Source organism: Thermobia domestica, chromosome 3 (genome assembly GCF_964235325.1).
Source record: "Thermobia domestica chromosome 3, izTheDome1.hap1.1, whole genome shotgun sequence".
In the NCBI taxonomy this organism is placed as follows: domain Eukaryota; kingdom Metazoa; phylum Arthropoda; class Insecta; order Zygentoma; family Lepismatidae; genus Thermobia; species Thermobia domestica.
Window position 1 is genome coordinate 239,181,427 of NC_137456.1, and position 288,358 is coordinate 239,469,784.

At 35.3% G+C, this 288,358-nt stretch overlaps 1 long non-coding RNA gene across 1 annotated transcript; it reads right to left on the reverse strand.

Moving 5' to 3' along the window:
* Positions 1-143,642: 143,642 nt before the first annotated feature.
* LOC145681599 (uncharacterized) lies at positions 143,643-153,581 on the reverse strand. Its single transcript, XR_014130830.1, has 4 exons — positions 153,441-153,581; positions 147,905-148,040; positions 145,790-145,894; positions 143,643-143,895 (listed from the first exon to the last, which is right to left on the reverse strand). It is a non-coding gene; the product is annotated as an uncharacterized LOC145681599 (long non-coding RNA).
* Between the last annotated feature and the right edge of the window lie 134,777 nt (positions 153,582-288,358).

Consider the following 288,358-nt stretch of genomic DNA (forward strand, 5'->3'; position numbering starts at 1 on the left):
GACATTTCAATATTTGTGTAACGGTCGTTCTAGGTTAATTCTAAAACGAAAAAAACAAAAACCTAGTAATAAGTAGTTAAGCAAGTTAATGAGTCATGTTCCTTGAATCAGTTAACTCTAAGAAAAGTGGTTAGTGTGATCGAATGGTAATTAATGGGTTCGAGGCTCAATTATACTTCTATAGTGTAATAAAGTTAGTAGTGTATATATATATATATATATATATATATATTGTAGTAAATTTAGTTAACTAACATTGCGCTAAAATTTGGAAAATATGATATATTGTTTGAACATGTCGAATCGTATCTCTATTTTTTAAAGCATTGTAAAAACCTATGTTTGTGTTCAACGCTCGCACAAATACAAAGATCAAGATACTTGGAGAGGTCTACATTGTGAAGTTCAGCCTGTATTGTCAAACAGGTCTTCCTGTTGAGAACAGCATACATTGTGAACATTAGAGAAAAGTCAATTCTGAGGTGTAATTGGTAAATTATTTGTCAGCAGTGAATAATCTTCGCTTGCTAGTAGAAAGATTATTGTCACTGTGCACTATGCTTTTACATATTATACAAAATAAAGGAAAACTTTATGTATCACGTACTAACGTTTCGTTATATTTTAAATCAAGAGAGAAATGTTCTCTTGATCATTAACACATGAACAATTGCTTCTTTCTCAGTTTTAGTAGAGAATCTTTCTCTTTCGGGTTGCCTCAATTTTTGACTTTAATAATAAGTGTAAACTATAAGCTCCTTAGGATTGATAGTCGCTCACAAGATCACGTGCCCTTGCTGCTGATGAGAAATTGTTTTAAATTGCTACACATCTTTCTTGCTACTGTAGAACTGTCGGCGACTGATATAAGGACCTAAATGTCAAGGGTGAAGAGCATAATATATCCTACACCACTTTTACGCACATGCTCGTAAGTGGGGGTACTATTTCCTTCAAATTAAATACTTACTTTGATTGCAATCTTACTAAATCAGAAACTTTATATTAAATGTTAAGTAAACTATATACCCGTAATTCCAGACCTCAGACTGTTTAAAATGTGGGTCTGGTCATTGGCATATTGGCTTAGAAGACAGTAAATTCATTTACTTATGTTGTGGGTTCAGGTAAGTATCAACGTTGCAGAGTGTATAACCCAACGACTCGTACGAATTTAAACCTTCCCTCACTTTAGTCTCTTGCATTTTTCGTGTATCTGACTATATCAGTGTTCCCAATGTGGAACAAATTTTGTAACACCCTGTGTGTCATTCAACTTGTTTTCACAACTGGAACACGGTACATAATACAGTTTTCGGTTGTAGGGAATTTCTTACTATTGAACATGTTTAATATATCTATCAATTAAATCGACTTTTAAAAAGAAAGAGGTCGGTAAATAAATTAGTTACTTGCGTTCAACCACTTCCGGTAAACAATATCTTTTACTGTTTCAGGGAGTGAGGTTTTTCCAGTAATTGCACACATGCATCATTAGCATCATTTCAATCTTTTTGATGAAAGAAAGCGAAGGTACAGAATCGGCCACTTCCCTATAATTGCATTCCCTATTCGGCATCTAATACAGTTTTTAGAGTTTCCAGCCGTTGTATGTTTCCAGAGAATACACACATGCAAAATATATATCAATAACATCCTCTTGATACCCCACCTCGAAAACTGTAATACATACAATTTGTAAGCGGTTCACTGGAAGTGACTGGAATTGTGTTAGCGATCACTTCTTTCTTGAACACGGGTTGAATGATATATATGTTGCAAATGTACAAACTTGAGACAGTTGACTGAAAGTGAATGCTTCTGTTAGCGAACACTTTTCTTTCGCAAGAGGAGTTAGTTAAATTAAACATTCTTGCAAACGCTAGAAACACTGCAGTCTTGTAAGTTGTTTTAGATATTTAATGCCGAAAGTGATAACGAAATTGACTAATCTACTCATTCATATTTTTCTTTGGTCCAGACGAACAGATTGATATATATGCTGCATGTGAGTAATCGGTGGAAACATCTTACCATGGAAACTATTAAATATCATGTATCAAGATGGATCACCAAACGTGACTAACTCTGTTATCGGTCGGTTCCTTTGAAGACGAGTGTTTGATCTGTGTTAACGTTGAAAACGCCTCAATTCCTGAAACTGTACTAAATACCGTGTGAAGGAATTTGTTGACCGTAACTATTCTGGTACCTATCGTCTTCTTGAAAGCAAGTTTAGCAGAGATTTGAATCCAACACGATTATTTGAAGAGTAACTATAGTATTCACTCATATACGACAAAACTGATAGAAGCCAAAAATAGCAGTAATAAGGGGGCAGTCCTATCTAAAACTTGATTATCCAATTTGGGACCCCATGACCATAGCGTTAATGCGAATGAGTCAGGGATGCTTTTATTCGGGATTGCGTCAACTATTGAAATTTTGTTTATGCTTGCTTAGGGGCCATGTAGAGTGGTGCGAATGAGTCAGAGGTACCATGGTTCGATTCAAGGTCTTGAAAACATGTGATTATATTTCTTTTGTGGTGGTGATTCTTGCTTCACCTAGCGTAGCAGCTATGACCAGAATAATCTTTGCGTGCTTTCATGATGATACCGAAAATGCCCAGTGATGGGTGCCCATCACGTCAACGTTAATCTTAAACAAATAAACGGTTGGAGTTCATTAAAACGGATCAGATAAGACTGTCTGATGAAATAAAGCTTCATTAAACTTCACTTCAAACAATATCAATGTCTGGGTCCGGCTATGATTTACCAAACGGTTCATCGTGTAAAAAACCTATTCGCGAATATTTTTTTCAAAACAAATTAAAATTTTAAAATCAGTAAACGGCTATGATTATGCCTTATGAAATGAGTTATGACCAAACAGATCATTATCATTTTTTAAAAAAATTATGGAGTTTTCTCTTCATCTGAAATGATAAACTTTTATGTCTATAAAACTTGAATAGACGATACTTGTTGATGAAAAGAAACTTTTGCCCAAAATTGGTTAATCCCTACCTCTAACTTCTAGTTCGACTTGAAATTTATTAATTAATTTCACACTTAGAATTTTAAAATTACAAATGTAGTCGAAGACGGTCATTGGTTGAAAACCGTTTATTTCTAAAGTGTAATCTGATTATGTGATCACTTAGAAATTTCTGTTTATTTTTTAAAAAAATGTTTGAAAATGTTTAATTATTTTTGTTCTAAAATTTAAACTTTCAGTTCGAAAATTTTGATTTGAAATATTACTTTTAAAAATTTCATTTGAAAATTTCAAGTTATGTTTTTTTTAGTTTGATACAGGTTGAAACTTTTAACTCGAAACTTCATTTCGATTTTTCTTTGTTTGAAAAAAAAATGATTCCATTTTTTTGTTCGAAAATTTTAGTCTCAAGTTTTAGTACAAAAATTTGGTTTGAACTCCTTTTGGTTAGAAAATTTCAGTTTGAAATTGTTCGGTTTGCAAAATTTCAATTCGAAAAATTTGAATTGCATTTCTTCTTTTAAAAAATTTGGTTTGAAAATTTGTAGTTTTCCAAATTTCTTTCGAAAAATTATAGCTTGAAAAAAATGTTAATTCAAAAATTTCATTTTAATTTTTGGTTTGAAAATTTGAATTCTAAAATTTTGATTTCAAGTTTTTTTGTTCAAAAGTTTAGTTTGGTGTTTTTAATTCGAAAAGTTTGAATATGTTTGATTTTAAAACTTTGATTCGAAAAAATTTAGTTTTAAGTTTTCACTTGAACTTTTTAATAACTTTAAATTACTGAAGACAAAAACTTTAATCGAATCCTCAAAAAACGATTATTTGTTAGTCGAATAGTTAAAAAAATGTTTACTTGTTCTCGAATAGTCAAAACCGTTTATTTGTTATTTGAATAGTTAAAACCCGTTTTTTGTTAATCGAAGAGTTAGAAACCGTTTATTTGTTAATGAAATAGTTAGAAACCGGATAAGGTTTGACGGTTAACCGTGAAACAATTCCCTCTTTGAATTCGTTGAAAAATTTTGGCACGTTCTAAAATATTTTGAGATATTGATTTTAACTAAACTGTCAGTGTTATTAAGTTATAAATTACACGAACTAACAACAGGACCAAGGAAGTAATCTTAAAGTATCATAAAGCTTCGATGGTTTTCTCTTATCTAAAAGCTTAAGAGGAGTGCATTAATGTACGCATATCCTTATTATATGTATATAAAGTTACAGCAAACTCTATTTTGAAGAGCTCACCCAACGTCTATGTAAAGCATAAATTCTAAACAGCACAAAAATTTAAGTTGATATCAAAGTCATATAAGCTCTCATTGTGAGTCAAACTAAAGTCCTTTTTAGACTAAATGTAGACCGTACATGCGTATAACGTAATAAAGAGAGTACGTGATATTAAAAAGCTTTCCAAATTATATCTTTAAGAATTTTAGGTGATCAAATACTAGAATTAGTTAAGAAAACCATGACTTTGGTTCTGCCGAATTAACCCACCAAGTGCAAAATTTGAAAAGTACTCGTTCATGTATCAATGCTCTATAAAAGCCTATACTTATCCATATAATGTAATAAAAAAAGACCAAACTTACGTTTATTGCAAAATATTGAAAACATTTATTCATGAACCTAAACGACATACAACAAGTGCTGTCGAAAGAGTTTTCCATCAGGTTTTCCATCAAGAAAGAGTTTTCCCTTACTCATTAAACTAAGCACTGGAAAGATGAATGTTTAAATCGCTCAAACCAATAACAATGTTTTGTAGGAGTTATTACAATGAACCAATCACAATTGAACAAAGAGTAAATGTGACGTCATTATTATTTATCACAGAACGGCAAAAAACAAAAGGTAGTAACTAGGTTCGATGTCAGCTCGTCACTTCCATTTTTTTCCTTCTGTAGGAATAAATGTATTGTTTCAAAGTAAACCATTACACATATATGTTCTTGTACTGTCGTACAAAATAACTCCTCAAGTTATCTCGTCACATAAGCATGATTAATCGTTATTACAATCAACCAATCAGATTTAAGCAAAAAGTAAATGTGACGTCATTTATTTTAATCTACAGACGAAAACGATAGGTACCAACTAGGTCCAAAACAACCTCGTCTCATCCCTTTTCGACTTCTCAAAGAAAGAATATATCTTTTCAAAGTAAAACATTACACACTATTTGACAATTAAACACCGTATTTGTTCGAACAAACAATGCCAACGATACTGTGACAACCAATACGTAAGCATATGTAACACGTCATAGCTGACGTTTCCTTTTAAACATATGATTAAAAGTCAATACACAAAGAAGTTTTTTTTTTTAGATATTTCCAACATTTTTATTTAATCCTCAAAGGAATATCATTTAAATTATTGTCGGTAACCAGGTCCAGGATCGCCCCTCTTCCTCTTTTATGCGTCTGAATAAATGTATGGTTTCCTGGACACATTTTTTAACAATTAAATATCATTGTTCGAGTCCCAGGATTCTCGTAAATTAAAACTAAACGTTAACCAAAAGTTAAGTATTCCTCCCAAAGACTCCACGTAAGTACTCACTTTAACGATTAAAGTGTAATAATGCTGAAACTTTCTGATTTCAGCCATGATAAAATAGTGAAGTATTATGCAGAAAGAATAGTCCAGTGAATTCAATTTGAAATTGACAACTCATATGTACGGCGGCTTTGCCGTTTGTTCTGGCCTCTGTCCCTCATTTTTCTCTGCACGACATTAAACAAATATTCATATTTATTGGAATCTGTTATTTCAGGGTACTGGATTACTTTTTTTAAGTGAATGAATTTAACGAACCTGCCTCAGTACCTTGGTTTCTATCTTTACTCGTTTTACTCACTTCTACAATTTTTCCCAGTAAATTTAAGAACTTGGTCCAAAACCCAGAAATATTGGGGACAATAAAAATCACAAACACTATTCGCGCGTTCTTCTCCTGCCTGAGGTAAAACAGTAAATATGGTGAACATGCAATTGCATTATCTTCCAACTACTATGTGTTGATAATCTAGAGTTGGAGTGCGTCAGTAGAATCAAATGGATCGTTTTCTCAATGGGCAGTGGGTCGTCAATTAACAGCATGTCACCACTGCGATCCACCAAGCAACGCGGGAAAATACGACCCACCATCCACTATGATCCACTCTGACTCATCGACCCATTCTGCTTAGTCATTACGGCCAGCCTCTTGTGAACAGCATGTTCTGTTTTCACCCTTGACCCTAGCCATAGGAACTAAAAAACACATTTCTGATTGTTTGCATCTTGCGATTGCTTATATTTTCTGCTGTATGTATTGTGTTTTATACTAGTAATAGAAGAAAATTGAACTTTTTTTGGAATTGAAGAAGAAAAGTTAAGAAGCAGTTGAATTCATATTTATATTATGGGAGTCAAGGTGGAAGAAAAACGAGTCCAACTGAGATTCTAACCCGTTCCTACTCCTCCTTCTCCTCCTCCTCCTCTTACCACTACTACTACTACAACTACTACTACTACTACTACTACTTATACTGTGGATGCGTATAGCAAAACTGCATACGTAATCATTTTCTTGAGTATTATTTTCATCTTATTTTAATGAAAATTTAAAAATAAAATATAAAAATAAAAAAAACTTTCATTTGCCAGCGTTTGAACTCATACCAAAAGCAATAATAATTCCTAGTTCATTGCGCTAGTACTCTCGGCCACGAAGACCACCAGTGACAGGTCCTTCATGCTTGCTATATTTACGCTACGTGGCATGAAACGGTTAACGCCAAATAAATAGAACTGCGTATTTAGCTTTTATGAGTAGGGTTTAGTGTGGTTTAAAAATATGCTTCTGAAAACTGGTCAATTTGTCTACGTCTTACTTTCAAGGCCTCTATTTGCCCTTTTCCTTTGTTTTTGTTTACTTACCTGACATTAGCATCTCAAAGTGAAAAAGGAACTTCAGTCATTTTTCGATATTGATATTTGTAACAGTAATAGTAACAATACAAGGTATAGTACTACTTGACTTTCGAGCACACAGCCTGTGAGTTTTTGAGGAGCTAACTACTGTAAAAAATACATTTGTGAATCAGTGTTTGGTGGCAGTGGGGTATGGTAGATGTTGGGTATGAGTGGGTCACGGTGGATGCTGGGTCAGTGTGGGTAACGGTATGTGATGCGTAAATGGGTCGCGTGTCACGTTTTCATTGACCCACGCCATCTCCGTTCATATCTGTGAAACCAAACCACACAGAGAGACATGTCAATACACGAAACGCTCAACATTTTAGCTATTCATAACAAATCTATTGCATGATCTGTATAACTCTAGTATATCCACAATTATGATTCGTCATATTTTATCAAAATACAATATGACTTTTCCGACAATCTGATATATGAAATGTTGTTAATACGCAAAGTTCATTGGTCTCATCACTTATGCAGTTACTGTCTTATGATCATCAAAACGTTTAGGCTATTTCCCGTAGATATAGTAAGGTGTAATGTAGTATCCAAGATTGGTGAAGCGTGCAAGTAAACAAACAGAAACCAACAGGATGATATATCCATCCTCCAAGCCGCCTACAATGGAATGTGCTGATTATTCAACAAAAAGGCTTTAAGTCCAATCAGAAAATTCATAAAATATGAAAGATGTAGCCAAATCTGTACTTTGTAATAATAATAATAATAATAATAATAATAATAATAATAATAATAATAATAATAATAATAATAATAATAATAATAATAATAATAATAGTAATAATAATAATAATAATAATAATAGCAGTAATGGCAATTGTCTACTTTCACACTTTACCATTCATTTCTCATAGAAAGATAAGAAAATATACTAGTAGCTATATTAGATAAACATAGCACATTCTATTCCTACACGTGTGGAGATAATTCAAAGAATGTGAAATTAATATCTAGCCTCTTTTCTTCTTTGGAAACGAGAAATTAAAGAAGTATTGTACTGTAAATTGGGACCATCGCTAAAGATGATGGCGTAGCCTTTAGTGTGTTTTGTAGTGGTATCCCGGGTTCAATTTAATGGCGGAATGCTGCGGATTGTATCATTTTTCTTTATAAGGCAGGGAATTAGAAGAGTGATGGTATGCATGTCAGACCCGCAGCTGGAAGGGGATGTGGAAAAATGATGAGTCATCGCTCCTTCGCTCGCTCAATCCCGTATGTCTTCGCTCCTAATCATTCGATTTTAATTTCATTCTCCATTATATAAAGGTGTAAGCATGTTCTACATAACATGTTATTAGTTCCTTTTATTTAAATGTAACCTTTTTGGTTAAAATTTAAATATTGAGAAAAAATATTTCATTTTACAAAATAATCGTTTTCCATTTCATTTGTGCCAGATAACTAAATTTATAAAACAAGCATGAAATAGGATTTTTATTTTAATTTTCAAATTATTGTCATAAAAAAGTCTAAAGAAAAGAACAGTGTACAAATCTAATATTTCACTCAAGAGATGTAATTAATATTTTTAATTATCATTACACATATTCCTACAATTTATTATATTACGTGATCAGCATTAATATTAATTGTATAGATGTTCATAAATACGAATTTTAGAAATATGTTTTTATTAACATGGAATAAGTACTCCAGTCACGTGTATTCTTATTATATTCATTTACTGAAAAGTAAAAGATACTCTTCTTCTGGTGTGAAACCACACGTTAGACGTCGGTACACTTCAAGAATACGAAGTTGTCATTCTTACTTCAATCTTCATAACATTCATTCAACTTAATATTTTAATATACATTACTCTACACCATGACACCACACTCGGAACGCACTAAGAAGAAACAAAAATTAAAAGTGGGACAAAGGAAATACACAAAAACCTTCATGACTTCCGTTTCTTCAAGTCACAGAGATATTACACTGTTCAACCGCTCGGCAGCAGGTCGAAAGACGGACGGACAAGTTCACGAAATCACAAAATAAGAAGTCCATAACAAAGGCTTTCTCTTAATAGAGTAATGACAATGCTCAGCTCCTTTTGATTTCACGAGAGTTTATTATCCTTCGCATTATCCTAGCAATATATTCCACTTCTGCGTAGCCCGCTTCGAGGTGTTCATCTTCTAAGCCTGATTCATGCTCATCGCTGAGAAAAGCTCTTTAGGTACACCAGGAATATCACACATTAGTGGATCCTATTGCCCTTTCCGATTAAAAGTCCAGCCACAGTCAGTCACTGCAAGTAGCTCGCAATGTGTGCGTTACGTCATATTAGGCCATAAAAAGTGTTCTTTCGATGGCAGGACGCATTATTTGTGTTGGAGGCACACATGATCCATTGACTTACCTTTTATTGAAAAACCACGAGCTCAATTCTTTAAGGGATGTTATCTTCGGGATTCTTAAGTACACAGTTCACATAAATGATTTCAAATCTCGGAGCGCTTCTTCACTAAAAGTGTCTTCTCCCACTGACGACAAAGTGCTGTCTCAATATCGTCAGTAAATATATTAAAGAAATGTATTTTCGTTTTAACATAAATAATCTAGTGGTATTAGTCCCTGAGAGAGAAGACAATCCAATTAAAGCATCAGCTCGTTTCTGATCTAAGGCTTGATAAACCATACGAACAGAAATCTCAAATGCCTTAGCTGCTGAGAAAACAAACGAGGTTTCCTGTGGAAGTTGAGGGTATAAATACGTCGCTAGCATTAGTACATCAATATCAGAAGAAAATATGTTTAAAATTCTGCTCCATTTAAACTTGTAATGTCCATGTAATATAATTTTTGTATCAGCCTCTACTTGTGTTGTTACTAGAGCTTCAACATAAATCTGGCTAGTTCACCTCAAGATAAGGAAGAAAGATAGTTAGTTGCAGTTGTTGATGGAATGGCAGAGGTTCACAATGAGAAAGTAAAACAAGGAGACAAGAACAATTTCTGATTTGGTAAATCAGTTCTGCAAAAATATTGTTTTTCAGACTATGGTGAGTTTTCTGAGATTCATGTTATCTTATATGAAAATAATTCTAATAAATAAGCAATAACAGCTCGAAGACTGCAAGGTAGTGTCCCTGTCATGTACAATAAAAAATCGAATATATACATAACAGTATTCCTTTGCAAACTTTTTTTCTCATGATAAAAATGAGGAAAGACTAACGGAGGTTGTCAGTATTCCTTTAGTGGACACAAAAATTATATTTAATGCTGTTTTCAGAAGTTTAAATGGAGTAGAATTCTCAAAATATTTTCTTCTGTTTCCGATGTATAATGCTACGAACGAATTTCTACCCTCAACATCCACGGGATACCTCGTTTGCTGTCTCAGGAGCTAAAACATCTGAGATTTCTCTACGTATAGTATATGAACCCTCAGATCACAAATGAGCTGATGCTTTGCATTCTCTCTCAGGGACTGATACCACTAGCTCATTTTAAGCTAAAACAAGAGGAAACTTCTATAATACATTTATGGATACTGATGAGATAGTACTTGACCCTTTGTAATCACCGGGAAAAGATACTTTTAGTGAAGAAACGCTCCGAGGTTTAAGCATTTATACGCACCGTACACTTAAGAATTCCACATGTATACACACTGTATTTACCAGATTAAGGGAAAGTCTTTCTTATGTTACTTTTCATTCTGTTCTTTCGTAGACCTGTCTGTTCGTCTTTCGATCTGCTGCCGAACAGATTAATAGCGAAAAATCCATAAGAGGTGAAGAAATGAAAATAAGGAAGTGTTCGTGTAGTTCCTTTTTCCATCTCTTAACCATTTCATGTTTCTTCTTAGTGCGTTATGAATGTGGTGTCATCGTGTGAGTATTGTATATTAAAATATTAAGAAGAGTAAATGTTATGAAGATTGAAATAAGAAGGACAACTTCGGATTCTGGAAGTGTCCTGTGACTAGTGTGTAGACTCACACCACAAGAAGAGTATTCTTTACTTTTGAGTAAATGAATATAAGAAAACATATCAATATAGATAACTTGATATAGTAAAGTGTAGGAATATGTGTAACGTAAATTAAAAATTTTAATTACTTTTCTTCAGTGAAATATTAGACTATACTGTTCTTTTCTTTACGATTTATATAACAACAATTTTGAAAATATAAATATATATATATTCCTATCTGATGCTAGTTTTATAAATTTAGTTATTTGGCACACATATCATCATCATCATAGGTATTCTGCCTTTATTGGCAGGTCACTTGCCGCAGCTGAGAAGCTTCCATGCTCCACGGTCCTCCGCTAACCTCTTTGTCTTCGCGTATGATCTTTCTGTTTTAATATCATCCATTAATTTTAGTCTTCTTCGCCTTCTCCCTCTCTTTCCGCCACCATACCTTCTAGGATGTCCCTCATGATACAATCTCTTCTTAGGCAATGTCCCAAACAGTTTCCCTTCCTCTTCCTATACTATCTAAAAGTGTTCTTTTCTCACCCACCATTTCTATTCCGCTCGACCCAACTAATTCTTTCCATTCTTCTCCACACCCACAATTTCGAAGGCTTCCAGTCGATTTCCATCGCCTTTACGTAATGTCCACGTTTCCGCTCCATACAGTACAACACCGTACACGAAGCACTTTATGAGTCTCTTTCTCAACTCTTTATTGAAGGTCCCACAAAACAGACTTTTCTTCCTACTAAAGGCTTCTATCACCATTCCTATTCTTGCTTTTATTTCACGTTCGCACTTCATGCCATTACTGAGAATACTATCCAGGTATCGAAAATTATTCGCTTGTTCCATTTTCTCTCCTCCTATTTTTATATTTGATACAGACCCCTTCGTTCCAATCACCATGGCTTTTGTCTTTCTAACAATTATTTTCATCCCATATTCATCCCTTTCTCATTTTTTAAAACATTTTATTGATTTTCTTTTCATACTGTCTACAAATCTTATACATCTAATCATTGTACCTCCTACCGAAATACCATAGTTATCATGTAGGTTCTTTTCACTATATCTTCTAGAAACACATTAAATAGTGTTGGCGAGAGGTAGCATCCTTGTCGAACTCCCCTGCCAATTGTACTCTCTTCCGTCATTTCTTCCCCTATCCTCACACATACTTCCTGGTTCAAGTATAAGTTTCTTATGAGTCTTCTATCTTTCCATTCCAACCCTATCTTCGTTAGAACTCCAAACAACAACTCATAATTCACGCGGTCAAAAGCCTTTTCTAGATCAATAAATACAACATACACCTCTTTCCCTTTTTCTATAAATCTTTCACCTATCGCCCTTAATAATTCAATTGCATCTCCTGTGCTCTTGCCTCTTCTGAACCCGAACTGCTCCTCTTCAACATCTTTATTTGTTCTTTCATATAACCTTCTGATCAGTATTCGGAGCAGAATTTTAGCTGAATTAGATATGAGACTAATAGTTCTATAGTCCTCAGATCTCTTTGGGTTCGATTTCTTAGCCATCGGTATCATGATCGTTTTCAGAAAGTCTTTTGGCCATTCTCCTGTTTCATATATTTCATTGCATAGTCGCAACAATTCTTTCTTTCCCTTGTATCTTATATTTTTAATGAATTCGATTGGTATGTTATCTATTCCGGTTGCCTTTCTATTCCTAATCTCGGATATAAGGAATGCAAAAAATGCTTATTGCGCAAAATGAAATATTTTATCTTAGGAAAAGTGCTTATCTTAAAATTTTAATTAAAACGGATACATTTGCGTAAAAAGTGCTAATAACACAATGTGCAGAACCTATTTGGACATTTCTATAACGGAAAAGAAAAATTAAAATAGAATGATTAGAGAACGAATATATATGGGGTTAAGCGAACAGTGACTCATTTTTCAACACCCCCTCCCAGTTGCATGTCTGACATGTCCACCATACCTTTTCTCATTTCCTTCCTCATAAGGAACGAAACGTTAAGATCCGTAATACTACCATTAAATTGCACACTGGACGAAAACTGTGAATATTAGAAAACTGACTACTGAATTTGAAGAACGTTTCATGATATGTTCCTGATTGAGGATCGTCTATATAAGTTGTGTTAGGGTTAAAGAAGATAATCGAGAGTAAGCCATTGTAACGCTCATAAGGGACGTCTCATTGTACAAGCATTAGTATTTTGTATTGTCTTACATGCAACGATTTTAATTAGCTAATAGTTTAGCTCAAAGAGGAAGTGACGCGCTAGGTAAGTATTTAGCGCACTGAACCTCTATTCGGCGGGCCAGGATTCAAATCCTCGACAAACTGAACATTTTACAAATGTTCAATTTGAATTTCAATACATACCCAGTCACAAGCAAGATGTTCTCCAGACTGAAAAAGATGTTGGAATGAGTAGAAATGGATTATGTATCTCAATGGAGGCAAGGATGCGCGGTGGATCTGTGGTAGAGTGTTTACCTCTGGTGCTAGGGGTCCCGGGTGCTATCCCAGCCCCCAGCAAGTGAACTTTTTGGTGAACAAACACTGCTCTGGGGTTTTCCCGATGTTCTCTCGTTTCCTTCCACTTTCCTAATTCCACCATTTCACTCATCTCTCATCACCACCGTCTCCTTTAGCCTAATCGGCATTACCGTTGAACGTAAAACTCGAAGATTTCCTTTCATTTTTAATTTCAATGGAGGCAATCATTTACAAACTTATTTCCAACAATTGTTCTAGATTTGATATTTTCAGCTACTTACAAGTATTTCCTGATGAATGCGTGGTTAGTATTTTTATTTCTCTAAATATATTGTATATAAAGAAATAATACATTACATACGCAGCAATATTGAGATTGTGTGGTATTCTTTGGAAATTGATCTTAGGGTGGAGAACTGTTTCGTTAGTCACCTACTTTACATTTTACCTACACAAAAAAATGCTGGATCAAGGCTACCAACTGCTGTCAGTGCCGAGAAACGTTACGTGTAATTTGGGTTGCATCTATCTAGGCGTTCTTACAACTGCAAATGACCTTGACCCCAAAGTAATGGAATTATAAATGTCAGGGACTCAGATACTTATGTGAATGACTGTACTGCCAGTGTATTGTTTTGTATTGTTTTTTCTTATTTTTGAAGATCTTTACACAATATATTTGATATTTATTCTAGGAAACAAATAACGTATTGTATTTCGCAGAACCCAACACGAAAATAGTTTTATAAGAGGTTGAACTCTTTTTTCCAAATTGACATGAGTAGAAGTGGTGCTATTTGTTTTCGTTATGTTTGCTAGAAACATTGTGTAAGAGACAGTATGCAATTCAGAGGGATAAGCTTACGAGTTTTCCATATATTTAATGACGTCGCACACCACGCAAACCGGAAACTCGCAAGGATTACCGGAAAAGCCATATCAACTTTCTTTTCTATGAAAGTAGTAACCAAGGAAGAATATCTTAAATATGCAGAATTAAGATTAGAATATTAAGTTAACGTTCCTTTTAGGGATTTTATTAAATATTATATTACCATTAGGGAATATCAGCAAAAGAAAATGCGTATAAAGAATCATACGTTTCATGTGTATTTTGTTTCTAATTACAATACCACAAAGCATCACAGCGATAACTATAATTATGATAAAGCCAAAAAACATATAACACTGACCCCTTGAGAGATAAAAGTAGTCTTCCAAAGAATCCAATGCATAGCAAGATCAATGAACTATAGTAATTTTAAACATATACAGTATACGAGTCAGTAGTGAAAATGAAATGCAACGAAAAAAGTAATCCAAGTAATCCAGCAAGCAGCCAAAAATTTTGTTTTCCTTCCTAGCGAATTCATTAAAAGATAATTTTGTGCCATTTCGTACCACATAATGAAATTTGCATTCACTGTACTATACTCAGACTCTCCTCAAATGATACCTACGTTGTGATTACTCAGGAACTTCTTCACCATACATTCGTTTTTCAAATAATACAATAGCTCATAGTGCATTGTACACCTTGTCTCAAAAAGGTTGAGCGCATTCTTTATTGCTGTTCCGAGGCAAAAATTTTCCAAAATTTTCCAAAGTCCAACTTCGGGTATCTTCGGGAAAAAGTAAACCAGGTTCGAACCTAGAAGCCAACCTTAGCAATCGGGAAAAATCTTGCAGATATATTTTTCTTCTTATAAATATAATAACACTTGTTACCAATTATATATATAAAAAAGCAACATTGATTGAAATACTTCATGATACAATAATTCGAAACTTTGTATTAATGTCAGCACATGCTTGTTTGTCATTTTGCTCTCCATACTTAATGGAACGTTTAGATACGTTAAAGAATCTTTCTATATGTAAAAAGAATGCAAAAAGTTAAGACATAGAACATAATTATCGCCTGAGTACTAAAATAAAAGTCAAAGTAGAATAAAAACAGCGTTTGCAGTGGATATGAATGTAATTATTATCTCAAATACAGCTATATATCGCTAGAAGTATTCTCGGTAGAGCGTTTGTGTTAGCTTAGTGGTACACCGTTGGATTTCAAATCGTAAGGTTGAGGGTTCGATTCCCATCTGAGTCAACTTTTTCTTTTATGAAACTCTATTTTCCGCAATGCATGAAAAATTATATATAATAATAACATTACAATACGTCAGTTGTATATATATAACATATAATCATTGCAGAACATAGTGATTATTATGTTTAAAATATAACAGGTGTTCACAGTACGTTGGTATTCTATGATATATGTGAATGTTAAATACAAATTAAGAAAATAATATGAACGCAATGAATAAATTATGTAATGTATTTATTTGCAGCTATTTGTCATCGGAAGTTACTTCTGAATTTTCTCATTACAGCAAGTGATTTACGCTTTTTCAAAGGTAAAGAGACTGTTCGGGTATAAACAGAAATTATTATACAAACTCCAATTTTCGTTCCAGACACAAAACTCCCGATCCCCAAAACCCTGTAAACAGGAAATTTACGAACACGAAGTCATGGCTAAGAGACTTATTTATACCACAGAAAGAAGGCAGAATAGGATTTCTTTCCAAAGGATTTCAGTTCAATAATCTGCAAGGCTTTTGCATATGGATGTGATGCCTTTCTCTCCGCCTTATATATATATATATATATATATATATATATATATATATATATATATATATATATATATATATATATATATATATATTGTGTGTGTGTGCGTATGTTCCATCATGTAAACAAACTTCCTACATATAGTGCTAACAGTCTAAAAAAGTACTCTCGGGGTAAGCTATTGGGATTTGGAGGGGGATATATATAAAGTAAAAGCGATCGATATTTGTGTCGAATCCACAGTTCTCGTTGTTGCAGGTATTAATAATTACAACTCCTAAAGGGTTAAACTCCAAATTTAACTCTCATCGTAAAGCTCCTTTGTGGTTAAGCGTACAGCGTAAACGCTTTCGGCGTGGGAGACCTAGATTCGGCCCCCAGCGAGAGCTCATGTAGTTCGGATTCTACGTTAATTAGTAAGTCTACGTCTCATATAGCCTCACTCCTGACGGGACGTTAAACTCAAAATCAATTCAATCGATTCAAAACCCTTTATTATGGCGAGCGATAAACGATGAAAAATAAAATGTCTCAAGTGACTGGGATTAGTGTCAAATCCATAGTTTGAGTTCGTGACACTATTACAAACACAATATCATTTAATGCCACGTTTTGGTATGAGCGACTATGCCACCTGGATTTTGAACTTACAGAAGCAACATCGAACGAATTGCTCACACAGCTCTAAATGTTTTGATGTATGTATACGTGCATAATCCAGCGAAACTCCGGAATGTCTGGAGCAACTTCCCCCGCTCATAAAACATTTTTAAAAATGCCATGACACGTTCTGTTATTTTTAATAAAGAGTTATATACTGAATTTCAGCTCTTTAAGTTGAACCTTTTGCAAGATACTCAGTTTTTCGCAAAAATTCGGAAACCTTCTCCCCACTAAGGACATGTGGTATAATGAAAGTGATACCCGTATGATAACTTTTCAGTTGGGATTGGTGCCTGATTATATACCAAATGTCGTTTCATTTGACTTTGCAATTTGACCGTGATAATCACGCAGACATAGTTACTTTCAGTTTTTTATACCAGGTATAATAATTCATATATTATTAGGTGATTCAAAATTTGTTTACAGCAGTTAGCTCCTCTAAAAGCTCACAAGCTGTATCTCAAAATTGAACTCTTATTGTTATTGCCACTCTTACAATTGCAAATATCAAAATCCAAAAATGCCTGAACTTTTTTCATTAGAAAAAATGAAAAAAGAAGAAAAATGGAGATCTTGAAAGTAAAACGTAGACAAGCTCACCAGTGTTCAGAAGATGCTGTCTACAATGCGCTGAACAGAATGGGACGGTGGGTGGTTAAGGTCGTTTCGTCCAAAGATATTTCGTCCTAAGATTTTTCGTCCAGAGACATTTATTCCAAACACATTTGGTCCAAGGACATTTGGTCCAAAGGGCAATTTGTCCGAAGAACATTTTGTCCAAAAGACAATTGATCCAAAGGACATTTGGTCCAAAAGACATTTGGTCCAAAGGACATTTCGTCCAAAAGACAATTGGTCCAAACGACATTTCATCCAAAGGACATTTCGTCCAAAATACAATTGGTCCAAGGGACATTTCGTCCAGGGATGTTTAGTTCAAAGCACATTTTGTCCAAAGAGCATTTGGTCCGGTAACGCTTGAGGGACAAGGGTTTGCTTCTATTAGAAGAGTAAAAGTGATGCATATAACATTATGACTCACAAGTAGTACCTTCCAAGTGTAACACTCCAATTTTGAAAAAAAATAGGCAGGTAGATACTACACATAAAATAAACGAATACGTGTTTTTCTGCGGAAAAGTGGTTTTTGGGGGCAAAAGCCCCTACTGAAAATTTTGAAATTTGACGCCCGAAAGGCAAGAAGAAGTGGACCGAAGCGAAAGAAATTGTGCACAGATATTGCAGACGTAAAATGAGGGAATACGTGTTTCGTATTTTCCTGGAAAAAATGGTTACGTGGGGCACAGACCCCCTCCAAACCTTTGATCACGAAATATCCAAAGTACTTATAACAGTATGTCAGATATGTAAAGAACATGACGAATTGCAACGAAACTTTGAGTAGGGACAATACGCAAAAAAATAAATGAATACGTTTTTAATTTTCTGCGGAAGAACGGTTTTTAGGGGCAAAAGCCCCCATCCAAAAGTTTGAAAATTGAGGCCCGAAAGGTCACAAGAAATGAACCAAACTGAATGAAATTGTGCAGAGATATTGTAGACATAAAATGAGGGAATACTGGTTTCGTATTTTCCAAAAAAAAGAAAAAGGCTAGGGTGGGACACAGACCCCTACAAAACTTTCATCGTGAAATATCAAAAGTGCTAATAATAGTATGTCAGAAGTGCTTAAAGGACATGAAGAATTGGAACGACACATTGTGTAGGGACAATACGCAAAATATAAACGAATTCGAGTTTATTTTCTGAGGAAAAACGGTTTTAAGGGACAAAATCCCCCACCAAAATTTTTGAAATTTGAGGCCTAAAAGGCAAGAAGAAGTGTACAGAATTGAATGAAACTGCGCACAGATATTGTAGACGTAAATTGAGGTAATTGGGTTTCGTATTTTCCTTTTAAAAAAACGGTTGCGTATATCACGGACCTTTTAAACTGTTGATTACGAAATGTCAAAAGTGCAAATAATTATACGTCAGAGGTTCTTAAAGAGTATGGAGAATTGCAACGAAACCTCGTATAAGGACAATTCGCAAAACAATAAACGAAACGTGTTTTAATTTGTGCGGAAAAACAGTGTTGGGGCCTAGGCCTCCTCCAAAAAAAGTAAATATTACCGTAATAGCGCAGGAAGTAGTGGACCAAAGCAAATTAAATTGTGGGTAGACATTTTAGTGAACCTATGCAAAATAAGGTCTTTCGTATTTTTCGTCTTTCGTGTGCAAACAGGAAATTAATCGACACGTGTTTTTATTTATGCGGAACATAATTGTAAGGGTTAAAGGTGCCTCCTGAAATGCTATAAAATACACTATACTGTTTGTGCATGTTTTGATCTGCCAAATTTGAAGAAATGAGATGGAGACACTTGTGAAACACAAAAGGCCTTATTTTATGTTTCCAACATCTACATACAATTTCATTCGCTTCGGTCCACACCTTCCGCCACTCAACGCCTCGGTCCGCTCAACAGTTTTTTCTTTTCAGGAAAATACAATATCTATGCACAATTTCATTCACTTCGGTCCACTTCTTCTTGGCTTTCGGGCGTCAACTTTCAAAAGTTTGGGTGGGAGTTTTTGCACCCTATAACCCTTTTTTCGCAGAAAATAAAAAAACCGTGTTCATTTATTTTTTTGCGTATTGTCCATACACAAAGTTTCGTTGCGTTTCGATCCTTTAAAATTATCGGATTCGATGCTCTATAGAGACAATTAGGGAAAGTATTATTTTTAATTTTGAACACAAACTGGTTTGTTGATTGTTGTAGATACAGATAGTATAGTGGGTTACAGTAAGTTATCCCCTCACGGGATACCGACTTTGCTACCCAAATCCACAGCTCATAAAACAGAGAGAGGAGAGAAAATGACTTACAGTGAAGGATTCAATCACATACTCCAGGAGGCCAGATCTTCAATCACTTTGTGTCGAGGAGATTAACTGCGAAGAACGGCGATGAGAGTGAGATGCCCCAGCTGCTCCCACCCACCTTTTTATTTGGAATTTTATCTTTGTTTTTCCTTTTTATCTAGTTACTAAAAGCACTTTAATAGTCATTTATCTGAAAGTTGGGTGTTAGCATGCAGGGTCAGGTTCTATTCGGTTTCCATCGTTATGGCTTGAAAGATATGGCTTGTATACTAACATTTGTCATTTTCAATTATTTCTACATGTCACAAATTTCACACATTCCTTCATTGTGTTCATGAAGGCTTAACTTACATGGCATCGGAAGTGCCACTTTTTATCTAAGAGACCACCCAAATTATAGATTCGAAACTAATGTAGGTCTTTTTTTATAATTGTGATGTCAGTCCCTTTCATTCCTCCTAGGACAGCAAACGCATACCGCCACCGCTAGGACTAAATTTGGCCTTAAATGGCATTACAATTTCTACCAATTAATTTAGCGAACAGTGCTGCATTTAGAAGCTCGGAGCCCCTACGCACTTTTGCCCTCGGCGCAACCAATAACTACATATTTATTCGCTCCTTGATCCCTAACTTAAAATAAAACTTAATTCGAATATGTTTAATTAGTGAATTTATTGCAGCTAAATACCACTGACTAGATGATACAGCTACAACTACGTAACAAAAAACAAATGGAAAACGTTCTGGATTATTTTCAGATTTCTTACGCTATCATTAAATATATTAGAATAGTAAAAGAGGATTGCTTATGAAATAGTATATTTGCTCTCGATTTTTTTAGCTTTTTCATACGAAAACAATAAAAATTTTTATCTTTGCACTCTTCAAATATGTTGCCCTCTAGGCACGGGCCTAGTTGGACTAATGGGAAATGCGGCACTGAAAACTTACGCTTCGGCTCTAATATCGGTTGATTTCGATAATTTTTTGTCGCTACGTAACCACCCTGGGTGCTAATTGGAGCTTAATTGGATCGAGCTTAATTGGAGCTTAATTGGAGCTTACTTGAATTGAAAGTAGAACTGTTTACCTAAGCGACCACGAAACTATGGATTCGATACTAATATCGATTTTTGTAGCATTTTTGATATGTATCCCGTCAGTACTCTTTTCTAGGTTGTATGAAATATGGTTAAAATTGCTTACACACACATACATCCACTTTCATATATATAAATACAGAGTGAGCGAGCGAGAAAGTGAGAGAGAGCGACCAAAGGCATCACCACTTCCACATTGCAAAAGCATATATCAGGTATTGAATTGAAAACCTATGGAAAGACCTTCTGCTGTGGCATGCTTCATAACGACAATTCCAGTCTGCTCACGTGACCTTTCGGGTTCATGAATTTCTCGCGAGGGTTTCGACTTTGGATTGTCTGTTTATACCCTGTTTTTACGCCTCGGATATTTTTTTCAAGAATACCAATGACATGCTGTAATACGAATGTTGAGAAGTAACCTTTGTATGACAAATAGCTGCAAATAAATACACTACATAATTTATTTATTGCGATGATATTATTTTCTTTATTTGTATTTAACATTCACATATATCATAGAATACCAACGTACTGTGAACACCTGTTATAATTTAAACATAATAATCACTATGTTCTGCAATGATTATATGTTATATATATACAACTGACGTATTGTAATGTAATAATTTTATATAATTTTTCATGCATTGCGGAAAATAGAATTTCATAAAAGAAAACGTTGACTCAGATGGGAATCGAACCCTGAACCTTACGATTTGAAATCCAACGGTGTACCACTAAGCTAACACAAGCGCCCTACGGAGAATACTTCTAGCGATATATAGCTGTATTTAAGATAATAATTACATTCATATCCACTGCAAAAGCTGTTTTTGTTCTACTTTGACTTTTATTTTAGTACTCAGGAGAGAATTATGTTCTATGTCTTAACTTTCACCTTTCTTTTCAATATGGAAAGATTCGTTTACGTATCTAAATGTTCCATTAAGTATGGAGAGCAAAATGACAAAGAAGCATGTGCTGACAATACTAATACAAAGTTTCGAAATATTGTATCATTAAGAATTTCAATCCATGTTGCTTTTTATATATTATTGGTAACAAGTGTTATTATATTTAAAAGAAGAAAAACACATCTGAAAGATTTTTTTTCCGATTGCAAAGGTTGGCTTCGAGGTTCGAGTCTGGTTTACTTTTTTCCGAAGATACCCAAAGTCGGACTTAGAAAATTTTTGCCTCGAAACTGGAATAAAGAATGCGCTCCACCTTTTTGAGACAAGGTGTATGTGTAGAATATTCTCCCGCAATGATATCCAGAAGTACTAAAAGATCCACTATATCACCGGAGTTATCACCTTGCGATAAAAATAAAGTAGGCTAATTCTACAATGGTGTTTCACTCGAACAGCCGCAGACATTGTCACAACAGTTATCCGTAAAAACAGAACAGTCACATAGTGAGGGCACGGGATTTGGCGCCCATCTATTTCGATGGCATTGTACGATGGGTTATTTCGGAAATTATTTCGAAGATCTATAGATGTTAATGGTATGTGTTTCTGACTTTTAGACATAATTGTATTTGTTATGGTTTATAATAATGTAATTCGATATAAAACACGTATGGAAGGAATGACTCGTTGCACTCTTTTCTTTCCTATTTACTCATGAGGAGACGTATATCCTTTAACTTGCTACTTGGAGCCTTTCCATACGTACCGAACTTCCATTTTGGTATGTAAGAATGTAATGCTTCGTTTCAATTTTCGTTAAAAAAGGAATTGCCATGTTTTTCGCGATAACCCTTTTATATACTACATACACGAAGCCAAGAAACTACACGCGTATTTAGCATATATTTATCGTACCTAATATAAGGACATATCTTAGTTGTCAGATATACTGCAGGGTCACGATGCAACGTCGAAGCAGAAAAAGGGAAATAGGTAAGTACTATGCAAATAACGTAATTGCCATACTATTAGAGTAGTAAACGTTCGCGTTACGTATATTTGTGAAACATATTTCTATTCTGAAAACTGAATTTTCTCAATTCAAGCGATACATAACATTGACTAAATATTGTAAACTAAGACACCCTTATCATCCCAACGGGGTTGGAAAAACTCTTTCATGTAAAAAAAAAAAAAAGAAATTTAATAAATTTATATGACAGAAGAATACAACCATGTCTTAGGATGTCAGTGTTAGGAGAAGATAAGCAATAGATACAATCTACTTAGCAGAATAAAAGATGTCAATAATTATTCAAAAAGATGGGAATATCTGCTCGCTCCATAAAAAAATTTGCATATTTTTTTCGAAAATCCCACTCATGAGAATTAGCAATCGACCAAATCATTTTGATGGTTCAGTTTGATGTTATCTACCTATTTATATAAGTGGCATCTGTCAATAACATAATTAAAACAAATTTAAAACATTTAAAAACAAATTGAAACAAATTAAAAATTAAAAAACAAATTAAACAAATTATGGATAATTATATATTTGAGTTGTGTTTCATAATCATTCAATTGGTTGCCTCTTTCTACTTATATAAATTATTTTGTTTCTTTCTATTATCTCGATAACTACACAGGGCTTTTTCACTTCTATACATAATTCTGCTATGCTCAGTAGGATGTATAGCTCGCACATATATTTAATCTGTATACAAAGTTTTTAAACTTAAATGCAAAAAAATATTGTATATATTTCGGAACATTAGAGGAAGGTATATACCAAATTATATTAAAATCAAAAATTTATAAGAGTAATTGTGAAACAGAGACACAGATAGAGACAGTTTGATGCAACGTTCATAGTAAAACCTGCTGTAATAAATTGTAAATATGCGTTAATATTACTTCAATCGTATTTAATTTCAGTGTATTTTTTGTATTTAAGTAATTTAAGAGAAATCTATAACAACCTTCTTTTTAGTTTCAGAGCAATGCCCGCCTCCTTACCTTTACACTTCGAAAAAACTATGAAAACAAATCTGAAAATGTAATATTATCTCTTACAGCTATTCCTTCGACGAAGAGAACCTAACTTCCTGTGCATTCTAAGCGGATGACCTATTTGTAGGTAAAAAACGATGATAAAATTCACACGCTGCACTTACTATGGACGATACATTGTAAATATTAAAGTGACTCTACTATTGTGTAGTCCTTGCCATATAACAATTTTGGTATTTTTATTGCATGTTACTGTATTTTTATTATACATTCAGAAAACTGTATTCTTACTTTTCTATTTTATCTCCACCTTCTCTGATGTTTACGTGGAGTCGACGGCTAGTTCTCAATTCTACCCTTCTTCTCCTGTAACCTGGGTAGTGAATACAGTGCATTATCAAGCGTAATATCATCCCCTTGTACGTTGTTTAAACTTCTTTGACTATATGCTTCATACTTACAAGGAATAATGCCTGCAATTACGGAATCTTTGTAACAGGCAGTAGTGTAGGTCTAACTAAATCACTGTTAACAATCAGCTTGTTTGTTTCCCTAATTGTTTTACACAGATTCTACGCTACTTCTTGTAAATGGCTAACAGAAGAAACAAGGTGAAAGTGTTTATTATATATATAATAATACTATTGAAAGAGATCATTACCTTAACTGTGGGAGAAGTATCCGTCAGAATATAAAGTGTACTGGAATCTCTCAAATCAACTGTATTTATGTATTTGTCACACCTTCTTGTGTGATTATACGATTCGCCATAGAATACGCTAAAATGATACTATCGTTACATTATTGTGTGTAAATTTAATTAAATTAGCTTATACGATACATATGAAGATATTCAAACATAGTGTTTAAAGCAGTAATTTATTTTCTAATAAAATGTATCGTACACTAGAATTGAAGACATTAGGGCCAAAACGTGAAGACTTTAAGTCCAGAAGTGAAACCGTAGACACGATAGCTTCACAAGGGTTCCTCTTTACGCGTTTTTATTTCAAACATGGGACGTACATACTACACAGAAAATAAATAGATGTGTATTTTTTGTTTCTTTCGGAAACTAGGTTAAGGCGGACAAATGGCACCTTTTCCGAATAGGGTTCCCCCACTGCCATTTGACCCCAACTTAACATATTATCCGAAAGAAACAAAGAATACATGTGAATTTAATTTCTGTCTAGTATATATATGTTAAATTTGAAGAGAATCGGATGAAGAGAAACCCTTCTGAAGGTATCTGGTCTACACATTCACTTTTTGGATTTGACGGTCTTTTGCCTCAAAGTCTTCAATTGATTGTAACATTTAAACACTTTATCTACAGACTATAGTACCTTCCAACTATCTATCTATCATATATATATATATATATATATATATATATATAGTATGGCGCTAAATTTATTGTGCAAAGCAGAGGAGTGATTCCTGAGAGTAAAACAAACAAAACAGTTCCTATAAATGTATGGCGAAAATCCCATCGTTTGCTTGCTACAGGTTGACGAAAACATAAAAAAAAAATAATTCTGAAGGTCAATAGCTCCAAAACTATGGGACGTACTGTAGTCGGCTCAAGACTTCACTTAGGAAGTAGTATGTTCTTTATCCAAAAATACATGTTTTAGAATCCTAAGATACTCACGCAAGAATTTTTATGGAGGTAGTTAGAGAGTACTTTATATCATAGGCACGTAGTAAACCTCCCTCTATAAAAATTGTTGTGAAAGCAGTTCAGGATTCTGAAACATGCATTGTCGCATAGGGCACATACTAGTTCCTAACTGAAGTCTTGACCCGACCAAGGTAGGCCTCATTGTTTTGGAGCTATGAATCTTGAAAATTTATTTTTTAATGATTTCGATAGCCTATAACACGTAAACGATGGGGTTTTCGCCCTATGTTTATTGGAACTTTTTTGTTTGTTTTACCCTCTGGAATCACTCCTCTGCTTTTGTACAAGGAATTTAGCGCCATACTAACTAACTATATATATATATATATATATATATATATATATATATATATATATATATATATATATATATATATATATTCAAGTAAACCGCACTTGAAAATATGTTATACGATACAAGGTATTATTATAATTACCTTAAAATAATATTTAAGTGATCATTGCTATTCTTTCAGAAAATATTGGCTGTTGACTGGCCTAATTCTATTATTATTACAGATATATTCAGTTCCATTTATTTGATTTGAGTAATTCAAATATATATAACTGGGTATGACAATATATTAATAATTACCAAGGAAATCTATGATTGTAAGAAGAAAGCAATCCAGGAAATTTCCACTCGCATTTTGCGTAGGAACAGTTTGATGTACCATTAGTTTCACAATTTTTTTTCTTCCCTCTCATATTTCTTTCGAGAGAGAAGTGTCGGCAAAGTATTCAAAATGGTAAGACATTTAAAAATAATTCTTGTATTATTTCCTAAAATTTCAGAAAATTCCGAGTTACGACATCTTTGTTCTTTCTACTCTGACTAAGATCTTCTCTAATTAAAAAAGACAGATCCTCGATTTAATGGTTATCTTGCCTATAATCGCTACATTTGAATCTCCAGCCACCTTTGAAATATTCAGGTCATACATGGCTGTAGCTATTCATAAATCTTAACAGGGAAGTTATAAGAGTTGGGGAAAATATTCTCCGTTTATAAAGAAAATAACTTGAAATGCAATACATTGCATTTAAAATTCCAAGTTAAAATAAAGACAGGAAAAGACTCACGAATTTCTTCTCTGACAGGGGAAAGTAACAAATAGCTCTTCTGAGATCCATACGTGACAATTGTGTTTGCATTCAGTATGTTATAACTAGACGAATCCCAAAGTTATAGACGCCACCGCTCGAGATATCGTTAATTAGAACATGTCTTGTAATGGAAAAGCTCCAAATTAGCCAGCGAAATAATTTGAACCGAATTGTTTGTTCGGAAACATTTGAGTAGAGGGACAATTCAGCAAACACATATCCCAATATATTTAACGATACTCTTTTTGACATAAAACCGTTTGACCCAGGGTCCCACATTAGGTCCAACTCGAAAGTTTCAAACGGTAAGGTTTCTTAAGTAGCACATCCTTTGAAAGCTGTTGTTAAATGAAAGAAGATTGGACAAGTCTAGACTCTCAAGGATAATTCTGCGCAAAACGCTAGAGGCTAAAAAATGTTAACAGGAACTTCAATGAATAATCTATGGCTACCTTAAATGCAAGATGTCCAGTTAAATACTATGTAGAAAGGATATTAACTTCAAACTGCTGAGGCTAGAGAAAAACAAATTTGGCTTCTATGTTGATTAGTAAGTTAAGGCATTAAGTACAATACGCAATAATGTTTGTTTCATTTGTCCAATTCTATATTAATATTGAACGCCAGGTTAGCTGCACTCCATTTTGTACCTGTTCAATATCATTTTTATTGTACTCATTAGAAACAATAGGAGGACTAAAGAGCAATTGAATTTAGATTCAATTCAACTATTATTGTCTTCTATAAGAACAATACATGTTTGTTTGCAACGAACGTTGGAAACATTTCTCTCGATATCATTTACGTGAATTTAACAAATATGCGATGAATACGAAACTCGCATTCTTGAATACCTTGGGGTGCTTTTCCAACTTTATCAAATGCATATATAAATGACTAGATGCACCAGTCAGGTCATTGGATCTATTGGAACATATTCGCGATATGTACATTTCTACAATATGCGATCAAAAGTATTAGGGCACTTGGCTCACAATGACTTACAAGTTCGTGGCGCTCCCTATCTGTGCTGCTGTAATTCAATGTGCTGTTGGCCCTCACTTAGCCTTCATCACAGCTTCCACTAATGCAGGCATACTTTCAATTAGGTGCTGGAATGTGTTTGGGGAATGGCAGGTCATTCTTCAGGAGGGCTGCACTGAGTAGAAGTTTTGATATAGGTCGGTGATGCTTGGAACGAAGTCGGCGTTCCAAAAGATCCCAAAGGTGTTCTGTAGGAATCAAGTCAGGACTTTGTGCAAGCCAGTTCTTTACATAGATGTAGATGTTATGGTCGTGTAATCAATACGCCACAGGTCGTTCAGTATGAATAGGTGCTCGATTGTGTTGAAAGATGCAATCGCCATCCACAAATTGCTCTTCAACAGTGTGAAGCATGTAGGTCCTTAAAACATTAACTTAGGCCTTAGCTGTGAGAGTGACACGGAAAACAAGGGGGCCAAGCCCCAAAAAGAAGAACACGACCACACCACATAACACAACTACCTTTGAATTTTACTGTTGGCACTACACACGCTGACAGATGATTTTCACCGGCCATCGCCAGTCCCACACCCTGCCATCTTGTGCCTGATCGCCACATTGTGTACTGTGATTCGTCACTCCACACATCGTATTTCCGCTGTTTAATCGTCCAATGTTTACGCTCCTTACACGAAGTGAGGCGTCGTTTGGTATTTACCTGCGTGATGTGCGGACCATGATATCCAAGTTTTCTCATCTCTATATTTACCAAAAATAATTTCCATTTTATTGTCAAAGAGAGCAGACACAAAACAGATGTCAAAGAGTACAGATTTGTACAATTCTGGACATGGAAACCTAGGCGGCTAATGAACAAGCTAGTCTAAAAGAACCTTAATTTTATGAATTCCTTTTAATTGGCTCATTTTTCCGGGATTTCTGTTACAGACAGAGGAGATATGTATAACAAAATACTGCTAACCGAATAACTGAATTTTGTTTTCTGTACATGTGGACCAAAAATATTTACCATACAGGAAGTTATGATAATGTGAAGTCTCAAATGATGTATGATGTATATTTGTAATCTTGAACTATAAAAAAACGACCGACATAGAAGTAGAGGCCACTTCATAACTAGAAATAGACTACAACGACTAACAATTTCTTTCATGAGATTTCTTTCTTGTTTCACTACAAATAACTGTTTTCAAAAAGCATGACCTTGCTTAGTTCGTTTCATTAAATCAAAGTAAGGAACGATTTATTAAAATCTATGGAATCAGCATGTGAAAAGCAAGAATGTTTGAAAAGATTCTGCTCGATTCTGGTAACATATAATTCGTTCTCTGCACTCACGTATACAGTAATTTGTTCCGTGTTGATGAAACCCTTCTCCAAAGAACAAATTTCTATATGAGTAACAATTGCATTAAAACTTGTAAAATTGCTTTTGCAAGTAGACAAAATTTCAGGTAATATTTATGAGTGGCGAGTTTTGAAAACACAGTATACTTTCCTTTTGGGGATGGAGTTTACCGAATAAAGAGTGGGAATGGAGGTATCATCAAAGTAGAATGAGAAATTTATGCACTGAAAAAGTCTCGCAACAATGAATGTCTATAAAATGAAAATGTAGATGATGGTTCAGAGTTGTTGTGTATCCACAGAAGTTATTTCAGATAATAAAAGGACTACTTTCATTTAACACTCGTCTTAAATTTTCCAATGTCTTAAACATGACTTAACATTAAACACTTTAATAGTACTTGCAGGCTCTCCTTGAACTATTTATTTTGTTACTGCTGGAAGCCAGTTCATAAATAGTTAGTATTCATAGCACTGTTGATTTTTATTACGGTGTTAAATTGATATGTGTAATTTGAGTTCGGTAATACTCCTGTGAGAAAGGTAATGAATGTTGAGGGAAAAAATGTCTATGTGGGACCATCTGCCTTATTCGAAATCATTATAAAAGGTGTTTAATTTAGGTTTGTTCATCACAAAAATAGGACAATATTAACAAGTAAAAGGTAATAGCAAATATCAATACAAGAAAACGTCTTTAAGATAGTTGTAGAAACAAAATTATTCCTTCAATTGTAAATTAAATTTTTCAATTTTAGTTCCACGATTGTATAACCCTATAAGTTAAAGAAAATATATAATTAATGAATTATATGATATTGAAAGATTTACAGAATGAGAATGTGAACGAATATTTGCAAACTGAGAGAAAAACTACGAACACAATGTTGCTCACCACAAACTCGCATGGTTTGAAATCGGACCACGGTTGCCTCGCACAATAGGTAAGCGTTTTAAACCTATGGCACCGTGCACCATTCTTCAGCTGTAGTTAATATCTTCTGATATTGTAAGCGAATAATCGACGTACCGCTGTGACGAAGAAAGTGCTGTAACGAAGGAAGAGACTTACCCGTCATGCATGCACACACACACCAAGCATTATGTGGTATCACCGGCTGAAATCTGGACGATATTGTCGGCCACAATACTTAATAGGCTTTTGTGGTACTAAATTTAGTATTTTGTTTTAGTCCATAGAATTGAGGTGAATTGCAGGTGAGAAATGGAGAATAAATATAATTTTTTCCATGTTATTTTTTTAGTTACACAGTATTTTCAAATCCTGTGAAAATTTGTCAGGAGACAATAAATTAAACATCCTGCTAATGCCTCCATGAAAGGGGGTGTCCAACCTACATGGCGTGGAACAGAAATTCTCCAAGAATCAGAGAAATGCAAATTAATATGTAAAATTACACCGTTATCTAACTTGTAACATCTTTCCAGGTTTCTATTTCTCACCTTACAATATGAGTCATTCGGATTTTGAAGAAATTTAACAATCGAATTTTATACTGGATGCTCACTTTATTTTTCAATTAGTTCCTGTATGGTCATATTTTCGAAGAAAGATGGTAACACTTGTAGGTCACTCACCGTATGAATTTCATTTTGGGGGCCGAAACGATACGTGACAAAGCATCACTGGCTTTATTATCGATTCCGCGAATATGTATAATCTCCAAGTCGAAGCTTTGCAATTTCAAACTCCAACGGGACATAGGAGAATTCTAATTCCTAATTTTATGCAAATACACCGACGACGTATAATCTGTGTACAGTTTGACATGTTTACTATACAGTAAACGCCCCCATTTACGAATAGAAATCACTAAAACCAGCGATTCCTGTTCCGTTGTAGTACATGAATGTTAAGCAGTGTTCAGAGTTTTGCTGTAAAATACAAGAATATTATGTTTACCGTCAATTTCGTGAAAGAGTATACCAACTACCGCAATATTTGAAGTATCAGTAATTAATGAAGAATCAGAATCAAGGTACGGATTTCTGAGAAGGACTCTTCAACTAAACTGTCTTTAATAGACTGGAAACTACTTTCACATTCAGGAGCCCAGATCCATTTTCCTTTCTTGGTAAGTTCAAATAAAGGAGATTCTAATTCAGCAAACTTATGCACAAATTTCGAGCATCATTCGAAAAGACATAATACTTTGTGTAGTTGTTTCATATTCGTAGGACGAGGTAACTGACGAATGACTTTTGCATAAGAATGATCCTTACGAATGCCAAAAAATTAGATGTAGTTTCACAAAATGAAGATTTCGAAAGGATGTCAATTCATATTGTCATCATATAATTTAGTATGTAATTGGTCTAAGAGATGCAAATGCTTTTCAAAAGAAAATGTTGGGATACTAAGGTCAATATACGGAACAACTTTATCGTATAAAGCATAACCTAATATCTTTTGCAGCGCATTAATCAAAGCAACAGATCCATTTACGTACCCAAATATGATTACAGTAAATCTCTACATATGACCATTCCGTGATAGTGCATAATATCACGAGATTTTTCAGAAACAACATCTTGTGAATACGAGGACGCAAGGTAAACTGAGCTAACATACTTGGCGCCTTGAAACTTGAACAATAAATCATCAATTTTGTTTACATTCAATTGTTCAATTTAACTTCCGATTCAATCCAGTCAGGACAACGTGGATCCTTGGTTTGTTTGTATTTTTCTTAGGAACCCAAAAAAATGCTATACAGCATTGACAGCATGTTCAATAACACCTAATTTTAACCACTCTTCAATTTGCTTGTCAATATTTTCCTTAAAATGGTACGTAAGTTATATTGTCTTTTCAGAATGAGATCACTACTATGAACAATTGAGTATTCGTATTGGTTACATGTACCTAGGTAATGATTAACCCTTAGATTCACTTGGCATTTTTCCTACGTAATTACACTTGGTGGGTCAAAATGACCCGGTGCTCTTTTTCGTGTTTAATCTTTAGGAAATTGGAGATTTTGCTTCGGAAATGATGTTTGCTATATATGGTTCTAATGTGTTTGAAGTTTGTACAATGGCTTATGTGTACAAGAACTTATTTGTACAAGGGCATATGTGTTCGTGTTCACAGGTTTACTATTGTAATCAAAGAAGTTGGAATTTTTATTCAGAATTTATGTTTTCTTCATCAGTATTTTCTCACACTTTCACGGAAATTTCTACTTGTTCATAGGCATTCTATTGTAGTAAAATACACTATTGATTGCAATTCAAAATATTTCATTATTCATATCGTAACATGTTGTAGAAAGGTGAATTTTAATGCTATTAGAAATTATTAGCAACAAGTAATAACGTGCTTTCACTACAGAAGTACTCTACATTCTCACCCTACGCACAATCTTCACACAAAGACACAGTATGAACTGTGCAGATGAATCTTTGACATTTATAGCAGACAGTAGACGTTTTCTTATCCACTGACGTAGGACAAACTGAGCATCGCTTCCTTTTCCTTGAAATTCCCGCACGGTCTTCTTGTGGTCCTCGTGTTATACCACATCTTCTCAAAGTATCCACTACACTCCTCTTCAAGTCAGGAATCAGCACACGCCTTTCCATCTGAGGTTCCAACATGTCATGCACAAGCTCTTTCAGGAATTTTCTGCGGCGGTCAGTAGCATTTCCTTCGTAGTCAGGATTGCCAGCTATGTACGTTATATATGCGTTCTTTCCTCCGACATCTAGCATGTTGAAAAACAAGGTCATAGACCACCGCCTGGTTTGCCTCTTTGTTGTGTATGTGAGTACCAATTTATCCATAGTATCGACACCACCCTTGGTATTGTTATAAAATGTTATTATTTCTGGCTTTTTTTGGCACTTTCAGAATCTATTGAAGCATCTCCATGCGTAGAAGATAATAAAATAACAGCTTTATTTTTCTTCGTTACAAAACTGACCATTGTCGCTTGTGGAATGGAAACAAATTCAGACGAATAAATTTGTCGATTTTTAGCTGGTAGCATAATTGTAGGCACTTCCCTCCTGTGTTTCCTAATTGTTCCAACTAAACTAATCTTATTACGTAACAACTCTTTAGCAAGAGATAAACTTGTGAAATAATTATCTGTTGTAATATTTCTCCCTGGAAGGTTCTTCAAAGATTCAGATAGCTTTAGAACAACATATTGTGATAGGTTAGTTTGTACTTGCTCCCCAGGTTTGCGACCTGTGTACACCATTCCAATGTATGCATAACCAAATTTAGCAGAACACATCCAGAATAATTTGATTCCGTATTTCCCTGGCTTTTGAGGCATATACTGAATAAAACTACATCGACCTCTGTATGGCAGCAACTGTTCATCAATGGTTAGATAAATGTCTGGAATCATAGCTTCGGAGCAATTCCTCATGAACATATCCCATACGAAACTTATGGCAGCAAGGCGGTCAGTTTTTAGCCTAGTATCCCGTGTACGCTTGTCATGAAATCTCATTACTCGCATTATATTCAAGAATCTGTTTACCGACATGGTAGCTCGATAAAGTGGATTTGCATACATGTCCAGAAACAATTCTTTTACCGGTATATCACAATTTCTTTCTAGGCCAGCAAGAAGAAGTGATCCAAGAAAAGCAGTAAGTTCCACCATATTAACTTCTTTCCACGTAGTTCTTTTGTCTCGAGCAACGCGTTTGCTTTCTAGATTTGTACACAGTCTAATTTCTTCCAACAAGTCTGGTGAAAAGAACATATCAAACGCAGCTTTAGGTGAAGTGAGATGAATGTTTTTGACAGGTCCAGGATTATGTCTTACAACATTATGTACAAGGGTTTGACTTGAAGTACGGAGATTCGTGTTCCAAATAGTACCGTCTTTAGAAATATATTGACCGTTTATATCATGACTACAAGAGGGAATGGGCACATCGTTAGTAGTTTCACTTTCACTGTCGTCCGTAGATTCACTTTCATTATAGGAATCCTCTTCATTACTCTCGGGAATAACAGTTACTCTTTCTGCCTGTAGCTGTCCAGTATCTTCCGTGCCACTATCGTCATCCTCACTTGCATCTAACAGAAGTTCATCTATTATAGCCTCATCTGAAAGTCCGCTCATTTTCGCAGTCTAAATTTCACCTCACAAATAGACGCACTAATACACAAGCTGACAACAATTTTCAACAAATCAAATTCACAGAAAAATATTTTCTTCTTCTTCTTCTTCTTCTTCTTCTTCTTCTTCTTTCATCTTCTTCTTCTTCGTCTCTTCATTTCCGCATTTTTGACCTTATGTTGCCTTAGAGAATACAAGTGTTCGAAAGTGAAATATATTACTGAAAATAAAGCAAACTAAATTACGGGACAATTTGACCCACCAAATGTAATTACGGAGCAAAGAGAGAAATCAGTTTTCCCCTACTCCATATTTGGTGATACTAAAAAAGTAAATATCAGGTATACTAGACAAAAGATGAATATGAGATGTCACAAAGACTGGTTTTTTAAAAATATCATTGACTCGTTTAGAAAAACAAAAAAAACAGGTACCGGGTCAATTTGACTCACCAAGTGTATCTAAAGGTTAAAAACATTTTGATGTTTCACCAACAAATCAAATAACTGTTGTTTCTGCTCACTATTTTGGTGATCACCTTCGTGTACTTTTTTCTCTAATTTCATTTATATTTGCTACAGCACGTACATTTTCGAAATTATTATCTTTTCCTGACACATTATCCCAACTAATTTCATCCTGCTTATTATATGCATTTTAAATTTTGTAATCAATTGCAGATATTTGTAAACTACCATATTGAAACAAAAAGTTTTGCTCTACAATTTGATTAATATTCAAATCCTTTACTCTAAAATCTTCAGAATCTTTTCTAAACTGTGACTATGCATGGTCTCTCTCATTTAAAGCAGGTATCTACTCTTGCTCTAATGTATTTCTTTCTGAAACCAAATTGTTAATTACACGACTTAATGAAGATGAGTAATTTTGATCAAATTCGAACTCAGAACTTTCATTTAAAAGATTACAACTTTATACGGAAAGACTAGAACTAGTATAAACAGGTTTATTTATAGGACAACATGTTCAAAATTATCTTAGGTCGATACTTATTAGTTTCCTATTAAACAACTTTTTAGTGAGCATTTGAACAACAATAACTTCATTTCCCTTAGAAAAAACTAATTGTTTTTCGAAAGATCTATCATATCTTGGGCAGGTGTGAGGAAATTACGTCCTAACAGACACTCAGTATTCAGTTCACATGAACCGAACTCGTGTGTCGAACGTCAACTGTTGTATTTGTGCACATTTATTTCCCCTTCACCTGTTTCATCGTTTACTTGAATAACCTACCAGGAGAATAACTGGTGCACGTTTTAACTGCGGGAGGGAAATTACGTAATTCCATTACTCTAAACTAAGAAGATACACCCACGCTCCTGTATCATGCAACGCTTTTAATTGTGTATTCAATATTTTAAAATAAATTTCTGTAGTTCGAATATAATTACCAATTTTCCTTCCTTCTGATATGCCAGTTTCATCTTTGGAAATTTCTGACATTATTTATATTATTCCTTAACATTGCATAATCTACAGGAAAAGTTGGTGTGAATGCGTTTTCATTACAAAAATTTTTAATTTTACCAACACTTTCATAGGAAGAACCCTCCCAGCAGAGTATTTCTAGTTTAACGGCGTCTGCTGTTTCCGTTACTTGATGGTGAAGGTTAAGTAAAGGTAGAGGGTGATTAAAATCTGAAGCAAATGGTGGCTGGTTACCAAAATAAGGAATAGGAAACTGTTTAGGCGTATGCACGGAAATAAGGAATAATATGCGCCCATCGTTAATATAGTATTTATCTTCCTGATTTCTATACAAATTATGAGTACCTTCATTTTTCGAGTATTGCTGAGAAATGTTATTTCTAGATTTACCCTTACGCTTCGAATTTTGACTTTTATTTTTACCTTGAAATTGTTTTCTTTTTCTTTTTGGCTTGGTTCTGCGGTTAATTTACCGGTTGTTTATTGCATTGACTCTCATGAATATTAACTTGCTTCACACGCGTTTGTTTCTTTTAAAATACATCTTTGTTTTATACTTTTCATTATCCTTCGACAATGTTTCAAGGTTTTCAAAAACATTTAACATAGTCTGTAAATCCAGTGATGACAACAAAACTAACTGGTTTGGAAAGTAATTTGTCAACAACAGTTTAATTATGTTCAATATGAAAGCCTCACTAACATTCTTATCCAACTACTTAATTTCATGGTAACGATCAGCTACAAATTGATAAAATGTACAATCAAATTTGAAACCGAACCTTTTTTGATTACAACACAGACATTTTCCCTGCTACAACTTGAGGAGATGAAAGCAAGTACAAAGTCGTTGTACGATTTGAAATCGGATCTACGAGCACAAACTAAGATTTAGAAGATCCTTGCACTAGAAAATCTAAAGTATCTAAATACTTTGTTCCTGGGAGTTGCATTATTTTGACGTTTTCTTAAACAATTCCAGGAAATTAGATGCAGTAATTTCACTTTCGTGACCTAAGAATTTTTTCAAAAAACTCAATATCACTGCGCTTGAAGTGCCAAGCACACATAATCTGCACCGGTTCCATATGATGGATACGATTGCGATTTTTACTTTTAGATTTCAGTTTAACAGTAGTTTCATAGCTGCTGTTAGCGCTTTAACTACTTCTACGACTAGTGGAACCACGAGTTCGGGGAGTACTAGCTACACTATCATACCCATACCATATCATATCATATCATATCAATTTCATACCCAAATTTTAATTCGGATGTTGAATACAGGTCTAGTAGTTTGTTGCTGAAACTACTAGGTCTGTATTCAACATCCGAATTAAAATTTGGGTATGAAATTGAGTTTGTAACATTTGTTATTCTTCTTTGAGGTTGCTAATTTCTTTTCACCTCCAAAATAATCTTCTGAATTTGAACGCACTGTTTTTATTCCTTTTCTCTATCTCTAGTTATTTCTACTACTTTACTCCTACAGCGCAGTATTTTTGAGAAAAAGGAACGATTGATTAATGCTGTCTGATTCCATAGCACTATTTTTATGATACATTTATTCAATGCTACCTTTTAAATGTACTCAAACATATGTGCTTGGTGGGTTTGAATCCTACTCCTAATGTCTTCTAATATGCTTTGATTATAACATATCTTCTTTTCAACATCCATAAGTTTACGGTCATGCATTTCAAAAATTTGTGGAAATTCAGTCTTCACATGTGTTAGAGAACTACTACTTTGGGTTACAACTCGTCCTGCGTTTCTATCAACTTATCGACGATTTGGACGGTCTTGAATTCATCAAGTTCTCCTCTTGCACTTTCAAATTCGGTTCTAACTTCTAACTTAAAGAAATAAACTCCTTTTGTATTTCTTGTATACCATTAGTAATTTCTTGAATTCACTTGTCATGTCTTTCACTTAATTCAGCTTGTTCTGTTTTCAAATTATCAACTTATTTTACTAACTCAACATGATTATTTTGCATTCGTTGATTGTTTTCGTTCATATCTGCAGATAACTTTTTCAACGCTTCGAGCAATGTTTTTAATTTATCTGTATCTGCCATAATAAACTTAAATCGCACACACATATAATACACACTAAATTGTGACATCGAACGCACTTTGGTTCAGTACAGCAATTCACTTTCTTCTAGAGAAACAAAGGTCCATGAAATGGGACGCCAAGATACGACGGTAGAAAGGGTTCGGTGTCGAGTTATTTAGGTTTGTGTTTCATCTGTGGGTACCTACCGTCCCTGACGAGGCACACGATGCTATTACAACTAAAGCTTATATTTTGTTGCCCATTCATCTCTATTAGTCTGGGGTCGAATGATAACCATGTCTCCCATAGCCTCAGGGCACAATATACTGAATCTAACCACACATAACTCAATCACGCAGCGGTTGTCTAGAAAGCAAGTGCCAAGTTGTACTCCACTATCTTGTATACACAGTAAACAAATAAATATAGTAATCACAAAAATATTAAGACCTTACCTGGAATATAATTTTATCGAAATCATTTCACAAATATATTTCGATATCTAAAAATCAATGAAGCACATAATAAACATGTCGTTAGCACTGACTACGTAATGAATTTAAAGTATTTAAATTTTCTAATAAACTTTGATCTTAAAGAAACTAACAAAATTTATACTTGGTGTAGATATTTTTATTTCAAGTACATTTTAAACAATAGAACACTTATCGTTATTCACTACAAATTTGTGTGGGTAATGATGTACATTGGACTATTTCCGGAATTATCTACCACGCACAAGTATACGACACGACAGTAGCTCGGATTCGCGTCACACAAATAATAACAATATAGCATACCGATGATCGGAAAATGTAGACTTGGTGTACTTGTCCTTTCCTGGTGAAAACTTTGGGTTTTATTTTCCTCAGTTCTAGGCGCTAATTGCCGATGAATGACTTGTAACTTAAGATTCTTCCATGGTTTATATGTACGCAAATTCACCAATTACATCAATCATTTTTCATGACGATTAACTGCATACTCTAAAACTTATGAGGGAAAGATACCTTTTGCAGTTGTTGTTCATTTGTTCGTTATCTTCTTCCCACTGTTTCCAATTCATGATTTTTTGTTTGACGGTTGTTGGTTTCACTTTTGAGACCTGCCCGGAGCTTTTGGCTGTGTTGCTTTATATTTTTTTATTTAAAATCATATATTGCACTATTTATATTTTACGTTACACTGAATTATGCAAACGTACGTGAACAGTACTTTCTGTTTACTTTTCATTGTGTTTTTGTAAATTAACATTTATCTGAAGTGAAATGTGTTAACAATACATGCTGCTATCATACCAGAAACAACCGTCAGAATTACTTGGCTAAACTACCCGCCACTCTGTTCTTCTACCCAGAGGGGAGGCTCACAATGCAACCTTTTGATGTCAGAACCAAAGATAACTGTAACAACTTATTGAAGAGAATGTTTAGAGACAAAGTTTGCTCTCTATGTCAAATTTTAACACTTTATCCCGAGAGACTAGAGCGTCCTCCAAGATTTTCGTCGCAGGGGAGACACACACACACACATATATAGAAACTTTTGAGAGAATAAGGTTTCAGCATTCATTTCTGAAAACTTTGTCTTGAGGCTCACTAGTTCTAAGAAATCCTCTTCCGTCTATGAGGGTTGTTCAAAAAGTTATAGTGATATTGTTATACTTATGCTCACAGATAATCTTATGTTTCAGATCATCAGTATATCATTTTAGAATTCCTTCATGAATTCGTAAACGTTTGTTTTCTCTCACAAAGTATTATTACAGTAGCAGAACTCTTGATTTAGGCGAAACCCGCAAAAAAATGGTACAAAAATGATTTATTCCGTGTTTGAAATCTTTATGTTTGTGCTTCAACTTAACCAATATCGTAAACAGGTAATGTAGCTCGAAAAGACGGCTAAGGTCATCTAAGTGTTTTAACCTACTCAAATCAGGCATTGATTAATGCCTGTGTTCAAAATTCTTTTAAGGCTGTTTGACAGTAAGTGCTAGCATCTCCTCTTTGTTGTTCTTTGGTACTGCTAGCTGACGTCTCAAACCTGCCGGTGTCAGACCTATCGATTTGTATTTAAGGAAGGAATTGACAGGCATCCATAAAATCGAGCGACTAGCATTTGATGATACAAATATTAAGGATAAGTAGATAAGTAGCAATATCAACAAGATTGTGATTCTATTCGCGATTTCCATTTACTTCAAGACTGGTTTCAAAGGAACAAAATGTTGAATTAATCGCCTTTGTTCCTAGTGCAGTTCTGAATCGGTTAGAAACCTATGAGAGTTACTAGAATAGTACAAGAAAATTGACCTGATAATCCACCAAGGAGAGCTAGCTACTTATGGGAACACATCCTTCTGACTGGGAAAATGTTGCACCAAGTCGGTATGGCGTCAGCTTAGTTACTTAATCTTGAAGCAAATCAGGAGTCAAAGAGGCTAACGAGTATTATAGAAACTATTAATCTTGAATAAAATCTTGAATAATTTCCAAACCTAAAAGGGTCTATTCAGAGCTATATAATATATATAATCTACATCCAGGTTTCCTCTAATTTGATTTCAATTGAGAATTGTGACTTAACTTCTACTTTGGAACAAAATTTTATTTATTACTGGCAGATATTCATTATTTCTCATAGACAAGTTATTAACAATTTTACATTTAAAGCGGTAAACTTGGGTTCAGTTTTTCACAGGAATTTTTTTCTATGTTCAACAATGAGTAACGTTTGTTTCAAAGAAGTTCACTTATTTTTAATTTTTAATGTGAAATATTTGCAGTGAGGATATTCCGACAAACACGAAAATTAATGGTATTGTTGACATTAAGTAGACTAGAGTATACACAATAATGAAAACAAAAAACATAAAATTATACTAAAAATCAATTTGTCTGTCACACGTAAAAAGAAGCTAGAATTGTTTTCTCATTGGCAAATTGTCAGTCACCTGAAACAATATTTTGCCAAAGCATATTTTTATTGCAATCAAAATATTTTCTCAATGTTCAATATTCTCAATGTTCTCAATGTATATGAAGATCTATATTTCAGTTCTACATTTTCACTAATAACTCAGTTTTCTTCTTATATTAGTAGTTATTTTTGCTTTTCTAACAAAGCAGTGAATAAATAAATCGTTATTGATGATTTTTTCAATAAAACAAAGCAAAACAAGAAAATTATTTGCAAAACAATCTACTGTTATGTAAACTTAATTGGCCAAATATTTACGCGCAGAATAATCCGAGGGAAAAGAGGAAGTGACTCGATATAATGATCAGGTATTGGTAACACTAACAAAGATGGGAAGATTTAAGAAAAGAAAATTACGTATTACTGCTGTGAGTACAATTCCTACTTCACGAAGAATTCCAATATGCAAAATCAATCACCATCTTTAGTTCAAATTGCTGAAAAAGACATGAAAAGTGTATTTAGAACTCCAATACTCTAACTATCTGGAGGGACGTTTTTAGCTATATTTCAACGCATTCCTTTATAAGTTGGCTTGTCGCGTCGTCGAGCTGATATAGTAATAATATTGCAATTCTAGACTCAAAGTGCTGCAGTAACATTCATTCAAATAGTCATGTATTTTTCACTAAAAGGCTCTCTAGAAATGTGGTTGTTCATTTCGCCATATAAAATACAGAATATGAAAATTATGAATACAGATCAGTTTAATAATGTGTTTTTATACAGCAATCAGAAGAGTCACAGAAAATGTATACCGCTTATGCTTGAATTAAATCATATTCCCTTTAATTAAGTATATCCTGTGTTTCTTATTTATTTACTTCGAATATTTACTTGCTTCATACTTTAAAACATTTTGTATTAACTGCTATGTAAAACACAATTCTCTATAAATCCAATTTAATTGTTAAACCAATATATTTGGAATTTAATGTAGTGGTTATAAGAACAATGTTATGTTAATGAAGTGTATAAAAATATTATATTCGTAATAGAGTTTGCGTAATGGTGTACTTGCGTAATGGAGTACTTGCCTTGCCGCCATTGCAGTTCAAACTGCTACTTTCATCATTTAACTTTTTTCTCCTGAGTGTTCATGGAATTTAGTATACAAATTTAATTCAAGTGATGTGGCAGTGATTGCAAGACGAATTTAACATATTTAGTAGGGTTATCTTAGAGCTCGTGTCTACGGTATACTAGATTGCGAAACACTTCACCAGGAAACAGCTTCGAACGCACTAAGGAAAATTGGCAACACTCTTTATACTGTTAGCCCATATCTCATATAGCTTAATTGCTCAGGGACGATAACCTAAAAAATAACTATTAGTTTAGTCAAGGAATTACATCGTTGATATTTAAATTGAACGTACCACTTTCGATTCTCGTCTTCCAGGGTGGAACTCCTAACTTTTATTAAACTGAATATTTTAATAAACCCATGCAATAAAAGTGAGGAATAAATATATGTTATTGCTTAATCTATTTTAAATTAATTTTCTTTTCTTGTCCGTTCATGCTCGATAAAATCAATTTGTGGTACAAATATAACATTTCTTTTCATGGGAATCTAGTATACAGATTGAAGTAGTAATAATGGCTCGGAGGTTCTAAGCTGGAATTTTATTTCATTTTACATATTTTCTATTGTGATTACAATGTAAAATCTCACTATCCCTAACTGAAATATTTCATATCTGAAAGCGCTATCAAATATGCTTACTCTCTTAGAAAAATCTCATTGCTCATAGTAATGAGCAAACTGGTTGCAAGTTTGTTTAAAACGAATTGTCGTTAAATCTTACTCATCATTGTTTGGAAGATAACAACAGAGCAATCTGGATGGTTTAGAAATATTATGAGGGCACTTTATGAGAGTGTGAAAGAGAGAGTGTGTGAGTGTGTTTGTATGTATGTGTGTCCGAGAGAGAGAGAGAGAGCAATTTGTATTTCGTAGAACAGAATACACCAAAGCAGAGGAAGTCTCATATTGGACCCTAGTTGAAGGAGGGTAGAATGTGTGAATTAAAGGAAGCAGTGGTGAACGTTGGAGGTAGCGAGAGACAGAGAAGAAATGTAACGAACCAACAAACCGAGTGTAGTTCATTTTGTCAAGGGGGTGAACATTGTATGATAACTATCGATACGGCGTTCACCCAAGTCATGAGGACATCAGTGCTGAAGCCGCTGGTACTCCCTAATTCCTAACAGCTTTTTGGTCACTTCGATTAGTTTAGACATCCCAGAAAACCATATGTAGATGGATAAAATAGATATGAAAACACATTTGTAACCATATTAGTGAGACAGACTGTTAACTCCACACCAAAGGTGTGTCTTATGATAAATCCAATCTTAGATAATTAGTTGTTCGGGCAGAATGAAACAGCTCAATTTCTGCTGCTTCACTGCTGGAGTGAAATATTATCATTTCTCTACGGACACACGAACTATTGGGTCTCGTGTTACGATATGAAGATTTTGATTTTCACGTACTACAATCGAAACTAGTGCTGTCGAAATCGGCTTTTGAAAAAACCGAAAACCGGTTTTTGAAAAACGTGAAATTTCATAAAACCGAAATGTCGGTTTTGAAAACTGCATTTGAGGTTTCGGTTTTAAAAACCGCATTTGCGGTTTCGGTTTTGAAAACCGCTTTTGCGGTTTCGGTTTTAAAAACCGCTTTTGCGGTTTCGGTTTTGAAAACCGCATTTGCAGTTTCGGTTTTGAAAACCGCATTTGCGGTTTCGGTTTTGAAAACCGCATTTGCAGTTTCGGTTTTGAAAACCGCTTTTGCGGTTTCGGTTTTGAAAACCGATTCTGCGGTTTCGGTTTTGAAAACCGATTCTGCGGTTTCGGTTTTGAAAACTGATTCTGCGGTTTCGGTTTTGAAAACCGATTTTCTCAAAAACCGAAAACTGCAGAAGTCACAAAAATTCGACAGCACTAATATCAAGTAACGACAAGGAAACAGCAAAGAATGTTTCCCATCTTCGGCTCACAGTTGCCAGATGGAGGGAAATTTCCCCCGGCGTAAGGAAAAAATGCTCAAAATTTGTAGAGGTGAAAGAAGATATTTTTTCCAAAAATGTCAACGTGTAGGGAAATTCTTGTTTAGTATTCTTTTACAATTGGCAGAATAAAAAAAGAACATAAGTTGCAGTTTCTCACAAAGAGGCACGGCTATCGTTATTGGGAAGTAAAAAGATATAGAATAAAATATGATCGGTGTTCCCTTCACGTATGAACTTTTGCAGGTCTCTGGGACGTGCGATAAGAAACCAGTCAACACATGCAAAACCACAACATTCACATTTATCGGAGTCGCAACAAATCAACAATAAAATTGCGTATTGCGATCTAATTTTTTTTTCTTTTTTTTAAGAAAGGGAGGTGTTGTTTTTTTGTTAACAAAAGAAAGAGTGGCAGTACTATTTAGAAACAAGGTGAAAGAGTAATGATAATATAAAAGATCTCAGTCTAAGTGGATAAGATTTCAAATTGGATTTCATGAGTAGCAGATGTAGTGATCTTAAATAGAGATATAGGCCTACCTTATTTTCTATTTAGCTTAGTATTGTCATATTACCCGATTTTTGCGGGTACCACCCGATTGTCAGGTTCTATATTCGTCCCTCGCTATCTTAATCACGAAAATCCACCCGCTTTTTGGGATTGCAGAAAAATCTAAGACGACTTAGTGAATAAAGTGTTGGTATATTCAACGTAAACCGCTACACCTTTGACAATCTTAATCGCGGTTGAGTTAAATTTGGACTCGCGCTCAGGCTCAGGCTGTGAGCTATCTGAGCAGTGCGCTGGTGTAGGGCCTTCGCTAATAAGAGATCTGCTCTAATGCACAATAGTTTTCTTTGTGTAGTTCATGTGTTTTTAATGTAATGTATTGGAGGTTCTATACGAATGAATATTCTTTTGTAGATGTTGTGACAAACATAATTGAATTATTCATGCCTTCATAAGCTACAAGAATGCCGAACGACAATTTCAAGTGTAACTTTAACGACACTTATAGAAGCGAATTTATGTATGTTAGCCAGGGCAGAACTCAGTTTGAAACAAAATGTACACTCTGGAAAACTGAGTTTCGTTTGAAAAGTAGGCTGCAGGGAAGCAAAGTGGACCCCACCTGATTTTTATATATTTTGTAAACTAGATCACAAGGAACACGAATCTGGAGTTTTGACATTCCGACTTCCGGAGCTCGAGATATTAAAACTAAGTTTAATAATTCTCTATACGAAACATATTATGTCCTGTGAGATATATAAAGGTAACCAAGAAAGTCCTGTCGCTTTTTGTGGAGGTCTGTGTTCAATTGATCCTCATACCGTGAGTTGAATGCGAATGAAGAAAAGGCGAAGGTCAAATGTTGGTGTGGGTATATCCAACATTCTACCTGCTTGTGGCAGTTCAGTTACAACATGAACTTGTGTAAGGACATAGTGAATATGGAACCTCCACAGAGCGTCATAAGGGCGTGTATGCTGTACGAATTCAAACTTGGATCAAACGCCACTGCAGTGGGGCGGAAGATATCTCAGGCCTTTCGTGAGGGTGTCGTGATTACGCAGACAGTGCAAGGGTGGTTTAGAAAGTTTAAGGACGGTGACAAAACACTCACGAAAGACGCACCACGTGCCGGAAGACCAATACATGTGCAAAATGAAGATCTTTAGGTAGCAATTAAGGCGAACAGTGGAGATACCTCTGAGGAACTGGGGCTAACATTCAATGTGAGTGGAGAAACCATCCGGCAGCACCTCCATCAACTTGGGAAACACTACAATTTGAGTCTATTGGTCCCACATGAATTAACTCCGGGTCAGAAGACTACGCGTGCAGACACCTGTGTTTCTTTGCTGTCTCGTCTGAGGAAGGAGCCATTTCTGGACAGGGTGTTGACATGTGATGAGAAGCTCCATGGCGTCGTCATCATTGGTTAAAATCCCATGAACTGGTTCCAAACCAGCTGAAACCAGTAATGCAGCAGAAAGTCCTGCTGTGTGTTTGGTGGACTGCTCGCGAAATCGTGCATCGTTAACTGCTACCGGCTGGTCAGAGCAGAACATTAATGCAACTGTCTACTGTCAGCAGTTGAGCCGTTTTCAAGAAAAACTCAAAACCTTGGAGCCAGAACTTCTCAATCGCTAAGGGGTTCTCCCGTTACGAGACAACGCTAAGCCCCACACGATTAGAGTGACCCGGGACACCATCCATACTCCCTGGACAATGCACCGTCCGATTATCCCTGAACCATTTCTTGGACACTCACATTAGAGAACTAAAGTTAACTCCGTAGTAAAGGTGCAAAATGCACTTGATACCTTCTTTGCTTCACGGCAAAACAAGTTCTACCGCGAAGGAATCCATGCCCATCCCGAACGTTTTCAGAAGGTCGTTGATACTGATGGGTACTATTTTTGATCTTCCAGGTACGTCTTAGGCAGGGGTGTAGCCACGGGGGGCCCATCGGGGCAAGGCTCCCCAAATGATTTCCTGGCCCCCTAATAACCAGATGTTAAAACGTCATCTTGAGATTACTTCGCTTCAGTCATTTAAAAATAACAATGTTTACATATAATTTATAATTTACGGTAAAATAGTATGGAAAAATAGTATTTTACCATACCGATCACAAAATAGTATGGTATTTCTTCCTTATAGCGATCCGAAAATAGTATGGTATACTTTTTGTGACAGTAGATTACATAATTTACGGAGATTTGTATTTGACAGTTTGAAGACAAACGTTTTGACAAGGTACTATAAATTCTATGAAATGAAATGAAATCTTTGAGTTTAACGTCCCACGCCTATGCCGGTTAGGCCAAAGGAGACGGTGATTATGAGAAATGAATGAAATGGTGGAGTGAAGAAAGTGGGAGGAAACGGAACCCCGATAAAACCCATGAGCACGGTGTTTGTTCACAACAAAGTCCACACGGCGCGAGCTTGGATCGAACCAGGGACCCCAAGCACCGGAGGTGAACGCTCTACCACTGAGCCACCGCGCCCCCCACTAACACAATACAACACATATCATAAAACAATGGTACTATACTAAATCGTAAGTACATTATATTATTTATATGCTGTAATTAGTGTTTCAAGAAAACTTTTTATCGGATGGAAAATTTGGTGAAAAGCAACGTTTTTATTCAGTTTTTCAGTTTGGATTTAATTCGCTTTTTAAAATGCTATTTCGTGTAAAACAGGAAGTGAGATATAGTTGTTAATAAAATAATTATGTCTTTTTAGTCACGAATAATAAATAAACATTTTTTTTTCAGAAAATCTTAAAATAAATTAAGTGCAATTTCAAAGAAAATCAGTCTTATGTATAAAAGTAACCACGAAAGTTCTAACGCTTTTTGTGGAGGTCTGCGATAATTGGCCCTCACTGGCGGCCGGGTTTCGTCGAGTCGAAACATATATCTCGCGTCGGGGTGTTGAAGTTACCACCGCGTAGCAGCGACCAGGGAGAACTTCGTCTTCGTCCGCACTTCTTAGATTCTTCGCGGAGAATCGTGAAGGGACCAACACGAACTGTCGCCAGTCATGTGCATGCGGTTATTATTATATTTTATTTTTTGCTGACGAATTGTTTTTAAAGTGAGCTCCGAGGGTCAAGAATAACCTCTGCCTCAACATCATGACGTGAAAAATATTGAGATAAGTGCGATAATTGTATGAATTTAGATGACAACTGTCGTCGATCATTAGACAGTGAGTATGCGAGAACTATGAAATAAAGTAAATAGACACGCGTCATTTTGTTACAAAATTACATGGCGAACACATTTTATCTAATTCCAAACAGTTATCGTCAAATATACACGGTTAAAGGAGCACTGTGATTGACCAAATTAAAAAGATATTAACGATTTATCCCTTTACAAGCGACGTTTCCTTCATCGCCATCGTAGCGAAGTAGGAAGAACATTTGCCTAGTAATCGTAAGGTTGGTGGTTTGAGTCCCCTTCGGGGTAATTTTTTGGTACTTTTTAAAAGTGTTCTTTAGGCTCACCTTAATGTAACTAAATCACACATATAGCCGATTTAACATTTTGTGGGAGTAATTTTGTGGTTCATTGGCGTTTTGTCGCATCTCTGCCGCTGGTGGCATAATTTTCAAAACGGTAGAGGGGCAACCGGGGATCGTCGCTGCGGCGCCGCCAATGTTTGGCGTGATGTCGCTAATTGCCCATTTGTGGTCCACTGACGCTTACGGCATGGGGACAATTCAGTGTGAGTGGCGAAACCATTCAGCAGCACCTTCATCAACTGAGGAAACACAAGAAGTTGGGTCGATGTTTCCCACATAACTTGATTCCGGGTCAAGAGGCAACGCAAGCAGACACCTGTGTTTCTTTGCTGTCTCGTCTGAGGAAGGAGCCATTTCTGGACAAGGTGTTGCCATGTGATGAGAAATGGGTCCTGTACGAAGTTCCACGGCGCCGTCATAATTGGTTAGCATCCCATGAACGGTTCCAAGACAGCCGAAAACAGTACTACACCAGAAGAAAGTCCTCCTGTGTGTTGATGAACTGCTCGTGGCATCGTGCATCGGGGACTGCTACCAGCTGGTCATCGCATCAATACAACTGTGTACTGTCAGCAGTTGAGCTGTGTTCAAGAGAAACTCAAAACTCTGGAGCCAGAACTTCTGAATCCCAAAGGGGTCCTTATGTTACAGGACAACGCTAAGCCCCTCGTGGCTAGGATGACCCGGGACACCATTTTACGCTTTGGATAGGAAACACTATTGCATCCGCCATACTCCCTGGACATTGCACCGTCCGATTATAATCTGTTCCTTGGACAATCACTTTAAAGGATGCCAGCTCAAATCCCAAGTAGAGGTGCAAAATGCACTTCATAATTTCTTCACTTCACGGAACACCAACCTCTACCGCGATGGAATAAATGGCCTTCCAGAACGTTTGCAGAAGGTTGTCGATCTATTCTTGATCTTCCAGATACGTGTTAGGTGACATATCAATGTCCGGAGGTGGTGGGTGAGAAAGCGATAGAACTTTCTTGTTTACCTATATAGATCGGTTCTATGTATTGAAATAGTTATGCACAAAGGTATAATGTTTGGTCGTGGGAAGTAGTTCTTGGTTAAACATAATACAAACTATCTGTAATATAATTTATGAAATTATTATTATTATTATTATTATTATTATTATTATTATTATTATTATTATTATTATTAATAATAATAATAATAATAATAATAATAATAATAATAAGCTAAAACAGTGTTTTTAGTTTTCCGGAAGGAAACTAAAATTTTCCAGTTTTTTTCAGGCTTCAAAAACACTAGCTGTAACACATTTTTTTAGATTGTAGCTGCCCCCTTTCAAAAACGACGGGCCCCTCCTACAGAAACCTGCTGGCTACACCTCTCATCTTAGGTGACATATCGATGTTCTAAGGTGATAGGTCAAAAAGCGACAGAACTTTCTTCGTTAATTTTATACATACTATGTAAAACTACTGTATAAGTTCTAGTATCTCGAGTTCGGGAAGTCGGAATGTCAGGGGTCCAGTTTACTTCCCTGCAACCGAAAAGTACCTTGGAAGTGTCATCAAAGAAGTAACTAAAAAAAAAGAGCAGATGATCCCAGGTCAGTATTTGTAACACACAAGTTCAGATCAGTACTTACGGAGTTCTAAACCGTAAGAAAGTGGGAGGAAACGGGAGCAAATACAAAAAGTTGAAACACAGAGATAAATCAATACAATTGTCTCGATCGATAGATGCTTTCACAATTGTTGAAAGGTGTAATTAAAAACATTGGTTTCGGTTTTGAAAAATGCATTTGTGGTTTCGGTTTTGAAAACCGCATTTGCGGTTTCGGTTTTGAAAACCGCATTTGCGGTTTTCGGTTTTCATAAAACCGGTTTTCTCAAAAACCGAAAACCGCAAATGTCACAAAAATTCAACAGCACTAATCGAAACCTTTCTCTTACAAGTTAAAATGTACACTATTTTTTCATTGGTATACTCCTTCAGGAAAAATCGATTTGAAGTGTATGTAGAAAACTGCATTATTCAGTAAAGAAGTTTATATATATATTAGGGTGGATCGAAAAAATAAAATGTTCGAGTATCGGATTTTAATTAGGTTGCAAACGTTGCGTATTTGCATGCTAATCAATGGACAAATAACGAAAAAAAGTACACTTCCGAACTTCAGTTCGCGCAAACCACCTAAAATTTGAAAAATACCAAAAAACACCAAAAATAAACTTTACGTAAAAGAATTAGGTATCGAATTCTAAATGAGCTGAAAAGTTACATATTTGCATGCTAATTAATGGAAAAATAAAGAAACTAATCACACTTTGGATCTTCTGTTACCGCAAAATGACAAAAAACACCAAAATTTTCATTTACTCAAGGAATAAACAGATTACTTTTTTTTTATTTCTTTAGCGTCTAAGTACTTTATTTCAGTTGTGTGAGGGCATGCTTTTTAATAATTCGTTAATGTGATTTTATGCATTTTATTTTCATACTGATTTTCCAGTTTTCGTCCATTCGACAACGTTTTCTTTTCTTCATGAAATGGACCAGAATTCCGTACAAGGACGTGGCTGCAATTCGAGCTCCACACACATACTACTAAACTCTTGTACAAATGAGGACGTCCCGAAGTTATATTGATTTAGTCAAGTACGTTGTCTTAGATTTAGATTTTAAACACATTTTGGTATTGGGGGTCGCGGTGGCTCAGTGGTAGAGCGTTCACCTCTGGTGCTAGGGATCCAGGGTTCGAGCCCAGCCCCCGCCAAGTGAACTTTGTGGTGGACAAACGCCGTGTGGGTGGGTTTCTCGGGGTTCTCCCGTTTCCTCCCACTTTCTTCATTCCACCATTTCATTCATTACTTATCATCACCGTCTCCTTTAGCCTTAGCGGCATAACCGTGGGACGTAAAACTCAAAGATTTCATTTTTACACGTTGGCATTGTGACTCTCGAGAGCAAATTTGCTCTAATCTAGTCATCTTTTTTTCTTGTCAGTCCACTTTTCCTGAAAACTCTGTGGCAAGTTTGACACATATTTCAACTTCCTGGGTATGGCATGGAACATTGAAGAAGTCAAACACATGAGCAAATTTGTCATGCATAAGTCATAAGATGTATTGTCAAGCTTTCGAGCACTGGAGGAGGACGACTGCTTAGCTTACATTTTCTCCACTCTATCAGCTCGCTGTAGTGCGTGGCATGAAAATTTATTGAAGTTGCCATAAAAGTTCTAACAGAGCAATTCAGATAGGGCAGTGTGCTCTAAATGTGGTTCTAAGAAACATTCGACCTTTTAGTTACTTCCGATGTCTGACATGGGCAAACTGGTCTTACGGTTGTATTTTTCTCAAACACATTCTAAAAATGAACTCAAAGTGCTTGTAAACTACATTATAAAGACATATGTTTCTATTTGGTTTGACCTAAAGATATATCAATCAATGAAATATGGATCTAAATATATTTTGATGATAGTTCAAACAGTTGGACATTTCCCAAACAACATTAAAAGAATTATCTATCCTAGGATTTAGTGATACGCATTTTTCTGTCATCCAAAAAACTTATTGAAAGGTATGGCAGAGTATGAGAGACAACACGCACGAGAGTTCGGTTACGTGAGAGTGCTAGAGGCAAGAATGTGTGTGTGTGTGTGTGTGTGTGTGTGTATGAGGGAGGGAGAGAGAGAGTGTATTGTCTTGTTTAAGGTTTGACAATGAATTGCAATATTGTTGTCAATTGTTCGAGCATTTCATTAGTTTTATTACTATATTAGGTAAAATGTAATGGGAAAGAGTTAAATAAGAGAATCAAATAAGATATTTATGTTTGATATCCAACAGTTATGTCCCTTATGTTGAAAGAGACGATTATTAAACCGCTACCATTAACTTGTGATGAAATCCCTATTTTTTTTATTTATTTTTGTATTTTTTAAACTTGTCCTTTGACCTTTGATGCCGCCAGGATGGAGATTGAAATAACGTGCGTGATTCCAAAGATTGCTAGCGACCTATCACGGGTTTGCACTAAGAATGAGAATCTTGATACCAAAAGGCTCAGAAGTTACGTATCGCGTTTGTAATTTTTGAACTTCTGTTGATGTGTTTATGTTTATGAAAGAAAAAAGAGATAATGATTGAAGTGAAGGATATTTTTATATTATTTTATTGGCATTTCTGATAAACTAAAATAATTCTAAAGTATATTTACCTATCAACGAATTCACCGAAAAGTGAATTATACAAATTACAGGTTCCAACTTCAAATGCTCTATATTTAGGTGTAAGACTTGATTGTGTACATGGGCCAATCTGAGATCTCACATAATGTAAATTATTTTGAAAACCTTCGATTCTTGGTTTATAAACCTGCAATACAATACAATACAATATATATATATATATATATATATATATATATATATATATATATATATATATATATATATATATATAATTAGCGGAAATAATATTTTGAAACGCAGTTTTATTTCTTCAGGCAGTTATTTTCATATAATTTGATATTTGAAGTTACAGTCACGAAAAATATGAAATGTTTCACTAGAAAGTTTAAAACTCTCAAGTCCTTAATACTCTCAAAGTCTCAATTATTGTAACTGGAAATTACATACATTATATTCCTAAATGAAAATTTATATTGGAGAAAGAAATAGTATGGTTTTGTTTTGCTAATCGTCTTCTTAGCATTACTTAGTGTGATACTGAAAATGTGTACATACTGCACGTTACTTGCATTCTTTTAAGTAACTAATCAATGAATTTATCATGTTTATTCTTTACTGTAGTACATGAAACAAATATCAAGCGATGAACACAACATCCCATTATCCAGGTATCGTTTCATAAATTATAGTTACTTCTGATACTAAGCTAACAGGTTGCATCCAAACTCACATTAAGAAACTATGTTAAATTTTACAATTATCTTAGACTAAAACTGTTAAAATATTACGATGGCTGAATCACCTTCCCAAAATATGTATAGGGGTATATAAAAAATTGTATAAAACAAGTGAAGTAGAACTAAATAAACCATAGTGAACAAAATTGTGCAAGATGTACAAGGTGAATTGTACGCACGCATATCAAAAAAGACTTGAGCCTGTTCAATAATGATAAAGAAAGATCAATTTGTGCTGCCTATCATTTTGAGCTATAAGTGCAAGGCATATAAAATAATGTACACACTCATTTGAAAACTATGTCTGCCGGAAAGCTAAGATCTATATCTAACAATTAGTTTGAACTTATAAACCATTCCTTACTAAATGTGCCATATTATACATATAGCATTTTGAATTTACTTTATTAGTAACTTGTTATATTATTTAAGGTTACTAGTAAGGGCACTGTTAATTACAATGTGTAAGACATAACTAATGAGTTGGTGCATATGTCAAATAAGCCAACTTCTCATAAGTTTAACATAAACTCACAAACGAAGAACAAAACATCTTTACACAACTTTAAAGTTTAAAATTTTGTAATCCAATATTTGAAAAACAAACCTTTCTTTGAACAAAGCTTAAGGAAATGTTATGTAATGATGTATCGTTGATATATGGAATTAGCACCGATAAATTATCTGCTTCTGTATTAGCGACTTTCACAAAGAATTCTCTGTAATATTTCTCATCCACCAGAGAATGGTTAGAAATGAAACTGAAACATAGAAAAGCAAAATAATATTATTACCTCTTACCAGTTATTTAATTTAATAATGTTTAAGCACTTCGCAAATATATTTAATTAGTTCCATCGCATGCATATTGGCTTCCAGTCTACAGACTAAATTAAAATCTTAGAAAAAGAAACCTTGTGCAACTTTTTCCGCAATAACCTTTGGGTTAATCCATACGTCGTGGCCCAGAGCAGGTTCCTGGACCATATTTGGAAGTTATAGAAAAAATTGAGTGTGACGAACGTTTTGCATCAGAAAGTCAAAAACATCACTCACATTGTGGTATGAACAAGTGTTCCTGAATGGCGGCCATAGTTGTTGTTGGTGAAGTGCCAGTTTTTTGTATTTGCAAGTATTAACGAAAACTACATCTGCTAGGGACGTACTATCACACGAACATCAACCAAAAAGGAATGTTTACAGGATTGACTGAGGCACACGAACAGTATATACTCCTGCTTCTAAATAAATTTTGCAGGGTTGAATGCCAATACATGAAATCACTTGTAAAGTACAGAAAATTGCACGATTAAGGGGGCTGTAATTTAGAATGGCATGAAGTACTGGGTTCATTTGTGTTATGCTGAATACTATTGCATCTAAAGGGTCTACTGAAATGTCTACACCTATGATACTACTGGCAACGTAGAGTCATGGTGGTCCGGAAGTTAAATTTCGTGAATTTGGTGCCATGTTTGGGGCATATTTTCTCAGGAGGACAAAGAGCTCAAAATTTCTGCTTAGGTCACAAAGTACTTCTCTATGTGAATAAACAATTGCAAGGAAATCATGACTAATGTTACGTGGAGAAATAGTGAGAATATGGTAAAAACCCAAAGAAAGTGTGCGAGTGACGATGGTCCTAGCCCGGAAAAATTGAAATGTTTCGTTCTAGATCTCAGAAACTACGTACGGTGAAGCAATTAATACCGCTTTTGCTAGTGTTCAGTTGTGCAAAAGCTTGCGAATGATGTCTGCTCTACCTCTGTAGCTCCATGATCATTACCACGTTTACAGGGTGAATAAATTATCTTGACTATCAACCAACCAAAAGAGAGAGTAAAATGTAACTTTGCTCGGAGCAAGCATAAATAGAGGCACATATAAAATGTATTGAAGAGAAAGATCCAAGAAACAGTGTTGCGAACCCAATATGGAGTTATATTTTTGAACATCAGATTATTACAAATTTAAAATCTGCATGTCAAACATTAACAAGAAATATCACTTTTTTGATTCAATATTGCAGACTAAGGATACTATAGTATCATAAACATCAAATGTTCGGAAGCCTCTAATTCAAATACAACATAACGGAGATACGCAAGATAGTGCTCATCGAAAGTACTTTACTGTTGGATACCATGGTCGTGGTATGATTTGTTTCGAATAAATAGGATGAAAGTCATAAAAGGTTGACTTTTCTGAAAGGCTTCACTTCGAAAAAATGCTGAGATAAGTATCATATCTAGTTACTTATGGTTTGTAATTATTTTGCCATTTACATCACTTCGATATTTCAAATTGTTCCGGAGATATTATTAACATTGCTGAATTTTGCGACATTACATAAATCGTGTGTTTGCGAAAATTTTTGTAGTTACTGCTAATAAAAGGTATTGCTGCAATGCTATAGAAGAGAAGGGAAACGCCAATTATTTTAAATATTTTCCAGAAATATGCCCTTTTCAGCAGGATAGGATTTCATAGGTTTATTCACATATTAACTTCCGTAACTGGGATAGGATTTCAATGATACATTGCTGGTACATTAAGCAGTTAAACGATGGGTGTCTGGGTGCAATGGGGAGCTACCCCCTTACCATATACACATGGTAATAATCCTGGAGCTAGAAAGACGGAAGAAAGGACATTTGCAAACTTTTGCTCAACTGATTACAAACAAAAGTGGTCTTAATTGCTTGACCATGCGTAGTTCTTGAGATCTATCATGCAATATATCAAAACATTTATTTTTCCTTGCTATGGCCATCATCAAGCGCGTGCTTTCTTCGCGTTTTCACCATATCCTCACAGTTTTCTCCATGTAATATCAGACATGATTTACGAATTAATTTGTGACCTAAGCAGAAATTTTGAGCATTTTGCCCTCCTGAGATATTATTCGACAAACATGGCATTAATATCACAAGCTTCAACTTTTGGTCCCCCATGACTCTACGGTGTAAGTAGTATCATATGTGTATGGCAAAAATCGGCAATCAACGGGCAACAAAGATGGCCGTCATTCAGGAACACTTATACTAATGTCACCGTGAGTGGTGTTGTTGACCTTCTCATACAAAAGTTTATCACACTTCAATTTCTATAATTTCTATATTGGTATTCGTGTGTGTAGGTTCGTTTTCATGAGCCAAATTAAGAAATGCTGTGCTCTCTGAAGTTGGTTAATGAATTGCAATTTGCGTTACGTTTCTCATTTGTTCATCAGAAAAAGGAGTCAATGCATCTGAAGTGGTCCAACATGTCGAAAATTATCTCTGGGTCCTCACGATAGGTGACCCTGGGGTGCACAGCGACAATGCATTTCGAACTATGTGCTCCATAGCATTGCTTATTTGAGCTTTAGGGATTTCGTTTATCTTCAACCATATTGGAGATCTTTCCTAGGAATTATTAACATGGGTCACCATATATATATATATATATATATATATATATATATATATACGTACGCGTTTATGGTGTGTCCGGGAGGAAATATACTAATAGGAAATGTGAATAACGAGAATCATTACTGATAAAATCATCCGAATTTGTTTTTCGAAAAAATAAAAGAATAAAATGTTATCTGTAGACAGAATAAAATGCCTTAAGAAACGGGTCTTGAAGGAAGTCGTAGCTACAGTAACGACATCTCGTAGCGTTGTTACGTAACAGACGCAATATAAATAAAGCTTCAAAACTAGCAGTTACACGTTCTGCCGTGGGTAAGTCGGTAAGATGTCTGTATGTTGAGAGGAGCAACCCAACTTCAAATTTTCTTCTCGTTCACTTTGATTTTAGTTTTTTTTAAATACATTTCTATATGTTTGTAATTGCTTTATTGCATTAATAATTGCTTTATTGCATTTTTGTAGGTTAACTTAAATCAGTGGATGTTAAGTAGTTAGAAAGGTTAAGATAAACATATAGTTACTTTATAAGTGTGTGCAGTCCAGAACTGGAGTGAGTCAGTCTGTCAATTGGATTAAGATTTTTAAGTGGGTCGTGGGTCAACAGGATGTGACTACTGCGACACACAACCCACTGTGACCTACTCTGACTCAATTATCCATTCTAATCCACGCTGACTCAGCGATACACTCTGACTCACTGACCCATTCTGCTCAGTGCATTGTAAACAGCTTCTTCAGAGAACTGGTAAATTTGTCTACGTTTTACTCTCAAAGCCTTAGTTTTTCTTCTTTTTCCATTTGTTTCTATTGAAGAAAGAACGTCATGCACTCTTGCAGAACTTCAGGCAATTGATCATATTTTCAATTGCAATAATAACAATAGTTCCTAATTTTTGATTTTTCAGACACAGCCTGAGAGTTTTTACAGGAGCTAACTACTATATTTTTTCAATCACCTATAATGTATGCATTATTATATAATGAATTGAATGTAACTATGTATGTGTGATTATCATGACCAAATTGCAAAGTCAACTGAAATGACATTTGGCATATACATAGTTAGGCCCTTAACTCAATATCATTTTTTAAAACTCCATTTGTTGGGGAGGGGATATTTTCTATATATAGGATTGGTTTCTAAAAGTAATCGAAAACGATCGATATTAGTTGACTGCCTAATATTGCTATTAGGCAATCCTTGATATGAGCCACTTTGACTACCGTGATATAAATTTAACTTCAACTGTTTCTTCAATGTTCTTCTTCTTTTTAGTTTTTAGTTTCTATGGCAAGACTCGAGAGTGAAAAAATATGCTGTTCAGAAGATGCTGAATATAATGCAGTGAGCAGAGTAGATCATGGTGGGTGATGTGTCGCAGTTGTTCACGGTGGGTGGTGGGTAGCAGTGGGTCATGGTGAGTCACTCTGGGTCACACGCAGTTGACCCACGTCCCACTCTGAAAATTTGACCCACTTGACCCAGCAACCCACTGACCCACTCCAACTCTGGTTAACACTTCGGCGTCTGGAGTAAACAAGTTCTGCCAGGGGGAACTTTTTTCTTTCAAAAATATCTTTTATATGTTCATATTTACTATTATTAATTATTTATTTTAAATGGAGCGCACGTATCAATTTAGTATCTTTAATTTTGTTATAATCATCTGTTGGAAACTAAAGAACAGGAAATGACCTGAAACTTGTTGTAAAGTGAAATTGGTTTTTGCTGGTTTATTCATTGAGTGTCTATTACTACGTAATCATGTAATTGGAATTGTGAAACAAATTGCTTAAAAGTATCCAGTCCCATCGTTCTAATCAACTAGTAGATTGACGGACCTTTTGAATGTAATTATACATTACGGCGACTTCTATTTCTGTGAAAAATAACACTATTACGATAACGTTATTCTGTTGTTTTTAACTTACCTCTCAGTGAAGTGTTCCAAATCTTTGTCAGATGTTGCATTTCCTGGACAAACAACAAAAGCTGGCATTGGAATTTGATCATCAGGATTATTAAGTTGTATAAATGTGGCCGTAGGATTTTCTTGAAATTTTCTCCATGATAAAGATGCTACATAACTTCCGCAGAAAAAAGAAATTAAAAAAGACGATATCCAGACAAACCTGCAATTAACAGTTTAATAATAAGTTAAACACCTTGGTTTAATATCACATTATGAACAGAGTAATGCGATTTTACTAAATAGAATAGTTTCAAAATACCAGTAACAGGAAGTAACAATTCAGTAAATTCAGGAAATAATTGTGACACTTAAAATTGAAATATTTTTTTTTTAAATTTTCATTATTAATATTTATATTCTGTTATGTTATTTGTCCTTTTGTTTGTTTGTGTTGTTTGATATTTCATTATAATATGGCGTATATTGGGGAGTTCACTCAAACATTTTAAATAGCAAATGTATGGAATTTCAGTCATCATTGAAAAGATTAGGAATCCATGAACAAATTTCTACGAGACAGTTTTTCATGGGGTCACCGAATTAAACGATTAAAACATATGCTCATCATTAACCTGAATTCTTGCACAGTTGTTACAACATACGGTCAAATAGCTAACATTATCGGCGCCGCACACCAAAAACGTATTCCTTGTAAATGTGTCTTTTCATTATCTTTTCTAATTTTTGTATCAATTAATAAGTATTGTCATTTAATATTAAATGTTATTTCTCAGGATCGAGTCATAGAGAGTATATGTTGCAAGAAAACTATCCTATTCTATGTAATCTTACATTTTCGTAGCTGAATTTCTCTTTCATTCTTTTTATCTACAACACAATTGTATACTTCCTTTGTGTTTTAAATTGTTGAATGAATTTAAATTACATTTGTAAAACACCAAATGATTACAATATTCAATTTATTGGGTACTGAACTAATTACATACTTGACTGCTGCACTTTGGGGTACTGAATGTCCATTTTAAGCATATAATATGATATTTTCTTTCGCATACCTCATTAAGATGGAGCAAATAACAACTATTAATACCATTTGTTCAAAGCTAATGTGAACTTGCTGAGTTATTTCAAAACTTGTTACATTACCTCATTTATGCGAATAAACTACTAGTTATCTTTGTTGCTGAGAAAGTTACAAGACTACTGGATTCGTTCTTGCCGATCGTTTCACCTTAGTTTCCCCACCCACTCCCGGCTGTGAATACTTTTTACTGGGTAGCCAGTCTGATATCTAAATTTCCTTCTAGAAATCACAATTCAAGGAAACTAAAAAATTCAAGTCATGAAAGAGATATTAAATTGTTAGAATATAATTATGCAATTACACCATTTAATAAATGTAAAAAGTTTTTGCAACTAACACCAGAAACTGAATCCATTATATGAACTAGTTAATCCTTAATAGCCTATGGTTTTCATTCTTGAGTTTCCATATATATATATGCTTAATCTCGATAGGGCAACTTTTGTTAAAATAGATGAAATCCATCTGAAATTTCTTTTTCTCCAAAGTTGGAGATAAGCCTTTCCGAAATTATATTTGCCGTTATCTGCATTCATTTTCTTCAGGAATGTTGGTTGACGTAATTAATCTTTATTACGTATATATATATAATTGAAAGTAAATTCGTAACTCTCAAAAGATCCGAATGATCTCGGTCCAATTTTCCACATAGATGAGGATCGGACCTAGTAATATTTATCATTTCATTTTGACAGTAAAACTTAGGATTGTGGAAGAAGGAGGAGGAGGAAGAGATACATAAAAATAAATAAAACTTAATAACTCTTGAAGCACCCAACCAATCTCGATCAATATATGAAGGATTGAAAATGACCAATATTACTCTCGAATTCATAGTTTTCGGGGTCGCTGAGATTAACAGTGAAACCTGCGATATAGTTTATATTCAAATGTATCTCATATTGCCCTTTATGTCGAAAATGAAACGAACTCCTGTGCAAACAATGGACAATCTGCTAGTCACCTATAATAGTGAAATGTTCAGCCTGTGAGTGATGTTAATTCTTAATAGTTCACACTTATGCTTCAACGTCAATAGACATCGCTAGTTGGCAGTCAAATTGCACACTAACTCTTGTGATAGTTTAATTGCAAATTAGAAGCTGTATTATTTCCTTTGAAAATAGGAGAAGGTCAGTATTCATATTTAGATTTGAACATTACTACTCATGTTTGTGTATTTTAACATCAATGAATTGTGAGGATATAATTACAACTTACACTTTATCGGCAATGGCAAGGTATCTCAGTACTAAAGAGCTTACTCTGTTTTGATCCGCTGTCAAGTAAGTTTGTCGTGTACAATATTGTGCTCGTGTGCTTCCTTGGAATACTCCTATTTTCTCCCTCTTTACCATTCCACATATTCTTCCATCATCATTCACTTTCATTAATCATCGTTTCCCGTCGTCTAAAAGGCATAAGAATGGGACGTTAAACTCAAAGATTTATCTTAAACTATATTGTTTCAATTTAATTACTGCAACTGGAAAGTGATGAGGACTAATTATATATTTTGGTGTTAATTATAAAACAAGGGCTGTTGTTATATTTAGAACTGAGCATTAATTTAACGTGTAACTGAAAATCAGTTCTCTGGCAAATTTAGAATATTGAATGTAAACAATCTGGACATGTAGTTAAGTAATTTTCACTCATAGGTTACAATAAGCTGAACGCTTGCAGGAACAAATGAGTAACCAAACAGGTCCTTGTCCCAAAATTTTGGATATTGAATTATTGGTATCGCTGGATTCCTCACGTAAATATGCACAGGGTTATATACTTGTTACTCGAATGAAACTATTCTAAAGTCACTAAAAATAAAAATAAAACTTTGGTTCACTTCCAAAAGGATTCTTTTACAGTTGTGTTCTACAGAATCAAAATGACCCTTTTCCAGTGAGATCTACCATCAAATCAACGTGTCCATTTCCAAAGCCGTTTTTGTCCATTGTTTCGTTGAAACAGAAGTACCCACAGTAATTTATTTCTAAAAAATGCATTCATTTTCTATTCCAAAGTAAATATTATTATACACATTGAGAAAAATGTTTTATAATAATATCAAAGGAGCAACGAAATTTGAAGATCAGATTTTTTTTTCCTATTCTGTGGTGATGTCAGATCTTTGTGGTTCTTAGCTAATGTAATTTGTGTAGTTAATAATACGTCAGTGAGGTGTAATGTCAATACAAAATAATTATTCTTTCGAGTAGTCCTTTCGTTTGTGGACGTACGTAGATCACGGACATTGATAATTCTGCCAATGAAGCCTAAGTTGCAATGGAACAGAAGGGATTGTAAGGCCTGCTATCATCGGTCAAGGACATAAGGAAACACGTATTCCTGCCATGTGGAAGACGAATAAGGGAAAGAAACTCAGACATTCATCAAAGAAGCTTGCTTCGCTTCCAAAGTGTGACCATAAAGAGAGGAAAGACTTTCATTTTTCTGCTTTAACATTGTAAGATTTCCGTAGATTCCACAATATATTATACCCAACCAATAGTTCCTATGAAACGCTTATAATTGACCCGGATAACCTTATTTTAAGAGTACAGTGGTAATGAATCATCGAAACGTCAAAGAGTTAGGGACGAACAAAAGAAAAAATGGAACAAGTATTTCCTATAATTTGTCTGTATTACAATGTTTGTTTTTTAATTAAATTGGTATTTCAGATACATTATATTATAGTGTTCCAGGGTCTCCCCTCTCTCGTATGTGGAGAAGTAATTTGTCTGAATTGCAGTGCTTTCATATGATTTGCAATCTTTTTTAATAAAATTGATTTGTTCTCAGATAATAAAACAGGTCCTTAACCATATACTAAGGAACCAAAATGTCCCTTTCCCTCTGCTCAGCTCCAAAACGCTCCTTGTCCAAATTTTTTTCTCGATTTATGAATACTATACAATTATTGTGTGCATGTGCTAAACGAATTAAACATTTATATATTACTTCAGCAAACCATACTAAAGTATTGCAAGTTTTCCTTAAAAAATATGTATGACAGTTTTTTTCAGTTTCCTAAAATTTTCTGTTAGTGCACAAGGACCTCTTTGGAAACGGCCTACTCAAATGATAACAATCATAATCGTCTTTTAGCCTTCGCGCTGGTCTAGTTGATAGCAGAGGCCTGCAATGAGCATGTTCCTGGGTTTGATTTCCGGAGGGAGAGCATTGAAATCTGAACACATTTCAGTGATTTTGATCCCAAATTAAACTGATGGTTTGCCCCTCTCATAGTCAAGATGCTCAAATTAAAATCATTCAGTTTAACGTTCAGGATTATATCCATTGTGCTAAGTGGTTGATTAAGGCAAATGAATGGTGGAATAATTGATGGAATGACAATGGGGGGAAAACGAGAGTACCGCATGTAAAATTACGGACACGACTTTTCCGTAAGAACAAGATAGGCTCTTTTCGACAAATTCCTGTTTTCGTCAATCAAAGGCAAACATTTTGCATTATTGTTTCAACTGCGCCCTATATTATGTATTCTAGTAACTACCTGTCAGATCTGTATACGTTGTCCTGATATTTACGTTTCGATTCTTAATGTTCTTGCGTATTGTAAGAAAGTTTTGGAGGCTACAAGAATAACAGATATATTATTCATAGTCATATAATACCTTAACAATGATTTATTTTTCCATTGAGAGTAGAGGATTATATTCACAATTCACTTATTTACACGTTGCTCGAGTAGTTTAATTTTGAATCGTAGCTTTGGGTTACCGTCAATAGTATAAAGCTTAAATCCATGTTGATTATTATTTTGGGCTAGATACTTTGGGTTTTTCGTTTAGTTGAGATTGATCTTATACGTTTAACCAAAAATAGTTCCTTCATGTAGTAAGTCACGATGACATTCGTCTTCAGGAGGAAAGCTACGAAATTAATGAACGACTAACCACCAGGAAGAGCAGTAACCACATATCATTCCGGATTTTTCTGTTGAAACCAATATGAACAAAAGTATAACAAATAATAATAAGAATAAATTCTAGATGCAAGGACTATGCCTTCAATGTGCAAGAGGTAACGTGATTTATAGCTTTATTTTCTGGCAATTGCTGGAGGTATCACGACTAAAAAAGCAAGTAATTCTTAATTATTTTCTCAATTATTCTGTAGTCTAAAAATCAAACTACGACCAAGTGAGTAAAGTATTTACTCTCAAATACAATATCATCATCTATAAGCTCCAAATTACATTTTATTCATCTTCATTTAAAAGACTAAGACGGATCTTAATGCACCTGTGCCGTGGGAAGCTTCATGGGTGTGTTAGAGGTGTAATATACGGATAGTCACTGAAGTTTTCAAGTATTGATATAATAAATATACCATACACTCACAAATATTTCATCTGTAGAGCTAAATTAACGTATTTTTTGCTTTCATGAAACTATTGCTGTAATAAATACTTCAATGACCTAAGATACATTATTAAAAGTATGAAAGAGAAACTATTAATCACAATTCCAGAACAAATATCTTAATCTACGCAAGATCATCCATTCTTGTTCTCTCTTAATTGATTCTGAAATAAAGTCATTTTCACAAAAGCGTAATTGTCACTACACTACAGGAGAAAATAATCGAAGTAAAATGCAACCAAATGATAAAATAGTCACCCTAAAGAACTATTTGCTCGCTTTACTTACTTATCAAAGAATGTTCTTTTCTTCTCTACAACTTCTGGTAATCCATGAAGTGATGTCTCCCTCAAATAAAATAACAATGGTTTCATCTTTGCTGGAGTTTTTGTTTCACCTTTTTATTATATTGAATTTCGATGAAAATCCTGAAATCATGTAAAGGAATGATCATAAGATAAACTTTATAAATAGATTACTTGTGTTTTAAAAATTTATTTTATTAATTTGGAATTCTTAATATGATTAAGTTCTAAGGAAAGAATGGCTAAATAGATACACCCGCTTTAATAGTTACATCTACTATTTTATATGAAATGCCAAACAGAAAGCTTTCGCTAAGTAATATTACAAAACTCTATCTTTTCCTATTAAGTAATGAAAATTTTTCTACATTTCGTTTTATTGCAAATAGCAGGGTTAACGCAGGAAAAGAAAACGTAGTTCACAACTGGCAAGTTGTGAACCTAAGATATTAGCGAATTTAATGCAGATTCCTGATTTTGCGTCCATAAAAAGAGATGTGCACTATATTGAGCATCAGCTCATTATATCTAATATAAATCTAAAGTAATGAAGAGTTGAAATTCAAGTTTTGTATTAAAGCTTTGTATTTTATTTCAATCCTTTTTCTTTTTTATCTGAATGGTTACCTGAGAATGAATAAAAATATATTTTAACGCAGAAGATAATATTAAGAGTAAAAATTTGTCACAAATATAATATTGGCCATAGTTGACACCGGTATATCTCCTATATTTATAGTGTTAAAAACCGGGCAATGCGAATTACCGAGAAGGTGTTTTGGAAAATTGTGTCATTTTCTCAAAAACAGCACATACACCATAGGATGAACCCGATAATCTAAATATACTGAATCCTATTAGCGTGATTACCTCATGCAATGCAATGTCAGAAAATTGTGGCTAAGAAGATCACAAAGCCGTCGAAATAGTTCACAGTAAGGAGGAGACACTTTAGAGCATATTGTGCGTCTGCTGTACATAAACAGGTTGGAGCTCAAGTGGTTCGAAGTCCACGTTAATCAGCAGATCCATGTCACATATAGCCTCGCTGCTGAACGAGATGTTAAACTCTAAATCAATTCAAATAAACTCGACTCAGCTATACAAAAACACTGACTGTTGTTGAAATAAGATAAAACAGAACTCACTGGACCGTATTATCTCGTTCCAATCGACGTTCCACGTTAATCTGGTAATACAATATAAAACTTGGACGGCTTATATTATCAGCTTTGACGTTGTATGATTATCTGTATAGCAGCCAATCTCACAGCGTTCCACATTGAAAGTGGCCCTGAGTCAATTTTTGCAGATCTTGGTGTTGCGTAAGAAACAAGTAAAACCAAGAAACGCAATTAAAGTCACATTAATGCATATTAAATGTGAGTAATAACTGTAACAAGTTAGATAATTATAATTTAAGGTATGGAAGAAAGCAGGTATTCGAACATATTTTCTGCAAAATGAAGGTAAAAGTTTTGAAAATGACTTTTGTGATTAGCTAGCTAACTGGTGGATATAAACATCATTATGCTCAATTCAGTAGTTGAACATGTTTTTTGTTCCAGATTTTTTCTTTCCTTTGTTTTCAGAGCATATTTTATTACAAGTTATTAAAGAACTTTAGAATTTCAATTTACTAACAACCAAAACAATACTTGGAAGAAAAAATAGAGTGTAGTTGGTGGATAGTTAGTTGAGAATAACCTTAAATGAAGACAAAGCAGCTCATTTTAGAGTTGGTTTCGAAATTACAGTACATGTATGTTAATAAACTATCCATATTTGCAATTTATAGGAAGCTATGTTAGATATATAATTACCATTAAAAGTTTAGTTCATGTTGAAATTTATTAGTTATTGTCAAGCGAATTATTCAGCTTCTTAATGAAGATGAAGAAACTTCATTCATTGCTTAGAAGAGGTATCGATTACTTAATATGTTTATATGTCTATAATGACAAGGGATGGAACTTTGATACATTTCTCGTAGAAGTTTCTATCACTATTGTTTCTTTCCTTTCTCGTATTCGTTTATAAAACTTACTTAATGTCAAAGCATTGAAAATGCAATAATATTTCTTAGCCAAGTCTGTTTTGTAATATGTTACTCACAACCCTTGACATTTTCTGAAAAGAAGTAGCATAACTGCTTAGAATATTGAACAGAGTCTAAAATCTTACGTACGAACTTTCCATTTCATTTCCAGCCATGAAACCGGAAGTATGTATAACAGGCAAATCTTTAACAGCGACGATCGTTATTGATTGCTAATATTAATCCGTTAAAAAAATTAAATTCAGTAATAATGCTACAAAATTACCACATATATATATATATATATATATATATATATATATATATATATATATATATATATATATATATATATATACTGTGGCTTAGACTATTCGTAAAAAATAAAGAATTAAATTTTCCGTATGTTTTATGCAATATTAGAGAAAATAAAATGTTTGGTTCCCAATGATACTTCCAAATATGTTATGTATCAAATCAACTGTACTTTATATGGAAAGATTAGTTCACCTGTCCGTACAATTAAACATAGTACTAGAGTAACGGACACTACTGGATGGTACAGTGGACCACATAAATTCTTGACGTATAAAGTCCGGGAAATAGGCAACTCAACTAACTCCTGCTTCAATATCAATTACTTCTGATAGTAGCTAGCACAGCAGCATGAAGCTGACCCAACTCTTAAAAGCACAAATCGTAAAGAGTTTTTTGAGGAGAGTGGAGCAAAACGTTGGCTGACGAAATGTCAAAAGGGAGTCTTTGTATATTTGTACTCACAATACATCTTGTTTGTATGATACACTTAAAATTATACACAGCCACATGAAAAAAATATACGGGTCCCAAGGCGTCGATGAGTAGATAACAGTCGAGGGACTTAGTTAATCTTATACTGTAATTAACTTAAATGAGGTATTATATAAACAACTTTACTTAGTTCAAATAAATATGCATATCCGCGTATAAAATAATATACTTATATATTATGCGTTATATATGGTAGGTTATTTTTTAACTAACTCAAAGCTTTGCGCTGAGTTTTGAAACTGCTAACAGTGATCCTAACTGCAAATGAATTAAAAATATGGATGGAAGAACCCAACCCCCAATGGAAATTTTGGGGGTTTATCAGGGCCTGAGCTCCTAGGTTCCGGCTCCACTGATTGATATGTAATACTACTTCGAAAGAAGAACTTCTCCGCTTTCATTATTCGTTAAACTACTTTTGAAAATGCTAAATATTGGTACGCAGTGATTTATTTGTAAATATTAAAAATGCAAAATTCGATAACTCACAAACGAGTTTGAGAACTTATCCGTACTAAGCGTATTTTCTCTTAGGTTCCAAATATAACTTACGGTTCCAGATTTGAATAATATTTCTGAAAATTTACACATTGAGTCAGAAAGAGAAACGGGGAGAATATAGCGCCAATTAACAACAACTGACAAATGCACGAAATGAACGGATAATATAAAATATAGAACCATTATCAGAATTAACTCTGCAATTCGTTTTCTTCATTCTGTTTTCTTTTTTATTTTCAGGTTTACACCATCATTGAATTTCTCCACTGGAGATTATCTTTCAATTTTGCAGCATCCAACTGGAGCTCAGTCTTGTAAATGAAACATTTTATAAACTTGTAAATGACGAGGGGGAGACTCGAGCTCGGATCACCAGTTTAGAAAACCACCATGGCAACCACTCACCTAAAGCGTTACATTTTCGGGCGCGCTTAAACAAAGAGCCTTTTCATTTCGTTCAAAATAGTTGCTTGATAATAGTCAAATTGCTTGCCAAACAAGAGGAGTATGTAATAAGCATTTCGTGCTCGAACCAAGGTTTTAACTTAAAGACACCATCATGTAGAACTAATCTTCAACATATCACATACCAAAAATATTTCTTCGTTACGGAGATATAATGCTTCAAACAATGGAAAAATGACCTGCATACTTCACGGCAACACAGAGAATTGTTTTGTCGTGACGTCACACTTCCGTAAACGAGCTGTGAGTGGCATTGAAAGCTTCATGGATTTTTTTCGTATTGTAGTTTCTCACTGCAAACTACAAATAAATTTAGTAGAATAATAAAATGGAAAATGACAAAATAAGAATACCCTTATTCTATATAAACGTAAATTGTTAATAAGGCCTTCCTCCATAGCTTGAAATACATTAATGGTCATTTGTAATGTTCTATCATTGCAAATATGTTAGACACTTATACACTTAAGGAGGATTACTTTACTATTGTATTACCCCAAAAATATTGGAGCCTAAGAACTATATCAGTTCATGCGCAGGTTGAAAATATCTATTCCATCATTTAGCTTTCCTTTATTTTGAAGATTTGTCGTTAACTTCCATGCTATTATGATACGGCTACAAATAAACACTTTATACACTGAAAAGCTCTTAATCCCTTCAAACACATTCATATTCTATTACATCATTTCATTTTTCTGCTATTTACTCTGCATATTAGCAATCGGTCACCCTACACCATTGCTACAACTATTCTTATCTTAATGCTACAAGAATCGTATTATATAGCGCTTTACTTTCATATATTTCTACAAGAGAAATGCTTTTGTGCTCACTACGGTAGACTCAAGCTGAAGGATGTTGTAGCGAATAGATGCAGACAGATGCTTATGTTGCTAAAAGACCATCATAAACAAGATAAGTGCTCGAAAATGTTTCTTCTGTCTAAGGCGCCGGTTCTCAAACTTAGGCACCATAATAATACAATTTCATACATGGGCCTTCATAATTTTAATTTAACTTATTTATGAACCACTCTCCTATTTCCTGTCGGCTTGATAAACTGGCGATAGTACTTTTTGAGCCTGAACAAGAGGAATATTGACAGAAATTCATCATGTGTTATGTATGTTGTTACTTTACAACTTCAGCTTTTTCTTTTAAATAATCTCACACCAAATAGTGTTCTAAATATACAAACATACATTTAATTATATTCTTCTACCCTTCAGAGAGGCCAGTATGCCCGGAAGGCTGCCCCCTAAATTTTTACAGCTCCCTAAACTTCTTTAAGGTAGGCTTGCAAATAAACCATAATATGGTATGAACTATAATATGGTTGGACTAACCACATTAACTTCTACAGCCCCTCTACATTTTTGTTTGGCCACAAACCTGCCCTCAGTTCTTAGGCAAGTGATGTTTGGTATATGGTACAACAGTACTATGGTTATCAACCATTCTGTTGTTATCGGCTGTCACGCTAGAATATCTGCTTAAAACTACGCATGAGGATGATGCAGTTACTTGAATAAAAGATTTGAAATTGGTTTTTATATTTTATTACAAAAAGGATGAATATGAAATGAAGGAATGAATTTCATGAAAGATCCGGAGTTCTGAGGGAATAATTATAATTTCTAAAGGCCGGTCTACGCGTTGACCTGAAGGGTCTCGGTTTTGACCGGTTGTCTCGTTAGCTGAAGGCTAACCAAATGAGAATGATGAATCAAAACATGCCAATGTAAGGCTATGTGTGTGAATAGAATATTATATCCCTTTTTCCTCAAACAAACCTCTTTGAGAACAAATCAAAATATGGTTTTGTTTCTCACGTTTTATCCGCTGGATTTTGCCCAATAGAACTGGATTACTGTTGTCACTTTTGGATGATAAATTTACGACGCATTTTATCACTTTGGAATGTGAGAGTCCTTACTTCTAACCCGCCGGAAGACTGTTCCTCTTCTTTCCTAGGCGTCGCCTCGCAGACTCGCAGGGTCTCGCTACTCGGCTCGTGATTTCGTGGTCCTGGGTTCGAAGCTTGCTGACGGCTGCCCTCGTCTTCTCCCTCACTGGATCTGGACTTGTGAAGTAGAAGTCCTCCCTGGGGGTCGTCTAATGCAGAGACGTCTTTCAAGACTCGGACGAAAACCGGTACAGCTTCTTGGACTTCAGGGGCTGCTGCTACATAACCAAGGTATTGGCGTCGGGTCCTCTTGAGTGGCGCACACGCTGAGCGGCGGCGTATATACTCTAGTAGATAATGAATTCTGGACGCGTAAACTTTCTGAAGTTTTACTTTTATACCAGATAAACATCCGTGTATACCCATATTGATTTTAAATTTAAGTTGGTGAAGGTGTGTTTCTGTGACATTCGCGTGATTGCTTGTGGAAATAGAATCGTTGTTTTTCTTCAATAGCAATCTATTCTAGAAACACAAAGCTCGTTCGGATGTTTACAGTTTCAATCAAGAAATATTGATTTCTTAATAATAAAAAATGTTTTAAAATAAACTTATAATTTAGCCCATTCTGGCTGCATGTTCGCTACAAAGGTAATACATTTGCAAAAGGGGTTATATCGTGAAAGTATTGCTTTGTGTTCTGAGGTCCACAAGTAAAAAAAAAAATCATACATAAAGCAAACATTCAGCCTTTGGTAAGTTTTGTCCAGTAGACGGACTTCTCTTACATTGTTTCACTCACTGGAACAAAATATTGTGTTCATTACTGGTCATGACATAAACCACAAACCTTTATTATCAAAAACACAGTGGCTCATCTCTAGTGGGAGTAGCTCCTGATTCGAATTCAAGCCATATGCATATGTGATGACCAACATTGTGTCCGTGGATTTTTCTCGCTATTCACACGTTTCACCCCACTTGACAATTCCACCGATTCTTTTATAATCATTCACTCTCATTAATCATCCTTCTCCTTTATCTGCAGTACATCTTCGTTAAATATAAAAGTAGAAACTTCATTTTATTTTATTCAGTAGTAAGCCATTATAACTAGTTTGTTAGCATTACTGTGAGACCACATCTGTTCATTTGTTAGTTTAAATGAAAAATTCATGTGCTCAAAACACTTCAGCTAATTCGAAAATATTCACATGGACGGATATAAACAATTTAGAATATGCTCCATTTCTAATGAAAACGACAATTAGCACGAAGATATTATGATGGAATAATATTGTTAATGTGTAAAGTAGTTCGATAGTAGCAATGGTAAGTTATCAGAATGATTTTGAACATAATTATCATCACAAGTTTGTGCGTCCTTGTGTTGAACTCAATACAGCATTCAGATTACTGTTACTAAGAAAAATGTTTTTTCATGTATTAATTTCCTTGAGCTTCCTCCTTAGCTCATAACTATCAAATCCAGGAGGAACATGCATATAAGAAATAAGCACTCTACTATCAAATAATTATGCTTTCATACTGTTGATTTTTCTTTACGAATGAATAAAGTTCGCTTTGCAAGTTCGGTCGGTGACTGAAACATGAGGGCGCCCATCCTGGGGGTTCGAGGGGAGCAAACAAATTGCATGGGAGCCCACTACTGCATTTACGAATATACAATATTTGGCATAGTTTGAGTGCAATAGTGCAATTTGTCTTAAAATCTTCTTTTATATATATTCTGTATCTGAATAGGCCAACAAAATTTACATCGAAATCGCTGCCACTACATGAGAATATTAACTATTTTCTTACTTCAGGCTACAAACAATGTAAATAATATAGCAAATTAGTCCAATTCAAATTTGTCCCAGGATATTCAAGAATATTCAATTAATTGTTAATAAAAATATAAATAAATAAATAGTTTGCTTTTTTAACCCTTAATCGGGCGCATAAGGAAAAGTTACGTAATAGAGCGCGTGGCGTACAAAATACACATACACTAATTTGGCTTCTAAAGACATATTTACAGTAATTTTTCAACCCTAACTTGCTTTTAAACAATTTACATGTTAAAAATTTTCAAATTTGACATTTTTTTTAAAACAAGATTTATTTAAACTTATCATTTTAAGCAGTTACAGGTAAAAAATTAAAGTTAAGAAAACTTGAATTTATTACAAGAAATGAATATAAAATGGACATGTCTGTTATATAATAAGTAACAAGAATAACATTTCATAAGTTTTCCGTCTCTTACTTATGAAAATGTCTTAGTCATCTGCAGATGAGGAACCTTGACCTCCTCTCCCTCCTGCACATTCTTCACACGCGAACTTCATGTGTTCTCTGCAAACGAAGAGATTGCACCGTGGACATCTGGTACGACTTCTTCTGTTTTTGGCACGTCCGCACAAGTAACAACGTCCAACTGAGGGTTGATTGGCACCATCCTCCACTGCACGTGCGGGTGTTGGTTGGCCAGCTAGTTCCCTTATTCTTTCCCTCAACAGTAAAGGTAGGATTGGAATGGACGCTCGTCGGGCCATGTGTTCCTTGCAGAGGTCTCTGCCCAAACTCTTTAGAAAAGTTCGTCTATTTTCTGCTTCTTCAGGTACATTGCTTCGTAAAATTATGAAGCTGTTTATTCCACTGATGTTCATTAGTGAAAAGAAGATTGTCAGGGGCCATCTGTTGCTCCTTCTTGAGACACTATAAGCAGACTTCATCTGATCAACAGTGTCGACCCCACCTTTATACTTGTTGTAGCATGTTAGTAGATAAGGTTTCATTTTTTCGGCACTGGAAGGGTCAATGGCATCTGTGTTGTGGAAAGTTGATAGCAATAGTACAACTTTATTACGTTTAGGCACATAAGATAGCAATGTGCAGTCTCTTTGGTACGCAAACAAACTAGAACATGGTTGTCTCCCTCTAGCGTTTACAAATACTGGTGGTATTTCTGTTTTATTTTTCTTTAGGGTACATGTTACAGTAATACGGTGATTTTTCAAAAGTTCTTTCGCCAGTGGAATTGACCCATACCAGTTATCAACTGTCAAGTGTCGTCCTGTTCCTGATATTGGTGATGTCATTCTCAGTGTTATATCCCTCGCAGCGTTGCTAACCCTGTGTGGACCTTCTGGTTGTTTCCCAGTGTACACTTCTAAATTAGCGGTATAAAATGTCCTTGCATCACATAAGGCAAACATTTTAATACCGTAACGTGCAGGCTTGTTTGGCATGTACTGTCTGAAACCACATCGTCCACGAAATGCCTCCAACATTTCGTCTACAGTAACATATTCACTAACTGAGTAGTACTGTTGACAGCTATGAACAAATCTTTCAAATACTGATCTAATTGGAGCTAATTTGTCAGTTGCTTTGCGCTGTCGCCTTGTTCTTATGTCGTCAAACCGTATAGCTCGTAACAAAAATTTGAAACGTTTGATTGACATTGTGGAACGAAAGTACTCAATTCCTAGTCCATCGTTTGCCCATAGATCTTCCATACGTGTATGCGAGGACCGCAGCACACCAGCAAGAAATAACAAACCCATAACAGCATGGATTTCTAATCGGTCAGTCTCTTTAGCGTCCCTTTCACGAGCATAATTTACTCTATTTGTCCGTATCCAAACATTTGTGTACTCAACAACTTCGTCAATGAGCGAGTCAGGGAAAAATAGCTTCCAAGTTTCATATGGGGTTTTCGTTGCCAAAGCTTCACCTTTTGGTGTAGGCAAACGCACTCCTATTCTTTCCGCTCGAATAATATTTTGTCTACGCACTCTACCACGTAAATTAGCATCGTTCATGTGAGCATTCCATTCAGTTTCCTTGTCTTTTCCAATTAACACATTCCGGTTTACTGTTCCATCACTATCATTTTCTTCTATTGCAGTTTCTTCATTAGCAGACATTTCTGACTCCGTATCATGATCACTGTGTTCCAATTCATCTTCAGACTCATCAGAACCTTCCCGTTCGATAACATCTTCTTGAGCAAGTTCACTATTTCTACTAACTTCTTCGTTATTTGCAAACAACTGTCTACGCAAAGTCTCTATACCAGGTTCAGCATTTCTTTCTTCTTCTTGGATTTCTTTTTCAACGCTATCAAGTAAAGAAAGCAAACGATTTCTTTCTTTATTTTCCATTGTAGCCAAAAATATCTTTACCACAAAATTATACAAAGTAATAAGTCTATTTACAGATTCAAATTATAATACATTACGAACACACAACACACGGCGACATGAAACGCAAAACAAGACGATTTCACTAAAAAAATTAGTAGAAAGTTTGTAAAAACAATGCCGGTGTAGGGAGCGCGGCGTACAAGTGTCCGCACAAAAACTCACACAATAGGGCGCGCGGCGTACAAAAGACAACACTGCTTCGATAAACATCTAACATAGCCAGAGCTGAGCGGCAAACTGGTTCTCTCTCTAAGGGTCAGGTAGAGGGGTAGTGGGGGGTAGATAGGGTGGGAGGTGAGCGGCGGGGGTTCCGTATTGTGTCTCATACAATACTAAAAGTATTTGCTGCGGAGCTTTGTACACCATGCGCCCTATTACGGGTTAAATAAACCTTAAATTCTGTTACTTTTCTTATTCTTTAAGTTATTAGCATCATGGTACACATTTTAATAATACACATCGTATCTTTCGCTAAGCCGTTTCCCTAGTGAGGCGCAGACATTTTCCACTGAACCGACCGGTGGCATATTTGCTGATCCCAAACGTTTCAGATATCCTCTGATCTAATTGGCCGATACAGATACAGCACGAGTCATGACCTACATATAGCACAAATGAAACTCTACGTGTTATCGGCGTTCGTACCCAAGTGAGCTAGCGCAACGTGATAGTAAAGAAACTAGTTTTTGGCGGGGGTTCAAACCCCTCCCTAAGGAAAGTTTTCTTTATTATTTTCAGAGCAATAAAACAGATCAGTTGAAATGTCCATTGAGGACTCAGAGGGTATTCAATAATTAATCAACATTGGAGTTTTTTTCAAAAACAAAATACAGAACTCCTTTATTTTGAATCAAATACTTATCTTTAGTTTGAATAGTCTATTATACTCTAACAAATTTCGTATAAGTAAGTCCCCACGTTAAGCGGGTTCGGACACCCAGACTCATAATTATGAAAAATTTATGATCACTCCAACCCTAATCACTTCACAGATTCAGCCTGTTGTATAGAAGTTATTAGAGCGTAAAGTAAAATGTAATTTATACGAGAAGGACTTTTATACATTGCCAGACCTGTAACGTCCAAATATCCACCACAAACTCATAGTCCACCTCCAACAATTTGATAATGAAATATCAGAAGTGCTAATAATGTCAGAAGAGCTTAAAGTACATGAAGAACTGAAACGAAATTTTGTTGTAGTGACAATATCCCAAATAATAACGAATATGTTTTTTTTTTATTTTCTGCGGAACAGCGGTTTTAGGGTACAAAAGCCCTAAGGCAAACTTTTGAAATTTGATGGCCGAAAGGCATTACGAAGTGGACCGAAATCAATGAAAATGTGCACAGATATTGTAGATGTAAAATAAAGTAATACTGTTTCGAATTTTCTTCAAAAGAGATTTGGGAGGGAAACAGACCTTCTAAACCGTTGGTTACGAAATATCAAAATTGAAATTCGGAGGGGCCATGACTCTAATACTCTTTTGGGGGCCAAGTCTTTCTCCGAAAAAAGTAAATTTTATCGTACTAGCGCAGAAAGGAGTGGACTGAAGCAAATAAAATTGATTGTTGGTATTGCATATTTTAAATAAGGTCTCTCGTGTTTCCCAAGTGTCCGCATGCGATTTGTTTCATATTTGGTACATCAACAGTAAATAGTCAATAAATAGACATGTCTTTCTGTTTATGTGGAAAAACATTGTAAGGGTTAAAGGCGTCTCCCGAATAATATAAAATACACTATACTCTTTGTGCTTACTGTTGATGTACCAAATTTGAAGAAATTGGATGGGGACACCTGATGAAAACGAAAGGCCTTATTTTACATATATAATAACTACACACAATTTCAATCGCTTCGATCCACTCTTACGGCACCAAACTCTTCGGCCCGGCCAACTGTTTTATTATTATTATTATTATTATTATTATGATTATTATTATTATTATTATTATTATTATTATTATTATTATAATTATTATTATTATTATTATTTTCAGAAAAATTAGAATTACGTATTCCCTCATCTTACGTCTAAAATATCAGTACTCAATTTCATTCACTTTGGTCCACTATTTCCTTTCGGGCATCAACTATTAAACTTTTGAGTGGAAGCTTTTGCCCACAAAACCGTTTCTCCGCAGAAAATAAAAATCCCACATTTGTTTATTTTTGCGTATTGTCCTTATACAAAGTTTTGTTCCAATTGTTCGTCTTCTTTAGGCACTTCTGGCAGACTTATCAGCACTTTTGATATTTTGTGATCATAGGTTTGGAGTGGTCCACCCCTGACACAACTGTATTTTCCAGGAAAATATGAAATACGTGTTCCCTAATTTTACGACTGTATCTCTGCACAACTTCATTCATTCGGTTCACTTCTTCTTGCTTTTCGGACGTCAACTTTCAAAATTTTTGTTGGGAGTTGTTGCTCCCTATAACCGTTTTTCCGCAGGAAATAAAGAACACGTATTCATTTATGTGTAGCATCTACCTGCTACATTTTTATAAAAATCTGAATGCTACAGTTGGGAAATATTAAAAGTTAGACATCTAGAGTTTAAACCAGGCCCGACAATGGAACTTTGTGGTTGACAAACACCGTGTCCTTTGGTTTTCTCGGGGTTCTCTCAATTTTTCATTCCTCCCTTACATTTATTTCTCATCATCATCGTCTCTTTTAGTCTAGCTCACGTATCCATGAGACGTAAACTCAAAAATGTCATTCCATTGTAGATTTTAATGTACCTTTCAGCAGCGAGGCTATATGAGACAGAACCTACTGATTAAGGTGAAAGTCAAACCATATGAGCGCCTGCCGGGAATGGGATACCAACTGAGTACATAACAAGTAGTGACTATTTTTATGAATACATGTATCATATAGAAATTTCTCAAGTCTGATACTAAATTATTATTATTATTATTATTATTATTATTATTATTATTATTATTATTATTATTATCGTATTACTTGAGATGTTATGCCGGTTAGGCTAAAGGAGATAGTGATTATGAGAAATGACTGAAATGGTGGAATGAACAAAGTGTGATGAAAGTGGAGAACCCCGAGAAACCCATTCACACGGTGTTTGCCTGCCACAAACTCCACTTCGCGGGAGCAGGTTTTGAACCCGGGACCCATGCGCCAGAGCTGAACGCTCTACCATTGAGCCACCGTCGACACTCAATTTGACTATAAAAAACCTACTGTCTTGATCGAACAGAAAAGGCTCTTTAATTAAACGCGCCCAAATAAGTAACACTTTAGGTGAATGGTTAGCATCGTGGTTTTCTAAACTGGTGATCCAAGTTCAAGTCCCTCCTCGCAGTTTACAACTATTTTAAATATTATAATTACAAGGCTGAGCTCCAGTTGGATGCTGCGGAATGAAAGATAATCTCCAGTGGTGAAATACAGTGATGTAATCCAGAAAATGAAGAAAGAAAACTGAATGTTAAAACGAATTAAAGAATTTACTCTTTTAATGGTTCTATATTTGATATTATCTGTTAATTTCGTGCATTTGTAAATTGTAGTTAATTGACACTTTACTCTCTCTTTTCTCTTTGTGTGAATTTTCACAAATATGATACAAATCAGGAAACTTCAGTTATATTTGCAACCTAAGGGGAAATATGCTTAATAAGGATAAGTTCTGAAACTCGTTTAAGGCTTATCGAATTTTGCATTTTTAATATTTACAAACAGATTACTGCGTACCAATATTTAGCATTTTCAAAAGTCGTTTAACTAATAATGAAAGCGGATAAGTTCTTCTTTCAAAATAGTATTACGTATCAATCGGTGGAGCCAGAACCTAGGAGCTAAGGCCCTGATAGACCCCCAAAAATTTTCGTTGGAGGCTGGGCACTTCCTCGAATGATCGATGAATATTTTAATTGATTGGCAGGTAGGACTGTTGTTAAAAGTTCCAAAACTCAGCGCAAGGCGTTTTATTTACTTAAACATTATCGCACTACATATATCGCATAATCTATCCGTATATTGTTTCATACGCATATATGTACACCTTGTCTCAAAAAGGTTGAGCGCATTCTTTATTGCTGTTTCGAGGCAAAAATTTTCTAAGTCCAACTTCGGGTATCTTCGGGAAAAAGTAAACCAGGTTCGAACCTCGAAGCCAACCTTTGCAATCGGGAAAAATCTTGCAGATGTGTTTTTCTTCTTTTAAATATAATGAGACTTGTTACCAATTATATATAAAAAAGCAACATTTATTGAAATACTTAATGATACAATATTTCGAAACTGTATTAACTCCAGCACATGCTTGTCTGTCATTTTGCTCTCCATACTTAATGGAATATTTAGATACGTAAACGAATCTTTCCATATGTAAAAGAATGATGAAAGTTAAGACATAGAACATTATTCTCTCCTGAGTACTAAAATAAAAGTCAAAGTAGAACAAAAACAGCGTTTGCAGTTTATATGAATGTAATTATTATCTTAAATACAGCTTTATATCGCTAGAAGTATTATTCTTGTAGCGCTTGTGTTAGCTCAGTGGTACGCCGTATGATTTCAAATCGTAAGGTCGAGGGTTCGATTCCCACCAGAGTAAATATTTTTTTTATGAAATTCTATTTTCCGCAATGCATGAAAAATTATATAAAATAATTACATTAAAATACGTCAGTTGTATATATATAACATATAATCATTGCAGAACATAGTGATTATTATGTTTAAAATATAACAGGTGTTCACAGTACGTTTTTTTTCTATGATACATGTGAATGTTAAATACAAATTAAGAAAATAATATAATCGCAATGAGTAAATTATGTAGTGTATTTATTTGCAGCTATTTGTCATCGGAAGTTACTTCTGAATTTTCTCATTGCAGCAAGTTATTTACGCTTTCTGAAAGGTAAAGAGACTATTCGGGTATAAACAGAAATTATTATACAAACTCCAATCTTCGTTACAGACACAAAACTCCCGATCCCCAAAACTATGTAAACAGGAAATTTACGAACACTAAGTCATGTCTAAGAGACTTATTTATACTCGAGAAAGAAGGCAAAATAGGATTTCTTTCCAAAGGATTTCAGTTCAATAATCTGCAAGGCTTTTGTATATGGATGTGGTCCCTTTCTCTCCGCCAATATATATAAAGTAAAAGCGATCGATATTAGTGTCGAATCCATAGTTCTCGTTGTTGCAGAAATTAATATTTACAACTCCGAAAGCGTTAAAGTCCAAATTTAACTCTCATCGTAAAGCTCCTTTGTGGTTAAGCGTATAGCGTACACGCTTTCGGTGTGGGAGACCCAGATTCGGCCCCCAGCGAGAGCTCATGTAGTTCGCGTTAATTAGTAGGTCTACGTCTCATATAGCCTCACTGCTGACGGGACGTTAAACTCAATATCAATTCAATTGATTCAAAACCCATTATTATGGCGGGCGATAAAGAATGAAAAATAAAATGTCTCAAGTGACTGAGATTAGTGTCAAATTCATAGTTTAAGTTCGTGACACTGTTAAAAACACAATGTCATTGAATGCCACGTTTTGGTATGAGCGACTATGCCTCCTGGATTTTGAATTTACAGGAGCAACATCAAAAGCATTGCTCACACAGCTCTAAATGTTTTGATGTATGTATACGTGTATATTCAAGCGAAACTCCGGAATGTCTGGAGCAACTTTTACTTAACATGGGAGACATATTACTTTCAATCTAAGGAAAAAAAATATTGTGGAATTCAGATACCTCAAGGGATTGAAGTTGGGAAGAGTGGCATGTAAAAATAGTGTAAAATGACTGATTGTAGAGTGTTATCCATTGTTTTCTCGGTCGTTGAGATGAGTAGTGAGGCACTCAATGGCGTTATATCCAAATTCATTCCCATCTTTACAGGATGAGGGGCTTGGAGATATGATTAATAAAATGTAAAAACTTACTTAAATATTTGTCGAAGTAATAGTTTTCTTGGGTCGCGAAAGCGTTTCTAATAACTTTGGAATGTAGTTTGTAACCACTTCAAGATGGGCTCTTTAATCATATCAATTTCTCACCTTAAGAAGAAATTACCATCTCAACTAGTATATGTATCAAGTTAGCCTTCGCAATCGAGAAAAAATTGTGTAGATGTATGTTTCGTCTTTTAAATGATATACTAAATGTAAAATCAGAGATTGAGTTGGTCGGTGGGTCAAATGGGTCAAGATTTATGAGTGGGTCAGTGGATCGTAGGTCAGCAAGGCGTGACCCACTGCGAAACACCATCACTGTGACTCACACTGACCCATTGACCAACCAACCCATTCTGCTCAGTGCCTTCTAGATAGCATTTTCTGAACACTGACAACTTTGTCTACGTTTTACTTTCAAGACTTCTATTTTTCTTCTTTTTTTCATTTGGTTGTAATGAAGAAAGAAGTTCAGGCTCTTTTGGATTTTGATATTTCCAGTTGTAACTATGGCAATAGGACTTACTGCTTGGCTTTTGAGATGCAGGCTATGAGTTTTTAGAGGAGCTAACTACTGGAAAAAATTGGTTTATTACAAATATAACCTCTTAAGTCAGTAGAAAGGATGGCGTGGATAATGGATGAAACTTAATGACGATGTATTTTAGTGGGTCGGAGTTGGTCACAATGGTTCAGAGTTGTTTATAGTGGCGGTGGGTCAGAGTGGGTCATGGTGGGTGAATGGGTCACGTTGGATGTTGAGTCATTGTGGGTCACGATGTGTAGTGGGTCAGTATTTTGTGGATCAAGGTTTCATTGACCCACACCATCTCTTGTCAACATTGCACTAAAGAGCAGAGTTTCCGAAGGTGCGCGTCGGCGATTTTCTCAAATTTTGCACATAGATAGTACCCCACCAGAAAGCAATAAATCTCGAAACGGTTCACAGTTCCATCTCACAGAACTCGAGATAGAGGGATTTGTTTGATTGGCTAAATTAAGACCTCAATAATTTATCCTTCTACAAGCGAGATTTTCTTCATCGTTTCCATGGCGAAGTCAGAAGAATATGCGGTTGAAGGTTCGCGCCCACTTTGGGATACTTGCTTTTTTCCCCTAGTGTTTTTACACTCACCTGAATATAAACAAATCAAGCATATGGGCGATTTAACATATTTTGGGGGAGAAATTTTGTGGTTCGTTGGCGTTTCGTTGAGTCTCTGCCGCTGGTGGTATAATTTTCAAAACCGAAGTGGAACCACCACGGATCGTAGCTGTGGGATCACCAACTTTTGGCGAAATGTCGCCAGTTGCGCATCGGTGGTCCACTGACGCTTACGACATGGGGGCTTGTATCTGAAAACTAAGAGAATAAAGAAGCATGGTATCCATGAAGCCCGTTGACACTAATAAAAGTCTGAAACGATGAAACAGATGTCAACACCGGAAAACATGTATTTTATAATTTCAAAGGTACCCCGTGTCGAGGAAAAAGATTTGTCCCAAAGTTCCCCGGTGGGTCTCAGGAGGGGTGCAACTCAAAATTTGAAAATGGTAAGGGAAATCAAGTAGTATGTCATTTAAAAGTATTACTAAAATTTAAAAAAAATGGTAAGAGTCCCGAGTCTTTATGCTAACTTGTGCAAAATAGCGAGCGTTCAAGATGGTAATTAATCCTTCATTGAAAACTCCTTGACCACCTCTACAAATGTGAAACTGTGAAACTACCCAGAAGATGTAAACACTTGTCTTACCATTCCAAAAGTATAATGCACCAAGGTAAAACAAGAAGCGACCCATTATGGGTTTATTACATCACTAATATTAAAGTCTACGTTCCACGATTGTGTCTTTAAGCTAAAGGACAGGGTGATTGCGAATTATGAAATTAATGGTAGAATACAGAAATGACCCACAACCAACTATGAACCACTCTGAACCATTGTGACCAACTCCGACCTACCAACGTAATCGACTCTGACCCATGATCCACGTCCTTCTCTCCATTGACTAAAGAGGTTACACTTGAAATAAGTTAAAACAAGACTGTGAAATTTTCACTTATCGGAGTTTGAATTCCTACCGTCAATCGCTCAAGCACCGCTCTGTTACAATACCGGTGGACCTGACCTTTACGATATACAATGGTAAGGTGTTTCTCATCTTCCAAATTAAGATGAATTTAAATTTATCATATATAATTATTTCTTTCTTGGCTTACATATACATTTCAGTAGAAAACAGGATGAAATTTGAAAGTATCAAATCAAGACAAAGTAGACCAACGTAAGAAGAAAAGAAAGAAAACTAGTTTTCCATATAATTAAGCATTCCGTACTAATTTAAAATGCTCATGAAATTAAGCTTGGAATACAAATGTTATGTCTATTTTTCTCACAACTTTATGGTTTGATTGAATTATGCTCTGAGCGATCCATATATTAAACACCAGCTTCAGCAATTATTATATTAGAAAGCAGTGGGTATAAAATGCAAAGGACTGTAGTTTTCATTCCTCAATTAGTTTTTCAACTAATATCAATAGTTTTCGATAATTTTTACAAATCAACCCACTACCAATTTCCAATATATAGAAAATCCCCCCCCGCTCATAAAACACTATTTTAAAAATGCCAGGACACGTTCTGTTTATTTTTAGTAGAGAGTTATATACTGAATTTAAGCTCTCTAAGTTGAACGGCTTGTAAGATACTCAGTTTTTCGCAAAAATTCTGACACCTACTCCGCACTAAGGATATGTGTTATAATAAAAGTGATATGCGTATGATAACTTCCCAGTTGGGATTGGGGCCTGATTATATACCAAATGTCATTTCATTTGACTTTGCAATTTGACCGTGATAATCACGCAGACATAGTTACTTTCAGTTTTTTATACTAGGTATAATAATTCATATATTACAGATGATTCAAATTTTTTTTTCCAGCAGTTAGCTCCTCTAAAAGCTCACAAGCTGTATCTCAAAATTGAACTCCTATTGCTATTGCCACTCTTACAATTGCAAATATCAAAATCCAAAAATGCCTGAGCTTTTTTCATTAGAAATGGAGATTCAGAAGAAGAAAAATTGAGATATTGAAAGTAAAATGTAGACAAGCTCACCAGTTTTCAGAAGATGCTGTCTACATTGCGCAGAACAGAATGGGACGGTGGGTAGTTGGGGGTCGTTTCGTCCAAAGATATTTCGTCCAAAGGATTTTCGTCCAGAGACATTTAGCCCAAACACATTTGGTCCAGGGACATTTGGTCCAAAGGGCAATTTCCCCAAAGAACATTTTGTCCAAAAGACAATTGGTCCAAAGGACATTTTGTCCAAAAGACATTTGGTCCAAAGGACATTTGGTCCAAAACACAATTGGTTTAAAGAACATTTCGTCCAAAAGCCAATTGGTCCAACGGATATTTCGTCCAAAAGCCAATTGGTCCAAAGAACATTTCGTCCAAAGGATTTTCGTCCAGAGACATTTAGTCCAAACACATTTGGTCCAGGGACATTTCGTCCAAAACACAATTGGTGCAAAAGACAATTGGTCCAAAGGACATTTCGTCCAAAACACAATTGGTCCAAAAGATATTTGGTCCAAAGGGCATTTCGTCCATAAGACAATTGGTCCAAGGGACATTTCGTCCAGGGATGTTTAGTTCAAAGCACATTTCGTCCAAGGGACATTTGATCCGGTAACGCTTGGGGGTCAAGGGTTTGCTTCCATTAGAAGAGTAAAAGTGGTGCATATAACATTATGACTCACAAGTAATACCTCCCAAGTGTAACACACCGATTTTGAAAAAAAAAATAGGCAGGTAGATACTACACACAAAATAAACGAATACGTGTTTTTCTGCGGAAAAGTGGTTTTAGGGGGGGCAAAAGCCCCTACTCAAAATTTTGAAAGTTGACGCCCGAAAGGCAAGAAGAGGTGGACCGAAGTGAACGAAATTGTGCACAGATATTGCAGACGTAAAATGAGGGAATACGTGTTTCGTATTTTCCTGGAAAAAATTGTTACGTGGGGCACATACCCCTCCAAACCTTTGATCACGAAATATAAAAAGTACTAATAACAATATGTCCGATGTGTGTAAAGAACATGAAGAATTGCAACGAAACTTTGAGTAGGGACAATACGCAAAAAATAAATAAATATATTTTTTTATTTTCTGCGAAAGAACGGTTTTAGGGGGCAAAAGCCCCCATCAAAAATTTTGAAACTTGAGGCCCGAAAGGTCACAAGAAATGAACCAAAGTGAATGAAATTGTGCAGAGATATTGTAGACATAAAATGAGGGAATACTGGTTTCGTATTTTCCTGAAAAAAAGAAAAAGGTTTGGGTGGGACACAGACCCCTACAAAACTTTGATCGTGAAACATCAAAAGTACGAATAACAGTATGTCAGAAGTGCTTAAAGGACATGAAGAATTGGAACGACATATTGTGTAGGGACAATACGCAAATAATAAACGAATGCGAGATTATTTTCTGAGGAAAAACGGTTTTAAGGGACAAAATCCCCCACCAAAATTTTTGAAATTTGAGGCCTAAAAGGCAAGAAGAAGTGTACAGAATTGAATGAAACTGCGCACAGATATTGTAGACGTAAATTGAGGTAATTGGGTTTCGTATTTTCCTTTTAAAAAAACGGTTGCGTTTATCACGGACCTTTTAAACTGTTGATTACGAAATGTCAAAAGTGCAAATAATTATACGTCAGAGGTTCTTAAAGAGTATGGAGAATTGCAACGAAACCTCGTATAGGGACAATTCGCAAAACAATAAACGAAACGTGGTTTAATTTGTGCGGAAAAACAGTGTTGGGGCCTAGGCCTTCATTCACTTCGGTCCACTTCTTCTTGGCTTTCGGGTTTCAACTTTCAAAACTTTGGGTGGGAGTTTTTGCACCCTATAACCCTTTTTTCGCAGAAAATAAAAAAAACCGTGTTCATTTATTTTTTTGCATATTGTCCATACACAAAGTTTCGTTGCAATTCTTCATGTAAATTTAGGCACTTCTGACATACTGTTACTAGCACTTTTGATATTTCATGAGCAAAGGTTTGGAGGGGTCCGCGCCCCACCCAACCATTCTTGATAGAAAAACACGAAACCCGTATTCCCTCATTTTTCGTCTACAATATTTGTGCACGATTTCATTCATTTCGGTCCTCTTCTTCTTGCCTTTCGGGCGACAACTTTCAAAATTTTGGGTGGGGGCCTTTGCCCCCTAAAACCGTTTTTCCGCAGAAAATAAAAAAACATGTATTTACTTATTTTATGTGTAGTATCTGCCTGCCAAATTTTTATCAAAATTGGAGTGTTACACTTGGGAAGTGTTACTTGTGTAGCTTCTTATTTCTAAAAGAAATTTTGAAATAGAGATTTATTCCGCAATTTTCTTTTCGATAAAACAAATATATGTTGAGATATTCAGAAAAAACGTAAACGCCTGAAAACTAAATGGCCACCTTTCTTTGCTTTCATTAATAATTTTACAAAAATACAGTTTTAGCTTCGTTGGTTAATGAATTCACCTCCCAAAATGATAAACAACCCTTTGAAGAGCATACTCTCTCTTCATTTGCGGACAACATTGCCTCCGCATGGTCATGTGAATCTTGTTTTGGTTTGAGACTTTGCAATGGATATCTTAAATGTACTGTGCTGTACCGAGAAAATTAATATGAAAGCAAAAGTACACTCTGTAAAGAAAAAATAGCGACACTTGCTCGGATATGGTTTTCGCAACATACTTTAATCAATATGATTTTTTACATGAATTCCTGATATTATTACAATGCATATTCTTAATATGCAGTTCATTCTTAATACTTGCGCCAGAGTTTCAGGCTTTTGACATGAATTTAACGAATTTATATGCATATATAAGTAGATATGTGTGTTTTGAGCAAAATCATTTATAGGAAGAGTTATACATAAAACTGAAAAAGATCAACAACAATAGCAGAAAACAAGAAATGGAATTTCTTAAGGGTAAGACATATTATGTGCAAACATCGGGAAGCACCATACACCAAACTAGTATTTTGTGTGTGCACCATGGACTATCTGCAGTGCAGCGAATCATCGGAGCCCTTTGGTAACAAGGCTATTGCAAAATTCAACCTTAATTTCAAGGAATAACACCCGGATTATCTGTTCCTTGAATTCAATTCTGTTTGAGATAGTTGTCTATTGAATCTTCTACTCTTATGGATCCACAAAGTTTCAACTGGATTCATGTCAGGTGAGTTTGTAGGCCACATGAGTCTCCAAATAGTCATATTCTTCAACCACGCATTAACGATTTTCGCTCGCTGACATGAAGCATTATCGTCCTGGAAAAGGAAATAGTCCAAATTTTCTTCAGAAAGGTCGTCTTTAGCTGTTGTAAGAACTTTACGTACCAGCATTTGAAGATATTTTCGTGCATCAAACGATCCTTCACATATATCCGTTGTTCTGACGTCTTTAACGATGAACCAAGCCCATACCATTACTCACTAACTGAATATTTGCATCTCTTAAACAAAATCCTTGTCAAGTTCCTTGCTTGTTCGTATCCACAACTTCACACCACCATCGTTTCCCTCTATTCTAAACTTCTTTTCAACGAAGAAAACGACGTGCTTCCAGTTGTCATAAGTCCAAGTTGCATATCAACTAACAAAACTAAATGTTGAAGTCCTCTCGGTTTTGTCAGTTTCGACTTTCGACGCGGTTTCTTCTTTGTAATATCCTCTTCATACAGTCAAGACAATACAGTTGTACGAGTAACTGCAGTTCCAAGATCATGTCAAACTACAGAATCGACTTTTGTGGAAATCACTCCTGAATCGCCAGTGCTATTGATTTCATTTAGCAATCTGCTCTGGGTGAGCTTTCTTTTTCCTTGCACACTGTTGACGAAGGGATTATTTGTTATGCTGTTTCCACTTCTGAATTACTCTTCCTGTCGTAGAATCATGGATTTTCAGTATTCCAGCTATTTCCTTAGAGATTTACTTTAGCTGCGCAAAGCAATAATTATGTTTTGTTCACATGGCAACAAGTCACATTTCTTACTCATCTTATTTGTTTACAGTCCACATGTAGCAACAATATCACACACAAAAAACGCTCCACAACAACAATTTTGCCACTTGACACTGTTCAAACAATGAGAAAACAAAGAACAATCATACAATGCTATTTACCTCAGCCTACACATCACAAATGCAATGCAAAATTTTCACTACAATAATTTACGAGACGCGCTCAGTGCCATCTAGCGAAAATATTACTGATACACAAACAATTGGCAAGCGATGTCGTACACCACAGGTGTCACAGATAACGCAAATGAACTATCCCACTCTTCATTTCCTTCTATTCCTCTTCTAACGGGCTGCAACTATGGCTTTCTGTGTAAGTTAGCTTGAGAATTGAGGTGTCGCTATTTTTTCTTTACAGAGTGTATATACTATATTTGCATAAGGAGTAACGCTGAAATAAAAATACAAGATAAGTTAACAATTCTGGTTTGTCATACAACTCAGTAATTATGTTGAAACGTCTGCCGAAGTTACACACTATCAATAGTCTACAAATAGAAACCAAACTTGTGGTTAACCTGAAAAGATACGTATATTCTACACGAAATGTTCCAACTTTCATCTTATATTTGTCAATCACTTTTCACAATGTTGCAGCCAAGAATGCGACTGTTTAAGAGTATTATCTTTGGACACTAAGAATATATTTCACACATGTGTATTTTTCTATTCTCAGTATTTCTTCAAAGATACTTGACACATAATTTTTCACTTTCCTAACACAAGGGTTTGAATACCTAATATTTAACTTACTCAAATTTAAACTCCATTAATTTTAGTTACCGGTACTTATTTTAGAACTATTTCATTCACAACATGAAAATTTTAGATGTCATGTTAGCAGTTATTACAGCAACATACTTCACACTACAACCTTTTTCTCACTCCTGTTGTTCGGCCATGTTTTCAGGCGTTTACGTTTTTCTGAATATCTCAGCATTATTTGTTCTATCAAAATGAAAATTGCGGAAAAAATCTCTATTTCAAATTTCCTTTAGAAATAAGAAGCTACTGAGTCATAATGTTATATGAATCACTTTTACTCTTCTAATAGAAACAAACCCTTGACCCCCAAGCGTTACCGGACCAAATGTTATTTGGACGAAATGTGCTTTGAACTAAACATCCCTGGACGAAATGTCCTTTGGACCAATTCTCCTTTGGACGAAATGTCCTTTGGACCAATTGTATTTTGGACGAAATGTCATTTGGAGGAATTGTCCTTTGGACCAAATGTCTTTGGATTAAATGTCTCTGGACGAAATGTTCTTTGGACGAAATATCTTTGGACTAAAAGGGTGGCCACCGGGTGGGCCAGTGTGAGTCACGGTGAGTGGTGTTTCGCAGTAGGTCACGTCCTTTTGACCCACGATCCACTGATCCACTCACAAATCTTGACCCATTTCACCCAGTTCCCAACCGACCCACTGACCCACTCCATCTTTGATTTTAACATGTCTTGTTTCATTTAAAAGACGAAACATACATCCACATAATTTTTTCATCGATTGCGAAGGTTGGCTTAATATCATAATTGTAATGGTAATTTCTTCTTAAGGTGAGAAATTGATATGATTAAAAAGCCCATTTTGACGTGGGAACAAATTACCTTCCAAAGTTATTAGAAACGCTTTCTCACCCCGAAAACTATGAATTCGACAAATATTTAAGTAATTTTTGAGATTTTATTTTTAGCTCTCCCAGGCCATCATCCTGTGAAGATGGGGATGAATTTGGATGTAACCTCCATTGGGAGCATCACTATCCATCTCAACGACCGAGAAAATTATGGATAAAACACTAAGATCAGTCGTTTTACATTATTTTTACATGTCACACCTCCCAACTTCCATAACTTCATACTACTACAATAGTTTCTTCTTAGATTGAAAGTAATATGTCCCCCAAGTTTGGTAAAGGTTGTCCCAGACATTCCAGAACTACGCTCTCCTTATTAGATGTGCTGGGGGATCTTACTCTTATTAGAAGTTGAACTTAAACTTAAAGGTCATCAGAACTGCTCCCAATGAACTTGGCGACCACGGAAGATATGGGTTGTATACTAACATTGGTTATTTTCAATTATTTCCACATGTCACAAATTTCACAAACTCCTTCATTGTGTTAATGAGGGCTTAACTTACATGGCATCTGAAGTTCCAATCTTTACCTAAGAGACCCCCAAAATTATAGATTCGACACTAATGTAGGTCTTTTTTTTATAATTTTGATGTCAGTCCCTTTCATTCCTCCTAGGACAGCAAACGGATACTGCCACTGCTAGGACTAAATTTGGTCTTAAATGGCATTAAAATTTCTACCAATTAATTTAACGAACAGTGCTGCATTTAGAAGCTCGGCGCCCCCAATAACTACACATTTCTCCGTCCGTTGATCCCTAACTTACAAATAAAACTTAATTCGAATATGCTTAATTAGTGAATTTATTGCAGTTAAATACCACTCACTAGATGCTTCAGCTACAATTACGTAACAAAAAATGAATGGGAAACATGTTCTGAATTATTTTCAGATTTCTTACGCTATCATTAAATATATTAGAATAGTAAAAGAGGACTGCTCATGAAATAGTATATTTGCTCTCGAATTTTTAAAAAATTTTCATACGAAAAAAATTAAAATTTTAACCTTTGCGCTCTTCAAATATGTTGCCCTCTGGGCACGGGCCTAGTTGGACTAATGGGAAATGCGGCACTGAAAACTTACGCTTCGACTCTAATATTGGTTGATTTCGATATTTTTTTGTCGCTACGTAACCACCCTGGGTGCTAATGGGAGCTTAATTGGACTTGAATTGAAAGTAGGACTGTTTACCTAAGCGACCACGAAACTATGGATTCGATACTAATATCGATCCTTTTCTAGCATTTTTTATATATATCCCGACAGTACTCTTTTCCAGATTGTAAGAAATATGGTTAAAATTGCTCTAGACATATCAGAATTATGTCGAAACACACACATACATACACTTTCATATATATAAATACAGAGTGAGCGAGCGAGAAAGTGAGAGAGAGCGACCAAAGGCATCACCACTTCCACATTGCAAAAGCATATATCAGGTATTGAATTGAAAATCTATGTAAAGACCTTCTGCTGTGGCATGCTTCATAAGGACACTTCCAGTCTGCTCACGTGACCTTTGGGGTTCATGAATATCTTGCGAGCGTTCCGACTTTGGATTCTCTGTTTATACGCTCTTTTTATGCCTCGGATAATTTTTCAAGAATATCAATGACGTGCTGTAATACGAATGATCAGAAGTAACCCCTATATGACAAATAGCTGCAAATAAATACACTACATAATTTATTCATTGCGATGATATTATTTTCTTAATTTGTATTTAACATTCACATATATCATAGAATACCAACGTACTGTGAACACCTGTTATATTTTAAACATAATAATCACTATGTTCTGCAATGATTATATGTTATATATATACAACTGATGCATTTTAATGTAATTATTTTATATAATTTCTCATGCATTAAGGAAAATAGAATTTCATAAAAAAATATTGACTCAGATGGGAATCGAACCCTCGACCTTACGATTTGAAATCATACGGCGTACCACTAAGCTAACACAATCGCTGCGCGAATAATACTTCTAGCGATATATAGCGGTATTTAAGATAATAATTACATTCATATAAACTGCAAACGCTGTTTTTGTTCTACTTTGACTTTTATTTTAGTACTCAGGAGAGAATAATGTTCTATGTCTTAACTTTCACCGTTCTTTTACATATGGAAAGATTCGTTTACGTATCTAAATATTCCATTACGTATGGAGAGCAAAATGACAAACAAGCATGTGCTGGCGTTAATACAGTTTCGAAATATTGTATCATTAAGTATTTCAATCAATGTTGCTTTTTTATATATAATTGGTAACAAGTCTTATTATATTTAAAAGAAGAAAAACACATCTGCAAGATTTTCCCGATTGCAAAGGTTGGCTTCGAGGTTCGAACCTGGTTTACTTTTTCCCGAAGATACCCGAAGTTGGACTTAGAAAATTTTTGCCTCGAAACAGCAGTAAAGAATGCGCTCAACCTTTTTGAGACAAGGTGTACAGTAATTTGGAGTAAATTAATTTGTTTATAATTATAGTTCAGTTAATAATAAGATTATTTAAGTGCCCTGACTGTTAAATACTCATCGACGCCTATGGTATTCGTATAGTGTTTTCTGGTATTTTGCTGTTTACCATGAGCACAAGTACCTCAAAATTTCCTTCTGTCATTTCGTCAGTCAGCGTTTCTCCTCACTCCTGCAAAAAAAAAAAAAAACATACTTTACGATTTGTTTTTTAACTTTATGGTTGTATGGTAACTTTATGCTGCTGTTCTAGCTACTCGATCAGGCTCAATTATTCTTCTATCAGGCGTTAGTTGGGTTGCAAAACACACGGGTTGCCTACGTCCTATTTTAATTATGTAGAAATGAATCCTCTTTCAGTCATTTAATCTCAATGACTTTGCAGAACTTGAATAAATATTATTTCAATTCAGGGTGGTAGTAAGAAGAACGCTCCTTTCCTTCAATATGAAAACATATAGTATTAATGAAATGTTTAGCGAGTGTGAGCCCATTGGTATAGCGCTTTTATGATTTGAAGTTTTGCTCCCAAATCATCTTATGTCATAGCTGACGACATAGGAGAACGGGAGATGCAAATATGATGAAGGGGAAAAACACTCACATGATCAAATTCGGATTTCGGGGACTAAATGATCAGACAACATCCATACTTTGTCGCAGATTTTGATTTTATAAGTAGACATGTAAAAGGTCACCCGAATTTGAGAGTATCCCGCTACCAACTGCTGAATTCAAGTTGAGAACTCATTTGAAGCATAAGATGATTAAGGAGGGAGAGAAACTTCTTAAGATATGATGAACGAATAATGAAAAAAATCAACCTACAAGCACCGGATTCGATCCATAAACTTCACGATCACGAAGCAATGCCCTTGCACACTCATCCTCGGAGTAACAGAGAATCATAGACAGTCATACGTCAGGAACAAAGCGTTCGTTACGACCAGAGATTTATTTGTAGGACGAAGTAATATTACGTATCAATCAATGAAGGCGGAATCTAGGCTTCCTGGCCCTGTTAAACCCCGAAAACGTTTCTTTGGAGGCTGCGCTCATCCCCAAATAATCGATAGATAGTTTAACGCAAGACTTTGTATTTACTTAAGAAGATATCGTGCTAAATATACCGTATAATCTATCCGTATATTATTTGATTCATTAATATATTTATTAATTTCTCTTCATGCCAGAAAAGAATTTTACAAGCGTTAAACTGTTCTAAATTTGATTGTTAATAAAAAATATAAATAAGATTACAGCTCAAAAATAAATTGAATGCTCTTCAATTATAGTCCATAATTACGATTAATTTCCATCATCCACTGTCAAACTGTCACTATCGCATTACATTTCGTTATATAAAGGAATGAATATATATATACACTTTAAAATGTCCAAGATAATATAACAAATATTATGAACAATTTTATAATAGAATTAAGCAATGGTTTATAATAAAATAAACTGCAATGATATGCAGGGTATTTGAAATTATCTTAAATATGGCCAGTAGATATTGCAATATAAATTACTTGAACAAATAGGGACACTTCACCCTGAAATGTGCAACTTTAATTTGATTCTCAATAGAATCTGAAATATGTTAAGAACTTTGACGCTTGAAGAGCGCAATACAAGTTTGAATCCCATGGTTATAATATTGGTGTTACAAATCCACTAGCGATTGAAAGAATTCCTGTTTCCCGAAACTTTTATATAAATTATCCAATTTAGAGCCGGATTTTTTATTAAAAGGTATTTTCAGCTTTGCGTATATTTCAGGGAGAAAACGTAACGTCAACATTTTATTAGGAAATATAGCAACTGCTCAAATTGAATAATGCTAAAAATAGCCTACTTTGCCTGCTAGAACATATGTTTGATTCTGGATATTCCCAAAGATTTTAAGAGAATGCTTGTTATTATACATTTATATTTGTCCCATTTGAAACGAAAAATGTTTATGTCTGGTATTAGTTGTAGTTGTTCTTATTCAGCACCGAGGCTGTATGATACATGGACTTACAGTAGTATTGACTTGACCTAATCTAACTTTTGATTATCCAACTTCCGGCCCCATGGATCGTATCGTTAATGCGAATGAATGAGGGATGCTTTGGCCAGGGATTGCGTAACCTATTGAAATTTTGCTTATGCTTACTCAGAAACCATGCACGCTGTGCTAATGAGTCATAGATACCTTGGCCCGGCCAGTCCGTTTGAATAACGTCATTCAATTGAGAGTTTTGGATTATAGGTTATGATGATTTTTTTCATAGCTATAAAATTACTAAAAATATGGTCTTGATGATTTATTACGTTATGAATTTAGTACAGGTTTATGAATGCTTTTTATTTTCGTTCCCTTTTATGGCATAAAATTTGGAGATTGTTGTCCCTTTGATGAAATGATATATAATTGAACTAACACTGGTGGAAATGAAATCTTTAGTTTTACGTCCCACGGTTATGCCGGTTAGGCTAAAGGAGACGGTGACAATGAAAAATGAATGAATTGCTGGAATGAAAGTGTGGGAGAAAATTGGAGTATACCGAGCATAATGTTGCTCAACACAGAATTACTTTCGCGGGGTTTGAACCAGGGACCCATACAGCAGAGGTTAACGCTCTATCACTCAGCCACCGCACCCACTGGTGTGAATGAATTAGATTTATTGGTTCGAGTTAATGTGTTCGTTTGATGGCACTGAACTGGGATTTTTAGCTTTGAGGTTTTTATGGCTTTCTCGTTCCCTTTTATGGATATAAAATTACTAAAACAAGGTTTTATCTCTTTTTTGATGATCTCTTATATTATGAATTAGTAGATCCTCAGTAATAGTATTAATTAGTATTAGTATTAATATGCAACTCGAAAACTATGGAGTTCCTCTGTAAGCGTAAGCACCTTTAACGTGGGAGACCAGGGTTCGATCCCTGGAGAAATCTCATGCGGTTCGGATTTTAGTTTCATAAGTAGGTTCTATTTTCGCTGCTGAACGGGACATTAAACTCAACTCGAAAACTTTGTAAAAAATACTTAACTTTTGGTTCAGGCTTAGTTTTATTGATTGAACTTATGGGACTCGAACCATTATAATCAATTGTCAAAAAGTGTGTCCAGGAAAGGATACATTTATTTGAGACGCACAAAAGAGGAGGAGGGGCGATGCCGGACCTAGTTAACAACAATAATTTATAGTGTATTCGTTTGCGGATTAAATAAAACTGTTGGAAAAACTTAAAAAGCTACTTTCTGCATTGACTTATAATCATATGTTGAAAAGGAAACGTCAACTATATCGTGTTACATATGCTCACGTATTCGTTGTCACAGTATCGTTTGCATTGTTTGTTCGAGCAAGTACCATGTTTAATTGTCAAATAGTATGTAATGGTTTACTTTGGAAATATATTCATTCTTTGAAAAGGAGAAAAGTTATGAGATAAGGTTAGTTTGGATATAGACCTCTCGTTTTCTTGTGTAGATTAAAACAAATTACGTCACATTTACCTTTTTTTTAAAGAAAATCTGATTGGTTCATTGTAATAACGAGAAATCATACTTATGTAACGAGATAGCATTGAGGATTTATTTCTTATGACAAAACAGGAACACATGTGTAAATGTTTACTTTTAAAGAATACATTTATTCCTAGAGAAGGTAAAAGAAGGAAGTGATGAGCTGAACCTAGATACCTTTCATTTCCGTTCGTGAAAATAATAACGACACCATGAGTATAGGCTTTTATAGGGCATGAGTGCATGAACGAACACAAACATTTCATGTTTGGTGGGTTAATTTGGCAGAACCAAAGGCATGGTCTCCAGAACTAATTTTAGTATTTGATCACCAAAATTGCTAAATATATAATTTGGGAAGGTTTCTAACCCCATGTATCCTCTGTATTGCGTTATAGGCATGCACTGTATAGATTTAGTCTCCGAAAGTCATGGGTTTGGTTCTCGATGAGAACTTCTATGATTTTGATATTAACCTATATTCTTGGGCTGTTTAGGATTTATGCTCTACATACACGTTGTGTGTGCTCTTCAAAGTAGAGTTTGCTATCACTTTATTTACATATAGTTAGGAAATGCGTACCTTAATGCACTCCTCTTAAGCTTTCGATAAGTGAGAACCACGATACTTTAAGGTTACCTTCTTGGTCATGTTGGTACTTCGTGTAATTTATATCTTATATAACATTGGCGGTTTATTCAAAATCATCATCTCAAAATATTTTAGCCCAAATTTTTCAGTGAGTGCAAAGAGGGAAATATTTCACGGTTAACCGTCAAGCATTTTCCGGTTTTTACCTATTCGATTAACACAAACGTTTTTTAACTATTCGATAAACGAATTCTAACTATCCGAATAACAAATTAACGGTTTTTTACTATTCGATTAAATTTTGAGTCTTCATTAATTTCCAGTAATTACAAAAGATCAAGAAAAATTTGAAACTAAAACTTCTAGAACTCAAAAGTTTCAAATCAAAAATATTGAAACTGAAAATTTTTCGATTTAAAATCATCAAACTAAACTTTTCAGACAAAAAACCTTGGAATAAAACTTTTCGAATTCGAATTATCAAAGCAAAGGAAACATTCAAACTCAGATTTTCGAATTGAAACTTTTGGATGCAAATTTAAGAATACTAAAAATTTTCGAACAAAAAAGATGAAATACAAATTTTCGATTTTAAATTTTTCAAATCAAGCAATTTTACACTAAAACTTTCGAAACAGAAATGTAAACCCAAAATTTTCGAAACATGAAATCAAAATTTTCGAACCAAAAGAAGTCGAAACAAAATTTTAGAACTAGAAAGTTGACACTAAAAATTTCGAAACATGAAATCAAACTTTTCGAGCGAAAACAAGTTCACACCAAATTCTAAAACGAGAAAGTTGAAACTAAAATTTTCGTACAAAAAATGAAATTAAGATTTTTCAAACGAAAAACTTAAACTGAAATTTTCAAATTAAATGTTTCAACCTGTGTCAAACTAAAAATTTTATAACGAAATTTTCAAACCAAAATTTTGAACGTAAAATTTGAAACCAAAATTTTTGAACTGAAAGTTTAAAGTTTCGAACGAAATATAATTTCAAATTTCCATACAAACTTTTTAGGAAACAAATTAAGCAGAGGTTTGCAAGTGCTCACTTAATCAAATTACACCTTAGAAATAAACGGTTTTCAACAAATGAACATTGTCAACTAATAAAAGTGTAAAATTAGTTCATGGATTTCAAGGTCTAACTAGGAGTTCGAAGTAGAGTTCAACCAAGTTTGTGCAAAGGTAACTTTACATCAATAACTATCTTCTATGCAAGTGTTATAATCATAAAAGTTCACCACTTAAGGTGAGCAGAAATCCCCATAAAATTAAAAAAGTGGCAATGATCTGTTTGGTCATAACTCATTTCATAAGGCATAACCGTAGGCGTTTACTGATTTTAAAAGTTAAATTGTCTTGATGAAATATTCGGGACTAAGTTTTGACACGATGAACCTTTTGGTAAGCCATAACCAGACCGGAACATGGAAATTGCTTGAAATGAAGTAGAATCAAGCTTTATCTCATCAGACAATACTAACTTACGAACCGTTTTAGTGAATTGTAATCTTTAATTGCTTAAGATCAACGTCGACGTGATGAGCTAGTTGCCCAGCCATAATCTAACTTTTTTTCGTATCATCATGGAAGTACAGAAAGCTTCTTAGAACGGTCAAAGCCGCTGCGCTACGTGAAACCCGGAAAGGATATCAGAGAACAAACATAAACACATGTTCTCAAAATCTTGAATGGACCCAGGACCATTTTAAGAGAATTTTACATACCACATTGAACTGGTTAGCAGAACTAAACAATATGCTAAGATGTGCAAATTCTATCAGGTTGATATTAATCATCCACCACTTTCCGTCTCTCTCTCTCTCTCTCTCTCTCTCTCTCTCTCTCTCTCTCTTTTTCTCTCTCCTGTGATAACGACAAAGTACAACTCAAGATAGGTGGGATGCTTGGATTTCGTAATGAAAACAAATGCGATTTCCTTTGGCAAGGTCGGTTAAGATAATTTCTGCAAGTGTCAGCATCAACTGTACTTCCTTGGAAAGAATGACACATGAATACGAATGAAGTTTACGCACTGTTGTGAAACAGCTATCCTTAATAGCAGACACTTATTGCGAACCGTAATTCAGAACCCTGGTGAGGGAAGAAATCAAACTGATAACCTCTACATCCTTCAGCACAAACACGATTTCAAAGAATCATTATTGCAGTGCAGGAAGTACACTACCAAGATGACTGAATTAACAAAAATGCAAAGGCTACATTCTTTATCTATGACGAAATTCATTACGAAAGTATGTGATTTCCAGTGCAGAGTCAAGATATCTTTGAATGGAAAAACAATCAGTATACAGTATAATGCCGTTTCAAGAGCTTGGCTGGGCAAGTAACCGGTGGTAAGTAATCCTCTTAACCCTGCGTTGGACGCGAAAGTTTGTACTGCACAATTAGGCGCGTGGGGACAGGTGTCACCCACCTATTAAAATGTATCTAGGATGCGTAAAGTCTTCTTGAACCGATGATTATTTCATTTACTTGATAAAATGTTATTTTACAGTTTATAATTTTCATTGTACACTGTGTTCTACTGACGAGCAAGGTCCATAAACCGTGAGAGTTGAATTTTGATGAAAATTTTTGACAAGATTCAGTTCGAGTTGCTAAGTAACGTAGTAATAGTCACTCGATGCGCAAATGCTTCGTTGAGCTGCTACAACAACGCCATCTTGAAATCCTGTAGGCAATGTCAAAGAATACCCTTTTAGCACAAAAATGAAAAAGCTTTTGATATATCTGACTCCAGTATTGTAAACCAAGGTAGATCATCTATATGTGAGAGTACTTTCAGTGCATGATCGACATCTTGAAAGGCGCCATATTGAATCGTCGTCAAATATGATAAATGGCAAGGGGCTCATGTGGGGTATGAAATAGAACTGGAATTTATCCCTGAATTAATTTCCGTAACCAAAATTTAGAAATCTCTTTTCACTTCGGAGTTAAGAGCCATCTTACCCACAGGAACATATAAAAACTGTGCGAGTTAAACTTGTGTCATGAAACACGGTCGTGCGAGCACTTGCATGATTTTAACTAATGCAGTAGTTAATGCAGTACAATAGCAACTATACCAATCAGATCTTTAGACTAGTAAGAAAAATAGTTTTTTTAAATTGAAATTTCTGTAGTGAAAAATGGAATATCATCATGCTACAAGTTATACCTATTTCAAAGTGCGATGGAATAGACTGTTGGTCGATGAAACACATGCCTAATAGTACTGACAAGCAGAGAATACCAAAGGGATTGTTCGGATATATACTAGAAAAATTATATAAACTGTTACATATTAGCTGAACGAGCAAAATCGTTCGGATTCCACTATAATCAGTAGGTCCACGTCTCCTTTAGCGTAGCAGGCGTGTGGGACGTTCAATTGTATCAAAACAAAAATATCTTTTGGGCAATTTTACGTGGTCCATTATAGTGTGTTAAGTTTTATTCTACAATTTAGAAACCTTAAGCAAAGACTATCATTGTTGCAGAATATTGCGTTCATTTCCAATATTCATATTTGACGACCTATAATTTACCGTGCATATTACGAAGTTAAAATACTTTAATATATTTATTGACAGTTTGTCTAAATACAATCGATTTATTGCTGCCACATTGAACAATGAAGGAGATTTAAATTATCAGTTCACAGCCAATTCTTAGAAGATAAACCTGGAAACTTAGAATCCACTTTTCTTGTGTCTGTTCTGCTATTAGTGATAACAGAATGCATGCACAACTGCTAAGAATATGTGGCAGTAAAGATTATTACAAGATTCAATTCCAAGTTGCAATCCATAAAACAAGCCTCTTTCTTCCTTTTCCCTGCAAATATAAAATAATTAAATATCTGCATCTCTCCACCTTTAACGATAAAACACTAGCTTATAATAAGGCAAGAACAGTTTTCATATCAAAACTGTGATAAATAGCTGATTGGAGCAGGTGTTCACTTGTTCGGTGTACAAGTTATTTGTCAGAATTTTCATAAAGAAAATGCATTTTGTTGTGTATCATCAATTTTGTGCGCCAGTCCTAAAGGACATGCTTCCATATGCATGGCAGAAATGTAAGTACGTAACAGGAGCAATAGTTGGTTCATTTACATATGTTCTGAAGACTAGTAGAAAATAGTGTCTGTGGTCATGAAGATTCTGACGAAAGTGCATTTGTTAAGTGTTTACATTGCTCCATGATGCTGTGTGCTAATCACTACGTTTTGGAACTCCATCATTACAATTGAAGAGCAAAATGTTAGTAGGTTAATATTTCCTTATAAGCAATAGTTTATATTATTTTTCTAATTTTTTCTATTAATTTTCTAATAACTTCAAGACAGATTCTTTAAAACCATATGTGCCGTTCCACCTAACTTATATTACAGCATTTAAATGCTGCGCATAATCGCAACACACAGACTCATATATACATATAGCGATTTTGAAATAGGTATAATTTGTTACAGTGCTGATATTCCATTTTTCACTACAGGCATTTCAATTTAATTAACGATATCTCTTACTAGTCTCAAGATCTGATTGGTATAGTGGATATTGTAGATCAAATAACTACTATTGCATTAGTTAAAATCATGCAAGTGTTTGCACGACCGCATTTCCTATCATAAATTTTACTTGCTCAGTCTTTGTATGTTCCTGTGAACGAGAGAGCTCTTAACTCTGAAGTGAAAACAGATATCTAAACTTGGTTACGGAAATGAATTCAAGAGTAAATTCCAGTTCTGTTTGATACCCCACATGAGCCCCTTGCCATTTATCATATTTGACGACGTTTCAATATGGCGCCTTTTAAGATGGCGGTCATGCACTGGAAGTACTCTCACATATAGATGATTTACCTTGGTTTACAATACTGAAATCAGATATATCAAAAGCTTTTTCATTTTTGTGCTAAAAAAGTATTCTTGGACATTGCCTAAAGGATTTCAAGATGGCGTCGGTGTAGCAGCTCAACGAAGCATTTGCGCATCGAGTGACTATTACTACGTTACTTAGCAACTCGAACTGAATCTTGTCAAAAATTTTCATCAAAATTCAACTCTCACGGTTTATGGACCTTCCTGGTGAGTATAACGGACATATTTCTATGATTACCAAATTGATTGCAAGCATGTTACACAAATATCTTTGAGATGTTCTCCACACATCCATATCTCACATTTCAAACACTACTTCCTTGTAGTTTTGTCTCTTCTTCTTTCACAGGCATGGCAAATTGCTTTCGAGCCTGATGGCTTCAAGATCGACCATTCTCTCTTTCTCAACAGCAAGTAACAGTTGTAGTCAGTCTCTCTTCCTAATTCGACTGAAAATTTGGGAATACAGCATCAGCGTTTTATTGACGTTTAATCATTTTTCAGGCAATATCTAAAACATAAAAATAAAAACATTCGTGACAATTAAGGTGAACTGGTATTGCATTTCAGGTTGCAAAGTGCATTTATTGCACATATATGTATAAGATCAAAAAATATCATCATGGTAAGTGATGAATGCATATTACCATGGATTCAGTGTTGTGGTCACTTGCACTCACGTGATCAATTTTGTAATCACCTTCATCATAAAACATCTCGGACTCCTCCTCTTCCTCCTCAAGCCACTGCAGAAGACTATTCTTATCTTTTCTTATCTCTGTCTTTCGGCGTTTAGACATGTTACGTGTTACGTATATAAGCGCGTGGGTGACAATTGTCACCCAAAGACGCTGCTGCAGAAATAATTTATTTTTTACAAACTGTAGATGAGAAACAGAAGTGTACTACTGCTGCCACATCAAACATCAAGAATTAACCTTCAGCTACTGAAAGACACGGCTGCGAACACTAACGCATAGTGTTGCAAGTTTGAGATAAAAATCACTGGGTGACACCTGTCACCCACGCGCCTAATCTAAGGTTAAAATGGTCGTGGGTTCGATTCAAGATTTTGAGAACACGTGTTTATGTTTGTTCTGTGGTATTGATTCGGCTTTTACGTAGCGTAGCGGCTATGAGCGTTCTAAGAAGCTTTGTGTATTTTCATGATGATACGAAAAAATGTCCGATTATGGCTGGCCAACTAGCTCATCACGTCGACGTTGATCATAAACAAATAAAAGGTTACAGTTCACTAAAACTGTTCGTAAGTTATTACTGTCTGATGAGATAAAGTTTGATTCAACTTCATTTCAAGCAATATCAATATCTCCGTCCGGTTACGGCTTACCAAACGATTCATCGTGTCAAAACTTAGCCCGAATATTTCTTCAAGACAATTTAAATTTTAAAATTTGTAAACGCCTACGGTTATGCCTTATGAAATGAGTTTTGACTAAACAGATCATTGCCATTTTTTAATTTTATGGGGTTTATTCCTCATCTAAAATGGTGAACTTTTATGACTATAATACTTGAATAGAGGATAGTTATTGATGTAAGGTTACCTTTGCCCAATATTGGTTAATCTCTACCTCTAAATTCTTGTTCGACCTTGAAATCCATGAATTATTTTTTCACTTTGATTAGTCGTCCCTGTTTATTTGTTGAAAAACGTTTATTTCTAAGGTGTAATCTGATTAAGAGTCTTCATTCCGGTGAAATTAAAATACAGCTAATTTTGAAGTAATTATGTGATATCTTCAAATACATAAAAGATAATGAAAACGTGGAACAAGAGCACCCTAAACAATATTATTTTACGTGAGATCTCATTATCACAATTCACCTAGTGGCTTTCCGTTTTCAGCAGTTCAGAAATGCGAAATTAAATGCCGATTTTCAAAATGACTCGAAATCGAAAGCAGATAAGTGAGTCGTGATAACGGTTTCTCATGTAAAACAATATTGTCTAGGGTGCTCTTGTTCCACATTTCAATTATCTTTTATCTATTTGAGGATATCACATAATTACTTCAAAATTAGTTGTATTTATTAACTGCATAGAAATGTTATAATTGGAGATTTAAAAAACATTATAGGTTCATGAAAGAAAATGTAGAATGGTTAGCACAATATTTTTAAAAGAGAAACAACATAAATTTGGGGTGGTGCACTACGTAACGACGAAAAGATGCGGGTTTCCTTGCGTTACATGAGTAATCTGGAATTTCAGGTCGGAATGTCTGGGGATTCTGGTGTGGTTAAAAATTATGTGTCTATGACTACTACAAGTGTAGTGGATGAGATTATTGCGAAATCTGAAAATTGCTTGTTTCCGGATGTGTGCGTAATATGCAAACAGCAAAAGCAGAGTGGCAAGAACAATATGGAATTCCGGGTGCTATCGGAACAGTTGACTATATACACGTGGCAATAAAGAAACCTAGTATTTTGGAAACGAATACGCTAATAGGAGCAGCTCCTTCGTGGCTAAGCGCTTAGCGTGCATGCCTTCGGCGTGAGAAATCCGGGTTCAATTTTCGGCGGGGGCTCATGTGGTAGGGATTCCACGTTAATCTGTAGGCCCCGAGCCATATAGCCTCGCTACTGAAAAGGACGTTAAACTCAAAATCAAATCAACTCATGGAAGGGTGTATACATGAGAGTGTATTTTTATGCCAAGGCGAAAGGGGACACGTATGGTGTGGAAAACGCAATCGGATGGACGTGCTTTATGATGTGACTGGCTGGATTTTTTTTAAGAAAAGGAAACAAAGGGATCTAGTGTCTGATATCATTCTTAAAGCCAAACGGTCTACAAAGACCTTGGACAACACTTGATATGCGCTTGTCGTGTTAATCTTGATTTTGCTGGATTCAAATCAACATCCATCAGCTCCAATAGGTTCTCATGGTTTCAGTGTTACTTTCTTGTTTCCCTTCATTCCTTTTCTTTCGTTATTTTTTTCTTTTTTGTTTTATTCTCGGTCGAATATTAAAGATTCTCTATTGGATTTGTGTCTCAGTCCTAGATGTATTTGATATTTCGTTGCATTTCACTGTAATTGCCTTCAAAACTTCGGCTTTTCTTCGTTTACTTTCTGGTAACTGTGACTTCGAAAGCAGCACTGGAAACTCTTTTATATTCACAAATGAACTTTGATTGGAACTGTCGTTACTACTTACCCCTTCCGTGGCGTTTAGGATACTACGCCACAGGTTAAAAACAGCGAAATGACTGCGCGACGTATGGGAAAAAATGAGGAATAAGTTCTTTTATTGATACGACTCACTGCTACGTGCAGAGGAAAAGCGAGTGAATTTGATAAATCTGGAGCAGTCTAGACCTGAGTAGTGGCTTGTTTTATTGATACAAAATGGAGGGAGGATATTACTTCAGGTGTAGTTACTCCGATTCTCGAGCAGGACTTCTCAGGAGTAGTTACTTATTTTTATTGATATCACCAATTGGCACGTATCTAACCGAGTTGTTTGCAACAGGACGTTATTGCTTCAGCAAAACTACTAGTGATCGACTCCACTATGAAGAAAGAAAGGAAAAAAGGTATGTTTATTTCATGGGGAGAAGAAAATAAAATAGTCTACCTGCTCCTTGACATTAAGTGTTTGAAACCAATACTGTTATGAATATCCATTTTCTACTGTCCTTAGAATGAGAAAGGGAAACGTCAATTCTCCTATATATAAGAAGAAATAAAAATAGATCTCATATATCACACAGATAACGAAACAAAACAGCATATTTAACTACACCTTGGCCTTAAGTGCTTTAAAATTGTTGGGGATATTTTTCCTAATTCCCATAATAGAAATAAAGGAATAATAAGAATTGTTAATTTCCAAAGAAAAAGAAAGAAAAATATAATTTTAATTATTAGACAAAAAGAATAAAATAAAATATATTCAGTCTGTCTTGGCAGTTCCAAATGCTTAGAACCTGAATGTTGTTTTTCTTTTTCCTTCTGCCCGTTAGAATTTCTTATTTTCAAACTAATATTTTTCTTGAACAAAATAGTCTTCAGTAAACATAAAAATCTTATAATTTTAAACCTAATAGCTTGTTCATGCACCATTAATATCTATCACTGCATTGATTGGAGGAGGCGTGGTATCAATTAGTGACGAACAGAAGTCAGGTCTTCTACGGAAGGTTTCCCATACTTCTCGAACCTGGTTCTTCAGAGTTTCAACATTTTTCTCCCGTCTTGGTTTCGAATTCTGCACAATTAATGCCCACATATTTTTCAATGCGTGTTAAAGTCCCGGGATTTAGATTTCCAATCCTGCAAAGAAATGTTAGGATGTCTTTGGAACCACTGTTTAGTTATTCTCAAAGTATGGACACTGCTGTTATCCTGGATGTAATTAATGACAGTCATTTCGTCTTCCGGATATATTGTCCTTACAGTTGGTAACATACGTCAATCTAATATTTCCACATATTCTCCCAAATCCATCCTAGGCGATATGTCTGCTAATTATCCTACTCCTACTCCTGATATCCAATCGCAGAAAGCAACGCTAATTCCTCCACCTCTTGTCCTCTTCAGATATGTTCTGGTGAATAACGAGTGCAATTGGGACGACACGGCGACAGTCTTCCGGACAGGAGAAGAACACTATCTCGTCTGTCCAAATCACGGTATCCCATAACTCTTTCGTAGCTGGCAGATACTGCACGGAAAACGACATTCTTGTTCTATAGTCAATTGTTCTTTTACAGCAGGAATGCAGTGATGGATTCCCTCTTCATGTAATCATTTCCTTACTGTAGTTGCTGATATGTTCAAATGCAGGTCTCGTCCAAGAGTGGTAGCAGGTTGAAAGTGATTTTTACGACTAGCAGAGACAAGTGCATTATCTTCCTCTGCTGTAGTTTTTCTACGTCTTCCTAACTTTTGGTGGTTTTGTAGTCCTTTTTCACATTCTTCTTGATATCGTCTGATCCAGTATTGAAAACACGCCTTTTTTCTATTAACCGTAATAGCAATATACGAAGTATTACGACCCCATTCCCACGTGCCAACTACACGGCCTCTCGTTACTTCTGAAATATAAGGGTTGGTATCCTTTTAAGCTGTAGCTCACCTTCGCTCTATTAACTCACAATAATGCGATCCACAAACCAACACCCATTACGGTAATATCAGAAAATTGAAGCAAGCCATGTGACGTTACATTGCTTCATTATTTCTTAGTGAATATGTCAAGATTAATAGAATGAGGTTTTGTAGTGCACTAAAAGCTCCTTTCGAATAAGATAATAACATATCTCCAGTGGTCAAACTGGAAATAAATTACTACCGTTTTACTTGTATACATAGACCTGTGTTAAGTATACTTCAACATAGTAGAGCTTACATATTATTGTAATTTCTTTTTACAGCTGGTATGATTTTTGTCATCTTAATTTACTACGGGTACGCCGTACTGGCCCAATTTAATTATTGTATACCCCTGCTTATATAGTGCCTGCTACAAAGACACATCTTAATCTCAATTGCTTGTTTACCTGTAGGATATACTATTTTTTTAAATTGATTTGTAGTTTAGCGCCCCGTTCGAAACTGGGTACATGAGACGTGGATCTACAGCTTAAAATGCGATCCGAACCATATAAACTGCAACCGAGAATCGAACCTGGGTCCCTCGTGAGAGGTCCACGCCCTAACCATTTTATTTTATATATTCTCTGCTAACATGACAAAATTTCAAACCAGTCTCCACTTCAAAATATATTGTATAACTATTATTTATTTTGCTGTTATCAGTATCCTACTTAAGGCCTACAAAATACTTTTTCTCTCCAGCAAAATGGTGTAGCAGTTACAATTCCAGACAAGTGATAAGGTTGGTGACACAGTGAATGATTTTTTTTGTTTATACATATTTTTGGATATTACTAGCACCTATGGCCTTTAGCCCGTCACATACGAAAACTGACGCCTCTCGGAGAGTATATACTTCTGGGATAGGGGAAGGAAGAAAGTAATGGGAATGGAAGGAAGCGACCTGGAGTATGTATGTTAGATATCATCCCGGCATTTGCTGGTAAGAATGAGATTAACCGAAGAAAAGTCCCACCCAGAATGGCTGGCCTGAAGAAGTCGTTACATTTTTTCGACCGACTATCAAACACACACTGAATGAAATATATCTTGTTTCGCAACATTTTCTATCAACAGTTGTAGCCTTTTATGAAATCTGATTCCTGATTATTTAATGGAAGATGAAGACATCTGAGATATTCTCCATCTGAAATGTTGCCAAATAATATTTATTGTTTATTGTGTTTGCAACAGTTTTTCAACTACGGGATCTTTCTTATCCCGTTTATTCTTATACTACTTCCATCGAGACTTAATCTCATTTATCAAGAATTCGGTCTAAACTCCCCTTCACAAATGGAAATAATGAAATTGAACGAATGAAACAGTATTGCTGAAATTTTCACAAGCAGCAATTACGCAATATATGATTAGGATATTTAACCTATACGCATAGTGATGAGCACGACTCGAAACATGTCTCGAATCGCGGTGGCTCAGTGGTAGAGCGTTCACCTCCGGTGCTTGGGGTCCCCTGTTCGATCCCAGCTCACACCATGTGGACTTTGTTTTGGACAAACACCATGCTCGTGGGTTTTCACGGGGTTCATCCCTTTCCTCCCACTTTCTTCGTACCACCATTTCACTCATTTCTTATTATCACCGTCTCCTTTAACCTAACCGGCATAAACGTGGCACATTAAATTTAAAGCTTTTCACCTCTGGCTTTAAAGCCAAGGATTCGATTTCAGTATATGTCCAGAAGTTTGTGTTGAACAGAAACATGTCGGTTGGTTTCTAACTTTTTTTCAATTCATTCATATTTTTTGCATTAATCCTTTTCTTTTCCCATCGTCCGTTTTCATTTGCTTCCAGGACATAATCGTGCGATGTTAAAAAAATTCGTTTCATTTCATGGTATTAGATCAATAATTTGAGTCTTGAATTTCCAAAATTAGTCTTTCACACCGAACTACTTGTGAGTAGATCTTGAGAATTTAGATATCAAAATTAATTATAATAGGCAATTACGCAGTTGTAAAATACTGTGTATAAATTATTTTTCTTGTTTTCGTCCAAAAGTAATTCAATTATCGTTTTTCTTGTTTGTCTGGAAGCACTAAACTTAGTTTGAAAAAGAAGACTGCTCTTCAGGAGACCCAAAATTTTTGCTATACTGTTGCTTGCTCACAGACCTCAAGTGAAAACACCAAGTCTCTCGGATAAGTTAACTCACGTGAACAGGGTTGGGAATATTTGCCCCTTTTACAAGACTGACGTACTATTTTCGCGATGGTAGTACTAGTAATAATAATAATAATAATAATAATAGGAGAAGGAGGAGGAGGAGGAGGAGGAGGAGGAGGAGAAGGGGAGGAAAAGTGTTATAAACGATTAAAATATAAAAAAAACATTTCCTTGGAAGGACCGAAAGCAATAATCGTCTGACTTCTTTTATATACTTAGGTATAGGCTACGTGGCAAGATACAGATAATGCCAGCCAATCACAAAGGTTCATTTAATTACTACGCCCGGGAGTACTTCCCAGAGCTAATCCTCAACAACCCAGTACGAGGTAACAGTTTACTATGTTAATAAAATTCATTTCAATCGGTTCAGTAATTTTTCGTTTCGATAAACAACGTACTTTCCATTTATATACTCGGTAGATATAGATTAATAGTATTGTTACTGTCTTCTTATTTATTCATTTAAGTCATTTATTGATATAAAAATGAGTAGCATTTTTGTTATCAACTGTCAAATAGATAATCTTGTGTGTAATTAGTGGCGGATTTAGGAGAGGTCCGGGGTACCTAGGCCCTCCGGTTTTTTTCAGTGCCAAAATTATTTAAACTATTATTTATACATTTTCAATGTTTATATGTAGACTATATATATATATATAGTCTAGGAACATGCTGCCCTAGTTTTTACCTTCTACATCCGCCAATGTGTGTAACATGTATATTACGTTTAACTTAATGTGTCACGTAAGTAGCAAATTAGTAGTAAAACATGAATACTAACATTGTTCAGTTTCTGTTGTCAAGAGACTTTCTTTCAATTTACGAGACACTTGCACCTCACTTTTGCATGTATAGATTATAACAGTTTTCCCATATACTCTCAAGTCTTTTAGGATAAGGGAGAGCGATTCTTAATGAAAGTAAATTCTAGTTAAAATTAAATTTTAATTACCCCTTAATGGGAATCGAACACTAGAATACAAGAGCAAAAAAAAAAAAAAAAAATGGGCAGGCCACTAGACAAGCAAAAACCATATATGTTTCGCTAACAGCATCATACAAATTCGCCGTTTGTATAAGGCCTTTTTGGAGTCTCCAGGTCTGTTCCGGTCATACCAGGACACGAGTGTGATTGTTTCCAGGTCACGGAATTCGACCCAGTATGATCACTGCTTGAAAATACCAGTATAATAATAAGGTCTGTAAGAACCCCAACGGATAAGAACTGACTGTGGTGAGATAACTTTTTCTGAAAACGGAGTTCGATTCTCCATAGAAGCCTATAGTTTCGGGGGTAAGTCCATGTAAAGCGGTAAGTATATGTCTCACATAGCCTCGCTGCTAAATGATATGCTAAAATAAAATCAACTACTACAACTTATAACAGACGTTCTAATAAGAGTTTTGTGACCATTTTGTTCATAATAAACATATTTTTCGTTTCAAACAGGTCAAATGTTCCGAAGTATTCAGAAACCTAAGAAAACAAAGAAGAAATAAAAAACATTTGATTCACGAACGTCTACCACACACAGGTTCTAGCAAACAAAGTAGATTATTTTCAGTAGTATTCAATTTCAGAAGTTGCAGCATTTGCTAATAATATGTTCATGTTACATGTTGTTCCAGAAATATACGCAAAGGAGAAAATATGTTTTGATCAAAAATCCGGCTTGAGATCGGTTCACATATATAAAATGATCAGGAAGGAGAAATTCTTCCAATAATCCACTATCGCTGGTGAGTTTGTAACGACAATATTATAACGATTTAATTCATACTTGTGTTGCGTTCTTCAAGGGTTAAACTTCTTAACATATTTCATATTCTATCCTCAAGATTCTATCCTATATATAATCATTTCGTTATATAACTAAATATAATGCCATAGCGACAGTTTGAAATATAATCTCTGTTTTGTTAAGGACTAAACTATGAGAATTTTATATATAAACGAAAAAACAAAATTAGTGATATTTAATTCTAAAAATAGGGATGATGGAAGTCAATGTGCTGATCACACAAAAAACAGCTGAAATCCATTTTTTTGACAATAGCGAAATACTTACTACAATTGAAGAGAATTCAATTTATTTTTGAGCTGTAAACTTATTCGTTGTTTCTGTTGACAGTCAAACCTAGAACAGTTTTACGCTTGTAAAATTCGACTTCATATTTTCGCTTGACAAAAAATAAATAAGTATATTATTTCAGAATATCAAATCACACCTTGAATTGTAGCCATACGTTTCCTTCTACTGGAGTCCTTCCGCATCAATGGGAGATAAAAATAAAGAAGTAGGGGCAAAGATTCGAACACGGGTCTCGGGAACGGGAAATTTTCACAGATCCAGTGAGCTACATAATAAGATACACAAGGTAACTACGTTATAAATATATGGCTATAACCGTAAGCCTCACACTTTGAAAGAAAGTTTTCCTTTTATTAAGTTTTAAGATATTTCTATAGTGTTTTGTGTGAACTGAAATTGATAGTCATGCAGTTATCGAATTGGTTAGGGATTAAGCTTTAAAAACTTCTAAAACATTTAATTAATTCGAGATATGATAGCAAGGTATATGTAGCGATTTCATTCTCATGGTAAGGGTCAAAGATAGTATCCCACGGAAAACATGCATTTTCTTATGTGACAGAATACATAACTGGTAGCGGGGGCGTAGGCAGGATTAGATTTCAGGGGGACCGGTGGCTAAACTTGTATTTGGTGGGTGTCCGGCGGTCAACCCCGGGAAAAGTTTGAATAAAACGGCGATCTTAGGCCTATGTTAAAAACTTTTACAAATGTCGGGGCTTCCGGACCTCCAAGCTATCCTCTCCTTGATAGCATCCAATCTTCCTGATCTTAATCAGTCTGTTCACTTCCACGTCCGTTCACTTAGCCATAATTTTATTCTTCCAACCCAAAAAGCCTGAGATGCGCACGAGAGGAGTCGAGACAGTATTTTCCTGACAAAATTCGAGTCGAAACACTGTTCTTCAAATAGAGAAATATATTTTTTCGAGTTAAGACATCACCTTTACAGTACATTTTCGAGATGAGACGGCCACACGTTTTGCCTCGTGTTCATCCTTACCAAAAGAATGCATTTTTTCTACACATTTGTCACTCTTAAAGATAAAATTATGGAATAATGAATTTGTGATTCTGCCATGTGAATGTAAACTTATGTCCCCTAATCCCAAGAATAAATCTTACGAACGCAATCTGTTCCCTAAGTTCCGCGTGTGCAGTTCCCCCTGTTAGAAAACAGAAAATTTAGTTTGGGTATTTTCTGCGAAACTATTAGCGAGATATTGAATTTCATACTCCGTATTTCTGTTTACTTGGTACGGGAATTCGTAGAATTGAAGGTAATTATTTTGTGTAAGTATAATTATGCAGAACAGTCACGAATAATTCTGTTGTGTTGCTAAACTGTATGAAAATTGGTAGGACGTTTTCTGCAAAGGTGGAAAATATTCTTCCCAGGCTCTTAAAACAGAAATTAAGTTAATTCCAGGGAAAGGAAAACTAGAAAGGGGAATTTTCCTAGCTTCTCTCCTACAAATAAATCACTGGTCGTAACGAACGCTTTGTTCCTGACGTATAACTGTCTATGATTCTGTGTGGCTCCGTGGATGAGTGAGGAAAGGTGATGTTTGGTAATCGTGAGGTTTATGGATCGAATCCGGTCCTGGGACTTAGATTTTTTCATTTTTCGTTCTTCATGTCTTAAGATGTTTCTCTATCTCCAAAATCATCTGGTGCTCTCAAATGAGTTCCCTAGTTGAATTCAACAATTGGTAGTGGGATACTCTCAGATTCGGGAGAGCTTTCACATGTCTTCCTACAAAATCAAAATTGCCACAAAATATGGATGCTATCTGATCATTTTGTCTCCAATTCTAAATTTCCACCTTTGAGTGCATTACTCCTTCTTCATATTAGTATTTCCCGTTCTCCTATGTCGTCAACTATGACTTAAGATGAGTTGGGAGCATAACGTCCAATCATAAAAGCGCTATACCCATGGGTTCACTCTCGCTAAACATTTCAAGTATTTGTTTTCATACCGAAGGAAAGAAGCATTCGTTCTTCCCACCCCCTGAAGTAACAGAATATTTATTCAGGTTCTGCAAATTCATTTCGTATCAAACGACTGAAGGAGAGTTCTTTCCAACAGCAACATGTTTGGACTTTCATTTTTTAATGTACTTTATCTTCATGAATAGGACGAATATCAAGTAATATGTTTCGCATAATAACTACAAGTCAAAGATTCATCTCATTTTGGAGAAATGATGCTGTAGACGGTAGTTTGAATTTCGTGCAAGTGTACGGGAATTTTTAGTGCCTGCCGACTATGCCCCCCACTTACGTTTAAAGCTAATTCGGATGCCAAAATTCCCTGCAAATTCTTCAAACTCAACTGGTGGAGCACTCTTGATGTAAATCTCCATATGGGTGTGCCATCCCGAAGTGTCGCTTACTGTACAAGTCAATCCTCAGTCTGATACATTGCCCCGAAGAGAACTGGATATCAAAACAACGCTTTAGTAATAGTGCGGATGATAGTAGATAAAACAATGTCAATATAATCCTTAAATTTTAGAATTTGTTTTTGTCCCTATGTAAAGAAATAAAGAGGTTGGTTCACCTCATCCTTGTCAAAAATTACTGAAGTAATTTAAAAGTATCCTATGTGCATACATTTTCTCCATCTGAAAAACTAACTAATATAAACAATTCTTTTTAATTGACCCGAGACAAACAACCCTTGTCAAGTTATATCACTGTTGTTACACTCACAATGAACGGTAACTCTGCAATCCGCTTTGCTCGTCTAACAATAATAATGACTAACGTAATTAATTACCGAAACCTTAAAAGAACCTTGACGTAAATGCTCTACTCTCAAAATATTGTTAGGAATCTTCACTTTCCATTTTTGTACACTTCTCTAGAGTTTGTAAGATAAACCCTTAGTTAAAATACATCTATATTTGTTGACAAGATGAGGTCTTGAGATACGCCTGTTAAAAAGTTGTATCGTCAATTCTTTCTGGGAGTGTCTTCTCTTGAATCTACCACTATATTTCAAATTTATAAGCTGTTTAAATGCCTCAAATTGCCATACGCTCTTTTGCGAGTGGCCAAATGCTGTCTTCAGGTAGAACTTTATTCATTTCCCTTAATTTTGAGCTGCGATTGGTTATTTTCATACTTGACTAATCCAACTATCGGTTAATTGAAAACCGTAACGACAGACGTCTGTGATGTTAATCAAAACTTATTGTATTGTCATCTAGGCATTGGCAAAAATGTTTAAACAAGACCGTAGCCAAATTTAGACGATTTCAAGCAAACATAGAAATGAGAAAACAAATAATTCAAGCCGGAAAGATCAACTAAAGTAAATCACGAAAGAGGAGGATGCCAAAGAAACTCAGTAAACCAAAACATGTAACTAAACCATACAAATAACTGAAAAGAAAACACAATTATTTTCGTTTTGAAACTGTGTTCGCTGAACATCTTTTCATAACTAAAAAAATTGTTTTTGGTATTTTGTCCCTCTTGTCTACACTTGTGATAAGGCTAATAGAACAAATCAATCATTTTACATATTTTTAAAGCAATTTTATTTACCATACAATGGTTTCTGTTACATAGAAGTTTGTATATACAAATTCTGTTTAAAGGGAGAATGAAGATATATCTTTTTTACTTGCATCGTGATTGTAATTGAAAATTCAGAATGGACCAGAATCGTGCACAATCAATATTTTACAACATTAAATGTTTAAAGAAACACTATTTACAATAAATTTGAATTTTCTTTTCTATCGCAGTCAGACGAAAAAATACTTTGAATTTGCAGAAGATTCAATATTAAAGAAGAAAATAAATATCAAATTAGCGTTTTCCCGTCTACAACTGTTTGTAATTTAAACATAATGACGCTGGAAGTAAAATTACATTACACTGCACCTTAAATTAATAGAGATGACTTTTGTAATTTAAGAATGTCAGTACCTTTCGCCCTGAAACATCCCTGAAAACAAATGCAGCTTAGCATTTTTTATTCTTTTTTGCTATTATTGTATTTGCTATGCACTTTGTGACACCTATGCCACTGTTTACATATTAACACAACTCTATCTCAATGACCCACCAACACATCTGGAATCGTTATTTTTTGTATTAATGAATCATTGATTGCTTTACTAGGATGTAAAATTGCATTGCTCATGTCAAGTGGTGGAAATCAACTGAACTCTTTACTTCGTAAAACCAAAATTTGACGTTCATTACGATTGCTTGATCTTATATTTCCCTTGTACATTTTCTTGGTACATTTAAAATGAAAAAAATTGTTCTTCCCATAAAACGATTCGTTCTATTCTCAATAAGTACGAGAAGTGATAAACTTGTACATTTTTGAAAAACTTTATTAAAAAAGTTGGCATTCAAAAAAGTAAGAAGTTGCTTGCCTACTTCCATTTCTAATCTTCGTATCAACATTAGTTTCAGGGATAATTTTGTTTTAGCATTTTAGCCTTTGATTGTCAATCAAGTGTCGATTATACAGCAGTTTTAGATTCTTTGTGGTAAACTGATATCAGGAATGCGAATAAAACCTGACCTCTAAGTAGATTTGGCCGTTCATGTCCAGGAATGAGTTCTTCAGCATACAAACAGAATTTGGAACAAGTAGGAAATAAAATATTTCAGTTAATGTTCACCCATTATATTGTTTAATCTGTGGGGACGATGATTCCGGCAAGTGACTGATGATGGAAGAATAGATGGAATGATAGTGTGAGAGAAAACAAGAATATCTCAATAACACTTATGAACACAATTTTATCCACTAAAAACGTACCTGCCGGGAATCGAAAAAGGGATTACTAAGGTATGCAAACTATTTATTACAATTAAAAGGCAACAAACATTGGGGTAATATATTTGGTTAATTGAATTTGAATTGAGCATTTCATTCATCACTGGGATTAAATAAAGCGAGAACTTGTTGCTTAACCAGGGACCTGAAAACTTGGACTCCATAAAATTGCAACATATTTTTTTGGTGTTTATGTGGTACAATTATATTTAAGGAAAAATTCCAGTTCCGTTTTACATGTTATACACAATTATATAAAAACAGCTATATTTAATTCTGAATATCACATACCTTTCTTTGTATCTAAATATCGTAATTTTTCTTTTTCTTTCTGAAACATCTAACATCTCTACGCTGAAGTAAATACTCTACCAAGGCAAACCTGAATCCAAATCATATTACACAAAGATCTTCTGAAAATAACATTGAAAACAAATTGCAGAGATTGCTGTGACGAATACATCACGACGTCTACGTTTCTCACGTTTCAATTAATAATATAACATTTCCGTAAGCTGATGTAAGTCCAAGCCAAGATGTTTGAGTTTTCTATAAACAAATTATTTTTTCTTGTAATTGATTCTAAAACATTTATATTGCCTTTTCATATACAATAACAAGTTTGAATGAAGTTTAATAACATTTTATTCATTGATATTTCAGTAACGAAACAGTGAAAACATTATGAAGACCAACATGCTACATTTAAATATCAGTAGGACAAAATCATGTTATTCAATTTAAGAAAAATGTGAAATTTTATCTTAAAAACTGGATCAGGTCATTCATTTCATGTTTTTGTCTTGCAGTGTGTCTGCTATCTTCATAAGAAATCATTCGTTTCATGATAGTCAATGACGAAGCTGTGGAAATTATCATAATAATTCAAAATTTATCACAAAAGTTGTGATGAAAATAATTTTGAACTCTGACATGCTTGTTTAAATATAAGACAACCAATGTGACATCACAGTGTAATTGTTGGTACATCTCAGTGTGACATAACGACTCATTGATATTATTGTTTCATTGAGAAACTAACCAACTAACTAACTAACTCTGTGGCCCATGTAACCCGGAGGTTCAAAGCCGCGTTCGCAAAAGCTCTCCACTGACTTCTATCCTTAGCTAACTGCATCCAGTTTCTACTTTGCATTACAATTTCTCCGAGATCCATCTTAATACTATCATCCAATCTACACCTAGGTCTTCCTAATTGTCGATTTCCGATTAGTCTTCCAGTCAAGACATAAAGCGTTTTTACTTTCTTCCATTCTAGCTACATGACCCTTCACCTAAGCCTCCTAGACTTGACGACTCTAACAATGTTCGGTAAACCATATAAATTATGTTGTTCCTCGTTATGAAGTTTCCGCCATTCACCATTCCCGTTCTTCTTGGGTCCGAATATTCGTCTCAGGATCTTGTACTCAAATACTTTCAGTCTGTTCTTCCCCCAGAGTATGTGACCATGTTTCGCAACCACACAGAACAACAGGCATGATTATCGTTTTGCATATTTTTTGCTTCACATTCCTGGACAGAATTAGCGCCGACAAGAGATTTTGAACTGAATAATAACACGTATTCCCTTCTTTTAGTCAACATTCAATTTATTCGTGAATATGATTTTCCTATTTTAATATTGATCCTAGATATTTTTAAATATCCACTTTATCAAAAGTATTATTCAATATTTTAACGCATTTATAAGTTACTGCATTACGATCCCTACGCACTTCCATTTATTTAGTTTTCTCTGCATTTACTTCTAAACCCATGTCCCTGCTAGCGTTTAATAAGAGCTCTGCATTTCTTTCAATTGTTCTCCTATCTTCCCCTATTAAATTTGCATCATCAGCATATGCCATAAATTGGTGAATACTGTTCAACTCTAGGTTCTAGTTGTTATCTTTGATGTTCCTTATAGCGATTCCAGAACAAAGATAAATAATGATGGCGACAACGAATCTGCTTGTTTCCGGCAACTTTCGTAGTGAAATCTAGAGGGCAAAACATATTCGACTTTAGTTTGGGATTCATTTAAACATATCTTAATTAATCTAATTAGCTTTCTCGGTATTCCAAGTTCTGTAAGAACGTTGTATAATGGTTCTCTCCTTATTGAGTTGTACGCCTTTCTAAAATCAATAAATAGTTGATGTACCGGTGTATTGTATTCCCTCTTTTTTTCGAGTATTTGGCTAATATTAAATATTCGGTCGATATTTGATCGATTTCATTAAATCCGCTTTGATAATCTCCAATAATTTCATCTGCGTATGGGGTCAATCTTGCTAATAGAATATTTGAAATTATTTTATAGGATGTTGACAGCAGAGAAATGCCACGATAATTATTACATTCATTGAGAAACAATCTATTAAAAATTAAAACACGTTCTAAATTCATAGAGAGATTTTATATTTTAACAACATAATAATCTTATGTAATGTGGTTGGGGGCAAGTGCCCTATATGCTACTAAAACAAAATATTCTTTGTTAGTGTTTCATATCCTTTTAAAATACGATATGACGTGTCACTGGTTACAACATAATTTTGTCATAATGCAAAACAAATTACATAATTTGTAGTCTTGTACTAAAAAGGACATGTGGAGGCGAATTATGATTTTATGATTACATTTTAAATAGCGTCAGTAGGTTACAGGAGATGTTAAATTTAATCATTACATAGCCTATATTTTCAATTGGAATGGGAGGCTTCCTGGAAAAGAATATTACGTTAAATGGTTAAGTTAAGAAAAGACTAATAATTAGCATACCCTTTGCAACGTATCCAAAATGCCTGTATACCGTTTGCGTATAATATCAAACGATCAAATCATTTAACTCCATATTGCAGAAAGATGGACCTTTGGAAACTTGCCGATAGGCGTGATTTGCGTAGACACACTTCTCTTTAAGACTTTGAGCTTACAACAAACTTCCTACTTATTTCAACCATTGGAATCACGATTGCAACCACGACCACAATACAAGATCAGGTGTAAATAAACTACTTTGTCTTCCCCCACATTCGTCAAAATTCTTTCGAATGCGTTCTTTGCATCCTCTATTCGTGCGTGGAATGACCTTCCATCCAACACAAGACAATCTCAGTCAATCAACCTATTTAAGAAATCGATTGAGCAGATCCTCCATAAGTCTACTAAGCAGAGGCTTACTAATATCTGAAAAAATGCTGGTTTTTATACTTCCTACCTTTTATTTATTTTGTTCGCTATATGTTATTATATTATGTGTTTATATGAAGAAATCTAAGTAATCTATGTGTACAGTCAGCAACAGTAATAACTGGAGGTTGGACACATAAGAAATGATAGCTTCTTCCAGTAACAAAATAGTTTCACTGTATGTCTAATAGTTGGAAAACCAACATGACAGGAAATACATGCTGAAAACATAACTTGCCAGGATATTCCTAAATTTGGAGGAAAAAGTATTACTATCTGAGAGCATCACTTAGAGAAACAACCACGAGACAAATATGCAGAAATTCCATTCACTTTAAGATCAAAGAGATAGGAAACGAAAAGAATAATACGCATCATGCAGAGACCGAAAAAGTATGGAAAGCTAAACGAAATGAGAAAAGAAGGAAAGAGGGAAATGAAAGAGCAAAAAACATGGGAATAAATTAAATTTTAACAATTAAAGATAAACAGTGTCCGTCTCTCCTCCTGCCCCTGTATCCGTCCTGATTTTCCTCCCCTCGTAGGATAAATCTCATTTAGCATCAAACGCGAACATCATTTAAAGTGTTTAATTCCTTAAAGAAAGTTAACTCAGTCCAGGCCGAGACTCGAGCCCCGGAACCTTAGAAGGACAGTCAGAAGCGGTAACCACTTACCTACACACGCTATAGCAACTACGTTTATAAACCAGCCATTACCCACGTAGCGCGTAAGTGAAAATTCAAACGTCTTAAATCAGCCAAGGTCGGGAGTTACCCCAGTTGCACTTGAAGTTTGAATTTTATTTACGGCCTTTAGCCATCTACAGCAACAGGCCCCATGCTTTCATTAAAAGCATTTGCTCTGTAGATTAAAATCAAGAATAACTTAATCTATACTCTTACTTACTGTTATCAATATATATATATATATATATATATATATATATATATATATATATATATATATATATATATATATAGAGAGAGAGAGAGAGAGAGAGAGAGAGAGAAGATAGAGAGAGCGGGAGAGAGATAGGTATATAAAATCGGATTAATGCGGGTTAATAGAGTGATTTCGTTACCTCGAAATGGGTCTTCAAGACGGTGATCGCAGCACTACTGACATCTGATAGCGGTGTTACGTAACACACATATTAGAAATAAAGCTTCGAAACGACAAATTGCACGTTGTGCCATGGATAAGTCGGCAAGGTGTCTGCTTATTGAATAGGCAACTCGAGTTCGAGTCTCGCTACACCAAAATACAGGTTAAAATACATATATATGATTGTTTTATCCGTATGTCCAGTCCAGAGATGGAGCGGGTCGAGGGGCCGCGGGTCAACAGAACGTGACCCACTGCAACCCCCCACCCACCAGGTCCCACTCTGACTTAACAACGTATTACGACCCACAGACCCATTCTGCTCAGTGCATTGTAGACAGCTTCTGGACACTGGCGAATTTGTCCACTTTCAAGGCATCCTTTTTTTCATCTGTTTCTATTGACAAAAGAACTTCAGCCAATTCTAGATATTGATATTTACAATTGTAATAATAGCAATAGGACTTATTTGAGATGCAGCCTGTGATTCCGCAGAGGAGCCAACTATTGGGAAAAATGTTTGAATCATGTGTAATATATGAATTATTATATAAAAAAATTAATGCGACTATGTGCATGGTCATCATATCCAAATTGCAAAGTCAAATGAAATGATTTTTGGTATATACTTAAGCCTCAATCTCAACTAAGTAGTTATCATACATGTATCGGTTTCATTATATTACATATTCTAAGAGGGTCCGAATTTTTGCGAAAAATTTAGTATCTCGCAAGCCGTTCTAGTTGGAGAGCTGATATTCAGTATATTAATTCTTTATGTAATATAAATAAAATAAAGAGTTTGTTTGTGTGTTTGTCTGTATGTCTGTGTGCGGCCTGGGAACCAGACGAGTGGAGCGAGAGTTACCAAATTTTGGTCTGGGTTACTTAGCACAGGCCCCAGATCAATGCGAAGCCTTTTTTAAAATTTCGAATCAGGGGGGTTTCAGGGGGCTTTTTACCGGAACCGGCTTGGGAACCAGAAAAATAGACCAAGAGTTACCAAATTTTAGTCAGAAATACCTTGGTCCACGCTCCGGATCAAAGTTAAACGTTTTTCTCAAAATTCGAACCAGGGGGTCTCAGGGGGCGTTTATCGGAACATGTAAAAGTAGTAGAATATTTCCGATATTAGTGTCGAATTCATAGTTCTCGCGGTCGCTGAAATCAATAATGAAGCTCCTCTCGCAATAAACTTCCAAACTCACGCTATTCGGCTTCTTGCCAAGGGTCACCGGGGGGGGGCTAAAATATCGAAACATATAAAAGTAATCCAAAATGACTAATATTAGTGTCAAATACATAGTGTTCGCGGTCGCTGAAATCAATGGTGACACTTCCATTAGCAATGAATTGCAAATTTAATAACAAATGTACGCGGACCGGGAGTCAGCTGGAATGGGGGGAAGAAATACTGAGACATGTAAAAAATAGCCCAAAATGACCGATATTAGTGACAATTCCATAGTATGTTTTTTGCGCTCGCTGTAATCAATGGTGACACTTCCATTAGCGATGAGTTGCAAATTCATCTAGTATTGTATGCGGGCCGCGGGTTAGCGGGTAGGGGATACCGAAATATGTTAAAATAGCCCAAAATGACCGATATTAATGTCAAATTCAAAATATTCGCGGTCACTAAGATCAAGGTGCCAATTTTATTAGGGATGACTTGCAAATTCAACTATCATTGTATGCGGACCGAGGGTCACATGTAGGAGGGTTGCCAAGATGTATAAATAATCCAAAATGACAGATATGAGTATCAAATCCATAGTTTTCGCGGTCGCTGAGATCAATGGTGACAATTTCATTCGCGATGACTTGCAAATTCAGGTGAAATTGATTCACTGATTGGAAAAAGGGAATAAGTGTATCAGACCTAAGTTTTCAATAACGCTAAAAAACCTTCTAGAGGCGTTGTTTGTATTTGTTGCAAAAAGTGTATAATTGATTACTTGTAGCAAAACAACTAACAAACACTAAGACAACAAGAAGAATCTTGTATTGCAGCCCTGGAATTGGTTAGAAAAGCTTAAAAATGGAAAAAATATTCCCTTTTTCCAATCAATTAAAGTTGGGTGCAATTGTAATTGTGTGTAGGGTATGTAATGTGCAGTTTGATAGAAAGCTATGAAAATGTACATGTTGAGTGCAATGTTGTATGTTAATCTTGGATATATGTATTCGAACTATCACGCATATAAGGCTTCTAACACTTTTATTGTCACCGTTCGTTTTTCTGTACAGCACATGTTATACGTACAGCAAGAAAAGTAATACAATAGACAACTGAACAAAATACGTAGCAAAATACGTTGTCACAGTAGAATGGGTTTACATAGGGTCCTATCCGTCTGCATCTTCTTCTTCTACAGTTTCTTGGTCAGTGGTTTTCCATGAACAAATCATCCTATAAAACTGTTTGTATTGGTCAGGTATGTATTTGATGATTTGTGAAGAATCGTTGATCTTTTTCTGATTGATCGAGACTTGCCAATCGTATGCCTTTGACGTTGGCAGTGCAACGTTTGTGAGATTACTTTTGAGTAATCGAAAAATATCAGTTCTTAGTCCATTGATAAACTTATGAGCTTGGACATAACCTGCAGATTCTGCTTTGTAAACAGTGTCTCTATTTACTTACTTGGAATTTCACTGTTTTGTGCACAATGCTACCTGAAGACTTCTAAAGCGGTTACCACCAATGTTTAAAATCTAATATTTCTTCATTGACAACTTCGTAAATCTGAAATGGAGGATCAGTATTTGTTGCATTCGTAATCATGTGGTTATACTGTGCTGGTAAATAAATGCGATTGTGTCGTTTGAGTTCTGGTTTGATTACAGCAAAATTTCGGTCACATGGTAAAAACTGTGACCTCTGACAGGCAAATATTGGTGTATAGTGGGAACCGTTATGATACGGTCAGGCTGAAAAGCATTCATGTCATTCAATGATTGCAGTTTTGACCACCACTTGTATCACTGAAAACATGTAAATCTGTAACTGATTGGAGCAAAAAGTTCTCCATAGATTGTGCAATGCAAAAAGAAGGCGAAGTATCGTAACGAAAGCAGAGGACTCTGGTGGTTGTCTACTTACACACAGTCTCACAGTTGTGGTCGTGTTTTGTAGTGACTGTAAGAAGGAAATAAGAAACGTAGTTATTCCCTTTTTCTAATCAGCGAGATATTTTGTCTTCTACATTGGTCATATAGAGTTGCCCAAACATTCCAATTTTCTACTCAACGATGCAACTATCTTAAAGGAACACATCTGCTATCTCAGGTTAAAATCGCAAAAAATTGTACTTATTCCCTTTTTCCAATCAGTGGTTCAATTGTATGCGGGCCCGGGTCACATGTGGGGGGAGGTTACCGAGACATTTAACAATTATCTAAAATGACCGATATAAGTGTCAAATCCATAGCTTTCGTGGTCGCTGAGCTCAATGGTGAAACTTAAGATCGCGTTTACTTTGAAATTTAGCCTCAATCAGCTTAGGAACGGGGTTCATAATAGAGGGGTCATCGAGACGAAGCGTTTGTTTTTCTTTATTTTCGAACCAGGGGTCTCATGGGAAGCGCTTACTTGGACCGGCCTGGGCTCTGGGCTGAGAGTTACCAAATTTAGCTTATGGGTACCTTGGTCAAGGCCGCAGGCCAAAACAATATATATATATATATATATATATATATATATATATATATATATATATATATATATATATATATATGTATATATACTGTATATCGTGCTTGTCAAAAGTTCCGGAACGGCTAAATATCTCGGTTAGTATGCGTTTTTTTCGAAAATTTAGAAGGTACTGATATATTTATTACAAAATTTAGGTTTGGTCCAGCGCCTTTCGAATTCGCAACCAACCCAACCGCCGAGCTTATAGGGTTGCCTGCTATTGCAGAAAAATGAGAATTGCAGGTGGTAATGCACTTTTGGAGTCGTGTATACATTAAGTAAGCGTGCATTTTGCTGCATCCTGTGTTCTTTGATAGAAACACAACACTTAAAGTAATACTAATTTGAATTTTTCACATCATATCTGAAAATAAATACAAAGAAAGACACGCCAAACTTTTAAACTAACGAATCTACTACCATTTCTAATCCAAGTACAACTTCAACCCTAGCAACACCAATGAGAGCAAGAAAAATACCACCTGCAGTCGAGAGTTAAGTCGTTCTTGAACTAATTTATTTTGTTAAAACTTTATCTTTCGAAAAAATGTTGGTAATCAACTATTCAACAATATCTAATAATGAATTGTACAGTCCGCAGCAAAAACCTACAACATGAGCACTTAAGCTTATTGTGAAACTACGCCTAACAGTGCAAGGAATCAACATAACACTAAGTAACATGAATCACACCAGGAGAAACCAACTGCACACTTATTTGGAGTAAGGCTTCGTCATTTCACAATAAACTTACATGTTCATGTTGAAGGTTTTTCGCTGCGGACTGAACATTCAAAAAAAAAATATGAAGCAAGCGTCACATTTGAGTGAATCGAGTTGTTACCCGAGACAGATGGAATAGAGTAACATTACGTTTGCTCAATATGTCAGGGAAGGTTTATGTGCAAAGTTTAAAGTGTTTATTAGATACAACCAAATTGAGGTAAAATGTTATACGCGGAATACCTAATGCTAAATATAAGAGAGAAATCTTATACATATTATTATCTCTAAACTTGATTATGTACGTGTTTCCAGGATATTTAAGTGATGTAACACAAGAGAATGTTGCTTAATTTGGAAATTCGAAGTGATTCCGTTATTGCAAGAAACTTTACATATTACTACGATCAATAATCAGTTCTGAAAAAAGTGCATTCCGTGCACAAATACTGTCCTCACAATGAGCACACTTGTCAAACGCAATCTAGTTCCTCATCAAACTTTCGTAGTTCACCATTTTGTCAAAACAGTAATCGGAACTAACGATAAAACTTTCAGGCTTCTCATTCAACTTTCCAGCTTATAGTAAGTGAATCGAATCATTTTGAGAAAACATGGAGTACTGAACTGGTAAATTGTGAAGGACTGGGAGTGTATGAGTCTGTCACAATGCCAAATAGTCACTTTGCTTTTGTTATTGCTGTATCAGTGATGAAACGAACAAATTTTTGTATGGACGGAAAAAGCTAACATCCAGAGGCTGCATCATAGCGTTACACATACCGGATATGAGCCGTTTGATCAATGCAAGGCGTTCTGCAACACACTCTGACGAAAGACTGTCGTCTTTGTTTGCAAAGATTTAATCAAGTAACATAACGGCTTTGTTCCTATCACTTGGAATTCTTTCCCACACGAGGTCCGAACAGAAAGTCTTAAGATCCCCCTTGTTCATCTTCGCCGATTTACCAGAAAATGAGATTAATATTATATTAGACGTATCGGGTGGCTTAACTGAAGGGAACCTACCATCTGGTTCAAACACCAGAACATACAAGGGAGGTAGAATGTCTCTTTCCATTGACATAACCGGCATTATCATGTAGGAATGAGACGTTTACTCACACATCCCTATGTTGTTCTGATCTTCACTGATCCTTCCTGCCTCATTGGAAGCTGGAATATCATCAGTGATCATACGATCACGTATTGAAATACGCTATTGTTAGTAGGCAACTATTCAAGAATAATTAATAATGTATTGTACATTCTTATAAATAGTTAAGTTATAGAATCTAATTCCCTCCATATCTTCCAAACTTTGACATATTTCAACGTAATAAACCTCAAAAGAGAGAACAAACTTTACAATACTGTTATTATAACGCCAATTCTGTGTCTTTCAACGAGACAGAGTTATTCAAATGATTCTAATACCTAATATTCTAATGTATTTTTCTATAACATATGCAATTCAATAATATTTTTCTCGTGGGGGGTCATATGTGGAAATAGTTGCGGCAAGAAGAAGACTGCACGACCAATATTAAAATTTTGTGTTAAGGAAAGTACAAGCTGAATCCAAGGCAAATCTACAATAACATCTATTGATTTCGGGTAAAATGTAACCAGTTCTAAACAGTTGTTAACGTACTAGCTTCCATTTGTTTACAAGTTGTACTCGAATAGAAAATATCAGCAGAAAATACCACAAATATTGTAATTTCCTTACAAATTTGGAAAAACAAATGAAAACAAGGAGTTAATAAAAGTGCATTTTGGTGCACCCTATGTTTTGTTCTTAGAATCAGAATAGAAAATGAGTTCTAATTTCAATCTTTGCACATGATATATGGAACTAAATACAAAGAATAATAAAATAACTGCACAACAATAAATGCGGGTTTGGATTATCGACATTAAATCACTATATCAAGGCTTAAAATGAGATGTATTAATCAGAATAAGAACCATTAGAATCTACGCAATTTTGCCAACAAGAAACAAGTGAAATTATTCCGGTATCGTAGGAGCCTGGAGGTATAAAAGTTATTACATATTTGAGTGCATTGAAGACCTTCTCTTGCACGAAGTTTTTGAGGTGCCTGAATATGTTGCAGTTGGTTGGTGAGAGGCCTTTGCAGTACGCTGGGTGCGGTAGAATTTAATACTTCAATTCGGTCAACATCTGTGCAGTCATTTGTGAAATACGTGGTTTGACGTTGTCATGTAGTATAATAGGTCGTTAGCAATTGAGCAATGCTGGGCACAACTGTTGCAGTTTTTGGTGCATCCTGTCGAGTTCCTGAGAATACTTCGCTGATGTGGTGGTTTCGCAGGATTAGAGAACTTTCTGTGAATGATTCCGTAACATAATCAAAACGTCTTTTGATGTATCTTGGGTTTGGCAAAGTATTTTGGTGCTCCTTCTTTTTTCAGCGACTGTGTAAGACGCTGTCGGTTGTGGTGTATAATCCATTTTTGTGGCGGGTTTCTATGGGATGAAGACGTAAATAATTTTTGTTGAGAATAAGAAGCGCGGAACACACTTCGTGTTGGAAAATTTTTGGTTTTCGTTCAGCTCACGAGTTACACATTTGTCATGCTCCTTTGCTTTTTCCATTACTTGCAAATGTCGAACAACTATTGAATGGTGAACATATAGTTCTTTTGAAGCATCCCACGTTGTTTTGTATGAGTCCGCTTCAATAATAGCTCCTCAATTTGTTGTCATGAGTCGGAACACAAAGTCTGCGACCCTCCAAACATTCAAGGGTGTCGCCTTCTTGTTGTTGAAAGTTTTGGATCAACGTTGAGATCTACTTGTAGGCTGACAATCCCTGAATAGCAGTTTCTCTTCTTTATGTCACACTTTCAACATATACAACAAAATTGTTCGAATTTGTTTATTGCCAACTAGCCCACTAGTGGTTGGAGACTAAAAAAGATACAATAACAAAGTTACGAGCAAACCATTACTTTGCATCACTAGGACGAAAAACGCAGTTTACATTCCTGTAATATATGAATTTAAATGAATAACATTTTATTTCCACATAGGTTCAAAATCAGCAATAGTGTGCCGGTGCTGTGCCATCAGTTGTAGCTCAAAATACTCATTAAATGAACAAAACAAATTGGAGATGGAACTGATGCACAACACGGTACTTAACACAGAAATTATGATTGTATTTAAATAAAATTAAAAGGTCTTGATTTTGAGAGTGACTAGTTTGGGAATAGGCAAGCAACAGAAAGAATATAATTAAGAACTAAAGAGAGAGCACTAGCCTGACATCCCATTACTTCTGGTGTTGTCCTGGCCATCTGGAAGATGAAAGGTTTTCCCTGGAGGAACCTGGATACACGGAAGTCAGCCAACAACTGGAAATCAATCCTGCTGGATTCTCTCTGAGATACGTTTCTACGATGTTCTTCTTCCACGCCTTCATGCTACTACTCAGATATCAAACTCAAAATGTGTCTGCGGCGATGAACCGGCAGAATGATATTCTCGGGACATGGAGTTGGTCGTCCTCCAATGGTGGGATCTACTAGCCTCCGATGATCCTGCATCTTTCTATACTTCGTGGCGAATATCCTCCGTGGTTTTCTCTGGATGTGAAAATGATGACTTTGGAGTTCAGTGAATGGGGAAGTATCAGGCTGGGCGTAAAACTATGCGGAAACGCAATAAGGAATCTAGTCGTGTTTATTAACAAATATGTGATTACAGAAGCTGTCTGAAAATGTACAATCTTAATAAAAGTTTTGTTCCGATGGATTTTAAGGACTTCATGTTTCTGTAGAACATAGTCACAACTTAATAAAATAATTTAATTTGGCGAAGTAGGTTAAAAGTTCACACAGTTATCTCACAGTCATGTCACTACAACTACACAGATAGTTCACACCCCCTCCTCGAAATCGAAAATACATGAAAATTTCAATTTTCCGTACAACAAAAAATATTGAAGAAATTCAAAAAATGTTTGTTGAAGATAAAGAGTTCTCTGTATATAAAATATTGTTTGTTTTGAATCGAACTTCTATTACAAACTACTGAGTATGCATTTCAAAGACAGACCATGTGTAATCTTGAACTATGACGACAGCGTCCCTGGGAAGATAGATAGTAAGAAAAAGAAAATTAAACCTTAGTACTTGAATAATATTGTGAGTCACGTGTGTTTTAAAATATTAGTGTGAGGTTCCGTTAGTGCTCCGTGATGGGAAATAAATGGTAGAGATAATAATAAATTCAATTATCACGAATACAGATGATTATAAATTAGATATGTATGGCGGCAATTCAACTCTTGGGGGAATACCAAACTTAACAAAACTGAAAGAATTCTTATTGTGTTCAACCATCGCAAGATGAGTTTTCAAACAATCGTGGCCAATTATACTATTATATGGAAAATTTTTATACACTCGGAAAGGACGTGTAAAATACTGTCGTGATTCGAATTTCACTAAAACTATTTTTATCACTTTCTTGAGAATTTCCAGTGACGCCACGAATAAAAGTCGTTCCTTTGAGTATTTTATTATTATTACTTAAACTATTGCCAGAAATTATGCTGATATTCCTGCTGTAATCCAATAGATATAAATGCGGCTTATAATCAATATATGCTTTAACGTGAGTCGAAGTAACTTCATATTGAATAGGAACATAATATCGCTTAATATTTCTAATATTATTACACATATTACTGTCTGCTTTATTCCAATTATTCGACTTAACATTCTCATTTACATTGACTGTATTAACATAAACAAGAGGGTGTATATGAGAGAAGGATGCATGAACCGCATTTCTATGCTTCAAACGCTAACGCTTATAAGACTGTATACACACAGGTTTTGCTTTGTGTGCGTGAAAAATTTTTGCTAGCGTAGCCTGTTGCACAAGATCTTCAAGGTGAACTTTGACATCCTCTAACTAAACGATCAAGGTAATTTTTCTGCAGGCTGACTTACAGTTTCATTTACGTTCTGAGTATTAACATCTAAAATATTTTCGTTTTTCTGTATAGCGTTATTACTAACAGGATGTATATTATGTTCGTCTGTTATTGCCAAGGACTTTGATCCCTGACAACGCATGCTGACAAGACAATTAATTCTTTCCTCTAAACCTAAGGACTTTGCTAACTCAATAACAGTCTTAAATGATTTACTTACGACTAGAGAATAGAACGAAGGCAATAGCCTATTGATTATCAAGTTAATTTGTTCGGTCACTGGCATCTTCAGATCGTATTTGAGTTTTAATTTCCACTTATGAAAAATGTAATCTAAGACAGATTCTGAATCAAACTGTACCCTATTTTTCATTTCTTGCTTCAAAACTTGCGAAACTATATTATCCTGATAAGCCTCTATTAATTTCTTCTTAATCTAAAAATACATAAGATTATCATATTCTGTGGTCGATTGTAAAACTAACGAAAAGGTAAAAGCTCATTTTCTAAACAACACGGTAACAAATGACGTTTCTATACATCTCGAAGGTTATGAAGGATAGAAAAACCCTCAAAATGATTAAAAATGACTAAGCTGACTCGTTAAATTTGCCAGAAAATCTGAGGGGTTTTAGTAAACGATCTAACACAGATGAAATAACACAAGTATTTTCCATTACAGCTATTTTGAAAATCAAACTTTGTAATCACACTAGTAAATAAATATATTACACTAGTATGTATATAAATATCCAAAAGCAGAATGTGACTGACACTTCTTATATTCTAACAGAAGGAAAAACATAATATAACAACTTGGCAAAACCTTCTCTTCTCACTTCGTTATGAATCAATAAATTTAAAAAAAACAAAGAAACAAAAGTTATTTTAACTGAGAAAATACACAAACGTAGCGAGGATGGGCGAGTTTGTTAAAAGTGATACTACTCAATTTATCTAAGCAAAAGCTTTAAATTACACTTTACTCGTTACTGAAAATGCATCGTTATTATTTTTAAAAATCTCTAAAGTACATGACTGACTTATAGAAAGTGTTATCTAGCGAAAATATTTAGAAATTTGGGATCGTTACAACGGAGTAAACCTCACAGTATCTCCATCATGCGCAGATGGGCACATGTAAAATATTTGAATATTGGAGATCGTATAGCATTTACCACCATTTACCGGTGCTTTCCCATCAGTTGTAGCTCGGAATACTCATTAAATGAATGCAAAAAATTGTGGATGGAACTGATCCGTAACACGGCACTTAAAAGAGAAACTATGGTTAAATTTAAATAAAATTCATATGTCTTAATTTTGAGAATGACTAGTTTGGGAATAGGTAAGAGAAAGGAATTATATAGAGGATAGGATATCAAGAAATAGACGAAGAGCACAAGCACGACATTTCCGTTATGACTGGTGTCGTCCTGGTCATCTGGAAGATGAAAGGATTTTTCTGAAGTAACCTGGATGCACTGGAGTCAGACAACAACTGGAACTCAATCCTGCTGGACTGCCAGGGGCGTCGAATTCTCCCTGAGATGCGTTTCTACGATGTTCTTCTTCCACGCCTTCTTGCTACTACTCAGATGTCAAACTCAAAATGTGTCTGCGGCGATGAACCGGCAGAATGATATTCTTGGGACATGGAGTTGGTCGTCTTCCAATGGTGGGATCTACTAGCCTCCGATGATCCTGCACCTTTCTAAACTTCGTGACGAATATCCCTGTCGAAGTGTCCTCCGTGGTTTTGTTTGACTGCGAAAACGATGACTGCAGTTCAATGAATGGGAAAGTATCAGGCGGAGCGTAAAGACAATAAGGTAACTAATCGTGTATATTAACAAATATGTGATTACAGAAGCTGTGTGGGAATGTACAATCTTAATAAAAGTTTTGTTCCAAAGGATTTTAAAGAGTTCATGATTGTGTAGAACATAGTCGCAATTTCAAAATTTAATTTGTCGAAGTAAGTTAAGAGTTCACACAGTTATCTCACAATCATGCCATTTAACTACACAGATACTTCACAAAAGGAAAAGCTGCATTTTTTGCCATCACCCTATATATATATATATATATATATATATATATATATATAAACTAACTAACTAAACTACCTAACTAACTCTATGGCCTATGGAACCCGCAGGTTCAGTGCCGCGTTCACAAAAGCTCTCCAATGACTTCTATAATTAGCTAATTGCATCCAGTTTCTACTTTGTATTCCTATCTCTGCGAGATCCATCTTAATATTATCCTCCCATCTGCGCCTAGGTCTTCCAAATGGTCGTTTTCCTATGGGTCTTCCAGTCAAGGCTTTGAAAGCATTTCTGCTTTCTTCCATTCTAGCTACATGACCTGCCCACCTAAGCCTCCTAGACTTGACGACCCTAACAATGTTGGGTAAACCGTATAAACTATGTAGTTCCTCGTTATGAAGTTTCCGCCATTCCCCATTATCGTTCCTCTTGGGTCCGAATATTCTTCTCAGGATCCTGTTCTCAAATACTTTCTGTCTATGTTCTTCCCTCAGAGTAAGTGACCATGTTTCGCAACCATACAGAACAACAGGCATGATTATCGTTTTATATATTTTAAGCTTCAAATTTTTCGACAGAATTCGCGACGACAAGAGATTTTGAACCGAATAGTAACACGAATTCCCTGCTTTTAGTCGACATTTAATTTCTTCGTGAATATGATTTTCATCTGTTATTATTGATCCTAAATATTTGAAAGTATCCACTTTATCAAAAGTATTATTTAATATTTAACGCCCCCACAATTTGCCGTATTACGGTCCCGACGCACTTCCATGTATTTAGTTTTCTCTGCATTTACTTCTAAACCCATGTCCCTGCAAGCGTTTAATAAGATCTCTGCATTTATTTCTACTGTTCTCCTGTCATCCCCTATTAAATTTACATCATCAGCATATGCCATCACCTGGTGAATACCGTTCAACTCTAGGCCCTGGTTGCTATCTTTGATTTTCTTTATAGCGTATTCCAGCACAAAGTTAAATAATAATGGCGACAATGCATCTCCTTGTTTCAGGCCATTTTGGACGTGAAAGCTCGTGGACAAAAATTTTCCTACCCGGACTTTACTTTGGGATTCACTTAAGCATATCTTAATTAATCCAATTAGCTTTCTCGGTATTCCAAGTTCTGTAAGAACTTGTTATTTACGATTTGGGCAAAATTATTCTAACGATGGAAATATTAGTAAGAAACAGTAAGTTGAACATATATATTCGGTTTCAAAACTAAGGGCGTAACTAACATTTTCAGTGTTTTACAGGAAAGAAAGATAATTTTGTGATAAGTTAAAGTTAAGCTTTTTATTACTTAAGGCAAAGCTCTATGTGTTTGCATACTTAGTGGCAAAATACAGATGCTCCTTTCCATGTAAATGCTACTTTGAAAGTGTTCATTTATTTTGACAAAATTGCAAAGTTTTGCACTTACGCCCTGACGTTGTAAACACAAGTATATGTTGATTTCTAGTTTTTTAAGGAATAACGTTCGTGTGTTTTAGTGTTTTATTTCAGTTTTTTTCATAGCTGTGAAGATAATGAACATTGAGATTGCATTTTAATGGTTTAATTTCCTTATTTCCCTTTTGCTGTTATAGATATAAAGGTTTTTATTATTATAATGTTTTTTTTGTATGTTTGGCTACACGCCGTAGAATATTAAAATGAATCTGTCTTTAAGGAAGTCATTATTGCTGTATTGTCGAAGATGAGAAGGGATTAGAGCTACATAACTTGGAAGAGAACGTACAAAGGAAGAATAAAACGAAGAAAAGAAAGAGACCGCGGAGAGGAATGATGCATATAACCTACAAATGTATTTGTTTTGACATCACAGGAAAATTATTGTGCACAACAGAAGTACTAAATAAGCTTTCTCAGAATTTAAACAATACATTTTCATCCCGGCATATATAGCTTGTATTATGTTAATTATTATATAATTGCTTGAGAACATTCAAGAATATTTTAGATTCCTGATATTCCGTCTTAGTTTTCGGATTATTTCTTAGTACCCATTAAACGATATCCTTTCAAATCTTAGGGGACATGACAAGATAGCCATGGCAGCCAAGAACTGGTGGATATGGACTCTTAGCCATGGATTGGTTTCAAAATGTGCCAATTCGCCAGATGTTTTACCAAACGGTTGAACGGGAACTGAGAAATAACTTTAGAGCCTTGTCGGATTATTGACGTTCTAATGTATGGTATTTTACATACATCCCAACATCTTAAAACTCATTATACCAATTCTTTTTCGTTACTAATTGAATACGATAGCACTATTTTCCTGTAACGAATTCGTAGAGTGTTCTTAAAGTAATAATCCGTTACTTTTATGTTCGTTATTTAAACTATCAATCTCGTGAAAAAAATATCAATTTAAAGAAAATATCCTACACCGTTTTCAAGTAAATAGTGAAGATCTACAAAATTATCATCTTCCAGCTCTGCACACTCAGTAGGACCATCATCGACATTATATAAGAAACCTTCAGGTCTCTTCTCTTGCAATAATTTTGTTTTGCCTGTTCATTATAATGACTTGTTGTTTAGTTCCTTCTCATTCATTAACAAAGTTGCTTCCCCTCTTATAAAGGCGAAAAAGACACTACACTTCATTGACCACGTTTGTAATGAAAAGGTCGTAAAGTGGTAAATGAATGCGAATCTAACATTATAAGCAATCTGTTTCGGTATTTACGTACAAATGGACCAAAAATTAAACACTCTTTGTCACGTACGAATACCAGAGAGTACCATCGTTTATTCAGATCGTCCACTTCAGACACGTATCTGTCATTTAAGCACTTGTGCTTTATACAACTTATTTATATATATCTTTTAAAGCCCTTATGAAAATTACCTATCACAACTGAAAGATTCACCATACAGTCACATACATCTGTCAATAGCTGTATATGATCGACGTCTATTAGAAGAGGTTAAAATCCTAAAACCCGAAAAATGTAAGTTTTGCCCTTTTGTGTTGAAAACGACGACATAATAAATTTAAAAGTTTTTTCCTTATTTAGCATCTCGTCTCCTTAGGAATTTAATAGAACGAATTCTAAGCGTGAAATCAACCTGAGAAGGAGTATTGTTTATTTGACATTAATAACTAGATTAAAATGTGTTTATAAATTCTTATGAAATTATCACAAACGTAGTTATTTCTCTTTTCTTTAACGAAGACCAGTCAATTAAACTTTAATCTGGTTTCAAAGTGTTATCAATGTTCAAACATAAGTAACGCTGGGAACACCAAGGGGGGCCTCGGATTTATTTTTCTTACGTTTTGTAACATTTCTAATTGAATAAAAACTCGGAAAAACATCGGTATTGCCTACGTTTAGTTTTTAGTGTTTTGATTTTCCTATTAATAAATAAAGAAAGTTTTATTGGCCTCGGAGGCCCCCCTTTGTAGTACTAAAGGGCTATTCACCGCATACGCTCATTCTTATATTCCAGTGTTTTGGTTATTTATTTTATTTTCCTTTGAAAGTATTATGGTATTATAACACGAAGGACAACCTGGGCTATTATTTTTTTGTTGCAGTGTTGACAACTGCACATTATAAGAGTTTAGTATATATATTTTTTCTGAGTATTTTTGAACCAAAATATCTTATATTTTTTTGTGTATCCCTTCAACCTGCTAACATTCAAATATGTCACTTTATATGAGGAGCTCCAAAGCAAAACGCGCTAAGTCCATCCCCGAACGAAATGCTTTTTGATACGGATTTTGTAGAATTCACCAGCGCTGAAGCGATCTATGCTATCCATTCAGTTCAGAACTCACAATGTCCCTACGTAAAACGGCCTCGAAATACAGCATCTGATGCAGAAAGCGCTATGCCCACCGTGTTGTCCAGAGCAAAACGCGCTATTTGACAACGCAGGAAGGTGCAATCACATCACTTTTTGAGTTGTCTTGCGTGTTAGCAGTATGAATGCGTCTATTGGGGTTAATACGTTAGCCGCCAATCCATATTTCGGGGTATTTTGTACCCCACTCTTTGTGCATCAGAATTATGCACATGGCGGACAACGTGTGAATGTTGTTGACATCACTTGGCGTCTGTAGGGCGATAGATCGGTTACGAATGACGTAAGCGCTGTGTACAGTAGGCAGAAATTGCAAATTCAGAAGGAGCGAAAATGGACTATGAAGTAGCTGTTGCAGGCAGTAGCAGAGGAACGAGAAAAAGAATAAAGACGAAAGCAACGAAGAGGCAAAAAGAAGTAAAAGAGAGGTAAGTCAAATTCCTCTTAACATGTACAGTATTACTAGGTCTGATAATAATATTTTTTTCACCATTCTTCTTTCTTACTTATCTTCAGCTGATGCTATTTTAAACATGTGTGCATAACGTTATGTAGTTTCCTTTCACACGTATTTGCCAACATTCTTAGCAATGATAGGACTATTTTACTGTCACTGAGGCTCTCATTATAAACTAATTTAATGGGACTGTGGTGAATGTTAGGTATTTAATCCAACTGAATCAAATCCAATTAACCAATTAATTGAAAGTTTAGTCTAATTTCAATTATGCAATTACAATGGAGATTCCTTGACCATTTTTTTCTATTTTATTTTTACAGATATGAAACGACAACGAGGACGTTCCTGTGTGTGCCAACTTTTTCGCTGACCTTTTCACTGTATCAAGAAGACGCCTGAATACTATTGCTGCTTGCATCAAGCAAGGCAAGAGCATTACAGAAAGAAGAGGAGGCGATCGCACATCTGAAAAATTTGCAGCTAAAAAGAAGTCGGTGATGGATTTCATTGGCTGTTTACGAGCAAGAGAAAGTCATTATTCGCGTAAAAAAAAAGTCAAAGATTGTACGTCCCTTCTGAACTATACATCAACAAGGTATTCAAAATGTACAATGCTAAGGTATCAGAGTCGTTGAAAGTAAAAAGAGTTTTTTTTCTATAAGATTTTTAATACGCAATTCAATGTAGGGTTTGGGGGCCCCGCTACTGACACCTGTAGTTATTGTACGCGCATGCATCATCTTGCCAAAGTATCTAACAATGAAAGCGAAAGGAAAATGTTATGTGCTCAGGTCACTGGTTATAAATCAAGAGCACGTGCCTTTCACACTCTTATGAAGAAAAAAGTACCTGCATCTGTATCGTATTGCTTTGACCTGCAGCAGGTGCAACCCCTTCCGAAGTTATCTGTTGGCGAAGTATATTATTCTAGACAAATTTCGTATTATGCATTGTGCGTAACGGATGTTGAGAGCAAGAGTCCCGTGTTTTATGTGTGGACAGAAAATCAAGCATCCAGAGGCTTTGCTGAAGTGGCGTCTGCTTTGATAGATTTCTTAGAAAGGCAGGAGTTTGATGCCTCTACAAAGTCAATTCGTTTCTTGTCCCGACAGATGTGGTGGTCAAAATAAAAATACACATGTTGCACATGCCCTAATCATGTGGTTACTGCGAAAATCTCCTCCTTCTCTCACGGATATTACTATGCACTTTCCAGTGCGAGGGCATTCCTATCTCCTCGCCGACCAAATGTTTGGAGTGTTAGAAAAGTCGTTTCGTAAACATTCCGAAATTCCGAATCCTACACAGCAATATACCGTGAAATTGGGTCTGTGGGAGTTCTGGGCGTAGACTGGCATTTGCGGGATGTGAAAGCGTTAGGCAATTCCGTAAAACGAATTTCAGGTATCAGTGACATGAAACGTGTATTCCTGAAGAAAGCAATGCCTAAAGGACGTCCCGGAGTTGTTTTCAAAATGGAACAAACGTACGCTTTTGACGACCCTTCTAAGCAGTATGCGTCACCACTGCAACGAGGGATGACGTTTGACAGCATAACAGATGCCCCAGCACTACCCCTGGAAAGTAGAATCTCAGACGCAAAGAAAGCTGACGTTGCAAATCTTCTGAAGAAACGATTCGGAGATCACTGGAGACGTGAACCTGTGCTGCAGTTCTATGCTGATGCACTAGATATACAGGCTGTACGTTGTACTGAAACGAAAGTGTGTTCGAATGCAACTGCTTGGACGCGGAAGTGAATATTGTATGAAACACAAAACAAAATTGAGAGCATATTACTGGAGAGCATGCTAATGTGTATATTATTGTGTATTCTTAAATAAAGTACATTGTTTTCAATAGTGTGTATTCGTTTTATGACATGTAACCCTTTCATATTCACACAAACACACACACACACACACACACACATATATATATATATATATATATATATATATATATATATATATATATATATATATATATATATACAGAGAGAATTATATTAAATTCCATATACTGTTGTGTGTAGCATTTATAAATAAAACATGCTTAAATGTATTTTTGTATTTCATTTTGTTACGTGTCGTAACTTTATATATAAAATAAAAAATAACGAGAATAGTATTAGAGTTGCGTCTTAGTTTTCTTTTGTTAAAGGGTTAATCAGCGCCGCCAAGTGGTTGGTTGACGAACTATACCATCATGTATGTGAAAGATGTGTAAGGCCGCTTCATACTGAAGTTGGTGATAGCAAGGGTAAAATATATCTAGTGTAGAATTAGATACTAAACGAAATCCACATTATTACGACGAGTTTGAGCAGATTCTGTAATGAGTTGTGATATTTCGCTCTTCTTATTAATAGAAATTTGATTAACCTTTGATATAAGGTTGTTCTACGAATTAATATTAAATAGGAGCATAAATAAAAAAAAAATGGATTTCTGTGACTCTGTGGACGTATAAATGGAAGGTGTAAGTCTCATTAGAAGCATATGTTTGTGGTGCATAAAGACTCCAGTGTTCAAGATTTGTTAAGTTTTGTACATTCGTTGGTTTATTTAATTCCTGTAAAGATATATTCGTTCATAAGAGCTTATCATTTAACCCGAACGAAGAACTTAGTGATATATTTCTTAATGATCACTTTTTTTTTAATCTGTTATTTCGCGGCAAGTAAGTAATTTTCCAAGTGAAAGAAAGCTTTATGTCATATGGTCTCTGCAATATTCTGGTGAATTTAGTGAACTATTGTTTGTCTCTCTCTCTTCTTCAATTTCACAAGTTAATCAAACAAAACGTGGGGTGATTTCTCGACTGGGATCACCTTACCCTATGCGACTGTCCATGCTTACTTCGGTAGGGTCACATGAGCACAGCGTAACACATAATCACAACTTCAGTATGTAATTGAAGTTGAGCAGAGAGCTGTGTATAGTTGTGTGTGAAGTGGAAGACTTTTTTTGTGTAAGTAATGAAACTTGCATTTTTCTCTCTCAGAAACTATTTAAATCGAATAAGTGGTTTAGTGAAAGGTAATTCAGAGGAGATTTATTATGAGAGGCATTATAAGTAATAGAAGAGAGAAACGGTATTTATCTTTTTGTAGTTATATAGCGATAACCAGTCTCTTTTTCACTATGGAAAGTGCGCGTGGTTCGAACTGGAGTGATATGAATTCAAGTCAGAGCACCGTACCAGTTCAATTGTGTTTAAATCATTTCGAGAATGGAGACCATGGTCGGTTTAGAGATAAAAATCCATTTCTAGAAAGAAATAATCGAACTTCTTCATCTTCTGAACATTCCTCGGAGTTACGTACTTTTTCTTTTTTAAATGAAAGTGATAGTGAATCGGAATCAGCTTCTAATGTTTGTGTTCACACTGAAAGAAATAACAGGTGTATTACGTCATTATCTGGGCAGAGCGAGTTGTTGGTTGAGCAAGGTCATGGACACGAAGGAAGGAGTGATAAGCCTGCTGTTGGAGCCGAGTCTGTTGGACAGTGCGTGACGAATCCATTTAAGTTAGTGAGTGAAGGTGAGAAAAAGGAAGAAAATCGTGGGTTTGGTGAAAAGTGGAAAGTAAATGCGTTTATGCCCTATAGTGTTAATATGGACCAAATTACAATTATGGCAGCTAATCAGAACTTCTTACATCAAGTGGATAGTATTCTCCATTGTGATGGAATGGACGATATGGTTTCCTTTAAGTTCCTGTTGGCGGTGTATCGGATAATTCAGACTGGACAATACCCGAAGGAGGCAGTTTTTGTTAGTTCCTTGGGACGGACATCAGGTATCTTCTATAATGAATTTAGTAAACAAATGTTGCTTAATAATGATTGGAATGTTATATGCAAATCTCTGTTTGATCGTTTTGTGACTCCATTAGGAAAACAACAAATTTTACGTCTTTATGTTCATTGTTTACAAGAGCCTAACGAAAATGTTATGGAGTATGTACAAAAGGTTATCGATAGTTATGTCGTTTGTACCGGAAGGACAGATCGAACAGCGATCCTTACGAATATAATGGAGGGTATGATACCCGCTCTTAAGTATGAATTGTTTAAATACGATACTCCAAATGACTTAGAGACATTAATGAATGAAGTGCGAAAGTATGAAATACATTCCAGAAACCAACTTGTATACAATAGCATAATTAGGAATCAAACAGTGGCGGAGCAGAGGGAAGTAAATCCTAGCTTTCGCTCTAGTGTTACATATAGTTCAGTTCCAGATCTAAACAAACTTGGTGGTAGTTTTGCTAGGGTTAATATCTCTTCAAAAGAAAGGGTTAGGCCCACTACTTCGAAGCCAAGGAGCCGGGTGCGATCCCACCTAGACCGAGACTCTAGAAGTAATTCTAAAAGGGGTGCTCAAATGTTATTGGGTACGAATAAACAGTGTAATAATAAGGATTTAGTAGCTTCTTTCGTTGAAGTATTTATACTAGGACAGCGTATTATTGGGGGGATAGATAGCTGCTCATCGGTGAGCTAACTCAATAAAGAATGTTTTGATGATTGGAACCAGAAACAAAGAAATCCTGTTAAGGTTCTAAAGGAGATGTTTACAGGTGTTGGAATTTCTGGTAAAGCATTGACTCTTACGTCGTGTGTTTATATACCTTTAAAATTCAGCAATAAAGTTTATCGGCTGAAGTTCTTTTTAGTGGACCGACTAGAGCCGAAGTTTATTATTGGTATCGGTGAGCTGAAATACTTAAATGCTCGTTTGGATTTAACATCAGATACATTGTATTTAGGTCAAGAAGGCATTTCGGTGCCAATCCTATATAAACCTTCTCGTGAAAAATCTGTGGGTAATTTGCAGTCAACAAGTAGCAGTGCCGTAGGAGTTAAAAACCGAACTGACAATTGTGCATCCAACTCCCAGTTTTTAGCTAGACTATTTATGAAAATTCCGGATGTTGGCTTGGATGATTTCAGAGTCACCGAACGGTGTGCTCCGTCAGTGTCATTGAGTGACGTCATGATGTCCAGTCCAGACATTAATGTGACTGCTGTGAAAGGTGAAGGTTATGAAATTTCATATTTTGAGAACTCTCAGAATAGTAATCCACAATTTAATAAGAAGCGTTTTGAGAACGGGCAGGACATTCGTAAGTCGTCGTCGGAGTCGCCAGTGTCGGACTTAGAAGGTGAAGTGAAGTCGCGTTTTCGGGAGAAGATTTTTAACCACATAGAGTCTAGAGACATCAGAGGCGAGGGGCGTCGTGGTGTGCAGACCACTAATGCCAAACGTCGTCCAGCGTCGGCGTCGAGGTGGAAGCAGCGTCGAAGTGGTAATAATCAGGCAGTTGTTTACGAAGATCAGCAAAGTAAATCGGAGTCGTTTTGGCCGGAGCATTCGATGGTTTTTCAATCGAGGCAGTGGCGTCGAGATAGCCCCGAGGGAGCGTCGCCGTCGTGGGATTGTCGTATAAAATGTGCCCAGACGATAGTGACCTGTCCATTAGGTGAAATGAAGATGTTTAGAGGATCAGAACAGAGTCAGGTAGGTAGTCCGAAGGGGCGTCGGAGAGGTTTCAGCCATAGGGGAACATCAGCGTCGGCGTCGGTGGATAATAATATTATGAGTGAGTTTAGCTTCCAAACCAGGGACAGTGATCTTAGACTATCGATGGACTTAGGGTATAGTAAGGATCATCGGTTGATTTCAGAGCGTCGGTTTGGCCGTTCATCGAGAGAGGCGTCGGCGTCATTGATCCAAGATCTTCGAGATGATTATTGCGGTGTGGTAACAGAAAATAAATCAAGTAATAAGAATATGGCTCTTCCCCAGAGGTTATATGGAAGAGGGTGGAGACGTAGGCGTCGCGACGGTATGAGTAATGATTTAGCGTCGGCGTCTAAAATTACTAAAAACGAATTTTTGAATAGAGACTTCGAATTTTCTGATGATGTTGTTTACGAACCTTGTTTGTCAAGACGCAGCAAACTTAATGCACCTAGTGATTTAGCGTCGAAGAGGGCGTCTAGTGATAATAGTGTTATGGTTTATCCTTCTGAGCAAGGAATGAATGATAAAAGTTTTCGGTCAGCTGGTTCATTGAGGAGACCAGGGCAGTCGTCCGAAGTGTTTGATTGGGAAATTGTCGATGATTCGTCAGAAGTAACTTCGCCGTCGGTATCCAATCCTGTCACCAGTGTTGCCAACCTACGGAAGGAGGACATTCACGAGAGTGGTTTCCGAAATGCAATTGTACATTGGACACCAATTGAAACTGTTTGTAGGAACTTAAACCAAGGTCGGTGTGAGGCGTCGCCGTCGGGCTATGCACATGCTCCCAGTGTTACATCCCAGGACCAGGATTTTAATGGAAGAAATTTTTATCCTTTAAGTGCACCACAGTCCATGGGAATGAGTGGGATGGTCATGGAACAGCGTCGGTGTGAGTCGTCGTCGTCGAAGGCTACGCGAGATTCCAGGGTTTCCATCCTAGACAGTGCGGATAATAGCTTCGTAGATGAGATACGGAAGAAGACTACAGATATACAGCCCTTAGAGAAGTGTGGTCAACTACATTTGAGCCAGCGTTGTCCAGTGGCGTCGGTGGAGGATACCTGCAGTGTATCCAACTCAGAATTAGTGGAACTTAATCGTATAGCCATACCAGAGAAGAAATCGAGTGACTTTTTGCAAGAGACGTCGGAACATGGAGAGTGGAGACTTGGTGCAATGATGAAATGATAGTGCAGACTTCTCCGAATCTCAGTGAGGGGGCCTATAATATTATGTTGGGCCGAAATAAGAATTTTGGGCCCCATAGGAAATCCAATAATATGGATGGACTACTGGTGTCATCATTGGAACATAAGGTGTTAGAGGTCCCACCGGTTCTTGGGCAAGAATCTTCGAAATCTACAGACTTAGAGCAACTAGAAAGGAACTTGCGAGAATCTAAGATGAGTGGATCATACCAGGTGGCTGGATTAGCGGAAAGTGGTCAGCCATTGGAGTCTTCGTGTGATCATCGGACATTGAAAGGTGTTCCATTACCCATTGATTGTCCTACCAGTATGGGTTCATTTCATGATTCAGGTTTAGGAAGTGCTAATCGGAATAGTTTAAACTATTTTATAGCTGGTCCTGTTTAGATCAGTTGTGTGTCTGGAGGGAGTCAATCACAATCAAGAAGTCGAATCCAGGTGGAATCAGATTCGGCCCTAGTCTCTGATGGATGTCGTGTACAGCCAGGTGTACCTTCAATCTTCAGCGATTCCCAACATGGGTTAGGCCTACCCATGGTCAACAATAGCGGCTTTTCCAATTCCAATATGGATGCCACAAGGGTAGAGGTGCCCTTAATTTGCAGTGGAGGTCGAGACGATCCAGTCAATGTCCCAGTGTGCAGTAGTGATTCTAGCGGTCCAGGAGTATCGACGGGAAATACTGATGAGCAGAGTGGTTCCATGTTACTTCATTTTGGAAGGAATGGTTCCAGTGGTCCAATAGGAGAGGGAGATAGTGGTCACTATCCAGATGCTGAGGATGCGGTCAACTTCCAGAGTCAGCGAGTTTCTCCTGGAGATTCCAAGCAAGGAGCTGCATGGAGTGCTGAGAACTTAGGCAAGAACTTCCAGTCACGGGAGGAAGAAGTTCATACTGTTACTGTTCAAGTGGATCCTGAATTTGCCGAGTTGGATCCAAACTTGCAAAGGTACGTAGAAAATTTGGTTAAGAAATTTCCTAATGTGTTTTGCGATCGTGTAGGTCAGATTAAGAACTTTGAATACACCATACTTCTTAAGGATTATGTTCCCATCAGGAAAAAAGCTTATCCTCTCTCTAGAGCAGACCAGAGGGAGTTAGATAAAATTCTTGATAATCTGATAGAACAAAACATAATTCAGAAAAGTCAAAGCAAGTGGGCTTTTCCGTGTTTTTTGGTAGGCAATAAAACGGGGGATAAGAGATTGGTAATTAATTATGAAGATTTGAATAAGAAACTCTGTATCAATGCGCAGTATACGCCAAGGATAGAAGATGTATTAGCGAGTTTATCTAAAGGAACTATTTACCCACACAGCACACCGACGTCCAATGTACATCCATTTAACGTCCGGGCAAGGATTTACGGGATGTCCAGTGGACGTGTGGTTTTGGTCCATACAACGTCTAGTGGATGTACACGGGAGAGTACAGGTGGCACAGTTGCCGTGCATCTACTGGACGCCCAGAACGTACATATTATGTCCATTTCTGGTACCAAAACGAACTAATTATGGACGTACAGACGCCTAATGGACGTTCAGAGGACGTGTTCTTTTGGTCCATACGACGTCCACTCGATATACACAAGATGTTACTTTGGGACAGTTGCCATGCATCTCCTGGACGTCCATTCGGAGCTAAAATGGATTTACGGGATGTCCAGTGGACGTGTGGTTTTGGTCCATACAACGTCTAGTGGATGTACACGGGAGAGTACAGGTGGCACGGTTGCCGTGCATCTACTGGACGTCCAGAACGTACATATTATGTCCATTTCTGGTACCAAAACGAACTAATTATGGACGTACAAACGCCCAATGGACGTTCTGAGGACGTGTTCTTTTGGTCCATACGACGTCCACTCGATATACACAGGATGTTACTTTGGGACAGTTGCCATTCATCTCCTAGACGTCCATTCGGAGCTAAAATGGACCTATTATGGACTTCAAGCTGATGTAGAGGATGTCCATATTTGGATATCATGGGAACTTGAACGTACAAATTGTGACTATTTTTGGTTCCTACACGGACCAATTATGGCCTTTCACTGAATGTTCTAAAGGACTGCCACAGAAGGATTATTCACTTAAAGCCCGATACAGAAGCCATACTATCTGGAATCAATCTATTTTTAACATAGGTTAAATTTTACCATATCAAAGTGACATTTAAATAAGCCATCTTCCATCAATTTTTACTATCAGTCAACAAATACACACGTCAACATTTATACTATAAAGTTTTATGAGCAAACAAAAAAACAATGAGAAATATTTTTAATACGTTTAATATTTCGTACCTTTCCAGTCAAAATTCTTGTTCTGTGTTCCACGAAAATAATTGGTTTTCGATTTTTATCTACTGAAAGATCAAACTATTTGAAGATTCGGTATCAATAGCAAATCTAGTTCCAATTTTACATGAATTAATCCTTCCTTACAATAATGCATCCTTATCTCCAGAAAATGAGAACTCAAAATACAATTAATAAAGTAAAGTATTCTGCTCATACGCTTCAGTTAATACAATTTGTTGATTAAAAAAGCTTCAAACCTGCATCCTCTTCCACTCTTTGTAGATGCATAGAAAGATATCACAAACCGAAACCTCCCTCGATTCACTCTAAAGTTTCAAATTCATTTGGAAATATCAGTTCTCCTTTTTCCTTAGTATTGAGAACAGACAAGACAGCTACGCTTCACTTCTCATATTGAAACAAATGATGACCAAAGCTTTTTAACACTATCCCCCCCCCTTTTTTTTTTTGCATATTATCATACTCATAGGAGAAACATTAACTTCAATCAAAACATGCCATCCATTAATGGCCGAGAACGTTACAAATTATTGAACTTATATACATTAAAGAATAAGAAAGGCGTAACATAGAAAGAAACGAATAACATAACAATATACTTTATTGGATTACCTCTAATTACATATACTGCTCCACAATATTTGTCTTTTTAATATATTGAATAAGATTGTAATACGATTTTCTTTCACATTTCAATGATATTAAAAGTTTCGTATACATGTTTTATTCTTGATTATGAAATATATTATAAACGCATAATATTGTTACTAAAATAAATATTTTTTAAAAGCAAGTGAATTTTAACCTTCTCACTGATATATCATGAGATTCTTTCTTCGTGCGCTCCATTTTTCTTTTTTCTGAAATTAAGAAAATGGGAAAATTAATTCTAAGTATAATCAACATCACAACGATCAAAATTAAAATCAGATTATGAGGTTGCTGTTAAGTAAGGTTCTTTATGTTTAACTTTAAAGAGTAAAAATTACATGACGGATTCAACTTGGGATCTTTTGGCTTTAAACTATACAAACGGGACTCAAAGGTATACAAAGTTACATTCCAAATCCAAAGGTATACAAAGTTACATTACAAATTCCAAATTGAACTACAAAATTACAAAAATGAGCTCCTCCGTGGCTAAGCGGTTAGAATATACGCCTTTGGCGTGGGAGACCCGGGTTCGATTCCCGGCGGTAGCCCACGTGGTTCGGATTCCACGTTAATCAGTAGGTCCACGTCTCATATAGCCTCGCTGCTGAAACGGACGTTAAACTAAAAATAAATTAATCAATACAAATTACAAAATGTATTACTAGCGGCAGTTTCAAGTTTCTGAAAATCTACTTTTTTCTTGCAGCCTTGGGCCACAAAATGTATTTCCTTTTCATACTTTATTCTGTTCAAGCACAATACAATGAATCTCAAATTTCAAGTTTAACTCCCAAAAGTCGTTCCATCTAAGAAACAGGCTTTCTCATTCCATTGTAAGATCGAAGAATGTTAAAGGTTTTCCGATTTTCTAAAATATCGGAAAAAAATATATACTGTAAGTACGAATATATCCCCACCTTTACGAAATAATATATATACAGGTGGCGGCAGTGCGAAGCTCAACAGTGGCGTTCTGTTTCCAAAGCTTAACCCTTTTAGGCTTTATAGTAACTTCTGTTACCACGACGTAGTATCGTATTTGATCGCTTATTTAGGTTCTATAACAAATATTTAAGCCGTTTTTTTTTATTGGTCAAGTCTAGGATGGACCAAAGAACACCCCAGATGCGTTTTGAAACCGGATGGTGAACTTGGCGACGCCAAGTGGGGGCGGAGGGGCGTGAAATTTTTCATAAAACAAATTTCAGAAATTTTTCACGCCTTTAATTTTCAAGATATCAGATTGAAACTTTGCATACTGATTGCGTGCAAAGATCCCTATGTGAAACCAGGGTCGGGTACGAGGGGCTCAAGTGTTTTTCGGAGGGGTCCGAAGCGGTGAGTTTTTCTGAAAAATTTCCGATTCTCTCGATTGTACCGGTTGATGTGTACGATACGGACATGTAGTGGTACTGTTAGAAAGAGCTCGTTATACTGAAGAAAATGACGTTTGAACCATGACTGTACCCAGGCCCGGGCCAGAAGGGCGCAAAAATTTCCATTTCTTTTTTCCAAAAAATCTCCGGTTTTTTTTTTTCGTTTCTAGTGTATAATACGGACAAGCGAATGATACCATTGGAAAGTATCCTCTATCCTTAAGAAACAAGATATGAACCTTGATCCTACGACAGATATTAAGGAAGCAGTAGTTGTTTGAGTGAAAGTCTCAGGTTAACTCAAAAAATGGAAATCCTAAAAGGTTTAAGCATTTCTATGTATTTATTTATAGTTTCGTATCTTAATCTACTACTTATGTAGCATGAATACAAATGAATATCAAGCTCTTCGGTGAAACTATCATTTTTCTTTTCAAAGGTTTTGTTAAACACTGAGTAAACACCCTGATATTTTTAGAAAATTAAATTAAACGGCTAACTGTAAGCAAGTATACTATTACTTCAATACAACACAGCTTCTTGGTATCGTAGAGTTTGTTGCCAGAGTACATTAAACTTCAGTTTCTATTCTGTACGTTATCTTGTTCGTCTACCTTATGTTCTACGCAATCCATTAAAACAACCGTAATATCATTTTACTACTTTGGAAATTTGTTGAATTTTATAACTTAAAACTATACTTGCTCAATAAATCATAGCTAACCTTGGTTCTCTTCCCTCCCGTCTCTCCTTCGTTCGTCGCAGCCGCTTCTGAATTATCGTCTCCACTTTTTCTCTGTAACTGTCCCGCAAGCTTTTTCTACGGATTCTGTGGAAAGAAGAATAAGTGTTATACTTGAGTCTGTGTGTATTATTTTGACATTCTAACATCTGCAAATCTGTCTAAACTAGTTATAACCAGAAAATGTAAAAACAGCAACTAAAGAATTTTGCAGCAATTAACGTAATCATGCCTGTTTGCCTCTAACCAGGGCCGTAACTTGTGGGGGCAGGGAGGGCAACTTCCCCTCCAGGGAAGCTTCCCGCCGTTCGAGGGGGCCTACTTTAAGACAATTTTTTATTCCATATACTGTAATACATGTAATTATAAATGAAGCATCAAACAGGTTCACTACATTACATACACAAAACAGCACACAACAGGTAGATAAAACAAAAATGTGTCGTGGACCCACTTCAGTAAAAAATGTCTATATTATCAAGTACCCCAGAAATCTTTATTCTTATGGCTTTGACATTTGTAAATATTGTCCCTTTAGTTAATTTGTCATGTACGGAATGGGCCCTGCAAAGAGCTGGAGGGCCCACAAAGAGTAAGAGAAAGATGGAAAGACGAGATCTATTTTCGAATTTTGTGGGGAATCCAAAACAATCTTTTGGAGGGGGCTCAAATATTAATGCTTCCCCCCCAAAAAAAATCTAAGTTACGGCGCTGCCTCTAACTTTAATTTAGAGCAAGACATGATATATTATGTGTAATTGAAAGGAAAAATGTTATAAGGTAGATATTTGTAATCGACTTCAAAAATGCTATCGACTTGCCATCTAACATTGAGCCCATTTACTACGAAAATATATTTATCGCACATTAAATGTGCAACATAAAAATTGTACTATTTTATTAAAAAAAGGAGATAAACATATTTGAGTCATTGCACGTCAAATTATTACACTACAGCCCATTTTCAACCCGACCCTTTTCTTTCAAGTAAATTTTATTTCCGTGTTACCCTGGATAAAAAATTCATTAACTGTCTTAGAAGAAATTATGAAATCAATTACAATTTTATCTACGTCCATTATAGCTTACAATTTAGCCTTTAAATATTAAGACTAAAACCAAATCTTTAAATATTAAGACTAAAACCAAATTGATGATGCAATATTTTTGACAATTTTTTATATTTCAGACGCGTGTCTCTGGTAACATGCTACACGTATGAACCTAACACTGCATTTCTACTAGGACAGTACTGCAAATGCCATTTAATTCTGGAGATGGTGGGCTATGGACTATGTTGACATGGAATAACCCAGCCACATATCGTCGGTCCTAAAGAAGAACTGACATTGGGTCTCGCACAAAATAATCCACTATTTGATTTGCCGATAAAGCTTTTAGTTGCAAGGCTATTGCAATGAGACTAGCATCGAAAGAAATGTTCGAACGTCGATCATGCTTCATATGGGCCCCACTTTGAATCTAAATATTATTTAAGCGAACATGAATGTTACTGACTACAACGGCACATGTTTTCCACGATTTCACTGCACGCATGAAGTCTTCTGAGCTACATCAAATTTCCGGGAAGACTTTTATTATTGTGGGGGCCTTCGAAAAATAGTCACATGAGTTAAGACTGTAAATCAAAATAAAGTTTCAAATCAGTCCATGGCTACTCTCAAAGCATGATACTTTTATGGAGCAATCCCGGATTCACATTAGTCCAAAGCGCACAATTTGTTTGTTAACCACACCATTCAAATAAGTGATGCCTATCACCAAAGCACATGATGTTAAGTTTCCGTATTGTCTGGTAACCAATAATATCCATGTTCACTTAAAAGTTCAAAATCAAACAGGCGCTTATATTCTACAGGTTCTGAAAACAAACATTTCTTTACAGTGTATGTTTTAATACTAATCCCATTACACTATCCACACTAAAAATATTTTATCGAGAAAACAAATGGTGGATTACTCCATGCACCACCCATGTCAATTAAGTATTTTGCCTCAAAACCGACAATATATTTATCATAAAGTAAATGGAGCAAGTAGGAAAAACTATCCAGACATTCTGTACTATTTACTTACCAAAAACAACTTTCATTCTTAATTTTCCAAATGTGTTCTTGCCTTTTAGACCACAGTAACTGCACTTCACTGGCACCGCATCACTTAACTGACGTTTCAATTGCATCTATTCTTCCAACTTCACTAAGTAATTCACCTAAAAAAAATCCACATAGTGTATTTAATTCAAAATTATGCGTAGTAGAAAATAATGGAAGCCGATTTATAATAAAAGTCTAAAATTAGGTAAATGAAAGTGTTCACATATAAAGTACATCTAACCCCATCTCTCATGTCACCTGCATAGCAACGATCTTCGTAGAAACATAGCAAATATTAACCATGTGTTGAATAAGGCGGCCACTTTACCGAAGAAAAGAAAAATAATACATTCCAGAGGAAATGTCTTTAGAATAAGATGACATGAGTATGGCCGTTTGAGTAGGAAAGAAATGAAAGAAAGAAAAGAAGATAAAAGAAAAGCGAAGGAAGAAACAGTATCTAACTTATCCACATAAAAGAATAACCCTGAGAGAAAACACTTACGACCTAACTCTGTAATTAAATAATTTCATTATTTTTTTAACTAGTCGCCGTTTCAACGATTGCTATATCTTCTTCTGTGCTATACAGCACTGAATATATATATATATATATATATATATATATATAGATCATATTTAGATGAGTAATAATAATTAGATATTACCTCATAAGTTCGATTGATACTGTTTTCAGTGCATGCCTAAGCTGGGTATTGATTCTACTCTCATATATATAATCATTCACTACTGAAATATTCTTTATAACCAAAACGGAGTAAATCCACACCACCATATCAACCTAACATATATAAATACACAAATAAATTAAAATCTTACTAAACTACCATTAGTTGCTAGGATGCATTCGTCTACAAATTATAGAAAATAAAGAAACATTTTTCAGCCGGAATTTTTATTTACGTTTAATAATTCGACAATTAATTACGTTTAATAATTCAAATTAAAGAAAAATATTAAACTTCGAAATAAACACATTAATATTTTTCAAGTTACAATTAGAGCGAACATGGAATGCCCCCAAGCCGATAAAAATATCAAGTAACTTAGATCAGAGATACAAGGAAAACAACCGAAGTAGCAAAAAAAAAAAAAAAAAAACAATTTTAGGTCGTAGAAAATAACAAAAACTTGCAACCATTTGTTGACTTAAACCGAAACAATTAGACATAGAAACAATTATACTATCCTCAAACCAGCTATAAGTCTGTGACCAAGCAGAGATACGAAGGAGGACCATCGTTAGAAAGTCCCCCCCTTAGTAACTGCGCCTTAGTAAGTCCCCCCTTAGTTATTTCGTCTCCGCTAGACGACCTTCAGAATGGAATTTACAAACAAATTCTATATAACAAACAAACTTCGTTACCACCAAAAGTCGGTTAAAAAGCAAAGATAATAGAAAGGAAAATTTAAAAATTCCAGTTTAAGAAAATTTAAATAAAAGAAATTACTATAATCAAAAGGTGAACTAAGTAAATAGAGATAAATTACATGTCCGGAGGAAAGATTAAAATTAAATGGGATAGTTATTAGTACAAGTCCGTCGGTGATGGAAAATAACGTTAAACTTTCTTACTGTGAGCTCACACACATGTCCCTCCACATCACATCCCTCTGCCCCGAAGGAACCATGACAAACAGCATGAAGTATACAAGGAGATGAAAATTTCCTCTCACACGAAAACAAAGTAGGAAGAAAGTACTTAATTCGAATGAAAATAAAGTACAACAAAAAACTGGAAAATACCGAAATAATGAAAAAACCATAGGATGTGTTAACCTGTATTACTTTTTCCTTACTAAATCTCCCTCGTTATTGGAAATATTGTAAATATATGGTATAATAACGTTACTAAATAATATGTGGACGTATTTATGAAGTTTCGCAAGATATCAATACGCATAGATGTCATTACACTATTCGTCTTCACTTACACACCGAATTGCGACTAATTTCCACTCAACCTCATCTGGTCGATATACCTTTTACGCCAAAACTTTAAAACTGAAAATTTCTATAGTTACATTGTACGTGTTAATCCAACACCGATATTCGAAGAAAAGACGCTTCTACATCTCCTACTCCCAGCTTCTAGAAATCTGGGAGCTAAAATCTTTAACCAATGACATTTCTTCTATCCATCTGTGGCAGATGTGACGAAGAAAAAAATATCACTGCTAGCATTTGCTAGTAATTATTTCAACTTAATAAATATAAAGGATACTGTAAATAATAAACTTTACTATTATGATGCCAAAAAAAGAAAATTTGATGCTATAGACCTTTTACGTTTATTTATTAACTGACATTTCTGTTTCTTGGCAAAGCGCTGATACTTAAATACACGATAAAAAAATTTATACGGAAAAGGGGAAGGGTATGAAAAGTTTCTCTCTCTCTCTCTCTCTCTCTAATCACTGTAACGATAAGTTACACACTGAAGTAATGAAATGCGTGAGCGTTTCAGGAAGAACACAGAAAAATAACTCAGGAAAAAAATTTCAGTGTGCATAGAAATACACAATTAAAAATTAAAATAAAATAAAAAACAAGTACATAGAAATACACAATTTGGCGACTACTTTCATCTGAGTGTCTATGATCCAGCATCTTCAGTTTTTATTGTGCAGTATTTTCAGTACTTATATTACAATATCTGCAGATATGTTTAAGTAGATAAATACTGCATCTAAAAGTTTTTAGTATATCGTATTGTGAAAGCGTATCTTCACTATAAAATAATGCCTTCAGATGACTTGAAGAATTCTCACTTTACGAAACGATGGCTCAGTGGTAGAGCGTTCACCTCTGGTGCATATGGCCCGGGTTCAAACCCTGTTCCCGCCAAGTGAACTTTGTGGTGGACAAACACCATGTGCGTGGGTTTCCTCGGGGTTCTCCCATTTTCTCCCACTTTCTTCATTCCACCATTTAATTCATTTCTCATCATCACCACCGTCTCATTTAGCGTAACAGGTATACACGTGGAACGTAAAACTCAAAAATATAATTTTCATTCATTTACGAAACGACGGAGCATAAGCAATTAGAAGGGGGAAGAGGAAGCAGGTGAAGAGAAGAAAGGTAAAAGAAAGAAAAGAGGTGGAGTCAAGGAACTTGTGCTATTGTCGATTGGGGCCAGAGGGAGGGTTCATCTTTAAATTATTTCTTTTTTACTTTTCTTCTCCTTATTTAAATCTAACGATACACATTACTGGGTTGTGATGTATGCAACTTCGGTAGAGACTTTACACACCGCTTGCCGAATACATGTTCACCCCATTCCTCTGAGCAGACGAGAAATGATGCGAAAAGAGCTTTTAAGCGATAACTAGAAATGTAAAATGTCCAAGAGCTCTCATTATACTCTGAAACAAACTAGGCCTAACCTAACCTGATGTAAATGCACATAATAATGGAGCAGTTATCTAGATCCTTCCCAGAACATTTCATATAGCATCAACATATTCAAGCGGCAGGGGTGCAGAACACTGACTCGCCTCCCATTCAGTTGTAATAAAACAAAAAAGTAATGTGCCCTACGGGGCTCTAACAACCCGCCTTTACTCGCTATCGCTCGCTATGTGAATTGAGGTGTTCATCCAAGCAAACGATCCCACCAAATAGAAAATTTATGCGAAAAATATGATGGGAAACACATTTCGTGAAGGAATGAAAGTGTGAATATAAGTAATTACTGTCAGTGCACATCATATTAAAATGAATTCGAGTGATAGCGGAAGTATTTTATGTGTATATGTGCTTTTCCACTATCCTCGTTTAGCGTATCTCTCGTAGCTGAGACGCCCGCTCCCCACGGACGTAGGCCCTCCCTACCGCGCCCCAGCCTTGATTCGAGAATATAGCATTCGTGCTTCTTATTGGTCACTTAGCACAAGTTGGTACATCATCATGCACTGTAGGCTTTATGCCACACACCCGAATTTTTTTATTAGGCTCAGGCCCGTCTTTCAGAATCGGTATCCGCAATGTCGTTGCTGTTGAGTTTAACGTCCCGTTCATCAGTTAGGCTATATAAGACGTAAACTTACTGATTAACGTGGAATCCGAACCACCTGAGTTCTCGCCGGGAATCGAACTCGGTTCTCGCACGCCAACTGCTTAGCCACGGAGGAGCTCACATCTGCAATGTATTTATACTTATGACATTACTGCTGTATTGCCAGAATACGAAAATAAGAAAAGGAATATTATTTAGTTTCTCACCCAAAATACTAGATATTGGCCTTGGTCACTTGATAATGATTATTGTTTGAAATACGATGTGAACGTATGGCATAAAAACTAATCCATAAAACATTGACTAATTTGTGCTACCTTGCCAGTAAAAAGCACGAATGCCGTCTAACCGAGTCAAAACAGGAGAGCAGAAACAGCGTCCGTAGGGAGCAGGCGGGAGTATACGCATAAACGAGGATGGTGGAAAAAGAATTTCATCAAATAGTTCATTTCATAAAATGCACGCCTTATGTGTTGCACAGCTTTGGGGGAGGTACTACATGCAATCCAAAAAAGTACCAAAATGCACTAAATTAGATTATACTCGATTAGGTTTGGTTAAATATTCATCTTTTTTTCTGTAGCTTCAATTTGTTTACACTAGTCACAATAAACTTTTTACCTGTTTAGTAGACCATGCCTTTTACACAATTTCGACAACTGACACTCATTTTTGTATAACTTCATAAAACTCAATCTCGATATGACACAATATTGCCATTTACGCATTGCCTTTCCCAAAAATCATAACAAATATACCGCCAAATAGTCCCTTCCGCCCCCCATATATATAATGTAGCTTACAATATCAAAAATAACTAACAAGTATTTTGGTAACTATCACCCTCAACTTACTTTTACTCACGAACCAAAAGAAACCCTCCAATTTATCTGGTAAATTTTCTAAAATTGGTCCGGCGATACAGTAGTAACCCATACTGAGCTCTCCTGAAGTCAATCTGCAAGTAGTAATGGAGATCCTCATTTTGTGCATGCTGGGCTAAAAGAAATACAAAACTCTAATGTAACCTGGGAATGTAAGAAATCTGTCAAAATTTGGTTGAACCGTCTTCTCGAGTAATGTCGAATTGAGTCGTGAGCTTTGGTACAGAAGGAACGAACCTCACTAGTATCTTATATGAGGGTGTTATTACACCCTTCACCATCCGAATTCACTGATATATATATATATATATATATATATATATATATATATATATATATATATATTACCAATTCCCATGTGCCCATCTACGTTACCCCAGCCTATTATAATACACCCGAATAAAAGATTTGAAAGGGCATGTCGACGTAATAGCGAAGTTATCCACGTCCTGAATTGTTCCTTCTTAATTAAAAATTGCTTTATAATTGATAATGACTTACTTTTGTCCACATACACAAAACTTTCAGTTGTATAATAAATGGTGCACCGGAATAAATCTATATAAACAAATCACTCATCATATCTTACCTTTTTCGCAGTTCCTATTCTATCTTTCTTTTTCACTCCAACACAAAAAGGTCTTCGTAAATAAATTACTTAAATTCAACAACCTTAATCAACCATTTAATTCAAACCGGCTGAGAGTGCACTGTGCAAGGATCTGCGCATGCGCCGTCACTAACAATTGAATGTTGTTTTCCGTTCGTCCCTTTTTTATCCAGATAATGTAGGTCCGTGGACGTTTCATTTGTGGATTAAATATTGACATCCAATGGACCATCCACTGAAGTCCAGAAAATGGATATTCACTTCTGAACGTAATATGGACATCCAATGGACCGTCCACTCAAGTTCAGAATATGGATATCCATTGCCGAACGTAATATGGACAACCAATGGATGTTACGCATAAGTCAATGTACTAAAACTGGACGTTCTGGATCTAATATGTACGTCCACTGGCTGTGATGTGCTCTGTGGGTATAGCCACCTTGATGTACAAAAAGCATACTGGCATTGAAAACTTTCGTCGGAATCTACTCAGTACACAGCATTTTTAACCCATAGAGGCTTATTTGAATTAAAATTTCTTCCTTTTGGGTTAGCTACCGGATCTTATATGTTATCCAAGGTTTTAACGGAACTGTTATATCCATTGAAGAATGAAGGAGTGGAATGGTTCTTTGATGACGTTTGTTGAATTTCCACGGATATTGAATCTCATAAGCATCTTTTAGAGAAGGTGTTGGAAAAATTTGACGAAGTGGGTATAACTTTATCTGTGAAGAAGACTAACTTGTTTCGCAAGAGGATTTCATATTTAGGGTATGAAATAGAAGGAGGAAATATGTATTTAGACCCTTCTAGGCTAGAAGTGATCAAGAAATTACCAGCACCGAAAAATAGAAAAGGGTTAATATCATTGGTTAGTTTTCTCCAATATTATAGTAAGTTCATCCCTCAATTCCATGAAGTCATAGAACCTATGACTCGACTTCGTTCACCACGGCAGGAGTATTATTGGGGTGCCGAACAGCAAAAGGCCTTGGAGGATATTAAGGAACTTTTTGAGAGTCATGTGATCTTAAGACTTCCGGATTTGGATAAGAAGTTTATAGTCAGCGCAGATGCCAGTTTAAAATCCTTAGGCGGCTGTATTGAGCAGGAATATGACCAAGGTATGAAGCGTCCAATTGCATTCTTTTCCAGGAAACTGAAGCCTTATGATAAAAATAAGCCCATATTTGTTTTGGAGCTATTAGCGGTTATCGAAACAATGGAACGGTTTAGAACGTACCTGCATTCGAAATTCGAATTGCGAGTAGATCATATGGGACTAGTCTATGCGATGCGTAACCTGCGGAGAGTATAGAAATATGGCTATATCGTTTATTTGCCTTTGATTTTGAAGTTAAGTCAGTCTCCACGAATATGAGTATCTCCGCGGATTTCCTTTCGAGGTTATATGATACTGAAAATTTTGAACCAATGCATTTGGAACCTACATATGAAGAAGAAATGACAAACATGTGTATGTTTAATATGTGGGCAATGCCTTTTGCTAGTCAATCAGTGCAAGAGCATCAGAAGATGGACCCTTTATTAAGATCAATCATCGACAAAATAAGGCGGAAGGAATCAGTTGATGGTTATAAAATGGTACAAGGGATTTTGTGTAAGAAGACGAAGGCCCACAGTAATCCATACAAGATCTGTTTACCCAACAAGTTAGCTCCAAATATTATTGAGTATTATCATTCTTCTATTTTGCCCGGAAGTCACCTTGGGTTGGGCAAAACGATAGGAAAGGTGTCCTCAAGATATTCATGGGAGGGGATGCTGGACCAAATTAAGGATTATGTGTTATCGTGCGACTTGTGTCAGAAGAACAAAAGTAGTAACAAGAAGCCTATGGGTCAATTGATTGCGAGCTATGCTACGGTAGTGAATGGGTTATGGCACACAGATGTCCTTGGTCCAATGCCAGATACAAGGTCGGGAAGATATTGTATGATTGTAGTTGATTCATTTTCCAAAATGGTGTTTCTGGAACCTTTTAAGAATCTATCTAGCCAGACCTTGATAAATAAATTATACAAACTGATGTGTCGCAGAGGGTTTCCGTTTGCAATGCACGATAATCATTCAGTTTACACGTCTGCTAAATTTAGGGATTTCCTGTTTAGTAATGGAATCAAGGATGTGCGTATATCCCCTTATCATGCTGCTTCTAATCCGGGGGAGAGATATATACGTACTGTAAAGGATAGCCTGAAGATATTCTTCGGAAACAAGCAGAATCAATGGGATCGAGGATTACACGAGATTGAATTTTCGATAAATAATGCCCAACATGGAGAAACTAAATGTACTCCGATGGAAATGGTATTTTCCTATAACGTTTGTGATCCGTTGGATGTAAAATGGAATGTGCCCAGTGCCGATGTGATGAAGAAAGATCCTCAATGTGTAGTAAAAGCCTTGGAGAATTTAGAACTATCCTGGCGAAGGAAGAAGAAGCAATATAACAAACTTAGGTTATCTACTTCATATCAAGTGGGGGATAAGGTTTTGTTGAAAGCACAAGTCAAGTCGTCGCTAGCAGATAAAGTCACCAAGTCATTATCTAGCCGTTGGACTGGTCCGTATGAAATTATACGATTCTTAACTCAGAATACCATAGAAGTTAAGAATGTAAATGATTCTCGTGATGTAAGAAAATCTCATGTGTCATTAACGAAGAAGTATCGCGAGTTAAGACAGTAATTTTAACTTTATGGAATGTTTGGAAAGCTAAGGATGAGATTGTAAAAAATTTTAGAATGTTAAATAAAATGTCGACATTTTTAATATGTAAATACTGTAAAGTATATATATATATATATAAGTTATTAACAGCTGTTTCTATTTGCAGATCTGTATATGTGATAAAGGATACGATTATGAATGCGCATTATTGTCGGGATCGATCCAATGTTTTGTAAATTTGGTACCTATTGAATTGTCATCGGATGAATAAAATGGTGATGTTTGAAGACAGCCTTCCAGGAAAATAAAAAAAAGCAAGAAAAACGAAAATTTTTGTTCTGTAACTTGAATATTTATATTCATTCCAGTTTCTGTAAGTTACTATATTTATGCAAATGTTTATATTTTGGAGTTTATATGGTAGTTTAATAATATTTTTGTTAATTGATTGCCGTTAATTAATTTTGGTTATCTAAATAAGCTCGTCGTACTGGTTTAAGAACAATTGTAATTGGTTCTGGGTCGGACATAAGACTCCGGGATACCTATTAGACTAACAAAAGTGTGATTGTTTGAGTGTATGTGGGGGAATTTAATCATTTTTTTTTGTTCATTTAGTTTAATTAGTGGATGAATGATTTGAGAGGATGCTAGTAGGTAAAGTAGAAGGTGGAGGTTGTAGTTAAGAACTAATTTAGACGACTAGACCAACGTGACCCACACCTAGTTAAGAGTATATATAAACAATATAATAAAAAATCTTAGATTTTTATTTGGGGCGCTGCGATGTTGTTACGTGTCGTAACTTTATATATAAAATAAAAAATAACGAGAATAGTATTATAGTTGCGTCTTAGTTTTCTTTTGTTAAAGGGTTAATCAGCGCCGCCAAGCGGTTGGTTGACGAACTATACCATCATGTATGTGAAAGATGTGTAAGGCCACTTCATACTGAAGTTGGTGATAGCAAGGGTAAAATATATCTAGTGTAGAATTGGATACTAAACGAAATCCACATTATTACGACGAGTTTGAGCAGATTCTGTAATGGGTTGTGATATTTCGCTCTTCTTATTAATAGAAATTTGATTAAACTTTGATATAAGGTTGTTCTACGAATTAATATTAAATAGGAGGATAAATAAAAAAAATGGATTTCTGTGACTCTGTGGACGTATAAATGGAAGGTGTAAGTCTCATTAGAAGCATATGTTTGTGGTGCATAAAGACTCCAGTGTTCAAGATTTGTTAAGTTTTGTACATTCGTTGGTTTATTTAATTCCTATAAAGATATATTCGTTCATAAGAGCTTATCATTTAACCCGAACGAAGAACTTAGTGATATATTTCTTAATGATCATTGTTTTTAATCTGTTATTTCGCGGCAAGTAAGTAATTTTCCAAGTGAAAGAAAGCTTTATGTCATATGGTCTCTGCAATATTCTGGTGAATTTAGTGAACTATTGTTTGTCTCTCTCTCTTCTTCAATTTCACAAGTTAATCAAACAAAACGTGGGGTGATTTCTCGACTGGGATCACCTTACCCTATGCGACTGTCCATGCTTACTTCGGTAGGGTCACATGAGCACAGCGTAACAATTTACAGAGTCTCAAATATATCATTTTCAGTGTGTTCGCATCAAAATGCAGTATGTCCAAAATGTTTTATCAATAAGTCGGCTATTACTGAATAACTGATTTTTCTAATCATTCCATCTGAACTTGTAGTACTTTATCTTACATTTAGCATTAACAGTTTACTTCAGTCCATGACAGTTAAGGCGCTATTACTTTTTCTGCTCTCCTGAAAAAAAATTTATTTGGCGCTTAGCGCTTTTTACTTTGGAGCTTCTCATATTATACACACACACACACACACACACATATATATATATATATATATATATATATATATATATATATATATATATATAAAGAAAGAAAGATAGAGAATCAAGTTTCACTAGTGATGGGAAAGAACTATGCTATTATGCTGCTGCACCTCTTGTATTATTAAGTACGGCAACCTGCAACATTGACTTAAGACATGCATTTCATAGGATATTGTCAGTTCGTTATTCTGTGACTGTGACTTTATGTGGGAATCTGCAGTAGCATTGGAACAATGTCAAATCGCAGCCAACTGAGAAAAAACTTAAAGAACTTATAAATGAATCTGACATAAAAGGTAGTAAGTTCAAATATAGCAAGGCACAAAAATCTCTGTTAGTATTAGATGCAAAAGACATTGATTTGAACATTTTAGTTGATAATACAAATGGAAGAAATGGAAACAGTGGTACGTTTGCTGCAGTGAATCCCTTCTAGTGTTCATGATGCTGTAGTGGTGTTAGTCTAGAAAACTGACAGAAAAGTCGTAGCTTGTTTGCTTACATTTTACATGTTCATTCCATAGATGTAAAATCGTGACGTTGTACTACTGGAAAAATTATAACTTTATTTTGGATTGGCAATACTGCTTCTCTGGTGACATAACCTATAGTGTCCAATGAAAGACTCTCACACTGCCTATCTTTTCGCGGAAACAAAAAGTGAAAGAATTTCGCCATCCCAAGAATAATCGGGATGGAATTATACAACAATAATCCTGAATTCACTGCAAAACTGAAGTATAACCCCTCTCTTCCCCTTTCTACCCTACTTTGCTGTACCACCACCGAAATGCTTTTAGAAACCGCCTTTGTACCCATACTGCACCGTAGTAAGTTTCTATTGATCTCTTTGATAATTCGTTTGCACAAACAAATAAAATAATAAGGTGATTGTTACTGACTGTAACTTAAACAATTACACACATATTGCTAGCAAAACTGTATTTAGAATTGTAGTAATAATAGGGAATAAAACTACATGATGTTTTAGACATCCCAAGTTCATATCAGACAAGGTAAATTATATTCCGTGAGAAATAATGACCTTTAATCTGTGGGCCTCAGACCCCCCTCCCCCCGTTGGTATTCTTTGTAACCCAAAAATAAATTGGTGTTCCTAAGGTTAGTATAATCTTAGGGACAGTGTAAGTTCTACAACAAGCCCCGCATAACTGCCTCCATAAACTGTCTAAACTGTAGTATGGTAAATAAAAAAAGTACAAGTATAAGGTTTCCAACTAAAGAATCATAAAATAAATAGATGAACAATAATTAAGTTATTTCTCCGATATGCAAAAGAGTTGTAACATATTTTTGTGGTCAAAGTGTGATACGTCTTAAGTGATCCACAGAAAGCAAAATTAGCATATGCACCACGTTCTAACATAATTACAGAAAGACGTAACATATGCTATGAAAGATTTGCACGAGACCACTTCTACTGTTTATCTACTTTTACTACTTTTACGATATGTGACTGACTAAACATTAAAACTTCATGTTTGCAAATAATCCAATTTTTCTGCCTCGTCCTTTGAATGTACCTCTCTCAAGCACACGTTCGGATGCTGAGAAATAGTGAAAATAGCAATTATGTTTTGATGATGCAGGGTGTTATCACGGAAAGTCATAAAATAACATAAACTATAAAGCCGTATAAATTATTTCTGTTATTTCTGTCTCTTTCATGCGTCTTCAGATTTTCGCTTTTTCCAAACTGAACAAAAATAGTTGTGTCTTATCAACTAAAAGATATCCAAAAAAACAATTAACGTAAGAAAAATATTAGTTATCCCTCTATTTATTCTCATTGAGACAAATTAGGCAATGCATAGTATAGAATGGGTATGCGAATTATATGTTCTTAAAAATTCTCTTTAATGGTGAAAAAGTTTTATGTACAGTATTTCCGTTTATAAATAGTCATTTTTGAAGATTGGGAAGGTTCGAATCTTAACATTTCTGTGAACTAATGCTAGGTATATAGATGTGAAGACGTTTCGATTACTTTAATAGATTAATGACGTTGGCAAAAATCAATGATTCCGTAAGGGCTTTGGCTGGAGTTTCACCATCTAATAACACAGTTCTATTATCCTGAAAATGACTGGAAAAGAAGAAGAATATAAAATTTCTCTCCTTTTTATTTCCTCGTTATTCCATACTCTCGAAATGAAAGATGCATGTAATTTATATTATAAAAGATGGCTGAACAATATTTCGGATAATGAATGTTAAGTAATACAAATTATTTAGTGTGTACGATCACTTTAAATATAAATGTACACATGGAAATGAATAAAGTGCACACAAACTTTAAGACATAAGAGTGTCATTCTTAATGGTATTATAAAATACGTAGGTCAAATAAAAACATGTGTTTGAAATAATTGTGCTCAATAAACACAGGCTAGTAATCCCTTTTTGCTGAAATATGGAGGTAATTTTATTATTAGTTCTACTATACCGTTAACATAAGTAAGAAACGAAGACTTATCTTAATAACACTAGAAATAATTATTTACATGTTTTAGTGTCTGTTGGAGGCGTATCTTCCCTCTTCTTTGGAGCCAGCATATTGAATATTGTTGAGCTAATCTATTACCTTCTTGTTAGGCCATGGTTCCTATATTACAAGAAGATATAATAATTTGTAATGATTTTTCAGGTTGTATTGAAAGTGTTGCGGTAACTGACTGTAAGAGTCAAGAAATACACTTAATAAAGTTTTAATGTAGGCAATTTTTAATGATAATATACTCTGTTCTGTAAACTTTATTTAACCTTTGAAAGTTAGAATTGAGAAAATAACACTGGTTTCGAAATAACATAATGAGATTACGTATGCATCATATTTTAACACTCTTTTCTCGGTAACAGCATAGTACTAACACTTCAGAAAATTGTGATATATTGTCAAGAATTGTCCACGTTACTCTCAGTGTCCTTTTGATACTAACTGAACAAAGAACAGACGACAACAATTAAAATGGGAACCTTTCCAGGTACAGACAATAAAGTGGATACTTTTAAGCGTCCCTGCTATGTTCTCTCAATCTCTGAGGGATCATTGAAAATGTGTATTGTATAGAGTTTTCAACGTGCCACACGACACCCTTTCTGTTCCAGTTTGGCCCATGCCTTTCTAATTGTTAGATATATTAATACTAACTGAGGAGAAATCAGAACTAAATGTGTCGTTCTACCTACTGCGTTATATATCAGTAGAGGTTTTCAAGTAGAAATTCGATCAAGTAAATATTTTCTTGCCATATTACATGGCACACAAAAGTTCAGCTTCTTTCTGAATTCAGCTTTCTCTTCCTGCAAACAGTTTGTCAAGTGATATTTATGTCATTGGAGATACGGAGACTTCTTATATATGCAGCTTCTTATATAAAAATATAATCCACTTTTCGTGTGGTAATACGGCTATTACAAGGACCGTGTTTGTAATACGGCTACTACAAGTCGAAATTTGCGAATTTGTTATCCGTGGTTTTTCTGGCTTATAAACAACACAATTTGCTTCAAGCACAATTTTTGATGCTTTATCGAAAACAAACATACAAGATAGCTCAGATTTGCGGGGTGTGCATTTCTCTTCAGGGAGCAATAAGTTTGATTATAAGTTTCCTATAACTGTATGCACATATACTAGTATCCACTCTTAGCACTTGAATAACATAAGAAGTGGTATTCTGCGACTCGTTTATCATGAAACTGTGGACATTAAGGTCATATCGTCTGCAAAATACTCAAGTCGTGTTACATTACCTGATACTATTTTGACTCTCTCATAATGAAGCATAAATCTGGCAGGGAAATGCAGCATATTGGATTCGACTGTAAGAAATTAAAACAAAACGGATTTAGAGATAAAAGTTTGATGATTCATAACTAAAGATGAATTTAAAATAAAAAAGGTAATACTATTATATGTCAAGTGTGTTTCATTTTTTAATAAGGACTACGTCTATTATTCCTCTTCTACCAACATAATTAATTGAAAATCCTCTCAAGCACGCTATTAGCAAGAATAACAAAATATATACATGAAATCTTCGAGATTATCATTCTAAATCGATCAATAATCGACCAGATGTTTACATTCGACAATTAGTTGAATAGAAATGGGAATATAATATAAGGATACGTCAATTATTTGGTAATTTCTGAAAGGCGTACGGTTTGTTAGAAAGAAAATATTGTAAAACGTTCTGCAGAATTTGTCACACCGAAACACTTAGTTATATTAATTAAGATATAACTAATTGAATAAATTATGTTAAGAGTACAAGAATTTTTATCGACGAGCTTTCACATTGAGAATGGCCTGAAACAAGGACAGGCGTTGTCGCCATTATTAATCAACTCTGTTCGGGTATATGCTATAAGTAAAATCATAGACAGCAGCCAGGGATTGGAGATGAAATATTACCAGTTTAGAGGGTATACTGACCATGTAAATATAATATTGAATAGTTGACTAATAATAGAAAGAAATGGATAGGTCTTATTAGACACATGGAGGGACGTGCATATAGAAATAAATTCAGATAAAAACTAAATAGTTGGAAGTTCCCGGGAATCATAATACTGCAAACTTTGGATGCGTTAGATTATCTTAAAATGAGTTAGATAAAGTAGATCCTTTCAAATTTCTAGCAATATTAACAAACCAGAATCATATTTACCAAGAAATTTAATTTCAACTAAGGCACAGAATTCGTCTTATTATTAAGTTCAAAAGCCATTTCGTCTCGAACTCAGTCGAGGAATTTGAAGCCTGTTATATTAAAAACGATAATTCTGCCTATTTTGCTACGTGGCTGTGAAACGTGATCGCTTACTCTGAGGAAGGAACGTAGACTGAAAGTATTTCAGAACAAAATCCTAAGATGAATATTTGTACTCAAGAGAAAGGGAATGGTAAACGGAGGGTATTTCAGAACGAGGAACTGCATAATTAATACCGTTTACCAAATGTTCTTTAGGAGCATCTAGTTTAGGAGGCTCAGCTCGGAGAATGTAGACAGAATGGAATGTAGGACTGCTTTCAAAGCTATAACTGGAAAGCCAACAGGGGAACGACTATTAGGAGGAGCTAAGCGCAGAGGGGAGGATAATATTAAGACAGACCTCGTGGAAAAAGAGGAATACAAAGCAGAAAATGGGTCATGTTGGCTAAGGACGAAAGTCAAACGAAAGCTTTTGTGAACGTGACATTTAACTTTCGGGTACAATATACCGTAGTTAGTTAAGGATTAATTTTATTGTTTGGAAACATTTTCAAATCTTGAAGAAGGTAAGACATGGAAACACATTTCAAAGAGAAAATTGAACTTAAACAGAAACAGTTGAATCCAAACAGGCAGATAATAGTATACGATGAAACAAATATTTGTTAGAAAGTGTCGTCAAAAAAATTAAGAAACTGCGAATTAAGTTAATCGTAATTGAAGCTTTTGAAAATAATTTCTAGTGTTCTATTTAACTTTAGTTAATATGAACTGCTGAAATATCTGGTTCATTTGTTCCTAAATGACACATTAATAGTTTACTTTGTGATTATTTTATTGACGAATTACTGAAATTATATTTCTAACAAAGGTTTCTTTAAGGATTCTCGATATCACAATATAAGATGAAATCTTGGTTTGCACCCTATAGAAGTGAAAGATATTACAGGCACTTTTTGTTGATAAGTATATATTTATTCAGATGTTTTTAAAAGAATTGAATGAGATCACTATTAAGCAGATCTCCAATATCAATGAATTGATTGAAAAAACTTTATTTTTTGTAAATATAATTAAAATAATATTCCAAATAAACATAAAATTTGACAGTAGTGTCAACAGAAAGTTCTGAAACCTGAAACGTATAACAATATTTCATTATTGCCGTGGAAAAGGAAAAGCACTTTACAGCAAATGCTCACAGTGCCTGCCGCGTTCTTGTAGACAAATTTACGTTTTTCACCATGACTCTTGACACCCTTTTAAGAATATTTCTGATGATTGATTCAATTTCTGTTTCAATGTTCGTCTTTACTTCCTCAATGGGCCTTGAGTTATTCTTGTACACCACATTTTTTAGGTAAGCCGATAAGAAAAAGGCAAGTAATGTTAAGTTCAGAGAACGGAAGGGCCACAATTTTTTGGATATGATGTGATCAGAAAAATTCCCCTAACATTTGCTATAAAGCGTCATTGTCTTTCTACGAGGATTATAGAGTTGCCAACTGTACGTGAGTACTTCTTTTATTACATTTTTTGCATGAAAACTCAGATTATCAACTATGAGAAAATCCTCATTGCTTATCATTAATAAACATAAAACACACATGCTGTAGTAATTTTACAACAGCCGTGTTTGCAAGGGAATGGTTTATGTGAAAACAACACCTATTTTACCGAATTAAATCAAATAGAAATTTTACGTGCTCATTGCATCAAATTTGTCACATTCTCACACCAATGGATAAATGTTGATGGATCCTACACATATACACAGATATTCACCCGCAGTAAATCAGTTTTCTGCAACTCAATACGAATTTTCATAATTTTGTACATTTTTCATTTTACATTTTCAGTACTTCATTTCCTAACTACAAAAAATACTATAAATTACAACATTGCTGAGGATCTCAAAAATATCTACATTGAGCACGCTTACGTTTGTTTCAACTCTCAGGTCTTTATAGTTCATGGTTCAAAAGATATACGCAATCAAACTTTGGGTTGAGCAAGTTTAAAGACAAATTGTATAAACTAATTTAATTTTCATCCATGGAAATTAATTTCATGCCATTGAGTCGCTTTCATTGCGAAAGGAAGCAGGCAAAAGGTTTTCGTATTGAAAGAATTCCAGCAGTATTAAGAGCTCATAGTATTATGTCATTAACGGAGAAATTTTGGGTGTATCTACCAGCGTCCTTCATGCATGAAAAGTCATGAAGGCCAAGTTGGTTAACCTACTCCCCACATGCTCTCACGGTATACCTAAGTTTCAGGCAACAGTAATTCGGAAGCTTTCATTTGAGAAATAAAAGCTTAAATGAATGCAAGAAGCAGGAAACAACCATGTAGACTCTTGAGGAGAAGAGGTAGTAAGGAGCCTGGCTTTATATTCTGCAACACAATAGATTGTTATAAATGATTATGAAAGTGAGGTGCAATTAGTGCACATCAATATGACTGATAATAGCTTTTGCTAATTGCCATATCTGGGATAAAACAATGGCCCTATGAAAGGAGAGCATGGATTAAATGAGAAGGTCCGTAGTAAGACGATAAGAATGAATGAATCATATTGACAGCTCGTCAAATTCCGAAACCAGCCATATCAACAGGTAAACATGTTTGCATCCAAAATTCATCATCTAAGGAGCAGGTCAGAATTGATTCAATGCCAGCTTTCAAGAGGACATATTTTGCAGGCAATGTTTCATGCCAAAATGAAAACAACAGCGTAAAGATAAGTTTAATCGACGGATTGACAAATATTATCTTAAAAGCAAAAAGACTAAATGGACTTACAGTGAGTGAAGTCAAAGGAAGAATAATTCCAAGTTACATATTTTATTCGATTTGACGTTACTAAGTTCTTTCGTGGTGAGATAATAGGGGTGGCCAGAACCGGTTAACAGTAAAACCGGTTTTCCGCTCCCAATGGATTCGGTTCTGGATGATCCAGTTTCGGAACCAGCTTTCGGATCCCGGACTATAGTCGGGTCCCAAGATCCGGTTCCGGGTTTTCGGATCCGGTCCGGAACCGATTCTGAAAACCAGATCTCCAAGAACCCACAATTAGGTTCCGAGGCTATCGCTACGCTAAACCCGAGCTGTTGGCAGGCTGTGAACAGTGTGCTAGATGAAATGGTGGAAGCGACAGTCAGGCGCTCACGCGGCGTCCACATGTCTCATTTGGTTAAACAAACTGGGTAACTGGGAAAATCATTGGCTAAACAAGCAAACTGGCAAACTCATTTGTTAAACACCCACTGGTAAACCCAGATTTTTTCTGGGGCAACAAGCGGGTCTGGGCGGGTAGATCATAAGCGTGTGGTCTTCTTTGCAGTGTTTTGAAGCTGAACTTTGTGCCTCATTTACGGGTCTTTGGGGGCTTTCGGATCCAGGTCTGGAACAAGTTCCTAAGATTCGATTTTGGGTTCCAGGTTTTGAATGGGTTTCGGAACCGACCTGAATGATTATGTATGCCTGGAGAAGCCTTAATTAAACCTTTAGAAGATTTTGTCGAATGCTTTTCTATCTAAACAAAAACAACTAATCTTACATTTAGAAAACAAATAAGATGGAAACCAAGAACAGATAAGTTCTCATTTATTTGTATTGGAGATAAAGGAGCCAGCTTAGATTCACAATCAGTTGAATTATTATTTCAATACCAAATATTTAATTCGGTGCTAAGTCATTCAAATAAAGAATGATTAATTATAACAAATGTGCTTATCAGCTTGTAGTACACTTCTCTGAGAAAGAGTGGCGTTTGCATCGGAAACAGATCACAGGAATGAACATAGCATTGATGAATATACAGATAAATTCAATCAGCACTGCGGCAAGAATGGTATCACTAAGCAGCTCATTAAATATATTACAAAATAATTTATTTTACGACTGATCCAGTGGTACTGTATGTAGAAGGAAAATATATTTATTTGCGTGAATAGCTACCTTGGCACCAGTGGAAATTCAGTAAAAAGCTGATGTGGGGATATATAGTTCTTAATCGGCTTACCGATCCTAAAGTTTAAAAATGTTACCTTTTTCTCATTTTCAACCAATCACAGCCGTTGCTAGAGATTTCTGCGGCCGGGGTGAGGTAGAATTCAGAACAACAATACGCTCACCTTAATAAATTTACCTTTGTTTTTCTTACATATAAGAGAAGCTGCATTTGTTTTAATGCTACACTGAAGGTACTGGTACTTCGACAGATCATTGCAGCAGCCAAAAGCGATCATTATATTCTTTTACAGATAGGAGCTGCTCTCAAAAGGTTTATTTTGAGCTTTATATTAAACTTGACAAAAATACATTTGGTTGAATAGGAATCCGCTTGGAGAACACTTATAGAAATTAGAAGTATTTACAACGTTCAAGCACGTAGTCAGTATTTCGTAATAGGGGGGGCCGTGACGAAATACTGTGGTTATCACACCATGGGCTCGATCATACTGAACTATTTTACTGGCAACATGTTTGTCTGTTTAGTCAGTATTTCGTAATAGAGGGGGTGACATGAAGTACGGTGGTTGCACACCAAGGGCTCGATCCATCTAAACTATTTTACTGGCAACATACCCATATAGGTTTGTTAGAACAATAAAATGAAGATATGTCAGTAAGTATTTTAATAACAAACTATGAAGAAATCAAGAGTAAAAGAATATGTAAAACGTTTAGAAAAAGATACCATCTTCCGAGGTCATTCGAACTCAGTTCTTGTCTTCTTTCTTTTTCTTTTCCTCATCTTCATTTAATGCCGTCAAGGATGACAACGAGATCTCTTTCGGCAGTAAGCACATCCTATAAAATGGATTAGTATTGCCGAGAAATTGAAAATTTCTTGAACAAGTGTAACTGGAATCTACGTTGCCATGCTCACATTATTGGTGATTGAGAGCATTTCTTTAGTTCTACCTAAGACTCTGTCTGTTCGAACCAGTTTATTGATCGTCATTTGTAGTCCATAGGATTAGCATGGAACTAGATGGAATTCGGTATGGTCCATTACAATAATATACATTTTAACTTGAATCCCCCGTTTCTTCCACACATAGCTCCTCATAAGAAAGAGTAACCAAACGCTTGCTGTGGCTTTTTATTTTAAATGCTGGTTCTTCTTTTTCTTTTAGTTTCATCCTTCCTTAATATCTTTTTTCATTTCTGGTCTGAAGGAGGGTGGTCCGGAACCCCCAGATCTACCCCTTGGCTACGTGCCTGCAACGTTTCATACAAATGATAAGAAATGAAATTTCCATATATTAGATACTATGTTTTTTAAATGTCCGAAATGAGTGACAGCATTCATTTCACGGAGTAATTGTAAACTTTCAAGATATAATTTTTGTATGTGATCTCAAAATTAACATTTTAATTTCAATCCAATTACAGTGAAAAAAATGTGAAATGTAACTGAAATTCATTAGAAGTCTAATTTATGAATTTATCAATATTGAACAATGGTGAAGAATATGTTTAATGTTTGGATTTAAAATCCAAAATACAATTTGTCTACAGCACATGTTTGAAATTATAGAAATTACTTAATGTCTTAATGAATGAAGAAACTAAGTAAGCTTACTTATTACAAATTAACATTTTAAAAATACTCTAACACACACGCACACACACACACACACATGTATATATATATATGTGTTTATATGTTTTGTAGGTAACTAGATAAATACAATTCAAATTGGAAGCATTTCACATGACAAGGAATAAAAGAAAATCACTGCTAGTGATCACTGTTTGGAAAAGAAAGATTTCGTAGGAGTAAACTCTGACTCCTTACGCCTCTATTCAAGAACTCGTTCAGATTGAAAATGTTATTATTTCCATTGTTTACCTTCGTTTTTAATATTCCCGCCCAAACAGCAGCTTGCATGTGTTTGCGTGTGACTCTATACTTCTCTCATTTCTATACCTTAATTCTCACCTTAAGCGAATCGAGTGATTAATTCAATCGAATAGGAGAGCGTGAGAAGCAAACTCATCTCCATCGAAAAGCCGAACACGTATTTCACACTTAATCGTAGCTGATTTTGAAAACGCTCCTACGTACATTGTAGGTCATTATTCGGCATCTTGTATATATCCATCCTTATTAAGAAATCATATTAATATATTTCTGTAAGTAATAAGTAAACTCTTGTTCTGACAGTTTTTGAAACATTTGGGTTGCGAGCAGAACGTGCAAGAAAACTTTTATCAAATCTGTTCCTTTGTCAACCGACAACAATATTGATTTAATAGGCACAATCAATACCTTTTCGGGCGAGGCTTCCTTTACTCATTTCCAACACTTTTCCTATTTTTCTGCTCGTTCGACTCCCGCTTGCTATCAGAGTCCACGGTGACCGCCTAACTCGACACACCCCATATCACGGGTGTGAAACCAACATAGTCCATATATAACAATTATTCTTTCTCAGAGCTGTAAGTTTGAGAACGAAAACCAACAAGCGAGCTTCCATTGGTACAATCTTACAAATGATTAAATTAAATAGATCTCAAAATTATTTTGGAGCTTTTTATTTACTTTAGTCCCAGTATTTTGCAAAAAAGGGCTTTAAAATCTCTAAATTTTCAATAATATAGTGAAAAAACAACCTTTTTCTTCTGGGTGGAAAGGAAATATGGTAAACAGTTTACCAAGTTTGAAAAAATAGAATTATCTATATAAGGCATACCCAAATAAAAGTGGGACTGATACATTTAAGGTAATTTTGTTTAGTTTTAATGCACAGGTATATTATAAATTGAAAAGTGTTAAATAGGGAACAAGATCTGTGTAACAATACAGTCTCTACATAATGACCTAGGTGAGACTGGTGTATCATTGATCCACGAGTCGTTGGATACCGTCAGCGAAGAAAGTCGCAGGTTGCGTGCGGAACCATTCTTCAACTGTTTGTGGGACCTCATAGGTTCCATTTCTCACAGAGAGGCTGTGTGCAGTCTGCCAGGTGGCTATTCGACGAACCTCTTTCACAAGGGCATCCTCTGCAGCAATTGGTTCGTCCGTGATGACCACATGTGGTTGACCTGGCTGTGGCATGTTCGCTGTACTCACACGTGCTTAAACTCATTACATCATCTGATCACTTCAGTACGTGACATACACTCAGCCCCATACATATCCTTCATTCGACGGTAAATGTCAGTTCCACTAACACCTTCTGACGACAAAAACTGAATTCCTGCTCGCTAATCATATTTGGACAAATCCATGGCACTCCCGCCACCTGCTGCAATCTCACTTCTGTTGCAGTCAACAACACAAAACTTTATGCACTGTATGTAACATTTCTTCTGTCACCAGTGAAATTGCAAAGTTCTACAACTAGATATAATGTCGCTCCAAACTCAGTACCAATTATACAATGGCACCGACTTCTTCGTAAATATGGGGGTGGGCATACAGATGCAGATTGTATATATATATGAGAATTTTAAGAAAAATTGCATTCAAATTATGCCATATATTGTATATTCATGAGCTCTGGGGGGCCCGGGACCCCCAATCAAGCCAGAATCTCACCCTTATCCTTATACATTAATTTGTACATTTCTTCTTTTTCATTTTTTCTTATGTTTTGTCTTAATGGTCAGTACCTGGTATTAACAAATTACAAAACATTATATAAATATGACATGAAGTAAACTGTGTAAGAGACAGTTTATACGGACACGTTCTCTTACTCTATGAATATCGGTTAAAGATAGGAGAGACACCTAAGAGACCAATAAGAAAAAAAACTGGTGTTTTTAAATATTGTATTCAACGTGGCTATCACATAAATGTAATCAAAATCTGGAGGCGTATTGAAGCTCAGCCTGCACGATAGCGTAAGGAATCTTGGGTTTTTATTTCTGTTTGAAATCTGTGGTAATTGCTGAAATTCGTGACTTGTCTCTAACTAAAGTAAAGCTTTTGAAATACGAAAACCGAATATATGTTTTGCCTACTTCCTGAAACTTATCATATATGCCTTGAAAATTCTTTCTGAATATCGTAAACCTATTTATGTTTACAGTAAAAAAAATCATACCTTCCTCTTTATTATAAGTTAAAAATGACAATATAAACATAGAAAAATAGTATAAAATTTAATGAATAAGGTTAAACTCAGAAGACTGGTAGCAAAAGCACTCAGTTCAAATATTTATAGTATGTATAAATAAAATACGTACCATACTATTTCATGGATGCATACTTAGCTTTCTTTCTTCTGTATTTCATTCATCACTAATCAACTCAAACTAGCTTACAAACTATTTCTTCGGCGACAATTTGCATTCATGACCACAGATTTCTAAAGGAATGCTCCAACGTTATGGGTAGAAGTACAGCATGCGGATAGATGAATTAATACTACAATTTAAGCAACAATCAACGTTGCCAGGAAGCCCTTAAAACCGAAAGTACATTTAACAAAATAAGGGCAGGGTAAAAGTAGTGGTGCCACACGAGGAACGTCTTAAAAAAACATGTTGGATATCGAAGGTAAAAAAAAACAAAAAAAAAACACGAATCAGCCTTGTGCTGAGTGTCCATTAAAACGAAGAATATCCAACCCAATCAAGGAAGGGCAAATCTAGTAGGACTATGTGGTGGTCGCCTTACAGAAAGTGGGTGTGCGCGTAAGGAAATATGACGTAAACGTACTGTGTGAAATAATATTCCATATTTTCCATAATTTTTCAGTTCTGTGCAGCCTTACATCTTATAGACCTAGAACGAAATTCAAGATTGTCTAGCTAGAACTGCTGTCGTCACGTGACACCAAGTCAAGTAAAATAATTTCTGGTGTGTTGACAATGTACAGTTAAAACCTAAAGTCGCTGGCTACCATACAATGAGAGAATGGAAATGTTCTCTGTTGTCATAATATGAAACTTTTTACGCCTTAGAGACAACAATCAAAAGATATGCAGGGGCTACAGATACCCTAATTGTCCTAGTACACCTTTTTATAATGCGTTCTGTATGCCAAGGGGGAGTCTTTTAGATTTATGTATGCTTATTTCAATTAAGCCAGCAAGAGGAAAATAATAAAGGGGAAATTGGAAATGTTCCGAATTTTTCACCTAAAATCGGGAACTAATTTATTTTGTGAGGGGGGGGGGTAGAAGTGCTGCTACCAGGAAGACGCAAATTATCAGAAAATAAATCTTGTTACACCAATAATATATCCTGTAAGTATCATGGTGACATCTAATTAAGTACGCATGGAATTTAACAAAAGTAATCTCATATTACCTCAAAAATTCACAAATTTCTTACCGTTTACAGAACATGGTACATTATAAACTTCAACTGTATTTTCTCTTATAATGCTACTGAAACTTTGTATAGCGTGTTATTTAGGTTAAGGACGCGGCTTGCCGATAGTGGTACGTTTGTTTGAAGGTATCCAAAAAGAGGAAAATTATAGAAACAAATTGCAATGTTTCCAATTATTTAACTTAAAATTGGGAATTCAAATATTCTGTAGGTAGCAACACTGCTACCAGACACACGAAAACTATATTAAAATAAACCTCACGAAACCACAATTATATCATATCTGTATTATGTCGATATCAAGCAAACTAAGCTTGAAATGTAGGAAAACAAAAAAAGTGTCCTACGTGAAAATTTACCATTTTCTTACCACTTACAGAAAATGTTTTACTGTAAACCTGAACTGTACCTCTCCTAATTGTCCAAATGAAAAAAATGTGCGTCCTGTAGGCGAAAGAAGAGTCGTTCAGATAGTCGTAGGATTGATCCAATGTATTCAGCAAGATTCGAACAATAAAGGGGGAATGGGAAATTTTCCGAATTTTTCACCTAAAATTGGCAATTAATTATTTTGGCCAGAAACGTTGCAACCAGACACACGCAAACTATCAGCAATAAACCTTGGTGTCCCCTTAATTTATCCTATAAGTATCATGGTGCTTTCTAACAAAGTAAGCATGAAATTAAAACAATTAATTCTACCTGAGAAATTCATCTTTGTTTTACCATTTACAGAACATTTTTTTAATAAATCTCAACTGTTCTTTTCCTAATGATCCAACTTAAACATTTTATGGTGCGTTATATAGGCCAATGAGAAGACTTTCAGATAGTGGTGAGTTCATTTGAATCTAGCCAAAGAGAGAGAAATAATAGAGACAAGACTGGGATTTTCCCTCAAATTCTACCTAAAACTGGGAATTAATATTTATTGTAGCTTGCAACTCTGCTACTGGATAGGCACAAACTATCTTAAAATAAACATTGTTACAAAACGAATACATCCTTGGAAAACATGGCTATATTTAAGGAGCTAAGCTTCCAATTACATAAAAAATAGATTACAGTAAACAGGAAAGTAGGCGAAAACTATATAAACCAAGGGTTAGATCCTAAATACGAATGTTTCGTCGGTCCCCAAATTACGCTACTGTAACACTGTAACAATCCGGCTTTACTTCAGTACAGCCCAATGTTCGGCTGGCATAAGCTCACTTGCAGTTGGATGTATAGACTTATAAAGAAAACTTTCAAAAAATCGGTTTTTCCCCGAACTTTAGAGAAATTTTAATTTCCTTAAGTGGCAACACTGCTTTCAGGCAGATCTGATTAGTGTCCTCAATTAGGCATTCATTTGAGGTATATTCCTGTCAAATCTTAAGGAGATCTCTCTGCAACTAAGAAAGTTACACGGAAAAATGAAAAAAGAGAATTCTCGAATTTTTGACTTTGGGCTGAAATTTTTGAAGAAAATGCGACACGCAGAAGAAAAAGAAACTAATATGACAAACTATGGTCCAACCGCCTCTGGACAAAAATATCACGATATCTTAATTAGTGTGCTCATAGAAGCGAATTAAAAACGTGACATACCAGTGTGTGCCCATACTGTGACCACCTGGGTCCAAAAGGGTTAAACAGCCAACACCTCATCTATTTATGACCCACTCCCTGTTCCAACTTGCATATATCTGGTATAAATCCCTTTTAAAAGCTACTAACCAGTTTATAATATAATAAAACTGACTCTGAATATATAAACTAAAACTGAATATAATAATATTAGACTCAATTAGATAGTAATAGAATATTTCAGACTTGCGTTGCAATCAAAAGTTTGTGTATTTGCGTGTATTCCTTGTCATACATTAGACACCTTTCTACAAGCTTTTTTCATTATTTCGTGCCATTAGTTTTTCATGTTTTTTTTTTATTATTGTCAGATGTCAGTAATAATGGCAGTGCTGCAGAATACAATAATTGTAGATATTTTATCAGTACTAACTTGTATTTGTGGTTTCGCTTTGACTAATCATATTGGTCTTTAATCTGGATTAACAAATGGAATATATTTCAAATGTTCTAATCATTAACAAACAAGAATCATCACATAAATAATGACTTTGTTCTTAAATCTTGATGCCCTTTTGTTGAATTTATGTTTATTTATTTAGTCTTATTTTACATGGCGAAGTTAAGGCTAATTATGCCTTGTCTCCCACTTGACCATGCAATTGACATGATTTGTAATACGATAATACTAATAAAATATATATATATATATAATATCTAAAACATTCCCAATCACACACATACACGCACATACACACATGTATCACATTACATTAGCACATGGATTATAACAAATAACCACATAATATAGTAACATTCAGTTAGTGAACAAAAAGAAAAAAATAATTGGTACGAACTATAAAAATCAGCATTCTTTCAGATGTTAGTTAGCCTTGATAGACTGATGGAGGATCTGCTCAACCGACTTCTTAAATAGATTGATTGTCCGAGATTGTTTTGTGTTGGATGGGAGGTCATTCCATGCACGGATCGTGGATGCAAAGAGCGCATTTGAGTAGAATTTTGACGAATGTAGGGGAAGAGAAAGAGGTTTATTTACATCTTATCTTGTATTGTGATCATGGTGAGCATTTAGTGGTTGCAAGCGCTGTAATAAGTAGGAAGGTTGTTCAAACCGCAAAGCCTTAAAGAGAAGTGTGAGTCGATGCAAATAACGTCTATCGGCAAGTTTCCAAAGGCCCAGCTTTCTGCAGTATGGAGTTAAATGATTTGATCGTTTGAGATTATAAGTAAACCGTATACAGGCATTTTGGATACGTTGCAAACGATACGCTAATTTTTCATTTAAGTCTAATAGAGCTACATCACAATATTCAAGGTGAAGAAAAATTATAGATTTTACAAGTAGTAGCTTTGTTTCAGTGAGTAGAATTTTCTTTAGTCTAGTGAGTAAATGCAAAGACCTGAACGCTTTCTTACATATAGCGTTAATGTGAAGTTTCCACTCAAAAAAATTATCTAATATTACCCCGATATTTGTAACAATTAAAGAAAATTTAATAATTGTTCCATTTATCTGTATTGTTGGTATATTCGAACAGTACATTTGTATGAGTCGTTTAGAGAAAACGCAAATGCACTTCGATTTAAGTGGATTTATAGTTAATCCATTTTCTTTTGACCAAAAGTAAATGCGGTGCAAGTCGTCATTCATTTGTTGAATTGAAATGTCCAAGTTTTCGGGTAGACCTGAGATATAGATTTGTAAATCATCTGCGTATAGATGACTTGCAGTATTATAAAACCGAAGGAAGGTCGTTAATGTACAGGCAGAATAGGAGAGGGTCAAAGACGCTTCCTTGATGGACTCCGTGAGTGAGATTCCGTAGTGCAGAAGAAGTATCTGCTACGGTTACAAATTGCTTCCGTCCCTGTAAATAATTTCTAACCCATTTTACAGCACCATTGGAGAAGTTAAATTTCGTCGTCAATTTATGGAAGAGAATCTTATGTATAATTGGCTCAAAAGCTTTAAATAGATCTAATAGAGCAAGAACACTTACTTACTTTCTATCCATTGCAAGTCTAATGTCGTCAGTGTCATAAGTAACAGCTGTAGCAGTACTGTGGTACTTTCTGAAGCCTGATTGAAACGGATCAAAAGAATTGTATTTCATTAGATTGGTTCGAATTTGATCACTAACAATGTATTCTAATGCCTTTGAAAGAGCAGATAAAATACTAATTGGCCGAAAATTATTAATACTTGTGATATTACTTGTTTTCGGGAACGCTAGGACTTCAGCTGTTTTCCAAACAGATGGAAATTTGCCGCTCATAAGAGAACGATTGAAAATATAGTGATGGAATTTAGTATAAAAGGCAATTTTTTTAAAAATAAATTCAATACTAATTTGGTCAGCTCCAGTAGCATTTGATTTTATTCTATTGATGGCCTTCATGACTGTTAGAGGACTGACAAATTCAAAGGAGAAAACGTTTTCTGTACATTCTGGACTATCGTCATATGTAATTTTAGAATCTGCATTACATAAAAATTTAATGTCATGAAAATTGTTATTAAGATCATCTGCAGTAAATTTATTGATAGCCATATTTTGTTTCCTACTGCTCTTGATCCCTAATATATTTAACTTTTTCCACAAAATTTTAGAGTTACCACTGCTGTTCGCTAGGTTCGGAGCAAATTCTATTATGGCTTTCCTAATTAAGTGGTTATATCTATTTCGTAAGATTTTGTATTTTTTTGAAACAATCATCAGCTTCTACTCCATTATCTTTACGAGATTTCGTGTATTGTCTATAAGAGGAATCGCGTTTAGCCATTAAATATAGAATTTCTTTAGTTTTCCACGGGTAAGAATGTCGTGATACTTTGCGTTTAATGAGTGGAGCATGCTTATCAAGTAGTGCTAATATCGTGGTATTAAAGTAATTAAGTTGTTCGTCTATAGACGAAGAATTATAGATTACCTGCAAAGGAATTTTGGCCGCATCAAAGAAAAGGACAGCTCCATTTACTTTATTTAAGTTCCTGTACGAAGTAAATTTTGACTAAATTTTCGGAGTGTGTATAGAGTAGCAGGAGAACACTAGATCGTGATAAGATATATCAGGAATTGGTAATTGTCCACAGTGAACAATTTTTTGCGGATCATTATTTAAGATGAGATCGAGTAGTGAATGTGATGTAGCAGTATGGAAAGTGGGATTTAGAGTGCACATTGTCAGGTTAAGGCCGGATAAAACATCATGAAATGTTTCAGTTTCACTGTTCGACTTTAGCATGTTAAAATTAACATCACCGAGAACTAAACAAGTTTCATAAAAGGGCAAGTATTGCACTATTTCATCTTCTAAATTTTTAAAATCTGCTTTTGGCTGTCTGTACACCGAACAGATTTGATTTTTTTTATTCCAGAAACTATATTCAATGATAATGTACTTTGTACAGAAGCTGTATTCGTGTGGTGACATAGCTAGAATTTTGGTATCCACCTCATCCCTCACATAGATACCAACTCCACCTGCGCCTTTTTGCGCTCTGTGGTTTCTTATGAACTGATAACCTGGTAACTCATACAGGCTGCTATTCAAGCTTGGCTTTGCTCACGTTTCGGATACAAAATCAAGTGCAGACTATTTTGAGGGAGAATAATATTTTGAAATTCATCGAAAGAGCGTAGAAGGGACTGTGCGTTGAGGTGAATGCCATTTAGGGTGGTCCCCGCTGCTGGTTTATCCAGTTCTGTTTGCAGTAAATTTTCCGTCGGGAACGAAGGAGGAAGAACGGTCGAGGGGAGAGAGGGCGGAAAGTGATCTTTAGTTCCGTTAGGGGAGAAGTAGGTGCGAAATCTTTTTGTAAGAGTTGAAGTCGGTGTTGCTAACTCTTGTAGTTTTTCTATTTGAGACATTTAAGTACTGTTAGCAGTAAGTAAAATGGAAATACATATATAAAAAACCTTATTATGTAGGCTACGTAAAAATAAAGAAACATATAAGAGGGACTTACCAAGAACTGAGTGACTAAAAATGCTGATATCCGAACACTAGTTACACATGAGAATGCTTCTATTAGAAAAATTATACACACACATCACGCACAAGGAAATTCCATACATTAAAACAACACAAGAAATAATTCACTGTACTCTTCACATATATTATAAAAGTACAAGTCTCGTTCACTCGAAGGCTTAGTTCAAGTTCCCTACACCCTTTCACTAATTAGGTTAAGCAGCTGCTGTTCAGAGGTGACATAATACTTTTGGTTCTCTAGAGCAATGACAAACTTGCCATGTGATGTCCAAGTATTGCGGACACCAAAGGCTTGCCTAGCTTGGCGAAGTAAGGCCAGTCGTTTCGTGGTAAAAGATTCGATGATAAGAAAATCAATAGCTTTTAAAAATATAAAAAGGACATAAGGTATATACGTGTATTTTAACAAAGTTTTGAATCGTTAACAAATTTAAGAGACACTTAATTTCTGTTAGAGAAGAAAATACTACAATTTGTTTACTCCTGATTAGGAAAGGGCATACTGTTAAAACTAAGCATATTCTGCTCAAGCAGTAGTTATACAATCTTAGAAAATTATAGGTGTGGTTCGTAAAATATGCACAGCAAGAGATAACATAATAGAAATCGATGGGGAGAAAAAGCAACATTATCTTTTCAATTAAATTTCACAGGTTTCTCACTTGTGCACTCTTCACGGAACTCAGAAAAAAGGAAAATCGCAAGATACGCAGCCACCACAAACAGCTGAGGGATGACCCTGCCATCTCGAGAATCACAAACACTGGTGTTCAGCATCACATTCAGAGTGCAGAACTGGTCCCAGTTCATTCCTTCAATACTTTCTCTATAAATTACCTGCAACGGCGAACATAGCAAATGTATGCTAGAAGTCCTTCTTTGCTCAACCGCAAAGTAAAGTTTTATTTTCATTTGAATTGAGTTGAGTTATATGCATTTGAGGATCCCGCCACCAGTTACCATCGACACGATAATGCAGCTCAAACTACATGTGGATAGTACAAAATGTATTCAATTTTTATACCGAAAAATAAATAGTTTTTCCTGTTTTTTTCTGAATTGTCAGAAAGTTAAAGAAAAGTTTTTATTTGAGTATGATATCCCAAAGTATGCCTTTCCTTTAACAAACTTTAAAATGTATTATTTTCTATTTAAAATGCAGCGTTTATGATAATATTGGAATTGAGTGGATACAGAATTATCTTGATGAACTTTAACACTGGAACTACAGACAAAATTTTATACGTTTCAATACGTACAGTATTCAATGGACCCACAGTGATTTCTTTGCTTTCTTCTAACCAATAATGTATACTTTTTGGAGAAAGTAACATTTAAAAAGTAAATTCCTACCATCCTACGTTTTATTAACTAGAACATCAACGAAATATACTTACGTTTAATGTTTTTTTCTCTTTAAGAAAATAAAGTTTCCTTTTATTTATGAAGCAACAAGTACTAAGATACATAATATAGAAATGTAGAAGTCAGAAATGTATTTTTATGTAAAAAATAAAAGTATATAAAATTTCCAAAGAGTTTTTACAAACTCGCAGTGGTTCTTTCATTTTATGGAACAAGTGAAGGCCACATGGACTTATGTCCGGTGAATACAAAGTGTGATCTCCAACCTTCAGCTTCCATTGTTCAAACAGGTTTCCTATAGGAACTGCGATGTGACAACCAGCCTTGTCATTCGAAACAATGGGTTGATCCCTTATGAAGTTAGGTCGTACCCTGTGCATTGCAGGACGAAAAAGTTGTTCCAGGAACCATTATTTTGTTACAGAGTACACTGGATTTATGGTCTTGTTCAGACGGAATGCATGCGTAATATGACACCATGTACATCGCATCGTAGGACACTATCTGTATTAAATTTACATTCCCTCCATTTTACACTTATTTTCATGCTGACACATCTTCTTGGGTCAGGGAGATGATTGGTAGCACCATTTATTGAATTGGTGCTAAAATTCTGATTCATAAGTTCGAGCCCATAATTCGTCAATTGCGATAATCGTGTCTCAGAACACGCAACCTTCCCGTCTTAATGTGCCTAACTATCACAGGCGAGGGCGTATGTTATATTTTTGAACGTCTGTAAGCTATGCGCTACCCATTGGGGTACAACCAATGATATTGTGCATCACATTCAATACTCCATTGGCATGTTCCTACCTCGTTACCAAATTCCATGCCAATCCGCCTCCTGCCCACATGCAGCAAAGATTGAATCAATGCAATGACTGATTCCGACCCCATGTAGACCTCCACCTGGTTTATGTTGCACACTATCGTGTACTGCACGAAACGATGCAATCCAATATATCGCAGTCCGATACCGCAATACTTAATTACCGCATGCTTCATGTATTCCAGAGTGGCCTTTCATCCGCGCGCCACGTCGATCTTTATGAACGCACGTTGTTCTAACTTGGAAAACATCCCCTTTAGAGCAGTGTGACTTGAGAACCTACATTCAACACACTCCACTACTATCCTACATCACCTACAATACCGTTGCCACCAGCGTTGTATTGCTCCACACACCATCTACATGTGTTACCAAAAGCAGCATGAACAAAACTTCTTGCGCTGGGATAAAACAATGTTGCCATGCATTTCTTTCCAGCAATCACATAATTTTCTAACTTCACCATGATAGCTAAGAGAACAGTAAAATACTAACTCAGCCATCTACAATGCACAATTTCAACCGAAGCTGAAGTTTCACAACTACGTTTGCACTTAATAAAGGTCAGTATCCAATGGCCGGCTTTGCTACTAGATGCTATGAATTAGTAAACCTACCACATGACTTAAAAAAATAATGTAAAACCTGAGTAATTTATAGAAAAATGCAAACAGACAAAAGTCAGAAAATATCAAAAGCTGGATATGCACAGTATCATTATAATTACTGACATAAGAATCCGTATGTGTCCAATGAACGCACCTCTCAGGAGTAGTGTTAAGATCTTAAAGTAGAAATATACAGAAATATACTCGCTGTTAAAGAGCATTGCTAGATCTCTAAAAGTATGTAGTAGAACCCTTAAATATTGCTGAAAAATATCTTCGTGTACCCATATTGCATTGTACACATTAGAGAGGATTTTGCAATCCCACTCATAAAATATGCAGGGAATAGGGAGCTACAGAGTTGCAGTGGTTTCCTAATTTTCAAAACTATTATGAATAGTACTTTGATATCTTGAAAAAGACTCTGGAAACAGGACAAGATTTTACATGAAACCTATTAAGGGTAAGAAGGGAATATAGAAAGTGTAGATGATCTTCCCGTAATCTCCGAATCTACTATGCAGCTGTAGAACAATTACTGTAAAACTACTAACTACCGAAGAACATATTTCTGCCAACTCTTTCTGCCAAAATTCGTGGCACCCACTCAAAATTTCCTATGCTATAGACCTACATGTTACGTATCTATTCGGACCCACACATGGAAGGAAATCTACTCGTGGTTGGACAAAGTACATTGACTTCTGTATTCTGCACATCCTTAGTGCATTGTCTAATAAGCTTAAAAGATAAATTGGTAGCTTAATAGAAATAATGGGAAGTTATTGTACTCCTAACATCTTAGGTGTTGGGAAGTGATGTGCCGGCGCCCGGTCCACATTAAAAGACTAAAATATGTTTCAGACCCCTCTCAGGAATGAATAATTTCTCTTAAAATTGGTTGTAGTATGTAGCAGATATAAACATGAAAAAAAACAAAAAAAAAAACAATATAACATACATCGTACAGAAGTACCAACGAAATGCATAAGAGATATTTGCTAACAATCCATGGACAATTTAAATATATCGCCATAGTTCTGCCTCAAAATTATGAACTATTATGGAACCGAACTTACATCAGTAACTTCTTTTTTTAAAAAAACAATTGTGTCAAATACTTTCCATAAATGATATTCTACCTTAACAAGGGCACAAAATGTGCTACTTATTTCGCAATTAGGAATAGATGTGACGATCTGTTATGGTACATACACATTCTTTTTCGTATATCAAAGTATTTTTATTATTTAAAACGCTCAACATTACGAATATTTTGGATTTGAGAATTTCCTGAATTATAAAATTTCAAGCCGTCCATGCTGTTTCTTTCATAATCAATCTCAAGGACCGTATATAGCAAACGCCCTCTATGAAACTTGTTTTTTGGACTAAAGTTGATCATGACTTTCTTAACAAATACGTATAATATCGTCAAAACGTCTTATCAAGAATTTGCAGAAAACTTATGGAATAAAAGTATTAAATGTTAAGTTAAATTTGGGTTACACAGATTTAATACAGTCAATGAGGGGCAGATTTTACTCGCATTCGGGAAAGCATAATTACAAGTTGTATCGTCCTCCGCAAGAAAATGTTCGCAAATACTGTAACTTCCACATTTCGTTAATTACTCCGTTTTCTTCATTTGTTATTGCTTCATTGTGTTTTCTTTAACAAAGCACTATAGTAATGAGTAAATGTTTATTGTTTTCGAGAAAAATAATGCAGAACAAGAAAATTGTAAGCAAGTCACCTTTATTGCTATGAAACTTTAGTCAGTCAAGAAATTACGAGAAGAATATATAGGGAGAAATTAGGATAGAAACGACTCGACACACTGCAAAGTTATTCAGAACATTCACAAAATATGCGAACTGTAAACAAGATTAGAAAATAATAGTGTCTACTTCTGTGATAAGCACTGAATTTTCATTTCGTCTACAGTTACAGTATGCAAAATTAAGCAACATCTTTAGTTGAAATTACTGACAAAGACAGAAAATATCTATTTAAAGCTTCAAGTTTGAACATACCCTTGGAGCAATTCTATTAGAAATACTAGAACACACTGTCTTGTAAGTTGCCTCCGTGCGCAAGCGGGTTTAGTCATGCTGTTGCAATTCTAGAATCGAGGATCGGTAGTACGAGTCTGAGTGCAGAATGCTCTTTTTATTTGCTTGTTTTCAATATACGGAAACTTTTTTAAAAATATAAATCCCTACTTTAAAGTGCTTGAAGAAACAAAAACACATCAACTGTCACGTTTCAAAGCTCAGTCACATTTATTTGGCATGTCCATCTTTAATATAGGAAAATCATAAAATGAGGAACGGTATCAGTATAATAATAAGAATAGACTTCTGAGTTGAATACTTAAAACCACAACGATAAGTATTCCTGTTCCTGATGCCTACTCCTATATACACTTATAAATCTCTCTTTCTATCTATCTATCTATCTATCTATCTATCTATCTATCTATCTATCTATCTATCTATCTATCTATCTATATATATATATATATACTGTATATATACTGTATATATATATATATGTTGAAACATTTCTACTCGGTAGTAGACAAAAAGCAACACTCATCGTAACTCTTAAGGATAAAATATTTCGAAGCTATGTATACTTCTGAGCACGTGATTGTTTTATTATTCCATACGTATAAGGAAAATTCCAATGAAAGAAAAAAACACTGATTGTAGTTTTCGCAACCACAATAGAATAAAAAAAACAAATTCAGCCCTGTAAAAACAACAACTCTGTAACAGATATAAATCACAATGTCTTGGAAATTCAGTTACATTTCTTAGGGAAGGGATCGCTAAAGCATTGTTTTGGCTCACTGCTAAACTGTGAAAATTGTAATCATACGTTCCTGAGTTTGATTCCCAATCGGATTAACATTTTCTTATTTATTACTCGATACATGATTATTCAAAAGTACTAACGCATGAATTACCCGCTTTGCTGGGGTAAAGTAAGAAAAATAGTAATATGCTCTCACTTTATTTCCAATCACTCATGTTGCGGGGCACAACATCGGAAGTGTCACTGTTCATCTCGGCGACCCTCATAACTATGAATTTTGGATTTTATATTGCCATTGGTCCTTTTCTATCACTTATATATATATATATATATATATATATATATATATATATATATATATATATATATATATATATATTACTTATTTGGGATCGTAACAAGTCTTGTGCGAGAGTAGTAAGAAATCGGGGATGCACCGATGAACTAACATTTGATCGAACTAAATGAACAGATTCATGTTTATACTTTTTACATATGAATTTGTTCCCTTCCTATTGGCAAATAAGTCTATTGGCCTATGATGAAACTCATATCATACTTGGAGAGACTTTGCATGCATACGTGTTTTTGTGACCATACCGGGCTCACTACTTCTCTTTTCGTAGTATGTCTTTCACTTAGGATCACAGACGACGGACATAGGTTCTACGAGAATCATTCTTAGCCTTACTGTAGTCTGGATTTTATTCAGAAGCCACTTCCTAGGTTCAATTCAGAAGTGTTCTATCATTGAACACGGCGGTACTCTAAAGAATTCGGAATCCAGACAGGGTGGTATGATCAGGACAGAGCAATGTGCTCATAGAAAATGGAGTAAAACTTCAATGGATCGTTCTCTCCAAGTGCAATACAAACAATATATATATATATATATATTTATATATATATATATAGATAGATAGAGAGATAGATAGATACCTTTCCTAAGTTGTGAGTTTGAATTTGGATTTAAACGGAAATGAAAATGGCATTGTTAATCTCAGCGATACCCAAAACTATGTATTCACACTAATATGGGTCATTTTGGATGCGTTAAAATATTAAATAATACCTTTGATAAAGTGGGTAGTTTCAAATATCTAGAATCAATATTAACAGAGGAAAATCATGTTCACGAAGAAATTAAATGTCGACTAAAAGCAGGGAATTCGTGTTAATATTCGGTACAAAATCTCTTGTCATCGCGAATTCTGTCGAGGAATTTGAAGGTTAAAATATACAAAACGATAATCATGCCTGTTGTTCTGTATGGCTGCGAAACATGGGCACTTACTCTGAGGTAAGAACATAGACTGAAATTATTTGAGAACAAGATCCTGAGACGAATATTCGGACCTAAGAGGAACGAGAATGGGGAATGGCGGAAACTTCATAACGAGGAACTACATTATTTATACGGTTTACCCAACATTGTTAGGGTCGTCAATTCTAGGAGGCTTAGGTGGGCGTGTCATGTAGCTAGAATGGATGAAAGTAGAAACGCTTTCAAAATCTTGACTGGAAGACCATTCGGAAAATGACCATTAAGAAGACCTAGGCGCAGATGGGAGGACAATATTAAGATGGATCTAGCAGAGATTGGAATACAAAGTAGAATCTGGATGCAGTTAGCTAAGGATAGAAGTCAGTGAAAAGCTTTTGTGAACGCGGCAATGAACTTCCGGGTTCCATAGGTCATAGAGTTAGTTAGTTAGTTAGGTTATGGATCATTTTGATCATTTTTATGTATCGCCCCTCCCAAAGATAAGGGAATAAATTTCAATGTAAACGCAATTGGAAATGTCACTGTTCATCTCAGCGACACCGAAATATATGGAGTCGACACTAATGTTGTTCATTTTCGATCGTTGTTATATATCTCTCCATCTCCAAATTTGCGGGACTGAATTTGGATTTAAATAACATCAGAAGTGTTACTGTTCATCTCAACGACCACGAAAACTGTAAATTTTGCACTAATATGTGTTATTGTGGATCATATTCAAATGCCCATCATCTCACCTTCCCCAAGTTGCACTGTAAAAGTGATATGGTAAACCCCATCCCAGGCCTCTACCAGACATATGTTGAAAATTTGATCCAGATCCATCGGGTGGTTCAAAAAATTAATAGTTACAAACATAGTCACTTACAATTTTATAATATAGATTACATTTGTAATTGTGTTAATGTTAGCTCACAGATAGAGTGCGGAATTTTCACTCGTCAATTCTTGAATTTGAATCATCCAGTGCTTTACTTTATTAATAGAATCGACAGAAACATGATAAAACGAATGGTTGCTGCGGGAAAAAAAACTAAGAGACATTTAGTTAAAAGAACTGTTTTGGGAGTTGTTGGATTGATAAAATGACCTTGGACTTAAAAGATATTGACTTCCTCACTATTCATTTCAGCGACATAGTAAACGTCGAGATGCATTCTAAACTTTTACTTCTCACTCCCTCCAATTCCCATCCCATGGGGTGTTTTACTGCCACAGTATTTATTCTTCAGCTTTAGAGACATATGTCTTCCAGCACGGCCGTAACATGTGGGGGAAGGGGTAACTGCACCCAGGGAAGCTCCCTACCCTTTCAGGGGTCAATTTAATGCAAAAGGTTCTTACTTCATATACGATACGAACATGAAATTATAAATGAATCATCTAACAGATTCACTACATTACATAAAGTAAACAGCACTCAAAAGGAAAGTATAACAAACATGAGTCGTGGGAACCAATCAATGATATATGTTTACTATTATGGACACTAGAAACAATATTTATTCGTATGGTTCTGTCAATATTGTATCTTTAATTAAATTGCAGTGTATGGAACGGGCCCAGGAGCGTAACTAACTGCCCGCAGACTTTGCCATGCCGAAGTGCCCACAGGCTCCGGGGAGAAAATAAAGAGTAAGAGAAAGATGGAACGAGAGGGGTCGCAAGGAATATAAAAACAACTTTTTCTCGGGGACGCACATACACATATTAATGGTTGACCCTAGAAAAATCTAAATTACAGCACTGTCTACCAGCTTTGATTAAACTTTTCCGGAGTTTGCATTCATACACATACATCTAATATTTATATATGTGAGAGAAGAGCCTCGGCGCTGCCGTTGTATTCTCAATCAAGTTGACAGGCATGTTCATGCCTAAACATCGGATTAAATGTCATCGCAATTATAATATAATAGCTTTACAAACCCTGAACATGGACTCGAAACTAATCTTACAAGTCAAAGCTGGTATTCAGTACTTTTGGATATTGCTATTAGTAATTATAATAATAGCAACAGGCCTTACTTCTTTAATTTCGAGACACAGCCTGTGGTCTTTTTAAAGGAGCTAGTTACTATATAAAATATAGTTTTGAATCACATGTAATATATGAATTGTTATATACTAAATTGAATGTAACGATATATGCGTGATCAACAGGCCAAGTTACAAAGTTAAACGAAATGGCTTTTCGTATATAGTTAGGGCTTAATCCCGACTAGTATGTTATATTGCTTTCATTATAATACATATCCTAAGGAAGAATAGGCAATAAATTGAGTATGTCAAGAGTCGTAACACTCACGGAGCTGAAAATCAGTATATTAACTCTTCATTAAGAACAAAATAATGTGTCCTAACATTTTTCAAAATTCTCTTTATAGGGATACCTTCTATATGGAAAGTTGGTAGTGGTTTGATTTGAAGAAATAATCGGAAACAATCGATATTGGTTAAGAAATAATTATTAATTGAGCAATAAAAACTACAGTGCTTTGCATTTTATATACACCGCTTTCTATTATAATAACTGCTGAATATTATGTTTATTAAATGGAAAGTTCACAGCGAAAGACAATCAATCCTTAAAGTTGTGAGAAAACTTACAAAAATTTTCAATCATAAAGAAAATTTGTAATGTAAGTTTAATTACATGGAGAATTTTTGGTTTATAGGGTATGATTTATTTATTATATGGATAATTTTACACTCCCTTCTTACGTTGGTCTCGATTACCTTTCTTTGAGATTCAAATTTCGCTCTTTTTTCCACTGAAAACTATCTGTAAATCAACAAAGAATTAATTATTGAAATTCATCGTAACTTTTCCAATGACCAACACTTACCATTTATATCGTAAAACGATGAAACTTAAAGTCCCATAGTTCATATAAATCTATACAACATTTAAGGCTAATAAAACCTACATAAACACTTCTTATTGCATTCTAATATTTCCTTTTTTTACTATAGCACATAATCACTACAGTAAATACACAACTTAAAGATTTTGCATGTAGCTCTTTATAAGATGGTTCTGGAATTATATGTTATTTATATTTCGTTGCTATGACAACGAATCTCTAATTTAACACAAAACAGCAACGTGTATCAACAGAAAAACAATTACATTTATATATCCTCTTTTCTATATATTTTTCTATCTTTTCTTAAATAGCTTGTGCATCAATGTAAAGCACATTCTGCTGGAATATGTTGAAATACAGGTTACAAGTATAAAATACAAGTAAAAATACACATATCGTTATATATGGCGCGCTGAACAAAGAACATTTTTACTTTTATTTTTAAATAAAAAGAGAAATCCTGTGCCATGAACTATTACATAAGAAGTACTGAACTTCCCAAATGACCTTTGTATATATTAAATTATAATTCACATAATTATATCTCACACACAACAATATTATTTTTATATTTTACTAACATCTTAACTAATTTCCCTTTGAATGTATATTAACGTCGATCATAAAGATACATTCAGATTCCGGCTGACAGTTGTTTAACTTTCAGATCCTTTTGTGGCTATTGATACATAACATAGGATGTAATTTGGTAAAATTTATATCTCAGTTTAACGGACAGAATTACGAAGATCGCGAACATAAATTGACATTTACATGATTATTATTATACACAAAGAAGAATAAAATACAGAATACAGTTAAACAAAATAAAATTTAAAATATTGATAATATTCAGAACATAGTACAATGATTAACATTATAACAAAAAACTAACACAAGACTATCATATTAACGATGAGTTGAAAGAATATGTGTTGTCTATGTTAATCTTAGTCACAATTTCCGAAGGGGCTAATTTTTTAACTAATTGCATCCTTTTACTCTTAATATACTTGAAGAAAGTAGAAAAATGCCGTTCAGGAAAAAAGTGTACAGTTTGAACAAACGAAGTTATAATCAAGATCACAAATGTATTAATGAATTATCTTCATAGAATTCAAATAAAGTGCAAATGACAAACGAAATCACAACGGCATTTACAGTGAAGTACAACAGAAATCAATTGAATATATTCTTTCGAACGCCATAATATTAGCTTAGGTTACATGACCAACGAATTCATTTAAGTTGTATTGAAAGTCACAAATCGGAGTACGTTACTTACTTCTAAAGTTCTTTGTTTCTTATTTTGAGAATTTGCACCATGTATGAAATTTCTACGAAATCCAATTCGACCGAAATTAGATCTAATGAAAATGAAATGAAATCTTTAAGTTTTACGTCCCACGATTCTGCCGGTTAGGCTAAAGGAGACGGTGATAATGAGAAATGAGTGAAATGGTGCAATGAAGGAAGTGGGAGGAAACGGCAGAACCCCGAGAAACCCCACGAGCACGGTGTTTGTCCACCATAAAGTCCACATGGCGCGAGCTGGGTTCGAAGTAGGGACACCAAGTACCGGAGGTGAACGCTCTACCACGGATCAACCTCGCCTCCTAGATCTAATGAGTACATACTTCTTAAGTGCACGATTACTATTACTGTTGCTACCAAGATTAGGTTTGGTTACTCGATTACTATTACTGTTACTAATAAGATTAGGTTCGGTTATCTTACCGGTCAAATATATTCAGTTCTCATTCGTTTTACTGGTGCCGAGATGTCATGTCTCCTGGCAGATCTGTACCTATTCTTTCCACAATATTCGCGGTAATTTGTCTTATCACGTTTTTGTTTTCTCTCCAATTAGGTTCGGTTACATTACCCGTACATGTGAATTTAACGTTACCTTTTACATTGGGATTACAGTTTAATCTCACATGGATGTTTTGAATTTGATTTCGATTGAGATTAGTTTGATTCAGGTTATTACAGTATTACACTATTGATGGAGTTTCAAAATTTTGCAATATCATATCTAGAGGATTGAGATCAACACACCGCATCGCATTCGGTGAAAGCACCATCTGATTGTTCACTACTAACATTTTAGTCTTTTCATTGAATAAACATATCAACAGGTTCAACTCAATCAACCAATCACTACCAACATTAGTGGAAATCAGGGTGCGAATTACCGGGGAGATGAGGGGGATTTCCCCCCTCAATCACATTTTGTTTCCCCCCAAAGAAGTCAGCTGAAGTATCCCCACCGGGGATGCTCGCTTTCCCCCTCAAACTATGCTTAGTATAATCTCCAAATTTCACTGATTTTTGTTATTTCTTGTACATTTAATTTTCTAGCTGTATTTCGAAATGATCGATGTAAACTGTTCAGTTTTGGTCATTTCTACTTACTACCTAATTACCCACTATTTTCAACGTTGTTTAGTAGAACTATATTATTATGATTACGGTTGTTACTTGCAACTGTACCTTCGTACCCTTCAGTTCGTCATCGTTTGTGAATTTGAATGTACTAATTGCGTATAACAAAGCGACATATAGATTTATAAATGTTCTTAGCGGTTGGCCAAGAAGAAGTAAACAAATAGCTTCTTCTACCATACTTGGCGAAATTCGGATATGTCATATTCATCCTCTATATTTGTATCGATTATCATCTTATTTTAATTTTTGTTATAACATGCTATTTCATTTTGCAGTGTACTCTTTGTTAGCACATGGTCTTCATTCCCTAGTAGTTTGTGTGTATGCAACTCAAAAGTTGCATTTAATTTATGATAATTAGCATAGTAATCACTGCTTTTACAGTTTACGGAAATGAACTTTTGAAACTGTACTCAAAATCTGAGATATAGGTATTCTCTCGAAAGTATATGTTAACGTACACGCTTGGGGATACGCTCCTAGTGAGCATACATGTTAATGAAGGTGATTTTTAGGTGAATAAGCGAATAATTCAAGATTTGTTTCAGCATTTGTTAATACGAGTGGTTCTCCGTGTCATTGTCCGTGTCTGTATAAGCATTTCAACTGGAGCGGGTTTTTTAAAAGTTAACCCTTCATTTTTCCATCTTTTCGCTGTACAGTTTGCTGTCCACACAATTAATGTTGTCTGAAAAACTTCAGTGTAATGTTTTACTTTATTTGAATAACGTAGCCCATAGTGAATCAACTCATCTTCAACCTAACAGTAAAGTAATTTTTAAGTGTTGACTTTCCGTGTCCATCACGGAATCGATATTTGGAAAAAAAAGTGATGAGCACAGCTTTAGCGGGAAGTAGAAGCACAAGCTCGAAATTTGAATTGAGAGATTTTAAATATTTGGCCTTCGATTTGACCTTGATGTGAGAAATCGAGACCAGCAACAATCCATTTCTTACTTGATAGGCTAATATCTAGATTTTCTTTTAAAAAAATGTCCGGTTTAACTGATAATTTTAGTGGTTTTCACAAGACTGAATTAGGTTTCTTTTCGCAACCTGTATGTATTAATGCAAAGTGGAAGCTTTCAATATGAGTGGAAAAATTAACATATGCTTGTGATCATGGCTATCGCAATTAATAAATCTCTTATTTATTACACATGCCACACACACACACACACACACACACATATATATATATTATGGGGGTAAGGCATTTATTGTCTCATTTTGAAATTTGAACCTTCAGACTATGTCCTTTGGAATAATTTTATCCCCCCCCAATATAGGTTATCTAATTCGCACACTGGTGGAAATACATGTTCTCTTTCTGAATTTCACGAATACTGGAATCAATTTTCTTTCTACTACATGAACCAATGTCGTATACATATCATTGAACAGTTCATTCACTACACGATGTCCAGAACTTTTCGCAAATTGATGCCTACTCAAATCTTCGTTAAACGTAGCGTCAATAAGACAATGAAAAACATTCGAATTAAGAGGGAAGTAGGGATAATCTGATCCAACCAATACTACAATATGTTTTTGCGAATGCTCAGCAAATTTCACCAATGCAAATTCAGGATCTATATTTATTATTGTTTCCGCGAATGATTGAGGTTCACTTAAAGCATTCGTGCTAACCTGTGACGAAAATTCTTTAGTAATATGCAAATCTTCTTGTAACTCCCAATCTTGGATTCGCAACTGATGTAGAATTTTGAATTTCGATGAACCTATTTAGAATTTCCTCCATTTTAAGGCCATATCGTTCCATACGAGGATTTGTCTGGTCGATTTTATTATTGAGTTGTGTCATTTGTTCACTAAAATCTTGCTTTAATTGCCCCATCTGTTGGCTCATTTGTTCACCAAAAGCTTGTTTTAATTGTCCTATCTCTTGAATGATTTTACTATCAAGTTGGTTCATTCGTTCCGTTTGTTGATCCATTCGAGCACCAAAATCTTGCTTTAATTGTTCCATTTGGAGATTCATTTGTTCCATTTGTTGATTCATTTGTTCCGTTTGTTGATACATTCGAATACAAAAATATTGCTTTAATTAATTAATGGGATCAGCTAGGTCAGAAAAGTTCATTTCCCTGTGACCAATTGATTATGTTGGATTTCCAATGTCAGGACGACTCATTTTGATATTTCTAAAAAAATGTGCCACTCCTTAACAAAGTATACTCCGTTTTGATACTTGTTTTAACAAAATTATTATGTAGCCTTATAGTCAATCAGCACATCTGAAGTTTACTGTTCAGCAGATTGTCTACTAAGCTTCATACGAATATCTTAATGTCCCTGGCGGCAAACCAACAAGTTATATAAAACGATGAAACTCAAAGTCCCACTTTTCATATAAATCTATATAACAACTAAGGCTACTAAAACCTGCATGAAACACTTCTTATTGCATTCTAGTTTTTCCTTTTTTTATTATGGCACATAATCACTACAATAAATACACATCTTAAAGATTTTACGTGTAGCTTTTTACAAGATCGTTCTGGAATTATATGTTATTTATATTTCGTTGCTATGACAACGAATCTATTTTAACACAAAACAGCAACGTATATCAACAGCAAAACAATTTCATTTCTATATATTTCTTCTTCCTTTTCTTAAATAGCTTGCGCATCTATTTGAAGCACATTCTGCCCAAGATGTTGAAATAGAGGTTAGAAGTATAAAATACAAGTAAAAATACATATATCGTTGTAATCGTAAAGATCAGAACTACCAGTATTGTAACAGAACGGTACTTGAGAGATTGACCGTAGAAATTCAAACTCCGATTAGTGATACTCTCGCAGCCTTTTCTATCCAAGTGTTAACGCTTTACTCAATGGAGAGTAGGACGTGGATCAGGGTTAAAGTTGATGACGATATGTTTTGATTAGCCACAGTGGGTCAGAGTTGTAAATCAAATATACAGCATTACATTCGTGAGCTCGAGCTGATGTTTTTTTTAATATGCCAGATGACCCTTTACTATTTTAAAAAATAAACTTCAATCCAAGATGGTGAGTTATACCCTCAGTTGACTCCACTTTGGGATTAATTTTCCACTTTCCTCAGATCCCGCGTGATCTGAATGACTTGATTTTCAAGTGTCGCGCGATCTGCGTGTCACGCGTATCGCCTAGCTATGGACAATTGAACACCCCGGAGAACTCGTTCTCTTTCATGAGGGTGTATTCGTTCTCTTTTACCACCCCTTTTTGGTATGTATTCGTTCCCTTTTAGCACCAATTTTTCAACCCCTGTTTTAACAGAAATTACTAAGACAATGAACTCCTATTTAAGATAGGAGAAATTACACAAGGGGTGTACTTGTTCTCTTTAAGACCATCTTTCGCAACACCCCTCTGTAACATAAAAGAGTATGGCTTATATCTCTACTCCCAAGTAACATGGCAGAGATTACATAAGAAAGTCTACAAGCATTTTTAACATAGCAGAACTTATAAAAGAATATGGGCTCTTTATCAATACCTGTTTAGTAAAATAGAAAAAATAGACTATGAACCAATAGCAGGAGTGTTTTCGTTCCCTTTTAACAATCTCTATGTAACATAGCAGAAATTTCACAAGCATTCATCAAGTACTACTTGTCCCAAAAGTACTGACCATCGAGGTGAAAGGTCAAGTGTTTAAACGTAAATAACTCGTAAACGTAGTTACTAATTTTTTTGTTTACTTATACTTGAGTTTCTCAGTCAAACTTTCCTTCCGTAAATTTATATAGTATTTTCCGTTTGAAATACTTTTTCGTTGATTTTTATATTTACTTACATTTCTTCTTCGTTTAACTCTCCAATACGCGCGCAGGCTACTATTGTAGCCCAGAGTTTTATTTTCCTTGCCGCAAAGTAATTCGAGATGCTAACTCAAAGGATGTTTGTGTACCGTTCTATCAACTATTATTCTGTGTGTTTAGTGTGTGGTCAAACGTAAAATCGGAAGAAGTTTATTGTTATTCTGCTTGAAAGTTTCATGGGCTACATGTGTAACCCGCGCGACTATTGATGTCACGGATGTTCCAAAACATAAACATTTCTTCATTATAGTTTGAGTGTTGATCAGATGGTCAATGAGTTTGCAAAATGCCAATTCAGATGAGGACTATTTTCTAGATGGCGATAGTTAACATTTTGACACCGAAAATATGCATTTTTCGAACACAGAAATAGTGAAGATTTAGAAAATGTGACTGAGAATTCCGAGCGGCAGGAATCACTAATACCTGTTGATAATAGTAGTAATGACAGTTCTGAAGTAAATTATTATGTAGTAAAAGAAAATCTCAAACGGGAAAAAAGTCACTCTTACTCGTAATATTTGCGCTCGTGTTCATAATATTGTGCTTCGTTTTCCAGGACATAAAGGTTATAACGAAATACTTTGGATAGATTAATAATTACCTGCACCGTGGGCAGAAAGTGCTCATACATGTGCACTATACTTAACCCTTAATAGGGCGCATAAGGAAAAGTTACGTAATAGGGCGCGTGGCGTACAAAGTACCACATACACACATTTGGTCCCTGAAGACATATTTACTGTAATTTTTCAGTCCTAAGTTGTTTTTTAAACTATTTATATGTTAAAAAATTTCAAATTTGACATTTTTTAAAACAAAATTTATTTAAACTTATCATTTTAAGCAGTTACAGGTAAAAAAAAACTAAAAGTTAGGAAAACTTGACTTTATTACAAGAAATTAATATAAAATGGAACGTCTGACCGACATTGTGGGACGAAAGTACTCAATTCCTAGTCCATCGTTTGCCCATAGATCTTCCATACGTATATGTGAGGACTGCAGCACACCGGCAAGAAATAACAAACCCATAACACCATTCATTTCTAATCGGTCAGTCTCTTTAGCGTCCCTTTCACGCCCATAGTTTGCTCTATTTGTCCGTATCCAAACATTGGTATACTCAACAATTTCGTCAATGAGCGAGTCAGGGAAAAGTAGCTTCCAAGTTTCGTATGAGGTTTTCGTTGCCAAAGCTTCACTTTTTGGTGTAGGAAGACGATCTCCTATTCTTTTCGCTCGAATAATATTTTGTCTTCGCACTTTTACACGTAAATTAGCATCGCTCATGTGAGCATTCCATTCAGTTTCCTTGTCTTTTCCAATTAACACATTCCGGTTTACTGTTCCATCACTATCATCTTCTATTGCAGTTTCTTCATTAGCAGACATTTCTGACTCCGTATCGTGACCACTGTGTTCCAATTCATCTTCGGACTAATCAGATCCTTCCCCTTCGATGACATCTTCTTGAGCAGGTTCATTACTTCTACTATCATCTTCGTTATTTGCAAACAAATGTTTACGCAAAGTCTCTATACCAGGTTTAGCATTTCTTTCTTCTTGGATTTCTTTCTAAACACTATCAAGTAAAGAAAGCAAACGATTTCTTTCTTCATTTTCCATTGTAGCCAAAATATCTTTACCACAAAATTCTACAAAGTAATAGGTCTAATTACAGATTCAAATTATAATACATTACAAACACACAACACACGGCGACATGAAACGCAAAACAAGACGATTTCACTAAAACAAGTACGTAAAATGTTTCTAAAAACAATGCCGGTGTAGGGCGCGCGGCGTACAAGTGTCCGCACAAAAACTCACACAATAGGGCGCGCGGCGTACAAAAGACAACACTTCTTCCTAAAACGCCTAGCCTAGCCAGAGCTGAGCGTTCAAACTGGTTCTCTCTCTAAGGGTCAGGTAGAGGGGTAGTGGGGGGTAGATAAGGTGGGGGGTGAGCGGCGGGGGTGCCGCATTGTGTCTCATACAATACAAAAAGTATTTGCTGCGGAACTTTGTACGCCGTGCGCCCTATTACGGGTTAATAGAATGTTAATTTAATAATAACAAAAGAAGAATGTTTTTAATATATGTAAAAAAATATATTACGGGATAGTGTTATGTTTTGAGTTGCTATGTAGTTGTTTATGGATACCTAATCATCTTGTATGTGTGCATGACAATTTGAATGAAGATACATAAAAGTGTATCAACTAATAAATCATTTTGATACCGTTCATCGACTTTATAATTTTGATAGAAAAGGTGAGAATAATAATATGTATAATTATTAAAGATATTTTTACATGCAAACTATTACTACCACTCAAGATTCATATATCATCGATCGAACCAGGTTGACGACTACCCTTGGTGAGTCGTTATAAAAAGTTTGGTTTACCTCACCCGGGATATTGCTGTAAATTCATATCCCGAAGCAAAGTAAGGGTGAATTTACTTTTGTAATAAAGTTAATGAATACAAGTTTCACAAGACTGAGAAGTGGTAGAATAATTATAAGAAAAATGAACGGTGAGGCAATAGGAAATGAATCCAATGATGGGGATAACGGTGAACATAGTGTAGCACCAGGAATGACATTCGAAGAACGAATCTTGCTAGCCTTACAGCGGCAAGAACAATGTCGAAAGGACGATTTTGAAGCCATGAAACAAAATTTGGTCGAATTAAAGCAGGCGATAGCAAGTAAGTCTGAAGAATCCAATAAGCAATACGAGGAATTGAAGCAGACGATAGAACAGAAGATAGAACAGAAGTCTGAAGAATTCAACAAGCAATACGAGGAATTAAGTAGACGATTGGAACAGAAGTCAGATGAAACGAAACAGTCAATTGTCCAGGCGATGAATCACATCACCTCGCAGTTCGAGGAAAAGTTAAAAAGAATATCTGAGGATTGTCAGGATAAGCACAACCACCAAATCCAAGAAATCAGTGGTGTAAAAAAGGATTTAGAAGTAATCGAATCTTCTGTTCAACAGCAAACGATTCAGGTCATCAATAATTCTAACAACATACGTGCAAATACGCAATTGATGGCTACTCTACAGGAAGAAATTAGAACGCTACAGGTTAAGGACAACACATACCACAATAATATGGGTAGTGATCGCTTAGAGTTTCCCCACTCACCAGAGATGACTTCGCCTTCACCTGTGTCTGATGAGGATATTATTTTGGAAGAAATACATCCGAAGAGGACAGATGGGCGTGAAAGGGATGGTGCAACGACACATCACGTCATGGATAGGAATTGTCACCCAATAAGTACACGGAATGATAAAAGAAAGGTAAAGTTAAGTGTTAAGATGAGTGAAATAAGGGCTATGAGTAAATTCCGTGGTAAATGTAATGAGAACGCTACTTCTTTCCTGGAAAAATTTCAGGACGAATGCAATATAATGTGCATAGATAGATCATAATATATGAAATTAATCCCTCATGTATTACTCCCACCATGTTCTTTATGGTTTAAAGCCGTACGTGATCACATCAATACTTATGAGGAATTCAAAGCAGCACTGATTGCGAATTATGAAAATGACTTTTTACTTGCAAATCGAGATGCCACCATTAGAAATCAACATTTCAACCCTCGTTTGCACAAATCTGTTGTAGAGTTTGTTGTAAATACATACAACGAATTAAAGGTCGTTAATCCCTTGCAATCGGAATCTAGAATAATAGCATCGATTCGAAATTTGCTCCCATTTAAGTTACAACAGATCTTGTTTTCTACACAGTGTATGAGTTTCAACCATTTATTAATGCTTGTCCAATGCTATGAAACCCAATACCATGCTATGAATCAACAAGCAGGAGTAGGTAAAAGTAAAAATAATTCAGATCATTTTGTACCTGTTCGGAATCTAAATATCCGAAGTGTGAATGATTCGGAACACAACCTAAGCCGAGTAAATTCTAGCAATCAAAACGAGCAAAATAGGCAAAGTTACGTAGGGAATATGCCTAACCTAATTAATCGTAGCAATCCTTATGTTAAATCATATAATCCAAACAGGTTTAAAAATAGAAGGAATGTCTGGCGAAATTCCAGGAATACAACAAGCTACATGGATAGACGTAATTGGAGGTCAAGAGATGGCACTTCATATCAAAATCAGAATCACGACGCAATACATGTACAAAATAGTACGGAACCTAATCATGATTGTGCCGTACAATGCACTTTATTAGAATCATATGCAAGTATGAATGTAAGCTGATTACCGTTAATGAAACTAGGTTAAACCCATATCAGTTATAGATTCTTGTGAACTTTTATTTTCAATTTTATGAGTTAATGTTGATAATGAAAACGACTCTTATGAATACTTGAATTGCTTAAATATAGTTTTAGATAGACTGGAAAGTTAATTTTCAAATGATTTTTATTTTTTTCTTGTTAATGTGAAGAATCATAATTCGATTCATAATTGATTAAAAACAAAGATTATTTATATTAGATTGACTTGTGTTGAAAACTTAAATGCCAAAGATTATGTTAAGTATAAGATTCATTTTATTAAGTTAATTATTCAACGACTGTCTTGAATGAGATTCTTCTATATTTTGATGCCTTTTTGATCCAAGGTTTATTTTAAAATATCACCTAATATAATTATTATATAATGCGCCCTGGATAATGGTAACTCACGTTTGTTTCTTACGATTTTTGACTTCGCACCCTTCAAAGATTAAATAAATGGGCGACGACATTTTAATAATAAAATATAATAATAATGTAATGAATGATAATGAAATAAATATAATTAATGTAATAAAAAATAAGTATTAATGAAGTGAAAGATTTGTTATAAATGTATCTATATCTATGATATGTAATGAAGATACATACGAGGGCGATCAAAATGTGATGAACACATGTAATGTAAGATCATTATTGTAAACGGACCAGTGGTTCTTGAAGATAAAAGCCAAGCTCGCTTATGACTTTTATATTCAGTCTAATTGTCGGGCGACATTTTATATAACGAAATACTTTGGATAGATTAATAATTACCGGCACCTTGGGCAGAAAGTGCTCACACATGTGCACTATACTTAATAGAATGTTAATTTAATAATAACAAAAGAAGAATGTTTTTAATATATGTAAAAAAATATATTATGGGATAGTGTTATGTTTTGAGTTGCTATGTAGTTGTTTATGGATACCTAATCATCTTGTATGTGTGCATGACAATTTGAATGAAGATACATAAAAGTGTATCAACTAATAAATCATTTTGATACCGTTCATCGACTTTATAATTTTGATAGAAAAGGTGAGAATAATAATATGTATAATTATTAAAGATATTTTTACATGCAAACTATTACTACCACTCAAGATTCATATATCATCGATCGAACCAGGTTGACGACTACCCTTGGTGAGTCGTTATAAGGTGGGGATAGGCCTGCGTTGTCGGAGCTTTAATATCTAGAAGTGCTTTTAGATGCAAACTTACGGTATTTGGACACATGGCAAAGTATCTTATTTTGAACCATGGGACGTTTTATTTTAAAAGAACATTACAGTGAAAAGAATAACTATTCATAACTATTTTTTTAAGTTCATTTGCCTTTGCTGTCTGTCATTTACTTCTTACGTTTGTATTTTTTCAATTAATAAATCAACAGATTGCTTCCCCGTCCGCATTCCTATCATCACCTTACCTTGGTTAATCTACAAGAATGCACTTTTTCATCGAAAGACAAATCAGAGTGAATAACCGAGGATATGAACCCGGAAGGAACGCCATACAAAATTGATTGAGAGACTTTTGAAAGGGACAGCCGACATGGAGCGAGAGACGAGTTAGAATGTAGACCGCGAGCTTCATTTTGAAATTTACGATTGATGGCCTTGCTCTATCTTATAGAGCACCTTCGTTTCGGCTAATACCAGATAGCCGTCTACGACAATGTATAGTTTTTTGAAAAGAAGTTTTGAATTTAACTAAAATCGCGGTATTCGTAAAGTTGGTTTCTGAGTCCGGATTTCGCCGACCCTTAACCTTGGTTACTTGAACGACCAGCCACCCAAACGGAGGGATGGACGGACGTCGGCCCGTTGGAGGAATAGTCGAGAGGACAACGATCAGACCTGCAAGTAAGTGCGAGTAGATTAACCTATCCTGAAAGTTACTCCCTTCTTGCCCATTTTCACCCCCTTTAACATCAGAGTCTGTTTTTTTTATACGTGTCGGATTTCATTTAAATGCAACCCAGGTTGGATCCCGTACCTCACATTCTGTTAAATTCAACGTATACAAAATCCTGGGTGCAACTTGTCGGTTCTGACATCCCCAATTACGTTATTTGTGAGTGTGTTATCTGAGCTTTCGGACCGACAAGGGGCGACTGCACATGGTGGAGATGCTGTATATTCACCATTTTCTCTAAATATCTCTGAATAAAATAACTAAAAATGCACATAAAACAAAATAACACAACAAATTGAGAGGGTGGTAAAACAAATAGAATTTCATCAAATTCTAACGGTGGGCGGCAAACAAACTAATGCAATTTTAATTATGTTCAGCTAAATGGGAAAAATCGAGGGTCACAGATATGTGTGCATTCATACAAGTTAAAACCACATTTCACGGTTAAACAAGGAATTTTGTGTACAAAACAAAAAAAATCTAGTGGTATTAAATTTTTAGTTGCTGTACCTGTTTCATTACGCTATAAAGTTTTTGATACGGCTCATACTTCTGCCATTGGTTCAAGTCACGGAGGCTTTTCTAAATCATATGATCTTTTAGTGAAATCCGTGTGTTTCCCAAATATGAAACAATATATCTATCAGAATTGCAAAGAATGTTTAATTTGTCAGTCAAGCAAAAATAAACCTGGTTCTGCTTATGGCACATTGCAAACATATCCTCAAGTGCCGCCCTTCTATCGCATTTTCGTAGACATTGGAGGGGTGTTCTCCTCGGGTAATATTTTGAGACACAAATATTTGATTGTCGTTGTTGATGGTGCTACTCGGTATACTATTTGTGGTTCATTAGCAGATATAACAGCGTCTTCTGTAAGTAGTTTTCTTTATGAAAATGTAATTTTGAAATACGGTATTTTTAAAGAATTAGTCATAAACAAAGGTCCATGTTTTACAATAATCTATTCAAGGAGTTGTGTGCTATGATTGGAGCTAAGATTCGATTTGTAAATGTTCATGCTCATTACGCTAACTTGACTGCTGAGATAGCTATCCGAAACATTGAACAGAGACTGAAATCAGCGTTGTGTAATAAAGATCAAGGGAAATGGGTGGAACTGCTGCCATCTGTTGTGTTAGCCCACAATTTAAATGTTAACTTATCCTCTGGATACAGCCCTTTTGAACTTTTGCATGGATTCAGATGTAGAATGCTACACGAAGCAATTTTGGACAGCCCATATCAATTTCAGGACAATGCTGAACGTTTACAGCAACTTAAAGAAATACGAGACAAAGCCCATGAAAAATGGTTCCAGAGACACAAGACGGTAACGAAATGTTATGACAAACGTCATTCGAAACCCAATTTCAAAGTCGGAGACAAGGAATGGATTTTGGACAGTACCATGAAGAAAGGATCCACCAGAGCTTTCAGTGGGCGTTATTTTGGTCCAGGAAACATTCAGGATATTGACCACCCAAATTCCTATTTTGTTAAGTTCAAAACTGCGCGAGGAAGATTCAAGGTTGATTCGATATCAGGACAAAGATTGAAGAAGTACTACGAGAAACAGGAGAAGGAAAACGAGGAAGAGGGAGAAGAGGATGATGTTGACTTGGATATACAAGACGTTGTCGAGGATGCTACTGCGAATGCCTGCTGTGCCAAAGCACAGGAAGAAAAACAGAAGAAAGAGAGAGAAAGAAGAACATTATGAAAATATTTTTAATCCTGCGGTAAACATGATAGAAAAGGAAGAAGACATCCCATCTGTGAATCTTCGTGAGGTGGTGATTGCCAACCAATTACCGACTTGGGCTGAAACAGGAAAGAATTGTTCCGGTTTGAAACCGACGTTTGGTGCCAATTCTGCAATCAACAAGAAAATCAGTGTTTTTCGTGGAGATATTGCTATGATTAAAGCTGACGCTGTTCTCAACCCGAAGTATTCAGGAAGCTGCAGGAGAAGAATTTCGTAAAGATTGCGAGAAAATACGTTCTTTGAAACCAGGACAAGTGAAGATTCCTCCAAGTTATAATCTCCCCGCAGATCATGTATTGTTGACATGTGGTCCCAGAGATGCGAACAAGAAGACTTTGGAGAATTGTTATAACAATTGTTTTGATTTTGTGTTGAAAAATCAGTTTTCAACTGTGGCTTTTCCTTGCATCGCTGCTGGTGCATTTCATTTCCCTAAGGAACCTGCTGCGAGAATTGCATTGTTAAATACACGAAAAATTTTAGAGGATCATATGGATGACGTAGACCGTATTGTATTGTGTATTTTCGACAAGGAGAATTGGGATCTCTATCAGCGTCTTTTACCAGTGTACTTTCCCTTGGAAGAAGGAAAAGAAGTGGAAGGTGTTTCTCTGCAATGAAGTTTTTTTTTAAAAAAAAAAGAGGAAAAAAGAAGACGGTTCTCAAAGGAAGATTTGATGGATTAGGGACATCTGTGAAGTTGGTGACGAATTTTGTTTTGACACTGGCCATGTCATTATGGAATTTGTTTTGGTTTGTTTGTGTTTCTAAGTCTTGCCGGCAATAAGAATTACAACGAAGAGAAGGAGAAAAAGGAGTACTCATATAGACATCATTGTTTTTTCAGTTACTTAGAACTGTTGGTTAACTTTGTAGAATACGTTCTTTTTCCTGGTCATCTTATCAACAGCTTATAAATTGAATAAATTAGTATCTAGGAGCCAAATCAACATCTTATTGATACATTATGTTTTGCAGAAGAAAACTAGGGAGATAGACGCAACTGTGAATTGATATTTGTATGCTATCTATGTTCTGATATTGATGAAGAAGGAATTCCTACGTTGTTTGCATTTTTCAAGATGCATCTTATAACCTAAATGTGGATGTGAAGAAGAATGAAGTTTACCTTTCCCTGGATTTTTGATTCGATCCTACGATTTGTTATTAGTTATTGAAAAGATACTCAGTCAATGTATTTTTTTCAAAGGTATATACATTGTTATAACCTCTAGTGTGATTTTAGTGATCCTTTTGAATAATTGATTTTTCATCGCCTGCAATGTATATAGTAAACTTGCATATTTCATCATGAAGATGACCTGGGACTTATGTATGACCAAGATTTGTGCTTATTTGATATATACTTCTGTATATTTGAAGAATCGACTTGAATCCACATTTTCCCTGTGGTTATACGTACTTTTACTTTTGTACAAGAAGAAAGAAGTTTTTCCTCTCTTTTATCGCATATTTAGTTAGGGATTTAGGAATATGTTTGGTGATAGTCTGTCATGTTGATTTCTTTAAGGTTTTAATAGCCAGTGCAGAGGGCTATAACTCTGCCAATACGTCGGAAATTGTACCGCGTAATGATTATTTTGATTATAGAGTTATAATTTTATTGGAATTTGAGTTTTTATTTACTATATATAGATATATATGTATGGATTATGGTTTAGTTATTACTTTTGCATTTTTCTCCCTGATTTTTCGTCGGTTTCATTCATTCCATCATTTTATCCAATTATTGTCCCTACTCCCATATCTTACGTGTTTTGGGCAGTCATTGACTGTATTCCCTAAATCTTGTGATGTTACTATTACATACCTGTCTACCCTACTCCTATGATCTACTTGTACTGAATGAACTTTCCAGTCATGTGATGTGTAAGGACATTGTACCTGTGATTTCCAGACCTACATTTGTGTTTAGTGATGCTGTGTTTACAACATCGACGTTGCTGTGCTTACGTCATTTGGCATTGACTGTTTTGCTGTCAGCTGTGTTAGTGTGTGAAAATTTATGCTGTACTCATCATTTCTCATCATATGCCTCTTTCCAGACTATATTTGCTGCTGTGTTTTTATCATGAAGGCTGAATGGAACTACAAAGATGCTATTTTTTTATTAGAAAAATTAAAATTGATTTTTTTTGTTTGTCTCCGAAATGTTTTCATTCGGGACTATGATTTCAGGAGGGGGGAAATGAGAACATGTGAATTTGGACACATGGCAAAGTATCTTATTTTGAACAATGGGACATTTTATTTTAAAAGAACATTACAGTGAAAAGAATAACTATTCATTTTAAGTTAAATCATCTTTCGACTTTTTTTCTAAGTTCATTTGCCTTTGCTGTCTGTCATTTACTTCTTACTTTTGTAATTTTTCAATTAATAAAACAACAGATTGCTTCCCCGTCCGCATTCCTATCATCACCTTACCTTGGTTAATCTACAAGCATGCACTTTTTTCATCGAGACACAAATCAGAGTGAATAACCGAGGATATGAACCCGGAAGGAACGCCATACAAAATGGATTGAGAGACTTTTGAAAGTGACAGCCGACATGGAGCGAGAGACGAGTTAGAATGTAGACCGCGAGCTTCATTTTGAAATTTATGATTGATAGCCTTGCTCTATCTTATAGAGCACCTTCGTTTCGGCTAATGCCAGATAGCCGTCTACGACAATGTATAGTTTTTTGAAAAGAAGTTTTGAATTTAACTAAAATCGCGGTCCTCGTAAAGTTGGTTTCTGAGTCCGGATTTCGCCGACCCTTAACCTTGGTTACTTGAACGACCAGCCACCCAAACGGAGGGATGGACGGACGTCGGCCCGTTGGAGGAATCGTCGAGAGGACAACGATCAGACCTGCAAGTAAGTGCGAGTAGATTAACCTATCCTGAAAGTTACTCCCTTCTTGCCCATTTCTTTTGTACGTGTTGGATTTCATTTAAATGCAACCCAGGTTGGATTTCGTACCTCACATTCTGTTAAATTCAACGTATACAAAATCCTGGGCGCAACTTGTCGGTTCTGACATCCCCAATTACGTTATTTGTGAGTGTGTTATCTGAGCTTTCGGACCGACAAGGGGCGACTGCACAGCATAAGTAAAATTATGCAAAATCGTAATCAAACTTTGATACCAGAAACTCATTATGCTAAAAAGCTATGTGGTTTATGGATAATATGTTTATTTGTAAGCTTTGTAAAATTTTTGAAAAATTATACTTAGTTTTTAAAGAATTGTAAGATATATGTTTAAGATGAAAAAAAATTTATAAAGCGCACGATTGGTCCATTTATTGATAAATACAAAAAACCTTTGCAGTCTTATTCGTGTATCACTTTTGAAAAAATGAGTGGTGTTGGTCTTATTTGTAGCTTTCAAATTAAACATATTTCTCAAATAGTATATAAAAGCCTTAAAACAATTTATAAATACAATTTTGTACAAGAAAGATAGAAATATTAACAAACAAGGCAACATAATAAAATAAAAACAAATGGGCTAAAGTGGTAGCACGCGCGACTATCCACGTCAAAAAAATCAGCGCACGTATTGCAGGGTTAAAATCTTTTAAATTTAGCCGACGTTTTACACATTATTCTTGATGCCTATTCTTCCACAATATGAAGTTCTGAGTATCATATCATAAACTTGAGTATTATGCTTTTCAATTCGTAAAAGGAGGGAGGAGTGAAGTATCAAAATAGCAAACCGCAACTCTAGATTAATAAAGTGAAATGAATGAACTTCTGTCAGAAGGAAGATTTTTAAGTCTCTGCCGGTATTACAAACCCGGTTTATGATGCCTTCCGGGATCCAACATAGGGAAGTCACAAAACCTTCTTTTAACAGGGCTTATTTTGACCTAAGTTTGTGAAAACCATTGAGTCACACTAGCTAAGGAGTCAATATTAGCAAATCTAATGAAGTACAAAAATTAATAGCATCGACTGATAAGTTTTGGCTGAGTGGTCCGTTTACGTCAATATCATTTCAAGCCTTCGCTAATTCATTATTTCAGTTATTTGTACTAGCCCATGAAAACCGGCGATCTTGAATTGGCTGTGGATATCAAATTGCAGAATTGCCCTTATATGATACGTGGATCAACAGAATAAATAAGAGAGATAGAGCCTATAATGTGACAAGAGTTCTTTGACTCGAAACAATCCCAAAAGATTATTTTTGTGTTAGTTCGTTGGCCAATGATGGAGAATCTATATCCCTTACAGGATACTTTTGGGGAGAATCTATATACCTCACCAACGTTTGATGATAGTGAGTTGAGCAACTCTTTCCAACTTTTTATACAGATACATGAATCCGGAATTCTGAGGATTGCCTGAGATCTTTTTATCTGCAATCGTCCCTACTACTACTTATGTGTAGTTCCGGTATTTAGTTCTCTTCAAAGCAAAATATCAAGTTGAGGATTGCCCTGCTCCAGGGAAGTCTTACGGACGGAAGAATTAATTGTTCCGTCTAAAGTGTACTTTAATGAATGCATAGCATATTTGAAATTTTCGTCCAGAATGAAGATTATAGATTTCCTAATCATATATAAAACGTAAGGGGAAATCAATTCTTGAATTAACTTTTACTTATAGTATTCAGATATACAGCCATTTTTTTTATCATGATTGATTACATGCATCATTAATATTTTTCAGGGAGTGAGAATTTTTAATATTGATTCTCGCTATCCGTGATTTGCAACTTATAATTATTTCAGGTTTTGTGGCTGGAAATGAAACGAAAGTTTACCACATAATATTTTAGTTTATATTGAGTAATCAAAATGTGTTTGTTGCTTCTTTTCAGCTAATGAGCAAACTTCTTGTCTTGTAAATAACATCTTACGAAACAGATTTTGTTAGGAAATATCCTCATACTTTCAGTGTTTTGAAGCTCGGGAATAGTTGCAAATGCACACTAGAATTTTAAAAAAACAACAGTAGAAGGAACTTCTAGGGGAAATGTTTCGAAGTTTCAATCTTTGATATGGATAAACAAATTAAAAAGTCGTTACTTCTTCAGAGAAAATGATCAAAGTTGCTCCATATTTCTCCATAATTGGTTTGACAGAAACTACTAAGCTTCGATATGAACTAAACTTATAATGGAAATAATATATCTTGCACAAGTTCTTACAAAATACGAACGGAAATAATTTCTTAACATACCTATAAGGTAATTTCGAAATCATCTTTAGTGTGTGCTGTTCTTTTTTGGTTTAAGTCTTACTCTTAATTAGCTTTCGTCCGAATACACTCTACTTATGTTTCTTAAAAGTATTTTGGCTTCTGTTACTAAACTGAAATTCGGGAATTTCGGGTAATTGTTCTTTAATAACTTGTAATAACGTGTGCTCTTCACCAGAAAGGAAACAAATGTATTGTAACAAAATATCGTTACAGAAACATATCCACCTACTGAATTGAGCATAATGGTGGTTATATCCATCAGTTGGTAGGCTAATTTTAAACGTCGTTAACGATTTTGAAATCTTTTACATTCACTTTACCGACAATACCTGCAATTACGTGCTTTCCTAATTTTCTAGCATGTTACAGCTACTACACAGTAAATAGTTTGAAATTTGTAAATCCATATTTAATATGCATTAATGTGACTTTAATGTTTTTTCTTGATTTTGCTTTCATCGTATGCAACACAGAGATCTGAGGAATGGACTGCGAACCACTTTTAAAGTATAACACTTTCAGATTGGCTGTCGTCGAGATAATGTGCAAGATCAACGCAAATAATATAAGACGTTCCAGATTTAGAGTTTATCATCGTATTCAAGTGTAATAGTGTTGATTAGAAAAGCGTAATACGGTCCAGTAAGTTCTGTTTTAGCTTATTTCAACAACAGTCGGTATATATGTATGACGGATGCTTAATATGCTTTGACCTCTCTCCTCCTTACCGTAAAGTATTTCGACGACTTCGCAATGTTTTGAGTAACAATTTTCTCATATTGCGTCCCCTTATGTAATCATGCTTACAGGACACTATATTTAGGTCCCCACGTTCGTCCTATGGCCGGATTAGGGTTGTCATAAAAATGACACATTTTTCAAAAAACAGCATAACAGCAATTCAAACTGCAGCGACTGTTCAGGTGTATTTCCATAAACATCAGAATGAATAACAAAATCTACCCTGAACCGTCCAACCACTGCACCCTAAAATTATTCAACACAAGTAATACAACACAAATTGTTCTAGAAATTCACTGTCTTTCCTCCTCCATCCTCTCTACTTGGCACACAGCATAGACTACTAATGAGTTATATGCCTCTATTCTATCACGAATGTGAGTTGTCGAGAAGACTTATGATATAGTCCATGCCACATTAACCCATTTATGCTCAGGTGGGTCATAATCGACCCAAGAACTATTTACGATATTTCTTATTTCAGGGTTTCCAACAGTGAAATGACACCAGAGAGCTGCTAATACAGACCAAACAATAAGTGTTTTTTTTTTTAAATTTTAGTTCGATGAGTTGTTGATTCACAGGAAGCCTATGTCTGAAAAATTTCATTTAGAGCACGTAAAAATGTTTCAATTCAAGTTCTATTCTCATCATAGGTGATATATTGCATTCAATGGTTGGTTTATAATCACAAAATATGAGACGTTAATACACACACAATGACAATTATTATATCCTTATAAGTTGTTTTTCAAAATCGAACATAATTTTAGCAGTAGGTCGCTAACGACCCGCAGGGCATGACCTGCATTGATTCCGAATTGAGAAAATTGAGTTTCCTGTTTTGAATCTTTTGGTGTTCTGTCTATAAATCATTACGTAAATTAGGTTCGGTAAGGCGTACGCAAGGAGGGAGGGTTCTGAGATCGGTATCTGTCAAACTTGCCAAAAGTTTGAACATTTCGTCTCATTTGACGGAGAATACTATTTGTTTATTCCAACTTTAACGTCTTAATATGGGATCTTCCAAAATTGTGGAACCTTGTAAGGACAAAATCCTGCGTACGTGTCTGAGTCTAACCATTTCTCCCGTTCAAAAAATGTTTATTACTGTTAAAAATGATACTCTTAGAGTTTGTAGATATCCTCGTTATGAATATCTTGGTGTAAGATTCAATTTCACTTTCGATATTTTTTTTACCAGTGGTAAATTATTGGATGGTCTCACACATTGTGACATGAATGGAACTGGGACTGTTAGGGTCAGTAGTACAGGACACTATCCAATTCCCACAGAAAAGAAACGAAACTTACAAAAGGTTAATTTGAATCCATGGTTGACAAATCTGTCAGGCTGATTGTGGTTATTTGGAAATATAACGGTGTAATAAGTATTATGTGAAAATATTCTGGCGTCGAACCTTTCCACAATGCAAGAGAAAGAATCACAGTACAACAACTCCATGTCTTTCACGAGTATAACCGCAACATGAGAGAGTAGACTTGATCCAGAATATATCAAACCCTCGTAGAGGACAAAAAATGGGACGTGCCTATTCTCTTCTGGCTATTCGATGTTACAATGAATAATGCGTCGATATCCAGCCGAACTCACGTGTAAAATCTGGATACTCTGGATTTCAGGCGAGCGTGCGCTAAAGCTCTTCTCCAGAAATATGAAACAGCGACAAAATCTACAGGTGCATCAAGAGGTCTTGATCAAGATGAAAACCCAACTCTACTTCGCCATATGGGACATCTAATCATTACAGAGCAACAGCTTCGTTGTTGCAAAATTTGTAGCAACAATATAGTGAAAGCATGCAATAGAAGTGAAGTTCCATTGTATGACGGGTGCTTCTAAAGTTATCACGAATATTCAGCGAAATGAATAAGCTAGTTACCGCCCGGAGCAATAACTCGCCTTGGAGCTCCCTGAGAGAGAGAGAAAAATACGCTCTCCGAAATATTTGCTCAATTATTCGCCCTCCAATTCTGGCACCTGGTTCATAAGCCCCTTTTGTCCCACCCTAGATACTTCACTGCGAATGCTGAAAGAAGCGAGACGAGTAATGGTTTAAAATGAAGGCATTGATAAAAATATGTATTATAGTATTTATGTTAGCTTGTGAAATAATATTGTTCTTTTGGCTTAGCAAATAATAAAATTTCGATTTGTAACATCAATAGATTAGTATCGAAAATAAAATTACTTATGAATAATACCAAACTTATATATACTAATAAAATAACCTCATATTCACATTCACTCATTTATTTGAAAATTTAAATTATTTTATACAACGAGTGCCTAGCGGGTCTTTAAAGATCCATACGATTTCTCGCCTCTCAAGTTTCGAAATTAAAAAAAAATATATAATTTTCGTGTTTATTAGTGTTAATTGAAAAGGTAGTTTTTTAAATATTCGTGGCAAAAATGTTCTCACAATAAATGGGATAAGAATATAAACTGTTTTGTTTAAAAGATGTGTATTTCATTTGGTAACAGTTTGTGTGTATGTATGTGGTTACAAGATGATTAAAACGTGCATTTTTATTTTAATTGATTTCAAATGTTGTTTGAGACATTAATTGTCCAGAAATAAAGTGAAATGAAATATCACTTTATGTTCAATCTGTCTATTCACTTCTTAGTATTTGAAAGCATGCACAGGCACTGGTAATCAATTGATACATCTGAATCTGAAATAAATCGCAAGCAAATATTAAATGGTTTGACTTTGGAAATATATAAGAATGGGTTCTCAGATGTCTCGGTTTCGACTAGACATTCCTATATTTACATCACCAGTCCCAGCAAAAATTGTAAGACACTCTAAATATCCTGGTTTTCCTCCGAAACGTAAGTTGATTTCAATGAGCGATAATTGAAAAAAATCACTTTTATTAAACATCGATAATCAAGTAAAATAATAATCTGTGTCACTTTCCTCCTTTGGGGAATGATGACTATTATTAAATTAATTCTGACATATCATTAAGAAACAAGTGCATAACTATGATTATGCAATGCATTTTCATGAAGTGGCCTGTTTTGAAATTCTAGAAATATGGGAGCTTTTCTGTTCGTAGCTATTATCAAAATTATATTGGCGCAAATTATAATTCTTAATTTTATCTTATGCTCTGAAATTGAATTTTTGTATAATTTTCCATAGAATTATTGAGATAAAAAGAAAAAAATATATATGAAAATACAATACGCCACTCTCTTACACAAGTTGAATTTCAACACTTTTTCATTCTACATTTACATTACGTATAATACATAGCACGTCCAGAAAGTAAGTTCCGTTTCAATTCATCTCCGCTGCAGCGCTGCGATCGCAGTTCCGCACATGCTCGGTAGACGCTCTGTACGTGCGCCATTTAGAGATCGTGCGCCATTTAGAGATCGCTGTCAGTTACGTACGCTTTGTTGTGCTTGTTTACAATGTCGATGTTGATTGAAAATCCCACCGCTTGTGAAATCAGAGCGTTGATTCGTTTTCTGAAAACGAGGAAAGTGAAACCAAGTGAAATTTATCGGCAAATTTGTGATGTTTACGGACAAAATGCGATGAGTGATTCAATGGTGAGAAGATGGGTCCGACAATTCAATGAAGGACGTAGTGACGTGCACGATGAAGAACGAAGTGGGCGTCCATTATTGGTTACAGAAGAACTGGTTCACGCGCTTGATGACAAGATCCAGGAAAACCTCAGGTTTACAATTAGTGCTCTCGGTATGGAATTTCCCCAAATCTCACAACAATGACGACGAGCTGAAAGAAACTGTTTCCAACTGGTTGAAGACACAGTCGGCAAACTTCTATGAAGAAGGTATACAAAACCTTATGCCACGCTATGACAAATGACTGCAAAATTTCGCCAGTTATGTGGAAAAGTACTTTAAGAGTTGTAGAATTTTGTGCAATAAATATTTTTTCTCTATCTGTACACAATTTAATTTTATTACCAAACGGAACTTACTTTCTGAACGTGCCTCGTATGTTAACTCCAATATAGTGCATGTCGCTTGTTATAGACGGAAAATTTGGAATTTCTGCTAAGTCCAGTGATCTTTGCAGTTATCAGCTTTCAACTTCTGAGGTACTGTTTCTTTTACCACTACTATTTGGAATAAAACAATTTGAAATATAAATTTATTTGTTTTAAAAGCAAACGTTTAAGATATGTAATTTTACTTACGGAAAGTATTTCATTTTGACAGTTTGTGTATAATGTTAGATGCAACTACTGAAGACATTGTATTTAGTTAGACATACTTTCCTTATAAGTTAAACATACTCGAATCTTTATACTAATAAAAGAAATTCGAAGATCGGATCCAATCTATTTAAAACGTTTTTCTCATGATCATTTTCATAATTTCAGGATTTCATTTGGAATAATATAGAATGAAAACGTAAGAAAAATCTCAAGCAAGGATGAAAACATTATTGTTTTATTTGAGGGAGACGTCACTCCATGGATTACCAGAAATTGTACAGAAGAGAAGAACCTTCATTGATAGGTAGGTAAACCGAACAAGTAGAGCATTAGGAAGACAATTGGGTCATTTGGTTGTATTTTATTTCGGTTATTTATCCCCATAACACAGGGACAATGAGCCTTCTGTCAAATGAGTTTCACTTCAGAAATAATTAAAAGCAAGCAAGACTGGGTTAAGAAATTAGAAAAAAATGAAATGGAAGTTTTACGTCTCACGCTTATGCCTGTTAGGCTAAAGGAGACGGTGATGATGAGAGATAAGTGAAATGAAGTAAGTGGGAGGAAACGAGGGAACCCCGAGAAACCCACGAGCATGGTGTTTTTCCAATACAAAGTCCACACGGCGCGAGGTGGGATCGAACCGGGAACCCCAAGCACCGGAGGTGAACGCTCTACCACTGAGCTACCGCGCCCCGTTAAGAAATTTGATTTAGTATGACTTTCCATTTTTTTATCTTACGACATTGAAGTTTTTTACTGGTGCTATATTTTCATGGAAGCGAAAATACTTTAATTTACTTGTACTGGTGATAGAGTTATGAATTTTTTATAATATGATATATCAATAATCGATAACTACATTGATATTAGCACGCTGCAAATTCAGTATGCCTTTGAAGCTTCCCAGGGTAGGGTGCATTAACAATGGAGAAGATATACTACAACTTAAAACTTTAATCAATAGTTCCCAAGACAGTTGACCTGATCGAAGCATCATTTGCTGTGTCACCATTTGTAGCATTACGCTATCATTCTTAGGTGAAGTAGAGTGGAAGGTGAGAGGGGAGCAGAAATTATGTCGTTGTGTGGCCTCTTTGGAAAACCTTTCTTTTTCATCATTCTTTTTATTATCACCTGAATTGTTTCTGCACAGAGGTGTCGATGTGGACCCCTGTGAGAGCCCTTATTGAATTTTTTAGGGGGATCAGTAGAAGTGGAGTGAGAAATATGGGCTCTTAAGTGGACCTTGTGGCTATTGTCATTAAGTTTATCGATGAAATTATAGAAAATGGCTATTATTTTCCTGAGAGTGTGATGCGGCCATAGTTTGAAGAGCGACCAGTTGTTCTATTTCTCACTCCTTCATTAGTTAATACATAGTGTTCAGTGCAAGTTCGGTGTGGGCTCTTGTTTATTGATGATAAAAGTAAGAATATAATATTGAATTATATTATTATTATTATTATTATTATTATTATTATTATTATTATTATTATTACTATCAACACTTCTACTCGACGACGAATGGATAGAGTACGCGCCAATAATATGTAAGACCCGGCTCCGGATCCCGATGGGAACTAATATAGTTAAGATGGCAGGCAACGTCTCATATACGCTCGGTGTTGAACGTAAGGATAAACAAAATCGGACGAAAGAATTAATAAAAAACATATTTATCCGATAACGAATAGATACCCTTGGCGCCTTTGATGTGGGAAACACGGATTGGATCCCGATATGAGCTCATGTTGTTCGGATCACACTTAACCTATAGATCCACGTTTCATACAACCTTGCTGTTGAATGTGACGATAATGTTAAACTGGAATAAAATAATAATAATAATAATAATAATAATAATAATAATAATAATAATAATAATAATAATAATAATAATAATAATAATACCTGACTACACATGGATAGCGCACGCGCTTATAATGTGAGATACTAGGATTCAATTCCTGGTGGGAGTTCATTTAATTCAGATTGCACTTAAGCTGTAGATACACGTCTTGTATAGCCTTACAGCTCAACGTTAAATTCATTAGATTAGTATCTATTGAAAATAATAATGATAATAATAATTGTACATTTACCCGACGACGAATATCGTTGATAATTAAGTGAAATGAAAAAAAAAACTAACATATTAATCGAACTTGTAGAATTACACACACGCACATAACACACACACACATTCGTGATTGCGTTGTTCGGAGAAAAAATTGACTATCTTGATAGTAGAGAGCAGATATTTGAACTTGACATCACTAAAAATGTTGACTAAAATATAGTTTAAAAACTTACCACGTCTTGTAGTGTAATCGTGTAGGCAAGTAACAAGACAAAATTGTTACGGAAGCAACTGTTTCCTGATTTTCATATTCTACATGGATGGTATTACAACACAGGAATCGGCTACTAAAATGTTTCGGGAAGGTTGAAAACAGACAATGTAAATAAGGAGTTAACCGATATTATTTCCCGAGCCTAATGCAAGCGTATTTAGGAAATTTTATTAAATTGTAAAGATGCGTAAGAGTTAAGTTAATAATAAAAACGTTTATGTCTTTTCATTATGCATCAAAGTTGTTAGTTATTCAACTATTATAAATAATATAATTTAAGAAGAACATAGAAAGAAATTTCCTAGGAAAAATTGCACTTCAACAATTTTCAATTTCGGTGTAATATGGGCGCTGCCAGATTGAACATTTTACGCACTGGGATTGTCACGTCGGGACGCCTAGATCAATGACCTAGGGGTACCTAGGACCACCCCTCTACATTTTGGCAGTTGCACCTTTGCACACCTAAATTTTGGCAGGCCTACATAAAAATAACACCTTGAATTATCGAAAATGCCTAAACTAAAAATTTGGTATGGTAGCCAGGGACGGAGATATGTACCTTCTATAAGTTTTAAGGGATTCATCTCCTTCTCTTTTATTGCTAAAGAATGGCAAAACTTCAAATTTCGAAGGATTTTTTTTTTACCTAATGTAACCCCTTTGATGTGGGTATATTATTTATATCTTTATATGGGCAATACAGAGGTCCGTTCCGTCTTATTGGACGTATGTACATTGTTGTATCCCTTGAAATTTTTGAAGGGGCACATTAGCCCACCATTTAAGTTTTGGATTTTAAGAAATTAATATTTTAGAATGATAGTACAGGACCCTAATATATACGACTATAAATTTGGTTGATTCATCTCGTTTCCTTTCACGGGTAAAAGTTGCCAAAATATAAAAATATCTAATACGTTGCACCACGTGTTCTGTTTTGATCTAAATTATCCCCTTTGATGAAGTTTTATTACCTATTTGGTTGTAAGGTTTTTACAGGGGTCTACTCTGCTTCATAGGATATGGGCATATTTGTGCACCTTTTAAAAATTTGAGAGGATTACCTTTTCCCACCCCTTAAATTTTGGAAATTACCTAATTAAATATTTTGATTTAATAGTGCAGAAACCTAGCATATACCGCTAAAAATTTAGGTGGTCCACCTCGCTTCCTTTCACGCTTTAAAAATTGAAAAAAAATATACGAGATAATATTATCATACCGTCGCAATAGAACCAGAGAAACGTAACTCCTAAAATGCGTTTTCATTTTCTTTATGCTTGGACATAACGTTGAAAGCCCCACTTGCTGCTTTCCTCAAATGAGACGGAGGCCACCCGTTCTCCTTGTCGATCATCTGTAGTAATTACCATCTTATTAAAATATACCTTTCTAAAATAATATTTTTGTCCTCTCGCCTGTAAATCTAAGAAAATGGAGTTAAGTTCTTCTGGTTCTCATGCTACGATATTTCGGTGTGTATAGGGTTTCCTTCCCTTTCACAAGGCATGGATATTTCTTTGGAGGAGATCCTAGAACCATCCCTTTGTATTTGGGATTAACCAAACAAAAAACGTTGAGTGTCAAATATTTGTTCGGTACGTGATAGATGATTTGACTTCTGATGGGCTAGTATGGGGATCCATTCGTTTTGATAATTCCAGACTACATTGCTGAGACCAGCCCTGGTCATGAAGCAGCAGTGTGTTCAATGTTCTCTGGACATTTCTTATGAGTCAGGTTGAAATTTTACAAAATCCATTTACATGTATTCTCACGGGATCTAGTGGGGGTGGAGAAACGTATTTTATGAAACGAATACAGTCTCATCTCCCAATCATGATGAATTCGAAATTTCTTAAGATATACAGGTATTGTGCAGAATGTCAAATTTATTCAACGATGAAGTTGCTGTAGAATTTCACAAAGAACTTACACGAATGAAAGATTTTCAACCTCAAGATGGACCACATTTCATTATTATTAATTATCATATGCGAGAAGTGAATACTGGTATTGTAGATTTGTACACTTAAAGGATAACAACATCGAAATATTAGTGCAATTTTCGTAATACAAAATTTATTAGATCAAATTAAAGCAAATAGTAGTATGGATTTAAACTGTTCGTATTTTTGTTGTTTAAAAGTTCACTGACAAGTCACAAATCAAGAATATGCGTTACCAAATCATGCCTGAGCATCCATTGTTTCTGTAAGAGAGTTATTCAGACACATCAATAAATCCACATGCCTATTTACTGATAGACCCGAAACAAGATACACCAGATGAAATGCGATTTCATATAAATAGTTTTTCCCACAATTTACATCATTAGGTTAATTACCAACGAAACATGTTTAAATTATTGTACATATTAAGATAATTACAGTCTCTTACGATGTATCATACAATAAAATACGCAGATCGGGTACTTGCTCTGCTGCGTATTTCTCTGATGATTCTTCCTAGAGTAATCTCCACCCGGGGACTATTTTACTTACTGAATGTTTTACTTCAGGAAGAACCGTTATTATAGATAAATTCTCCTTCTTCGTCCCTCTTCGGAAATATTAATATAGTAGTATTCCTTTCCACATTTTCATGCAGTTGACCACTTGGTGGCTCATCCGCCTTTAAGGACAGTTTCCCCTCCTAAGTCTCCATCCCACCCTGACCACCGCCTGTTCAACCGTCCTCCGAAAATTCCGTTTGTACTTGGTTAAGACTGACCTTTTATCACAGTAGTCAGTCGGTCCCAACCTACGTTAGCCGCTTAAGACGTTGCCACTTTCTCTTGCAACGAAGTATAGGGTGGAAGTTTCCCTTTGTTTAGAATGAGACCCGAAGGATTTCTCAAACCTCTCCAGTATTTTTAGAAAGCTAACACAGCAGTGTTGAGATTAATATATGGTGTTCATCGAACAACACGATCCGCACCATAGATGTTCATTTCATAATGAAGAACGATTTATTGCATCTACTCACAATTTTACATGCATAACGACCTATCTTAGTGCTACCAATTGCAATCCCTGTGAGGAAATATTTCAGGTAAGTTGGGTTGCATTTGTGCAGATGTTTTACGAACTGTAAGTGATCTGAACAACAAGTGATGGAATTAGATTGATTGACTTAGTTTTGAGTTTTACGTCCCGTTCAGCAGCGAGGCTATATGAGACGTGGACCTACTGATTAACGTGGAATCCGAACCACATGAGAACCCGCCGGGAATCGAATCCGGGTCTCCCGCGCCAAAGGCGCGTACGCTTAATCGGAACCGGATTAATCTGGGAAAACACACGGGTACTATGCTGTCTACGAAACACTAACTTTACGTTATCGTACCTGGAACCCTACGTACACACCAAAGAAACGCTCTACTATGACAATGTATCACATCAATTGGCCAATTTTTCAATCTTACGATGAAAAAAAATCAATGTTACGTCCCACATAAACGCTCTAGTACGGAACTACCGTACACATCCAGATCAATAGGGACCGATTTTCATTGATTAAATCAAGTATATATATATATATATATATATATATATATATATATATATATATATATATATATATATATATATACAGGGTGGTTCAGTAATGTTGGACAGCCCAGAATAAATCGGAAACCAGAAGAGATATAAGCAAGAATTTTGTGGATCCAGATACTTGTGGAAGGGGAACGTCTTTTGAGGTACCACGCAATGTTATCAGGTCAACAGCGTTGCCAGCACAGTACAAAGTTGTATTTTTTTAAAAATAGAACATAAAGAAGTTTATGCCATCAAAAGAATTAGTACAGAATGTGAATACTAACAAGCGAAACCGCACCTGTCAGTGTTGCCAAATAAGGAAGTTATAAAGCTTCAAGGATCAAGAAATTAAAGTGTCCGTAGAGCAAAACTAGCAAAAGGGCAGGAAAAATAATACTACGGAATGAAAAGAAGTAACCTAAAGAGTAAACCAGAGAACGCACAGCACAGTGAGTAATAGGGTTGCCACAGCAAAGGGGGAAAAAATTGAATATTTTGCAGTTGCCATAGGAGGAAAAGCACCCATATGACGTAATGCTGGATACACCATAGAAAGTCTATGTAAGATTCAAGAATCCTAGTAGCGCTTGTTTGAAAGCGATATCTCTAACCGTTTCCGAGATACACAAAAGGTTTGTGGGTTTGCAACAGTGCATAATAATTCCCTCGACCTCCAAACTACAGGAACGAGTAATGAAAATGATACACCCAACAAAATGTAAGAACTACACGGGTCTAATCGTCAAATAGAAGGCAATGATATCTTTATGTTTACAAGAACATATGATGAAGTGTGGGATTTTCCCCGTAACTCTTATGGGACACGGAGACTTCATTGTCAGGCAACGTCCGTGACAATATACACATTATGGTACACTAATACTATACTCTTTCCTTTAGATCCCCTCAAAATTAAAAATATTCACTTTTGGTAAAAATAAAAAATTCCAACTTTAGCGTGGATTTATAGAAAACTTAAAAATCTTTCCCATGTTATTTATATGGAACACCTTTTACACCCCCAAATTATTGATCATTTCCTGTAGGGTTACAATGCTTAAATTTGACATGATTGTAGCTTTTCAGGACTAACCAACAATAAAATTGCCATATTGAATATTTTTAATTTTTAGGGGATCTAAAGGAGAGGTGAAGAAATTCCTCCTGTTATTTAAATGGGCCTTTTTTTGGACCTATAATATCATATTTTAGGTACTTGTAATTGAAATAAAAACTTAAAATTCGTTATGCTTATACGTTTTCGTTAGCGGTAACTAAGCATGTCGCTAAAAATAAAAATTTCCAGATATAGAGTGGTTTTATGGGGAACAGAAAAATCTTCCCCGTATTATTTATATGGAACATCTTCTACACCCCAAAATGTCTAGAGACTTCCGGCAGGACTAGAATGGTGAAATTTCGTAATAGTTTAGCCTTTCGGGACTAACGTTAGGAAAAAAATGCCAAAAGTGAATATTTTCAGTTTTTAAGGGGTCTAAAGGGTGGTGGTGAAGAAATTCCCATGTGATTTAAAGGGGCGTTTTCTTAGGATAAAAAATCTTATCTTTTAGATAGTTAAAATAGTAAGAAAACTTGCAATTTGGTAGAATTGTGTATTTAAGAGGTGCGAGACCGTAGGCCGAGTCAACGTGAGGATCTAGGGGGCGAAGCCCCTAGCTGTGCCAAATTCAGGAAATGTGCTTAAATAGCAAATGCACAAAATTCACTCTTCGTGCAAGGCTGATACCTAAGAGATGGAGGCCGTAGGCCGAGCAAACGCGGGGGCCTTGGGGCGTATACTAATACAACATTATTACATAAAATTCATCTTTAGAACAAAGAGGCTCTAAGTTCGCTGAAAAATAGTGTTTTATAAGCGTAGTTGCAATCTTTGCTGTAAAACTTATCTCTACTTTAGAAATTCCATCGTTTTCTGGTTAAAGTGCAACTCAATTTGCATTTAAAGGAAAATTATATCATTTCTATGTAATAGTTTCTCAGAAAACGGCAGTTAAACTTTATACATTTATTTATAACTAGATGTCTACAGTGCAGTCTCACAGAGGCCTGCTGGTTGGGAGTCCCGTTGAAGTTAGTTCCGCAGCAAAGCGTTTCGGAGACAAATGTCACTGTTTAATGTTTAGGTGGCCACACGGGAAAGTGACACTTGAATAGCAATACAGTTGCTTTCAAATAAATTTTATTAGCTTATTTACCCGGTGTGCCTAATAGGATGCAATTTGCAAGTTGAAAGACGCCATTACTCTTCAACCCTTCCCAGTAAGTTTCCGTATCTTGCAAGATGCGTACGTTTTGACCTTACACTCTAAATACAGTACCCACTATTTCAGAGGTACAAAACGGCCGTTTTGTACCCACTAATTTAGCAGGTACATTGTACCCAAGAGTTAGCAGGTACAATGTACCTGTGATTTCTTAGGTACAAATAATTTCATGGGTACAAAAGCTCCTAATTTCATGGGTACAAAACCTATTTTTATGGGTACATATATAGTCAGAAATAATATTAAGTATAAGTTAGAGCTATAATTTCATATATCTCCAACCTATACTTAATATTGTTTCTGACTACACCTATTATATGAAGCTGCGGTGACTCAGTGGTAGAGCGTTCACCTCTGTGCATGGGGTCCCTGGTTCGACCCTAGCTCTTGCCAAGTGAACTTTGTGGTGGACAAACACCGTGTGCATGGGTTTTTTCGGGGATTTCCCGTTTCCTCGCACTTTCTTTATTCCAACATTTCATTCATTTCTCATCATCGCCGTCTTCTTTAGCCTAACCGGCATAACCGTGGAACGTAAAACTCAAAGATTTCATTTCATTTTCTACCTGCGTCATTGAGAAACACAAGGTGACTCAGTCAATACCAGTACATATCTAGATTACAACACTTACCAACATTTGCTATTATAGCTCGTAATCTAAGCATTTCCCAGTCAACATTAAAAGTCACAACCATTCTGATTAACGTAAATGTGGTAAAAATGTGACGGTTCTGTATAAAACTTAAGTGGGCTCGGGAAAACTTTCTGGTGAGATAACGTGTTGTCCATTACACAAGTAGAAATATTGGTTTAATCTATTTTTAAAAAACTCTTAAATGGAAACAGGGATCATCTGACGCATCATCTTAAGACGAGATTTCAATATAAATTCAAAGGCGAAGTAAGTTTCTCAGTATTTGTACCCTGTTACTTTTCAGCAATGACTTTATAAATGATACTAAAATTAAGAACAACATGCAATTTGTTACATAAACAGTAATAATGAAACACTCACTTTTACAATGAACTTCTCACGAAATACTAGAACAAAATGAGATGGGCTCCTTTTTCCATCTAAGATTAGTTTTAGACAAATCTAACATGGCTGCCTCCAAAATAGCTTACAGAACACACTGCTAGAAATTTCCCGCATCCACGTAAACCCATTTACAGTTATACCTCTTTTACTTCAGAGTATACAGTAATCAGGGTGGCTCTAACTTTGACTTACCTTGCACCGTATCATATATGAATATGCCTTGTACTTTGAACATTAGTAACGATAATTGTCATACCTTTAATGATAATAATTGATGTTAAGGGCTACACTCATTCCGACATCAATGTACTGTGTAATCATATTTTAAATAATACCTACACCATAATTAAACACAGAGATTGGAAGCTATGCTTCGCGCAATAGTGTACAAAAGGATAACTTAAAAAAAAACTTTCAAATAGATCAACCCTATATTTCTCCTTATTTTAAACACAGATATTTATTTGATTTGAAATACTTGAATACATTTTATATTAATTATAAAAGTACGGCCATTCGTCCTACGCGCCTTCTGATTGAAAACAAAAATGGAGAATTTGTCCTTCCAGAAGAATGTGGACCTCCCATAAGAGTGAATATGGGTGTGATCTTATCCATGAAACATTACCTTTCGAAAGCATCTCACCTTTAGTCAACGAACATTTTTTTTAGATTGGATGCCATACAGAACTTAGTCTTCCTTTCTTCTTAGTGATGCTTTCTATGCTGCCACAAATATGCGAAGTCCTCTTAACTGTGGGCAACTTAACTTGTAGGACCTTTCGGACATTCAGCCTCCCCTGAAGGATCTTTAAGTTACAAGTTTTCTTATTAAAATAACGAAAATACATAAAAATACCATCGATGATATTTTCCATATCAAAGCTTTGCTTTTATGAACCCGAATAAAACAACATAATAGCTGAGCAATGCAAATACCTTTCATTAAAATCTAAGCTTTTTGTTTTTAATAATAAGTTTTCTTTGCTCAGCTGTTATTTTAGTTTACGTGGGGCAAAATGTCACATATTCTTCTTCAAGCTGTGCAATGGGAATGAAGAAAAATACTTCAGTTTGCACGTGTGGACTCACACCGAATAAAGTATAACAAATTGAATAAAGCAAATCTTGAAGCTAAGCGAAAAATTTCAAGAACAACTTCGGACCAAACAGGTTTGTTGGGGGAGGGGGGGTGCTGATAATGCAAATATGATGTTTTAACAGATTATTGTTCACAATTTTTCTCTGCTACATTATATAATCTTATTAAATAATAAATAAACATCATTATTTTAAAATTAAGTGCTAAAATACGTGATATACAGGAACATAATTCGAGTGAACCAAAGTTAAGTTTATTGTTATTGTTTAATTGCTATTCTTACAACTGTTTTCGTTATAATTTATAGTATTTTATATGGTGTCTACAGTACGCTGCGTCTGATGTTTCATTGTCACGTGTCAAGATACAGGAACAATCCAAAACAAGTTGGGTATAATAAATTTTTAACGTAATAAATACATAAGAGCAGCAAGCAGGCCTCTTCGGTATCTCAGCTGTTTCTCCATTTCCTGTCCACAGAAGTTTGAACTCGGCAGTATAGAACAGGGTTGGTCCTTGAGGTTTCAAAGTTTCTTGAAACGATTCCTGTAATATATATATCCAAAAGGAATGAGTTCAGATATATTTAATAAAATATAAGGAATACAGTATTTACATAAAGAAATAAAATCACGAAATAACAGTGCTATGTAAAATATACAATAATTATCTTATCAAGTATAGCTACATCAAACTTGAAAAGTTGTTTACATACTATCATTATGTAGACGACACGTTAATTCTCTATAAAGACGACAAACAAATAGAGGTACTCCTTAGAATGCTAAACAATATTAATTTTTTAAAAAAAAACGAGATATATTTTTTATAAATATGTTATACTTTGGTACGCTTTATAGTGATAACATGCTACAAAAACTGATAATTTTATTTGGGATACGCTTGTTCTTGTTAAAACTCTGTATTTTCGGCAGGGTTTGCCCAAGTGGGCGCAGCCCAGCCAAAAAAACTGGTGGGTTTTTTCGGGGTTTACTCACCTGCAAAACCCCACCTGGGTTTTAAGCTTCTGGTGAGTGTATTAGTCATACAACTAAGCTGATCACATTGAAAGTTTTTTTTTTTAACGAAATTTAGACCTTTAGGTATACTACAACATTCAATATATACTAATTAACTTTTTTCTAGGACCTTTGTCAAGTACTGAATGTACTGAATGAATTAAAAAAAACTCAGCTTGAGATAATTACATAATTAATTGAGAAATTATCCAAATTAATGTATAAATTATACTTATATTTGAAATAAATGAAATGAAGTCTTTGAGTTTTACGTCCTAGGGTTATAGTTTGTGGGTTAAATTAGCGGTGATGAGAAACGAATGAAATAGTGGAATGAAGAGAGTGAAACTAAACGGGACAACCCCGAGGAAACCCATGCACACAGTATTTGTCCTCCACAAAGCCCACTTGGAGAGAGCTGGGATCGAATTAGGAACCTCACGCACCAGAGGTGAACGTTCTACCACTGAGCAACCGCGGCCCTATTTGAAGTAAAATATGCAATTTTATATTAAAAGTTTCGATGTACACTAAATTAAGCTGCGACTGGTCCCGGGCTCAATTCCCGGTGGGGGACACTTGATCGAAAACGTGTAAAACCTTTTCCAGGCCAGCCATCTTGAGTGAGGTTTCCTGGGTTTTTCTCATTCACACCAAGCAAATCCCGGGATGGTACTTGACATACAGGTCACAGGCCGCTTCCTTCCTTTCCTTTCCATGGATAGTGTGATCCCGAGAAACGTCGTCCCTCATGTTCATAGATGCCCACAGCCAAGAACTCTAAATCCTAACCTAACTTAAATAAAGTTGCATTATCGGAAATGAACCGTCTTGAAATATGTGCTCGGGAAGTTCCCGTAATTGAATGTACAAAGCATCGGAAGTGAATACTTCAACAATAAAATTATTTATTTTACATTGGAAGATATTTAATTTCATTTAAGACATTTTTAAACATTTACTTTGAAACAAAGATATAATTCATATTGTATAAATTAATATATTTCGTATTAATATTATTAGATACTCCTGTACACTTACCCCCTCAATCTTTTTTTTTTAGATTGTACTTTTTATTGAGAAATTGGGAGTTTTTTAAAAGAAATCTTCTAAATATTAAGCAATTGGATACAATTTCCAGGATTTGGTACTTTATTGAATGCTTAATTCATTTTGGTTACCAGGTAGCATCAAAGTAAAATTTGAACTCCCCGCTGGTCTAGTGGCTAGCATGGGCACTTTCGGTATAGCGGGTTCCGGGTTCAATTCGCGGCGGGAAGTCTGGAAAAATTTGCACGATTCTGGTGGTTCAGATTTCACCTTAAACTGTAGGTCTACGTCCCATACAGGCCCGCTGCTGAATAGGGACACTTAACTTCAAAAACAAACCAACCAAATTTAATTTTAACAGATAGATAAAGAATAGTAATATTAAGGAGACGACGGGGACTTTAGCTTCTTATTGCAGCATCTTCAAGAAAACATCTTTCATCGTTGGGACCAAAACTACGAACAGTATGTACTATTAGCTTCATAATACTTATTTCAATATAGGCCTAAATAATATTGGATTAGATTACAAGTTCGCAATGTTGGTTTCAGAATATTTCGCCCGAGACACTTTAAAAACACGAGAGGTGAAAAGAAATATTGCGAAAATATTGGTAACACATTGAGTACGAGCGGATTTATGACCCCAGGGATTTTTTTCCGAGTCGCCTCCTGAAACCATTACTGCAAGTTCGACTTAAGTTGGTTGGGTGTATTAGGAAAGGGGATTCCATTGCCTATAGATAAAATTCTGGACATTTGATGAGATCGTCGTTTATTTTAGTATATCGTATCAATTTGGTTTAAAACTTAATTTAAAACTAAAGCCCGTCTCTCACGGAACTGAACTAAGACCTCAACCCAGGCTACAACTTAACAGTGTTGCCTAACTCAAACTTCTATGCAATTTCTTTTATCCTGAGGTGTTCTAGGGGTCTCAGACGATCCTTAAAACTAGGTAGGTTTTATGAGCAGAGCCTTTCGTGGTCGCTTCATTAAAACAGACGAAAAACGCGTTACGCACAAAGAAATCAACTGTCCTAATCGTAAATATTATTGTTTTTCTATTTCACGATATGAGTTCATCCGATGAGGATGAAATAGCCATAGCAGCGATAACTGCTCTGTTGTTGACACAAACTCCGCCCTCCCCTCCCCCCAAAAGAAACGTGAGAGAGAGAAAGAGTAAAGAGGGGCTGGTGCACCAGGGAGTGAAGTTTTCGCCGCAATAATGCACAGGAAAGCACCGTATTTTCAATGGTGAATAATTAACTACTTACAGCAGATCCTCGTTCCTACAAAAAAAAAAAAAAAAAAAAAAAACTACAGAATGGATTATTCAGAATTTCATACGCTATTGAAATTAGTAACTCCGAAAATTCATCAGCAAGATACGAGCATGGTAGAGTTTGTATCAGCTGAAAAATGGTCTGTAGATCCTTGGATCCACCAGATTGTAGAACTGAAAATCAAATGACTTGTCCAAATATGTAAATGAGGGCAGTTATCAGACGCGAAAAGCTAAAATAAAGAAGAAAAAGCAATTTTCTAGTATAAGTACTGAGTGCATCCGCTCAGCTCAATACCCACAAAAAATGCCCACATAGCCCCTAAAGTAAACTTATACCGCGTCGGGAACCTATCTCATGCACTACACCCGGAATTCTTGTATTGTGCCAGCATTGTGGAACTGTTCCCTAAAATTTCAAGAAAGCCACATAACAGTGATGACAATTAACGCTCATTGTTTCTATTTTTAGCGCTGGTTTACTTTTGGCGCATCACATCTGAATTTTATGTTTAGAAGTGTAGGATTACTACTCTAAACTTATTACAAGTGCTTTACGACGGATAAAATAAGCGAGTTGATATGAAAGATGCCTGTATAGAAACTATTTTCCACCGGCGGTGAATTTCTGCACAGTTTACAGAAGTTGTATTTTGTTTACAAGTGGAACGCTACTAGTATAAAACCATGAAAAATGCTACTGAAACTCGTATCATTGTTAAAACCCACTCGTTTTCACTTCTCTCGCTTATGCGGATACCCACCTTTGCTGACGCGCCTGTTCCCTTCAGACGCACACCCTCACAGCTTTGCTCTGCTACGACTCGGTTAGATAGCATTCGTGCTTTTTAGTGGCGACCTAGCGCAGGTTGTTTTGTGTTTTTTGGGCTGTAGTTTTTATGCATGCATACGGACCCTGTATTTATACGCAAATCGTAAAAGAATTATAATTTTACAACAATTGCTTATGATACCCCTAGAATTTTAACTATGCCATGTGGATATTTTCATGTCGCCCAGCTTAAATCATTTAGAAAACAATAAGAAGGTAATTAGTGAAAGGATTCTAATTTTTGAACAATTATTTCGAGTGGTGCGTCAAAAGTAAACCAGCACGCTTTTTTTTAACATGTTACATTTTTTTAGAATACAAATTACACAGTATACTTAAATCACCTATTTTTATTCTTTTAAAGGATGTAATTACATTTGTTCACACCAGCAGCGTTTGAGCGGATACCTTCACTGCATACCTCCTCTAAGGTCTTTTATAAATATTTTTACAAATTATATAAATCGTGCTACAAAAGATCACATTTTCCGTATGATTCTACTGTTTCCCTTATCCAGGCAGCATTGTTTTGAAATTACAGCGATAAATAAAGTAGAATGTCGTCAGGCGCTACTCTATTCTGATTGGTAGTTGTATGCAAGTCCAGATGAAAATAGAAACTGTTTCTATTTCTTCCAAGTTAGGATCCAAATAAGGACAGCAGAAAATTTCAACCTGAACTAGGGGCAAGTTAGCTCTCACACGATCGTTAAGTAAAGTAATGAATTTTAGATAGTGAATCGCTGCCTTACTTCAGTCCCGTCTGAGAAAGGCTTAAAAGAGAATGAAAATGTGTGGCGGGGGAAAATTGACACCTGGGTACGGTATATCGAAAGTCTACTGTCTATTTTTATCTAATTTCTTGTTACCACCCAAATTATTTCCGCTTTGAGCAATATAAACAATAGTAAAATAGGCTTGTTGAGTGACGCGAAAAAAAATCTAAATTACAGAGTTACACTGAACCAAAATGCAGGGAGTTCATCAAACTATGTTTTCAGCTGGTCAATAAATTCCATGATTATTCTAAAAATGTTTTGTAATTCAACCATATAATACTATTTACAATGTCAGACCAAATTTTCAATGTTGTATGTCAATGTAAACAAATCTTCCCCCAAACTATTAAGTAGAAAGGTAGCCTTCTGTATTTGCACAAACCTCTTCCTACAGGACTCGGGTGTGAAAATCAATACCCGGTACCCGAAATAATCATAAGAATACTAATAATCCCACATTATATCACATATATTTCTCGAAGTGCCTTCTTATTCGTAAATATTTACTTCACTATAATCAATAATCATATTTATCATTCATATTCATATGTACTCATAACTAATATGTCGTCGATTTACTAATAGGCACCCTATACTTCATATTACTGACTGTTCGAGGCAGTCACATTCATTTAATATATTTACATTCAACTAAAATTCAATAAAATCGTAGTATTGATTAACACACGGAAACCATGTATGAACTCAAGACCATTTAACTTCAATACCTAATACATTTCCCCTCACAGCCAGGAAAATTACATGTTTACACAGTTAAGAGAGAGAAATTATTAAAACTGATTCTTTATTTAATGCAATTTGCTTAAACTACAACAATGAACTTTCATTCTGCGGTTACGAATCAAAATAAGATTAATGTTCTGACTTGAAACACAAGTTTATATGACTGAAATACTATTTAAGGAAATAAGTGAAGTTTATTAACGTTAATGTTTCAGTTGTTTGATTAGATAGAACGTCAAGATCTTCAGTAATGTTGTATCAAGAATCAATATAGCCACCAAATGATTTATCTAAGCCAGAAACGGTATAGAATTTTAAATAATAACTAATTTACCACGCATGTCGACGAACCTATTTCACTAATGAAGTACGAAATTTGGTCACAACGGCGCTGTACTCGTATGTGAATTCTCCTTGTACTCAGTCTATTAATTCGCTGCTAAAATTACTGAAATGCCTTGACATTCATGTCAACGAAATATAATGGAAAATTTGGTAATGAACAACACACTGTCCAGTCCTGCACACTCATATCCCATACTCATCAACATACTACAATTAACTACCATTCACATCACTACACAATTACACCTACTAATACATATAACTCGATACATACTACTCAAAATTAAATGCACACCAAAACCACAAATAAATCATCACTAAACCGGCTCTAAATTCAAAGAATAAACTGATCTAGGACCTGGTGGCCCTACTTATAATTACTACATCTTTACCAAAACAAAACAGAAGATGATTTGGATATCCCCTTCCTGAAGGAAGTCTCCCAAAAACTGGTAATTCAACCCATTTTTTGGTGGGAAACGGTATTCATTCTAGAAATCTGAGCGGGAGCCCCTATCTAAATTTACTCAAACATAATCACTGAAATTACCCTAACAACATAAAATACTACAGATACCGTCAACTTAATGTTTGACGAAGGGCTATAACAGTTTGACTTACCACCATAGAATCCGATGCCAAAATACGCAAGCAACCTCTTCGGCTGTGCTCTTCATTACCCATAATCCCCAAATAAAATTGTATCAATCAAAGCAAGGAACTTGGTGTTGAGAAAATAAACCGAATAAATATTTACTAAAATTCTAAATATAACTGAATTTTAACATAATTAAAGTATATCAAACTAAGTGGAAGGGGATTTAAAATATTCTTTTAAATTCAGATTAGTATTTAAAGCCAAAAATTTTACCCAATGGCGGATATATAATTTCAACTAGGAGTGAAACGGTACTACCTATAATTCTTTGTAATAAATGGGTTTGCTTCTAAAACAATCATATACTAATGTAAAATAAAAGTAATTTTCCCTCAAAATATAATTTCTACCGATTTGTAGTTTAAATAAATACTAATTTGGAGAATAATAATAATCAAATAACTATAATATACCGACCGAAAAGTATAAAAAAAATTTACAGGTAAAAAGTGCGTTCCCTCCCAACAAAAATTCTGTACTATCAATGCTGTGACAGTATGTCATAACTATTTGCTTATAAACACGGCGTCCGGATGTATACTACAGTGCAAAAAATCAAACCAACCTATGCTAAGTAGCTGCTAAAATGTAGGAATCCTATCTCACTGAGTCAGGCCAAGGCGAAGGTATTGAGCCCGTGCGGGGTGCATCGATGGAAGCAGTCGTGTCAGTGATGATGGGTATGCGAGTGAGTAATGAAAACAGGTGGTTACTAGTTTCAATAGTACCACTTCATATTAGTAATCATTTAGTTTCAATAGCTCCACTTAAAAAAAAAACATTATATCGTGCCTTTCATACAATTTCAACAACTGACGTTCGTTATTTTCGCATAATTCTATAAAATGCAAACACGATATGTTACAACCTTGACATACACACGTTATTTCCACACTGCCTTTTTCGACACTAAATCATAAGTGTGCTTCTCTGCCAAATAGTCCCTTTCGCCTTCACATACAGTGTCCCTTGCATCAAACACAGCCTACAGCAATCACTTTCTTAACTTCAACTATTCCCCTCGCCTCACTTTCACTCACTCTTCTTCACAAACCAAAATAAATGATTCAATTCACAGGGTAAATTAAAAAGAAATGGTCCGGCGATACAACACTTACTCCTCTCACTCCTTCACTTATTTGCTCTTCAATCTACCTTCTATTGAATTCTCGAAGTCCTTGCACAAGTACAAGGTACAGGGATTTAGTAAACGTTCCCTTGAACATAAGCACCAGAAGCCATATACACAATCTATGCAAACAAATGAAATGCAAGGTGTACGTAAGCATGTGTGTGAAACCCAATTTGTAATACTTACCCTTGCACTCAGTATTCCATAAATGATTCTTGATTTTTCTACGTACGTGAATGAACCACGGAAAAGTCGCAATACTATTCAGATAAAGTGACGAAAATTAGCATGTACTGCATGTTAAAAAAAAAGAAAGAAAGAAAAGAAAAAGATAGATTAAAATTTACATTTCGCAATTGGCTTAAAAATCGAATTGTTAATCGGCTTAAATTACTGTTTAACTATGAAATAATATAGTATACATCTTAGATAAGTTAATTCATTTACAATATCCAAATACAACTATAAATACAGAATATTCCACTTACTCTTATATATGAACCGTTTGATTGATTACTCGAATCTTCCCGATCTTCATTGAAATAATGTGCACACAACACATCAACCGATAACACACAATATGGCGTATATTCATGTTGGTATCGTGTACCTTCTACTATTGTCATAGGTACATTCTTCGGTACGAATTTACTGTACCCATAAATCTTCCATGTACCCACTAATTCATGGGTAAGAGGCTGAGATGCGGTGTGTACCCACTAAAGTCTTCGGTACATTGAATTTTCATAGGTACATCAGCGAAGTACCTTCTATTTTATGGGTACTTGTGGAAAATCATGGGTACTGTTTTTAGAGTGTACCATTCTGTCGAGTACCCAAGAAAACACTCCAGTAATAAACATGAAGGGTCTATCTCAAAAAATGGTTTGTTCAAACTTTTTTCAAAATCTGTTCAATTTTGAACTTTTAACGCTCATAATTCGAACAAGCATGCGATCGAGGATTTCTCCGGTTGCCTAATTGTTTCATATATAAAAAGAAGTCGACTGAGCATAGTATCAATATGAAGTCAGAGTAGCAACCCACAACCTTCCCTAATTAGTTAAATTAATTAGTATTTTCCACTAAAGGATTCAGGCAACTATTATATGAAAGCTCAAAAACATAAATAGATTATTTTCAAGAAGATATATTTTACCTAAGGAAATTAAGTTTCAGCAAAAATAAAGAGATCGTCAAAATAAACTATCTTTGTATTTCACGTGTGTATAATATTTACGTGAAAAAATATAAAATATAACACGGAAGACGGTAATATAATATTCATCTACCCTAATGAGACAACCACTTGTAAAATAATTTATGCTTGCAAGTAAAGAGATCATAAAACTGAGCACAGGAGTAGCAAACTCTAACAGCCAGCGCCATCTTGCGTACTCATCTTAAAACTGAGTAAGTTTTCCTCTTATATGTTACAAGGTAGGTTTTACGTCATTTCTCTTGCCTTTATCTAACACTGATTCACACATTTATTGTTACTATTAGTATTGTCAATACGCTGTATTCATACAGAATGACAACTTGGCAAGGTTGGCAGTCACTTGACCATCAACAAGCATGATACGAGCTTGTTGAAGCAACATTATTAATGATTGTTATAACTGGCCTATTCCAGCGTTCAGTAAAACATTATTATTATTATTATTATTATTATTATTATTATTATTATTATTATTATTATTATTATTATTATTATTATTATTATTATTTTATTATTATTATTATTATTCAAAACCATGGTTTACTGCTACAACCATGTAATTATTATTCTTTCTAGATTTGGAATTCCTATGTGTGCAACCGACTACATCCTAACGCGAAGGCAAGGAACGTTAGTAAAACTCCTCTATCTAACGCAATTATAGTGCTTGTTGAAAGAACAACAACAGTAGCCCTGAATGGGATCGAAATAACGACCTACCTCGTAGCCCAAATCGTTAACCACTACATCACAAAAACACCTGACCTTGTTTGTGTACCATAATGTGTATATTGTCACGGACGTTGCCTCATAATGATGTCTCCGTGTCCCATAAGAGTTACGGGGAAAATCCCACACTTCATCATATGTTCTTATAAACATAAAGGTATCATTGCCTTCTATTTGACGATTAGACCCGTGTAGTTCTTACATTTTGTTGGGTGTGTCATTTTCATTACTCGTTCCTGTAGTTTGGAGGTCGAGGGAATTATTATGCAGTGTTGCAAACCTTTGGTGTATCTCAGAAACGGTTAGAGATATCGCTTTCAAACAAGCACTATTAGGATTCTTGAATCTTACATAGACTTTCTATGGTGTTTCCAGCATTACGTCATATGGGTGCTTTTCCTCCTATGGCAACTGCAAAATATTCAATTTTTCCTCCTTTGCTGTGGCAACCCTGTTACTCACTGGATGCTGTGCGTTCTCTGGTTTACTCTTTAGGTTACTCCTTTTCATTCCGTAGTATTATTTTTCCTGCCCTTTTGCTAGTTTTGCTCTACGGACAGTTTAATTTCTTGATCTTTGAAGCTTTATAACTTCCTTATTTGGCAACACTGACTGGAGCAGTTTTGCTTGTTGGTATTCACATTCTGTATTAATTCTTTGGATGGCGTAAACTTCTTTATGTTCTTTTTTAAAAAAATACAACTTTGTACTGTGCTGGCAACGCTGTTGACCTGATAACATTGCGTGGTACCTCAAAAGACGTCCCCCTTCCACAAGTATCTGGATCCACCAAATTCTTGCTAATATCTCTTCTGGTTTCCGATTTATTCTCGGCTGTCCAACATTACTGAACCACCCTATATATATATATATACTAATTGTTCCTCTTAAGTGGTAAGGGACGCAGAACGTGGGATAACTAAAACGGCTTGCCACTGAGTCCACTTCTCTCCCATTTAAGGACAGATTTATCGATGATGAAATCAAGTAACATTCTTAATTTTCCGTTCCAAATTGAAAAAGCACCTAAAGTGAATGTTATACCACTGAGCCACTATATCTCCCAGTTAAGTGAATGATTTATCTCTGATGAAAATCAAATAAGATAGTATTTTTAAATTATGTTTCACAAACATAACTATTCATCTAGACGAGACGTACTACTGAAAGTAGGCAACGCGCTCTATCACGAAGCGAACTTAACTCACAACTACTAGCCGGGTTTTAATGATGAAATAAAATAAATGAAATTCTTAATTTGAAGTCAATTATGCTCAGTAAGGTAAAGAAGATGGTAGCTTATAATGAACATTTGTAAATTAATTAATGAAATAAGAATGTGGGAAGATACGAGAGAACGTTTAAAAGTCTATGTACACAATGCTTATATTACATTTTAATAAGTATGGACATAAATGTGGTGAGTCGAAAAATAACGTTTCGACGTTTTCCTTGAAGACGTTTAAACTTCCGTAAAAGGTATTTCTGTAAAAGTTTGGATTCTGTAAAAGCTCTTTCTTATTTCATTTTAGAACACATGGTTTTTATCTACCACCAAAATCCTCTTGACGTTGACTTGAGCAAAAGAGACCTCAATACTCGATGTTCTCTCTCTCTCTCTCTCTCTCTCTCTTCGTATAATTTACACACAAAAGAGCACAAATGAGTTTCTTTAACATAACAAGATCATGCCCTGTAATGAAACGAGAAATCAAATGATTTTTTTGACTTTTTCTTTTTTTAGAACGACGCTTACTTATGAGACAAAATGAGGCTGTAGTTCAACGTTTCACATAGCTTTTGTTTCGTGCTGATAAGCGCAAATTACTCATAAATAAAATGAGCTTTTAGCTTAACGACGTACCTAGTCTCATTTGAATTCTTCTATAATATGCTTTGTTATCTTGATTGTATTTATAGTTTTGTGTTAGTAAACTTAATCTACCCATGAGTTCCAACTAACGATACGAGACAAGGTAAGAAATAAGGTTTTAACGTATTTCTATGGAAGTATAATATTGTCTGCATTCTCTACAAATTTTTCTTATCTTGTCTTGATTTTCAATCTACATTCTCAAAGAAACCTTGCGTGTTTAATCTGAAATGTGCAGAGCTTTTTTTGTCTCGCCTTAAATAATTTCCCCTTCAAATCCACTAAACATAGTAGTCACCAAATCATATAGATAACAGTTTGAAATTATTAATTAGTTTTTTAATATAAAATATTGTTGTTCAAATAATGATACGAAATGAGAAAAGACGAAAAAAAATTGTTCTTAGGTTTTGACTTCTAATTATTTTTCAGGTCTCGTATTGTGTGCATTTTAGAGAAGCTTTGTTCCTCTCGTCTCATAGAAAACAGTTTCCTAGACCACCTCTCAAACTGGAAAACTTTTTTGTCTCACCTCAAAATGATTTGTTTTGATAATCAATAATAAAAGTCTTGGTTCTATGAGTTCTTACGTCAGAGAATTCTTACCCATCTCACCTAAAATTTGAGAAGTTTTTATTGTCTTCATTCGAACCAGTTACTTATGAAAATTACTAAAGACAGCCAACATGAAATCAAGTAGGAACAGCTAAGAAATTGTCATTATTGTTTATTATAATAATATGAAATAGTGTTATGCACTCCCATGCGCAAAAAAAAAAAATTGCGCGTATACTGTAACTCACGATTTTCCGTATTTACTCCTTTTTCCTTACGTTTATGGGTAAAATTGAGTTATTAGTATGTGGAAATAGTAGAGAGCAATCCATCTAAGGAGATATTTCCAAAAAATATAATAAAATAATAAAAATATAAACAAAATTATACTCGGTTTTGTGTATACAGGCAACGATGATTTCTAGGGATTTTTTCAGTAGCACAGCACGATTGCGGAGGGAATTCAGTAGGGAAGTCGAGAAGATGGATCAAGGAACTGGATACTGAACTAAAATGTTGCATTTATTGGTTAAAACCTAGTGTGAAGATTGCCTGCCAAATATAAATTAGCTTCTGTAACTAAGATGTCGTACGAAAATATAGAATTAAACAGAAGAACTCTTATGTTAAGGTTCGAAGCGATACGCACCATGGTTATGAAGATTATTTCTTAAGAAAAAAGAACAAACACAACGTAGGCTCTGTGGTTAGGTGGATAGAGTGGCGGACTCGTAGTTATTTTATTACTTTGACACCACATCGAATCCCATCCTATCCCTTTTTTTTTTACAAAACATTATAATTTTCATGTTAATAAGAACCGAAGCAATATACTAAGGACAACTTATTAATATCCAGGATTACAGTATTATTGGTAATAGCTATTGTTTTCAGTTCATGTTGTTCTATATCTTCTCTCACCTTGTTTTCTTGGGAAAATAACAATTTTGTCTCCAACAAAATGTAAAGGATATATACGGACAGAAAAAAGACATCTTAGTATCAAACATGATTTATCGTGATGAAATGGACTAGTTTGCCATTATATATATATATATATATATATATATATATATATATATATATATATATATATATATAACAAAAGTAAATTACTGAAGTTGACTTCCCTTTAGCTTTTAGCTAAAAAATATTTTTTTCTTTATAAGACAACTTCTTTATGAGGCAAGGTGTGTGATCATACCCACAAATTTAGCTAGGGAGTGAAAGATAATCGTTTATACAAATATTTTACAGGTTTAGGTGCGTGAAACACCAATACACCATGGTCTCTCTTATCCGACCATCCTTTCTTACACATACCGTATGATCCGATATATCATTGCAGAAAGCAGCAATCGGCAAGAAGAACTGCAAGTTGTGGTCTTAATCTATTTTTCATGCTCTGGAGTATATCCCCTAGCGCGCCCGTCTACACGTTGACTCATACATCTATCATTCAGTGCAGACACGTATCCAGGTTTTCTATTCGGAGGGGGCCCAACACGAATCCTCGTAAGCACGCAATTCTAATGTTTTAAAAATATCAATATCAATATCAATAATAATAATAATAATAATAATAATAATAATAATAATAATGCAACAGTTCTGTATTTCTCTTAATCTTTTTCTACTTTTCATTTATAAACCGGTTTACTTTGGAAACTGCATTATAGCACAAACATAATGAAACATATTTTCGAGAGAAATGTAACTAAAGAAAACTGTCTGCTAGGTATATCACATAACAAAAATAGCATGAAGACATTGAGTGTATCGTTCTAATATATTAAAGTTAAAAACAGAACGGAAACAAAATGTTAATCCTATTTAATTCCTGTTCTTTAATTCCAAATGGTATAATGGCATTATGGTATGTTCTTAGAATTATAACAAGACAACAGCACATTGCCCAAAGTTTGGACATTGACTATTAGTAAACTGATATAAAAGAATCTCAAAAGGGTAAAAGCATGTTTATTAAAAAGTGCTTGAGTTTCGAAGGGGTACAGCCCTCAGGCCCTCACGCTGGATAAGTCCCTGATTCAGTGCAGTGCAGTTATTTGTTATAAAACATTATTATTAGATGTGTAATATGTAAAATTATATCATAAGTTTTACTTTTAACAGGTCTTTTCTTAACACATCCATAGTATCCAGCGTTCTGCCTGCCTGTTTATGTCGGATAAGCGAAATTCTACTGTATTTCCATAGCTAGCATATACATGAACTAGAATTGTATTGTCCTAGAACAGACAATAGTGTGAAATGCTTATATTAAAAGGCTGGAAGAAAAAAAAAGACTGTTTTGGTAGCGTGAGAACAAATTATAAACAATTCAATATATTTCCTAGGTATTAGATTATCATCTTATTGTGTCGATATGTATTCTTTTTTTAAACATAGTTTTAAAAGTCATACCATTCTCAATATTCCTAAGGAAATCTAAAGAAAAACTCCTATGTGCCTCTTGTGGCAAAGCGGCTTAAGTGCGTGGTCTGAAACGTTAAGGTATAGATAGAGTACCCGTACTTCAAAAATGCAAATCCGGGACGCTACTAAATTACGAGAATCTTTGAAATGCTTGAAATTGAAAGAAGTGTTGAATACTAATTTACTTTTCTCCATTAGATAGAGTTGTTCAAGCATTACGTTATCACATTTTTATTCCTTTCGCTAGACCTTCTTCCAAGGGCGCCGATTTCTCTGTAATTTTTTTTTCTGGGAGGGCATTCAAATGCAGACGATATATATTAGGATTTTAAGGCAAATTGCATTCAAATTATGCCAAATATTGTATATTCATAAATACAAAGGGGGCCTACATGAGCTTTGGGGGGCCCGGCCCCCTAGGATCGGCGCCCTTGCCTTCTTCCTAGTTAAGCAAACGTAAGCAGATGATTTACTCCCTTCCCCTGGTAAGCAAAATTGTTTTTGTTTCTCAAGATTTGTTGTGTTTCGTGAAATAACAGCAAGAATTTCCAGATTACTTAAACATCTAAATGAATGTTTTCACTTAGAACCATCCCGTCGATTCGCTTTGCCTAGGACTAAAAGAAATTAATGGTCAATAATGAAAGAGACATGTGGATCGAAGATCTTTCTTTGTTCGAACTTTGATTTTTTCAAATCCATGATGGGAAATTATATTATGTGTACAATTTTCGAAATTAATTTTGTACAATCGTAAAAATATCTTACAAAACGATGGTTTATTGCAAAATACTTTGACTCAAAGAATAAATTACAAGTAATAAACTTGTTACTTTTCCTGAAGAGTCTAAGTCCTGAATGAGACAGAGGCTCTTCAGCGTAGTGCTTGGAAAGATTGCCTCACTTGTTCTACCTTCCCGTGACGCAGCCTTGATTCGACTTGATCCTAAACGGATTATTCAGAAGTCGAAGTCGGAAGATGTTTCCCATTTTTCCCAAACACTCTTGGTCGATTACAATCTGCCTGACTTGTGAGGGGACAACCCCATGCCGTAAGCGTCGGTGGACTACCGATAGGCAACTGGCGACATGTCCCCAAAAATTGGTGGTCCCGCAGCCAAAAATTGGTCCCACTTCCGCTTTGAAAATTATACCACCACTGGCAGAGAAGCGACGGAACGCCAACGAACCACAAAATTGTTCCCCTAAAATACGTTAAATCGCCTTTGCATTAAGGTGAGTCTACAAACATTTTAAAAAAAAGTAAAAATAAAGTGCCCTGAGCTGTGCGTGAACCACCAACCTTAGGGTTACAAGTTGCGTGTTCTTCCGAATTCGCCACGGAGGCGATTCTGAAGACACAGCTTGTAGAGTGATAAATCGTTGAAGTATTTTTAATATTTCTAATCAGAGTGCTCCATTAACCGTGTATATTTGATGATCTGATTTGAATCAGATCAAATGCACTCGTCATGTAATTTTATAACAAAATGGCAAGCGTCTATTTACTTTTTTCATAGTTCTCCCATATTCACTTGCTAGTGATCGGCGACAGTGGCCAACTAAATTCATACAATTATACGCACCCATCTCAAGATTTTTCACTTCATGATGTAAAGGCAGGAGTTACTCTTGACCCCCGGAGCTCAAGTATTGTCCTTATAATAACAATTCGTCAGGGAAAAGTAATATATAATAATAACCGCATGCACATGACTGGCGATAGTTCGTGTTGGTCCCTTTGCGATTCTCCGTGACAAATCAAAGGAGCGGGGATCAAAATGAAGTCCTCGCTGTTACGTGGTGGTAACTTCAATATCCCCGATTCTAGATATCTGCTTCGACTCGACGAATCCCTGCCACTAGTGGCACACTAGCGGCAATCCCTCGACGCGTCGCTATATTGACGATCGCCATTTACCAGCAAGTGGGCCACTAGGTTATGGTGACGTTTACGGCATGGAGAAGCTAATAAACAAACAAACCAATAAATAAATCTAAAACCTTATAAAAATGTTTTCCCGAAATTTACATCTAGCAAAATCATTTGTTGGTATTCCAGAACTGCAAATTCACCTGTATTCATAATTTACTTCTATCGTAGTTTTGATATGAGAATGATGTGTCTGAAACTGTAACACAGGTCATTAAGACTTTTTTTTTTGCTTTTGTCAGATTTAGCAGTTTTATTTAGCAGTTAGTCAATTTGGATCTGTGATTTTAGAGTTTTAGAGTTTTCCTTAAATTTTTCATTTCTACAACAGTTGGCAACTAACACCATTAACGTATGGCTTTCGGTATTTCCATAGGTAATGGCTTGGTCACTCCCAGTATATTTCATACAATGAACTACGGTGTCTTACTCCATTAATCGGAACTACATTTAATATCCAACAACTCTGTACATTTTCTCTTAAATCCGCAAACTTTCTACTAGGTTAAAACTGAGTATTTTCTATTTTCTTCCTTTCTTGCTAAAACGAAAGTGTTCTTTAGACAACCTGAAATGATGACTCTATATTACATTATGTTGCATAGGGCATTTTATATAGCATATCATTTGACAGTTGGACACTTTCTTCGTATATTGAAAGCCACAGGGATTAAGTCCCCTTACACTTACATGAGAAGTAAACAAACTCTTTTTAATTCGTGGAATTGTGCCAATGCACTAGGTCCAGAGAGTTTTTAATTTAAGATTATTATTATTATTATTATTATTATTATTATTGTTATTATTATTATTATTATTATTATTATTATTATTATTATTATTATTATTATTATTATTATTATTATTATTATATTGACTTAGGTTTTCCTGAATATTAAGCAATATTTCACAAAAAGCTGGTATTTTTAAACAAATGTGTTCGATATCAAGTTTTCATAAAGTAGTCACTCTCTCCTATAAATAATTTCAGAGGGGTCGCGGTGGCTCAGTGACAAAGCGTTTACCTTTGGTGCATGGGATCCTTGGTTCGACCCCAGCTCACACCAAGTGAATTTTGTGGTGGACAAACACCATGTGCATGGGTTTTCTCGGGGTTCTCCCGTTTTCTCCCACTTTCTTCATTCCACCATTTCATTCATTTCTCATCATCACCGTGTCCTTTAGCCTAGTCGGTATAACCGTGGGTCGTAAAACTTAAAGATTTGATCTCAAATAATTCCAACCCAAACAGTTGCAGGAAGTATGTCATTTCGAATAAAACAAACTACTCTATAAAATTCTGAGTATTATTATTTTTTAAATATACAATTCTAGCGGACCTTATTTCTAAATCGAAGGGTAGAAGACTAAATTCACTCTTATTATTATAGATTAATTTCAATTGAAGCAGTTAAAATAGTTGGGGAAAAATTAGAAAGCCATACCCTATATTCCAGTGTGCCACAACCGGATAACAGGCACACTGGCGTGCCCAGCAAATTACAAGAATATTTGTCGAGTTTATTTTATTTATTATTATCAACGATTCTCCCATGGATCAGCTGTCTGTATACAGTTAAACAAACAAGTATCACGTTGAGGGAATGAGTGTAATTATTTACTTTAATAGTAATAGAAAGGTATATTTTCTTGTATTTTCTACCGGGAATAACTGCATCCGGTCTAGAAAGCTGGGGCTAACAACGAAGGAACCCGATGTGCCAAACACACACCACTCTATAGTCATGAGTGCCACAAGTCCTTTTCTACGTCTTGGCACCCTAAAGGTTGTTGCCTTCAAAGAGAGAGAGAGAGAGAAATAACTTAAGTCTATTGCACTTCCATGCTTAAATAAATACATTATGTAAATAACTGTTTCGTTTTCTGTTATTATTATTATTATTATTATTATTATAAATTTCTTAGGAAGTTGACTGCCATATGTATGCACACTGCTCTCCCGTGCAGCGCCTCGAGTATGATTTTCCATACATAAATTATATATTCCAAGTTTGTTGTGTTCGTTCTATAGGTGTGTTTGTAATTAGATGCATATGGCGTAGAAGTCAAACTTTAATGTCCACGCTACGTATATGCAAAACCATAGACAAAGAAATTTATGAACAAAGACATTTATGGCGCTAAAACAAAGGGCAAAAATAAAGAATTACTGGCGGATTGTTGCCCGTTGTGCACAGGTATTAACGGTTAACAGTGTTAAATTTAAACACATAGTTTTAATTAAGCACGAATTTAACTTATAGAGTACAGTGCGGAAAGGCTGAGGAGTTTGCTAGGATCGTTACAATATCGAAGCCCGTAAAATGTACTGCAAAACTGTCCGCAAGCCCCCCGTAATGTTCAACAGATGTTGTGTATTAATGCTCATTTCAATGCAAACCTATATAGACCTACGCACTTCAATACTCAACGAAAGTGCAGAGACTATTCATGAGTTCCAGTATTAAACTCTCTCACCCAATGTAATCTCCTAACATGTCTCCCAGCGATTACAATACTTTTTGGTATCTCAATCACTTCCTAGTAGGATAGCCTTAACTAGAGACCATTGATTAACCTGGTATTGGATGTTTCACTTTCTTACCTTTGGAGTTGACAGTCATGGGTTGGACTTTTACACGCAAATATCTAATATTAACAACGTTTCTTCTAGAATTTCGTAATATTGTATTATTTCTTTGTATTATTCAATAGCTTGGTTAGACTTGTTTAAACAATTTTCTCTTTGCACCTATTCCTTAACGTTGGATAAAAATACACTAGCTCTCACCGGGAATCAAATCCAGAACTAATGCACTTGAACCATTTGGCCACAGCAAGGCACATTTAAAAAGAAGTTTCGATTTTCTTAGGAAAATTGTGATTGGGTGTAGCATTTAAAAATATATTTAAGAATGGGTACGGATGAAAGCACTGAATTTTCTGGCTCGAATTTCTTAAACTGACTCGTGTTAGGCTGCAGCTATTACTGAAACATTTATTTGGGAAATGCGAATAAAATAATGTGTTTTAGAAAACTTTGTTCGAAGCAACTTACTTCCAAAAGTAAAGTACCCATTCGTCATATTACTGTTAGAAATAACTTATGCCATACATTAGAATTATTAAGGAGATAATTGTATGTGAACTATGAGCAAAAGCGTCTGAGTACTTTCTGAGAAAATCGTTAAAAAAGTCATCCCCAAGAATAAAATATCCCTTGTATATCTTTTCAGGACAAACGAGTTATGCTATTTATGAAATACGAACAAAATTGCCAGAGTAATTATCGACAAAATCGTAGGGTAAAACTTGCTCCGAAAAGTAATATACCACTTCTAGCTTTTTAGGATGATGGAATTATTCCATATCGTTAGGTTATTTATGTAACATTTATTTATGAAATATGAACAAAATTGGGTCAGGCGTTAATGGGAAAATCGTCGAAGAGTAGGCTAAACTACCTCTTCTGAATGTTTACAGGACGAACGAGTTGCGTCATATTGTCAGGTTATTAATGATACATTTATTTATAAAATGTGATTGAGAAAATTGTTCAAAAAAATGCATCCCATACAGTAAATTACACCTTACGTATTTTTTCAGAGCAATGATTCATACTATATTTGTAAAAATACAAACAAAATCTTTACAGCCGTTTTTGAGACAATTTAATTATTTTAAATTTTCATCCTTCAGTACACTATTCTTATGTTTAGGTGTCGGATTATATAGAATTCAAAACGATAGTGTTATGAACACAAATCTCCGGGTGTAGATGAAATTCCGGCTGAGTTAATTTTAGCTGGGGGCGAAAAATTGTGGAACAAGATACACAAACTCATTCTCCTTATATGGAACAAGGAAGAATTGACACAAGAGTGGAAAGAATCAATCATTGTTCCAATTTACTAGAAAGGCGACAAAACTGTAATAATTATCGAGGTATTTCTCTTCTATCAACATCCTATAAAATCCTTTCAAATATTCTGTTAGCAAGACTGACCCCATACGCAGATGAAATTATTGGAGATTATCAGTGCGGATTTAGACGAAATCGATAAACTATCGACCAAATATTTACCATTCGCCAAATACTCGGAAAAAAGTGGGAATACAATACCCCGGTACATCAATTATTTATTGATTTTAGAAAGGCGTACGACTCGGTTAGGAGAGAAACATTATACAACGTTATTACAGAACTTCGAATACGAGCTTTCACGTCGAAAATGGCCTGAAACAAGGAGATGCGTTGTGGCCATTATTATTTAACTTCGTTCTGGAATACGCTATAAGGAAAATCAAAGATAGCAACCAGGGCCTACAGTTGAACGGTATTCACCAGGTTATGGCGTATGCTGATGATGTAAATTTAATAGGGGATGATAGGAGAACAATAGAAAGAAATGCAAACATCTTATTAAACTCTTGCAGGGACATGGGTTTAGAAGTAAATGCAGAGAAAACTAAATACATGGAAGTGCGTCGTTACCGGAATACAGCAAATTATGGATGCGTTAAAATATTAAATAATACTTTTGGTAAATTTGGATTGTTTCAAATATCTAGGATCAATATTAAGAGAGGGAAATCATATTCACGAAGAAATTAAATGTCGACTCAAATCAGGGAATTCGTGTTACTATTCGGTTCAAAATCTCTTGTCGTCGCGAATTCTGTCGAGGAATTTGAAGCTTAAAATATACAAAACGATTATTATGCCTGTTGTTCTCTATGGCTGCGAAACATGGTCACTTACTCTGAGGGAAGAACATAGACTGAAAGTATTTGAGAACAAGATCCTGAGACGAATATTCGGACCCAAGAGGAACGGGAATGGGGAATGGCGGAAACTTCATAACGAGGAACTACACAATTTATATGATCTACCCAACATTGTTAGGGTCGTCAAGTCTAGGAGGCTAAGGTGGGCGGGTCATGTAGCTAGAATGGAAGAAAGTAGAAATGCTTTCAAAGTCTTGACTGGAAGACCAATCGGAAAACTACCATTAGGAAGACCTAGGCGCAGATGGGAGGACAATATTAAGATGGATCTCGCAGAGATTGGAATACAAAGTAGAAACTGGATGCAGTTAGCTAAGAATAGAAGTCAGCGGATAGCTTTTGTGAACGCGGCGTTGAATCTCCGGGTTCCATAGGCCATATAGTTAGTTAGATTTTTTTAAAGTGTTATAAAAACTTCATGTCTAGAATTCGGTCCAGATACGTCGAACAGTATGGCCTCTATTTGAATACATGAAAAAGCGTGACGAACCAACAGACGAACACATGGACATACATCAAAATTACTTTTTCGATATGTGGGGGCGTGAAGCTTGAATTCATTGAAATCTCGAATTCGATTTTTATCACTATTACTACAATTTCTTCTTTCGTCGCTCGAACGTGAAAACGAATAGGAATACAACGACACGTAAGGTGATAATTTGTAATTCCCAAAATTTAGTGAGTTAAGTTTAATGTGTTGCCGTGCTAGAAAAAAAGCTTATGCCTGTTTGTTATATCATTTTAATATCAGTTTTTCACGCTACTATATAATGTAGAAATATGGTATGATTATCGTTCATATCCATGCTATCTTTTGGAAGTATTCGTGTTCCGCATACATAGATCTGTATAATTTAGCTTCGTTCAACGAGAACATTCCTTACACAGAACTATGTTTGCATTTTGAAATCGTGTTTTTGTTGTCGTTAGAATTTAGTAAATAAAAGCGTAACACTCAAATTGGTTTTTGACATTTACAGAAAACCAAATTTCTGTAAAAAAAAAAAAAACAAAAAAAAGTCCAAAAGAAAAAAACTGCGGCTGACTTAATCCTCACCCTCCTTGTGCAGTGCATAATAAAACGCAAGTGTTATATAAATTATCCCCTACTCTTATTCGTTGCCGCTAGCGCAAATTATAAATAACATTTTTAAAAAAATCATTCCTATAAATCAAAAAGGCCATCTAATCAAAGTAAATAATTTTTAAAAAATAAAAATTAAAAATAAAGTAATTGTTTTTAAGCACTCAGGTTGTTAAATATATAATTTGCTTGTAGTTTACTTATTGTATATTATTTGTTTAATCATAATACTCGTAATTTTAATCTCACGTTAAATTCTTAGCCGTAATCGCTCGTAACTTTTCAGTGTATTATAAAGATTTATAAATTATTTGTTTTAATTTGTTTATTTTTTCATTATCTTTACGGCAAGCACTTTTCTCTTCCCCAATATCTTTTCAGCGGCCGGTGAAAACGTTAACTGCTTATATAGTTTATAATGACCTTTCGTGGGTGCTAAGAGCCACAAAGCCAAAGTTTAAAGCAAATGGTTAAAAAAATGTCGTCTTTTAACAATCCAAAATAAATCGTCCTATTCCCAATAAACCCACAAAGGTCGGTCATAACGTCATAACTTCTTGCACTTGTGGATATGAAAAAAAGAGAGAGAGGGAGAAAGTCAATACTCTAAAAAGAAAAAAAAACACAAGCACACACACACACAGACAAACGATAATTTGACATCAGCTTTTTCCTTTCTTCCTTTTTTTCACGACAGCAAGCATCATTCGATGTAACGTCATGTCGATATAACAAGGGGTAAACTTGGGAAGACTGTCAAAGTCACGTATGTTATTTTTCCTGGTCTTGACACACAAATCCGAAGTGAGTTGTCTGCTGTTCAAGAACGGGCAGGTAACATACAAGACCATAAACTGAAAACAATAACTGTTTCCAATAGTACACGTATTCTAATACTGAATAAATACGTCGATTAAAGGATACTATCAATAAGTTATTTCCTTATTATACTGTTTCGGTTCCTATTAACATCAAAGTTATACACTTCCAATAATGTTTTGTTAAAAAAAAATGGGATGGGATAGGATGGGATTCGATGTGGTGTCAAAATAATAAAATATCTACGAGTCCGCCACTCTATCCACCTAACCACAGAGGCTAAGTTGTGTTTGTTCTTTTTTCTTAAGAAATAATCTTCATAACCATGGTGCGTATCGCTTCGAACCTTAACATAAGAGTTTTTCTGTTTAATTCTATATTTTCGTACGACATCTTAGTTACAGAAGCTAATTTATATTTGGCAGGCAATCTTCACACTAGGTTTTAACCAATAAATGCAACATTTTAGTTCAGTATCCAGTTCCTTGATCCATCTTCTCGACTTCCCTACTGAATTCCCTCCGCAATCGTGCTGTGCTACTGAAAAAATCCCTAGAAATCATCGTTGCCTGTATACACAAAACCGAGTATAATTTTGTTTATATTTTTATTATTTTATTATATTTTTTGGAAATATCTCCTTACATGGATTGCACTCTACTATTTCCACATACTAATAACTCAATTTTACCCATAAACGTAAGGAAAAAGGAATAAATACGGAAAATCGTGAGTTACAGTATACGCGCAATTTTTTTGCGCATGGGAGTACATGATGAGTCCAGATCAGAAACTTTGGGAACTTAAAGAAGAAAAATGTAAGTGGAACGAAACTTTTTCACAAAACAAAACGACACGATACTATTATGAACGCTACTAAAAGGAAAAAAATATTGTTTGTGAATTGACGAATTTACTTAATAGAATATGTTTATAACGAAAACGAGACGAAACTTAAATTTCGAAGTACTTTAATCGTACACCAAAGTTACTTATGAGATAAAATGAGTTTGTAGTGTTATTCCTACCTCCTCTCATTTGCATTGTTACAGAACGCTTTGTCGTGTCACATGTGTTTCACGTTTTATGTTATTAAGCAGAAGATACTCATCAGATGAAATGAGTTTGTAATTTAATTTCAAACGATTATGCCGAGTAAGGAGACGAGAAATTAAAGTATTAACTTATTTTTATAGATTACTAGTCCTGACTACATTCAATTAATATTTTTTCTTACCTGGACTTGATTGTTAAACACAAATTACTATTGTCCAGGAGTCCCGTCTTATTTCAATTCTCTGGGAAGACCTTTTTCTCTTAAATTTGCTTCCTGTTAATAAGAGTAAGCAACCCTTCAGATGAAACAAAATGGCACTTTGGAATAAGCTCTGAAATGATACAAGAAACATAATAATAGCCGGTTCATATTCTTTCATTTTACGCAAAATTTTTAACGAATCAAACGATACTATGCTTTTACAAAACCTATCGTGCGAGACGAGAAATTTGTTTTTTGGTTAAGAATTCGTGAACAAAGTCGAGACGAGAAAGAATTTCTCAAGAATGAAAGCCAGACGAAATGTGTACACAAGTTTTGAAGTTTGAGAAATAGGCGACGAGACTACATGAATAAAACAAGAGAAAATAAATCGTCGTGAATGGAAACGAAAGAAGGCTTCTACCAAAAGTTATCAAACCTGATGAGAAAGTCTGAATGATTTTCAAGTATTATGTTTTTACTGTATTATAAATTACAAATGTGTGAATTTAGAAAAAAATAATTTACAAAATCGTATCATGAAACTTTTGTTTTCCATCTTTTCTCATGTGATAATGGTATTAGGCGTAATGTAATAACTAGTGATGATCAAACCGTTTTTTTAATAAAAACCGAAAACCGGTTTCTAAAAAAACGAAATCAAAAAACGGACATTTCGATTTTCACCAAAACCGGTTCGGAGCAAAACAGTTTTTTTTATAAAATCCGGAAACCTGTTTCTGAAAAATGAAATAAAAAATCCGACATTTCGGTTTTCACCAAAGCCGGTTCGGTTTTCCAACGAAACCGGTTTCGATTTTCTCCGAAAACCAGTTGGGTTTTCCCAAAACAGGTTCGTTTTTCTCACTGCAACCGGTTTCGTTTTTTTCAAAACCGATTCGGATTTTTGCCGAAACCAGTTTCGGTTTTCCCCCAAAAAGTGAAAATTGAAAAGCGAATGACACGTGTCGACCAGGCACGTATCCAGGGGGATCTATTGGGGCGCCCCCCTGAATTTTCGCTGGCCACCTAAAATTTTCACCTTTAGGCTTGCAAATGAACTATAACATGGTGATAAACTATAATATGGTTAGATCGGGCCCCCCTTAACTTCGGCCGGGCCCCCCTACATTTTTGGGCTGGCTACCTGCCTGGTATCGACATTCATGACAATTTTACCCGGGAAACTATAAAGTGGAAAGTACACGATTTTTTCAAGGGATTTTATGGTGGATATATTTATTATTATTATTGTTATTATTATTATTATTATTATTAGGAAAGAAAGAGAGTAATATAACACATCTTTATTTACATCGCGAAACCATAGATTCTTAAAATTTAACAACAGTGTTATCTTAACCTCTTGATATTATTACACATCTGGAGCCATCCTCTCAAATATCAAACATTATCTTTTTAAATATTTGTAATCACTCGCAATGCTAATGGCTGAGGTAGTTCAGCTGTATTATTCTTACCACTTTCTATAATATGAACGTGCAATATATATATTTGTAACTTTAGGCGGAAAATTAAATCAGGTGAAATATTTATGGCCTTTTCAATTACTCATGACGCGCTGAGTCTAGCCCATTTTTCTGGACAAAGTGACAACGCAGGAAATTGTCGAGTCGGTGAAGAGGAGCGGCATCGAGGCACAAAGTGCTCTGCTAAAAAGGTGGAATCCAGTATAGGCTTAAGACTTTTAGGTTCGAAAACGTTCAAATTAGAATAAAGTACATTTAAGGACGTTATACGTTAACAAAAACGTTGTTTAGGATTTTGTTTTATATATTACAGAAAATGACATTTTCTTACATTTGATTACCAGTATATTTTAACAATGTTAGCTATTGTATACATCGAAACATATTTTAATACAACACTATTTTAGTTTTAAGCTAACAGTTAAGCTAACAGTTTTAAGCTAACATCTCCTAAACAAAATAAAATATTAATAGAACTGTCCTTACCTGGAGTTGTTATTTAAATCTGGTACAAGTAAGATTGCCAAACGAGGCCAAGGAGGCGGGCGCAACCCGTAAGCTATACCTGCACCCCAAACTGCTAGTATATATTAAAGTGGATCACTACCCGGAAGTCAGTATAAGCATTAGTTCATTGCCTTAACTAACGCGTAAAGAAATGACACATATTATAAGTGTTGCAGTATAAAATAGAGTTATGCGTCAGCTAGAACATAAGATACTATTTTCTGTGCTTATGTATTATGTTAGCTAAAAAAGTATTATATAAGAGGATAACTTAATCAGTTTTAAGATGAGTACGAAAGATGGCGCTTGCTGTTAGAGTTTGCTTCTCCTGTGCTCAGTTTTATGAAATTTTTACTTACAAGCACAAATTATTTTACAAGTAGTTGTGTCATTACGGAATATGAATATTATATTATTTTTTTTTTGTGTTATGGTTTACATTTTATCCAAATATTACTCTACGGAAATAGTTTTAGCGGCTGAGTCTCATGCTTGCGCAGCACGCCATAATTCTCCGTTGCCAAACTTGCATGTGTACTGTTGCAGTCACAGTAATAGGGCAATTCCTTATTAGCGTTTCAAGTCCAGAGGCAGAACCTGTGTATTGTGACAAAACTATTATAAATAATAAAAGTGGAAAATGGGGAAACAGAAGGAATCATGTAAAAAAAGAAGACTACAACTCAAAGTAAAAGATGGAAGAGAAAAAGGAAGCAAAGAAAAAGGGAGAAATTTGAAGAAACAGCTAAGCACTTTCCAATTTTTATCTATTTGTTTCCACGTAAATATTAAAACAAGTGTAATACAAAGATAGTTTATTTTGACGATCATAACGATAAATATTTAGCCTAATATGTGTTCTTTCTTTTTTCTTCTTTTCTATCCTATCTTTCTTTATTTATTTATTTTTGCTGAAACTTAATTTGCTTAGGTAAAATATTATATCTTCTTGAAAATAATCTATATATGTTTTTGAGCTTTCATATATACACAAATAGTTGCTTGAACCTGTTAGTGGAAAATACTAATTAATTCCGCTTACTAGGGAAGGTCGTGGGGTGTTACTCTGATTTCGTATTGATACTATGCTCAGTCGACTCCTATTTAAATATGAAACAATTAGACAATCGGAGAAATCCTCGATCGCAAGCTTGTTCGAATTATGTGCGTTAAAAGTTCAAAATTGAACAGATTTTGAAAAAAGTTTGAAGAAACCAATTTTTAAGATACACCTAAAATTTTAGTACTCTTGGGTGTTTTCTTGGGTGCTCGAAAGAATGATGAGGTCAAAAGAATTATGCAAGATAAGGAAACTTATTGGGGAGGGGTTGAAGGGTAATGGCGTCTTACAACTTGCAAATTGCATCCTATTTGGCATACCGAGTAAATAGGCTAATGAAATATATTTTAAACCAACTGTATTGCCATTCAAGTGTCACTTTCCCGTGTGGCCACCAAAACATTAAACAATGGCATTTGTCTCCAAAACGCTTAGCCGCGGAACTAACTTCAACGGGACTCCCAACCCAGCCGGCCTCTGTGCATTGTGGAAAAAATGAAATATTTCAGTTTAACATTCGATGATTATACCCTTTAGGCTACGGAAGACGATGATTAAGGCAAGTGAATAGTGATGGAAGAATCGATTGAATGAGAAGAAGGGAGGAAACAGGAGTACCCCGAGAAAATCCATGGATATGATGGTATTCATTATGGAAAACGGTGTTTCAATATCTCCTCCACAGCCATTTTTTTGAAATGTTCAACGGGATTTTAATGGCGATTGTTTGAAAATAGTGGTGAAACTTTAGACAATATTTTACGGTATTTCGCGAGAAATTTGACCAAAAAACAAACAATCGGCTAGAGATGATGTATGCAAACAGCGGTTTTCTCAAGAGTAAAAGTCACCTGGTTCACAACTTTGAGCTCTTTTTCTCGGTAACCATTTTTTTCTTCTTTAAATTTTTCGGTCTATTTTCTCGTTGAATATTTTAAAATATTCCCTGGAGTTTAATTTGTGATACTTGCCTCGGAAGGACACAACAATATAGATCATCACAAGTTTAATTATGAATATCAGTGTTCTTCATTGAATTTTGCACGCCTGCCAAAGCGTTTCCAAGACAAATGTTATTGTTTAATTTAAAAGTAGCCACACAGGAAAGTGATATTTGAATAACAATATGTATCCTCGAATAGGAGTATCAAATACATTTTATTAGCCTATTAGTCCCAGGAGTAAAAGTGAGGGAGAATGCGGGGGACGCTGTACCCCCATCTCGAACCAATATGTAAGATGTCCCTCCAGTTCCGAAAAAATGTAATGGGCGAAGATAGGCAGGGGGAACGACGTGACGTCATACCGATACCTACCGTCCCCTGACCTTTTCAGATCCACTTTTACCCCTGATTGGCCCAGTATGTGAAATAGGCAATTTGCAAGGTGTAAAACTCCATTACCCTTTACATCCTTCCAAATAATTGAACTTTTTTGCAAAATGCGTAAGTTTTGATCTTACTACTGACTTGGGTATCCAGGAGAACTCACGGATATCAAAACTCAAGCGTCTGTCTCAAGAAATGGTACTTTAAACTTTCGACAAAATCTGTTCAATTTTGAACTTTTAACGCTCATAATTCGAACACGCTTGCGCTCGAGAATTTCTCCGGTTACCAAATTGTTTCATATGTAAAAAGGCGTCGACTGAGCATAATATCGATACGAAGTCAGAATAATATCCCGCGACCTTCCCTAGTTAGTATTAAAAAAATTCATAAACCGTAAAGCTTGAGTTTTTTTTTCTATAATGAAAAGAAAGCATGTATAGCTTCCCTTGAGGAACGCAACCACTCATGTAGAATGCAAATCCTTTTTCTACTCCGGAGTAGCAGTGGATCCATGGTAGAGCATTGATATCTTGTATGCGGGGTCACTGGTTCGATCCCAGTTTGCCAGGTGAGCTTTTGGTGGACAAACACCATATCTGTGTGGATTTTCTCAAGGTTTCTCCGTGAGCTCCTACTTTTCTCATTCTACCATTTAATTCATTCTTATCACCATCTCGTTTAGCCTACATGGCATAACCAAGAGACATGAATGTTTTTTTCTTTTTTCTGTAACGTCCTATCATTGTGCTTCGAAGGAAAGATAGAAGGTGATGATGACAAAAAATGAAATGGTTGACTATGCTTGGGACGATGAATCTATACCGACAAATAATTCCTTGTTATCGCTTACCGTCTTTGCTGTATGTAAATTGAAAGTGTGATAAGGGGCAATGCAGAGTGACTGGATGAAGTAGCTACAATCATTTACATAAGTCACCGTTCAATCTCTAACATTATCCACACTATGCTCAGATTTCTGAGTGTGTGCGCCAGGTGATAGATAAACTGACGCAGCGATGTGTTGATGTGTCACGAGATTTTGCCATGCCATAAATGAGAAGGTGCCACTTTAAGAAGAGAGCCGTTACTGGGTATGAAACATAGGTGCACTAATACATTCCGGAAGTAAGAAAGCGAACACGCAATGGCAGTATTCATTATCGGACACAACGATCTACAGGGAAGTTAGTCCTTTCTTCTCGGAACAAAAGGGTGTCATTTTGGAGCATTAGAGCCTAGGGAACGCATAGTCAATAATATCTTGTGTTCCTATCTCCTAAAAGGCCCTAAACCTACTATACGAAGTAATACGGAATTCAGAAAACAAATTTCCTCTATAACATAACAATACTTGGCCTCATACTACTGCCTGTGCAATAGCTGCGATCATTAAAAATCTTCATTTTATCCTCCTTGAGTACCGAATCTTGCCTCAGTGGTTTTCTCATATTTGTATTACTTAAAAAGGCACTAAAGAGATAGACGTTGCAATCTGATGAAGAGGTCCAACAAATGTTGTATGACTGGTTGCGTAGCCAATCAAAAAAAAGTTCTTCAGAGGTATTGGAACACTTTGTAAGTAATGGGAAACTTATATTGAGAGTAGAGTGGATTGTGTAGAAACATGAAATTCATGTGTTCCATCCTCACTCATTTTTTATAAAAAGTTTTAAAGGTTTTTTGACACCTCGTAACATTAGAAAATTGTTGTTTCCGTAACTACTGGATATAGAAGTGGAGATACAATTTTAACAACCGGTTCCAAGAACCTGAGAAATTTTAATGACTGGTTCGGGCGAACTAGGTGAATAACACCACTGAACAAACCAATATACTCTGTCAACGATAAAGCCATGAGCGTCCGCATCGGAGGCAAGGAGACAATCGCTTTACCCTGCATTTTCGAAAGGTGTTTGGTTGTTTTATCCAGAAACACAGGTGAAGGCACATTATATTTGGTTACACGTACTAGAATATTTAACATAGACCTATTTAATGTAGTCCACAAAGTTATGCAATAAGTCTCCATAATAATTGTTTTGCGTTATGCGTTTTGTGCATCAATGTATGTCGGTCTTTTGCCCCTTCCCCGCCCTTGGAAAAATCCTGTAAATGTTTCTGGATAAAAGTGTTCTTATTCGGAATTGTTATTATCTTCAGGTGTGCATAGTATCAAGTATGAACCATACTGAAAGATAGCGTGAAATTGCTTTGAATGTATGCTACTATAAACAAGAATTATAGAATTCATACTTGAGCTTGTTATTGTTGAAGATCATGTGATATATATGAAGTACAGCAATCATGGTGCAAAAGCAAGTACTTGCAAAACACTTGGGGAAATGAAGTAGGTTAAATATAGTAGCAGATTTTAATAAAATTAGCTGTAAATAGCTCGGTAGATAGATCACCTCTGGCGCACGTGATCGCTGGTTCGATCCAACTTTTCGCCAGGAAGACTTTAAGTAGGACCCATAGTGCACGTGGATTTTCTCGGAGTTTTCCCCCTTCCTTCAGTCCACCATTTTGATAATCATCATCACTGCTGCTTTTAGATTCGGACTTAACCGTGAATATTAAACTAGAAAAATTCAAATAGTGCCTTCGGCACCCTAACACCCGTGCTAATCACGTAGTTTTACTCGCTGCGGGAACTTATGCAGAGTCATTCTAACAGAGTCGTAATCATAGGCGCCGACTTTGTAGGCCAGGACACTTTTGATTCCCCCAATATTGAAAGATGGGGTCCTCGCCTTCCCTCCCCAATATCTAGTCGAGAAATAATTAACAAATAGGAGCAATAATTTCTGTCGAAAACTTTGTCGTACCTTTATTTCAATATTAGTCTTCTTCTGCAATAAAAAATGCCGTTTTCAAAATGGTGTTTTTAATAGAGCACTGAAGCTTCAACCAACACTCTGGCAACACTGATAAGAAAAGTAAAGATCAAACTGGTGCGCAAAGTTGCAGTGAAATTCCCAAATTTTGAACTTGATTTGGTTTTAATACCTTGAAGCGAATTTGACTTAGATCGTGAATTTCGAGGGAATCGGATGCAATGGACCGAGTTATGGGGGTGGGAAGGGGGCCTTCATCAAGCAATTGATAGAAAACAGCTGAATATGATTATATATTTATTCATTGTTTGCCCCCCCCCAAATATTTTCTTCAAGTCGGCGCCTATGCGCGTGATTACTAAAGGGTTCGACTAACATGTTTCCTGCAGTAGTCAGGCCTTTAGTATGACGCTAATCATACGACAAAACGACTCTGCCTAAACCACTATCTCAGATTCTTCATTCCACCTGGATTGAGGAACAAATCTATCTGTGTAAGTAAGCAACCTAGTAAAAGTTGGTGATAGTTTTCATTAAACGTAGCCGTGTTTGCTCCAGAATTTTAGCCATAATGAATATGCCATCTAAAGTAAAGTTGCACTAAGACATTCAACTTACAAAATACATGCACTGGGGAACACAACTTACAAAATACCTGCACTAGAATACAACTGACAAAATACCACGCTTGAAGAAACTAAGATTGTTTTGTTGAAAAGATCGGATTTGTGTAATGGTCTTGTATTTGTATTCTTATTCTTAATTTGCACCTTCGAGACATCTAGTTATAAATAAATGTATAATATCTTTGTCATTTGCTGAGAAAATTTTACCCTAAAAGTAGTTTTATTTGCCCCTAAATGCAGTTTTAGTCGAATTTTGTCCAGAACACGCTGGAATGTTAGCCATGATATTTAAGCCCCTAAAGTAAAGCTGCTCCAAGGATTGCAACTTCGCTTATAAAATTAGATTTTTGAACGTACTAAGAATGCATTTTGTCCTGTCTACCTAAGTAATGATTTTGATTTGTACACGCATCCTTAATCTGCACCGTAAAGACATCTAGTTATAAATAAATGTATAACGTTTAACTGCCATTTTCTGAGATAGAAATGATATAATTTTCCTCTAAATGCAAATTGAGCTGTACTTTAACCAGAAAACGATGGAATTTTAGCCATGATATATTAAACTTCTAAGGTAGAGATAAGTTTCACACCAAGGATTGCAACAACGATTAAAAAATACCATTTTTGAGCGTACTTAGAGTCTGCTTTGTCCAAAAGTTGAAATTTATGTAACGATTTTGTATTAGTATGCGCATTCTTAATCTGCACCGTAAACACATCTAGTTTGAGAGATACTCATAACGTTTTATGAGTTGAAAAAACACTTTTGATCAAAGAGTATAATTAATTCATATTTTAAAACAGGCAGCATTGAATAAAATAGAAATAAAAACTCTCATTTGTCTGTTGTAAATCAAGTATAAAATGTGATCGTGTCTAAACACTTTTCTATCCGTAACTCATGTGACAACATCGCATGTGTCGTAATGTGCTCTGCCATCTAATGAGAAAGTTTTACCTTAAAGGTGACTAGCGATACAGCTTAATATTGCGCAAATGATGTGAAATTAACCTTTTCAGTATAACCCCCCTCAAATAAAATGCCTCCCCAAGAAATTAAATCTGATACTATAACTGGTGGTGTAGCATATCATAGCCAGTTTAGAACTACAATGAACCTAATATTTTTATTTTACTTATTTATTATATTTAATTTTCCTATTTTTAAAATCAAATGCACTTCACTTTCTTAGAATCATACTAAGGGAGAAAATAACACCTATATGACGAAGAGCATACCGCGTAGAGGGAGCATTGTTATTAAATTGCTCAAAACTGTTTTTTCGATTAGAGGCTAAATTGATACTTATTGCGTTGATATATATATATATATATATATAAACGGCAACTTAGGGTATAGATTCTAAACGCGGGGGACTCCGTTCCCACTTCGAAAAAATATGTAGGCGTCGCCCAGTTCCTAAGAATAAATACAATGGACAAAGATAGGAAGGGGGAACGGCGTGACGTCAAGCTGAACGGCGTGACGTTTCAAATTATTGTATTTTTGCTCATAGCAACTTGACCTGTAAAGAAGACACAAAATTTCTCCATTAACTGTACAAGAATGAAATAGGATCATCCTTAAGAATACGAAGCTTCGACATAATACTCCATTTGTGATGTGCGTCACTGCATGAGACCACTGCGTGGTAGCGATTTGTGTTTATGCAAAGCAAAATGTGCGTACATCAGCACAACACAAAACTGAAAAAAGCTATTTATTAACGCTTATTTTCATTATCGCTTATGTTCATTACCGCAAACTAAATTATATGTTGTGTCGACGCCGAAAACCGCTAGCGAATGGGGGTTCTTGAAAAAAAAAAAACATTTACACAATAATTTTGTACTCTGAGTCCAGGAAATGAACAGCAATAGGCCTGCATACGTTTCAATTTCTTACTGTAAATAGTTATCCGGACTTTCGGTATCCAGTTCTCAAACAAGCCACAAAGTTTGCTATAGTAGATTAATTCAACGAAGGTACTATAATACCTGTTTCAAAGAAACAATACACAGTAATTTTTGAAAAGACGGGCCTCCGTAGGAATGCAAAGTTATGAGTCAGTCTTTATTCGTGAAAACAATAAATCAAGCAATTTTTGTAGTAGTATTATCATTTCTTTTATCGAGTGATTGAGAATCTAATATTTAGAATGTTTTGCTAATGAACACCATATATCACTGGCATTATAATAAATTGTGTATGTAATGTATTTGCTTATTACATACTGTATGCAAGAAGAATGAAACCAATGATCATACATGAATTAGAAATTCCAACCAGAAGTAGGCTCAATCTTCCAAACGGTGCGAGATAATGATAAAATAATCGAAAAACCTCTCGTTTGTGGTACCCCTTGCAGATTTTTATCAAGACGTCTCTCATTTGTGTCTATAAGGGAACACGAACAGATGTTGTCAGGAATGACAAGGAGATTCATGCTGATATGTGAATGATGCGCTGTGTAGAGAGCGCAGGTTAAGCTAGTCAAATTAAAATAAATCCAGGTTCTGAAAATCTATTGTTAATAAAGACGGGAATTGTATTCGAAACAACTAGAGATTTACAGAAGAGCGAATATTGAATCGAAGGAAAACATGTTTTTAAGCGTAACTAATAATAATAATAACAATATTAATAATAAAGTACCGTTATAACAAAAATCTCAACTCGGTTTCGATGAACCTTCAAATTGGATTTAAGTAGAACCTCAAAGGTAGTTCTTGATGAAAACTGAAGCCGATTTGATTAACTAAAACATATGTAGATTCTCATGGAACCAACCATTGCGGCTTCGGTAAACATCGCAATGGTTTTAGTAAAAACTAAAACCCAAAACTGTTGTGGAAAACACATAAAACTATCTGTGGGAAAGGAAATAGGTTTCCGGAGAACAACGAAAAACTATTCTGGTCAGAAATAGAACCAGTTTTCGAAAAACTGATACAGGTTTTGATGAAAACCTGAACCGGCTTGGAAGAAAACCGAAATCGGTTTCAGTAAAAAAACGTACCGGTTTTTGAAGAATACCAGAAACGGTTTTGATGAAAACCGAACCGGCATTGAAGAAAACCGAAACCGGTTTTGAGGAAAACCAAAACCATTTTTTTTGGAGAAAACCGGTTTCGGTGAAAAACCCGTTTTTTTGAAAATTTTGAAAAACCGGTTTCTGTGCCCACCACTAGTAATAACTAGATCCTGGGTTTTTGGTTCTCAACGAAAAATCAAAATGTATTAGAGAGTTACTGAAGCAACGATTTTAACTTAGAATACGGACTTTGCAGATCCAATTTGTAATTTCATTTGAACCAAATTCCGGCAAAAAAAGTACAGTAGCTTCACCAACAATACCGACTTTTTAGGTGTGGTGCATCGCAAAATGAAAATACTCTAGTATTAAGGCTAATTCTTTGCCTGTATCATCAAGTAGCCAAACATGGCAAAAAAAATGCAGTGTTGGAATTGTGAGTATCTCAGTGCAAGCACTGCTTCTTCCTAAGTATATTATTTAATCTATGCTATTACTTTTGGAGGCATCCAGTGTCACACCAGAATGAGTGATCAATTTACCCAAATGGTTGTCGATTTATTTTATCTCTGCTTGCTGGAAAGAAGATGGGAGGGGGCAATGTTGTTATTTCTTATCGTTTGTTACTTCAAGTTGAAACAAAAAAATGTGCAGAGGAAAAACTACGTCCGTTCATTAGTGCTTTTTAAAATTATTTTTCATGAGATTGAGAATATTTGAAATCATGGGGGGAGGAAGAAAGATTTGCTGTGTAACTTTCCACTTTCTTGTAATACTGAGTGAACTCGTTGGGAACTTCCTTGGCCGTTGCTCTTGTGGATTTCTCATTCTGAAAATACCCAAATTATCGGTAGTAAAGTTGAAATTCGTTGTGAGGGACGTGCACAAGAAGGAATTGTTACAGTCAGTAAAATTATTCAGTTTAATCCGTGCAATATAGTTAAAATATGGATGAGAATCATCAATCGTAGCGAATTACTAAGTCACATAAGTAGCGCAAAACGTGCTAAGAAAAAAACTGTTCTACAAGCAAAAGTTTTGTATCCGAAACCTGTCATTTTCAGCCCTATCTCAAAGCAAAATTGTTAATTTTCTTCGGATTTAGTTTCTGCCTTTTTGCTGGCCGGCTTTTCCTTGAATAAAGTGAATCACCCGGGAGGCAATTCCTGTCCCGGAGATAAAACGAAAAGTATACACCAACCAATATATGTAACGATGTCTCGAAGCTTTGACCACCCGAAAAGTTTCACAAAAATGGAAAAATAGCCGCACTCGAACACAATGTCGGATAGAAATGATGCAAATCGCAATGTCCACTATTTTTAGTAGTAAATTCCATTAGTGTACATTCGGATGTGGTGCAATGGCGGTACAAGGGTGACTCTCAAAAAGCAGGATAACTCCTTCGAATATTTTATCAAGCGTTGATTGAGGAAAATGAACAAACAATTAAGTAAAAGATTTCAACAGTCAGAAGCAGGCCCGTATCCAGGGGGTCTAGGGGGCCGGGTCTCCCTAAATTGTGGCTGCCCACTATAATTTTCAGGGTGCACTGGCAAATGGACTATAATATGGTGATGAACTATAATATGGTTGTATCGCTCCCCAAGTTTCAGCCGGGCCCCCCTATATCCTTGTGCTGGCTACAGGCCTGGTCGGAAGCAATTGTATATCGTCCCAATTGGATCATATAGAATTCGAAAGAAAGAGAGATAAACATGTGTGATTGATCTATTTTGTCTCAGCACAGAATAAACTCTCGGAGGAAGAATTTTAATGAAAAGAAGTCTTTAACGTATCACAGTTATTTCTTCTAGCCTAATGGTAAAGGAAGGTAAATGACCGGCTTCCTTTCCGAGTTAAGTGTATGTGAGAAAATGGAAAAAAATAACTTTAATCCAGATTAGGTTTATAACGACTTCCATAAGACAATCATGCGGTAAAGATTATGTATGATGAATGATAGTACAAGGGAACCTTGACGTGACAACAAGTTATGTGAATACAATTTGGGCGAAAGTAAGTTGCATCTAAGATTTTTCTCCTAGTAATACGTAATTCCATAGAAAATAATAATTCCGTGCACAGGAGCAATGAATCTCGACAAAACATAAGCTGTTACGCGTTTTGCACAATGATACAAAGAAATACAGTTTCAAACTACCGATTTATTCTGTTTCGTACAAAGTAGAATAAGTATGAATTTCTAAGAGTTACTTTGTGCAGTATTTGTGCGATACAATAAGCGTACACGAAACAGCTGTAAAGAATAACAGTTCACAGTCTAATATTGTCCACAGTTGACCGCATTGCGTCCGGTTTAAATATATATGAAATTTCGGTGATGACTGCCTCAGCTATATTAACTCCAACAACAAGTTCTTAGGCTGTTGTCGCTGGTGATGCATACATTTTTTTTTCACACACCCCACCAAAAAAAGAAAGAAAGAAAGAAAGAAAAAAAGAAATAAAGGTGCTTGAGGCAGGGTGAATGAGGTGGTCACAATGCAGGTCCGTCTCTCCCAATCCAAATACCTGGGAGTGTTTGATTTAGGTAAGTTTGCATATTCCTGTCAAAATGTGCAGGTTCACTCTCATGCTGGGATCCCATCTGCCGTCTTATGTTCAAGGGAGCATGTTCTAGCAATTTTGGGAGAGCATTAAGTAAAAATAAACGATACGTAATTCCATAAGGCGGGCCGATAGTAAATAAGATCCTGCCACACTAAATCACTGCTGGTGATGTTTCATTAGAGTTGCATGTTGATTTTTACGCCCTTCACATTTCTACTGCTAGTTTCAGTATTCTCTCTCATCATTCCCAGTACGCTGTCTTCAAACTCACCTGCCCACATGGTGCAATTTCCTCAGATTTCACGTAGAGGAAATTGAGGAGAACTTATGTCTCGAAGGTGAATATGGAGGTGGAAAAATACAGGAAATTTAATCTTCTTTGAGGGTCACAGTCACGATATAAACTCCTCACCTCTGGGTTATTACCCTTGGCTCTACACAAGTCAGGTATATATGTGCCAGCTCGTGGAGAGGGTAATCTGCTATTGTTAAGAAACGCAAGGATTAACAAAATAAATTTTACTTAAACACCAACGTCTATACTCTTACATGACCATGATTTCCTGTGCATGATCCTCCTCAGTTAAACGCAGTACTTTGTATCTTGTTATACAGAAATCAAACATGCAACACAGGAGCATCGAACAATGTATATCACTCAACTTGTATAGGTGCCAACTACAATACAGCCACACTAGTTGACATTCCAGAATAAAACTGCAAGATAGTCTACTGCGAACCGCTCGCAGTTGGCACACAAGGGACTATAATTTGGTAATGTACTACCAAAGCATCATGCCCTTACTGAAAGCACTATGAGCTACGTTCGTACTACTACGTTTATGCAAAAGTGCAACATTCTCTTTCCTCCGTGTAGGTATTCCATCCAGTTCCAGGGTAGATTAGAACCTCAAAAGATTTTCCTACACATTTTGGATATAATTCCATCGAGCTTTATTCTAGAAAATTCCTTCAGCAGTGACAAAATCAAAATATAAGTGGGTTATACTAAGATGGTATTTTGTATATTCACAATAGCAATGCAGTTGTTGATAGCTCATGAGTAAGAGACAGTTTGCTAACTTCAATGGGTTGAGAAAGCCCCTCGAAAATATCCCTGGAAGAAGGAACGAAGTAAATTGTTTCAGTGCATTTCTCTGTATTGTTATGACACAATACAACGTTTCGTGTTTCGTAAATTTGAGTTCCTTCTGTGCAAAGAAGTATCATATTTCACGGAATTATATATTACGAGGAGGAAACCGTTTAACAAAGCTTACTTTTGTCCAACATGTATTCACGCAACATTTGAGAATCCCTGTTGTCATGCGGCGAATCCCTTGTACAGTCTTTCATCACATATGAACTTCGCACTTTTGGTTACTATTGTCATATGCACAATCCCTTTTTAACCTAATCTGGATCAAAAAATATTGTTTCCATTGTGACACACTCATAACTTGTACAGGAAGCTGTTCATTTATCATGCATCACCATTAGCATGGAAGATATAACTATGATACGTTAATGACTTCGTCTCATTTAAATTCTTCGTCCAAGAGTTTATTTTGTAATGAGAATAAATAGATCAATCACACATTTGTATCCTCCATCTCTAATTCTAAGTGTTCTTCTAACTTGAATGATGTACTATTATTTATGATCTTGCATTTGATTTTTGTTCATTTCCCTCATTCAACATTTCATAAAATACTCGAAGGAATATATATATATATATACATATATATGAATATATATATATATGAATATATATATATATGAATGTATATATATATGGGGGCCATTTCACGTATTAAAAACACCAAATTTGATTAGTGAGGGAAATAGCTACACTGTAAAAACGTCTTTACTAGAGAAATAGTTTTTAGTTCTTGTAATATTATAAATTTCTGTCAAACAAAACGAAGCTAAATATATACAAATAAATCAATATAGGTATATTTTAGAAATGCAATAGTTACTGATTACTATTCGAACACTTCTATAAAACACGCAGAAATAATCAAATTTGTAAATAAATAGCTTTAAAAGAAACTTGTATTGCTTTTATATGGATTGTGCTTAGCTTCTGATAGTTTTTATTTACAATAGTTTCTTTACCAATAAGAGTTGTAAGAATGTATTATGAAATGAAAAACACTTTTAACTTTTTAATAATTTGATATTCCGAAGGGCGCACCGGGACATGTTCCGGTGTGTCAGCAGGGCCGTGACTCGAAGCACAAGGAATTTATAAAGAGGAAAAAGGGACCATTCATCGAATTGTAAAGCAGAATCTGCAGGAGATAGTGAAACACAAACTTGAAAGCAGAAAACCCTGATATCTTAGAAGTGGGGAAAGATCACTTATTAAATAAAGTACGGGTGAAGAGTTGAGGAATGTGTCCTCACGGTCTGGCAAAAGTAACGAACTGGAGGTATATGAAGAAAGAGAATCGTTCTCCAGCGTTTCTTTTTTTTTTTTAATATTGAATTTTCAACATGTTACGAGTTACTTTGGAATGGGTGGGAGTAATTCTGTTAAGTTAAGTGGAGGCATTGCAAGACAATAAGAAGAGTACAAAGTGAAGAAAGATTGTGTAATGAAATGGAAATTGTAAGTTAAACATTGATTTCTGAAACTTGTTCTACTTTATTTTATTTCTTTCTGCTTTTGTTTTAGCTTAGCTTGATTGTTATCACTGTATGAAAATCAAGATATTTTGGATATGCTTTTCCGTAAGCAACTGGAACAATAACTGTTTTGCCATTCAGAATGATGACGGCTGTCCGGTATATCTGCAGAAGAGTAGCTCCTGTTACGGTACTCTACGTTTGAATAGCTACGATCACTAGACCTACTTTCATGGATTTACTCTCTCTCCGCGGAGATGGGATAAATGGAAAATTGTAGTTTCCAGAGACGGTATTATAAGGATGGCGGGAAGACTTCTTCAAGAGAGCATTTATCATTTGGAGCATAATTTACAGATGTGGTAGTTCGGGACTTTGTTATTGTATGCAGTTGGAGTTTGCGTGACTCGATTTCTTTTGTTAAGTTGCTAATTTTATCTGTGGACACTGACAAAAGGGGGTAGCAAATTGGACGTGGGATGTCTGCACCACTCCGTACAGTGAACTTGTTTTCCCAATGGAAACAGAGGAGTCTATCCTTTCCCGTTTCCAAAAGCTGTGCCTTAATAATACATTCATCAACATTATTGATTGGTATTTCGGAAAAGAGATGTAAATAATCCGACAACAAAACACATAAACATTTTGCAAAGAACTCTTTAAAAGTTAAATTTGGATTGTATTGGTCTGCCAAAAGCTATTTGGAAACATGAACTGATACAGAGATGGGATTGATTTCTGAACATTTGTCTTGTACTCAGTAAGAGCCGTGATTGTTGCTTTTGACTTCCAAAAATATCTTAAAAATTCTGGCTTAATTTCTGCTCAAGAGTTATTTTTCAATTTGCCTTCCTGGGTTCACAAAAATAATGGGGATTTTCAGAAAGAAAGGTTCGAAAAGTACTACGAATCCTCTCGTCGTCCAAATTGGCGATCTTTGAACTTCTTTGAAAGTTGAATAAAAGGTCAATGATTTTTTCATAAGGCTGGCATAAAAAAATCTAGTGACACTGGGGAAATAATTACAGTTGTGGAAAGAGAGGGCAGATGTTCACTACGTGGTGCCATGTTGAAATATCAAAAATCACGTTAATACACACTATAATATGCCCTTGAAAACAGCAATTGAATAATTATAACGGAACAGTAAACAGACGCACAAGGACAACACATTAAGCACTAATTAGAAAACAAAAAAATGCACAAGAAAAAGAATACATAAAAGCACTCTATTAGATACAATCTAAAGGAAAGCTTACTCAATTGTAATCAATTGAACGCAACCTTACAAAAAAAAAAAAAAACTAACAAGGGAAGCTTCCACAAATTGTCGGTCAATCGTGATAGCCAAATAGCACATCCGATAAAGCATAATGAAAATAAGCAAAATTTAAGGTTCTAAGGATCAGAAGGACGTTTGAATAACCATAGATTATATCATGGAATTATGTACTTTTAAAGTAAATATCTTGAAAACTGTTTAAACAATCAAAACCAATCTATACAATATAACTAGAACCAGGTCCCGTATCGAAAAGCACAAATAGTACTAACATCGATAAAACACTGTTGCCAACCGAGCATAAAAGTATTTTGTTTCAATTTGTACCATATATAAATCTATACAGGTTTAAACTGCACTATTATCACTAAACGTAACAGCGAAGTGTAGTGGTACAAGGTTCCACACTCTTGGAAGTACCTGTGCTGAAAACGTACAATGAGAAGGTCTGATATGTGACAACAGTGTGTAATAAGTGAATGCTTAGAAAAAATGTAAATTATCTCCATTACATTTCCAAGCCCCGGTAAATAAGCAAACAACTCGCGAAACCTAAATGTTGCACTCGACGAGAGAAACCAGTGTTTTCTAATTCTTTGAACTGCTTTTCCAGGCTATTTTTTTTATCAAGATCTGGTAGATTACTTACTTGATTTATATCTTCGTGTTAAATGACATATTCGTTTACTTCTTCTACCATGATATGATTATGTTAGTGTACACTGTAATATAATCATATTTAATTTGGAAGTAGAATTACTTTATTACTACCTCTTTTATATACTCTTTTTTGTATCGTGTTTGACCGCTTATTTAGGTTCTATAACAGGTATTTAAACCGGATTTTTTTATTGGTCAAAGTCAACTTGGCGGGCCAAGTGGGGCAGAGAGGCGTGTCATTGTTCTCAATATAAGGCAAATTTCAAACAATTTCACGCCTTCAGTTTTCAATATATCAGATTTAAATTTCGCATACTGATTGTATGTACATTTGGATATTTACCAACTTTTTGTTCGGGATCAATACGCGAAACCGGAGCCGGGCTCGAGGGCAAAATGTACCTAGGAGTGATTTTTTCAGAAAAAAATACGGTTTTACGCGTTTTTTGGTTCAGATCATCATGTGAACATGCGTTTGAAAGGGCTCGTTATACTGAAGAAAACTACTTTTGAGCCATGAATCTAGACTAAGTAGTAATGATGCAGTAAATTTATATATATATCCTAAATTCAGATTTCAACAATTTTTTGCCTTTTGTTGTCAACATACAAGATTGAAATTTTATACACGTATTATGTATAGTCTGTCAGGAAAGTAAATGTACACTTGTATTTTGAGTCTGGCATTCCTCCGCTCCATCCATGGAGAATATGGGAATTAAATCAATCAAATATTTACTGAGCGGCAAGACGATAAGTCTAATCCGAATAAGACATTGCAGAGGGGCACACGCTATGAATACGAATAGTGCATAGTGTAAATAAAGGACGACACCGAAACAGAAAGCCAAAAACAGCTGCAAAACGGAGAAAAAATTAAAATGATCGAAATCGGAACATAAAATACAAATACAAGCAAATATACCGAAAACTTAACGTTTACCAAGCAGTGATTTTGGTTTAGTGGTTAAGGTGCTGGCTTACATATGCGAAAGACGTTAGTTAGAATCCCCTAGAAGGATGGCATTTTAAAATGTTTTGTTAATACTGCATACAGCTCATGAGAGATGGAAATAGAGATATTTAGTCTTTCCTATCAATTAGTATTGGTAATGTTTAATACTGATAATACTTTTAGTCTCTCCGTATTGGTTTTATTCTTGTCTTCTTTTCTTAAGAGAAGAATATCCGAAGAAATGCAACCAAAATTCCTCTTATTTTGAATGTAAACGCCACTTGCAATAAGTAGAGAATAACAATTGAATGTTCCGACTTAGCTGCAAAAATTTAAAAAAAAATGGAATTGCAGGGTATTGAACCCGTACTCATTATAAATACAATCAGTAAACCTCTCGACCAAGATTTCTACGTAGAGTGTTGGGAGGCTTGTGTTTAGCTTTGGCTGGTCAACACGTTTTGCAAAGAGGCCCGGTTTAGCTCTGACGCAGCACAGGTGCGAGAAGGGTGCAAGGCACGCTCCCTCTGTTTGTGAGCTCCTCTCTCTCTCTGTGTGTCTATCTATCTATCTGTATGTATATAACGCTTTTTGGGAATGCCATATCCACCGTCATTTTCAGAGGATTGAGACTAAACTTGGCACAAACATAATTGTTGAAATATTTCGAATGAGTTCGAAATATAAGCCAGAAAAATCACATGAACCTGTACAAAATGGATACCCTTCAAACTCTTGGAAAGTTGCAAAGAAACCAAATTTCGCCCACAAATAGATATTCACAATGTTTGAGTGACTTGCTCTTTTACTGAAATATTCGTGATTTCCTTTCTTATTTAAGTATTGGACCCGATTAATCACCTAAAGAAAGTTAACGTCCATTCGCTACGGTCAGGATTTTTTTGCAGGGGGGGTATTCCTATCAGAACAGGACCATTGTTAGTGATGATATGAATTTACACATTGAAAGAGAAGTAACTTGTGAAACGTGTTATTTGAAAGAATAATGTAATAAGCGTGCTTACCCTAACACAGAGAACTGTAAATCATGGATTTCGAATTCGAGAGTGAATTGTGTGGACTGTTATTTGATTTGCTTTTAGTAACACATTGCATTGCAAATAGTGGTAGACAACCTTAGTGGTATGTATAATAATAATAATAATAATAATAATAATAATAATAATAATAATAATAATAATAATAATAATAATAATAATAATAATAATAATAATAATTATTATTATTATTATTATTATTATTATTATTATTATTATTATAGGTGTAGTTTGTGACAACGCAATATCTTACTCAATTCTTTATCAAACGTAATGACTGAAACGACATATCTCCCTCACATCCAAAAATTAACAATTTATATAAAGAGAACGGGAAATGGTAGAGTGATGGGAGCAACGTTGGATAGTATACACTCATAGTACCCAGAAAAATAAGCGATTCCAATGCAAAAAGAACGACGGGGTATTGTAATTGGTAGTTATGGGGCACGTCAGAGCCCTCTTTACGCAAAATGCGAAATCTTACATGGAGAGAACAGGAAGTGATACTGGAATGGGACCAACGTTGGACACCGTGGACCCATAAGGCGCATCGAAAAAATTATGAGTGTGCGCCAGAAAGCCTTACTTATTTCCACATGATAATATAAAATTCTATTGCGCGAAATATACGGACAAGTGAGTCAGTAATATTTCATATTATTACTATATTATTATTATCAACAGCGTCTTTTCATTACGTGTGCATTTTTGACATGAAACCAAAGAGAAGATCCGTCATTCGTAGAAATAATAAGAATAAGCAGTTACTTTAACTGTGAAGGACGACGAAACATACGGAAAGAGTGACTACTTGTAGCGAAGAGAAAAAATACTTTGTCTCAAATGGATAAAAAAATAAGCCAAGATAGATTCGAACTCGGGTGGGCGGCGCAAAAAGCCAGTGCTTTGTCCACTCACCAACTGTGTCGTTAGGGATTACAACCACTGCATTAACAGCTATCACTTCCGTGAGTTTTATACTATGATCACATGTTCTTTCTTTGCTGGAGGTAGACAATGTTCTTACATGTAGTAGTTAAAACTTCATGCTATGTGTTACATGAAGTATTTAGACCTACATACTCTTCATATAATGTAATAAAAGGGTCATGTTGGAAATAAGAAAAAGAACATTCCTTGCGCAAAAGTATTGGCATCAGAAATATTTATCAACGAAGCATGCGAAATAACATAATTCAGAATTGTTACTGGTTATTTCAGTAAAGGAAGAAAGGGGTTTAGGAAGCAAATATGTCGCGTCAACGAGATCGATTAGAATTGACAGAGGCGGAAGCAGATGTGTAGTAATACAACAGCTTTGGTTAAATTGATAATTCATTGTGTCCTGTAGTAGATCGTATCACAACTTTACGGGGTAACAGAGAAAGACTTACTAACCCTATCATACAGAGAGCTGTACTAACCTGATCATAAAGACAGAAATGGATGTAACTGGATTACGTCTGTAAATTTAATTGTTAATTGCAATTAAAAATTGAAATAAGTGATCGTTAATTGTTAATTGCAGTTGGCCAATAATAACGGAGAATGAACTGCAGTTCATCAATTGATTGAAAGTAATTGCATTGGAAAGTAATTGCAATTGAAAGTAATTGGCAATTAATTCAATTGCAATTGATTTCCACAGCAATTACTTTCAATTGATTTATCAATATCAATTGATTTTCACTGATTCATTTTCAAGACCTTAGTTCAGATAAGGCGTGGCTCAATGAAAAGTTTAGCCACGACCAATTGACTCACCACCCATCGTGACCCACGATCCACCGTGACCCACTCTGACCCACCACCCACCATGAACCACTCTCACCCACTGTGACCGACACACCGAACAAAACCCATTGTCATCAACTCTGACCCATGATTCACGCCCTTTTCTCTACTGACTAAAGAGTTTAAACTTGTAATAAAACAATCCTATGAAATTATTACTCATCGGAGTTTGAATTCTTACGATCAATCACTCAAGAACGGCTCTATAACAATAACGGCGGATTTGATTTTTCTAATATAAATAAAATAAAGAGTTTCTTTGTGTCTGTCTTTCTATCTTTGTGGGCCTGTGGACCAGACGAGTGGACCGAAACTTTTCAAAATTTGGACACGGGTAGCTTGGTCTAGGCCCCAGATCAAGACGAAGATTTTTTTTCAAAATTCGAACTAGGGAGGTCTCAGGGGACGTTTACCGTGCCCGGCCTTGGGCAAGACAAGTTGACCGAGAGCTACCAAATTTTGCTCACGGGTACCTTGGCCCAGGTACCACATTACGGCGAAGCATTTTTGATAAAATTTGAACCAGGGGGTCTCGGGGGGCGTTTCTCGGGACATGTAAAAGTAGTAGAAAATGACCGATATTCGTGTCGATTTCATTGTTTTCGCGGTCGCTAAGATCAATGATGAAACTCCGATTGCATTAACTTCCAAATTCACCCTATTCCGCTGCAGGCTGGGGGTAACGAAGGGGGGGGGGACGAAACGTAAAAGTAATCCAAAATGCCCGATATTAGTGTCAAATCCATAGTTTTCGCGGTCGCTGATATCAATGGTGACACTAAGATTAGCGATGACTTTCAAATTCATCCACCGTTGTATGCGGGCCTTGGGTCACCAGAGGGGGGACTTCCGAGACATGTACAAATAATCGAAAATGACCTATATTAATGTCAAATCCATAGTTTTCAGGGTTGCTGAGCTCAATAGTGAAACCCAAGACCGTGTTTACTTTCACATTTAGCTCCCATCAGCTAAGGAATGGGGCATTATAAAGGGGAGCACGAGAATTGTAGAAACAGCCCACAATGACCGACATTAGTGTCAAATCCGTAGTTTTCGCGGTCGGTTACATCAATGGTGATACCTTCATCAAAGATGATATTCAAATTTAACCACCATTGTATGCGGGCCGGGAGTCACCGGGGATGGAGAATTTTGAGACATGTAAAAATAATGGAAAATGACCGATATTAGTGTCAAATCCATAGTTTTCGCTGTCGCTTAGATGAATGGTGATACTTCCACAGGAGTTTACTTCCAAATACAGACCATATCGGCTGCGGGCCAAAGGCTTTTTTTTTCAAAATTGAAACTAGATGATCATAGGGGCTTTTACCGGCAGAAAATGGCAGATGTTAGTGTCACACTCATAGTCTTCACGATATCGGCTGGGGGCCAGAGGAGACTTCTTTCACAATTCTAACCAAGGGGGTCTGAGGGGGCGTTCGCCGGGACATGTAAAAGTAGTAGAAAATGACCTATATTTGTGTCGAATCCATATTTATCGGGGTTGCTCAGATGTATAGTGACACCCCCGACAGTGTTTACGTTTAAATTCAGTCCCCATCGGCCTTCCCAATGAAAGCACATATACGTTGTTGGATATATATTCACACAAAATATATCCAATTTTACAAATGTTTCTTAATTGTTCTCCTGCTGTTCAGTTTGTTTACATTTATATTTTATCTGATCCGTGCGAAGAACGGGCATAACAGCTAGTACGAAGTGGTAAAGTGTTTGTCATGGACCATATTACAATGAATTCAATTATATAAATAATTATTATAATTATCATTGATAATTATTTCCTTGTTGAATTATATATACTGGTACTTTTCAGTGGAGAAAAGAATAAATTTGAATAAATTTGAAAGTGCCAAATCAACGTAAAGTAGACCAACGTAAAGGAAAAATATATAAAATTTCCATATAATTAAGCGTACCGTACAAACTTAAAATGTCCACGTAAATAAGGTAAATTTCCATTTTTGTGTCGTTTTGTGCATCACCGGAAATGGGTCAATGTTATCCTACAAATATGGCGGAAAAACTTAATTCTGTTCCGTCAGGAACGATTCCGGGGTCGTTTCCTTCACATTGTCTTGTACGTGTTTTCTACCTATTTGTAAGCCTATTTCCAAGTTTTGTGGATCAATGGTAGTGGGTCAAAATGGGCATTCAATGTGGGAAGAAAAATGACACACTATCCCATCAGTATGGTATTTCGAGGTTGCGTTCTTCGTATTGTTTAATGCATGTTTTGTACCGTTTGTGTGCATATTTTCACGTTTTATGTGCCACCGAAAGTGGGTTATAGAGGACCTACAAATATGACAGAAAAAGTCATATTAATCCCCTTTCAAAGCCTCTTTTGACCCACTTCCACTGATGCACAAAGCGACACAAATCATGCATAGAAATGTGAAGGAAACGACCTCGACATTCGATGGTGACGGAACAGCATTAAGTTATTCCGCTATAATTGTAGGCCATTTCGACCCATTTTCGTTGTTTCACTAATGTAGAAATAGGAGGACACAGCTGCACAAAACAGGCATTATACGATGCGAAAGAAACGACCTTCAATTTCGATAGTGGCGGAACAATGGCTCGTTTTCTTCACACCTTGATGAAAAATTTTGCCGCATTTCTGGTGATGCTCAAAACGTGGAAGTAGGCGAACAGAACAGTACAAAATGCACACTAAACGATGTGAAGGAAACGTCCTCCAAAGTCATTTTTGTTGGAACAGCAGTAACTTGTTTCGTTATATTCGTAGGTTCATTTTCACTCACTTCCGATGATGCACAAAACCTACAAAACAGGCATTAACGATGCGAAAGAAACGACCCGAAATTCGATAGTGGCGGAACTCTTGGTCATTATCATCACACTTTGGAGGTCCATTTTGACACACTTCTGGTGACGCACAAAACGTAGAAATAGGGGCAGGAAACGGCACGAAAATTACTAGTCAATGCGAAAGGAAGGACCTCGAAATTCGGTAGTAGTGGAGCAGTGGGTCATTTTCGTCCCACTTTCGAGGCCCATTTTGACCGTCTTCCACTGACACACAAAACGTCGAAATAGGCGCACAAAAGGGTAGGCGATGTGAAATTAACGACCTCGAAATTCGATAGTGGCGGAACTCATGGTCATTTTCGTCCCATGTTGGAAGCCCATTTTCACGCACTTTCGGTGACACACAAAACATGGAAATAGTGGCACGAAACGGCACAAAAATTCACTAGTCGATGCGAAAGGAAGGACCTCGAAATTCGGTAGTGGTGGAGCAGTGGGTCATTTTCTTCCCACCTTCGAGGACCATTTTGACCGTCTTCCGGCGACGCACAAAACGTGAAAATACGCGCTCAAAACGGCAAGAACCTGGAACTAAACGATACGAAAGAAGCGACCTCAAAATTTGTTGGTGACGTGACAGTGATTCATTTTCGTCCCACCTTGGGGACTAATTTTAACCCACTTCCCATGACGCACAAAACTTGGAAGTAGACGCACAAAACGGCACAAAACGATGTGAAGGAAACGACGAAATTCATTGGTGGTGGAACAGCAATAACTTGTTCCGTCATATTTGTAGGCCCAATTTGACCCACTTCCAATGACGCACAAACTGAGAGAATAGGCGCACAAAGAGACACAAAACACGCACAAAAGATACAAAACAAAGTACCTCGAAGCAAGTTAATGATGCAGTGAGCACTAATATAAGTATATAATCTATTTCTTACCATTAAGGCTGAGAACTGCACGGTCAAATTTTTTAGCCAAAGTAGAAGCCTAACCGGGATAAAGATGTCAACCGGCTCGGCTTGGTTTAACTGAGCGAACAGCTTGAGCTGGCATGGTTGGGATGACCCATTGACTGGGTTCAATTGAGCCGATGGCTTGAGCCGGCTCGGTAGGGACGAGTCATCGACTCGGCTCGATTGGAGCCAATGGCTCGAAAGAACTCCGCTGAAACGAGTCCATCGGCTGGGCTCAAGTCAGATCGACGAAGCTGATAGTTGGAGTAAGCAGTCAGCTCGGTTCGGTTCGTCTCGGGTGAGCCATCGGTTCGAACTGGCTTGGTTGGGTGAGCTGAGCGAGCCGCTTGAGTTGTTGACAACCCTAAACCCAGATCGAGCAGTTTTTAACGTGTTTGGTTGGAGTCCTATAACCTTTAACAGTTATCGGTTCGAGCGCGAATACTTTCCTCTTTTGAACTCAAACCTAGAACCTCGTGACCGATGTCCCTGCCTCCTGAAGATTTCCTGACGACCGAGATCAACATTCAACTAATTTTTAGTATTCATATACAAACCGCCTATATTTCATGTTTATACACGGTGTTATAATAATAATTAGTTGTAGTTGTAGTAGTAGTAGTCTCATTGATAATTATATTATCTACGTAAGATACTTGAAGAGAGTTGTACTTGGATTTACACAAAGAAATTAGCTCAAATTGGCTCTTTTGGCTCGACTCGGCTCGAAACTCGATCCAAATTCGAGTCGAGTTAGGGGAAATTTCTCGAGCCGAGCTCGAAGATGTCTGTTTCGAGTCGAGTCGAGTTTTAAAGAAATTTCGCTCGACTCGCTCGTGGCCATTCCTATTGTATGCATGACGGGCATATAGAGTTCCATTTGAGACAAAGTATTGTTTCTTTTTGCTACAAGCAGCATCTCTTTTCATATTTTTCGTCGTCCTTCAGAGTTAAAGTAACTGCTTATTGTTATTCTTTCTACTAATGATGGATTTTCTCTTTGGTTTCATGTCAAACATGCACACGTAATGAAAATACACTGTTGATAATAATAATACTATGAAATATTACCAGCTAACTCGTACGTATATTTCGCACCTTATAATTTTATATTATCATGTAGAAATAAGTAAGGCTTTCTGTCACACCCTCATAATTTATTCGATGCGCCTTATGGGTCCACGGTGCCCAACGTTGGTCCCATCCCAGTATCACCTCTTGTTCTCTTGATGTAAGATGTGGCATTTTGCCTAAAGGGGGCTCTGCCGTGACCCCATAACTTCCCATGACAATACCTCGTCGTTCTTTTTGCATTGAAATCGCTTATTTTTCTGAGTACTATGAGTATATACTATCCAACGTTGCTCTTATCACTCTACCATTTCCCGTTCTCTTTATAAAAATTGCTAATATTTTGGTTGTGAGGGAGATACGTCGTTTCATTCATTACGTTTGATAAAGAATTGAGTACGATATTACGTTGTCACAAACTACACCTATTATTATTATTATTATTATTATTATTATTATTATTATTATTATTATTATTATTATTTTACATACCACTAAGGTTGTCTACCACTATTTGCAGTTGAATGTGTTACTAAATATCAAATCAAATAACACTCCTACCCATTCACGCTCCCAAACTCGAAATCCATGATCTTCAGTATTAACAAAAATTTTAAAAATCTCCTTGCAGGGAATTCGAACTTAAGTTCTTTGCATTTCTAAGCCAGCACCTTAACCACTACACCAGGATCATTGCTTGGTAAATGTCAAGTTGTCGGCATATGTACTTGTATTTGTATTTTATTTTTCCCCTTCGACAATTTTTACTCTTTATCTCCGTTTAGCAGCTGCTTCTGGCTTTCTGATAAAGAATTGAGTACGATATTACGTTGTCACAAACTACACCTATTATTATTATTATTATTATTATTATTATTATTTTACATACCACTAAGGTTGTCTACCACTATTTGCAGTGGAATGTGTTACTAAAATCAAATCAAATAACACTCCTAGCCATTCACGCTCCCAAACTCGAAATCCATGATCTTCAGTATTAACAAAAATTTTAAAAATCTCCTTGCAGGGAATTCGAACTTAAGTTCTTTGCATTTCTAAGCCAGCACCTTAACCACTACACCAGGATCATTGCTTGGTAAATGTCAAGTTGTCGGCATATGTACTTGTATTTGTATTTTATTTTTCCCCTTCGACAATTTTTACTCTTTATCTCCGTTTAGCAGCTGCTTCTGGCTTTCTGTTTCGGTGTCGTTCTTTATTTACACTATGCACTATTCATATTCACCGCTTGTGCCTCTCTGCAATTTTTTTTTTAGATTAGACGTTTTTTCTTGCCCCTCAGTAAACATTTGATTTATTTACTTCTCATAGTCTCCATGGATGGAGCGCAGGAGTCCCAGACAAAGAAACAGGTGTACATTTACTTCATTGATATTTATTCATAAAACACGAACAAAATTAAAGACGTTTTCGGAAAACTTCGTTAGAAGAAAATTTACTCCACGAATTATTTTGTAGATACTATTTATGCCATTTTTTAGAATTATTAATGAAACATGTATTTGTGACCTACCATCAAATTGCAGAGTTGTATTTGAAAAAGTATAAGAAATCCCCAAGAGGTAAGTACTTCATGTGAATATTTTCACGATTAGCGATTTGTTCATTTTTATGGGATTATTATTCAAATATTTATTTGGGAAATATGAACAAACTCGAATTATTCGTTTTGACAAAGTCAGCTTGTAAATACATCCAAGAGTATTCCTTGTGTTTTTTCTTTTCAGAGATAACAGTTATATCATACTGTCAGGTTATTAGTGAAACACTTACAATTACTACGTGAGTAAAGAGTATATGGGTCAACGTAATGCAATTACAACAATCTGTTAGTTAACACTGTATTTTGACTTGAGTTGAGTTGATTTTGAGTTTAACGTCCTTTTCAGCAGGGAGGCTACATGGGATGGAACCTACTGAATAAAGTGGAAACTGAACGACATGAGTTCCCACCGGGAATTGAACCCGGGTCTCCCGGGCCAGAGGCGCATACGCTAACCGCTTAGCTACGGAGGAACTCAACACTGTATTTCGTTATATATACTGGTACAGTACACGAACAGTTTTAATTTACAATTTCTTTTGGTAAAATAAAACCTCTTAATCATTATTGGAAGCGAATGAGATTAAAGGTTACTTTTTCCATTTTGACGAACACTAGGTGTTAGGATTTACCGTCATAGTGTTATATTGTACACTCGATGTTATCCATCGACTGTATATCCTTTATATTTGAACAATATTCAAGTTCAAGAGAGATTAAAATTTCGGATGTTGTGATAACTTTAATCTATATGTGATTAATCATACTGTGCTTTTGTCTTCCTAGTATCACAATGAAGAGATTGATGAGAATATAATTGTGTATTAGTTTTACTTCTATAAGTAGAATAGCATACACTGACAATTTTTAGGATTACTAATTAATTAGTTTTCCCCATTTTTCGGAAACTACGCATTAATTTTCCATTCAGGTATATTGTGTTGTTTGTGTATGTCTCGTATTTTGACGTTTCTTTTCGTAAATGCTAATAACATTGTAGAATTTGTGAAATATGAACGAAATTGCTTCAGTCACATTTGAGAAAATAGTACGAATATAAATCGCCCCCAAAAGTAACAATTATTTCTTGATTTTTCTTTGAAAACTGGCCTATACCACTGTGTAAGAAATAGCTGTGTATGAAATATTGACGTACGAAATAGAAATAAAATCATTAAAGACGCAACTTTGTTTCTTAACACCATCCAGCAAATTATAATTATTTTGGAGGCGGGAAAAAAATATAGTCTGTTCTGGACAATCTCATAAAAAGCTTAAGTTTCAGCTTTTGTGTTGAAGCATTAAAGAATAAGATATCTACGCAAATGTTCATACTTCGAAATGAACGAAAGAACATATTGATATTTTAAAAAGCAATTACTCGGTATGCAGGGACAATGGAGCGTTTAGATGTGTTGAAATCTCGATCGCCATTGATTTTTCCATGTTCCTCGAAGTTAAAAATACGAAAATCCGACTAATGCATAATTTATTTTCTGAATAATAATAATAATAATAATAATAATAATAATAATAATAATAATAATAATAATAATAATAATAATAATAATAATAATAATAATAAATAATAATAATAATAATAAATAATAATAATAATAACATTTAAAAGACGCTGTACGTTCAATTTATAATGGGAACAAAAGAAATGGGATAATGCCAAGCATCTGTTGCTACTACTTACTCTGTGTTATTACATGGAGAAATTCAAAAATTAAATGATATTTTAAAGTACCGAGATTATTTTTTTTACATTTAAAAGAATTTGAGGAATTCCGCCGACTAAATCAAATATCACTTGAAGTAGGTGCACTTTCAGTCACCTCGAGTTATTTCTAGCGCTACGCTCCCTCGCCTGTATCATTTGTTTAATGAAAACTTAGTATTTAAAATCTCTTTTCAGAGATCGGACAACGGCAAACGTACAAATTGACGACTACATTAGTTTGTGGAAATAGCAATATCTAATTTTGAGCGTGAAACTGAACGTGTTTTACGCCCAAACTCAGCGTATTTCAAGTGAAATTCAACTCAATGCTAACGTTTACAAACGAAATGATATGACATGAAATTTTTGATTTTTCCGTCTCACGTTTATGCTAGCTAGGCTAAAGGACACGGTGATTGTGAGAAATGAGTGAAATGGTGGAATGAGGGAAGTGAGAGGAAACGGAAGAACTCCTAGCTCAACAAAAATTAACGGAAAAGAAGCGAGCTCTAATGAGCTAGCTCACATGTACGCGCTCATTTAGAGCGCTGATGCAAAGTTAATGTAATCTGTCCTCTTCGGTGGTTTTACCATTAATTTTTCTCACAGGCTATTTGATCGATTCAGATTTTCATTTAACGAAGCTTTCTTTTCTACTATTTGTGCTAAATTGTCGCTGTCTCCTTGTTCTCTTGTCGGCTCAAACTGTCTAGGCAGAGTGGCTACAGCTCACAGACCAATCCAGGACTTCTTAGTAGAGTTGTTTGTGTAGTTCACTAGACATTACCCAGATTCTCCTCGCCTCTTGACCCAGATTTTCTTGGTTTATATAGTAGCTGCTTGCGGAACTTAACTTTCCAGCAAACGAATTTCAATTTCAATTTTAGCTACTAAAAGATGAAGGAGAATGTATAATCTTTGTTTTTCTTCCTATTTGGTATACCTGCACCAGAATAAACTGTATTTACCAAATGGTTCTTTCACTGTTTCCTGTTTTAATAGATAAAAGTGAATTGATTTTTGATTCATATTTTCCTGGTCGTAGACGTAATGATACCAAAGATTTGTCACAATAGTAAACCACGGCCCCTCGATTATTTTCTTACAAAAGTCATTGGTGCTATCATAATATGTTCAACAATGAACGAAATTACACATGTTGCCTTTTAAATATTTTTAGAGAACGCTTCTTTTCTCCATGTTATACTGAAATACGTAAAAACTGAAGCAAACAGAAAGAAAGTAATACAAGAGAATATTCAAGATATGATATTAATAATGGAAATTGCGTATTGCAATTTTATTTTGCACAATTATTTTCTAAATTTACTCAATTGTTACTTCTTGTTGTTACTAGTATTACGAAATAATTATATTTAATAAAATTGCATTACGCTATTCTTAATGCGATATTAAACAAAGGTTTTTAACTTATTATTAAACTCTTAATTGCAGGTTTGTCTGGATATCAGCATTTTTAATTTCTTTTTTGTGTGGAGTTTATGTATCATCCTTATCATGGAGAAAATTTCAAGAAAGTCCTACGGCCACATTTATACAACTTAATAACCGTGATGATCAAATTCCATTGCCAGCTTTGATCGTTTGTCCAGGAAATGCAACATCTGATACAGAATTGGAACTCTTCACTAGGAGGTAAATATTTAAAAACAAATTAATGTAATCGTACCTGTGTTATTGTACACAAACAATTGCTGTAATATATAATTAATTATAACGAATTTTTCATTCAACATGTTGACTAGTACGAAAAGATTGGGTAACTAACTAAATAACTCTATGGCCTATGAAACCCAGAGGTTCAATGCCGCGTTCACGAAAGCTCTCCACTGACTTCTATCCTTAGCTAATTGCATCTAGTTTTTATTTTGTATTCCTATCTCTGCGAGACCCATCTTAATAGTGTCCTCTCATCTGCGCCTACGTGTTCCTAATGGTCGTTTTCCGATGGGTCTTCCAGACAAGACTTTGAAAGCGTTTCTACTTTCTTCCATTCTAGCTACATGACCTACCCACCTAAGCCTCCTAGACTTGACGACCCTAACAATGTTGTGTAAACCGTATAAATTATATAGTTCCTCGTTATGAAGTTTCCGCCATTCTCCAATCCCGTTTCTCTTTGGTCCGAATATTCTTCTCAGGATCCTGTTCTCAAATACTTTCAGTCTATACTCTTCCCTCAGAGTAAGCGACCATGTTTTGCCAACAGGCATGATTATCGTTGTATATATTTTAAGCTTCAAATTCTTCGACAGAATTCGGGACGACAAGAGATTTTGAACCGAATAGTAACACGAATTCCCTGCTTTTAATCAACATTTAATTTCTTTGTGAACATGATTTTCGTGTGTTAATATTGATCCTAAATAATTGAAAGTATCCGCTTTATCAAAAGTATTATTTAATATTTTATCGCCTTCACAATTTGCCGTATTACGGTCCCGCCGCACTTCCATGTATTTAATTTTCTCCGCATCTGCTTCTAAGCCCATATCCCTGCAAGCGTTTAATAAGATGTTTGCATTTCTTTCTATTGTTCTCCTATTATCCCCTATTAAATTTACGTCATCAGCATATGCCATAACCTGGTGAATACCGTTCAAATCTAGGCCCTGGTTGCTATCTTTGATTTTCCTTATAGCGTATTCCAGAACAAAGTTTAATAATAATGACGACAACGCATGTCTTGTTTCAGGCCATTTTTGAAAGCTGGTGGACAGATATTTTCTTACCCGGACTTTACTTTGGGATTCATTTAAACATATCTTAATTAATCTAACTAGGTTTCTCGTATTTTTCAAGTTCTGTAAGAACGTTATATAATGTTCCTCTCTTAACCGAGTCGTACGGCTTTCTAAAATCAATAAGTAATTGATGTACCGGGGTATTGTACTCCCACTTTTTTCGAGTATTTGGCGAATGGTACATTGGTATTTGGTCGATAGTTGATCGATTTCGTCTAAATCCGCATTGATTATCTCCAATAATTTCATCTCCGTATGAGTCAATCTTGCTAATAGAATATTTGAAAGGATATTTATAGGATGATGACAGAAGAGAAATGCCTCGATAAGTATTACAGTCAGTTTTGTCGCCTTTCTTGTGAATTGGCACGATGATTGATTCTTTCCACTCTTGTGGCAATTCTTCCTTGTTCCAGATAAGGAGAATGCGATTGTGTATATTGTTCCACAATTTTTCGCATCCAGCTAAAATTAACTCAGCCAGAATTTTATCTACACCCTGTGATATGTGTTTCTTTAATTTCTTTATAGCGGTTTCTACTTCTATTGGGTTCTTGAATATACGGTTCTGCGGCGTGTGCCTCCTTTTCCCCACGTACATTAGTTTTTGGCTGCGTGTTCAGAAAATCTTCAAAGAAATCTTTCCATCTATTTAAGAGGCTATGTGTATTAGCGAGAAATGTTCCGTCAGCTTTCTTTAATATATAAGCACGAGGTTGATAACCTTTCTTAAATTCGCTGATTCTTTTATATATGCCCCGAATATTTTTATTTTTACTATTATCTTCAAGTTCCTTAATTTAGCTTTCAAAAAATCGCTTTTCTTTGTTTTAAAAGTTTTGTATGTTTCTCGTCTGATATCTGCGACATTTTGTGTAATTATTTCATTCGGATTTTGTAATTGTTGCTAATCTCCTTTGCCTGTTTTTTCTTCTCTGCTAATTTAATGCGTTCCTGGTTGAACCATGGTTTGTTCTTATGTATTTCCGCGTGTCCAAATTTTTCTGTTGCCGAACTTTCAATGTTATCTTAATTTCAATCCAAGTACCCTACTGCACTCCGAGTCTTCTAAAACCGAGAATCTATTCGAAACTTCAATCTGGTATTTGTCTCTTACCTAGCTCACTTCTAATTTATTTAAATTAAATCTCTCCGTTTGCCGACATTGAATATTACCTTTATTGAACAATAATCTCTCTCGTATTATCACTACTACCAGGTAGAGATCAGTGTCATAATCAGCCGCTCTAAATCACGTCAATTATGCTAGATTGCCTTCTTCTTTCTACTAAAACGTGATCACTTTTATTGTGTTTTTTTCCGTCTGGTGGTGTCCAAGTGTATTTAGGAAAGTTGCAATGTGGAAATTTTGTACTCTTCACGATTAGGTGTTTGAATGTTGCAAAGTTTAATAGTCTAAAGCTGTTGTCATTACATTCCTTATACAAAGTTTCGTTCCCTACAATCGGTTTGAAAATATCCTCTCTTTCTACCTTCGCATTGATATTCCCCAATAGAATTTTCATATGGTATCGCGGGATTTGGTCAAATATGCGTCACACTTCCACTCCCAATTATGCGTTGCACTTTTATCTCGTCACCCTTATCTTCAGTTGGACCATGTACATTTAAAACAATAATATAATACCATCGTCCCTTAAGAGTAATAAAAGAAAGTCTGTCAGTAACAAATTCAACCCGTTTAATTGCTAGTATTATTCGTTTGTGAACGAAAAGCCCTGTTCCAAACTTTTGATTTTTATTTCCTTCCGCGTAAAAGAACGTAAAAATTTCCGGATTTCACGGATCCATTTCCTTCCCACCTAACTTCCAGAATGGGTAAACGAGTACTGACGAATTTCACTATACAACTAGTTTTGATGTACTTTCCTGTCCTTTAGTTCGAAACAGATTGTTTTAACTAAATTAGAAGTACTAAATTGATATGTGATTTTCATTCCACAGTCACATGACATTTTGTTACATGTTTATGTATAAAGAGACAAAAATATACAAGTTTATATGAGAATGTTCTTCATTTGAAAACATTTGACTTTAAATAAATTGCAGGTATTTAACCGATATAGGAAGTCTATTTCCTCCTAATACGTACCATTTATATTGTACAATCTATATCGAAATTCTTAAAAATAGGTACACTAGGAATTGTATACGAACACTTAGGCATTGTACATGGACAAATGTCTATACACATTTGTAAGTAAATAACAATTTTGATCTTTTTTTTGTATCATCTGAAATCGGACTTCTGAAGATAGGCCAGTAACACTCAGGTAACATACTGATGCACGGTCGTCCATTTAAGAAGTTTTCAAAAGCTACAATAACGTGGTGCAACAGGTCCTTATGTTATTCACTAACAGATTTTAAATTTTGTGGATAGTTGTCCAAATGTGTAACCAAAATGTAATTTCAGAGACATGTCGCATCCCGTTGTTTGAAAGGAATGCAACATATCACCTTCAAAAGTTTCATAAGTAGGACTTTTAGTCTTACCGATGCAAATTAAAACACTGAATTGAATGGTTGTCATGCTCGTTTTCTATGTCCGACAATGTACATTCAAATTCACTACTTGCGGGACATTTCTTAATTGTGAGTCAATAAACACCGCTTTTTAATTTTACGTCACTTGGGAATTTTGTCTTCAGATATTTGATAGCTGGTTCATCTCGGTTTAACGAAGAATTTCATCAAACCTAATCTGATGTGCAATGGCGGGAAAATCATCTTCAGGATTTGTGATTTTTTTTACGTGATGTATTCTTAACTCCTGTTACATGTCCTTAAGGTGATGGCTTCATTTTCTGAACGTATAGGTTAACTCTGTCCCAGCTGTCCCATTCACACAAAAAGCAGGAAAATTTAGTATACCCCTTTCGCATACCAGTGAGGAATTCTAACTATAAGATCTATACAAATGTTCAATTCTAATATATTATTTTTGAAACAAGATTTTTTCCTGTAAACTTTTAAAAATTTTAAAAAAATATTTTTAAAGATATTTCTGTGTAGAAGTTTTGAACGTTTTATATATTATGTAAGTGTGTAAGTTCTTCAGTAGGAACTTTATGCAGATCTTTGTGTAAAAGTTTATCAATTTGATCCATAAATATTTCAAAAGAAATTTTTGTATTTTTTTACATCTAAAGAATTTCTGTAAAATTTTACAAAGTATAATTCTTCTGTTCCAATCGTTTCGAACAAAATATCATGTCTGATTTTTAAGCAAATTTTTATTGACAAACTTTCGGTTTTGTACACTTTACAAGTATCATATTTTATTTTTAGTTTCTCCAATGTGGGGAAACCTTTACATAAAACATTTCTGTATTCAAGTGTTGAAGACTATTCATTCATATTTCCAAATGATAAAACTACAAAATATCAAAATATTAAAAGTTAAAAATTAACAAGTTTTATAATTTAAAAATTGCAGGAGACAGAAGATCAAAACATTATTTTTATACAAAAAATTCAAGTTAAGGAACTTATTATGTTATATTGTAAGTCAAAACTAGTGATGGGCGGTGGGAATATTCCCGGTGGGAAGGAGTTTAAAAAATGGGAATATTTCCGGGTTTTTCCCCTGCCCTATAAAATTCCGGGATTGAATTTACTTCCATTTCTTTACTTTATCTTCCAAACTTTAAGAACTATATGACTAATGACTTTATTTTAATATATTATGACTTACTTCTAGGTTTTAAAGAATTTTGAGGTTACAAAATTTGAAACGGTTTGACAGTACTTTATATAACTAATAATATGTTCCTTTAAATATATTTACATTTGCACTAACAAAAGAGTAATTGTTTAGTATTGGGGGCCAAAACTAACACAAAGTAGGTTGATTTACGGAAGAAATGAAAAATGAAATGATATCTTTGAGTTTTATGTCCCACGATTATGCCGGTTAGGCTAAAGGAGACGGTGATGATCAGTAATGAATGAAATGGTGGAATGAAGAAAGTGGGAGGAAACGGGAGAACCCCGAGAAAACCCACGCACACGGTGTTTGTCCACCACAAAGTTCACTTGGCGGGGGCTGGGATCGAACCCGGAACCACAAGCACCATAAGTGAACGCTCTACCACTGAGCCACCGCGGCTCCCACGGAAGAAATGAGTTGTTAGTAATGTTCAAGTAGTCAAGAAAGTATCGAACACATTTTTTTTGGGCAGTAGGGCATTTGTACAAACCAGAAAGGTAAGTCGAAGTTATTTATGCGAGAAAAGAAAATGAATTGTTGGCAACGAAGATAGAAAACAACATGTCCTACGGGCCTCTAATTCGCCTTCACTCGCTAACGCTCGCTCGTCAATGCTATCTAAATTTAATGTTGGTAACGTAATTTAACGTATTAAACCATAAAGCAACAACATCGGAATAGAATATCGCAGAGAAGTAGGTGACCAAACCTCGTTACGTTTGTGCACTTGTTCAGTTAGAGTAACTTTTGTTTCATTGTTTCTTAGTTGAATCATTGAGTGGGAGAGAAGAGAAGATTCTGCCAAGTTGTTAGATATATGCATAATAGTGTAAGATATTTATTTATTAGTGTCATTAGGAATTGTGATTTAGAAAATATCTGTAATGGAAAATACTAGAGTTATTTCATCTGCGTTAGATCGGTTAGTAGATCCCCCAGATTTTCTCTTACTTCTTTACGTTATAACGTTTTTAATGCCTGCCATATTTCTGCATTGGGATCAGCTCATTCTGGTTATTTTAAAATTTTTGATATGTTTGCCAACAGTAGAAAATATATATCAGAAATGTCACGGGTGTACAATCTGTCAGATTTAAAAAAAATGGGTACTGCGTATGGTACATTACTTATATATTCCTCAGTTCCGTCCTTCTATTGCTCACACATTAATGTAGGTGTGAATTCTTCTCCCAATAATATGTCAAATCACAAATTTCTAGTGGTTGTAGTAGATAGTTTTACCAGATACATCATTACTCTGAGCTATAACTTATATCAGAACACCGGCACAGTCAGCAGAACAATCAAGAACATTCACGTTTAAGTTCAATCGCAAACAGGATATAACCACTCTTGTTGTCCTCCTCGAAATTGTATTCCCATTATTAATGAAATGTGTTGCAGATCCTCAAAGAATCATGTTCCACTACTGAAAGTTTTCTTTAAAACTGTTCTGTGCTGACTTGACAGTGTTGAATGTGGGATTCGTTTAAGCTGGACATGTAACATTTGGTTTCCAAACTCTTAAATATGCATAAATGAAGACGTGTTTTAGATTTCTAAAAAGTCCTAACAGGGGAAAAGGTCAGTTTCTATGTCATTGAAATTTCCCTTTATTTATTTTCAAAGTGGAAATTTAGGGATTCGCTTAACCCTGTTATTATCCAGGGTGCGTTTTCGTACCATAACGAAAAGTAGTCTCGAACCGCTTATTTAGGTAATATAACAAGCATTCAAGAATGTTTCTTTTTCTTGGTGAAGTCAGAGATGGGCCAAAGAACTCCCTAAATAGGTTTCGAAACCAGATGGTCAACTTGTTGGTGTCAAATAGGGGCGGTGAGCGTGACATCATATGTGATTTCTGAATATTCTTTAAAAAATCCCGTTCATATTATTCAAGATATCACATTGAAGTTTTGTATACTCATTGCCTATAACTCTAACTACTTATCAGCCTTTCTGGATCCCTACGTCAATCAGGGTATGGGCCCGAGGGTATCAACATTTTCGAGATTCCGCGCTGAAAGACGCCGGTGTCCGGCCCCGGCATTCCGACCGCGGCATCTTGACGGCATAGACAAATTGTCCGACTGTAGGCGGCAGGATCCTGATAGGGATGATACGGACAAGCGAGTAATACCGTTAGAAGGTTTCTGCATTGCCAAATAACAAGTTATGAGCCATTATATTATTATAAACAACAATAAAGCAGTATCTAACTGAAAGGTTAATATTTCCATTAAAGATTTAAGATCGTAAAGGCGTTAAGTCAGGAATGTAATACTCAGTATTTTACATAATGTGTAAAAATAGAACACATATTTTTAGCATTTCCGAAAATTTCGCTCCTAAATAGGAAAACTAAAGTCAATTCTATAACATCTAAATTTCAGTTTCATTTTAAGAAAATGTCTAACGTGAAAGTTTGTTTTAGCGTAAGATCTGAAATTAGGTATATAAGCTCATTTATAAGTAAACGAAAAATTATTCAGTGTTTTAAAATATTCCATTCCTAAGAGGAAATACTGAGCTCAATTCTATAACGACAAAACTTCCCTTTCGTTATTCAGAATGTGACCATTCTAAGGATTTGGCTAAGTGAGACGTGTAAAAATCGATAAAGATTAAATTCTTAAATAATATTAGATAATATTTCACTATATGCGAAGAGGTGAAGGGCCCGATTCATATAATATTAATACTTCCCATTATTTACTCATAAAATATTTTATCCAAGAAATCTTAGTTGAAGATTTGCAGTTAGTTTTATATACGCTTAATAAAATTAAAGGAAACACTCATTTCCACATTAGCATCTCAGCGGTTGTCGAAGAGAAAGAACACATTTTTGATTACGGGTGTATGGAAGAGAGAAAGCGTCTCACTGAAAATTCAAGCTATAACATATATATATGCATATATATATATATATATATATATATATATATATATATATATATATATATATATTGTAATTTAATGTTATCAACCTTTGTATCTATAGAGTCAATATTATAAAATCTTACATATAACAAGTGAGATGGAGGAAGAAAATTGTTTTATACAGGAACCCTCTAGCTCATGGTAGCAGCTCCGTAGCCATCCGAAAAATGTAGAGAGGCCACGGTAGAAATTAGGGGGGCGGAGCGTAGCATATTGTAGTTCATCAAATAGTAACATCAGCAATTCATCATATCTGCTCTTGAATATTTAAGTATTTTTCTTCTGCATTATTCTATTATTCCCTTACAAACACACACATTAAGTTAACACTCTGTAATCTACATGAAAAGAACTGTTTTTTATATAGGTGTTACTAACTACACGAATTGGAATTAAAATATATACGTTTTAATAGTGCTACGTGCAATACTAACATTAAGATCTAGAACGAGAGAAGTAGGGTTAACTTGTGAAGTTGACGTCCGTTTTTATAAAAATTAAGAACATTTGCCTAGACGAAATTGATAATTTGATCGCTTGTGTGCTTGATAACATGTAAGTAAAATGCAATTTATGTTTAATATCTTTTGAAAAGCAGTTATAAAAACGGGACTAATTCTCAAGTACAGGGAACTACTTGTCTCTAGGTTCAGGACGGTTGGATTATTGATAATTTTCGAGTAAACACGCGTTCAAGTGTACAGGGTTTTTGCTCTGAATGTGAACTGACAGTACTAACATTTGTAAAACACATTGGTAATGAGGTTAATCTTTTGAATTATTCATGGGTTATTGAATGAAAGAACAAACATCACCAAAATTGTTCACGATTTTCTGCTTAAGATAGGAAAGCTCTACCAACCTAAGTACTAAGTTAAGTGGGAAGTAGACGTAACATCACCTAAGTAACATAGTAAAGCGTCATCCCACCTTACTACTTCTTCACCCATTCCTCCCTCTCAACTCCGTATTCCCCAAAATCTATCACAACCGTGCTCCACGAGGCCCGCCAGTCTCACCTGCAGGTAAATAATTGATTCCATATGTAATTGTGGTACCTCCCCTACACTCACACCCTCAAGCTAACGTCACAGAACATTAAATTGACCATTTTAGATTTTATTATGGTTTTTATTGAAAATTTTGTGGACGGGTAACTTTGAAGTAATTATCTTGTTTACAATTACCGTTGTATTTTTTTAGTATTTACAGTAAGTTCTTTTTTAACACCGTAATTTTAACCCGTTTTATATAAATGAACCACCTGCAGAATATTCAAAACAGCTAAAAAAAAGTACTATAATGTTAGTCAAAGCTATACTGAGAAAACATGTGTGTGGCACACGTAATATCTTACGTTACCTTTGTAAACATTGTAGTTTTTTAGAGTTAACATACAGCAAGAGTGTAACCGAAAACTCATGGTTTATAATATTTTCTGTATGTTCCGTCTATACAGACTTTTCGTATGAACTAATATAGAACAGGTTCTCACAAACAAATAGACGTATATCTCATATAACTGACGAAGGTAACATACATATATGTATGTAATATAAGGAAGACTGTTAGACATAAGACATCCTGCAACGGCATGATGTAACATACAAGGGTTGTGCCATTGTAACATGCGGTTAACGTATGCTCCGTTCTGATGTTTGTAGTAAGCCAGAGGATTCCGTATCTTTGTACAACATACCACTGTCCGGAGAACGGACTTTTATCATTGAAAGTAAAACGCTACACCGCTACAAAAATATTAGGCAAACGCGACTAAGAAATAGTTCCAATTTACAACATTTTTTAATGAAAACTAACTACTTCCACGGGATCTCACTCCCAAATACAAAACCTTCTGCTACACAATTTCTCTTCTAAATCTTGCAAATGTTTACTAGTCCTGGCTTCACAACACGGAATTTGATCCCCAAACCTAAACGTTAAATATCCCAGTTCAGTTACCCATCTAATTTGGGAAATTTTGCGTAACTGCATTCTTCTGCGAGAACGAACATATGAAAGTCTTTTTAATCGTTACCTTTTCGGTGAATGTTCCACCACAGTTCTTGTTTTAGATATAACAGCACTATAATTTACTAGAATCAATCGCCTTACTGAACTC